Below are 288,358 nucleotides of genomic sequence, written 5' to 3' on the forward strand. Positions count from 1 at the left end.
GACCAAATCTTGCATTAATTTAACTACACCACGATGGAGTGAAATCCATGTCAACCCTCTCAGTAATGTTAGTTTTTGAATTATGGACCATTGCCATAATTCAATTATTTTTGCAAAATATCATTAATATGTGGAGTATGGTGGTTACGTAGATGGTTGAATAAAGTACATTTAGAGACAAATCATATATATATATATATATATATATATATATATATATATATTTAAGTAATACTTTGTTAGGTGGTCTGACAATATGCCTTTAATATAATTGCAGTCGGCATATTTTTCTCCTTCCTCTGTTTATGAATCACATGTATTTGCCGTGTAGGCCAAAACAATTTTAGAATAGTGTCACAGAAAAGTTTGTTTTGTTTAACGGCACCACTCGAGCACAGTGATTTATTAATCATCGGCTATTAGATGTCGTACATTTGGTAATTTTGGCATGTAGTCTTAGAAAGAAAACCCGCTACATTTGCACAAATGCACAACCCCACAGACAGAACAGCACATACCACGGCCTTCGTGGTGCACTGGCTGGAACGAGAAACAACCCAATGTGCTCACCGACGGGTATCGATTTAACACCGAACATCAGGCGAGCGCTTTTACCTCTAAGCTACATCCCGTCCCAGTGTCATAGAAATGCATACCCCCCCCCCCCCCCCCCAGCACCCCATTGGGCTATTCCTCGCTCCAGCCAGTGCACCACGACTGGTATATCAAAGGTTGTGGTATGTGTTATTATGTCTGTGGGATGGTGCATGTAAAAGATCCCTTGCTGCTAATCGAAAAAAGTAGCCCATGAAGTGGCGACAGTGGGTTTCCTCTGTCAACATCTGTTTGGCCCTTAACCAAATGTCAGACGCCATATAACCGTAAATAAAATGTGTTGAGCGCGTTGTTAAATAAAACATTTTTGTTAGTTTGGTACGACCCTGGTGCGGTGGTTGTAACGCATGTGAGATATTCCTAACTAGACTGAATCTTGTAGAGTTTATTGCTTGACAACAGACGCGCTTGTTTTGATTATCTCAAACTAAATCCATGCACAGTCTTTTCTGTATTCGAGACAATGAAAACAACATCATGTCATAACAATACTTTGTATAAGATACAGTCTAGACAGTTTTATAACACTCATTGCTAGGGCTGTACTTTGGCTAAAATGACGAGGGGTGGGGGTGGGGGTGGAGGCGATGGTATTAAAGGGTCTTCTGCAACTAGACAAGGAAAAAAAAGAGGAAACTTTAAATTGTAAATTATTTCTTTCGTATTTTTTGACTGACGCAACTGCCCTTTATTCCCAATCAAGTTATAGACATTTCCCGCGGAATTCGAATGGTGTGTCCAGGACAGACGTACTTGGACCTTCAATGGATGAAATAACGTGTCACATGATAAAATTGGCACTCTTTTTGTATATCGCGTACCTGACTCGGCGGTGTAGTGGCTAAGGCAATAGGCATAAGGCTGGTAGGTACTCGGTTCGCCTCCAGGTACCGGCTCCCACCTAGAGCGAGTTTTAACGACTCAGTGGTCACTACACCGACTTCTCGCTCACTTAAAACACTAACAACTAACCCACTGTCCTGAATAGACAGTCCAGATAGCTGAGGTATGTGTGTGTGTGCGCGCGCGCCCAGGACAGCGTGCTTGGACCTTAATGACGAAAGTACAAATGAAATTATTTCGCTCACTTCGTACATGCAGTCAGGTGACTTATCCGCTGTGACCGTTTCTTGACCAACATACGGGATTTATATACTGTTTGTTATGCCATTATCTCCATTGTAGAAAGTCTACAATTAATGGGTATTCAGTGAAATATTAAAATACCACATTATCACGGCTGGTGGTTAATGGTCCAGTAATTATTATCCGACACGTCACGGGGAGAGCACCATTACTCCGTGGTATCTGGCGTGTCGTGTTAATAGGTTCACACGTATTAAACGTGCTATTTGTGTGATTGACACCGAATACGTTCGTATCTGAATCTTATGAACATCCGGGCCTCTGATTTTCATGACACCATGAGGGGCGGGACGTAGCTCAATGGTAAAGCGCTCGCTTGATGCGCGGTCTGTCTGGGATCGATCCCCGTCGGTGGGCCCATTGGTATTTTTTCTCGTTCCAGCCAGTGCATCACGACTGGTATATCAAAGACCGTGGTATGTGCTATCCTGTCTATGGGATGGTGCATATAAAAGATCCCTTGCTACTTATGGAAAAATGTAGCGGGTTTCCTCTCTAAGACTATATATGTCACAATTACAAAATATTTGACATCCATTAGCCGATGATTAATAAATCAATGTGCTCTAGTGGTGTCGTTTAACAAAACAAGCTTTAACTTTGATTATCATTACACTACGAATGTGCCATTCGGTGGTATGGTTATTTTTGTTAATGTTTTTTTTTAATATATATATATTGAGGCTATTTCATGGGGTTATTTCGAATATGATTTTTATGTCAACGAGTGATGTGTGAAAATATGGTTTCACACATTACGAGTTGACATAAAAATCGTATTCGAAAAAACACCATGAAATGGTTTATTTATTGTATACATCTTTTCTAATTCTTGACAGTATATTTCGCTTTTTGTTAAAATCTTTCGCTTATCCTACTTTTCCAGAAAATTCACTTATTTAATTATTAAGTTAACATTTATTTAATAATACTGCTGCGAAAACATACGGTTATCATACCTGACAAAGCGATCCTTCAAAAAACCCCAAACGGACATAATTTAAACATGAACTTTTACAAAAAATGTAAATACGATTTCTATATTTTCACTGTAGCTAAAATACAGTGAAAATATGACTTTTCATCGGATATCACTTTTATGGTTTCTGTAGATCTACATATTTCATTGCTATGTGTATAATAAAAATATTTATTTAAATTTTATTTGTTTGTTTGATTTTATTTGTGGGTTGTTTTGGGTTTTGTGTGCAATAGATCATATATATTTTGAAAAATAAAACAGTATATTATGTATTTATCCTTTCTTCAATACACAGTAAGACAAATGAAACTGTATCACTGTATGCCTTATGTTTTCTATTAAACTATAATATTTGAAGAAAAAAAAGGATTAACGATTAAAAATGAAGTAAATAAATAAAAAACAAATAATGATAATTAAAAAAAACTATAATAAAGAATGAATAAAAGGAACAGAGAAAACAAAATACAAATCATGTATCTATTTAAATCAAAGAGAAAAACTTTTCTACAAAGCTGTGACAACATCCACTCTATAAATTACAATGTGTCCTCATCCCGTATCGGCTTTCATGTCTGTTTGTTCATCCACTCGTCCATCCATCTGTGGAGGACGTATGGGGTGAAAATATAATAAAGATCGATGACACACTGTGATAAATTAGTAGTAGACTATCGGCATTGTTTTTTAGTGATAGGAACAACATTTGTGGTTAGATTTAGTGTATACTACTGCAGTACAGTAGAGTCTCCTTTTTTAACTGATGGAGGTTAGGACACATTCAGAGAGGATCAACTACTTTACTACCCCACCCCACCCCACCCCACCCCACCCCACCCCACCCCTTGATACGACAATAACGTGTACCAGTCTAGGGCTACACGAAACACATTGTAAAAGTGTCCTTTTCAGAGACGGATCCAACATATATATATATATATATATATATATATCTGTGTGTGTGTGTGTGTGTGTGTTTGTATGTGTGTGTGTGTGTGTTTGTATGTCTGTGTATGTGTGTGTGTGTGTGTGTGTATGTGTGTGTGTGTGTGTGTGTGTGTGTGTGTGTGTATTGGGAGTGGGTACAGGGGAAAGTATATATGAACCAATTCGTGAAGAGGGCAACCCATTAAATGTAAAAAAAAAGACTAAACAAGAGGACATTGAATATATTTAAGGAGGTCCCCTGATTCCCCCACTTCCCCCACTTCCCCCACTTCCCCCTCTTTTGCCTTTTAGTTTTTAATTGCAATTTGATTCTATATTATTGTTCCTTGATTAGTTTATACAACCTCCCCTAGTTACCACCCTAGATATGTGAGGCTAATTACGGCCCTAATATGTAGTCTGTGAAAATATATTAAACCTCATTCGATGCACACGTCATAGTTGAGAAAAAAACATTAATGCGGTAGTTTCACGATCTGCTTATTATTAACCACCAGTTAAAAACTCAGCCTGTCTATAAAACAGAATGTCTATTGTTTTGAAAAGACAAAGACCCGGACTGCCCTGTGTAGACGAAACTGCAATGATTTGTGCACGACAGCGTCCCACATTTGTAACCGTGAGACGTGGAATGTTGTACAGCGTGACAAACGAGTGTATAAACCGCTGTTGTTAATCTTTACGACTTGTACAACTTACGCAACGTCTTTGATCGACTCTGACTACAAGAAGAAACCCGCTGTTTTTCTGTCTGCGAAGCCTGAGTCTGTTTCTTTGTTTTTCCTTTTGATCATTTGATTATTTAAATTTCATTTTATAATATATATATATATATCTGTCATGTAGTAAGAATACAGTACTACGTATATTTCTTCTGCGACAATAAAGATTATTTAAAAAACAATAATTAAAAAACAGACGTCAAAAAACAAATAAAGAAACCCGACCAAAAACCCCACAAAAAAACATGGGTTATACAAGATTTCTCAGGACGGGGCACAAATTTCCATAGGGGTAGCGTAAGGTTTAGTGATGGCAGTGCAATATTTTGCGTTTTCAAAAGTGGGTGGGTTGGACAAATGGTTTTCCAATGCAGTGAGATTACGCATTGGCTGCGCAAATAATTTCTGTACTCTGTACTCAGAAAATATTGTTGTGCTTTCTATAACCATATGTAAAATATATAAGAAAAATGTGTTAACAGCTGCAGGTAGCAGTACATGCCTTTATAAATTGGTCCCCGTGACAGTATTACCAATTCCAACATCCCCACCACCCCATGCCACCCTCTGACCCCTTCTGCAACATTTTCGTTGAGCAGGTTAAACTGATCGAGAGTTTGACAGTCTGAATGTTTTAGTTTATAGCTAGTATCTGCTTATTATGTTTTAGTGCATCAAACGATTATTATAGAATTGCGGATTAAAGTATGTTTTGGTTTAACGACACCACTAGAGCACATTGACTAATTAATCATCGTCTCTTGGATACGAGTCATACATTTGTTAATTCTGACTCGTAGTCATCAGAGGAAACCCGCTATATGTTTCCTTATGCAGCAAGGGATCTTTTATAAATGCACTTTCCTACAAACAGGAAAGCACATACCACAGTCTTTGACAAGTTGTAATGCACTGGTTGGAACTAGAAAAAACCCAATCAGTTCAATTAGTTCATCGAGGTGGTTCGATCCTGCAACGCAAGCACCTCAAGCGAGCACAGAATCGACTGAGCTAAATCCCTCCACCAGCATTGCTGGTGTCCCCCCCCCCCCCCTCCTCAACTTCATTTAGTATATATATCGATCAAACTATTTTACAATTTAACTGCGAATCGGACGTATTTGCTTTGTAAGTCGCTCACTGTGATCTAAGGTTGGATATACCTAATCAATATGAATTATCTGACTCAACATTAAAGAAAGAAAGAAATGTTTTATTTAACGACGCACTCAACACATTTTATTTACGGTCATATGGCGTCAGACATATGGTTAAGGACCACACAGATATTGAGAGAGGAAACCCGCTGTCGCCACTTGATAGGCTACTCTTTCCGATTAGCAGCAAGGGATCTTTTATATGTACCATCCCACAGGACAGCACATACCACAGCCTTTGTTACACCAGTTGTGGAGCACCGCGCATCAAGCGAAAGCTTTACCGCTGGGCTACATCCCGCCCCGACTCAACATTAATTATTTTGTGTTGTTACATGTATTCCTTTTAGAATACTGATCCAATTTCCTAATACTTAATCATTGGAGATGGTGAGGGGGCGCGACTTGTCTCATTTAGTAAAGCGTTCGCTTGATGCGCGGTCGGTCTGGGATCGATCCCCGTCGGTGGGCTTATTGGGTTATTTCTCGTTCAAGCCAGTGCGCCACAACTGCTACATCAAAGGCCGCGGTATATACTACTCAAAAGAATTTAAGGGTCAGACGATATTTTCGACATTATTTTCTGAATGTCAATTATATTAGCTAGACCATAATGTCACGCATGGTATTGTTCCATTTTGACGAAAGTGGGTCTAAGCAACCCATAAATGAATTAAAATCCACTGTCATTGACACTGTCGACTAGTTCTATAATGGCGAAAACATACGCGAAACCATACGCAATCGTCTGAGAGCCAATAATCTACGCTGCCGTCGCCAGGCTGTTCGACCACCACTCCTACCACGTCACAGAACGGCCAGACGTCACTGGTGCACGCTTCATCTGCGGTGGCAACGTGTTCAGTGGGGTCGAGTGATGTCCACTGATGAGTCCAGGTTTTGTCTCCAGTTCAACGACGGTCGGGTTCGTGTCTACAGACGTCCAGGGGAGCGCTTCGCTGACGTTAACGTTAGACAACGTCACCGGTTCGGTGGTGGCAGCGTCATGGTGTGGGGCGGCACCTCTATCCACCACAGGACCCCCCTCTATGTGGTGGATGGCAATCTGAATGGAATCCGCTATCTGAATGAGATTATCCGGCCGTTGGTTCTCCTAGGCCTTCAGCAGATTGGCGGCGGGGCAGTTCTGCAGGATGACAATGCCAGACCCCACCGCGCCAGGGTGGTAACGGACTTTCTCAGACAACAAGGTATCGCCAGGATGGATTGGCCAGCATATTCGCCTGACTTGGTCCCAATAGAGCACGCCTGGGACGAATTAGGCAGGAAAGTTCGGGATAACCATGCCCCTCCGGCCAACCTTCATGATCTGGGTCAACTTCTTATGGCAGAGTGGCAGGCCATTCCCCAAGAGTTCTTCAGACGTCTGATCAACAGCATGAGGCAACGATTTGTCGAGTGTATTCGCGCCAGGGGTGGATTCACACACTATTAAACGAATGTTCTAATGTGTAAAATCCATGTTTGACAACCTTCAACTTTGACAGCATGTCATGTGACTTTCTTGTATACAGTGACGTTTATTTGTGGTTTATGTAAATATGGAACAATAAATAAAAAATTTGGTGTAGTTTACATCATCAATCTAATACACTCTGAAACTTATTTGGTTATAAATTTTTGACCCTTAAATTCTTTTGAGTAGTATATATAACTTGTCTATGGGTTGCTGCATATAAAGTTTCCCCTGGTACAAATGGAAAAAATGTAGCGGCTTTCCTCTGAGACCAAATGTAAAAATTTAAAAAAATGTTTGACATCCAACAGCCGATGATCAGTAAATCAATGTGCTTTAATGGTGTCGTTACACAAAAACAATTTTAACTTTGGAGATGGTGGGGAATGTTTTGTTTTTTGTTTTGTTTCACTTAATGACCCTTTTCTCGGGTTCAAAGCTTCCTCTTAGGTTACTTTCTCTAGTCGTAACCGAAAAGACTACAATCACGCAACGCTGGAATGAATAACTAATCGCTAAAGTTCTATAGATAAAATATTTACAATTTATTTATTCTTTAAAGGGACAGAACCTAGTTTTTAAACACTAAGGCATATTTTTCACCTAGACCCTAGTTTCAAGCCGTAAAAATGGACACTAAGTTTGGTTAATTTACAAACCTGAAACAAATTTGGATACAACAGAGTGAAACAAGAGTCTGTGACGTTAAAATACCCTTAAAATAGACTAAAACGCGACTCCATAACCTTTACTTCTCAGACGCACGTGCGTTTTTAAAAATATGAAAAATGCATTTTGTGGTATTAGAAACTCCAGTATGACCAGAAACACTTCGGTTCTACTTAAATGGAAAATCTAAACAATAAAATATACGTAATGTTTGATTTCAGTGATCATAAACAGTTCTAATAGTGAAACATATGTCGTAGTGTTTAAACACTAGGGTCTGTCCCTTTTAATGCAAAACCCCAGATATACGACTTCAAACCCCAGATATACGACTTCAAACCCCAGATATACGACTTCAAACCCCAGATATACGACTTCAAAGTCATAGTCGCACGGGCTCTGTTTTTGTTTTTTTTTTTTTTTTTTGTAGTAGAAGGTTTGTGGGGTAGGGGGTGGGGGATGGAGGGGTCAGGCCGATTTTTGCCCGAATTAAAGGAAAATGCTCCAATCTGGATAACAACATTTATCATATATATTAGCATTACTACCAAACAGCTATATAGGATTGTAAACGAACCACTACACATTTTTACATGGACTACAACTAATATTGTGGGTAGAATGGTGGGGGAAAAACCCAGGATAAAAAGTGTTTAGGCCAGTTCGTACCTCTCCGAATTTTCTCCAACACCAGGACGGGTGGAGGGGGGGGGGGGGGGGCACCCACCCACTATTACCCCCTGCCCCTCCCCCGTCTCGTACGCTTATGTTCAAAGTTGTCCTACTCACAATCGTGTAAGAAACATCGAATGTTGTATTGCGATTACAAATTGTGAGTTCACTCACACAAAAGGGAATCGCGACAGTGAATACATTGACTGTTTATTAAAAGGGTTACAGGGCACACAGCCTTGAGACGTAATCTGATGTAACTCAGTGCAAGAGAAAATAGTTTCAGAGGCAAAACAACAGGGCCGTACCCAGTCTAATGTGTGTGTGTGGGGGGGGGGGGGGGGGCGCAATAAATAAAATAAAATAAAACAAATATTTGCGACCACCACCTCTTAAGAATATGTAGTCATAATATGCGTTGTCCCATCTACTAATGTAAAAGTGTGTTTTGTTTAACGACTCCACTAGAGTACCATTATTCATCTGCTATTGGATGTCAAACATTTGCTATTTTGTTTACATTTAGAGAGGAAACCCGCTACATTTTTTAATTAATAGCAAGGTTTTTTATATGCACCATCCCACATGTAGAATAGCACGTACCACAGCCTTATATATATCAGTCGTGGTACGCTGGCTAAAACAAGAAATAGCCCAAAGCCCCCTCCCCATCACCCCTTCACCGACGGAGATCGATCCCAGACTGACCGCGAATCTAGCAAACGCTTTACCAAAGGGTTACATATCGCCCCTCCATTAATATAAGGCAAATTAACACCCCCAACTCCCCTTCCCCCAGTTACTGTTATTTACTGACGCTGATGGACTTAGTCATAAATGATCGTAAAATCAGACTTAAATTACGACGCTTCTGACACAGGAAAGTGTCCTGGGATAGCTAAGCGGGCGGTAATTGTTCCATGTACCGATAATATCTGACCCCGGGGTCATTCGCCCGGTGCAATATGCCTCGTGCTCCCATTAAATGCATAAAAAGGCGCACGGATCGTGTTTGCTTTAACAGTATTCTCCGGAAATTGGGACACGGGCGACATTTTAACGTGTCTTTTCAGTGTAAATGTTAACGAACGCCGCACCCCCGTGGCGAAAGATTGCGTTACTGTGTACCCTTTACCCGATTATTTTATACAGAGTTTGTGTGCAATGTCTGTTGTAAATGACAAAAAATAGAAATTAAAAAAAAAAAAAAAAAAAAATAATAATAATAATAATAATAATAATATTTACTTATTCGTATTGAAGCAATCAAACTTTTATTTAAAATTTAAATTATAAACATATCTGTCATTATAGGACTTTTATAACATATCGCGGGATTCCTATGGGCACTAGATTGCATGTCATGGTTTTTATTCAAATATACTAACGATCAAAATAATCTTTGCAAGACTTGAAATCGTATTATAGAAAACCACCAAAAGGTACGGTGTGATATGAAAGTATCAATGAAATTCAACATCTAAGCGTCACAATGCACTTCGTGATACATGCAAAGTGTTTGTGTGGTGGTTTCTAAATTGGTTCTTTTCGATTAGACACAATATTTATCAAAGTATTCAAATTGTATGATGTAAAGTTTCTTTTGGGCGACAGTATGTTTCTAGCATCGGTCCTGTAAAACTGGTAGTGGGGGGGTTCTTTGGGTTTTTTTTTATCCTCCTAGACTGCTACAGTTGAATGTAATTTAGTGGTCTGTCTTTATGTTTAGCTACACAGCTGGTGTAACAAAGGCCATGGTATGTGCTATCCTGTTTGTGGGATGGTGCATATAAAAGATCCCTTGCTGCTAATCGAAAAGAGTAGCCCATGAAGTGGCGACAGCGGGTTTCCTTTCTAAAGATCTGTGTGGTCCTTAACTATATGTGAGACGCCATATAACCGTAAATAAAATGTGTTGAGTGCGTCATTAAATAAAACACTTCCTTCCTTATGTTTAGCTAATGTTAAAGCATGTTTGTTTTTTCTGGACATAGCAGCACGTGACTGGGCTTCCAGTCGATGACAAACGGGTTCATGATGATAAAGATTAATGCATCTACTGTCATTAGTATAGTCTATTCCTTGGTATGCATTCCTCACACAACGACTATTGGGCTCTTTTTCGTACCAGCCAGTGCACCACTACTGGTATAACGGGTTTCCTCTCTAAGACAATGTGTTTAACTTATCAAATGTTTGACATCCAACAGCCGATAATTAATAAATCTATGTGATCTAGTGGTGTCGTTAAACAAAACAAATTATAACTTTTCCCTGCGCGACATTACATACCACAGGTTTTCTTGTTATACAAACCACGAACCACTCTGGCGTTTCAAGGCATTGATTCAGTTATTAACTGAGATTTCAAAACCAGCTTTCAAACGAGTGCTCATCAGCATTTTTGCTAGTTTGTATATCAAAGTATGGTATGTGCTGTCCTGTCTGTGGGAAGTTCATATAAATGTTTCCAACGCTTATGGTAAATTTAAATGAATACTGACTTTGCCTCAAATAACCATAGTTTGACCCCAATAGCCGATGTATTTTTCGTGCTGGGGTGTTGTTAACCATTCATTCATTCATTCATTCATTCATTCATTCATTCATTCATTCATTCATTGCCTCTGATAAGACTTGCAAAACAAACAAAAACAACAACAAAGATTAAATATCGACATTTTTTAATTTGATCTACAATTGATACTTCGTATCCCAAATGTTTTTTCTTTTTTTTTTAAATACATGTCACATATTTACACTGTATTACATATCACTGCTTGGCAGCCAAACCAAACAAATGGGATCTGCGCAAAATAAATATCTAATTGCTACAACTAATAATAATTACTAATTTCTTCGTGGTACAATAGCCATACCAAAATCCTGCCCTCAATTAGTCAATAAAATACAACCCATTTGTCAACAACACAAACAGTAATAAAAATACAATGTATCATCTGTAAAAAGAAACGAAAAATCAAAGATGTCATAAAGTATCGGTTACAACTGCGTGCTAACGGTAAAACTCCTTGGTAACTGTGGCAACCAATGGGGTTGTGCGACAGATAGAGAACCAATCGATAACGTTATTGCTTAAATTTCCTGTCGAGATCTATTTTCTGATCCATCGCTATTCGAAATCCGTCGTCACACTCTAACTTTGGATGTTTTCGTCATGCAGTGATACATTATTATGGGATATTGGGGCAGGATGCAGTTCAGTACACCAGAAAATAGCATACACATCTCAGGGTTTAATTTGTATAGTGTTTCATTTGTTTATAAAAAGTAGAGCCTCCTCCCCCTAAGATTTTGATCAGGGTTCGGCCCTGCAGTGGTAGAGCGTTCGCTCAATATGTGAGAGGTCTAAAGACGATGGATCGTTAATTGTCGCAAGTTTCTCACCCATCCCCGTCATTCCTATCTCAAACAGTTCCTCACGATTGGTATCCTGTTTAAGGGAAATAGCAGATAAAAGAGTCCTTGCTGCTTTATAGGTACGAGTATCCTGTGTGGCAGCAGCGATTATCTATCTGTCTCAATCTGTAGCTCTGTCAATTTGTGTGTCTCTCTCTCTTTCCATCTTCTCCGTCTCTTTCTCTCCCCTATTACTTTATCCTCTTTTTCATTCTCTCTTCCCCTCTATCGCCTGTCTGTCTGTATGTATGTCAGTCTCTCTCTGTCTCTCTCTCTCTCTCTCTCTCTCTCTCTCTCTCTCTCTCTCTCTCTCTCTCTCTCTCTCTCTCTCTCTCTCTCTCTCTCTCTCTCTCTCTCTCTCTCTCTTTTCCTACCACTTGTTTAAATAACTGTTAAACACCAAATAGTAGCGAGTCTTTGAGAATTAAAAAAAAAAAAAATCTTGACCATTTAATTTTTACATAACCCGTCATGACAATCAATGTAAATAATATCCTTGAATTTAATGCGCGAACGATAAATGAGTTACACGTAATCAGACTTCTGCGAACGAAACCATCGTTCTCGCACTATTCAGAGGCTTACAAAGTAGTTTAAATGTGTAAATGTCGTTCTGGTTTTGTTTACATGGTATGTTTTCTTCACGTACTGACATTTATATTTTCCTCACGCATTACTGTTGTATGGTGTGCTCACGTATTAACATAGACTGATATCGTTACCGGTACTTCAAATATACAGTTCATTTCGCTTGGCCAAAATTAAATACCAAATACATGTACTGATACATATTCCATAACAAATCAATTTTGCTACAGCTTTGTTTTTAACGCCGGCACTGCTGACTGCCGTCACGAAAATCAAAGGCTGATAGATACATTTATAATAATACGCCATCAGCAATAAGTGGCATCTTCTCATCAATGCCCAGAAATAGTGCCTGTAGCCATGGAATTACACACAGACAGACATACACACACACACACACACACATACACCAACAACCTAGGAGATGTATTTAAGGATAGTGTAGATCCACGCAATGTACAGACGTGTATGCAGGAGGGAGATTCGGGGGCCGAATCCACCATCCCACTACTCTGCTCAAATCGAATTTTCTTTTTTAATATATTTTTTGGGGTAGTATGACTCGAAACTCCCTAGAAACTTCACTCGTCACATTCAAGACTCCTGCATATTGGAATTGTATATATTAAAAATAAAACCATACGAATATTAAATGATAAATGTATTGTCTGACGTAAATAACAAAGAATAGCAAATGCATAAACGCGATCAAAAATCTAACTAAACATCGGTTACTAAATTTGTGCGAACAGTCATAACCTTGGTTCGTAAGTATTTAATGTGACGCAATATACCGGTATTCTATTTATAGACCGTGGGGTGAAGTTGACAACCACACACAAGAACACATTCAGCAACATATCATTCACACCAACATTTGCCAAGTACCTGATACAACACCTATCGATTAAACGTTTTTTGTTTTGTTTTCTTCTCTTTTTGTTTTAAAGCAGATATACCATACATAGCGTACAATACGGACAGGGGTTGGGAGTAGGGAGGGGGCATGGGGAGGGCGGTCCACACTTGGTACAAATCTTTGCATTCAGGCAAAACGAGCAAAATAAGCTGGCCTGAAACCTTTTCACCATGTATGTCATGAATACCCAGAATATTAGTACTAATATTATTTTCAAATGTGTACCGATTGGTTTTCAACCCTATAGAACTGTTTGGCAGTAATGCAAATATGAATGAACATTCGTTATCCAGATTTCGGCATTTTCGTTGAACTTCGGCAAAACGAATCTCCCCCGCCCGCCCCCCATTTTTATAAGACAAATAATTTCACGAGCAGTGTTAACCTGTCTGAGTATGTTTTGTGCTTTGTGTTTTGTTTTTGTTTTTCAGAATAGAAAGAAGTTATTTTATAATAGTTTATATATTTACAACGTTATACGAGTTCTTTAGTTCTCTAGTCAATATTTTTTATTTAAAACAAAAAACAAAAAACAAAAACGAACTAATAGCAAAACGTTAAAACCCCCACAAATGTATTAATGTAGTTTTCGCAAGTAAAACGTAAATTAAAAAGACATAAACAGACTGTACAACGTGTGTTTTCAACATTAAATCTGATTTTAAAAGCTCCTCCAGGGCCGTATCGAGCCTACACGAACTTAGACAGGGAGTGGGTTGGTACTAGTGAGGGACAGTTCAACAACAAACAGGATATATGAACAGTGATAAAAGATATTTTCTAACCAGACACAAATAACACTTTTATATTAAAAATGAATTAATTTCTTTTAGTATTTTACGGAGGTGCATAGGCGTACGGGGTTCCCATATGATACTAGAACCCAGGCTGATTTCTGCCGAATTAAACGAACATGCTCGAATCTGGATAACATTTATTCATAATTAGCACTACTGCCAAAAACAGCTATATAGCGTCGCAGTCGATTCACTACCCATGTTTACATGTATTACAACTAATATCCGTCGGGGGGGGGGGGGGGGGGGGGGGGGGGGGGGGGGGGGGGGGGGGGGGGGGGGGGGGGTGGGCTATTTCTCGTTCCAGCCAGTGCACCACGACTGGTATATCAAAGGCCGTGGTATGTGCTATCCTGTCTGTGGGATGGTGCACATAAAAGATCCCTTGCTGCATTAGGAAAAAAATGTAGCGTGTTTCCTCTGTTGACTACGAGTCAGAATTACCCAAATATGTTTGGCATCCAATAGCCGATGATTAACTAATCAATGTGCTCTAGAGGTGTCGTTAAACAAAGACAAACAACTAATATTATGGGTACAATGATAGAAATACATGATAGAAAGTGTTCAGGCCAGCTCATTTTGCCCGAATATCTACCATTTTTGCCTGAATTTAAATATTTGCTCCAACACTTACGGGGTGAGGGTGGGGGGCGAGCTGTTTTGCCGCTAAAATGACTCAGACAATTTTAATGCGTACTTATGAACTGTCAACAACCAGCCGTCAGTCATGTGACGAGAGTGCACGTCAAATATGTAAGGGTTCCAGTGAGGGTGTTCGGGTTTTAACAACACTTGAATTACCGAAGTTGTTAAAAAAAGGATTAATTGGTCACAAATGTCAAGGGACCAGCCGTCACCTTAATTCATTAAATAATTTACACAGCTTTTTATTGCTCAATTATACAAACAGTCACAATGAATAGGTGACGTCATCAAGGTCGCATGAATAATTCAAATGATACCCCAGCGGCAGATTTACTTTAACTACACATGCTATAGTTTTATATTATTCTAAATTATGGAGGTGCATAGGCATACGGGCTTCCACCCCATCCATCTTCCATGTGCTTTGCAAGGTTGTTGTTTTTAAATGACATATTACGAAAGAATAAACAGATATACAAAATGTAGTAAACAGGCTTGGTACTAGAATCCGCCGTCGAGACAAAGTTCGTTTCTTTTAACGACACCGCTAGTGGTACTAGCGTACATTGATTTTCGATCATCGGCTATTGGATGTTAAACATTTGGTCATTCTGACATATAGTACTGGAGGAAACCCACTACATTTTTCCATTAGTAGCAATAATATGTTTTATGTATTATCCCATAGACAGGATAGCACATACCACGGCCTTTGGTATACCAGTCATGCACTGGTTGGAATGAGAAAAATAATAAGAGAATGGGTCCACTGGGGTGATTCGATCCTTCGACGTAAGCACCTCAAGGGAGCGCTCTATCGACTGGGCTAGATTCCGCCCCTCCATTATCCAAGTCATCAGGCATTCACAAGAAGGTTCCCACGACTTCTGTATGTGCTATCCTGTTTGTAAGAAGTGCATATAAAAGATCCCTTGCTGCTAATGGAGATAAATTGTGGGTTTCCTCTAAGACTATATGTTACAATTATCAAATGTTTGATATAATCTAATAATCAATGATGGATAAATCAATGTTCTCTAGTAGTGTCGTTAAACAAAACAGACTTTTATTTTTAGCTGAAGATAGAACGGTGGCGGATAAAAGAGGCATAAACTACTAGAATGTTTTGTTTTTTTAAATGCAGATGAAAAACCGCTCCCGACAAATCTCCATAAAATACTAAAACAAAGTCCCAAAAGAATTAATGAAATGAACAGAAAAACAAAACCTACTGGATAAAGAAGCAAAACAAAAAGTTCTTTCCTTTCTTAAAATGTATTAATATTCTTAATCGGTTTATTTTATTACAATACTAACCACGATATCTTATAGTTCATTCTAATAACATTAATTTATGCACCATTTATTAATTTCAAAATCGCTGAATAGGCTAAAAACAAATGTGTGTGGTTGTTGTGTTATTACTTTGATTTTTTTTAAAATTGGTTTCATCTCCATTTTAATTTTGTTTGGTTTACAATAAAATTAAACTTAAACTTAATAAACTTGACAAACGAAATTGTATTTTCACTACTTTATTGGAAAATTACGAAGTAGCCGTAGTTTGACGACACCTTTAGTACTCTATCGAAAGCCTGCAAAACTATTTACCACTAATCATTCATTTTCTTAATAACGAAAAAGAAGAAAGATAGAAACAACGAACGGCAGAAAGTTAAAAAAGAAGGAAAAATTAATTTTAAACAAATTGGAACTAGTCAAATGAGATTCAATAAAATTAACAAAAAAAATTAAAATATTAACCAAAAAAAAACAACGGTGGGAATTAAAAAAAAACATTGATTGACGCCGTTCTGTTATTTTAATAGGCAAGGATAAAGTAGATACAAACGCAGATAACATAATTTAGACAAATTTAAAACAGTATCTGGTGGGGAACACAGACAACAAACCCATCATACGTACACAGAACACATACTAAACAGTTAGAAACACTCAGCACACCACACAGAGAGACACCCGGACACTACTGTAGTCGTCAACTTCACCTCCCAGCTCACTCTACATTCCTGTACACATGTATGTCGCAGTCCCCATTTTTACCAAGAAACGTGTATGTTCCTTCATAACACACTAATACAGTTCTCACTTCCATCCCATATATATATATATATATATATATATATATATATATATATATATATATATATATATATATATATATATATACCATTCCTCGTAATACTCTGCCACAGTTCCCACTTTGCTCCGGCCCCTACCCAGCCCATCCAACCCAAACTCTCGCTGCCGTTCCTACGTTCCACCCGTGTCACCATTTTGGTACATGACGACCCCAGACCTCAGTTCCACCTCCCCGTCAGTACAATGCTGTCCCGCATTCACGTGTCTGTTGACGTGACCCTACAAAACTACCGACCTCGGTGCTGTAGTTGTTAATCTATCGCATATGTGACTGGTAGGTACTGGGTTCGCCCCCCGGTACCGGTTCCCACCCAGAGCGAGGTTTAACGACTCAATAAGTACATGTAAGACCACAACACACACACACACACACACCCACACACCCACACCCCCCCTCCCTCCCCCCCCCCCCCCTCTCTCTCTCTCTCTCTCTCTCTCTCTCTCTCTCTCTCTCTCTCTCTCTCTCTCTCTCTCTCTCTCTCTCTCTCTCTCTTTCTCTCCCTCTCTTCTCTTACTAAGCACTAACGCAAAGTCCTGGATAATATTGTATAAATGAATGAATGATACGAACATTTGCTTGTCTGGGTTTTGCGCTTAATGTATAAAAGAATACAACTGGGAAAGAACTGGCGAATTTTGTTTATCTAGCGTCCGTGAAGAAAAAAAATGAATTGAACTCAGCCCTTGTATAATAATATGTGCCCTTAGTGACCAGGGGCCTAATTCACAAAGCCCTCTTAGGCTTTACTAGACAAAGCATCCTTTTTGCAAGTCTTTTTACATTGTACTGCTTGATCGCAAAGTTGCAAAAGTTTAGTGAATTAGATACCTGTTCTCACTTTTGCCAATACTAACTGAGAATGCTGCCTCGGCTCTGAAACAACAGGTAACAACGGCACTACGATAAAACGGTAACACTAAATGATTCCTGAAAACCAGTGGAAATTCTGTACATACTGAACACAAAACAACAACAACAACGGTAAACAACAATAGAGAACACTTCGATACAGTAGGTAATCCATGAAGGTTGGTTACGTGAACAACTCGGGTAATCCGTAATGAAATCGTGTCGGTAATCCAAACAGAAACATTTTCTTTTGTGACCTCGCGTAAATCCCATGGTCATCATGGCGGAGATAATCCAAGAAGTTGTGGGTAGGGAGTTTTTTTTGGACATAATCCTTAATCCGTGGAAGATATGAAGACACACTCATTCACAAGATCACAACACATTTGCCGCTTGATTGTATTCCATAAAAAGAGTCGTCGTATCACAGAAATCCAAAATAAGAGGATTCGTGATTCCTTCTGGAAGTTTCAAATACAAAGTATCCAACATGGAATCACCCTCTCCCTCTCTTAGAACTATCTTGTGAAGTCAGAGGTTGTGCCCGCTATAGGCGTGCTTGAACAGTTCTCTGATGGAAGCATGCCAAAACAATTACCCACACACCCACACACATGGAATCCCACATCACAATTTTCTTTTACACGACACCATCAACTTGTTATACAACATGGTGATCAGATACCAATATAATATATAATTTTAATTTTTTAAATTTTTGTTTAAATATTAGCACTTCAGTTAACGTGCGAAGGCTGCGAGTAGTCCAGGGGCATCACACTCGTGTCCGACAGGTAGTTCATCTCCGGCGGGGGTTTGGGCATCTCGTGGATCCTGCTGCTCACGAAGTCGTGGTGCCCATGCCAGGACAGCGAATGTTCCGACTCGCTCAGCCGGCGGCAGTCCGTGCCCGGTGAACTCTCGTAGTCCGTGGCGGAGTCGCTGCTGTGGCTGGCGCGCGCCACGTCCATGCCGTCTGCCGTCGTGTCCTGTTTTGACGAATCACATTCATCGTCCTCCTCGACATCAATGTCTTCTTCCTCATCGTCTGCCGCCTCCATCCTCACGTCTGCTACTTTATCCGCCATCCGGACAGACGAGTCCGACAGATCCATGCTGTTGTGGTGGTCGTTATTGTTCAAATGGTCGTCTTTGTCTTTTGCGATATTATTGCTGGTCGTCGTCATCATCGTCGTCGTCGTCGTCTCTCTCTGGCTGTCCGCCATTTTGTTTTCGGGTTTTGAGGCTGTGTCGTCGCTATGAGAGCAGAGACACGCCTGACAGGGAGTGTCCGGTTCCACCGAGACGGAATCATTCTCGCGCTCTGTGGACTGTTCGGTTCGTTCCTCGGTCTGGTTGGTGCCTGGCGATTGCACTGTTGCTGCTGTCTGGGAAACGTCGCACGTTTCCGGTTTCACCTCGGTTGACATGGTTACACTGTCCTCGATCTGCGAGCAGACGTCTTCCGGTTTGATGTTGGTTTCTGGTTTTACAGATATTGCAGTCTTTTTCTCCTGGGTTTGATAGAAGGCGTAAAACAGTTTCATGATACCTTGCTGAAAGATGCAAAGGACATACTTGTTTATAAAACACTTGAGACTGGTATTACATTTCAAAAGCATTGTAGTGGAAACCATGTTTAAATGTAAATCTGTTCTCATTAAACACCTGTTTTTGTCAGTTTCCTTAATACTGAAGACTCAGATAGCTAGAGAGAGAGAGAGAGAGAGAGAGAGAGAGAGAGAGAGAGAGAGAGAGACAGAGAGAGAGAGAGAGAGAGAGAGAGAGAGAGAGAGAGAGAGAGAGAGAGAGAGAGAGAGAGAGAGAGAGAGAGAGAGAGAGAGAGAGAGAGAGAGAGAGAGAGAGAGAACACGAGAGAGAGAGAGAGAGAGAGACGAGAGAGAGAGAGAGAGAGAGAGAGAGAGAGAGAGAGAGAGAGAGACAGAGAGATCTACTGTCAACACATAGCATTCTACTGAAAAGTAGTAAAGCATTTTATATGCACCTTCCTTTAAAACAAGACAATTCATACCACAGCCATTGGTACACCAGTGCACCAAGGACGAAGACAGCAGCAGAAGCTCTAGTGCATTTTTACCAATGGTAAAAGATACAACTGTAATATGGACGATTTACTATTGTATTGTCTTACAAGACAGGACCACAGATAGCCACATACCCGTCTCCAGGAGTAGATGTAGGCGACGTCAATCAGACTGTAGTGGTCTCGCAGCGGCTCGTCGGTGTAGTGGAGGTCGATCTGAAGACAGAGCCACAAAAATAGTATAATTTACAAAGTCAATTTCCTGTACAAGACCGAGTCCATGGGATATTTATACAAAGTGAGATATAACTATAAAATACTGTTAAATCTAACCAAGTAAAACAAAACACAAAACAAAATTGCTACCTAAATTGCACAAAAAAACACCCCAGTTTTATTTCTGTCAAAATCATTTCTCTGTTCAAAACAGAAACGAACACTACCTCATAGTAAAATTACAGAAACAGGTGTAAGAATCGTTTTCAGGGAGAGAGTACAACTTCAAAAAAGAACCTACAATATTCTGCCGTACTCCACAACTGAACAATGCCGTGGTATATGCTTTCCTATCTGTGGTAAAGTGCATATAAAAGATCCCTTGCTGCATTAGAAAAATATAGCGGGTTTCCTCTTATGACTACGAGTCATAATTACCAGCTGTTTGACATCCAGTAGCCGATGATTAATTAATCTATGTTCTCTAGTGGTGTCGTTAAAAAAAAAAAATTTTAAACCATCTTTAAGATAAATCATAAATGACAATCATCCCCCAAAGGCCACGCCTACCTTATTATTTATTACACGTTCGCCATAAACACAGTAGTGCAAAAATTCATTACACTATTCCGTTTAAAGTTAAAGTTTGTTTTGTTTAACGACACTACTAGAGGACATTTATTTATTAATCAACGGCTATTGGATGTTAAACGTTTAACATCAGCATTTCGTGGCTCCACAAAGTTCGAGGAGGAACCGCGAATACCCTCTTTGATCCACGCCTGCGTAGAAGATATTATTATGACATACGTGATGACAGAGAGCGCTTGGGATGCATGACGATAACGTATACATCCACTAGTCCCTGACGTGAATGCATCAGATGATACAAAGGAACACCCACCTTGATGTATGGGGGTAGACAACACTTGAGATGGATACTTTGAAACTGCACTTTGATGTACTGACAATACATATATCACAAACAAACACAACTGTACCTTGCTGTGCAATAAGCAGATTTACCTTGGTATACAAAAACGACATTTACCTTGATGTGCGGTGGCAATGAATATTTAAGACGGATGAATTTCTTCAGGTGAGACACGGTAAACGCCCCTGGACACTTCAAGTATCTGCGCTCTATGTGCTGGAAAATGTAAATACATATTGTCTAACTGCTGTAGAAGATGACTTTCATTATATATTTTTAAATGTCCTTTATATTCTAATTTAAGAACACAATAAATAAAACCCTATTATTGGAAGAAGCCTTCATCTTTTAAATTGGTGCAGTTGTATAATATAGAAAATGTAAAACAGTTATGTAATTTTTGAAACTTTCTCTATAAAGCGGATAACTTAAGAAAAGAAGATTTTTAAGGTATTTTCCGATTATATGCAGAAGCAACCACATTTATATATATCTTTATGTATTGTTTGCTTGTTTTGTTTCTTTTGTACATGTATTGTAATGTTCTTTATACAGATGTACAGCTCAGTGTTAATAAATAATTGAATACTACATGTACATTTATCAGTTGTTATTCCACAGTTAATTCCGCTCACTGAGTCACTCGCTAGACCAAATGTTGCAATCATTCATAGGTCGGGCACTAAAAGTCGTAACTTATATGTGTTGTGGGTGTCCTTAAACATTTATGTTTTATTAATATGCCAGCTGTCACTCTGAGCGAGGAAAATGTTTTTGATATGTTATTTTAAAGAGAACATATTACTAAGTAGTATAATGTGCCATGTTATATTGGACGATTTACAGATTAACCAACATCAGTACGATGTCTTCACTTTTTGAACAATATAGAATGAAGAGATGTGTACAATAAATGTAGTATAATAATGGCATGAATGCTGTAAAAATACGGATGTGGACAGTAGTGGGCAGAAGCATTAAAGGGATATTACTGAGTTTGCTGCATTGTAAGATGTTTCCAACTAATAACATTTCTACGATTAAACTTACATATTACCGGTAAATATATTTTCTTGTTTAGAATATCAGTGTCTGTATATTCAATGTGTTTCTGGTCGTCTTAATATTTGTAAGAAGCCCAAACTGGATTTGGCTTCAAATAGTTTCGTAAGTACGAAAAAAACAGTTTTTAGGAAATAAAACGAAATTTAACCTAGTACATATATTAGAACAATCAGAAATACGTTTAGTATACAGTCATTAATATTTTATGCAGAAAAATATATTTGATATGTAATTACAATCGTTAAGAAGTCTCTGTCAGTCGATAACATCTGAAAAATTGCAATAAACTCAAGAATGTCCCTTTAAAGGGTTCCATATTTTAAATTATGTTTTGAGAGTGTGAGGTGGGGCATGCTGGTGTTTTTCCTAATTAAGTAAAAATGTGCAAATCTGCATAACAACTTGTATACATATAGTTACATTACTACCAAACGGCTATACAGTGTTCCAAATTAATCGCTCCTCATTTGTACCGGTATATGGATTGCAACTAATATTGTGAATAGAATGGGGCAGCTGTCCGAATGTCTCCATTAGTTTTGGCCAAATTCAAAGGTTGGCTCCAGCTTTGGGAGGTCTCGTACGCTTATAGTAACTAGCAATCAAAAACACTGGACCTCACATTTGATGACACGGTATGAAACTCACCTTTACTTGGTCTGCTGGACTGTCAAGCGGATTTCCGCTGAAATGAGAAATACATATTTATAATAAAACCGTGGGGATAACTTTTGGCATTGTCGTGTACTATGCTGACAATCAAAACAGTTATCATTTACTTATCCTTTACTAACATTTACTCGAGGTAACTTAAGCAAAAGCTATTATCGCCATCAAAGGAATCTCATTACAGGTTTCACTCGTCATTTTTTTTTAATTTTAGAAACAAATACGAAAATGTCTGAACATGTAAAACTGTAATTATTTATCGTTATGTAACAGTCACTTGAAGGCGCAGACTCTAGGTTTAACCCGTAGAAAATGGACGCTAAATTTAGTTAATTTACAAACCTGTAACTCATTTGGATAAAGTTAAAATAGAGTGATAGAAGAGTCTAGGACGTTGAAACCGGGAAACACCCTTACAAATAGACTAAAAATCAAATCAATAACCGCTACTTGTCAGACGCACGTGCGTTTTTAAAAATATTAAAAATGCATTTGTTTTGGTATTAGAAACACCAGTATGACTATAAACACTACGGTTCTACGAAAATGGATAATCTAAACAATAAAATATAATGTTTGATTTCAGTGGTCAAAAACGGCTCTAATAGTGAAAAAATATGCTGTAGTGCTTAAAAACTAGGGACTGTCCCCCATGCATCACCCTCGTTCTACAGTATCCCCCTCTCCTAAATGAACGTGTTACTCACTTGGAACAGAACTGTAGAGACACACTGAACTCCTCGTCAGGTGAGTAGATAACTCGGTTTGTCGTGCCAGGAGCAGACTCACAGGATCCTGAAAGGTGGAACCAAAACTTGGTGAAATGTTTTGAAACAGTGGATTTATTATAAAAAAAGAAAGGGGCATTCATTGAACGTCATTTCAGCACCTCTAAACTACGGCTATGTTGGTGTCTAACAGGTTATAGTTATTTTCACACTAGGTAGTGAGAGAAGAAACACGGTGCCACCACAAAGGCTACTAACATATAGCATCAAGGGGTCTTTTACTGGCACTTATCCACAGACAGCACATGCAATGAATTTGATATATCAATGTGTCTCCGGATGAGAGGGCAAAAACTATTTGAAGTTAAAGTTTGTTCTGTTTAACGACACCACTAGAGCACATTGATAAATTAATCATCGGCTATTGGATGTCAAACATTCGTTAATTATGACTCATATTCATCAGAGGAAACCTGTTACATTTTTCCATTGGTAGCAAGGGATCTTTTATATGCACTGTCCCACAAACAGGAAAGCACATACCACGGCCTTTGGCCAGTTGTGGTCCACTGATTGGAACAGAAAAACACCCAGTCAGTTGAATCGGTCCACCGAGGTGATTCGATCCTGCGACGCAAGCACCTCAGGCGTGCGTTCAACCGACTGAGCTAAAATCAAAAGGACTTTTCCCTTGATGAGGATAGATCCTATGATCCATAGCGTGTCCATTGAGTCATTGAGTTACATATTGTACCCTGGTCTGATATTAGAGTATAAACATACCTGTGCAAGGTCGGTTGTTATAGAATTCTCGTCGTCTTTTCATTTCCGCTATAAGGAAAACGCCACAGGTTGTGTAAAGACATGTATGAATCTGATATTTATTGGAAAATACAACATGTACAATGTAAAAGTAATGTAATACAACATGTACAATGTAAAAGTAATGTAATACAACATGTACAATGTAAAAGTATAAGTTTTGTTCCTTTATTTCTTAAAATATATTTTTTTTTCAGTTTGCAATATATTAACAAAAATTGTTAGCTGCACAACTTGAAATCGTCCAGTCTGTTATTTCACCTAGACGATGCAAATTATACAGTCTCCAGTGACTCTCCACCAAAAGGTGTGAAAAAAACCCCTTCAAAATAGAGTATTGCATCAAACATCGTTTTCGTCAGTGTGGTTCATATTGGGAAAACCGGGCATAATATAATACAATCAAAACCTTTATACAATTTCTGAAGACACTAATATATTTCAAGCAAAAAACTTCAAACAAATCGCATTTTCATAATTGACTTAATATTTTAGTAATACAAAAACTAACAATCCCTTTTCCGTTGTATATAATTATAGCATTTTGTGTGCTTATCATGCCAGATCACTATTCTGATGGGCTCGATGACGTTACTTACTTTTAAAGAGCCCTGGTACCATTTTATACACAACATTCTGGAGAACATGGTCGGGTCTGCAAGGTAAAACAACAAAACAAGAATAAATAACGGGTGGATCGGTGACACTCCACATTTAACTATAAATAGCAAAACACTTTTCCTGGTTATACATCAATATATATATTCACTGTAGTATTATATTCATAATCATTTACACTTCGTTATCTTGATGTTGAATGGACTGAACTAAATAACTCGAGATAACGGTCGTTCGAGATAAGCATATTATTATTGCTTTCACGAAAGTCGTTTTATAGTTATGACCAACCTAAATGTCTTAAGTAATTCCAGATGAAACCGATAAGTTAATCAAATGTTAATTGAAATCTCGAGAAAGAGCTCTAGAAATAGGCAACACCCTACTACATCATCAGAACCAAAATATACTGTTTCAATTATTAAAAGGACTTTTGTACATAAAAAATATATAACAGTATTGCAATATAACGAACATGCATCATACTAGCTCCGGATAGATTTCATTGTGTGTGTGTGTATACATTTATATATATATATATATATATATATATATATATATATATATATATATATATATGTATATATGTGCATTATATAAACAGATATTATGAATAATACTGTTTCAATGTGATATTACCGTATGTTTTGCCATGGCCTCTTCTTGTGTATTAGCACCTCACAGATAGGACAATAGTTGCTCGTCTCAAGATACCGCAAAATACAGGTTTTACAAACTGAAACATAAATCAATACATATAAATAATAGAATAGAATAGAATAGAATAGAATAGAATAGAATAGATGTTTAACGACAACCCAGCACGAAAAATACATCGACGATCGGGTGTCAAACTATGGTAAATGCAAACATAATGTGATGATAACCATGAATGTAAAAATTCAAAAGCTAAATTAAAACACAATGTAAAGAACTGTGTAAAATACAAATATCACAGACAGATCAAATTAAAATTTAGAATAAAAGTGAGTATCTCGAAGAAATTGTAATAAAAGTTCTGGATGGAATCCAAATTATTCCATCACATTTCTTTGTCTAAATATATCTTTTCTAATTTCTTTCAGATGCTTACACTCCACCAAAATGTGGCGTACAAATATAAATAAAGTTACATGGTTATCCCCAGATCATATAGATATACAGCACAACACAGAGGGGGAACGATATCACGTGGGGGGAGGCATATTTGTATACAGCACGTGCAAAAATTTGTATACAGCAGGGCAAAAAACGTACATATGCGTACACGAATGAGGGATAGAGGTCCACCCCCACCCCACCCCCGATCCTACGGTACTGCGACAGTATAAATATAAGTTAAAATACCCGGTAATAATAATTTAAAAGAAAACAAGGGTAACCATATTCGTCTTTTTTTTTTTTTTTTTTTTTTTTTGGCACTATACAGTTTTTGACCCAATTTCGGCTACCATCTTTCATTTCATTTCAACTTAATTTCGTGCTTATATCCAATTCTAATTAAGGTTCAAGCACGCTGTCCTGGGCACACACCTCAGCTGTCTGGGCTGTGTGTCCAGGACAGTGGTTTAGTTGTTAGTTGGTTAGTGATTTGTGAGAGAGAAGAGTGTGTAGTGGCCTTACCCATTGAGCCCTTAAGAACTCACTCTGGGTTGGAGTCGGTACCGAGCTGCGAACCCTGCTATCATCTGTTACGAGTACGAGTAAGATAACCATAAACGTCACCGTAATTGCACATGGTATAGATCTACAATATCTGCTCATCAAAAACACGTCAGGTAAACGCACGGCTTTAGGATCCACTCAACAGATCGTTTCTAACACGATACGGGCTGTGTGTTCCGGGGAATGTGGGTAAACCACAAACCAAACCACAGATCAAGGAAGGGATACTCCAGCCTGTCGTTAGTCGCTGAGTATACAATGATAATGTGCACGTTATTACCTCAGTGGTGGTGATTTAACTCACATAATGTGGCGAGTATAGCTCGTTTTACGACCACCCGTTGATGGCTGGGCGCTTTTCGAAATGACTGAAACGCGTTACCGTTACGCTGCAGTCAAGAACGTTTCAGTTTTATTTTTATTTTTCGTGAAATTTTAACACGTGCTACATTAATAACTGTGCAACAATAATATTATCAATGTACAATGTATAAATATAGTATACTTAATTGTTGACTGGCTTACATTGTAAAATAATAATAATAATAATAATAATAATAATAAAAGTAATAGTAAATTCAAGAAAATGTTTTATTTTAAATAAGCAACAAATAAACAACCAAAAGATGCAAAATAAATAACAAAATAACGAAAGAAAGAAAGAAAGAACATTTAATAATTATTAAATTAAATAACAAATAAATTACTCTTAAAACCTTTTTTTTTTCTTCTTCTTTTTGTTGTTGTTGTTTGTTTTGTTTTGGTTTTTTGTTTGTTTGTTTGTTGTTGTTGTTTTTTTGTCTATTACATTATCATGTCTTTGTGAACATTTTAGGCTTATTTTTGGCAGTCCATGTATCTTGCAAGAAATCACGTCTCATTTGTTTTGCATATATTTCTGAAACTACAAGGTTGTTAGTGTTAATAAGAATATGAATAGTGTCAATCTGAATAATTTTAAATGAATTAAACGAAATAAAAATTAACATTTCGCGTTACTTTTGTTGCTCAGTGTGTTTTATAATTTAATTTGTTATACGTTAAACATGATTTCTGTATAGTTTTCTCATCCGGCCATCTCTCTTAGTAACATACTTTCTTACACCAAAATAAGAGGCGGGACGTAACTCGTTGGTACAGCGACTGGCTGATGCTCGATCGATCTAGGATCTAGGATCGATTCCCGTCGGAAGGCATTGGGCTATTTCTCGTTCCAGCCAGTGCTCCACAACTGGTGTAACAAAGACCGTGGTATGAACTAACCTGTTTGTGGGATAGTGCATATAAAAGATCCCTTGCAGCTAATCGAAAAGAGTAGCCCATGAAGTGGCGACAGCGGGTTTCCTTTCTCGATATATGTGTGGTTCTTACCATATATCCGACGCCATATAACCGTAAATAAAATGTGTTGAGTGCGTCGTTAAATAAAACATTTCCTTAACAAAACAGCTAGGTGTTGTCCATTCGTGCATCCTTCGACATCCGTTCACGATTATATAGTATAAAATAACAGACAGTAAGCATTCAACTGTACAACGGGGCCACTTTTGATACTATCTCAAAATGTAGCTTAAAAGTAATAGCAGACGCTCAAAGATAAAATATTGCTCTCCGGCTGTATTACAAAAGATCATTGATATTCATGTGTGAAATTGTTTAGGCATCTTTACATTGAACGATAATGTCACAACACATACTAAATTGTGTGGATAACTTGATTCCAATAGCACCTAGAAATTAAGATAGCTTAATATACATCCTTTACTGACTGTTCATCCTTAACCGACTGCCTGACTGACTCTCTCTCTCTCTCTCTCTCTCTCTCTCTCTCTCTCTCTCTCTCTCTCTCTCTCTCTCTCTCTCTCTCTCTCTCTCTCGCTCGCTCTCTCTCTCTCTCCGTGTGTGTTTGTGTGTGTCTGTCTTGCACTCCCTCCCTACTCCCTCTCACAACTTACAAGTTTTATTTTTTAACGACACCACCTAGAGCACATTGATTTACTAATCATCGGTTATTGGATGTCACACATTTGGTATTTCTGACATGTAGTTTTAGAAAGGAAACCCACTACATTATTCCATTAGACATGGTAGCACATTCCACGGACCAGTCGTGGTGCGCTGGCTGGAACGAGAAATAGACCAATGGGCCCACCGACGGGGATCGATCTTAGACCGACCGCGCATCATGCGAGCGCTTCTCAACTGGACTACGTCCCACCCTTCCTCTCAGAAAGATACAAACACCACTAAAATACGAAAGAAACAACATGGTTTCCGTATACGTTTGTAATTCAACGTTCAATGACAGTGTCTTTGAACTTCAATTTACATGTTTGTGTTTCCAATGGCCCTTATCGGCCCCGGTTATCGCTGGCCAGGATTGGTTTACGCGGTTCCATTCGAGATATTCCAATGTTTACAACGTCGAAGATGACCGATAGCGTGTTCATTACCGGGCCTTTGATCTTGCCGTCAGACCGGGCACTAATGTTGTTACGCCTGAATTAAGTATCTGACAGGCCACCAGTGAAGGAATCTCAACTTGTAAATTACAACAGCAGTGGGTTGACAGTCGAGGTCTCGCCGTCAGGTAGGTTTACAAAGACGGTTGTCTGGCGATTGACAGGACTAAAACCTTAAAAGGGTGTGCTTTTCAGGAGCAGAAGTTAAAAAGAAGCCTTAGTGAGGTTTGACACCAGATTCAAGAGCTTTGTTAAGCTTCTACACGCGTAAAACTAAAAATATTTCATTATTATTATCGGACAGACAGCCCAGATAGTTGAAGTGTGTGCCCAGGACAGCGCGCTTGAACCTTAATTGGATATAAGCACGAACATAATTTGAAATGAAATGAAATGAAATATTATTATCGTAATTCATATCAATAAAACAAAATTCATTAATTTTCATGCTTGTATCAAATTGAAGTTCAAGCACGCCTTTAACGGCACGCAAATCAGCCATCTAGACTATCTGTCCTGGACTTGAATTATTAATTCCCGACTAGGGAGAGGAATGGCGATGTAGTGGCCGTAAACATATCTCAAAGTTAAAGCCGCATATTTTTTCATTTATTTGTTATAAATAACTACAAATTAATTGATCCCACGCATAATTGCTGTATAAATAACTTGGGAATATGTTTGTATAGAGAGCAATACCAAGTTCCTCTCTTATCAAATCTAATGAAATCGGAGAATCCGCAAATTCTGGCAAGTTGACTGTCTGCATCTAGATAGTGCCGTCAGAGACGACGAGCTGCACAAAGACACCAAACTTATCGGCAACACGCGTCTGGCATGACGTTACGAAGTGTTCGCTTTAACTGAATGCGTCCAATTAATAAAAAAAAATAAAAAAATAAAAAAAACTTTATTTTTTTACATTTTACTACTGTTCTTGAAGCATGGCAGTTGGTCAAAACATGAAAATACATGCTAAGTAACTTAATGCTGTGGACGGGACGTTTGGGTTAGGTGGGAGGGCACGCGCACCTCTCTTTATTATGTGGCTCACCTCTTTTTATTATGTGGCCTTAGCCGCTTAATGCTGGGCTCATACTGCCAACTGTCACAACGAAGTTGGCCAACTCCTGACTTAAGACGGGTGCGCTCAGATTAAAGGCATACTGTCACAGACCACTGACCTATTACATGGCCTAACAAAGTATTACTTAAATATATATATATTTGATTTGTCCCTAAACGTACTTTATTCAACCATCTACGTAACCACCATACTCCACTTATCAATGATATTTTGTGAACATAATTGAATTATGGCAATGGTCCATAATTCAAAAACTAACATTGCTGAGAGGGTTGACATGGATTTTACTCCATCATGATGTAGTTAAAGTGATGCAATAGTTAGATTTGGTCTGTAAAAATTAATGTAATTTTTATTTATTATAATTAAAAGAGAAATAAGGTTCTTAAATCTGTGACAGTATGCTTTTAACAACTAATATGTTACACGACGAGAATCGAGTTGTAAGTCGTGACAGCAGAAAGTTGGCCAACTTTGTGCTGGCAGTTGGTAGTCTGACCCTAGCCTAACAGTAATAACCGTAAATTTTAAACAAAACTGTGATCTGCTTTTGTTAAACATTCATTTTCCTCTCTATCTTTCTGTCGGAACGTCTGTCTGTGCGTCCGAATGTGACGTAGGTCTACTAAACACACACAGAGAAAGAAAACTCACTCCGAATGACACCTCGATAACTTTCGTTCAAAGGTGATTACCACGGATTCGCCTGACTTGTCAAGAGGCTGAATCGTATCTGATCGCGCCGTGTACCTGAACAGTTAAATTACGCTCGCCGTGATAAGATAACGTTAGCAGTCACAGCCACTAGGACCACTTCCAAACACCCTGGTTCGCTGAACGGCAGCAAGGTCTTGTCTCTCTGCCAAAACGACGGTTTATTTTGGCAGCGAGTTGGGGATAACTGTTAAAGACGAGCTTGAATCCATGCCAGTGCAGTCACTTTCAATATGGCGGAATCCAGCACGGAGTGATGTTTATCTACACCTTAGGAAGTCTGCCTCCAAAGTAATTTATACTCTGTTTTTCTTGATAATGAATTCGGAAAAAACATGCTATTTGTGATACACTAGGTTTGTATGGATACATATTTAACAAAATAATTATCTTTAAAAGATTGCTTTAGGTTGAAATATTTTCTGGGTGTTTATACAATGGTCTACCTGTATATTCCGTTATAGAGACAGACTAACGGGATCATACATGGAAACAAAGGAAAATTATTCAGCATTTTCAACTACGGCTATGTCAACTCTCGGACTAGACAATGAAAGAAATAAAAACACTTCCACCACAGGAAGGAAATGTTTTATTTAACGACGCACTCAACATATTTTATTTACGGTTATATGGCGTCGGTTCCACCACAGTGGCTACTCTTTACAAATAGTAATGTATAATGTGCATGCCCTTCCACATAGACATGACATCACTTACCACGATCGTAGGATAGTGATTGGGACGGTGTAAAAAAAAATCCACATAAAAACACTCAAGACTTTCCTCAATTCTTCACTTTTATATACTGCAAAACTTAGTCCGATATATATGTTATCAAATTAAATATGTCGTCAAACTCGGCCTACGTTTAAGGGATCACAAAAAAAGGAAAGAGTGACTGAAACAAAAATAATCATCCATGTCAGGAAATGCACTGTTACTGACTTTCAATCTCATATAACTGTCATTCAACACACATTACACCCTTGTACTTTATACAGATATCACGACACTAATAGCGACTGAAATATGTTATCCAATACCAAGTGTTCCCTAAGTATTTCCTTCTCTCAATATATGACTGATTGTGTAGAACCGCGATTGTACTTTCGAATCGTAATTTGTACTTTTGAATCTTAATTTGTACTATAAAGTCACCATTTCTACTATAGAATCACAACCTGTATTTTAGAATCGCAATTTGCATTTTAGAATCGTAGTTTGTACTTTAGAATCGCAATCTGTACTTTGTACTGTAGAATCGCAATTTCTACTTTATATAATAAGAATAAGTCTCTGTTAAAAACCACAAAGACACAGTCTGAACGTTTTGTTAACTAAATGTTGATATCGTCAGGAAGAAACTAGATAACAAGTTGTATTTTCGAGTCGCAGTTTGTACTTTAGAATCGCAATTTGTACTTTAGAATTGCAATGTCTACTATAGAATCATAATTTCTACTATAGAGTCACAACTTGACTGTTAGAATCGCAATTAGTATTTTAGAATCGCAATTTGTACTTTAGAATCGCAATTTGTAATTTGTACTTTAGAATCGCAATTTGTACTTAAGAATCACAATTTCTACTTTATATATAAAAAAATAAGTCTCTGTTTAAAACCACAGAGACAGTCTCAACGTTTTGCTGACATCGTCAGGAAGAAACTAGAATAACAAGTTGTACTTTAGAATCGCAATTTGTACTTTAAAATCGCAATTTGTACTTTAAAATCGCAATTTGTACTTTATAGAATCGTCATTTGTACTTCAGCATCGCACGACGCGTTTCTAAAGCAATGAACCCTAAAACGTTCGCTGTGTGTCGGTTCTCAGGTCGTGGCTGTTGGACCAATGACGGACCATCTCGGTTCTCCGGCATGGAGCGCATCGTCATTGCTGTATAGGTTTTATTTCCTCATTACGAAGCCAGACACCTCATAAGACGCACCAAAGTAAACAGTTTGCCAGCGGCGCGGGCGATAGTGGGTATGTCGAAAACACATGCGAGAGCAGTAAATCTCCATGGCCAATTTGAAAGTCGCGTAGCTTCATCTGATCGTTTTAACGAGATGCACTGAAGCTGTAAATAATCCACACACACACAAAACCCTCGACGTTTTTCTCTTTCTTTTTTTCTTGCTTTTTTGCTGGTTGATAATAATTTTGTGGTTTTATTACATACATAATTTTAGGGTTCTGTGATTTCATTTCCGGTTTTTGAATACACGAGCTGATGCCGGGCATGTGCATTATTATTACTGTTTAAGTTCCATGACATGCTTCTGTTGTATATGTTCTACCGGCCCTATTTTGGCATTTTCTTCAATGAAAATGACACTACAACTCAGCTTTTCAAAGGCCGTGGCATGTGCGTTCCTGTCCGTGGGAACGTGCATATAAAAGATCCCTTGCTGCATTAGGAAAAATGTAGCGGGTTTCCTCTGATGACTACGATCATAATTACCAAATATTTGGCATATAATAGCCGATGATTAATTAATCAATGTGCTCTAGTGTTGTCGTTAAATTCGATTACATGTTTCTGTTGTGTATCGTATACAGGCTCCGTTTGAGCGTTTTGTACAATACAAATGATTGATTCACTGAATGATTTTCAAAAGAAGTCTCACCGATGAATACTTTAGTAGCTCAGTTCAAACAGTTCAAACTAGTTCACGGTGTGCATTATCGATACATACAAATGCTATTATACATTTATTTAGCACCAGTCAATGTATTATGTATTATATACACAGCGGCGTCACCATACACTAGATTTACCAATATCGGCGGCTACACCTCCGCAGTTTATGGCGCAAATTCCATTTGTCCATAATGCGTATACGTAATCCTTAATGCGCATTGCCATACGTAATCTGCAATTCGTATATGTAATCCGTAATGCGTATACGTAATCCGTAACAATGACATTCTATGCCAATAGGATGTGTATATTCCATGTGTGTCTCGGTACACGTGTGCGGGGCGGGACGTTGCCCAGTGGTAAAGCGCTCGCTTGATGGGCGGTCGGTCTAGGATCGATCCTCCTCGTCGGTGGGCCCAATGGGCTATTTCTCATTTCAGCCAGTGCACCACGACTGGTATATCAAAGGCCGCCGTATGCACTATCCTGCCTGTGGGATGGTGCATATAAAAGACCCCTTGCTACTAATGAAAATAAAAATGCGATGGGTTCGAGTTGACCCTACCTTTAAGACTATATGTCGAAATTACCAAATGTTTGACATCCAGTAGTGGATGGTTACTAAATCAATGTGATCTAGTGGTGTCGTTAAACAAAGCAAAACCGCACGCGTGTGCATATATGCATCTGCGTATCCGATCACTCTACGCATCGTTAATCACGTACACGTACACGGATTGCGGACAAATGGAATTTGCGTCTATCCAATGTCTTAAGCCTCTCTAAACTCCGTGTCCTGTGGTGAGACCACGGCTCTAAGACGCGGCAGCAAGTCGGAACGTGAGCCAGGTTGAGAGGATGAGCGGAGTTCTTGGACGGCGATACAAGACTTCCCTGCCGATCGATCGAATCCCTCGAGGCTCTGGCAGAACACGAATCGATTTCTGCGAGTCAGCCTGACACAAGCCGAGTCTGGTGGCCGTGCAGGGAATTGGTGCTAGCAGTCCGTTAAAGTGCGTTCCAAGCTTCCTGGTTTCACTAACAAGCCATTCTAGTATAGAGCATTCCAAACATGCCGGGCATTATTCAATTATTTCTTATAGATAATAAGAGCATTCTAAAGTTCCTGGTATTACTATCAAATGTTCCTGGTATCTGTATTATCCAGGTACTACTTACAGTGCAAATATAATCTTCCTGGTAATAGTCCATATAAAATGTTCGTGGGATTATCTAGCTGCCACTCACAGCGTAGACTAACGAGCCCGCTATTATTATGCTATCTAGTATATAATGCATCATAACGCTCCTGGTATTATCAAAGTACATGGTATTTATAGTAGTACATTCTAGGTTCTTGGTATTACTTATTTGTATGGACTTTTCTAACGTTCCTAGCATTGGCATAAGCGTACGAGACACGGGGGCGGGGGGCAACTCTCTCCTCCCCCTACCCCCCCCCCCCCCCCCCCCCCACCACCCATCACCGAGAAAATCCTCAAATTCGGGCAAAAACAATAGAGAAATTCGGGGAAATGCGCTAGCCTGAACACTTTTCACCATGTATTTTCATTATTCTATCTAAAATATTAGCTGTAACCCACGTAAAAACGCGTTGCGATTCATTTGTACTTTTGTTTAATTCGGGCAAAAATCAGCCTGTCCCCTTAACAAAATGGGAGCCCGTTCCTGCCATTCTCCAACTATATCTCATGGTATGCTCTAACGTTGCTCTGTCTGTGGGATGGTGCATATAAAAGATTCCTTGCTGCTAATCGAAAAGAGTAGCCCATGAAGTGGCGACAGCGGGTTTCCTCTCTCACTATCTGTGTGGTCCTTAACCATATGTCCGACGCCATATAACCGTGAATAAAATGTGCTGAGTGCGTCGTTAAATAAAATATTTCCTTCCTAACGTTGCTCAACTATATGTTATGAGTACTCTAACGTCCCTGGTATTGTCTAACTATATCGTATGTAGTACTATAACATTTCTGGCATAATCTAACTATATCCTATGTAGTATTCTGACGTTCCTGCCATTAATCAACTATATCTTGTAGAGTACTCTAAAGTTCCTGGCATTGCCCAAGTACATCTTATAGAGTATTCCAATGTTGCTAGCATTGCCAAACTACTAGTATCTGCTATAGTGCATTCTAAAGTTTGTAACATTATCCAACAGACCAGAGTTTACACTACATTCTTCTAGTGTCCCAGGAATTATATAATTTATTTTTATTTTTTTGGTCACAGTTCAAGAAAATTTTATTACTGGTATTTATCGATTAGCCTGTGAAGCAAGGTGTGGCATGATTTTCCACCTTCTCTGGAACAAATGAGCTATTTCAGAAAATAGGGTTTGTTCAACAGAAAAAAAGAAAGAAATGTTTTATTTAACGACGCACTCAACACATTTTATTTACGGTTATATGGCGTCAGACGTATGGTTAAGGACCACACAGATTTTGAGAGGAAACCCGCTGTCGCCACTACATGGGCTACTCTTTCCGATTAACAGCAAGGGATCTTTTATTTGCGCTTCCCACAGGCAGGATAGCACAAACCATGGCCTTTGTTGAACCAGTTATGGATCACTGGTCGGTGTAAGTGGTTTACGCCTACCCATTGAACCTTGCGGAGCACTCACTCAGGGTTTGGAGTTGGTATCTGGGTTAAAAATCCCATGCCTCGACTGGGATCCGAACCCAGTACCTGCCAGCCTGTAGACCGATGGCCTAACTACGACGCCACCGAGGCCGGTTTTTTTCAACAGATGTTGCCATGTTCAGATGCGTTTTACGTGGTAAAATAATGGCAATGTCGAATATGGTTTATGTGATAAAATATTAATGGCAATGTCAAATAAAGAACCAAACATTTTGTTTTGTTTAACGACACCACTAGAGCACATTGATTTATTCATCATCGGCTATTGGGTGTCAAACATTTGGTAATTTTGACATTATAGTCTTGGAGAAGAAATCCGCTATATTTTTTCCAATTAGTAGCAAGGGATCTTTTACATGCACCATCCCACAAACAGGATAGCACACTGCCACATACCACAGCCTTTGATATACCAGTCATGACATGGGCGTACATAGGATTTTGAAAAGGGGGGTTCCAAAATAGATTGCAGAGATATTGGGCATATATTTCTATGTTGAGTAAATATAATAAAGTCAGATATCAATGTCAGATATATTAAATTATAAAAAAAAAGCGATTTCAGGGGGGAGGGGGGGGGGGGTCCATCGACACCCCCCCCCCCCCCCCCCACCCCCCCATGTACGCCCATGCATGATACACTGGCTGGAACAATAATAAACCACAATGTACATGATCAAGCCCAAAGTAACCGTATAATGTGCACCTATTAGATCCAATGATGGTTCAACCACGCTTGTCATGGGGACAGCAGCTGACATATTAGATCCATTGAAGGTTCAATCACGCTTGTCGTGGGGACAGCAGCTGGCATATTAGATCCATTGAAGGTTCAATCACGCCTGTCGTGGGGACAGAAGCTGGCATATTAGATCCAATGAAGGTTCAATCACGCCTGTCGTGGGGACAGAAGCTGGCATATTAGATTCAATGAAGGTTCAATCACGCCTGTCGTGGGGACAGAAGCTGACATATTAGATCCAATGATGGTTCAACCACGCTTGTCGTGGGGACAGCAGCTGACATATTAGATCCATTGAAGGTTCAATCACGCCTGTCGTGGGGACAGAAGCTGACATATTAGATGCAATGATGGTTCAATCACGCTTGTCGTGGGGACAGCAGCTGACATATTAGATCCATTGAAGGTTCAATCACGCCTGTCGTGGGGACAGAAGCTGGCATATTAGATCCAATGATGGTTCAATCACGCTTGTCGTGGGGACAGAAGCTGACATATTAGATCCATTGAAGGTTCAATCACGCCTGTCGTGGGGACAGAAGCTGGCATATTAGATCCAATGAAGGTTCAGTCACGCCTGTCGTGGGGACAGAAGCTGACATATTAGATCCAATGAAGGTTCAATCACGCTTGTCGTGGGGACAGAAGCTGGCCTGAAACGAGAATGCCGCAAAGGCTCTCCAAGACTGGCAGGAGGAACACTTCAAGAGCGGCCAGGATGTGATAATTACCACACTGGCACGTGACCATCTTCATCATCGGACTCGCATCCTCACCTCCGACACCGCTCCGCCAGATAGCATCTTGAGAGCATCACGGCGACCTGGGGCTGATCAATCACCGGAGTCGACCACAAAGGAGCCACAACAACCAGCCCAGCCTGATTGATGATTTGTTGTGGTAGCGTCCGAAAGCCCAATGGATGATGTGGACGTTATTAAATGTTTATTGGCGGTGCGCGTCACAGATAACGGGACAGCTAATCTCGGCGCTCACGTCTTGATGACAGACAGTGATACCAATTATAACAGGCAGCAGAAGAAGAAGAAAGGAATAGTTGTTTGTCGTCTGTACCTATACGGATCTCAAAAGGAATGCTGTACGACTGGTATATCAAAGGTCGTAGAATGGAGCTTTTATATACACTTTCCCATAGACAGGACCACATATACCACGCCCTTTGTAATTGTATTGATAACATATAAAGAGAACTCAGGGTGACAAACTTATGTCAGTAGCATTCTGAAGACACACGTGGAACATAATTTGACGCCAACCCTAACCCAAAATTCATTACAAAAACAACAAAAAACAACAACAGAAAATCAACAACATTGAAATGTTTCCAATATGTACCGTATAACAAAAGCATTTGATCAATTTAAGGTCATTATTAGGTGAGTCAGATTCTAGGTAAACTGTTAATTTGTCACAACCCCAGCTCCTGCGCTCGGGGACTCTTACCATCCCTAGACACCCCCCCCCCCCCCCCACACCCCACACCTTCAATACGCCACAGCCTGAAACGTAAACGACGGGGAACGATCCTAGACATCGCACATCAAGCGAGCGCTTTACCACAGGACTACGACAGCCAAATTCTAGATAAACTGTTCATTTGACACACCTTCAACCCCTGCATTCAAGACTCGTGTTCTCCCTGGCATACACCCCTCCCCCCCCCCCCCCCCCAATCCGCCATAGCTTGGCACGTAAACCGTAAACGAAAACAAATGAGTGCCGACATACTTTTGCCACTTTATCCAAGTTGCCACTTTATCCAAGTTACCTTTACCATAGTTTGACACCTAATAGCCGATGTATTTTTCGTGCTGGGGTGTCGTTAAACATTCATTCATTCATTCATTCATTCATTCGTTCATTCATTATCCAAATTGAAAATAAATTCACTAAAACTACCTCGCCGAATTGTAACGTCAATTTAATAATGCAATACACGCAAAATCGTGTGCTTATGTTTTTTTACCATGCACAAATATTGTCAGCAGATTTAATGCAACATGGAAACATAAAATCCTCATCCCATCGAGATTGTTAGTGCAGTGTTTAAGGATTTCGGAAGTAGGACGCTCTTATTACTTCCACGTGGCTAACATTGTGTATTTATATGCTCTAGATTTGGATTACAACCATATGACACTTCACATAAACAAAACTGTTCTAAATTCTTAAAGGTACATTCTCTCGAAGTCGCTTCTTTTTTTTTTTACATCTGTGTGATACATTACTACAAATCAGTCGATCTTAGTATAAAGTTAGAGCACATTGATTTATTAATCATAGGATATTGAATGGCAAACGTTTGGAAATTTCGACATATAGTCTTAGAGAAGAAACCCGTTAAGTTTTTCTATTAGTGGCAAGGGATATTTTTTATGCACCATCTCACAGAGAGGAAAAGGAAGGAAATGGTTTGTTTAACGACGCACTCAACACATTTTATTTACGGTTATATGGCGTCGGACCCACAGAGAGGATGCACTGTCGCGGTGCACTGGCTGCAATGAGTAATAGGCCAATGGGCCCAATGACGGGAATCGATCCTAGACCGACCATGCATCAAGCGAGCGCTTTACCACTGGGCTACGTCCCGCCCCAAACGAGCTACCAGTGCTTTGTCAATATGGAGATTCAATTCAGATTCAAACTTTGACGTCACGTGTTATCCTGTTGATCACATTTATTCGATTTTTTCAATATAAATTTATAAAATAGTAAATGAATTTATTAGCTTGTAATTTTTAATGGCATTTCAAGGTATAAACCCAATAGCCGATGTAGTTTCCGTGCTGGGATGTCGTTAAACATCTATTCTATTCTATTCAAGGTATAAAAAAAAAAAAAAAAAAAAAAAACCCTGAATAAATATTTTTGTCATTGTGAAACTTTTGGATTCATTCATTCATTTCTTCAACTTGTTTTCGAGCTTATATCCAATTAAGGTTCAAGCACGCTGTCATGGGCACACACGTCAGCTATCTGGGCTGTCTGTTCAGGACAGTGGGTTAGTGAAAGAGAAGAGGGTGGGTGTAGTGGTCTTACACCTACCTATTAAGTCGTTAAAACTCGCTCTCTGTGTGCGAGCCGGTACCGTGCTGCGAACCCAGTACCTACTAGCCGTATGTCCGTCACATTATTGTGTGGATGCGATATGACAGAACGTTTTGCAAGAGTTATATTCTTAACATCGGACTGTCGACACGATTTTCAAACGTCAAGATTACGTCGTCGTATCTCAAGTACACCGGCGTGACGAGACCCTGACACGTGACCCGTCATCTCATTCAATTACAAGACACCTGCCACACCTGTAATTTATGGCGTTGTTTGTAATTAATTAGCTTACCTGTCGTAGGTAAATTAGAACTAACCACGCCACCTGCGGCGTGTATTTCCAGTGGGTAAAACGCGGACAAGAACAGCGCATATTCGTTATACAAAACTAATTATCGAACACCGCGCTCACACACATATTATGTGAAAACTACTTCTGATCAAAGGTACCAAAATGTACAGGCAGGTGCAGAGTATCTAAATACATGAATAATCAATATGTCGTCGTCTTGGGTTATAATGGTGAGGTTGCTAGGTCGCTGAGCTAATAAATAACCCTACTAAATATTTGCTGAAAATAAATAATCTATATTTAATGTACCCCAAAATTACTTTATTCGACCAGCTTTATAATTGTCATATAACATTTTGTTTCTAACGTTCTGGTGAATAACCGGATTATGGTTTCGAAACTAAAATAAATAAATAAATAATAATAATAATAATAATAATGTTTTAAAAAATTAAATAATAATTAGAATAAAAACAAAACAACAACACTGACTGCCTCTAGAACTTGCAAGGACGATTATTTCGTTCGCGCGTCGCTCACGTAAACCTAATTTCACGTAACCTATTTTTCATTCGTGCATTAAATTTAGGATATCATTTACATGGACATAACGGGATATGCAAAACGGAAATGGGTTACCTGAATTTATTATTCTTAGAGTTCTGAAAATATTAGCAACCCCCCCCCCCCCCCACCACCACCAAAAAGTAATAATCCTTATGACTGTGCCTTTAATATATCAGTGTGACTGCATTTAGTACATCTTTTAGTTGCCATGCAACCCTGACTTTAATTAATATTCAATCTCAAGATGCTTCTTTTTTTCTCGTCTTTTTAACTTTAAATTATCATATTGACATTTACAAACTATTAATTACTATTGATTTGGAGATATCCATTAAAAAACCCAAGAAAAATATCATTAAAAAAGTATTCTCAATATTGTATATGTCATAATATATCGAGTCTTTCTGGGCGTATCGATATGCTCCTGGGCCCGTGCTTATAAACATTTTAAAGTCCAGACTCAATCTCTAATGACGTCACACGCATACAATATGTATGGCGTTACCTCGACGTTCACGTCTCAGACTCTATTAGAATTTAGAGTCTCGAGTCTAGACTCTAAAAGGTTTATAAGCACCAGACCTGATGTTCGAAATGAACACATCTTCGCACTCAGTACTTTAACTTCTAAGAAATATTAAACCGCGGGTAGACTATTTCATACCACAGACATCATCATCGCTTTCATAGTATATATGGGAATGGGAACTATCCATGTGCTCATATCCTATCAAGGTTCAGGCACGCCTATCCCGGGTCCGACTTCTGACTTCGCCAGTGACTGGGTCCGGGACACATACATATTGTATAGAAAACGCAGAGAGACCTGCGTGCTCTCTATCAACAAACGAGGGTAAGAAGTCACCGACTACATCAAGTTCACTGTTTATCTTAGTTAAGACGTTCCGTCGCATTACCGGTGTTCATTATCTCCAGTTTACGCGTTCACTCAAACGTGAAGCCAGCGTTCGCTAAGAGATTGTGACAGCGCCACCTCATTACGTGCGCAAATCGCCACTCAGGTGAGTAATGCGCGCAAATTAACCCAACATGGCCCCGGCATTTGTTCTGCTACACGTACCGAGCTCATTGTGCGCCGAGCTCGATTATTCTACTCACTTAACTCGTAGATATGTTATCGCCACGTAGACAGTAACTTTGTGATGCCCTAGAAACCGTATCTATAATCGTTGTTGTTATTCTCCCCCCCCCCCCCCCCATTTTACTTGTGTTGATGTCGGCGAATTGAAACACGCCAGCCAATAACATGACTGCTTTTCGTTGATTTTTGAAAATCTCACCATTTTGTTTCCTCGCTAAAAGTGTTCGTGTTCGCAATGATTATGTAGTCGTCTCCAGGGCCGCAGTCGCACCAAACAGCCAAACATAGAGTTGGAAATGGCAGTTTTGCAAAACATTAGCGTTTGTGATTCGCATCACATCAGCTTTACGGCTGCAGTGGCTGTAAGAAAGTTTGCACACTGTCTTGTGCAGATATACGACTTTGTTTATCACCTAAACTATACGATTTTGAATAAATAATGCTGTTGCTTCGATGTTTGATTATATATATATATATATATTTAATTTTTTTCATTTAATGGGGGTGGGGGACTTTTTTATTTTGTGTTTCTAAATAGCACAACTGGTACATGACATTAAAAATGGCACGCGACAATTAGTAAGGACTTTGATTCAAGGTTATACGGTTTTAGAAATGAAACAAACGGTTACACGTTTCTACCGATTCACAGCTAACATATTTTAGTAGAACTCGTGCAACATTTTGGACAGATACACAACCTGACATTTCTTAGTTTTTTAAGCATCTTCATAACTAGTCCAGCAAACAAACAACAAATAAACGAAAGGAGCAGAAATCATGTCCAATTAAGAGAAGATTGAAGCAAAATATAATGCACTAATATAGATTAGGTACTGCATCAATTTGATTGAAAACAGGTGATAGATACTCCATAGTATGTAGCCCAGTGGTAAAGCGCTCACTTGATGCGCGGTCGGTTTGGGATCGATCCCCGTTAGTGGGCCCATTGGGTTATTTCTCCAGCCAGTGCACCACGACTGGTACATCAAAGGCCGTGGTATTTGCTATTCTGTGCGTATAAAAGATCCCTTGCTGCTAATCGAAAAGAGTAGCCCATGAAGTGGCGACAGCGGGTTTCCTCTATCAATATCTGTGTCTTCTTTAACCATATGTCTGACGCCATATAACCGTAAATAAAATGTGCTGAGTGCATCCTTAAATAAAACATATCCTTCCTTCCATAGTGGATATTCAACTATGATTTTATTTCAATCTGCTTTGATATTGCATAATCATATTGAGAGAAGGAAATATCAGTAGTGTGGGGTTGACTGCCAATAACACGGTTAACTCCCTGACACTGGATTAAGGTCTTGGTTGCAGTCTTTGTTTTCTGTAAGTACTGGTGAGATCCCTGATGTTTTTCTCCACCAGTCTATGTAATTAATACTAGTTATAAAGTATTCAGTAAAAACAAACAGAACCCGAAGGTTATCGAATATTACTCGATATCAGATTCCTTATCTCCGCGCTAGCAGTCATCACGGCTGTATTGCACATCGTCCGATATTGCACGTCGATAACTCGTCTTCCTTGGGGAAGTAGCCCGCGACCCCGTGACCTGACTCCCACCACCTCCCACTCGGTTGAATAATTCGTGCCCAGCACGCCGCTCTGCATCCCGATTCCAGTCATCTCCAGCGATACGGATATCGATCCTGTTTCAACTACAGTCGATATGAGTTTCGCGCTAATGAACGTGACCGAGCACAGAGGGCGCTGCGTCGAAGAGCGCGCGCCAAACAACTTCTTCTCCTTCCTGGAGCAAATTGTATTACAACCTCGTGCTCAGCATCGACCTTTGAGATATTGACCAGGAAGAGAACCTGCCACTTAGCGAATTCGCAATCAGATGCAGGAGCGACTCGAATTCAAAGGATTCAGAAAAATCAGATTTGTAGCAGTGTCCCTTTAATGAGTCGGTGGTGATGGTCTGCTCGGAAGCCTGTGACCTCTGCAGTTGGAGGAGTATTGTCATATTGATGTTTTATAAATGACTTTCGTTTCAAATTAACCTAGAAGGTGGAGGTTAGAACCCTCTGAAACTCCTCTGGATCTTCCACTGAAGTTTGACTGATGATTACATGGAGCTTAACAAATTGCTTTCAGTGGTCATCATTGACGTGCGGAATTGAACTTGCGGAAAAACAAATAACTATGGTTCTTACACACGCAATAAGAGATAATCTGCTGGCGGCAAATCTCGGAGATACAGAAAACAGAAGCTACAGGGACACAAACCATCATAGGAGTATCAGATGACACTAGTGGGAGTGGCGGAAAAAAGGATCTTGTGATGAATTAAAAAAAGAAAATTCAATCTTTGCCACAAACAATTCAGTCGTTACTCTAAACCAATACAGACTGTGTTTTTAAAATAGAGTTTTTGTTTTGAAAAGAGCTCAATTCATTCTGTTCTCCGTAAACCATACAAATATATTTCCGATTACACTTTACAGTATATCGACGCATATATACAATTAAGTAGTCTTACTTTTAGTTCGAAATGAGGTATGTGGATAACAAAAATTTGAAAGCTCTATAAACAATTATGTAGTCCGAAATGAGGTATATGGTCCAAAAACACTTTAACACTAAAATATTTCGGTTGGCAACTTGGTGCATCACTCACGTTTGTTTGATATACAGTAGCCGATGGTTAATAAATCAATGCGCTCTAGTGTTGTCGTTAAAAAAAAAACCTCTCTCACGTTTGTATGTGCTTGTTGAAATATATAACATTAGCAAGTATTAGGGAGAGGCCGTAACATCTTCTGCATTCAGACCCATATGTGGAATGTTTATATGCAATTTACAGTTTTCTTTTTAACTATCAAGCTATGTGATATTTTAAAATTAATATGGTTTTCCAAACAAACACATGTATGCACACAGGCCATGGATTTCAGCATTGCTGGATCCTGTAACTAAAACATGTGGAACTAAGACGGCGCTACCTCGTAGTTTAGTTTCGTAAATATCCGGGGACTGATTATCATGCTCCTACAACCATATGTTTTGAGTTACTGGAATAAACCCTCACGTGTCACCTACGTCTATCATACGTCTTACATTTGCTCTGACTTACCGGGCTCAGGATTCTAAAGACCACACGAAAGATAATTTACAGCCGCTGTCTTGACCGTGTTTTGTTTATATGTCCATTCTACTGTTATCAAATTATCTAATTTAATGTATTCGAAACTGAACACCAATAGGTAATCCTTTTGGATTACTACACCGGATTCCTGTAATCTGGAAATATGGCAGATCATAGAAAAATCAGTTTCAGATTCCACACTAGAGAGATATGTTACAATACATAATATATAGTGTGTTTGAATCGACATGAATAATTTTTATTTAATTTTTATTTATTTTTTATTTATTTTTTGCCAATGGAAATGAAGCAAAGAGGTTGGTGCGGTACTATTACAAACGGCTGGTGTGTGTGTGTTTGAAACCCCACCGCGCTACGCAGCGCTCCAGCTTCTATAAGCCCCGAAACCAATGCAGCGGCACACATTCTGCACAGCGTTCCCATAACTTGTAAAACACGTATCGCCCCGGGTCGGCGAACAATCGCCGACGTGTAACTAGAGAAACAAAAAGGTCACGAGGTCATATGTTGACTGGTAAGGCACATCTACCTGTTGCAAATGTCAAACAAAGGTTACTATTTGAGGCGGGGATATCTCAAAACACGGAACACATACTGATAGATACTCGTTTTAACGGGGTTATGTTTTTTAGCACGTTGTCCAACGTATCGCCCAAATTGTTTATGAGTGTACTAAGTATAAATATTACACGAGGGTCCAGTTACATAACACATTTACGACTCTGGTAATAAATGTGTAATTATTTTAGGACATCGGATCAGTCGTAAATCATGACACGAGCTCAAGCACTTCGGGAAGAGAGTGGCCCGGTGGTTATAAAACTTTTAATGTTTGGACTCGGACAGTTGTAAAGTTTCGCCCATACCAACAGCGTGTAGTTAGGGTCTGGTCACGTTGTATTTACTATCACTGACAGTGTCAGATGTTATTTCATTCACGCCGAGACAGCGCCTAAAATTCGTTTAATCGCTATGATTTGTCGTCTAAAATTAGTTTAATTTCAATGAGACAGGGTCCAAAATTCTTTTAATCTCAATGGTCTGTTGCCTAATATTCGTTTAATTTTAATGAGACAGTGTCTAAAATTCGTCTATTCTCAATGAGGCGTTCCCTAAAATTTGTTAATTTCATTGAGTCAGAGCCTAAAATTCGTTTAATCTCACTGAGAAAGTGTCTAAAATTTGTTTAGTTTCATTGAGACAGTGAATAAAATCCGTTTAATCTCATTGAGAAAGTGTCTAAAATTCGTTTAATCTCACCGAGAAAGTGTCTAAAATTTGTTTAGTTTCATTGAGAAAGTGTCTAAAATTCGTTTAATCTCACTGAGAAAGTGTCTAAAATTCGTTTAATCTCACAAAGTGTCTAAAATTCGTTTAATCTCACTGAGAAAGTGTTTAAAATTCGTTTAATTTCATTTTGACAGTGTCTAAATTTTATTTAATCTCAACAAGGCAATCCATTTAATTTTAACCAGATCGTTGCTAAAATTCGTTTATTCCAAATTATACAGTACTTAAAACGAAATAATCTCAACAAGATGGCGTCTAAAATTATTTTAATCTCGGTGAGACTGAGCATACAATTATTGTTATTTTAACCAGTCAGTTATTAAAATCCGTTTAATCTAAATGACACAGTGTCTAAAATTTGCCTAACACTAACCAGACAGCATCAAAACTTATTTTAATATCGATGAGACGCTGCTTAACATTCGTTTAATCTTAACCAGTGTATAAATTTCGCTTAATTCAAATAAGAAAGTGCTTCAAATTATCCAATGTCCACATTATTTAAAACCCAAAGGAGAGCCAGTTGTTTTTATGACCATATTCCTTTCCCCTTGGGTATAAGGGCGGTAGTGTCGTTTAGAATGAACTGTTAGCTAGATTGAAAAAGAAAATGTATAAAAGCTTCTGATAATTGAACATTTATATACAAAAATTCAGGCAACCCAAGTTTTCTTTTCTTTTGTAAAACCCACTATGTCTATTTAAATTAATCCGAGCTGTATTAAATTTAATGCGCGAACGATAAACAGATTATGCAAAATTAGATTTGCGTGAGCGGCGCGACAACAAAATGATCGTTCTCGCGATTTTTAGAGGCCTTCAGTAAACGAATCCCACTGAAAAAAAAAAACAACAACAAAACAAAATATCAACCAACAAAAAAAAAAAAAAAAAAAAAAAAAATACAACAGCCAAAAAATTATTAATTATGGATAAAAAGGTGATACGCTGCCTGATCCGACCATCATGGGAAAGAAAGCCAGACATATATGTCATAAACAATGTCTGATATTGTGTTTATTGTTAAAACACGGAAGTGTGAAACTGTATGGTAAATAATGATGGTGAGAAGCATAACAACGTCTGGCAGGCAATTATAAACAAGCCGACACGCACACTTCAGTGTGAATTGATCCACGTAGTTTCAGCCACGGAATAACAATAACAGAATAATGGCATGTGTCTTTGTACCCTCAATAAGTTCTGCATGAGACATAATAATTATGTCCTACATTTACGTTGTGCTTTCCAACTCACACGCGGCGCATCATACGCGTTCACAAATGTAAGCAATCGTTAATAAGCAATTTGTCTATGTCTCTTTGTGTAATCAGTGTGGGTAAGTTAAAGTCTGTTCTGTTTAACGTTACTACTAGAGCACTGATTTATTCTTCATCGGCTACTGGAATGTATTGCATCTGAACGACAAAACAGCTAAATGCGAGCAAGACCGTATCTCTGCACAAGGCAGAGTCAAATGAGAATTTGGTAAAATAGTGCTTGCTTCCATGAACCTCTATCTAGTGGCTCGTCCATAGAAGGGTTTAAAGTTTGTTTTGTTTAACGACACCACTGGAGCACATTGATTAATTAATCATCGGCTATTGAATGTCAAACATTTGGTAATTCTGACACGTAGTCATCAGAGGAAACCCGCTACATTTTCCCCAATACAGCAAGTGATCTTTTATATGCACCATCCGACAGACAGGATAGCACATATCACGGCCTTTGATATACAAGTCGTGGTGCACTGGCTGGAACGAGAAATAGCTCAATGGGCTCACCCACGGGGATCGATCCCAAACCGAACGCGCATCAGAAAGAGAGCCTCTCTCGAGGAGATCCTATACTGGACAATCATCTTGCAAAGCCACAAGGAGGACTGCCACTCACATACTACATTGCTAAATTAAAACTAGTACAGGACAGAGCTAATTGTATTCACAATTGTTCGTATCCTCCTGTAAAACGTCTTGTCCAAATCCGACCACGTAACTATGTTCCTCTTAGGCTGTTGTAAATAAAGTTCTGTTCTGTTCTGTTCTGGATGTCAAACATTTGGTAATTCTAACTATAGTTCTACATGAAACCCGCTACTCGTGTAATCAGTGTGGGAGTCTATAGGCTATTCAAGGATTATAATTAACGGCTTCGCCCGGCAACAACTGATGCATGTTTTTAATGACTTGGCTAATTGGTTTGGACACAGCATCTAGAACGCTGGGTATCATGTTGAAGTTTACTGTTATTATGTGATATAGCTGCCACGGGTTATAGATGATTTCCGTCGTGCATTTCACTGTGAACAATCAGGACCCAGCGAGGATACGTGTCATTCGTTGAATAATTTTTCAGTATAATACACGGTCACATATAACTGATGATTTAACTTTCTCACTAAATGTACTAATATATTTATGTAAAATGTTTTGAAATGATGGTATAAAACGAGTAATTCTTTTCTTTGGGTTGTTGGTGGGGTTTTTTTGTTTGTTTGTTTGTTTGTTTGTTTGGTTTGGGGTTGTTTTGTTGTTGTTGTTTTGTTGTTGTTTTTTTGTAGTTTTTTTTTTGGGGGGTTGTAGTTGTGTTTTGGTTGGGGGGTTTTTTTTGGGGGGTGGGGGAGTGGGGGGGGGATTGTGGGGTTTTTTTGGGGGGGGTTGGTTGGTTTGGAGTGGGGGTTTTGTGGGGTTGTTTTGTTTATATTATTATTTTTTGAGCGGGTTTGGTTTTTTTAAAATTTAAAATTTAAATTTTAATTTTAATTATTGGAGGTCGTGGGTTGCACTCTGTCGTCATTTCGACAATTCTGTATGCAATAAAATCTATCTTATCTAAATAATTAATATTTATATCGTACACGTTCATCACAAACGTTTACATAATATATATTTATCACGACTATGATTATGTTCTTCAATGTAGAAGAAACTCATTAGCAACAATTCAGAAACAGCAACAATTCAGAAACAGCAAATCTCAGATTTGTTTTTGTTTTGTTGATGTTGTCTCCATGATGATGCAGGTATGTCGTGTTCATGTTGTTTTGTTCAGCTTTGGGCTCTACTTGTAAATATTGATCAGCTAGAGAGCGACATTAAAAACAAGAACATTTATAACTGTCAAATACTGCCTGGGGGCAGATGGCTTACAAAGAAATCACTGAGGCATGACAGCTGTTTTATTTCCTCCATTTTCCCTCTTTTTTTATCAAATGCTAACAAAAGTGCAGAAAGTGCTAATATTTTGTTTTGTGGACGACCTATTGTTTTGTTTTCTTCTGACTAACATCTAGCTTTATTTCCAGTTGAGTTCTTTTTCTTTATTCTTAAAGAACACATAAAAATATAGTTGCTGAGCGTGTCCCTTCCCACCCACCCGAAACGACCATGATATTTCAAGTTCTAATCCACTACCATAACCAACATCATTATTTCATATCTAAGAGCACAGCTGAAGATTCCTAAGCATAGCATTTCCCCAAAAATATTACATCTGAAATCTATACACCATATATATATATATATATATATATATATATATATATATATATATATATATATATATATATATATATATAGGCCCTAATGATAATCTGGACGGCGAAATGGAGGTTTTTTCCCGCTGAATGTCGGCTTAATTCTCCGAGTTATTAGCAGTAGTGAGAATTTGAAGGAAGGAAATGTTTTATTTAACGACGCACTCAACACATTTTATTTATCCGTTATATGGCGTCAGACATATGGTTGAGGACAACACAGATATTGAGAGAGGAAACTCGTTGTCGCCACTTTATGGGCTACTCTTTCCGATTAGCAGCAAGGGATCTTTTATATGCACCATCCCACAGGCAGGATAATACATACCATGGTCTTTGTTACACCAGTTGTGGAGCACTGGCTGGAACGAGAAATCGCCAATGGGTCCACCGACGGGGATCGATCCTAGACCAACCGTGCATCAAGCGAATGCTTTACCACTGGGCCACGTCCCGCCCTAAGAAGTCGCCGTAATATTTTGTACCTAGTTTGATTTGAAAAACCAAATCATGAAACAGACGTGACGACACTGATGTGACGTGAAGAAACTGATGTGTTTTGTGTCATAGATCACTAACAACTTGTCAGTCTACTGTTTTACTCTGGCACCAGACTGCACTTCAACACACGTCGCATCATATCCAGTGATCAGTCTAGCGTTGTTTAGTTCTAAGTCCAAGTCCAATATTTTTTAACAAGGTCATATACCACTAAGGTTTCAAGCATGTTTGTCCCGGTTCCCATCTCTGGCCAGTGACCCGACTCGGGACAGACCCTTAGTTCTATTCTAGGCCAGATGCATTTCAGTAATACAAAAAAAAAAAATAATAATAATTATATTAGTACCTTTATTTTTTGCACACAAACGATACATTAATTAACAGTTAGTTATTACTGTCATGTTTTTAATAAAAAAATATTCAACTGTTTTGCTTAAAATGTATCAGCAGAACTAGTAGTATTTGTTAACGAAATATTACGATTCGGACCGTGTGTATAATTCGGAACATTTTCCGAATGAACACGGAACACGACGAAACATTACGAAATGTACCGATAAATATTCACTTTGCCTATTTTCATAAAACGTCTCTCCTTTCTGCTGGGAAGGAAAAGTCGCTTCTCCAGTTTTATCAATTCTATATGAGGGCTATATTTCACTTTAAAAATATGTAATAAAATAAAACAAATCCTCCTTCCCATCCATATATATTGTATGTGGTCTTGTTACTCTTATTTCACACATAACCAAGTTAATAATAACCATACGATGCACACACGTGTAATAACAAGTGTAATGACGTAATTATTTTGGGCCACGTCATAACATGACGTTGCTTCTCCAATCCTAGCTCAGACTGTGCCTTTGAAATATGACGTCATTTCGTCGTCTCCTTCTAGTTGTGGCTTAAACATTTTGAGTTGGGTCTTGTTATGCATAAAGAAAACAACAATGATAATATGGATAATAAAGAAAGTATTACACTCGCGTGTGAGTCGTACTTTTTGTTTTACGAAAATTGTGTCATGATTCATGTATTATCCTCGCTCTCGCTCGGGCAAAACAAAAATCTTGACACTCGTTTCATAAAACCAGTACGACACACAAGCTCGTATAATAATCTCAATATATTATTAGGATCAAAGTTTGAAATAAAAAGAAAGTCTTGACAAGTCCTGATTTCACTGGATGATCGTTTTTAGTCAAGTTTCTGTTATTATAAGTTATATCAATATTGTGCTGAACACTAATGGATTAGTATAAATTATAATCAACTAATACATTTTGGTTAGTGCTAGTCCGGCGGTCTTTTCCATTTCTGCGCCTCTAGCTAATGTATAATACCATACACCGGAACCTTTGTTTATTTGCAATACAATATTTACAAGAATTGTCTTTCAAGAGACGTTACTAACAATGCGAGTGGGATATATATTTAAGTGATGGTTAGGACAAACATACAGAAGATGTGATCTGTGAGCAGCCATGCATGTTGTCAACTAACCACTAAAATGGAATTCTCGTGCTCATCCACTCATGAATATTCATAATAAAATGAAATTGTTCTCTGCTACTATTAATGTGCACAGCTGTTGTCGGCCTTCGCTAAAGGACATGTTTAATTATTCACCTGATGCCCCTGGGGTCACAAAGGTCATGTGTTTGATAACGAGAATCCGCGGACGTCCGTATTAGTGTCGTCCGCCAGAACAATCCATTAGTGCGTAATACTGCGCTGCGTAACGCTGCTCTGGCAGAACAGTTAATTACGCCTGTAACTGAGTTACGCAACGCAACCTTCGAGAGTCATTAGTGTAGGAGATAGAAACACGACACACGTGACTGAAGTACAAGGCATGTTCAGGCCCGTAAGTAGCGTGGAAGATGGAATGGGCTGTTATTCACCCCCACGCCCGGGCAGATTAAATACAAAATGTTTACTTTAAATTTTTAGAATGCTAAATTGGGTTTTGTTTAACGAGACCGCTAGAGCACACTGATTTACTAATCATCAGCTGTTGGGTGTCAAACATTTGGTAATTTTGACAATATATTTTTAAAGCAAGAAAGAAATGTTTTATTTAACGACGCACTCAACACATTTTGTTTACGGTTATATGGCGTCAGACATATGGTTAAGGGCCACACAGATATTGAGAGAGAAACCCGCTGTCGCCACTTCATGGACTACTCTTTTCGATTAGCAGCAAGGGTTCTTTTGTATGCACCATCCCACAGTCTGGGTAGTACATACCACGGTCTTTGATATACCAGTCGTGGTGCACTGGCTGGAACGAGAAATAGCCCAATGGGCGCACCGACAGGGATCGATCCCAGACCGACCGCGCATCAAGCGAGCGCTTTACCACTGGGCTACGTCCCGCCCCTATTTGTAAAGAAACCATCTACATTTGTAAATGCACTTTCCAATATGAACCCGCTACATTCTTTCCATTACAAGCAAGCGATTTTTGGATATGCATTTCCTCACAGATATGAGAGCACGCATCATGACCTTTGATATACCAGTCGTGGGGCATCGCTGCTAATGGAGAAACAAATTTCATCGGGTTTCCTCTGAAGACTACGAGTGCACCGTCAGAATTAGCAAATATTTGATATACAGTACTGAGAAGCCTGTAGGTTAAAATCAATTTGCTCTAGTGGTGTCGTTAAACAAAACAAACTGCATATATTAACTTTGCTCTACAGCAGTATACATATACATATTTCACTTACCAAATGTGATTTCACATAACAAAAGTAGAAATGTTCGAGTAAACCTGCTTATTCAGGTGCTTTTAAATATTGAGGGGTGTTTTCCACTCAGTGTCCCCAAAGCCCTTTATAGAAAAAGCCTTCCAGCTGTTTATATGTAGCAGTTAAATATTTAAATATGTGTGTGCGTCAGTGCATACTTCTAAACACATATTGCGCGTTAGTGCCATTATTTTCAACCTTTGACAGTTTTCAGTGATTTGTTTTTTTAATGATGTCGTTTCCAAAATGTCATGACATTCGATGTCAGTTAGAAATTAATATTTAATTTCAAGGAAATTAGGTTACATTTTTCTTCTTCTTTTTAAAGATGTATTGTTCCCAGATCATAGGCAGTGCATAGGCTGAGAAGCCATATTCACTGCCTTACAATATATACAACTCACAGATCAATAATGTATAAGTAATTGTCATGTCATGTATAATATATGGTGGTGGTGATGATGAAGATGATGATGATGATGACGTAGTAGTATAACAAAGTAAATGTATATATGTGTGTCTGAGAGAAAACAGAAGGAAAAGAAAAAAGAGAGAACAAAGAGATAGGAACATGATTGGAATCTGTTGTCGGCCATTTTACACAAGTATGCATCAAAATACGATATCACCACCACTTAAACATATATCCACACTTAAGGGAATGTTTAAAAGAAAAAAACGAAAATAAAAAGGTCATACATTTTATGTTTATTAAAACAAAATTAGTGTCTGATTAGCTTCTACTTCCAGTTTGCACATGGTGTTCTAGTCTGTACGATGCGTTTGTGGGGATTCCGCGAGTTTTAAAAACTGTAAACCAGACAGAAGGAATACCGCACCGTCCCGCCCCTGACAGTCAATACTGACTGACCTGAGAGAACGAACCACGCTGAGCCACAGAGTAAGAAAGTCGTACCCATAGCAGTGGAGACATTAACAAAGAAATACTCACGCGAGTATAGACATTAAGAAAGTTCTCACATGAGTGTAAACATTAACAAAGAGGTACTCACGCGAATATACATATTAACAAAGAAGTTCTCGAATGAGAGTAAACATTAACAAAGGTACTCACGTGAGTATAGACATTAACAAAGAAGTTCTCATATTAAAAATGAGGTACTCACAGGCGTGAAGACCTCAAGAAATAATTACTCACAAGAGTACAGACATTAAGAAAGAGATATTCACACGGGTCCATACATTAAAAGAGGTACTCGCATGAGCACAGACATTACGAAACATGTACACACTCGAGTGTAGACATTAAGAAACATGTACTGACTCGAGTGCAGATATTAACAAAGATGTACTCAAACGAGTACGGACATTAATAAGTAATCACAGTGTAGACATTAAGAAAGAGGTACTCACATGAGTGCAAACATTTAGAAAGATCTACTTACACAAGTGAAGACATTAAGAAAGAGGTACTCACGCGAGTCTAGACATTAAGAGTATAGACATTATCAAAGAGGTACTTATAAGAGCACAGACATTAAGAAGGAGGTACTCACTCCAGTGTAGACATTATGAAAGGTGGTACTCACTCGAGCACAGGCATTAAGAAAGAGGTACTCACACGAGCACAGACATTAAGAAAGAGGTACTCACACAAGCACAGACATTTAAAAAGATGGTACTCACATGAGCAGAGACATTAAGCAGGGTGGTACTCACACGAGCACAGACATTAAGCAGGGTGGTACTCACACGAGCACAGATATTAAGCAGGGTGGTACTCAAACAAGCACAGACATTAAGAAAGGTGGTACTCATACGAGCACAGACATTAAGAAATGTGGTACTCACACGAGCACAGACATTAAGCAGGGTGGTACTCACACGAGCACTGACATTAAGAAAGGTGGTACTCATACGAGCACAGACATTAAGAAAGGTGGTACTCACACGAGCACAGACATTAAGCAGGGTGGTACTCACACGAGCACAGACATTAAGAAAGGTGGTACTTACACGAGTACAGACATTAAGCAAGGTGGTACTCACACGAGAACAGACATTAATAAAGAGGGTACTCACACGAGTGCAGACACTCGACGATGGTGGTGGCATCGATGAGGTAACCTCCACACAGCGCACACAGCAGGTGGGGGTTCACCTCTGTGATCCGCATCCGGGAGTGCTGGCAAGTCATTTTCTGAAAGACAAAATAAAATATACATATATATATTTGAAAACACTAATTAGTATTAGCTATTTTCCCCTACTATGCCCAGGTATAAACCCCTCAGAGACTACCGATTTCATGGTTACCTTCGGCGAAACAGCAAATTTCAAACAGATCAAGTCTAACTAGACAATATTCTGGTGTTAGGAATGTCAAGGGTTGTGATGTTGGTGGAAGTCGAGATAAGATGAACATCAATGTGAGACTATCAATCTGAGAATTCATATTAATGAAACATTAGCAAATATAATCAGGCACATGCCAGAAACAACCAATGTTAGCGAGATAAACAACCAAGTACATTGGTGTATTTCCTGAAGTTTCGAGTACTTCCAACAACAAAACATGTCTAACCAGAGTCGTCTATATCCTAAAATAACCTGGATTTCCACCACTGATCCTAGAGGCTCTAGTAGAGCTCCTGCTTATTATCTGCTGGAGGACGGATTCGACGAAATCGCTTGTAAGTGAACTGAATGCAGTTTATATAATGGCCTTCTAATTTTATCTTCACCAGTTGAATCACGAGACTGAAAGTGTTATAATTTATATGGAATCAGCACCGCCGCTAATAAACTGTTTAAAGCCAAGACTGAAGACTTCTGCTAAGTCTCCAGGCTGTACCTACATGTTATTTGTATGGTAGAGATTGTATGCTAGTTTTGAGTCTAGCAATCTGTTTTATATATATTGAAGGTGTATGTTTAGTGTGACACAGGTAAACACGACTCGCAGATAAGTACAGCATGATAGATATACTGTCCTGTAAAGGCAACAGGCAGCAAAATTGTGAATTAACGATAAACTTTTCGTGACTTTCGTCGTCGTTAAAAATATTTTAAGCAGCTGAATGATTTTGGTCCTCAAGGTTAGTGTTCGAGAAAAAATATTTCTCAGGTATCTGTATTTTATTTTGAGAGTTATTTTTAAATGCCACAACATACCTCAACGTTTAAAAGCAGCCATCACTCTCGCTTCCCATCATTACACTGAGTCCAGTTCAGGGAAATTGAAATTTTAGTTTCCGTTAGCTTGTGAATTAGTACGTTATCAGCATGGTAGTATCGTAAATGTCTCCCCATAATCTAATATAAGAGAGCAATCACTCAACACAGTTTTGTTTCACGTCGAATTCTGCTACAATCCATACTACACTGACCCATTTTGTGTCCGATTATCACTCACAGCCATTCCTGTTAGCCAGGCAGAATTCTGAATAGATGGAGGGAGTGAGCACAGTAGGGCGTAGATTACTTTGATATAATGGTAATTTGAGGATGATATCTAGACACAAGTAGGCCAATACTGACTGCAATCAATAATTTAAACACGGACATAGTAATATGAATGGAGGGTGAATTAAGACAAATAAGATAATAGCAGATATAGTGGTTCTGTGTATTGTAGAATCTAATACAAACCCAGTGGCGTAGGAAGATGCCAAAAAGTGTGGCGTGGGGGGGGGGGGGGGGGCACACATATTCATATTATACAAATATATATAAACCATGGCTTCTGCTACTGGATCAAGTAAAGTGGGGTCACATGCCAATGAAACCATATTAGTGATTACACACATAGTGGTTACACACACTTAAGAATCTAACAATACTAGTAACATAAATATAATATTTTACTAGTACTGTATACATTTATGCGACACGTCAAGTGGTTAATCTGTAGCACCTATCACACAAACTGTGAAGTCATGAAATGGGACTCGACACATAAGAGAGCAAACCTATTGTCTGCAGAGAGCATCAGCATACTCCAGAAAGTGTCAAACTTATTGTCTGCAGAGAGCATCGGCATATCCCAGAGAGTGTCATGTGGTCGTGTCGAGCCAGTTCAGCAGACGACGTGCATCAGATTCCTCGAGAACAGAGCAGCAATAAATCGCACCGACTTCCCGCCTGTTTGTTCAAGTGTGAAGCAAACGTCCAACGGGAAATGCATTCGTTCACGGGATCCAGTGCATAAAAATCCAAGCTTGCAGTTCACGAACTAGAACTGTCAGAGCGAATGGGAAACATCGCTCAAGCTTAGCGGAGGTTAAAATAATACAATCCTACGTTCACAGGAGGGAAAAAACACAGAACTGAAATATTGTTAGTAGAATGATTCTATGCACTCTCTAGTAACATGATCAGGACTGCTGGTGGTAGAATAATAGGCCTACTAAGGTATACAGACAGCTTGGAAAAGAAAGAAAACCCTCTTTTTTTCTCTCTCTCTCTCTCTCTCTCTCTCTCTCTCTCTCTCTCTCTCTCTCTCTCTCTCTCTCTCTCTCTCTCTCTCTCTCTCTCTCTCTCTCTCTCTCTGCAGGTTTAACTAGTACGTCCTTAAAGTAGCTGTAAATAGTCTCACATTATCACTGGAAAATATTTTTTTATAATACCTTTGACAAACCTGATTAATTAAAACTATACAGCTTGGAAATATGAAAATAAGACTTCTTCTTTGCCGGTTTTACTAGCATATCCTTAAAGAGCAGTGAATAGTTTCGCAAAACCATTGGTAACTAGTTTTATATTACCTCTGACAAACAGTCTTCTGGTACAACAACACTACGCAGCTTGGAAACATGAACAAACGTTCCTCGTTGCTGATGTTATGTTCCTGCGTTTCACAGTATCACTGGTAAATAGCCTCACAGTGTCTTTAATGACAGTTGTTTTCGGGTTGTTTTTTTTACTATTATAACATACACGTTGAAGACACAAATAATACGTTTTTTCTTCTTGTTAATTTTACATTCCAAAACGTGGCCGTAAACGGTCAAATACTACCACTAATAAATCGTCATGCACTGTCAATTGCGAACAGTCACGATATCAATGGTAAATAGTCACACATCAAAGGTAAATACTCACAGTATCACATGGAAACAGTCACATTACACCAATTACCACTGGTAAATAGTCACACACGATCAATGTTAGTCACGACATCACTGGTAAACAGTATCAGTAGTAAACAATCTCTCAGTATCAGTAGTAGTAAAACGTCACAGAGTATCCTCGACAAACAAGTCCCACGCTATCTATCTATCGCCTGTGTACTCGTTCGTGTTTCGCCTGTCGACCACCACTACTCTCGACCCTCACCTGACGAAGCCACTGCGGCGACTACTGGTTGTGTCGGCTGCTCGAGCAGACAGACGACCGACCTCCCGACACGGTTACGTCAACCTGGTTTCTCAGTCGACTATAAGCGAGGGTGGAGATGTGTGGCGCTTGACAGGCCAGTCTGACGAAATCAACGCCCCGACCAACATAATCCGTGTCCTCACGCTATCGATATGTGCACGGCGAGTGGAAGCCGTTATAGCCGAGATACTTGGCTGGCGGTCACAGAACGCTTGGCTTTCCTCGCAGTCTCTCGCTCTCGCTCTATCTCCCTCTATTACTTTTTCTCTGTTTCTCTCGTGCTTCACCTTCGACAGCCAATGGTGTTTGGGAGAACTCGATAACTCCGACTGCGAGGCCCGTTTTGTTTGATCGTGCACTGGGAGCTATTGTGGAGGATCGCGGAGAGGTGCAACATTCCTCTGCATACAACTCGTCGAGTATTCCGCTCTAATATGATAATGAGTGCAGCAGATTTATGGGTCGCTGAGAAACTTTGTGTTTTCAGCTCCTCGATTGTGGGGGTCTCGTCGTCTCATCGTGCCAGGTACAATAAGACCGAATGGTCGGGTAGTCGGTTCACACCATTAACAACCGTGGGGGTTTCTGACTGTGACTGGGGAATTAAAATATTTTTGGGAATGTTGTAAAGTACATTAAAAAAAACCCTCATTTTGCAGCTAATAAACCTATGTGACAGCAAGATTCTAAGTTCGATATTATATATGTCGTTCAACTGAATTTGCAAATTCAGTTTGGCATTACAACTGGAAAATTCAGTTTAACGGCAGGCATGTCGGACTACAACATTCTGCACTCGAACTACCTTTCAGAGTAGTGTTCAGAACGCCGTGCTAAACTCGACTAAAATATGAGTGTATAATCTATTACAGGTACCTTGGGTCAGGCGAAATGTAACCTTTACAACAGTTGCAAACTGTGATATTGCTATTGTGTGCCACAGATAACAGGGAATCGTCCTTTAAGTCATTCCTATTCCTATTAGTGCCCCACGAATGGTATATCAAAGGTCATGTTGTGTGATGGAAAGTGCATATAAATGATCCTTTGCTAATTGAAAATTGTGGAGGGTTTCCTCTGAAGACCACGTGTCAGAATTACACACTGTGTTTGACATCAACAGCTGATTACTACTTAATCAATATTCTGTAGTGATGTTGTTAAAAAAAACTAAAAAACATTGACCATCCAGTTATACATATCTCGACTGTCTCACCCCTGTATTAACTTGTTAAACCACCCCATTTCAGATACGTTTTTTTATAGCCATGATACCCACGAGTCGGTGTAATTGGTGAGGTCCCATCTCCCCTTTTCCTCCAAATCATATTCTTATCTTTCGTCCTATTCATAACTTTGTCTTTCTTTCCATTCTTATCTTTATCCACTGAGCACAACCAGTTTCAAAGTCTTGTTTCGTTACCTGGGTAGATGGAAGACACTGACCCTCAACGGAAGTCTTTGTAGAGAGGAGGAACTACCTTAATGGGCAACACTGGTGGCACTTAACAGGAGATTGGTGAAGAAATTAGCCCATTAACTGAGACTATTTGAGAAACTTAATAGCTAGTCCAGTTTATTTGGAGACGTCTTAATCTTATTTATTATTATTATTATTATTATTATTATTATTATTATTATTATTAATGTAATTAATTTATTATCTTTTATATCTTATTATTAAAATGATCTGACGTGATGCATATACTGCTACTACTGCTACTGCTGCTGCTAATACTGCTACTGCTGCTGCTAATACTGCTACTGCTGCTGCTAATACTGCTACTACTACTACTACTGCTGCTGCTGCTGCTGCTAATACTGCTACTGTTGATGCTAATATTGCTACTACTACTACTACTACTACTACTACTACTACTATTATTATTACTATTATTATTATTATTACTAGTAATAATAATAATAATAATTTACGTGACGGTTCAACTCTTATGTACCAGACCAGTTTTTATTCGCTATAAATAAGGTGAAAGATTTATTTTCTCTGCAGATATTTAAGAGAAAAGAGGAAATCTTGTAGCGGGTGTAACAGCCCATCGCCGTGAGTGGATACAACGACCGACAGGAACACTGAGAGTGATGACAAATCAGGCAGAGCGAGAGATACATAGCGCCCCCAGGGTTTGTTTTATTAACGGATATTAAACGACTTTTCTTGAAGTCATTGACCACGGGTCCACACATAATGTGCCTATTGAGTTTGACATAAAATGCTATTTGGGCTATCACAAACACGAGAACTACCTGAAAACACGTGGCGTTTGCCCAAAGTGATAAGTTATAGAAGTTGAAGTATTGCGGAAATTAACGGTAAAATAGATGTAACAGCCAGCAACTATTTTACTCTGCCTAATATCTGTTTCTTGTCTGGGTAGCCGAACCTAGCTTTTGATAATCGCGTACACCACCACCACCACCACACTACATATTTTTAGTGTTAACACAAACAGGAACATTCATAAGCGTACGAGACAGGAGGCGGGAGAGGGCAACTGCCTCCTAATGCTGGAGCAAAACCTCAGTTTCGGGGGGAAATTATTAGGGGTGACTATTGCGGACAGTTTTACTATTGCAATAGTATTGCGATAGTTAAAATACTATTGTGATAGTATTGCAATAGTCATTGTGAGTTCTTAAATCGCTTGATAACAATAATATGAATAGATATTTCGCAAAACTATTTACCTGTCTTCAAATGTGTGTGTGTGTGTGTGTGTGTGTGTGTGTGTGTGTGTGTGTGTGTGTGTGTTTGTCTGTATGTGTATGTTTGTCTGTGTGAATGTGCGTGCGTGTATGTGTATGTACGTATGTCTGTGTTTGTACTTACATTATTTGTAATAATGTCACTAGGTAGTGATATCATGCGTTGGTCGTAGACTATATTATTTGACTATGCATACCATCGAAACTATCGATTGTTGAGCAAACAATTGCGATAGTTATCGATAGTTGAATTAACTATCGATACATTGCTATCGAGGCATATATATATATATATATATATGTTCCTTTATATTATGTAGCCCTCCTATGCCGTTGCTGAACGGCCAGAGTGTAAATAAATTCTGTTCTGTTCTGTTCCCACAGGCAGGATAGCTATCGAGGCAATGACTATCGCAATATATAGATAGTTCGATGTATTGTTACACCACTAAATGTGCTTACCTGAGACCTTTTTACCATGTATTTCTATCATTCCACCCTACAAATTAGTTCTACTCCATGTAAAAATGCGTAGTGATTTGTAGTAATGCTATTATGAATAAATGTTATTATACAGATTCGGGCATTTTCGTTTAATTCGGGCATTTTCGTTTTAATTCAGGCTTTTTCGTTTAATTCGGGCAAAAGCCAGCCTGCACACCTAAAAAAGGGAGTCCGTACGCCAATACAGGAAACGATGCGCTACACATCGAAATAAAGCGAGAGTATGGGAAAGACTTTACGAACAAAGTGCGCTACTAGTAATAAACATATTACGAAGAAGTATGATATTAGTAATAAAGTACGCAGTACGTGTATAAATAATACACAGTGGTTTTACCGAATATCGCAATGTTATTACATAAACAAGTTAATACTAAGGCGAGATAACTGCAATAGTAATTAAACTATTTGTCTTGGACACATTTCTATAAGAACTCTGAGGATTTACCCACGAAAAACGTATTTCAACCTTCTGTGGATGTTTAAATGGTTAACTGATTAACATACGCAATAAATACGCAAAGGAAGGAAGGAAATGTTTTATTTAACGACGCACTCAACACATTTTATTTACGGTTATATGGCGTCGGACATATGATTAAGGACCACACAGATATTGAGAGAGGAAACCCGCTGTCGCCACTTCATGGGAGTGACGCAAAGAGCACGACAAAATTTCGAAATTATGCAAAATAAGAACCAAATTCGAGGGAGGTGCGAATTTAAATGGCACAAATGGGCTACCGTAAACAACTGACCATACATGCCTCCTGCAGATAGTAAAATAAATTGAATTTTCCGACAGCTGTTTTCGGTCATCTCGACAAGTCGCGAGAGATCGATCGATAGGATACTGGAGGAAAACCCCGCGAATCAATTCCGGCCATCTTGAGATAGGCACGATCGCTGCGAGCACGTGACTCTGCGCGTGGCCGGCGCGTGCGGGGAGCTCATTAAAAGTAATGCAAAAAAACAGTCGATAGTCTGCCAAAATGGTCTAAAAGCCATCGCCAACCCTCGTCGTTGATTCACGTCACTAAAGGAAAGAAAGTAGAGTGTTTTCGGAAGTTGTGGTTCCAGCGAGATATTGAGTAAAACTGGGAAGACACGAATTCGTTGAAGGCTTTTGTTACACACTGATCAATTGTTAATTCAACCCCCATTGAATTATATCCACCGAAGTAATATCAAAATCATTAAAGTCGCTTACTCTAATTTTCTAGGTACGGGTCTCTTTTGTGTTTTATATATAATTAATTTACAGCTAATACAAACACAAGAATTTCCAAAAACTCTTTAGATTCGACAAGAATTGTTAAGCTAAACAAGAAGTTGAAAAATGTTGTTTGGTATTTCGTGACCAATACATTAATTAATTCGCTTTTTAATTAATCTAGCAAACATATTTCAAAATTAATTGACTTATATTATAATGTTTCATAGGGTCCAATGAAATATTCAAAAATATGAATATGCATAAAATTTAATAATATTATTTATATAAATACACTGAAAATTAATAAAGCTCAAAATTATTCGAATTTTTCTTCTTGTTTATTTATTTATTTATTTACCAAAATCAATCAATTTATATGCATAAGATAGGCGTGTACATATTAGCTACAAATTATAACAATACGTAGAATAATACATCGTATATCAGCTGCAAATGTTTAGTTTACATTTATATAATTATAACAAATAGTACTGCAGCAAGAAAATGACATCATTGCCCGCCAACTGTGGTGGAGTCCTGATTGGCTGAGATCGAATGAGTATGCTTAATACATTACTTAGTATATTTGAAAATAATATCTTCTATACAAACATGAACAAAAGTAATATCTAAAAAAGTATCTTAATCAAGCAAAAAATGCAAACAATTTTATTTGTAATCAAACACGCTACAAGTTCATTTTGAAAAACAAACACAAAAAACCCCACATGCCATCTTGAAGGAAGGCGTTAAGACGATAAAACATCACTCCATGAAAGCAGCAAAATTATTAAAGATATTTCTACAACAAAATCACAAAGGAACTATCGATAATTTGTCCGACTTGAAATGACAATAAATGAATACATTCTTACGACAGTTGCTGTAAAACGTTTGGCATCAATTCTGATGATTTGTAAAGGTTACGGCTATAAAGTGTTTAACTAATAATTTACTTCCAGATAACCAATCTGTTTTTTAACGTGTTTTAATCCCAAAACATTCAAGCATGTTTGTTTGTTGTGTGAAACAATTTCCTTCACAGCAGGATATTATATCCAAGACATGATTATAAAATAGTTATTACCTTCGTTTCGTGTAAAACGCTTGTGCGTCAGAAATGTCATGTGTAATTCAGTAAAGGAAAAAAACTGCTCTATGGCCGTTCTCGTGTACTGGTTTTACATTTCTGTAAACTAGAGTGCATCATCTGACGTCACTTAATATCAGATATACGTTTATAGTTTCGTTAAAAAACCCCAAACACAATTAGAAATTAAAATGCGCACTAAACAGCAAACTCAATAGCGAGTCACTTATCGGTTTACAAATGGAAACAAATTATATGTTGAATGAGTTATGTGACTTGAATACATTGACGAAAAAAAAAAAGATAATAAAAATTACAAATACAACAAACACACACAAAAGGATTAAAATATGACTACCCCCCCAAAAAAAGCTTTAAAAATCTAATTATTTTTAAATTTTTCTCAATGGTTACGAATATTTGCTATTTAGAAAACAAATATAAATTCAACCATGCCTATGCAGATAGGATGAATTGTATATTGATTTTTTAAGTGTTTTCATTATTTATTTATTTTATTTAAATGGGCCACGAAAAGACCTCGTTTTTAATGTTTCCTTTTCGTCATAATCTAGAATTATAAACAAAAATCTTTACAAAACACAAAGAAACTGGCAAGAATTCCACAAAAAACCCAACATAAACAATAATACTATATCCTGAATCATTCTGAAATTCATAAACAAATCACAATCATTCAATATTAAAATGGACTTGTCTTGCCTTGCGGCTCTAGCTACTTACTGACGTTCAACATTTTACATTAGCAGCCCTTTTCATTACGCTTTTCTCGAGATTTCCTTTCTACGCTACTCGCGCTCTCTCCTAGTTACGTCACTGCGTTCTATACTGCACAACAAAAGAAACGTGGACATTAATGTAATTTGGTTTAATTTGTTTTCAAATTCACCAGTTCGAATCCCATTAGTTTTTGTGGTCATGAAAAGTATTAATGTCTTGCCTAGTTTAGGCCTATCGTGGTTATTCTATTTACATATTTCGTTGTATTATGAAACATATATATTATTAAAATATTAATTTGCTTGTTTGTTTGTTTTTGTTTTGTTTGTTCAGTATAGTTCCCCTTTCCTCCCGTTAATGAGTCATAGATTCGAGCATGATTGATATACATATTCTATCACAAATATTATTATTTTATTTATATATCAAAAGATTACAGTCTCTATGCATACAATGGGCACGATATATTATATACAAAGTATAATAATGGTCACAGTTGGCGAATGTTATGTTTAAGCAATACACAGAATGATACAGTAGTAAAACCAGAGGCGGATCTAAGGGGGGGGGGGGGCAAGGCCACCCCTCCAATGTTGCGATAGTTAATATTTATTATATATTAATTTTCATTTATTTATGATCCCCCTCCATACCTCCCCCAAAGTCCCCTTGGCATTCCACCTCATGTCACTGCACCCCCCACCCCACCCACCCTTCGGTAACTGGATTTTCTGGATCCGCAACTGAAAACTGTAATTATCCTAGAAGACCCAACTATCGTTGTCAACCCCCATAGCTATTGTATGTCAATACATTGAGAAATTGTGTTTAGATATTGTCGATTTATATAGCGACCTCTGGAAATAATTATAATAAATATAATAATTGTAAGTTTCATTCATTCAGTGTCGGGTCAAGCCGGGGTCAATCGGGTTTTCGGGGAATATAATTACGCTCTATTTGACAAAAGCTGTGGCCGGTAATCATAATACATTTATAACGAAACGAACATGACACAGACTGAAAAAAAGAAGACATCACTGCGTGTGGGATTTCTACTTTTATTAATTTCAGGCTACTTTAGCTAAAATCATTTGTGAAAACAAGTAATAAAGCAGGCATACACTATGCCATTTCAGTGACAAATTTGCTGAAGAATAAATTATTCTAATATAATTCTGGTGGGCCCCTTCTTTACAATGAAGTCCCTTAGTTATGGATAATTGTAATTATATGGGTAGATAATTATATAAGCAAACACTTTTGATAAATAATGTTTTAATTTCCTTGATTGTTTGATTGTGTAAGTGTGTGAGGGTTTTAAATAATATATATTATTGATATACGCTTATCAAGTTGAAATATACAGGTAACAATGTAAGCATAAATGTGTGCCAAATACGCTGAATTAGCATTGTGGGCATTTTGACAGCAATTCAAGAAGAACTGTTACCGACATCTACACCCATTACCGTGCAATATTAGGCTATTCACATGTGTCTCCAAAGAAAATGTACACACAAGGGTCCGTTAGGTTCATATTCGACCCCCTCCTTCCCTCCCACCCAAGGACCAAACCACGCTACGCCCATGCAATTACTACTGTTTCTTCTGTAAGTTCGCTCCCTCAAAAATCGACTACCCACTAGAATTAATTTCAACCTCCACTAACTCTATGCCTGTTTTTATGTATTAATGGGAAGCCACAAATCGCGATATTCTTCCCACCATAATCTCAACAATATTCTCTTTGTGGATTCAGTATTAAGCAAATAATTTCGGCCTGCCCGCACGCAATTCGTATAATAAATACTGTATTCTAATGTCCATATCTCCGTGACGGATCTACCAGTCTTTATAGAAAAAAGAAAGAAAAAAAAAAAGAAAAAAAAAAAGAAATCGGCGATGGGAAATTCTAATAACGTCTTTGCGTCCATCCCCGCGGGCGGGAAATTAACATTTTGACGTCGCCGCTCGTGACTGTCCATACATAAAGGGCACGCATGGCCGCACGCTCTAACCCCCGAGGTATTCTTGTGATAGGCCGTAACCTTCGAGAGGCTGGTTGCAGCTTTGATTGCGGTAGTGATTGGCAGGTCTCGATTGCGGTTCTCATATTTCTATTGATCCGATCGTGCAAACGGTCGTAACACAGCGATAAAGCGAAATAGCCTAAGCTTTTGTGACTTCTTTAGCGTCGATGCAAATGAGATTGTTAATAGTTAGTAGTAATGAGGTGTCACGGTTATTCTAAACGCGGTTTTTTAGGTATACAATTTCTGTAATTAATCTTATTGTGTTCTATTATTTGCCTGGATTATTATCATTCTAATTTCCATAATAAAATTAGTATTTTTATAAACTTTAAAAAATTATATATATATATATACGTGTGTGTGTGTGTATATATATATATATATATATATATATATATATATATATATATATATATATATATATATATATATATATATATATATATATATATATACATGTATATATATATATATATATATGTATATATATATATATATATATATATATATATATATATATATATATACATACATATACATATACATATACATATATAGACACACACTCACACGTGTATGTATATTCAACATAAGAAGCTTTAGAATTATCATATGAATTATAATATTTAACCATAATATCATTTATCATAATATTTATTATTATTAACAAGTAGACTAGTTGGGGTTTTTTTTTAGCAGTTTTGGTGGCTACCTTTATTAAACATTTAACTATTGTTGGAGGAAATAGATGTTCAAGTTAATTATTTAGCACCTACAATAATTCGATTGGAATTTCGAATTATTCTAAATGACCAAGCAATCTTCTTTTAAAGTTTTTCTTCGTTTTTTTCTTGATGCTATGTATCTATTTTATTGTTGTTAAATTATATACATGTAGTGGTTATATTGTTGTTATTGTTGTTTGAGTTGTTTTCTGTATTTGGCGGGGGGGAGGGTTGTTTTTTTGGGGTTTTTTTTTTTAGATTTTAAAATTGTTATATGCAGTGTATCTCTATGTACAGCACAGAACAGAACAGAACAACACATCAATAAAATGCAATGTAATATATAGAAACTGTCCAACATAAAAATCCATTTATTAATATGTAGTATGTTTATTCGGTCATGTAGTTATTTTTGCTTTTGTGGAGTCTTGTTTATGAAAACCACTGAAGCATCATATTAATCTACTTTTCGCCCGCCCGCCGCCCCCGCTATAAAATCATGGATAAGTTCAAGTTTATTTTGTTTAACTGCAACCGGCTTCGGTGAGGTGTAGTTAAACATCGGACATAAGGCTTGTAGGTAGAGGGTTCGCAGCCCGACGGGTAGCTGTAAGACCACTACACCCTCTTCTCTCTCAGTAACCACTAACCACAGACAGACAGCCCAGACAGCTGAGGTGTGTGCCCAGAACAGCGTCCTTGATACTTAATTGGATATAAGCAACAAAAAAATAAAAAATTGAAATGAATGAATGAATGTTTAACGACACCACCAGAGCACACTGATTAGCTGTTCCAAACTCATGGATGCGCGCTTGTGAACTACTATATGTACTAAATAATGTGATCTTCCGTCTGTTTAGTTTTTGTATATCAGTGACGAAATCTCGCACGAGGTGCTTTGATTGCATTAACTGATTATCTTTTCCCCGTCCCAGCTAGTGCCAAACGACTGGTATATCAAAGGCCATGGTATGTGCTGTCCTGCCCATGGGAAAGTACGCAAAATATCTGGAAATTGAAAAACATAGCGGGTTTTCTCTACTACGTGTCAGAATTGTTTGACATCCAATAGCCGTTGATTAATAAATTAATGTGCTCTAGTAGTGTCGTTAAACAAAGAAAACATTAACTTTAGTTTCGTATATCACCGACATGCTTCAGTGGATATTATTTTCAAATGATGAAAGCCAAAACTCAACCACTCATTGTGTGTAGCTCATTATTGAATACAACGCTGAACTCAATACGCGTTAATGATGTTCTCAAATTAACTGTCATTGTTCATCATTTATGTCGATTGGTTTTTCTGCGGCGGGCACTACAGGGCACGCAATGGGTCACGGAGAATCGAACCTTTGTACGACTGTCATACTAATACTGTACGACAACTTAACGACGAGCTCCGAGATACACGATTGGTAATATTTATCAGATAATTTATTCTCGTTCAAATTAAAAAACTTTTTATTCAATCCATCCATCCATTCATCCATCCATCCGTCCATCCATCCATCCACCCACACTCACAAAATCCATCCATCTCTCCATCCATCCATCCACCCATGCACCATCTATTCATCAGTTTATTCATCCATCGATCCATCCATCAATCCACCCACTCATCCATCCATTCCTCAATCCTTCCATACATTTCATTTAGCAACACATACGTACATCACAAAACAGCACATTTTAAACACGTTTTGACCATCATGTAAACAATACTAGTACATGTAACAAACAATGGAATTGAATCCCCTCGGTGGACCCATTCTCTGAGTGGGGTTTTCCCGACCCAACCAGTGCCCCAGGACTGGTATATCAAAGGTCGTGGTGTGTGTTGTAGGAAAGTGCTTACAAAAGATAACTTGGTGCGACTAGTAAAATGTAGCGGGTAGTAGTATAGGGGCCCCTATACTACTGCGGGTTTCCTCAATGACTATGTCAGAATCACCAAATGTTTGACATCCAATATCAGATGATTGTATAAATCAATGTGCTCTAGTGGTGTTGTTAAACAAAACTAACCTTTCTTGTGTGGCCGTAAATTACTAGTATATCTGTTTATTTTCCTTTCCTTTACATTGCTTTGCAAACTGATCAAAACGGTTAAAGTTAAAGTTCGTTTTGTTTAACGACGCCACTAGAGCACATTGATTAATTAATCATCGCCTAAAGAGGAAACCCGCTACATTTTTCCAATACGGATCTTTTATATGCACTTTCCCTCAGACAGGATAGCACATAGCACGGCCTCTGATAAACTGGTTGGAACGAGAGAAAATCCAATAAGCTGAATGGATACACCGAGGTGGTTCGATCCTGCAATCCAAGCACCTCAGGTGATTATTCAACCGACTGAGTTAAATCCCGCCCAAAACGACTTACAAAGACACTGCACATATAGTAGTAACTTGATACTCTCAGGATACCAATACACGTTGTTGTGATCAAACAAAGGCTTTACATATAATTGACATAAATTGTAAATGTGAACTTGTACAATTCCCACATATGGTGAAGTACAAGCTGTTGGAAATGTTACAGTAATGGAGATATGCTAACGGATTTCCAGTAATAGACACCATTGTTCGTCAATAATAGATGACGTTTTATTTATTTTTAAAATACAATTTACCTTGGGATTTCACATTAAAGTCAGTTAACCAAATACAGGAATCGATTTCTGCTACAATTAATGTCAGAGTAGTTTGATGATAAATTAATGTAGCCAGGATTTTATGTATGGACTCGACTACATTTATTGTTCAACATCTTCCCGTTGCAAATATTCACAAAAAAAAAAAAAATGAAACTAAAACTTGTTGAATTCAGTGAATTGAGTTGCAACTGTATTTACTTGATTTAAAACAACCACAACAAAATCATAAGATGCCAATTTACATTTTTAACCATTTACGTTTTTAGATGCTCAGTACAAACGAAATAGAGAGAGAGAGAGAGAGAGAGAGAGAGAGAGAGAGAGAGAGAGAGAGAGAGAGAGAGAGAGAGAGAGAGAGAGAGAGAGAGAGAGAGAGAGAGAGAGAGAGAGAGAGAGAGAGAGAGACAGACATAGAGAGAGACAGGCAGACATAGAGAGAGACAGGCAGACAGACAGAGAAAAAGACAGATATAGTTAAAAGTTAAAGTTTCATTTAAAGACACCACTAGAGCACATTGATTTATTCATCGTAGGTTACTGGATGTCAAACATGTAGTAATTTTGACATATAGTCTTAGATAGGAAACCCGCTACGTTTTTCCTTTAGTAGCAATGGATCTTTAATAATCTTACCGGCCTCGGTGGCGTCGTGGCAGGCCATCGGTCTACAGGCTGGTAGGTACTGGGTTCGGATCCCAGTCGAGGCATGGGATTTTTAATCCAGATACCGACTCCAAACCCTGAGTGAGTGCTCCGCAAGGCTCAATGGGTAGGTGTAAACCACTTGTACCGACCAGTGATCCATAACTGGTTCAACAAAGGCCATGGTTTGTGCTATCCTGCCTGTGGGAAGCGCAAATAAAAGATCCCTTGCCGCCTGTCGTAAAAAGAGTAGCCTATGTGGCGACAGCGGGTTTCCTCTAAAAACAGTGTCAGAATGACCATATGTTTGACGTCCAATAGCCGATGATAAGATAAAAAAAAAATCAATGTGCTCTAGTGGCGTCGTTAAATAAAACAAACTTTACTTTAATAATCTTATTCGTGGAATACCTGACTTCTGCGATTTATCTCAATTTAGGTTGAAGCTCCAGCGAGCTACATGCACCTACCCAAATTATAGAAACGATTGCACTTTAGAAATGATTTTGGCTTTTGGCTGTAATTTTAATTTTATGGAATCAATATTTTTCTCTCACTCTCTATCTATTTTCCTCGCATTCTATGCTGTTAATGCTTTGCTGGGAAAGCGAATTGAGAATTTTTTTTTCCAAACAATATTATGGCTTAACAAGGCCAGTACAAGTCAACAAACATTGTTATTTGGTTTGGATTTTCTCGACACACAAAAGGTTATCTATGGAATTTCGACACAAACAAATTTAGGGTTCAACCGAGTACAACAACTTGGAACTGAATGGTCTGGTAATGGCGGAATTTGCGATCGGCTTCTTGTAAAACAGACGTACGGAGAGCTATCCACGTCTTCTAAGATACACACACACTCGTGGTGTACGGTTCTCAGCGGGGGACAAGCCATGGATTACAGTGGCCGATCCAGCAAATCCATAGGGGGGGGGGGCAGTGAAATGAGGTGGAATGCCAAGGGAATTTGGGGGGAGGTTTGGAGGGGGATCGTAAAAAAAATAAAGAAGAAAATTAATATATAATAAAATTATAACTATCGCCTCTGCCCCCCCCCCCCCCCCCCCCCTAAATCCGTCTCTGGGTTACCGTTATTAAAATAAAATACAGTATTAGTACTGTTGAAATTTTAGGGCTTTCTTAAACACTACATAAGGCGATGGGTATATGATATATCCGGCTTTTCTTCTTTTTTTTCTTTCTTTTTTTTTTCTTCTTTTTTTTATGTGTGGGGAATAGCAAGTGGTAAAACACTCACTTGATGCGCGGTCGGTTTAGGATCGATCCCCGTAAGTGGGCCCATTTAGTCATTTCTCTTTCTAGCCAGTGCACCAGTACTGGTATATCAAAGGCCATGGTATGTGCTATACTGTTTACGGGATGGTGCATATAAAAAATCCCTTGCTATAAATTGAAAACAAAAAATGTAGCGGGTTTCCTCTCTAAGACTATATGTCAGAATTACCAAATGTTTCACATCCAATAACTGATGATTATTAAATTAATGTGTTCTAGTGGTGTCGTTAAACAAAAAACAAACTTTAAATTTATTTATTTTACTTTTAAAAACTGACTACCTGCAAGTATGTGTTTTGGACTAATAGTCAATGTGTAATAGAAATTGTTCGGATGTCGTTGAACAACCATTCATGCCGCTTTTAGCAATAAGGAACAGAGTGCCAGCAACGTAAGATATTTATTATTTTGTCTCGTCTTGTTGGTATACTTAAACAGGTAAAGATAAAGTCAAGAAGACAAAATGCTATACGTATGCAACAAACATTAGATTGAAAAACAGGTTTTTTTGTTTGCAATCTATATTATTTGGTATACAACTTTCCTTTCGTTAAAAATACGTTTTAATTTTAAAAATGGAAAAAGCGATGGAAAGAAACAAAAAGTGTATACATTTGTACGAATTAAGTATAATTAGTTACTTGAAACATAGAGTATTTAAGCCGTTTACCAAAGTGAAAGCTGGAGTGTTGCCAAGATTCTGACGGTACCACATTCCGAGCTTTCTTCTACAGCTATTGGTATTGATATTGGTATCTCTCTTGGAGCCTTCTTAAATTAAATGGTATCTGTACCACGATCCGAATGCCCGGAAAACCAACGTCGATAGTTATTCTACATCAACACCACGGCAGTCGTAGTCCGATTTTGTAATTGAAAACAGTCGTGTTTCTGAAAATACCAGCGACATACCTGGCACATCAAAGACCGTGGTATGTTTTTGTCCTGTCTGGGAAAACGCATATCAAAAATCCATTCAACTAGAGGAAAAATGTAACCAGTTTTCTTGGAAGACATGTGTTGGAATTACCAAATGTCTGACATCCAATAGCCGGCCTCGGTGGTGTCGTGGTTCAGCTATCGGACATAAGGATGGTAAGTACTGGGTTCGCAGCCCGGTACCGGCTCCCACCCCAGAACTAGCTTTATCGACTCAATGGGTTGCTGCAAAACCACTATATATATAGACAGCCCAGGGAACGTTTTGTTTTCAAAATGTTGATTTAGCATGTTTTAAAATTGTGTTCACTGCAGTCGAGATAGTTGAGGTATGTATCCATGACAGCATGCTTGAACCTTAATTGGATATAAGCACGAAAATAAATTGAAATGAATGACTAGCCGATGGTTAATTAATCCATGTCCCGAGTCACAAAACAAAACAAACTTACTCTATATCATTAAAATGTTTTATTATGAACAATCAGGACCCAGCCAACATAGGTGTTATTTGCAAGTTGGTTTTCCAATATAATGAATAGACAATGTATATACATCTATAGTTTGTTGATATTGCTACTTTTTGATGTTATTTTGTGGACTTTGTTCCCATGTGGAATGTTTAAATGCAATACAAGTAGTAATACCCTCACTATAGGGCATATCGATTTCACTGGGTATTACTACTAATACATTTTATCTTATCTTATCTTTGAAAGTTAGTCAATGTTAATTTTGTTAATTCCCCACCTCCAAATCGACATTTCAAACAACTGACGTGTACCGTGACGGAACAACATCTTTAAGAGCATGCAGAACGATTTCCTGATGAATTCTTGGAAGCGAAGCCGTGACGTCTGCACCGAGATGTAGGGGGCGCTGTTTAACACGAACTGGTTTGCCTCTTTCGAGACTGGAAGCGTCTGGACATCAATCATCCTTATCACACGGACGTAAATCTACCTTGTTGCCGGATCGCGTTTCACCGCCGGTTTTTTTAGCCTTGGCACTCCAACAGACAATGTGCAACATCATTACAAGGTAAGTCTCCTTCAAACAAGGTGGAGGTTAAAAAAACAATATTTGTTGTTGAACATAATAAATGTTTATACATGTATATCATTGTAAAGAAATGCATTTTAAGAAATAGTAGTCAAAAAAAATTAATAATAATCAGGTGAATGGGTCCATCGAGGGGGTTCGATCCTGCGACGCATGGCACCTCAGGAGAGAGCCGTACCGACTGAGCTAGATCCCGCCCAAGAATGTAAAGTGGAAATGCCTAGATGTTGCAGATTATGAAGGAAGAAAAAAAATTCATTGTGGACCGTAGCTAATTATTTGGGGTTTTTTCTTGTAAAGAAAGTTTTACAATGTTCAATAGCAAAACGAAGAATATTAACCAAGGAAAAACGTAAGTAACAATAACGATGAAGCTGCAAGTGTTTCCACTCTGAGTAGTCACATTTCCCCTCGCCTCTTTTATAGTTAGGACTGTTCCAAAACCGATCATGGGGGAGGTGGGAGACACCACCATAATTATTATGATTAGTAGCGTAGTCGGTGGGCGGGGTGAGCGGGGGGGGGGGGGGGCATGTAGTCCATTCGCCCCTATAACACCTCTTTTCTCAATACCTTTTATATTTGTTTGCCTGACTAGCCAATACACTATTCATAGACAGTGTGCACCCCCCCCCCCCCCCCCCCCCCCCGTGTTGATCCCTCAGTATGAAACCCTGGCTACACAAGTGTGCCTGCTGGGACTGCTAAATCTGTTTTCTCTATGGCTAATTTGTTTACATAAAACGTTATTTTATAGGTTGAAGGATATACAGAAAACTTACCCCTCTACCACCCCTCAATGCTAGAACAGCCCTGGCAGTACTACCATGGATTAAACAATAAACGCCGCAGTGACATACTGGCATAAAACCGTCACGTGGACTTGGATAACAACACTGCCAAGTTTTCCGCGCTGTTGAAGTCAAATGGATATTTAATAGGTTCACAAAGGAATTACTATTGAATCACGTTGCACGTCATTCGCGGATTATTGGCCGTGTGTGTGGACACGTGGGCAGAATTAGCGCCGTGCAGGGGGGATAATGGGCTACACTTGTCAGCTAGTATTTCTCGCAGTATGTCACTCTCGGTACGTAATGCGGTGTAGGCGCAATAAATCAACGACTTCTTTATTTACCATATGCAATACCAAACCGATGTATGTGTGACCGTTTCATAACAACACGAAATAATAAGATATCGCAAACTATCCGTATAAAACTATAATATGTATGTTATGAATGAAAATTTGATATCAAACTTTAATGTAGGCTAAATATAAACATAATATAATTATGTACTATGTATAAATAAATAAATAAATAAATAAATAAATACTGATAACATATAATTAAATACTACTACTACTACTACTACTACTACTACTACTACTACTACTACTGCTGCTGCTGCTGCTGCCGCTGCTGCTACTGCTACTACTATCACTACTACTACAACTGGTAGTAGTAGTAGTAACATTAATAGTAGTAGTAACTTTGTAGTAGTAGTAGTAGTAGTAGTAGTAGTAGTAAATCTATATTTGTATTTGTATTGTATTTGTATTGCATTGTTTTTATTAGAGCAAACTATGATTTACAAGTATTTAAAAAAAATTAAGTTCGCATAAAAAATACCCAGCAAGTTTAATAAAGATCATGCCAAAATATCAAATTAATTCAACGAAAATATTCACAGTTCTTCCTAAAATGATTATTGTTCTTTTTTCTGTTTTAACATATTTTGTATAGTCAACTCTAAAAATAAAAATATGTTTCATTCGTTACTGACAAAATGCCTTGTCACTATTTTTGTTTTCATAAATATTCTATGTTTTCCTGCATAAGACTGATTATGTTTCATAAATATTTGTTGCTTTTTCCCCTCTAATTTTCCGTTCTCACATAAACTTAAAGGAAACATCTGTCTGTATGTCAAAATGTTTGCTTGCGCTAACAACTGAAAATAAAACTGTTATTAATATTCATGTGATCAACCGGAAACGTATTCTGCACACGATCGAGAGCTTATCTGGATTAATAATAAATGGTAAACAACTTCATGAATATTCATACATACTTTATTAATCGCTGACAGCTTTGTTTCTGGAAGGCTGCGCAGGCGCAAACGTTCTGTTATTTAATGAGATAGATTAGCCGAGATGTTTGATGAATAACCCGAGGCAATTATCAATACTAAAAAAAGTATTTGCAGAGAAACAATTTTGAAACAGTTTTTATTTTTTATTATCCCATACATCTTTTATGATCGCTTGTTTTGTAGAGTGCAAATCAGATTTTACGGTATCTGTGTTTTCTTTCAATCTGGTTTCTTATTCGTAAAGTTTACACAGCATTGCAAACCCCATGACTATAGTTTTGTTAGATTTTCTCAATGAGATGTACTAATAATTTTAAAGGGATTAAAACATTATTTTTTTTTAATAAATTTTAGAAATGTACTAGTATTAACTGTAAACTTAGCTAACGTATGTTTGTGCTATATGTTTCGTCGTGTGTTTAAAACATATACATTAAAAAAAACCTCTAATATAAATGATTCTCTAGTTGGGTATAATATTTTACGTGCACGTTAAGAACAAGCTGTTGCAGCACACACCTTGAATCTCTTATTTTTGAGAAGTCATATATGCATATGCATACATTTAACATTTATTAAAACAAAGAGTTCGTTTTGTTTAACAACAAGTCTTAATTAATCATCGGCTATTGGATGTCAGATATTTGGTAATTCTGACACGTAGTCATTAGAGGGAACCCGCTTCATTTTTTCTAATGGAACAAGGGATATTTTATATGCATTTTCCTACAGACAGGCAAACACATACCACGGCTTTTGACCAGATGTGATGCATTGGTAGGAACGAGAGAAAACCCCAATCAGTTGAATGGATCCACTGAGTAAAACAAAGAAGGCAACAATGCATCTGTTCACTGTAATGTAATACAAATAATTTCATCGTACAACTGATTACGGTATATATACATTTATGAATGGACTGATAATAGAAGAGAACAGGATATTTGTAGCTTATTGAAAAGCCAAACCTGTATAACATAGTCTAATATGAAATAAAGGTGCAAAAAAGAAGAAGAAAAGACCCCCACCCTTTTTAATAACGTATTTGAAAAGTTAACGTTTTTTTACACAATGACGTACGGTAAATAGGTGGGGTTTTTTTTATGAAAACAGTTGGAGAAAAGAGTATTTTCGGGGAAACGTGATAAATAAATAAATAAATAAATAAATAATTAAATAAATAGTTTTTAAAATTTAAATAAAAGTTGAAAAGATATCTATAGTACTGAACTAATACTGCTAACAGAGAATATAAAATGTCTCGTTATACATTAAATTCGGATAACTGTATGTTATTTCGTTTTATGGTCGTCAGAAGATCAGAGAATAAGGCTGACATGCCAACATGTATTTCACTTTAAACGCAACTACGTTAGCTTCTGATGACTTAACCGACTGCGATAAAGGTCAAAGGTCAAGGTTACATGCCAACATATATTTTACTTTCTACATTACATATATACTTTGACTTCACCGATTGAGACTGAAGGTCACATATCAAGAATATCTGCCAACATGCATTTTAATTTCCGCATTAATACGTCGGTTTCAGTTGACGTGTCTGATTATATATAAATTCATTTTGATTATTTTGTGGACTACTAATCCAGTGATGGACTTTTTCTCATTACAGAGTTCGTCGGATAGTTCCCGAGAGAGAAAGGATGAGTTCAGAGGCCAAGCTTCGTTCGCTTTACTAGCGGGTTTCTGTGTGCGACTGTTGTGTTATCACGTTTATGTGCCCCTGCTGGGCTCTTTCAGGAACGAACGAACGAACAAATGAAAGAAGGAATATTTCCTTAAAGGGACAAACCTTAGTTTTTAAACACTAAGGGATAGTTTTGACTATTATAACCGTTTCTGATAACTGAAATCATACTTTGCTTAGATTTTATGGTTTAGAGTATCAATTTCCGAACATTTGTAGTGCTTTTGGTCATCCTGGTGTTTTTAATATCACAAAATGCAATTCATATATTTTTTAAAACGCACCTGCGGCTGAGAAGTAACAGTTATGGAGTCGAGTTTAGTCTATTTTAGAGGGTATTTCATCATTTCAAAGTTACAGACTCATGTTTCTCTCAATTGTAACTTTATCCAAATGTGTTACAGGTTTGTAGATTCACTAAACTTAGTGTTAATTTTCACGGATTGAAACTAGGATCTGTTCCTTTAACGACAAACGCAGCACAGTTTAAGCTACGGCTACCGAGACAAAGAGAAAACCTGGGTACCTGCTTCCGCCTTATAGGCTACCGAAAAAGGGACCGTGTATAGGCATTTTTTGAAGATATGACAGTACATATCACAACTTTAATGTACCAGTCCATAGAACGTAAGGCGAGCTACATCCATTCCTTGGTTGTTTTAGTAAGACCAAACCAGATACTTCACGACAATCCATATACTCAACAAAATTAATTAAATAAGTGAAGATTTTGGTCATTTGTTTTGTTACTGTCATATTATTTTAGCAATTTTATATCACAGACAACTTCTGGACATTAATTCAATAAAATCAAAAACGTTTGCTCGCAGTGGGTTTTCATATAATGTTCGTTGTTTTTTGTTTTTTTTAAAACACCGAAATACGTATTCGGCTAAGATTCGTTATACGTTAGTTTGTTACAACACTTGTTATTCCATTTGCTCGAAATTGTTGTTTACATCATTACCACAACGTCGACATCTTACAACGGAAGAAATTGTTTTTGTTGTATATCATATTTAAAGGAAAATGCCGAAAATATCTTTTGGTCCTTTACTAATTTTGCTGAGTATATGTGTGACATTCCATAAATGTTAATGTGCACGCTGTGTAAGAGTAAATGTATTGAACCAACCATAAAACTAGATTTTATTTAAACACTTGATGCATGGAGAAAAACATTTATCAGATCCAGCTGCGTAAAATAGTAGTTACGGCGCATCATCAGGTCGTCGTCATTATCTGATCAATTCCGTAACAGCGCTCACGACTGAGTTATAGCCAGCCACTACAGAGACTCGAACACAAAGCCTTCTAGACGTCAACCACCGATCATGACCACATCTTGCGTGTTTGGTATCGCTCGACTTAATACACGTATTTAGTATCTGCGGCCAGTAATTGGAAAAAAACAAAACCTTTGTTTAGGATACGCAAAGCAAACATTCTTAGGAAGCCATAATTATCCTGTCAACGGCGTGATAAAACAAGACTCTTCACGGTTTTTGGTCGGTCCTCGGCCGCAGGAATCAATATGAACAGCGGCAAATTTATACATCTTACTAGTTATGTGTCTCTTCTTAATCGATACTAATGTTCGCTACCTTTGAACAGAGCACATCAGTTGAAAGAGTGATAGGTCGTTTTTCTTCCCCATTATTGATCGTAAAGAACGTTATACACTGCGTGGAACACAGTTCTTCTCGAGGAAGGAAATGTTTTATTTAACGACGCACTCAACACATTTTATTTACGGTTATATGGCGTCGGTTCTTCTTGAGAGACAAGGAAAGAAAGAAAGAAAGAAAGAAATGGTTTATTTAACGACGCACTCAACACATTTTATTTACGGTTATATGGCGTCAGATATATGGTTAAGGACGACACAGATTTTGAGAGGAAACCCGCTGTCGCCAATCCATGGGCTACTCTTTCCGATTAGCAGCAAGGGATCTTTTATTTGCGCTTCCCACAGGCAGGATAGCACAAACCATGGCCTTTGTTGAACCAGTTATGGATCAATGGTCGGTGCAAGTGGTTTATACCTACCAATTGAGCCTTGCGGAGCACTCACTCAGGGTTTGGAGTCGGTATCTGGATTAAAAATTCCATGCCTCGACTGGGATCTGAACCCAGTACCTACCAGCCTGCAGACCGATGCCTTAACCACGACGCCACCGAGGCCGGTGAAAGACAAGGATTACGAAGGGGTGTGCGAGTAGGGATAGTTTAACTGTTATGGAACCCGTAAGAAGAATACTTGAAGAAAAAAAGGATGAAATGTTTTATGTAACAACGCTCTCTACACATTTTATTTACAGTTATGTGCACAGATAATGAGAGAGAAAACCCGCTGTCGCCATGCGTTACTCTTTTCGATTAGCAGTAAGAGATCTTTTACTTGCACCATCTCACTGCCAGGATATGTACTGTACATACCACGATCTTTGTTACACCAGCTGTGGAACACCGGTTACAAAAATAGCGTGGTGGGGTGAAGGGGGACATGCTTCCGTCACGAAATTACTGGGATACAACATTTGGGTATTACAATTTATACCCCAAAACAGCTTTAATGCATTGATTTTGGGGGTTCCTTCGAAGAGTATGTTTTAATATTGTAATATATTTTAGTTAACGTGTTTTAAATAACATATAATATAATGTCTAACACATTTGATTCGTGAAATAAAAAAAAGTTCATATAAGAATAAATTTATTCTTTAACTGTTGATTATTTTTTATATTATTTAATATATTTGGTTCCGTTTGTTTTTGGGTCATGGATTTTGTTGGTGGTGGGGTTTTTTAATATATATATATATATATATATATATATATATTTAATAAAGAGAATATCGTAGACTCATAAATAACGAGAACGAAATGTGAGATATATTTAAATTTCTACTTTACATATAATTTTTAATACCTCTTTATATTTGGACTCTTTCCTTCTATTTCCATTAATAATATACAGGTCAATATTCGCTCGCCCGTTGTCAGGTCATCACCACGTCACGTGATAATCACGCGGTCAGTGTTTAATCTATTATATTTGTAGGGGACGATGGTTAGTGGTGACGTGCGGAAGCAACCTGCTGCCCACCATTTTGTCTCCGCCGGTGAATGTGATTAGCACGGGTCGAACACTATCGATTTTACTCTCCTCGGAGGAACTGGGTTTCTGGGCAAGTGTGTAAATGTGTTTCTGTGTTGACAAGTCACCGATCTAAGGAGAATTGGGGAAAATCCTAGTCATGTCCTTCTCTAATAAGAACTGAAGTCCACTTTGTTAACCCTAGATCAGGGCCGTACCCTCCGGGGCAGGGAGGGGTACAGGGAGGGGGCAGGAGGGGGCAGGAGGGGGCAGGCTGATATTTTTTTTTTACCACAGACAATGGCATACACATCTCAAGGTTTAATATATATTGTGTTTCATTTATTTATAAAAAGTAGTGCCCCCCCCCCCCCACCCATGAGATTGATCAGGGTACGGCCCTGTATATACTAAGACAAAAGACGTAAATGTGCTTATAATTTTTTTTTTTATATTTATTTCATTTCAATTTATTTTCGTGCTTATATCCAAGCGCGCTGTCCTAGGCACACAACTCAGCTATCTGGGCTGTCTGTCCAGGACAGTGTGTTAGTTGGTTAATGGTTAGTGAGAGAGAAGAGGGTGTAGTTGCCTTACACGTACCCACTGAGCCCTTAAGAATTCGCTCTGCATGTAGTCCGATGGCTTAACCACTGCGTCACCGAGGCCGGTATAAAGAAAAATGAATGAATGAATGTTTAACGACACCCTATTACAAAATATATCGACTACTGGGTGTCACACGATGTTACAATAAACAAAATCGTGACTTTCAAAGTGAAATCGAACACTGGATTTCATTGATGCATCATTCGTCAGTATAAGTAACAGGTCATTTCCAATACAAAATGGAATGTGTAACTATGACGTCATTGAACGTAGCTTTCTTTGAAAGTACAATGCAATACTCGCAAATAGCTAAAGTTGTTTGTGTTAATATATTGGCATAAACCTACAAACTATTAATTAGAAAGAAAACTTTAGTCATGAAGGAAGGAAAGAAATGTTTTATTTAACGACGCACTCAGCACATTTTTATTTACGGTTATATGGCGTCAGACATAGGATTAAGGACCACACAGATATAGAGAGAGGAAACCCGTTGTTGCCACTTCATGGGTCACTCTTTTCGATTAGCAGCAAGGGATCTTTTATATGCACCATCCCACAGACAGGATAGTACATGCCACGGCTGTTGTTACACCAGTTGTGGAGCACTGGCTGGAACGAAAAATAGCCCAATGGAGACACTGACGGGGATCGATCCTAAGCAGACCGCGCATCAAGCGAGCGCTTTACCACTGGGCTACTGGCCTAAAGTTAAAAAAGTAAGTTATCCTATAAGCATGCCTAATCGGTATAGTTTGAAGATTAAAACAGAAATTAATTTAATGTGTGGTTATATTTGTTTTTAGTTTTATTTTGTATTGTGTTGTACCAATATTATATACATCAGGCATATGGTTAATAAAATATTAAAGAATTAAATCTTAATTAATTAAAAATAATTTAACATTTATATTTCAAATTACTATTATTTAATATTAGGCAGTATGAACTAAAAAGAGGAAGAAACAATATTTTCAATACTCTTCCTAAAACGTCGTCCAATTCAATTAAATGGGTATCATAATTCTTCCGTCTTCATTTTTTAGAATTTGTAATACGACGCCAAACAGGCGCCAAACGTGTTTAGAAATTTGCGAATTTGCCGTTTCCATTTTTACAAATATCAAGTTTCAAGAGTAATATTCAATTACGGCGTTGGCGTGGCGTCACGATGTTCGAGTCGGTGTCGTTGTTATCACGTCAGGTCAGACCGGCACGCGGCACGTTCATATTCATGTCGATGTCGGCGCTAATGGCACGCAGGACAAATTTGTTTAGCACTTTCTGTTTCTTCCTTTCACTTAACACGAGTGTAGTTCTATTTTACATTAACGCACACATTGCCAAGTTTTTGTTTTGTTTTGTTTTGTTTGTTTTGTGTTTTTTTAGATTTATATTTATACTGATTATTTTACTAACACTGATTCTAGCTGTTACAGTTTGTAACCAATACATGAAACTTTATGTTGTAGTGTTTGCTTTTCATGATTATACATAAACCACACCCAGCTAGTGCTCCACGACTGGTGTGACACAGGCCGTGGTATGTACTATCCTGTCTGTGGGATGGTGCATATAAAATATCCCTTGCTGCCAATCGAAAAGAGTAGCCTGCGAAGTGGCGACAGCGGGTTTCCTCTCTCAATATATGTGTCGTCCTTAACCATATGTCCGACGCCATATAACCGTAAATAAAATGTGTTGAGTACGTCGTTAAATAAAATATTTCCTTCCTTTTCTAAAGCACACCCACGTGTGCTTTTTAAATAACTTTTTCGTAATAGTTTATACTATATATTCAGGTGATGAGTTGTAAAGAATTTGCTTTCCTTGAAAAGGCGAAGATCTAAATGGTATTGTGTGTGGTGTGTTGTGTATTTCGACTTTTTGTTTGTAGGAAATATTGTCTATAGGTATTGGAAATTAGTATATTATGGAGGTACTGTAGGTAGCATTTTAAAGTTGCATCCTCTATCTAGAAAACTCGGAATTCGCCGCTGTTACATTGGCTATAAACTTTAAAGTATGTGCTAGTTAACATACTAATACTTTGTCCAATTTGGGTGGGACGTAGCTCAGTGGTAAAGCGTTCGCTTGATGCGCGGTCGGTCCGGGATCGATCCCCGTCGGTAGGCCCATTGGACTATTTCTCGCTCCAGCCAGTGCACCACGACTGGTATATCAAAGGCCGTGGTATGTGTTATCCTCTCTGTGGAATGTTGCATATAAAAGATCCATTGCTGCTAATCGAAAAGAGTAGCCCAAGGGGTGGCGACAGCGGGTTTCCTCTCTTAGTATCTGTGTGGTCCTTAACCATATGTCCGACGCCATATAACCGTAAATAAAATGTGTTGAGTGCGTCGTTAAATAAAAACATTTCCGTTGAACTTATTTCTTATTGTCAGCAATTTGGTTTTAAGAATTATGAGCATTCAGTTTTTCCTGTGTTAATAAAAAGTGATGCGTTCCAGCCCAGATAACGCCACCATCGTCGTCCTGCTGTGCACGTGGCACGAGATAGAGCCACACGTAAATAACGGAGATTAAGTCAAATTTCCAACAGCTATTGGACGGTTAATTTAATCACGTGTGTCGGATATTAATTTACATCAAGCGGAACAAAACCGCTGTCGCCCGATTATCTCCCTTCCCGATTTATCATTAGATTTAATCAGCAATCGATAAAGGAGTGTCTTTGTGATATTTTTCTCGGCGAATCTTTACATGCGTATTCTTGTCAGACGAATGAAAAACAATATATTTGTAAATTTATGAGATATTTCCCCCAATATTAAAATTTAAAAATCGAAAAAAAGTTAAAGGCAAACGTATGTTGTCCGAAGATTCCAGTGATAAGGCGTGATTATAATTCCATATTATATCAATGGTTCAAAAGGTTTTTGGGGGTTTTCTTAATTTTCACGAATCTTCAAATCCATGTTTCCAAAAGATTAAATGATGTGTTTTGTTACATGGTTCTTTGAAAATACACGTATGAAAGGAAGGAAATGTGTTATTTAACGACGCATTCAGCACATTTTATTTACGGTTATATGGTGTCAGACATATGGTTAAGGACCACACAGATATTTAGAGAGGAAATCCGCTGTCGCCACTTCATGGGCTACTCTTTTCGATTAGCAGCAAGGGATCGTTTATATGCACCATCCCACAGACAGGATAGTACATACCACGGCCTTTGATACACCAGTTGTGGAGCACTGGCTGGAACGAGAAACAGCCCAATGGGTCCACCGACGGGGATCGATCCTAGACCGACCGCGCATCAAGCGAACGCTTTACCACTGGACTACGTCTCGCCTCTATACACGTATGATGTCGTATGAGTTATATTCCCAAGAAACAGTTTGCTTTTATGTATAGTCACACCTTTAGCAACTGTGTAGAAATAAAGCTTCTGTGGAAATGTTCTAGGTTACAAAAAGTACTTAAACACAGATACTCGAGAGGGCAATGATATAGTTAATTAACATTCTAATGTGAACAAAAAATCTTCAACAGGAATACTATATGTAACACTGTTAGACCGAATTTTAAGCAAACTCGTTTATGAATGTTGGAATATGAAAACTACGAATTTCCGGAACATAAAACAATAAGAATGTGGGCATTTGGTAACGTTAGAAAGTGTTGCTAGACATCCAAACTGTTTTGGGGTTTTTAGCGATATTTTAACTGTATAAACAACACATATTGGTATATGGTGTTTGACAATTTCTACACATAGGACATAAATAACATTTATTTACGTCTTTACGAGAACTTTTTTAACGACACCACTAGAGCACATTGATGTATTAATCCTAAGCTATTGGAAAAAGATCGAAAGAAAGAAATGTTTTATTTAACGACGCACTCAACACATTTTATTTACGGTTATATGGCGTCAGACATATGGTTAAGGATCACACAGATTTTGAGAGGAAACCCGCTGTCGCCACTACATGGGCTACTCTTCCGATTAGCAGCAAGGGATCTTTTATTTGCGCTTCCCACAGACAGGATAGCACAAACCATGGCCTTTGTTGAACCAGTTATGGATCACTGGTCGGTGCAAGTGGTTTACACCTACCCATTGAGCCTAGCGGAGCACTCACTCAGGGTTTGGAGTCGGTATCTGGATTAAAAATCCCCATGCCTCGACTGAGATCCGAACCCAGTACCTACCAGTCTGTACACCGATGGCCTCCTAAGCTATTGGATGTCAAACATCTGGTAATGTTGACATATAGCCTTATAGAGGAAATCCGCTACATTTGTCCATTAGTAGCAAGGGATCTTTTATATGCACCATGCCATAGGCAAGATTCACAGGATAGCACATACTTTACAAGAAGAAGATAATATTAATAAACCCATTGTAGTGCCGTTCACGAATATCATTATTTCCAGAAGCCTACAAAACGATCGTTTATAGGCCACCTTCCTAAAAAAAAAAAAAAACCATAATTTTTTTTATTTTGAAAGGAATTTTAAAAAAAAAAATTCAATGGCGTCCACTAACATCCCCACCCCACCCCACATCATACACCTTTACCGTTCATAAAACATTTGATAATTTTATAACCGGCCCTTAGTTTTATGTTCCTCGTGAAATAAGTTCCATTTGTCATGGTCATTTAGAACTTGTATCAATTGATAATGATCTCACTCCAGACATAAACCCGATAATAACGAATAACCTGTCTATTAACGTTCCTGCAATACGTCCATCAACACCGCCAGGTAAGTAATGCCCTGACGTACGTCTGTCTAGCTATTCCCCCGAGACGAGAAGTCGGCCTGTTATGACAACTGCCAGGTGCCAGCGAAAACGGCCGGCCGTCAATTTGCCGTTTCACAGACGATGGAATTCGTATGCATTTTTCAGATGGAAAAATAGCTATTGACAGCTTTTGCGCGTGTCACAGATGTTATGCACGTGTCTGGGGTTGGATGCCACTTGGAGCGGCGAGCGGGTGTAAGGCAATATCTGTGTTGTGGTAATTGACGCGCAAATAACGCACATCTGGGCAGAGCAGACGAACAAAGCTTATGAATATTAATTACTCGCTTACTGGTCTAAACTCCTCAGTTATTTATGTATATATATATATTGCGATTTTAATTATGAAAATAAAGAGCATTTAGCGAAATAATGTTTACATATGCAAATAATTATAATATTTATTTTAAATCATATATATAATTATGTACTTAGCAGTATTTTTTTTTTTTTTAATTTTAATTTTAATTTTTATTATTATTTTGTTTTTATTTATTTAACGTTTCGTTTATTTATTTATTTTATTTGCGTATCTAGTTTAACTTTTTATTCGTGTCATTTTGTTAATATCTAAATAATTTATAACATACATGTACATGTATATACCAGTATATATATTTTTTTTTTTTTGTATTGCCAAATTTGTCCTGAACTCAAAGTTGTAGTGGTTTTAAGCAGAATAAAACCACGATATTTTTCATTAGAGCACAGATAACGTTGATTTTTTATGTCAATACTCCATTAAACGGTATATCGATATTCCATTAAACGGTATATCGATATTCCATTAAACGGTATATCGATATTCCATTAAAACTGACATTAGCTGTTATTTAGTATTTTTGTATACTCATACTGCATTTCATTTTATTGTTAACTTTGAAATCAAAGGGTTCGTGAAAATATCTTTAAAACATTCTCGAATAGCTGGCGCCGTTTTATATATTCGTAAAAGGCCTTTTGTGTTATATTAAAACAAATCATTTTAGGCTTACTTCTAATATTCAAACAAAAATTGGGCGGAATTAAATGTTTGCTTTAGCATGAACTGATTTGGTGTCAACGAAATTTGATTTTCTTTTTTTTTCTTTTTTTCTTTGTTGCTTTCCTACCGTGGGATAAACACTTCATGATTAATCTAATCTACTTCTGTTTAATAAATTAAGAATAAATATTTGATTCATTTATATTAATTATTTTATAACGTGCATTGAATTGAGGAAACAGAATAATACATACAGAGCTAAAAGTACATGTTGACGCTTTCGCCATCAACAAAAGAATAAGAAATAGCAATGGATTGTCTTTTAACTGTGTCAAGGTCAATTTATTTTAATATACATATTAAAATAATAGTTTAAAAAACACACCCAGAAAACGCTGCACATAAAAAGTCTACATTCAGTTTTATACTTAATATTTCATTAACTTTTTTTTCACCCAAAAGCTACGAACTCTGATATCTCGATTAGCAAAGATTACGATACAATGATCTAATCTATAGCCAGTTTCGACGTATGTGCGTATTTTGATCACGTTTGTAACTGTCATCACGTGATTCACCGTGTCTGAACATTTCATAACGTTATGTATATTTCATCATGTTTATGTCCTTTAATCATGCTTGTATATTTCATTGTCTTGTTTCATAAAGTTTGTTTCACCAAGTACACATATAAAAGAATGCTACACTGTTTGACATTCTAATTTATATATCTCCCTTCACCCCCTTTTTTCTACTGTTTTTCTCTTTTGCTCAGTCATATCTCTCCCCCTCTATTTCTTTCTCTCTCTCTGTGTCTTCTGTGTGTGTCTCCTCTCCTCTCTCTTCTCTCTCTCTCTCTCTCTCTCTCTCTCTCTCTCTCTCTCTCTCTCTCTCTCCTCTCTCTCCTCTCCCTCTCTCTCTCTCTCTCTCTCTCTCTCTCTTTTCTCTCTCTCTCTCTCTCTCCTCCTCTCTCTCTACTCCGTCTACCTCTCTCTCTCTCTTGTTTTCTCTTCTCTTCCCCCTCCCTCCCTCCTCTCTCTCTCCCTCCCCCTCCCCCCCCTGTATCTCTGTCTCTGTCTCTCTCTTTCTTTCCTCTCCCCCTTCTCTCTCTCCTTTCCCTCTCCTCTCTCTCCCTCCCCCCTCCTCTCTCTCTCTCTCTCTCTCTCTCTCTCTCTCTAAAAATAAATCTAATCTAAATGATTAACTTGTATTTGTCGTTGATGGCTATAATTGTAAGCAATTACAAGCAACTCCAGCCTCATTATGTCATTACTTGTGACACATCCTGAAATACAATATCTGTAAACGTGACATATCATCCAGACAAAATACGTGTATTACGGATTTTTCAATTGTTGGAACGGGGATACTATATGACATTAATAAACAAACGATATTATAACCCGGAACTCCAACTTACTACGGCAATTTTCATCTGGCAATAAATGTTACGTTAGTAACACATATTTGTTATTTTATGATCTCACATTTTTACCAATGAAAGCACAAATAAAATATGTCGCAGTACGTTACATAATATTAAATATTTCAGCCCAAATTTGTTATATACATGATTCAAAGTAAGTTGAATGGCTGGACATCTATCCGTTGTTTATGTAGAAACAGAATATCGTAATATATATAATCCGTTTGTAGTAAATTGGCAAGTTTTTCGTCGTAATAAGAATAAATTATTTATATACTGATGGAAAAAAATAAAGGATCACACAGATAGCAACAAGAAATAATGACTGCAACAAAAATCAATTCATATTGTCAGAAGTTGACTGGGAACATATTGGCAGCACATTCAACACTACAGACATTCAATCCCACATTACAACTTGGTATGAAATACATACATTACTACGCTAGTAATGAATTAAATTTCATCTACAATTCGATGTGTTCCCTTATTTCTTTCCATCAGTAAATGTTTGCTAAATTTTGAAAGTCCAAGATAACATCCATTCAAGACTAACATATTTGAAAGCCGCAGACCCTAGATTCCACGAACGTTTGTGTTTCGCATCACATTAATTCTCAGCTCTACAAATACCTGGGGCAAGTTGTTCAAACGTTAGTTAGCTTAACGAGCCGACATTTCCAAAACCAAGGACTGAATCAATACAAATAATAATCAAAACCAATGTGGAAACATGACTTAGAACAACCAAAGGGATCCATACATAATGAAATATAACGTTTCTAAATCTAAAATAACTAAAAGGCAAGTATAGGACTAACCCATGGTTAATTGAGCTATGCTTTGTACAACCGGGCCCTAGTCATTCAGAACAAAATAGAACTGTATTCACTTAGAACACCATCGGCGTTACATTTGAGATGGTTTACAATCATTTCGACAGCAAGTATACTGCTTACAAAATCTAAATAAATAAATCCACAACACATAGTTAATCACTTTCAGACATGTACACAATAATATACATGTAATATAATGAAACTTACAAATAACTAGCTTACGAAAGATAAATATTTTATTCAGAAACACGTTGGGTTTTCTAAAATGAATAAATAAAGAAGTTGTAATTAATGTGTAACATAACGGTAAAAATATGTACCATCAAAACCTATTTCATACTATCTAGGGTACCTACCTAATAACTAGGGTAAGTGGCTTCAATGTTTTTATTTAAATATGAAATGATAATAAATTAAATGTAATTAACAATCGTGAAATTAATCTGTCTGAAGGCGTTAACGTATTAATCCAAGAAATAAAGTACAAATAAAGAAAAAATAGCCACTTAACAAAATGACTTTGATGCCCAAAGCTTGCAACAATGGGCAATTTTCGTTTCCTTTCAAAATAATTTGATTAATGCCATTAATTTGGATTTAATTTGAGACACTTCCATTTCGTTTTATTTGGTTTGATTTATGTTGCAATAATTTATTTGTCTCATATTGGCTTTCAATACTGTGGTCACGAGACATGCACGCGATATTTTTGTTTTAATTGCAGAGATGGAATGTGAATTATATTTTCGGTAGTTGCAACTTCGAGCTTAAAATATTAATTATCTCTTCTGTATTTGTTAGTTATATGTAGAAATATTAAAACAAATAGAGAAAGATTCAGTATGGATATTATAATTTGAAGAGAAAAGATATAACAGGGTTACAATATGTCAATAGATATTTTTAGAGATTGCGTCAACGCAACAGCAACAAAATAGGGTAATGAAAAAATGTGCCTTCTTTAATACAGGTGCCTGCTTAATGGAGGTCAAGGTATACACCAAGTAAGACGATTTGAGAAAACATGAAACCAGCTCCGTTTTATGCAGCCGGCAAAGCTACAATGTTTATAATCGATTAAATAATCTTCACGTAAGAGTACATGTAAGTATTAATGTATTTACTAGCCTACTGAATGAAAGCTAACGGTAACTACACTCGTTCAGCAGTTGGCTAACGCAGCCCGGTAAAGTCAAGCTGTTAGCGGGCACGGCGATCAATAGAGCTTAGACTTTCCCGGGCTGCGAAACGCTTGCCGGCCATGTTGGTGAATAAATATATCGCTAACTCCCTGCGAGAAACGAAGCCGCCTGAAATTAACGCTGCAATCGACAAGAGAGAAATGAACACAGGAAAAGCTAGATTACATATGACTTGATCGTACTTACGATTTACGTCCAACAGATGTAGACTTGGCGCTCAGAACACAGCCAAATGCTGCATATTTCTCTGCTGGGCAATATTGCAATTTGACGTTTCAGTGTGGATAATGCACAAGTGAGTCACGTGACGTGAAATTGACACTGGCTTCGATCGGCATTCCTTCAATATGCGGAGGGCGAGCGATTTGTTGAAATGAGAGCACGCTGCATTTGCTGTTCCATTTGGGATACAAAAAGACTTCATTGTTTCCCCCCGAGTGTTCCGACTGTGTGTTGGCATTCGTCACAAAACTGTGCAGTTAGTCGTACGTGAAGGTGCAACGGTTATCGATTCAGAACATTCTCACACACACAGCAGGGTCTCTCTCTCTCTCTCTCTCTCTCTCTCTCTCTCTCTCTCTCTCTCTCTCTCTCTCTCTCTCTCTATGTTAGTAATGTGGTTTTTTGGTGTATTTATCTCCTCATTTTTCTCTTTCTTTGTCTCCGTCTCTCTCTCTCTCCTCTTCTCTCTCTCTCTCTCTCTCTCTCTCTCTCTCTCTCCTCTCTCTCTCTCTCTCTCTGTTAGTATGTGTGTTTGTGTATTTATCTCTCATTTTTCTCTTTCTGTCTCCGTCTCTCTCTCTCTCTCTCTCTCTCTCTCTCTCTCTCTCTCTCTCTCTCTCTCTCTCTCTCTCTCTCTCTCTCTGTCTCTCTCTCCCTCTCTCTCTGCTCTCCTCTCTCCTCTCTCTCTCTCTCTCTCTCTCTCTCTCTCTCTCTCTCTCTCTCTCTCTCTCTCTCTCTCTCTCTCTCTCTCTCTCTCTCTCTCTCTCTCTATGTGTGTGCCTCTCTGCCCTCTTCTCTCTCATTCCCTTTCTTCCCATATCCACATGAACTTTCAAACAGGAGAGCGCATACCACAGCATTTGTTATACCATCTGTTGGGCACTGGCTGGGATGGGAAAAAAACAATTGATACACTGAGAAGATTCGCCCCTACGACCCGAGCAATTCAGGATAGCACTATATCGACGGACCGAATTCCACCCGCATGCACATGGAGTAAATATTTTAATAAATAAAAGTTTTTAGTGAAAAAATAAATAAATGCAGAAAACAAATGCATACAAAGCACAAAAGAAATTACAAGTTTATAACTGATTTGTAACTGCCCCATTTCAACAGCAAAATAACAATTTTCAAAATCTGCAAATTATACTTGTAGTTATAAATAAATAAATAAAATAAAATAAATTATGAAGCGTTTTTCTTTTCTGTTGTAAATCAACCAGCAATTACTGTCCTTAATTTTCAAGCTGTTATTCAATACCAGACCGAACACCATACGCCAAAGAAAAGATATGAAAGGTACTTCAGCGGGTTTGACAATAATAAAACATAACAGTCCTTTCTCTGACAATGCCACCATTTCTTAATCAACTGATATTACATTTTCTTTTGTGTGATGAACAAATGCGCAACAAACCAGCTGATATTTATCCGACATTGTGGGAACAGGTCGATACACGCGCCGTGACACGGGGGTTGTTAGTTCACGGGTAATTAACGTTGTCATATTTCCAGAAAGGGAGACGGGGGTGGGGGGATGGGGGAATCATTGATGTATGGAACACAATTCTCTTAATTTAACAGCTTTAGTCTCTTAATAACAGTGCCACCTAAAGATAATATGCACAACGTCAACACAACAGGTGTTTGTTTAGTTTTTTTGTTTGTTTTGTTTTGTTGTTTTTTGTGTGTGTTTTTTTAGGTGGGCGGTTCAGTGTATAAAAGAATACATTTAAATATAATGTGATGACAAATGTTTATTGCAAACCATACGTTTCTACCAATCATTGACAGAAATGTAGAGAAAAAAACATTACAGTTGTTTATGTACATTAATCATTATCATCATCATCATCATCATCATTATCATTTTCATCTTCATCTTCATCTTCATCTTCATCTTCATCTTCATCTTCATCTTCATAAACTTCGTTGTCGCCTTCATCATAACATAAATATTGCCGTCGTCTTGACTCTTGTCCACGCTGCAAACCAATAGCAATAATTGTAAACATAATCAAGAAATATGAATTATGCATAATTCCTGAATATATCAGGAATATAGGCCTAATGTCTGATTAACTCAGGAATTAACCACGATTACTAAAACAACGAGGAATTGAATATATACTAAAACAAACGAGAAACGCGAATATTTTAATATACATGTGTACATGTTTTCGTTTGTTGTTGTTTTGGTTTTGGTTTGACTTTAGGGTATGTTGTTGTGGTTTTGTGGGGGGTTGCAGGTTGTTGGGTTGGGTTTTGTTTCATTTTGTTTCGTTTTGCTTTGCTTTGTTTTGCTTTGCTTTGCTTTGTTTTGTTTTGTTTTGTTCGTTTGTTTGGTTGTTGTGGTTTAGTGGTGTTTTTCGCAGGTTGTTGGGTTTTGTTTTGTTTTGGTTGTTTGTTTGTTTGTTTGTTTGTTTGCTGGTTGTCGTTTCTTTTTTCTTTTCTTTTTTTCTTTTTTTGGGGGGGAGGAAAGTTGTTGGAGGTTTTTTGAGGGGGTTGTTGTTGTTGCTTTTTGTTGTTTTTGTTGCTGTTTTTTATTGGGTTTTTGTTTTGTTGTTTTTTGTTTGTTTGTTTGTTTGGTTGGTTGGTTGTTTGGCTTTTTGGGGCTTTTTTTCGGGGGGGGAGGGGGGGGGGTGTCATGATACAACTAATCCGGTAAACGGATTATCAATATGAGCCTAAAATGTTCACAAGACATTGATTTAATAATTTTAAATAAATAAAGGAAAACTAAATTATTATCCGCGGTTTTTTTTTTCTTGTTCAATATACAAGTAATTACTAGATGTTAAGGGATGGAATTATACATTTCTCCTGAAATCATTCTGATGGGTATAATTCGAATATTTGTTTTTTAATCAGTCTCCATAAACACTTTCGGGTAATCAATGCGATATTAGGAAGCGAGTGACAACAGCCAATAACGGATATTATATATAATTCTTAGACCTGTCAAAAAAGCAGCAAGGGATCTTTATATGTACCTTCCCATAGACAGGACAGTGCATACCAAGGCCTTTTATGTACTGGATCTCGGGGCACTAATTGGCACTGAAAATAAGTCCAGCCATCTATGGTTATTGCAAGCGTTCGACAACTAAGCTATATTTCAAACCAAAAAAGTCGAAGGAGTGACAATGAATTTACTTTCTGTTTTTACTGTGCGAATAACTTGATAAATTGGCTATTACATAATTCCTGATATTTTCAGGAATTGTACAGAACTCTTGATTAGACATTCCAATAGCCGATATATAGTTTGTGTGTGCTGAAGTGTCGTTAAACATTCATTGATTAGAAATAGTTCCTGTAACATATACGTAAACAAACAAACCTTAATATTAATTATACCCATAATTACCAATCTAGTAATCGTAGTCAAAATTTGTTTTCAATTAATATGGAAACCGCAAAGTAATACTAAAAGAGTTGTGCCACATATTTTGACATCTTCTTTTTTCTTGACTTGAAATGTTTGATTGTTATATCATCCCTTTTAATGTTCATGAAATAAGAAATAATTTCATGAAATACAAATATATAATGTTCTGTGATATACATTTTTACGGAGCTTGGCAGGCCACAGTACATTTTTATTATTTCTCGAAAAACATATACTATATTATATAATATTATTTTTGTTACCAAAAAGTAATTTTAAATTATCTGATTGCGTATTAATCTCTATTACATGTTTTATTTAGATTCTGATGGTTAAAGTTCGGTCCTATATCATGTTATAGATGGAAATTGAGTAAATGTTCAGAATAGCGATTTTGTTTCAGTAGAATCGGTTTCAGGCGTCAACACCACCACACCCACCCCCACCCTCCCCCACCCCTGCCCCCTTCCGCACTAACACATTTTCTTCTTTTTTTCAATGTATTTTCTGAGTGGGGTCATGACTCGACTCCCTGTAAACTTCGCTTGCCACAGTCTGGGCCCCCTGTATAAATTCCTACACACTCGCCAGGGTTTAGCAGCAAAGCAAGGGCGGATCCAAGGGAGGGGACCAGGAGGACCTGTCCCTCTCCCTAAAACATTAAAATGTCCCTGTGCCCTTTTCAGGGAGTTGCTCCATGTGCTCTTTTGCCCTTGGTCCCCTCCCTAAAATGTTTCCTGGGTATATGAAATTGACACGTAGTTGTTCCAGTCCAGAAATGACAGTCGGAAGTACACTCTTATTTTCTGTGTGTTATCCATCCTAACACGAGCTTTGTTTTGCTACAAACGATGTTATGGTGTAACATTTCATAGAAAAACAATGGGACACAAAGGCACGATATACGTTTTGTCATTATATTTTTTTCACTTTTTGTTTCACTTATTTTTGATTTTACAATCTCAGTATTAAAACACAGAAAAGAAGGTTTTAGAGAGAACTAAATACTATCTATATTTATACAAATAACTGTATACTATCTGCATCTATACAGATAACTTTATACTGTCTGCATCTATACAGATAACTTTATACTGTCTGCATATATACAGACAACTTTATACTGCCTGCATCTATACAGATAACTTTATACTGTCTGCATCTACACAGGTAACTTTATACTGCCTGCATCTATACAGATAACTTTATATTGCCTGCATCTAAACAGATAACTTTATACTGCCTGCATCTATACAGATTTACCACATATCACCAAGTGTATCTTAAGCGTCAAATGTTGATTATGTTGGTTTGTGAATGGCATATGTTATCTACTAACGGTGGTAATTATTAAAACAATTTGATACTTGAACTCGATTTGTATGTGTTTTATCACCCACATCGTTTACGGTAACATAATTATCGTATTAATGCATTGTATCTTTATGGGATGTGTCATGGCAATAGTGTTATAGCACACTAGTGACGTCACAAGCCTTTACAGTCACCAAGCTTGTAGCATCTGCAGTTTGTGAAATTGACATTGATATAGTGTAATCGTTTACTGTATCAAAAATAGAAACACGGCTGTCCGATTTATAATCGCTTACCAGAATCCCTCAACTCTCTCCGCCTATTAGTGTAATAGAGTTGTGATATATAACAGTAAAATAGTGCAAAAATGTGGTACTAACATGCCACTTTGCCTGCAGTTAGCATAATAGCATGTGCAGATACCATTTTATAATGTAGATACCATGTATAATGTAGTTCCAATACCGCATTCAGTAAAGAGAAAACACAATTTAATCAAGAAAGAAAGAAAGAAAGATAGAAAGAAAAAGAAAGAAAGAAAGAAGTGAAAGACATAAAGAAAATAAATAAACAATTAAATAATAAGTAAATAAATGGTAGCTAGATTTAAATTGCTCTATTCTTATTTTATATTACATATGCAGTTAAACTCGTATAGTTTAAATGTTTTGAAGGGAAGAAAGAAATAACAGTTTCGTGGTCAGACATAAACATTATTTTTTGATGCGTTCGTATCGACATTGTTACTTTTTCGATTGTTTTATGGGTAAGAGGATTACACACCTCTTATATCTTCAACGTTTAATCATTAAATACTCCCACACACACCAGCTATTATGTCTCCATGGCATGCGTGACCTCGATCTTTGACGTACGTACGTGACCACTGGTGTTGCTGAGTACAGAAATTAAACGGACGTTTACACCAACGTTGACGTCATCGTAAATGTAATAACTTTCATTAAAAACCTTTGGCCTTATTCACTTTCGCTTAGAAAGGAAATGTTTTATTTAACGACGCACTCAACACATTTTATTTACGGTTATATGGCGTCGGACATATGGTTAAGGTCCACACAGATATTAAGATAGGAAACCCGCTGTCGCCACTTCTTGGGCTACTCTTTTCGATTAGCAGCAAGGGATCTTTTAAATGCACCATCCCATAGACAGGATAGCACATATCACGGCCTTTGATGTACCAGTCGTGGTGCACTGGCTGGAGCGAGAAATAACCCAATGGGCCCACCGACGGAGTTCCACCCCAGTCCGACCGCGCATCAAGCAAACGCTGTACCACTGGGCTACGTCAGGCCCGCTTTCACCTAGAAGGAAAATAAAATGATAAATATCTTGTTCATTATTTTAAGTTGTTGATTAAACACATTTCAAATAATAACTTGGAATCAGTATCTGCTATTGCTAAGACATGAATATTGTAGATTTTACTTTGAGATGATTAATTATTTTAAACTACACTTGGCAAACATTTAATCATACAGTTTGCAATTAAATATCCATTAAGATTTCCACATGTTTAGAGTTAGAGATTTGAAATAAGCTTAACCACACATAATATAACAATACTTATTTTTATGTTTGTACATGTATTTAAATACTCATCTAGCGTGCAAATGCAAGAAAATGCAAATTAGAATTTAATAATGAAACTTACAAATTGTTTGTTTTGTTTTGTTAACATTTGTGCGGAAATTAATCAATAAAATCTCGAAATGTCAGACTATTTTGCAGGAAATTCTGATAAGACTTAAGATGGTCTCAATTGCACGCAATCTGAGATGGAAACAGGAAATGATAATGATTGCACGATATGGAAATTGATTCATACAAACGGACAGCACGAGAGAATATTTCTTCGTCGGCGTCTTCACAAAATTATAAATAAATTTAGCGCGCAGTGCTAGTCAGAATCCATCCGTTATATTAAATCTTAAATGAGCTAAATGGATTAATTCAGACGGAGATTTGCGTGGTCAATCGCGGAGAGATCTCGGATGAGTCACCGCGCGGAAGCGAAGGCTCCGGAACACGCGCAGAAATACACGCCTAATCAATTTCGAGTTCAACTCCCGTGACATCTCGCGTCCAATGGGAACAGAGCACGTGCGCTGATGACATGGCAAATACTTCGAAAATAGGATCGATATATCGCCAACAGGTAAACTGCAGGCGATTGATTCCAATTTCACGCCATTCTGACGAAATGGCTGACGAAATAATAACATTTGACTACCAGTGGCGGCTCCAAAGGATTATCTGAATTCAAAATGCAGAAAGTGCTTTTGCAAAGATCAATGAATGAATGAATGAATATTTAATGACACCCCAGCACGAAAAATACGCCGGCTATTGGGTGTCATACTAAGGTAATTGCAAAGATCAAAGGCACATAGATTATAAGATACATCGCCACTCAACTTACCAGGGAATTCGTAATTTCGACACGACATCGTCACCGCCATCTTGAAAGGATATTTGGAAGTCTAATTTAATATTATTAAGGGTCGGCTGCTGGTTTGAATGATCCCTTCGTGACAGAAAAATGGACCATCATCGCTGTAAAATGTAGCCAAAGAAAGCTCTGGAAAATATCAGAGTAGTGTAAAGATGCAGAGATGGGAAGAATTGTTTTTAATGCTGAGATATATAGAAACACGATTATCCATTTTGTTTTGTATTTATACTTTTGAATTTATTTTTCAGGTTGTGGGGAGTCTGTGGGCAGTGACACACCATGCAAGTCATATGAAACTGTAGAACTCTACTAAGTTACAATTCTGTTTAAGTGAATGCATGAATGAATGGGTGGATGGATGGATGGATGAATGAACGAATGAATGAATGGATGGATGAATGAATGAATGAATTGAATGAATGAATGAATGGGTGAATGAATGATTGCTTGAACGCATGGATGCATGAATGAATGTATGGATGAATGAATGAATGCATGAATGAATGAATGCATGAATGAATGAATGAAATGAATGAATTGAATGAATTGAATGAATGAATGTTTAACGACACCACAGCGCGAAAAATGATAGCAAGAAATCCATTCTAATATACTCTGAATTCGAGGCGTCTTTCTTTTTCCTCTGTATAGTTTGTGGACCAGCAAGTAATAGAAATTATATTTCAAAATGGCGAAGATTAATTTTATAGCATTGTAGTTGTTTCAGTCAGGTTGAATTGATGAATATTAGACACACAGTCCCTTCTTTTAATTAAAATGACGTCACGTATTTGTTTTCGGATAAGGTTTGGAACGTTTGGCAGAGGTGTTTTATAAGACGCTTTACAACGCTTACGTGAAAGCAACAGTGGGAATAACACGTTTTACTTGTTATGGGTAATACAAAGTAAAATAGATTTAAATCGTACAGATCATAAATCTTAATTTTATCAGAAAGTTAACCTTTAAAGATACCCTACATGCAGAGATAATCCCGAGGTCTCGACATCGTCTCGATAGAACTGATTCATTTTAACCTCTCCCAATTATTTGTGGCTAGGGCCCGCCCTTATTTGTGCCATTACTTTTCGCATATAAAGCGACCCTTATTCAGTATGGCGAGAACAAGACAAGACAAGAATGTATTACACCCAGGCCGTATTCTACGGCATATGAGGACATGTGTTCAATGGTAGGACATAGTATAATTATAATATTGGTAGTAGTACAGATATAATACAATTGCGAAAATTAGTAAATATGATATTTTCTCAACGGTATATAAATATACTTGTGATGTAGTATAACAAAGCTTAGGCTATCTTCACGTAGTTTAGCAATTGAGGTTGGACGCCATTACAACATCGATAGGTCTAAAAGAATATGCATGTTGTGTTAAATGGGTGAAGTAGAAGATGAGTTTCATTTTATTTTATGCTGCCCCTTCTCTAATGATTTAAGAGCTTTGTATATAAAAATATATTATAGGGTTCACCCAAATAATTTATTATGGTAAAATTACTACAGCTGCTAGACAGCAATAATACTAAAGAATTATGTAATTTGGGGAAATATTTGTGCAAAGTATTTCTTTAAAAAACGTGATGCCATTATAAATAGCACATAGGGACGAGTCCTTTAATGTATTTTGTGAATAAATTTTTGTATTTGTTACATTCTCCGCTGTTGGAATAATGTTGTTACACCTTCCACTTGATATGTACATATATGTTGTATTTTACTTGTGCAACTGATGAGCTGTAACAGCTCAAAGTTAAATAAAGAATCGAATTGAAATAGTAAAACATATGTTATATGTTTGCTACATATAGAGTTTGGAGTGCGACACATAACATCCATGAAACCATTTCGATATCTTCATTATACAAGGCAATGGAAGTGAGAAACATATACTGCTCAAAACAATGCACGTTATTCCTGTAATTTTGTGTTGATGATATTTGGCTATGCACGACTTTAATCATTGGAGTGGCACTGCATGCATATGTTTGTGTTTAAAACATGCCAGCAAGTTGGATGTAGTATTGCTTGTCATTTTAACAGGTTGCCCAGACTGTATATTGTAGTATTAGTACTGTTTGTAGGGACTTACGGCTTCTTAAATTTATTCATGATTTTTTTTATTAGTTTGCATGTGGGGGTTTTTTTAAATAACTAATTCTGTGGGTGTTCATTAGTTCCTTATACTTTAATGTACTTGGTTTAACATAGAAATATGTTTTCAAAAGTAGTTTGCTGTTATCTGTGAAAAAGTTACATATAAACAGATAATGATATTCGTCACCTATGTCGTTCATTTTACAATATTCTAGATCACTAACTGAAAATAATACTGAACTGATTAATGAGTATTAACTATACATTAAACTATCTCGTGAACGTTATGTACAATACACATGTAACCGGGACACAAAACGGTTTTAATTCTATTTTGTTTTAATAAAAGGGAAAAGAAAAAACGTATAAAAATAAAACAAAACGAAACAAAACATAAATAATAAAACAAACCCTCTGCCAAACATATAATAACAAAACCAATTTATGTTTTAATTTTAATTTTTAGTAAAGTCTTTAATAACACCGTGAAAGTTTATGTTGCATTTCATTATCACACTAGCCGATTTTTTTCATATTTTAAGCATTTCTTTCATAATGGAAAGTTGTTTTTAAATTTAGTTATTTAGTTAATTGTTGCAAGGAAAATGCTTAATACACTGAATAGTCGTTTATCAGTTACACCATTATAAAACAATTAAACTGTACATTTTTAATTAATGATATCAAATAGAGAGAAGGTCAGATGTAAAAACGAATTGTACATGTTTGTAAGCATTATTGTATAAATGTAAACTTGACATCTATTATTGGCGTACAATGTAATATTCTATGTATGTTTATCATACCCCGTCTGTGAACATTATTATAGTCTGTATATAATATATGCATGTATATCGTATGCTTACAAATTATAATTTTGGTACAAATGTAGAAGTGGATGGTTATTTGTAAAACAAATTCTCTCAATCTAATTTTTAAAATTCAGGAAAGAAATCATCGCCTTTTAATTGTATCGCTGTACAAAACAGAAATGATTTTTTTAATTTTTAAATATTTTGTAATTTTGTTTTTATTATTACCGATTAAATAATATTAATATTCCATAAACATCACGTATACGTTGAAATGTGCAAAATTATTTTATTTTAAAATACTTTACAACACTTTTGTTATAAAATGTACAGAATCCAGATGACGTAAGCGTATTAAATTAAAATGGTAAAATACAATGCCTTTGAGATAATACACCTCCAGACATACAACATAAATGTATATTATTTTATTATCTTATTTTTTATATAGTTGTTTTTATTAGTAGTATTTGAAATAAATACATTGAAATGGACTGGTTCTGCCCATTCATTTAAAATGTCACATGTTTATGTCATTGTTATCAGAATCGCATAACAAGTGTAGAAAACAACATTCTATACAGGATAAATGATAGATATTTTGTAGGTATTAAAATGTACTATCCCGAGTTTTCAGCCCTAGCAAGACTTCCGTTTGTTCCCCCAGCAAAATAAACACACATCCATTTTTCTATGTGTGTGGTTTTTTTAAAACCTATCTTACCTTAATATGTTTTAAACATAAAGAATTATATGGCTATTTATATTTGAAATGAAATTTGGCGGAATCATTTAAAATTTCGTTTGGCCGTTGGATTTTAGACCGAAGTCGATATTGAGATGTTACAAAATGTGATGTGAAGATTGGTTATAGAGATATTCAAATTCTAAGCTAAAAAAGGTAAGTAAACTGTAATTTTAATAATGTAAAATATGTATTCTAAATATGCATTTGCTGAAAACCTTTCAAAATGGCTACAGAGTCAGTACGGTCAATTTAATGTTTTATACACGAACAGGCGGTAAGTGTAGTGCAGACAGTAATGTTACAGATAGGATATATATAGATTGTAAATATTGTAGAAATTGATAAGCTCAGTGTAGAAATCATTATTCCAAGTTCAAGTTCAAGTTCTTTATTACTTAAAGCTTTACAGCTTAATGGCATAAACACAGTATTGAACATATAAAGTAATATCTACATGTATATACAATAGTGCAGTACAATGGTGGAGAGTGACTTAAACAGGTACACAGCTATTGTTAAGCTATAATTAAAATCGCATGTAATATAGTATAGCAGTATAATTTAACATAAAGGTATAGCATTGTTAACTACTATTGATAATAAAAGGGCATATTGGTATTTATAATAATATAACCATGTATAAGTAGTGTTTGTAAGAACTGGTCTCTACTCCGATTCGCCTGTAATAAATATTTTTCAAGGTTATTTATCTGCTTATTATTTTCAGAAGTTAAAAGTTGTATCAATTTGAAGACACTAGGATGTTTAAAATAGTATTGTTTAATTAACTTATGTCTTAAAGTTTCATATTGTGGGCACTGTAGAATGAAGTGAAATTCATCTTCTATTTCATCAGAATTACATACCTTACATGTTCTTTGAAATCTCTCTATGTTAATATACCTGCCAGTTTCAATATTTAATTTGTGTACCAGACAGCACATGATAAGCATGTAGAAATTAATATTCTAAGTGGTAGATGATAAGTGCAGTGCAGAAATTAATACCCCAGAGGGTAGATCATTAATTCATACAGTAATATTTCAAAAGTTTCAAAAACCGACGGAAAAACTTTATAATGATAACATTTAGAAACGTTGTTTTGTGTTTCGTGACAACTTACCTTTGTTTGATACCCAATAGTCGATGTATTCTTCGAGCTACTGTGTCGGTAAACATTAATTAATTATTTCATTTTTGTTTCATTACAATTGTGTTAAATATGAACATTTCATTTAAAACTGTGTTCACTTTGAATAGGTTCAATACGTTTTTTTTTTTAAATGTGTTTCGATATCACCATGGCAATAATTATTCTATTAGGTACTCAAAATTTCATAATTCATTTAATTTTAATTTAATTTAAATTTTATTTTACTATTAATATTTAAATAGCAAGTGTGTTATGTTACATCAATTCTATGATTCCATATCATCAAATATTAAAAGATTTAGAAAGAATACAACATTGTATGTTAGATTACAAATTTATTGGGGGGTTTTTGGGGGGTTTTTTAATACAGCGGTATTTTTTGTTTTTATATATTATAACAAAAACTGGTTTACCAATGACCGTGGTATGTTCTATCCTCTTTGTGATAAGGTGCATCCATTACTCTAAAATTATTTGCCACAATTAAAAAAAAATTTGACACCCAACAACCGATGATTAACAAATCGATGTGCTCAAATTTAACTTTATTTACAAAAAGGAATTTCTTTAATAAAACAATCAGAGTTAGAGGTCAAAATGAGTATAGAGTTATTATTATTATTATTATTATTATTATTATTATTATTAAATTATTTATTTATTTCTGTTGATGCACTAAAACGGTGTTTTGGTGGGGTTTTTTTTTTTTTTACACATTTTGTATAATGCAGGGACAGTATAGATAATACATCATTACATGTTAATGTACTTTTTGAAAACAACAGGTGTCCCTTCTATTTTAAGCGTTGTATCCTTTCTCTGAATACATGAGTACCCAATTAAAACATAGCACCGCCTTACCTAGAAAACAAATGCCCCTGTACTGTCACTTGTACTGTCGCTTTGACGATTAGAAATGATCCAAATATAATACGAAATGGAGGGTTTTTTCCTGGTAATTTACTTGTAACATACAACATTTCACCAATGTATTCTCAACACCTGCATGCACTTAGGCGAAATTAAACCTAACCATGCATTTTTGCTTTGAACGAAAACATTGTTGATAGCAAAAGAAACAAACAAAACACTGTTGAAGGTTTAATGTTTTCAGTGAAAAGGTATCCCGGCGCTGTTGCCATGCCAACGTTCTGTAACACGCAGGTACACACATACATGGATAAGATAACCTTACAATATTGGTGTACAAGAAAGAGGGGTGATGGTGGTGGTGGTGGTGATAGGGGGAGGCGTCAGCTGCTCTAACTGCCGATGAATATTCAAATAAATATTTGGGGGGTTGTGTTTCTTTGTTTTCTTAAATAAAGAAAATCAAGCCAATATTGATAACGAATCTTCACCTACGAGACTTGTTCGATTAGTTATCCCCCCCCCCCCCCCCACCACCACCACCCCACCTGATGTGGGCCATACCTAGCCTTAGTTAATTAGGGAGGCAGTAAAAAGGAAACGGAACATAATGACATAGGATTTTCTGTAGCTATATAAAAAAAGCTTCTATAAACTAAAAGGGCTTAATGTCCCTTCTAACTGTCAGAATTTGTACTCACAACGAGCGTGGTTTAACCTTATTTCGATGTAAGCATGTGAAACCAGTTCTACCTGCCAGCCTACCTACCTACCTAAAAGGACAGTTTTAGGTTTGTTTTCTCCTACCCCCCCCCCCCCCCTTTTCTAGGTAGTCTAGGGTCCAAGGCCAAATTTCACAAAACATCGTAAGCCTAGTTTTGCACGACTAAACCACAATTCTTATTACTATTATAATACAACAATTATAGTTAAAAGCACACATATTTCATTAAATGTTTTTTTGTCTTTAAAATGCTCCATCTTCTGCAATGGTGCCATGTTGCCGGTATAACTGCTAGTCGCAGACGTAAACTTGCGATGTTTTGTGAAACTGGCCCCTGTTCATGAGGTGATGATTGATTTAATTGTTTATTAAAGTGTCAAATGATAATGTACATAAATGTATACAATACAGACATAAAATATATTGCTACCTAGCCTAAATCGGCTTACTCATGGGTGTAGGAAGGTGCCACAAAGTGTGTGTGTGTGTGGTGGGGAGTGGTGGGGGGTCACACACACACACACACACACACACACACACACATATATATATATATATATATATATATATATATATATATATATATATATATAAAACATCGCTGCTCCCTCTTGCCCCCTCCCCCGCTTCCTACGCCAGTGTTACTAGACACACATAAAGCATTTTATTACATGAATCTAAATATAACGTTACATTCTATATACCTCTGATGACGTTATTTAGTGCATTAATTTTATTACAGTCATTAGCTTATTTAATCTTCGATTTATATGACAGTCCTGAGTGTGTTGCTATGATTAAGATGTTCTGGACTAACACAGCCTCTGTGACCACTAAACATACACATTAAATACATTTTCCTGTTTAAAATACAAGTGTCCGTATAGCGCAAATGTGTTTCTGATCGTAATATTCTTTGTAGTTGGCCCAAACGCCATTTTATTTCCTAGCATATATTTATCGAACATTCGAAATTATTGGAAAATAAAATCCAGTTGAAGCTACTACAAACATTATGAAGACCGGTAACACATTGAATATACAGAAAGATGTATTCTAAACGAGACAATGTATTTCAGTATGTAATTTTAATTTTTAAAAATGCTATTTTAGTCACAGAAATATTACAATACTAGAAAACCTTGGACAGTCTAGTATTTAACCCCTTACCACCATTATGTGTGTAACACAAATACAGTTTTCTTGCATTGTAATAATTCGTAATATAACGTTTATTTTAACAAAATCTATTTATTTAAATCTAATATTTTAAATATTTCAGACTAACATTTTATTGAACCTGACGAAAATTTACGGAACGAAGAATAACCGTATTATCGATAATAGCCTGAACAGAACCTAGTTAATATTTTTCGGCGGCGAGGACAACGCTAACAATTGACGAGGGCTTAAGGAAACATCTCTTCTCAGGCTATGAGTAACTCGAACGCTTTCAGACAGAATGCCAAAGCCGTGACACAATTATTCGAGGGGATGTTTCAAAAGACAAAAAAAGTGATTCGACAGTCAAATAACGTAAAAACTGGAAACAATTAAATTAAATTAAATAAAACAATTAGATATCGCTACGGTGCGTTCGTACTTTATAAACGTAAAGGCAGTTTGGTTGTTTTGTAGTAAATAAAATTATAGTTGTGGATTTGTTTTTAAAAGGGTCCAAAATGCATAATTACTGTGGATGTGTGTAATATACTAATATATCACACTCATTCAATACGCACACATGCACGCACGCACGTACGGACGTACATACATATATATATATATATATATATATATATATATATATATATATATATATATATATATATATATATATATATATATATATATATACACACATACATACATACATACATACATACATACATACATACATACATACATACATACCATACATACATACATACCATACATACATACATATATACATATATACTATATCATAGCATAGCATAGCATATCACATCAAAGTTATACAAATAACTGTAGCGAAATAGATAAAATGTATTAATTAATATTAATTAACCAGTAGCGAAATAAAATAAATAATTAAGATAATCTACGTGACTAAATAATATATAATTCTTATTGGTTTCGAAGAATAACCTCTTCTTAAACAGTGATTTCATATCATATTTCTTTTTCGCTGAAACTATTTCTAGATGATTTCATAAATGCAGATTTCCTCTCTCAGTATCTGTGTGGTCCTTAACCATATGTCCGACGCCATATAACCGTAAATAAAATGTGTTGAGTGCGTCGTTAAATACACGATTTCCTTCCTTCATAAATGCAATAGGTCTACCAACAACTGCGGCGAATAGTCAGTGCATGTCACATAATTTATTATTTATTGCATTCTTTTGCTTTTTTGTCTTCAGTTTTCTTTCTTTTTTTGTGTGTTATTTTAGGAAATATCGTTTACTTTGATCAACAAAAATCCACATGTTTGACAAAGACGGCATTTATTTCATTTATCACATATCCCAGTTCGTGTATTGCTGTAATAATAAATTAAATTAGGCAAATTTTAATATTTTCCTCTTTTCTAAATACAAACGATTTCGTTGTACTCAGTAAAATTGATTATTGTTAAATTGTTTAGTTAAATAAGTTATTAACAGACACGTTAACATGGTTTCTAATTATTTATTTTATCTGACATCTCATACTTTTCATTTTATATTTGAATGTTTGTTTGTTTGAAACATATTTTATTGTATTAATACACAAAAATGATTGGGCACAAGTTATGATTTATCCAACTTACGAGGCCCTCTCCTAATTACAAATATTATAACATTATAGGCGACTACTATTACCACAAATATTTGAAACAAAGTAAATACACAAAACATCAAGCAAGACAAATTAAATTTGAATGTTTAAGCTTTGTGGAGAATTTATTAGTTATTATAAATTCGTGAAAGTGTGCCATTTTGTTATAGCACATAAAACGCTAATATAACTTATCTAAGAATTACCTATTCAGGTTCAACGTAACACCCTAACACCCAACACCCCAACACTAGTAACACTTAATTAAATGTAGTATACAGCTTCATCACAGATTAAGAATTGCCTGTATGCCGCAGTATACACGTATTTTGTGTTACATGTGACTTGTACTGTACGATTTAAATGTGTTTCTCTGTATAGGTGTAATAAATACACATATTTCTCAGGTGTATACCCGTGTAACGTTAACGACATAATTTTTTGTAATTATTGTTAAATATATTAATAATAAAATAAAATAAAATAAAATAATATAAAATAAAATAAACAAAATAAAATGAAATAAAATAAAATAAAATAAAATAAAATAAAAAAAATAATAATAATATTATTATTATTGTTATTATTATTATTATTATTATTATTTCAAGTAATTAACTAGACGTAGTACTAGTACTACTAATAGTAGTAGTTGTAATAATAGCAGTAGCAGTAGTAATAGTAATAGTAGTAGTAGTAGTAGTAGTAGTAGTAGTAGTAGTAATAATAGCAGTAGTAGTAGTAATAGTAGTAGTGGTAGTAGTAGTAGTTATAGTGGTAGTAGTAGTAGCTATAGTAGTAGTAGTAGTAGTAGTAGTAGTAGTAGTAGGGCCTACTAATAATACTACTAAAAAGATAATAATAACACTACAGCTACTACTACTCTACTCCTACTACTACTACTACTACTACTACTAGTACTACTACTAGTACTACTACTACTACTACTAATATTTTTTTTTAATTATTATTATTATTATTATTATATTTATTATTATTGTTGTTGTTGTTGAAGTTATTATTATTATTATTATTATTATTATTATTATAAAACACTGATTTTCGCAGCTATTAAATCGTGTTGTAATGAAATGGCGTGGTTTTTAGTTCATTTCATTGCCAAAATCCTTTGGAGCAAAATTTTCTTAATGTGTTGTTTTTTAACTTTATTCACTGCAATCCAATTCTTTATTAACCTTGAGCGTTTACGTCTAATGAATTGACATAGATATCTCAGAACAATGTACAGGCATAGTGGAATGTGTTATAAAAATACATAGAGAAAATATACAAAACTGTTTATAGAACTCATACAATTTAAGAACAAAAAGTGTCAAAACTGTACAGCCTTAGATCCTCTTCTTTTAAACCTTTTGTATAAATAGTTTCCTACCTTGCATAATTCGATTACATTAGTAGACAATAAAAGAAAGAAGAAAAAACCCAATTTATTTTAGCACTGATAACTACTAATTATCAAAGGTGGGCTGTCGTAATGAAACTATAAGAGATAGTAATAAATCATTATTAAGTTCTTCCTTACCACGCGTTTTGATCAAATGTTTCATTGACATAATTTTTTTTTTTTTTTTTTTTGCTTTTGCTTTTTGAATTTACATTAAGTAATAGATTTAGTTTTATATTATTTAGTTGGATAACTGGTGCCCAATACTTTTTATACAAAATATATATTGCAATAAATTTGTATTTTCAGTGAAACTTTATATTTATAAAATACATCGTAGCTTTACGTATAAATTGGGAATATTTCTAGTTTTATAAAAAGGTCATATCTTTTCATTTGGATTCTTAAATTATTTTTAAAATAAAGATTTGACTTTACATTTAAATTGATAACGTTTTTTGTTTTATTTTAAGGAATAAAATTTTATAGATATTAATTTCTTTTAATATGTTCAGTAAAAACGTATTGTTAAGTTACATTCGAATTGGTGTCGTTTCTGTTTTAAAATTATAATTTTGCAGTGGTAATATTTGAATTATAAATTTTGATTTAATAGTGTCAAGTTTGCATGCGAATTGATATTTTAAAAATAAAATGTCATAACTTTAGTTTTAACTTGGTAGATTTTCTTTTATAAAATATAATACTTTTAAATGTGGATTGGTAACTTTGTATATACAAGATCATATTTTGAATCGTTAATATTTGTTCTCTTTAAATATTATAACTGGCAAATCGTAATTATTGTTTGATAATCTTTCACATCATTACATTAGAATTAATCCCTTGTTTGTTTATAAAAGACAATATCATATTTATAATTTGCATTTAAATCGGTAAAACAAAATTAACAAAAGATAATAATTTATATTTCATATGGCATCTTTTCGTTTATGAAAGAAACATCAAAGTTCAACTTTATGTTTGAACCGGTACAATTTCAATAAAATATTATAAGTTGGTTTTGACTTGGTATCTTTTTTAATAAAATGTAATACACATCTTTGCACTTGAAGTAGTAATTTTCCTTTTCATAAAATATCATAAAGTTATATTTCAGCTTGTAACTTGTATTAAATCAAAATGTTTTGGCATTGAATTTGAAATCCTTTGATGAAATATGATAAATTTACATCTGTACTGGTCATGCTTTCTTATAAAGATAGTAATTTCAACATTTAAATTTTTCCGATAAAATATCTCAACTTAACTGAATACGTTTCTTTTATAAAACTTCATAACTCTGCATTTGATCTGGTAACTTTTCAATTATAAAATAGCATAACTTAACATCGGAACTGATGAATGTTAATAAAATACCATAATATTGTGTCTGAATTGGTAAAACGTAAATTTGCACTGTAACTTAAGTTCTTGTTGATGGGGGAAAAACTTTAAATTGTTATCGTTTCTTTTATGAGCATTGGAATGGGAAACCTTTATCGATCACGTTGCACTCAGTGTTCAAGCATAACTAGCTTATAAAGATATTTGAATTGTTACTTTTTAATAGAATATCATGTTACATTTAGACATATTTTACATTTAGTCTATTTTTTTTTTTATCAAAGACCATTACATGATATCAATGTACAAACAAGAAAGAAAATGTTTTATTTAACGTCGCACTCAACACATTTTATTTACGGTTAAAATGTACAAATAAATGAAAAATATTTTTATTTGATAGAGATATGTGACTAAAAGTGATTATAAACAAAGTTTTTTGGTTTTTTTTTAATGTATATTGCATGTAAAGGGAAAACAAATGTTTTACCATTTTGATAAAATAAAATTCGTGAGAAATTCTTTTGGACTCGCTGGATATTTTTAACTGATTAACTGGTTGTTAATCTTTAAAAACTGATTTTTGTGAAGTGATAAAAGAAGGATGTATTGTTTAGTCGAGGATCTCATCGGGAGTGGTTGTCCTCCTATAGACGAGGCACAAGACAGATTCACGGAATCAACCACTATTTTGCCAAATGCCCATTCGACTATTAAAAAGAATAACCCTGTCGTCAAGGTCATTACCAGGACCGTGCTTAGTAGGGCTGGGGGAGGGTGAAGCTGGCCCCCCTAAAATAAGAAAACAAAGAGTCCTTTTAGTCTAAATGTTCCTTTTTATTTTGTTCATCTGGAAGAGACTTTATAATATTATGGCACGTTTCGGATTCTATTGCACCCCCCCCCCCCCCCCCCCCCCCCCCCCCCCCCCCCTTATTTAGGTTAGTGAAATCCCTGATAAATGCAGATTAATAATTGTTATTAAAATCTTTATTTTTGCCTTACAGCTAAACAAAACAAATCAATTTCATCGACTGAATACTGCTTGGTCAGACAAGGTTAAAGGGAAATTCCTGAATTTGCTGCAATTTTTAAGATGTTACCGATTAACAGACTTTTTAACGATTGTAATTACATATCAAATATATTTTTCTGCATAAAATATTAGTGGCTCTATACTGAATGTGTTTCTGATCGTTCTAATATCTGTACTAGGTTAAATTTCATTTTATTTCCTAAAATATGTTTATACGAAATTATTTGGAGACAAAATCCAGTTTGGGCTTCTTACAAATATCAAGACGACTAGAAACACACTGAATATACAGACACTGATATTCTAAAGAAGAAAATATTTCTAATATGTAAGTTTAATCGTAGAAATATTTTACTAGTAGGAAACATCTTACAATGTAGCAAACTCAGGAATGTCCCTTTAACAGTTTATATTTTCTGTTAAATGTAAATTAATTATATTAGAACAATTAAAGTCGCAGATCCCAGTTTCAACTAGTGAAAATAGACACTACAGTTTGATTAATCTATACCTGTTACATATTGGGATAAAGTTACGATAAAGTCAAACAAGAGTTTGTGAATGTTGAAATGGGGAAATACCCTTTACAAATAGAACGTTACTTCTCAGGGGTACATGCGGTTTTAAAGATATGGATGTGTGTGTGTGTGTGTGTGTGTGTGTGTGTGTGTGTGTGTGTGTGTGTATGTGTGTGTTGTATTAGAAACACTAAGATGACCAGAAACACTTCGGATGTATGGAAATGAATAATCTAAACAATAAAATATAAGCAGGGCCGTACCCTCCGGGGGGGGGGGGGGGGCAGTTGCCCCCTGAGAATCTCACTTTTTTTACTTCAGAAAATAGCATACACTTCTCAGGGTTTAATTGGTATTACGGCCCTGATAGGTAATGTCTGATTTCAATTATCTAAAAACGACTGTAGCTGTAACAAATATATCGCAGTGTTTAAAAACTAGGGCCTGCCTTTTAAAGGTCCTTATCCTTAATATTTTAAAAATAACATCTATTTATGATTTAAATAACCCCTCAAAACACTGTCAAAGCAACACTGAAATTGAAATGGTTTTGGCGAGGCAGTGGAATTTGTAAACGTTGCATTATTTACGTTTCAAATAAAAGAACTGTATTTACGAACTAGTATAAGAATTACAGTACCCCACGACTGATATCCAAGTAGCTTGTTGGGCATGTTCTCTCCTAATCTACTGTGGCTATTTGTTGGTAGGCAGGTCATTCAGACTTTAGTTTTCGAATGATATTAAAGGGACAAACCTAGTTTTTAAACACTGGGGCATATTGTTTACTATTAGAGCCATTTTTGACAACTAGAATCATACTTTACTTAGATTTTATTGTTTAGATTATCAATTTCAGTACGTTCGGAGTGTTTTTGGTCATTCTGGTGTTTTTAATATCACAAAATGCATTTCTCATATTTTAAAAAACGCACCTGTGTGTGAGAAGTAATAGTTATGGAGTCGAGATTTAGTCTATTTTTAGAGGGTATTTCACCATTTCAAAGTCAGAGACTCATGTTTCACTCAATTGTAACTTTATCGAAATGTGTTACAGGTTTGTAGATTAACTAAACTTAGTGTGTATTTTCATGGGTTGAAACTAGGGTCTGTCTCTTTAAAACTGAATTCTTATTAGGGCTGTATGTAGGTTGTGCTCATCACAGGACATACTCACCTTTCACGAACACTTGATATACAGTAATTCGTGAGTGCACGCCATCACAGCTGTATAGATTCCATTGGTCTCTATCCTGTGCAAGTTTTGGTTTTCAGAGATAGTCTGGGGGTGGCAGTCCGCTAAACAGGCAGTGCACGAGGGATAAAACATCCTGTTACTGATCTCCTGTGGTAGTTGTGGTCCTTCTAAGGACGAGCACCTGATAGAGGATCATGGAAGCAATCACGACTTTACCTAAAACATCCTTTCGACTCTTCTTTGTGCGGAGATACGATTTTGATCACGGAATACAATTTTGTCGTTCAGTTTCGAGGCTATCATGTGGGAGGTCTGACAGATATTTGTGTACACCCATCACCATAAAGTCGAATTTTGTTTAAACGAAATATATGCAGAGAAGAAATGCCACAGATCCGCGGGGCATAAAATTATACGACCTACTGTGTCTCCCACTCCAAGCTATAACTGAAGTTTTTGAAAGAGCCTTTACAATTCAAACACCTTCCAGCGGTGCGTGTGCAGGCTAGTTGTTCCTAAGAAACTACCATTGCATTTCATTTGAAAGTTATTTCAATGCTTACATCCACTAAGCGTTTTAAAGCACGCTTCATCACACACGTACATCAGCTATTTGATAGGGCTTCATATAACTTCTAGCGGTTAGTGAGAGAGAAATCAATGTAGATGCTTTTCTCCCTACAGAAACAAAAAAAAAGAGAAAGAAATATTTTATTTAACGATGCACTCAGTACATTTTTGTTTACGGTTATATGGCGTCGGAAATAATGAGAGAGGAAACCCGCTGCCTGTCGCCAGTTGGGGAGTAATGACTGGAAGGAGAACCCGTTGGTAGGCCCATTGTGTTATTTCTCGTTCCAGCCAGAGCTCCACAACTGGTCTAACAAAGTTCATGGTATGTAGTATCATGTCTGTGGGATGCTGCTTATAAAAGATCACTTGTAGCCGAGGCTTGCTGCTAACACACAATAGCAGTTTTCCCCTCTCGTTATCTGTGTGGTCCCTAATCATATGTTCGACGCCAGATACCCGAACATAATCATGTTTTGAGTGTGTCATTAAATGAAATATTTCTCTTTTCTTTCATAGGGGCCGGGCGTAGCCCAGTGGTAAGGCGCTTGCTTGATGCGCGGTCGGTCTGGGATCGATCCCCGTCGGTGGGCCCATTGGGTTATTTCTCGTTCCAGCGAGTGCACCACGACTGGTATATCAAAGGCTGTGGCATGTGTTATCCTGTCTGTGGGATGGTGCAGTAATCGAAAAGAGTAGCCCATGAAGTGGCGACAGCGAGTTTCCTCGCTTAATATCTGTGTGGTTCTTGACTACATGTCTGACGCCATATAACCGTAACTAAAATGTGTTGAGTGCGTCGTTAAATAAAACATTTCCTTCCTTTCTCTCTTTTTTGTTTCCTTTTTTCTTTTTCTTTCTTTCTTATTTTCTTTCATTTTTACAGATCTTCCCAAACACAGCAATCCCGGGGGTAATGCTATGGTTATGTATACAATAGACTAACGATACCACTGGCCCCGGACGTGTTGGTTCTGGTTATCAGTAATAGCATATTAACGGCTCGATTAAACGTTGCCGGCAGTAGGGCGCACGGAATCAAATAAATAATTATGAAATGACATCCAGATTATTTCTGGCCAGTAAGGGTCACGTAAAAATATAGCATGTGTGACAGCTTGTAACGATTCATTATCCCTGGTGCGAATTTAAAAGATTATATTCCTATTCTAATGCCCAGGATCTGTCTGATTATTCTATTTCTAGAATTAACCCGAGTACTCTGTCGTTCGAGAGCTATACTAGACGGATATTCCATACTCGGCAGAGTACTCGGGCTATCATAGAACTGGTTTTGTTTCACGAAACTACTATATCGCAATGATTTATTAATCATTGGCTATCGAATATCAAACGCAGATTTAGAGGAAAGAAAGAACTGTTTTATTTAAAGGGACATTCCTGAGTTTGCTGCTTTGTAAGATGTTTCCGAAAAATAACATATTTGTACGATTAAACCTATATATGAAATATATTTTCTTGTTTAGAATATCAGTGTCTGTACATTCAATGAGTTTCTGGTCGTCTTAATATTTGTAAGAAGCCCAAACTGGATTTTGTCTTCAAATAATTTCGTACGTACGGAAAAAATATATTTTAGGAAATAAAATGAAATTTAACCTAGTACAAATAGTAGAACGATCAGAAACACGTTTAATATACAGCCACTAATATTTTATGCAGAAAAACATATTTGATATGTAATTACAATCGTGAAAATATCTCTGTTAGTCGATAACATCTTAAAAATTACAGCAAACTCAGGAATGTCCCTTTAACGATGCACTCAACACATTGTATTTACGGTTATATGACCTCAGACATATGGTTTAGGACCACACAGATAGTGAGAGAGGAGACCCGCTGTCGCCACTTCATGGGCTACTCTTTTCGATTAGCAGCAAGGGATATTTTATATGCACCATCCCACAGACAGGGTAGTACATACCACGGCCTTTGATATACCAGTCGTGGTGCACTGGCTGGAACGAGAAATAGCCCGATGGGCAGTCTTAGAGGAAACCCTCTATATTCACTTTCGCACAAACAAGCAGGGCCGTACCCTGATCAAAATTCTAGGGGACGGTCACTACTTTTTAAAAACAAATGAAACACTATACAAATTAAACCCTGAGATGTGCAAGCTATTTCGTGGAGTAAACAAAAGTGAGATTCTCAAGGGGGCAACTGCCCTCCCCTCTGCCCCCCCCCCCCCCGGAGGGTACGGCCATGACAAGGCAGCACATATCATGAGCTTTGATATACCAATCGTGTGTCCCTAGTTGTCTATCCTAAGAGGACACTACACCATGAAAATAGTTTGGCCATGACCACATTGAAAACAAGAATAACCGATTTGCTTTAACACATGATGCCTATACAGCGGACAGCATTTGACAGAGATTAAGATAATTATTCTGGCATTAGGGCAAACCTACACGTAGCAACAATAACGGTGCATAAGCTGATTTAACGGATCCCGCGGTTTCCAATCATCTCCCGAGGACGGGAGCAACATTTTGAGTGACGTTCCAGATGTGACCATTATTCTGGCAAAAGGTCAGCGTGCATGCCTGGCGGCCATGCATTAAACCCAACCATCAATCAGTTCCCCCTACTGGACATTTTAACCGCACCGACTGCAGTGGCCTTGCTAGCAGCCCCGCGGCCCTACTGCCACAGCAAAAATCCCCGACTCCAAAAGAACTCTTGATGAAAAACCCTACTTTAATATCGTTTGCCTGTATTTCAGCACAGACAAAAAAACAAGAAGAAGAAAAAAGAACGCGTCATTAAAGCTTGATAAATATTCCAGGGCCACGTCTTACGTTGACTGTGCGGGTCGATATTTTTATAATCAGTTTATCCGTGCGCCATCAATACGGCTTGTTATCGGGCGAGCAGCCACCTTCGGTGCGCAGAATTACTGGCGGAAATTACCCCAAAAGAGTCTGCTGTTATCTGTCCGAGTTTTAGTCCTCAAGATGAGCATGCGCCCAGGCGCGCATGCAGCGCGTGCACTAGATACGACCATAGTCCTGCTGTTTAAATCAGCTTAGATAACCGTAAACATGTTTCTTTTCATTCCGCCAGCACGCGCCTTTATTGACGTGCAGTGGGTGACGGATCATTTCTTGCCCGTAAAACAAACATAAACCACCACGCTTTTGATTGGTAAATGTTGCGTTTCTATGGAAACCGATTTCCCCCAAGGAGATATTAAGAAGGAAACCGTTAGCTGAGGCATGCATGTGAAAGCGAATAATTTGCTTACTGAGAACCAATCTCCGCCTGGCGACGTGCGGGGAGGTTAGACGTGCATGGAGGTTATGCGTATAGTTTAACATTCATGAAGGTTATAGGTATATTTTGACGTGCAGGGAAATTATATGCGTATAGTTTGACGTGCAGGGAGGTTATACGTATAGTTTGACGTGCAGGCAGATTATACGTATAATTTGACGTACAGGGAGGTTATATGCGTATAGTTTGACGTACAGGGAGGTTATATGCGTATAGTTTGACGTGTAGGGAGGTTATACGTATAGTTTGACGTGCAGGCGGACATGCGTATACTTTGACGTGCAAGGAGGTTATACGCATAGTTTGACGTGCAGGGAGGTTATACGCATAGTTTGACGTGCAGGAAGGTTATACGCATAGTTTGACGTGCAGGGAGGTTATACGTATAGTTTGACGTGCAGGGAGGTTATACGTATAGTTTGACGTGCATGGAGGTTATACGTATACTGTAACGTGCAGGGAGGTTATACGTATAGTTTGACGTGCATGGAGAGGTTATACGTATAGTTTGACGTGCATGGAGAGGTTATACGTATAGTTTGACGTACAGGGAGAGTTTATACGCATAGTTTGACGTGCCGGGAGGTTATACGTATAAGTTCCATCCTGGAACGAAGACGACAACACGATTATAACGTTTATAAGTTTTAGACATTTTTTAATTAAAAGATAATCAACATTTTTGTAATTTTATTTTTGTTTCATTTTGTTTTTTTTAAACAATTTTATTTTTATATTATTATTATTATTATTATTATTATTATTATTATTATTATATATATATATATATATATATATTACTTTATTCCGTTTTTTTACCGGCCTCGGTGGCGTCGTGGCAGGCCTACAGGCTGGTAGGTACTGGGTTCGGATCCCAGTCGAGGCATGGGATTTTTAATCCAGATACCGACTCCAAACCCTGAGTGAGTGCTCTGCAAGGCTCATTGGGTAGGTGTAAACCACTTGCACCGACCAGTGATCCATAACTGGTTCAACAAAGGCCATGGTTTGTACTATCCTGCCTGTGGGAAGCGCAAATAAAAGATCCCTTGCTGCCTGACGTAAAAAGAGTAGCCTATGCGGCGACAGCGGGTTTCCTCTAAAAACAGTGTCAGAATGACCATATGTTTGACGTCCAATAGCCGATGATAAGATAAAAAAATCAATGTGCTCTAGTGGCGTCGTTAAATAAAACAAACTTTACTTTTTATTCCGTTTTATTTTGTGTATTATTTTAGTGTATTATTTCAGTTAAAATTAATAATTAAACATTTAAAACAATAAATTATTATTTCTATTATTAATACAGCCGTTTCAGATAGGTTTCCAGCTAATCGATTTAACCATTTGTATTGATAACCATCATGTAATTTTAATCTCGTAACTGAACTCAAAATCATCAAGCTAAAGCTGTGAGTCAGATTTAGGAAATTAATTTTAGACACTAATCTGTGATGCTTTGGGTTGTCAGAAACTGGCAGTTTTCAATACTGTTGTACCTCTAGCCACGCAGAACGCTCACGTTATGTGCTTGAGTCGCAGGTTCGAACCACCTTGACAGAACCATTATGTTTTTACCTGTCACAATCAGCGCTCCACGACTGGTATATCAAAGGCTGTGATATGTGGTGTCCTGTCTGTGGAAAAGTGTATATAAAAAAAATCCATTCTACTAATGGAAAAATGTAGCTGGTTACGTCTGCTGCAGACTAGATGTCAGAATTTAAATAGCAATTGTTTGACATACGATAGCCACCAATTAATCAAACTGCTCCAGAAGTGTCGTTGAACAAAGCAATCTTTTACTTTTGATAATTCGGGTTGGTCTAGAAGACACTAGAAGTAATGCTAAGCACAAGTGAGATATGACACACTAAATATAAAACGATTTTTTTTACTTCATGTTCCAAAATGTCGGTGTTTTGGTCTCGTCACTTGAAATATTTAATTGGAAAACTGTGAAAATAATGATACCCTTTAGGCTATATCTCATACTAATAAATAAACATTACTGATGATTTGTTGTTGTGGTGGTGGTGGTGATGACGATGATGATGATAAATTGAATTAACTAATTTTGGTATTGCTCCTATAGTACTTTTATTAACACAGTTATAATATAAATATAAGATATATTATGGATATATTAGGTAAATATATCTACTTGTATTTTTCAGTTAAAAAACCCCTCAGAGTTTTCTTATTATAATAAACTTGAAACCACTAACCGATGTATATTTCGTGCTGGGGTGTCGTTATACATTCATTCATTCATTCATTCATTCATTCATTCGTTCATTCGTTCATTCATTCGTTCATTCATTCATTCATTCGTTCATTCATAATAAACTTGAAGTAGGTCATATCTAAATGTTACTATTAATGATGATGATGACGATGATGATGATGATGATGATGATGATGATGATGATGATGATAAGTGGACGTAATTAACTTTGGCACAAATCAATCATATAAGTGTAAGATAAACTATGTCTATATTACGAGAATATTTAATGTTTGCGACTTGTATTATTCAATTCAAAACAGAGTTTGTGGGTGTGCCATTCGTGTCGCGTACTATAATATTACTGACAATGTCATGATTTAATGGACACCTAGATGCAAATACGAAAGGGGGACAATAAAAGGCTTACACCTCAACTGAGTGGAATAACCCAACCAGTTTAATTCCTGTCACATGAAATGAATTAATGACAAATGCTCAGCCAAGGATCAAAGTCCCTGTATACCAATTGAAATGCACCGCACTGTACCGCACAGCGTGCGATTTTCGGCTTTGTTATTTTACACTGCAGTGAAGCGATCTCATTGCACTGCATGCAAATTGACTGCAGTCATGAAGAGAAATAATAGCGATAAACTTCCGTCCATTACACAGATAAGGTCGTTTTTTAAACCAAGACTGTCAAAAAGATAATATAGAATACGTGATGGTATGCGGGGGAAAAATGAAAACATCAGAAAAAAAAACAGAAAAAAAAAATATGGTGGCTAAGGGGGATTCACCATGTAAATACTGTGTGCAATGTTTCTTTCAAATATTTACATAGAAAATACTACATGGGTTGCCGTTAGATACCATTTATCTTTCAACGAGTTCTTTTAAAACGTATCAAACAAGCAAATGCGAGCTGCATACATTTCTAAATAGCAAGTTGTATAATAAATGATATTTAACGAACACGGATGTAGTATTCTATTTCTTACACATCCTTTAAAAACAAAGTTTAAAAATGTAAACGCTTTTGGGGATTAAAACGTATTTAGAGCGCTTGCGCTCAGTTCACTTAACCATTCAAGCTTTATTATTGACTGAATAGTCGAAATTAATGACTAAACTCAGTCATAAATGAAAAAAAATTCTGGATTTAATAAAATTCTGGATTGGATAACTGATTTAACCAAAATGTAACTGACGTGGCAAATTTGTTCACCTATCTTTCAGAAAAAAACACACCTAAAACTAATAATTCTTTGACTGTAATCAACATTTCCCTATATTTGTTTGGGATCGATAGCAGAAAGGCAATGAACTAAAAGGTAGCAGAGTAAAATTTAAAAAAAAAAATGAAATGCTGTTTCTTCAAATTGCTTCAAAGCTGAGATGACAGATGTATGTAACTGATATGGCATGTCTCAATGAAGGCTAATCTTCAACACTGTTTCAAATAATCAAGGTGGGTTGGAAGTAACCCAGTCGTAAAGCGCTCGCTTGATGCGCGGTTGGTCTAGGATCGATCCCCGTCGGTGGCCGCATTGGGTTTTTTCTCTCGTTCCAGCCAGTGCACCACGACTGGTATATCAGAGGTCTTGGTATGTGCTACCCTGTCTATAGGATGGTGCATACAGATGATCCTTTGCAACTAATGGAAAAAATGTAGCGGGTTTCGTCAAAATTACCAAATGTTTGACATCAAATAACTGATGATTACTAAATCAATGTGCTCTAATGGTGTTGTTAAACTTTTTTGGTCAAATAATCAAGTTCCCTCAACCACTGAGGACAAAGGCAAACAAACATTGAGATACTTAACAAACATTGTAAAACTGAATTCAGTCATTTAGCGGAGCAAGGCGGTTATCAGACGAGGGATGTCATTCTCTACAAAAAGTGACATGATTTAATGTATTACAGACATCTCTTAAAACATCTATCATAACAAAACATTGTCATACCACAGTGAGGTTTTTTTTTTTTTTTTTTTTTTTTTTTTTTTTTAAATTGTTCTTGCAGGTTACAAAGCAATCAATTTCGATCATGCTTATTTTACTGGAAGGTATGGCTGTGGTGACGGGTGATCATCGTCTCATGTCTCTGAATTGATCTTAAACGTATGTTGGAGTAGAAAATGATCTACAAACGGATGGTATCTCGTATGAGTGTGAAAGAACATATGGAATTTTGAGAGGCATTACAATACGTATTATTATCTGCTCGTTATGACAGGTTAAAATACACATTTATCAAACCTGAACGAAAAAAAAAAACCCGTAATATAAGATCAGGGTCTCGTTCCAGAAAGCGATCTTAGCCTAAAGATTAATTTAAAGTCGTAACTACCGTATGCACTTTTGGTGGTCTTAGCGCTAAGATCGCTTCGTGAAACCAGGGCCGTAGCTGGGATTTTTTTGTTTGGGGGTGGGGGGGGGGGGGGGGGGGGGCAACTGAGTAGTTAATAGTCTAAAACTTCTTTAAGTTTCTATAATGCTTTCCGAATTTGTTCGGGGGTGGGGTGGGGGGCAACTGCCCTCCCCTTGCCCCCTGCTAGCTACGGCCCTGGAAACGGGGCCTTGGTCGTCGAATGGGCATTTAGCAAAATAGTGGTTGGTTCCATGAATCTCTATCTATTGGAGGACAGCCACTCACGAGGAGATCCTTTGTTGGAGATTTCATCCCTATTGCACAACTACACATTGCCACTCACACACTAGTTTACTAAATCAAAACTAGCAACTGACATAGCTCATTCAAATAATTACAGTTGTGACGACATGCACTCCTGAATCACGTAATAACAGCGATGTGATCAAGTGTTCGCGAAAGGTGAGCATACCCATTAAAGTAAGCTAAATAGTTATGTGTATATGACATGATAACTAAATATATAAACAATATTTAAAAAGTGTATTCAGAGGGTTTGATTTTTAATTTATTATTATTTTATTTGTTTGTTTGTTTATTTTATTTTATTTTATTTTATTTTATTTATTATTATTTTATTATTATTATTATTGTTTTTTTTGGGGGTTTTTTGGGTTTTTTAGTCGATTTGCATAACCGTTATATAAATGCGTCTAACATAAACTTTATACTTGTTAATATTTTAACAATGAACATTTTAATATAAAGATATTTAGAAAAGTAAATGATTTAAATGACTTAAAAAAATAATGTTATAGTTGTGGAATTATTACTTTAGAAAAAAAAAAGTTTTCAGCGGTTTTTATAATTTTTAATTTTAATTTATTAAAGGGACATACCCTAGTTTCAGCTCATGAAAATTAACACTAAGTTTAGTTAATCTACAAACCTGTAACACATTTGGATAAAGTTAAAATGGAGTGAAACAAGAGTCTGTGACTATGAAATGGTGAAATACTCTTCAAAAATAGACCAAAACTCGACTCCATACCTGTTACCTCTCAGACGCACGTGCGTTTTTAAAAATATGAGAAATTCATTTTGTGATATTAGAAACACCTGGCTGACCAAAAACACTTCGAATGTACGGAAATGGATAATTTAAACAATAAAATCTAAGTAAAGTATGAGTTCAGTTATCAAAAAACGACTCTAATGTTAAAAAATATGCCTTAGTGTTTAAAAACTAGGGTATGTCTCTTTAAAACAAATTAGTTTCAATTTACATGCAATATATATATATATATATATATATATATATATATATATATATATATATATATATATGTATGTATGTATGTATGTATTAAATTTCATAATAATATATTTCAGTTTTACTAGCAGTAAAATATATGTAAAGACTTAATTAAACAGAAAACTTAATTTTTTTTTGTTTCAAGCCACTTTCATATCCTTCAGTGAAGAGAAATTTATAAACGCATAGAAAAACCACCAATATAATAAAGAAAAACTTCTGATGTCCAAGACACAGAACACTTATAATTGTTGGCATACATAATACGTAATAGAGTGATATCCAGATCCCAGTTTTTAGTTAGTATGCATATTATTAATCTCGTTCTACATAATTTAATTAAAACCTGATATTACGATAAAGTGACACTCTAAGGTAAAAACAACAACAACAACAACAAAAACATTACCCCCCCCCCCCCCCCCCCCCCCTAATTTTTTTTTTTCAAAAAAAATCTCAACAACAATTGTAACAAAAAAGTAATAATATTTATAAGTTTATTTTATTAAATATTTTCATTTTTTATTTTACCAATTTATTTATGTATAGCACTAAGTATATTTTATTGGAACGTTTTTACAAACTGAAATGCAGAGAGTAAATGTTCAGAAAGAATCAATGAGAGAGGAATTAAACTGAATTAAACCCCAAGACGCCTAGATCGGAATATGTAATTACAAACTCATGTTCAAATAAGGTTTAAATTTAAGGAAATACGTTTAAGATCCCACTCCAACACGAATTTAGCATTTACCATAGTTTGACATTTTTCGTGCTGGGGTGTCGTTAAACATTCATTCATTCATTCATTCATTCATTCCAACACGAATATGAATTAACTAAAAAATAATAGCTAACTTTTAATAACTACCAAACTAGACAGACAGACAGATGGATACATGACATAGATGAGATAGATGAGATAGATGAGATAGATAGACATATAGACAGATAGATAGATATATAGATAGATAGAAAGATAGATAGATAGATATATAGACAGACAGACAGACAGACAGATATATAGATAGATAGATAGATAGATAGATAGATAGATAGATAGATAGATAGATAGATAGATAGATAGATAGATAGATAGATAGATAGATAGATAGAGAGACAGACAGATAGATAGACATATAGGTAGATAGATAGACAGACAGACAGACAGACAGACAGACAGATAGACAGATAGACAGACAGACAGATAGACAGACAGACAGACAGACAGATAGATAGATAGATAGATAGATAGATAGATAGATAGATAGATAGATAGATAGACAGATATATAGACAGATAGATAGATAGATAGATAGATAGATAGATAGATAGATAGATAGATAGATAGATAGATAGATGGGCGCGTAGGTATGTAGGTGGGTAATACGTTTAAGATCCCACTCCAACACGAATATGAATTAACTAAAAAATAATAGCTAACTTTTAATAACTACCAAACTAGACAGACAGACAGACAGACAGACAAACAGACAGATAAATAAATAAATAAATAAATAAATAAAAATAAATAAATAAATAAATAAAATTAATTAATTAATTAATTAATTAATTAATTAATTAATTAATTAATTAATTAATTAATTAATTAATCAATTATCGTGCCACCAACCAACGATATAACTAACTAAATAAATAAATAAATACATTGGTTATATCATTAAATAGTAATTTACTGTGCTTATGTGAGTCGGGATACGAAAGTGAATAAAAGGTGAAACAACTAATACTAAAAAAGTATTTGACAAAACTCGTGAAGTTAAAACTATGGGTAAAATGGAGATATAATGTTACTGTAGGTTAAGGAAGGAAGGAAGGAAGGAAGGAAGGAAGGAAGGAAGGAAGTTTTATTTAACGACGCACTCAACACATTTTATTTACGGTTATATGGACCATACAGATATCGAGAGAAGAAACCCGCTGTCGCCACCTCATGGGCTACTCTTTTTGATTAGCAGCATTGATCTTTTATATGCTGCATCCCACAGACAGGATAGCACATACCACAACCTTTGATGTACCAGTCGTGGTGCACTGGCTGGAACGAGAAATAGCCCAATGGGACCACCGACGGGGATCGATCCCAGACCGACCGCGCATCAAACAAGCGCTTTACAACTGGGCTACGTCCCGCCCCTTACTGTAGGTTAAATGCAGAATGGTTATCCCAAAGTGAATAAAGTCTACTTATATGGGTGATATAAACTTGTTGTACATATACTGAACAACGTTTTGTTTTCAACAAAATGAACGCAAATATTCAATTTAATTTTCTTTAATTTAATTAAAATGATTCAGCTTAAATCCCATTAGTTTTTGTATCTGTTAAAATCAATAATGTTTTGTGAACATTTTACATCATCTATCGCACTCGACCCAACAACTTGCACCCCAATATAATTACTAAAAGTACAAGTAAAATTTAAAGGGACATACCCTAGTTTCAACCCTTAAAAATTAACACTAAGCTTAGTTGATCTACAAACCTGTACCACATTTGGATAAAGTTACAGTTGAGGGAAACATGAGTCTGTGACTTTGAAATCGTGAAATACCCTCTAAAAATAGTCTAAAACTCATTTATGAAACTATATTAATGTCCAGTATATTTTTGAGCTTATATCCTATTAAAGGGGCATTTCTGAGTTTGCTGCATTGTAAGGTGTTTCCGACTAATAAAATATTTCTACGATTAAACTTACATATTAAATATATTTTCTTGTTTAGAATATTAATTTCTGTATATTCAATGTGTTTCTGGTCGTCTTAATATTTGTAAGAAGCCCAAACTGAATTTTGTCTTCAAATAATTTCGTACGTAAGGACAAAAAATATATTTTAGGAAATAAGATGAAATTTAACCTAGTACAAATATTAGAACGATCAGAAACACGTTTAATATACAGCCACTAATATTTTATGTAGAAAAAGATATTTGATATGTAATTACAATCGTTAAAAAGTCTCTGTTAGTCGGAGTGGGCGGGATCTAGCTCAGTCGGTAGAGCGCTAACCTGAGGTGCTTGCGTCGTAGGATCGAACAAGCTCGGTGGACCCAATCTCTGATTGTTTTTAGTGTGTCGTTAACTAAATCATTTCCTTCCGTTCCTGTTAGTGGGTAAGATCTAAAAATTGCAGCAAACTCAGGCATGTCCCTGTAAGTTATAAATACGTTTTCTTACCCACTGAACCACTACACCCGTTCTGGTTGGAAACAGGTACCGGGGTGCGAACCCAGTTCCTATAACACTGTAAAGCCGATGGCTTAGCCACTACGTCACCGAAGCCGATACTTTCTTTCTTTTTAGTTTACGTCCGTGCTTATATCCAATTAAGGTTCAGGCATGATGACCAGGGCACACACCTCAACTATCAGGGTTGTCTGTCCATGACAGAGGGTTGTAAGTCGTTAGGTTCAGAGAAGAAAGGAAGGAAATCGTTTATTTAACGACACACTCAACACATTTTATTAACGGTTATATGGCGTCGGACATATGGTTATGAACCACACAGATATTGAGAGAGGAAACTCGCTGTCGACACGTCATGGGCTACTCTTTTGCATTAGCTGCAAGGGATCTTTTATATGCACCATACCACACAGGCTAGCACATACCACGGCCTTTGATGTACCAGTTGTGGAACACTGGCTTGAACGAGAAATAGCCAAATGGGTCCACCGACGGAGATCGATCCTAGTCCGACCGCGCATCAAGCGAACGCTTTACCACTGGAGAGATGAAGTTAAAGTTTGTTTTGTTTAACAAAACCACTGTAACACATTTATTTATAAATTATTGTCTATTGGATGTCAAACCGTAGGTAATTCTAACATAGTTTGGAGAAATAAGGACCAGAATGTGGAGGTGGACAGCAAAGAAGTTGAAAAACAGGATGAGTTGTCAGATAGACAAGAAATGAGGTGGAATTCAAAGGACAGAAAAGAAAGGGGTCAATGGGATAAAAAAAAAATAATAATAATAATAATAAAAAAATAAAAATAAAAAATAAAAATATATAATATATATATATATATATATATATATATATATATATATATATATATAGTTTTTAAAATGCTACCATTTTACTATGGACCCCGACAATGATACCATCCTTATGGTTGATGGCGAAAACACTACACCACCGATGATGTTGTCGGGGTTTTATTCCTTATACCTCTCAACTTATGACGCCCTTGAATGAATGATTGATTGATTGACTGACTGATTGGTATTTATGCTAATTACATGTAAATAATCTACTTTTGTTATCTGAATCATCGGTGTTCGGGTAGCCTTTGCGATTATCCCCCTTATAAAGGTTTCCTGATGACCCAAAGCCATTCTAACCAAAATCCTGCAAGGATAACAAAAGAAAACCCGGATGTCATTAGTATCGACTCACAGCTACATGATGCATTATTAATACCCCCATGTTTCCCGAAATCAAATGTCTTGCATCAAGTAGACTCCATCTTCCGGTAATGGACGTGGAAAGCTGACTTCACTCCTAGCAGACGAGCTAAAACCTTATCTGGCGGGTGAAATACTTGCGGTTTCCCGCCACCAGGTGAACAAACAGATACTGATATTTTATCTTCGAGGACCTACTAACCACAGGCCACAGACACTGCGGGGAAAGCGAAGTGAAGGAGTGGAACATATTGTTTGTGAAGATCGGTGTATATATACTTTGTATTAGGACCATACAGTCAAGGCTCATAGGCAGCAGTTTCATTGTGGTAATCTCATCCATTGTAAGAGGCGGTGACGTAGCCCAGCGGCAAAGCGTTCGCTCGATGCGCGGTCGGTCTGGGATCGATCCTCGTCGGTGGGCCCATTGGGCTATTTCTCGTTCCAGACAGTGCACCACGAATGGCATATCAAAGGCCGTGGTATGTATATAAAAGATCCATTGCTGCTAATCGAAAAGAGTAGCCCATGAAGTGGCTACAGCGGATTTCCTCTCTCAACCATATGTCTTATGCCATATAACTGTAAATAAAATGTGTTGAGTACGTTGTTAAATAAAACATTTCCTTCCTTCATCCATTGTACGCTGTATGTTTGCAAAACAATGGGTTTGGCGTTTTAAATGGACCATTCTGATTTTGCTACCATTGTAAAATGTTTCAGACTATTAGAGCCTTTATAATGACTAACGTCATACAAGGGATGAATGTAGCCCAATGGTAAAGCGCTCGCGTGTTCTGCAGTCTGTCTAGTATCGATCCCCGTCGATGGGCCCATTGTGCTATTTCTCGTTCCAACCAGTGCACCACGACTGGTATGTGCCATTCTGTCTGTAGGGTGATGCATATGAAAGAACTTTTGCTGCTAATGAAAAAATTAAGCGGGTTTCCTCTTTAAGACTATATGTCAAAATTACCAAATGTTTGATATCCAATAGCCGATGATTAATAAACCAATGTGCTCTAGTAGTATCGTTAAACAAAACAAACTTTAAAACTGCACATTAACTACGCAGGGCCTACGTTTACTTGTTTAGAATATTGGTGTCATTTTTATTACGTCCAGGTAACTTGCAGTTAATCACACTTATGGCGACGCCAGGTTTGACACTACATTTCTGTAACCCAGTTTGTTAAATATTGTGCACTTTGTTGGAAAATGCAGAACATTAAAATGCATTGGCTTCAATTATTCCTATTTTAATTTATCAAACCATTTTTAGCACCGTGATTAATCAATCATTGGCTACAGTGGCGGATCCAGCGTCAAATCTAGCAGGGGTTACAACGAGGATGTGAAGCTGGCGGATAGTGAAGGGTGGGTGATAGTATTAAATATTCCTTTGTTAAAAAACATATTGTCATAACAGGCAGGGGCGGATGTACGATTTTTCAATGGAAGCAGTACAACGCTTAAAATTGGCACCGACAGTGAGAGTATTCAGAAGTATACCAACAATGTTAGTAACATGTATTCCCTTCCACATGAATATCAAGCTGACAATAATTGTAAACATGTTCCTCATTAAAAACAATAGATACACTATGTTTATCTGCTAAACACTGGAGTTTTCAGGGCTCTTCGAATTGTGGAGGGGTGCACACCTTCAACACCCTCGAGAAAGTTATACGATTAAATTTATGCTATAAACTGAACTGAAATTAAATTTATGCTATAAACTGAATTGAAATTAACTGAATTAACCTCACGAAAAATCTTTGTAGTCTTATTTATATGCATTTGCCAGGGTAGCTCATGGGGACCAGGGTCCCGCTCAGTCACACACACACGCACGCACACACACACACACACACACACACACACACACACACACACACACACCATAAATATATATAAATAATATAAAACCTTCGCTACGCAGAGACGTAGCGTGGGTTACAGCGCCCAGGACAAGGCGCGTATTGCGCCCCCTAACCAGTGGACTGTTAGCACTCCCCCGTGTCCCTTCCACCAGTCCAGAATTTTGCGCCCGGGGCAACTGTCCCGGTGGCCACGCCCACGCTACGCCACTGTCGCTATGCCAATGCCTACACAGCCCAACCCCGACTTCTACCGTCCTGAAAAACAATCAAACAAACACTTACCTCTACTGATATTATTATCCACTCCACACTTGCAGAAAATATTGCAACAGAACAGCACAGTGGTTAACTGTCATCATTAGGTAGTATTATATCCCTGGACAGATATTTTACATTTTTATACATTTCACATAAATAAGATTATTAAATGTCATACAGCGATTCTGTTCGCACATTTATTTCAACTATAGTCAGAAGTATGCACATAGTATCGCTTTGACATCAATAAGCATATTAAAATTTGAAACGTCAAAGCATTGTCGACGTTACGTCAAAGGACTGCTGGCGTTTTTACGGTAACGTTTCCGACCATTATCGTAATTCAACGGAAAATGCCGATATACCCTTGAAATGCACACATACACCCACCCCCTCCCTTTCGTTCGGCGCCTGATTAGGAACGCAAGTAGCGCAGGACAGGGTACAGTAATAATACTTTGTCAACGGTAAGATTGATTAGGCAAAGAATATAAGTACATACAATGTGTTCATGCATTAACATAATAGCCATTTGTTTTGTTTTTGTTTTTGCTGTAAAACAAAATATAGGTTACGTATCAACCTGTCGGTCATCATTACTGGGTATTTCAATAATACATAAATTTAAAAAGAATTGAAATTAAATCATTTGGATGCATAATTGTTCATTCGCGTAGCCAGAAGGCCACGGGGGCAATGCACCCCTCCCTAATCACAGCACTCCCCCTTCCCACCACGTTATATATATATATATATATATATATATATATATATATATATATATATATTTATTATTTCCACATAACATGACCAATGGACACTGTGGTTGCCACCCCCTCCCCCACAAATATAAAATGCCAATCGTTTTGTTTGTTTAGTTTTTTTAGAGTGGGAAGGGCATGCAAGGTATAATCGTTACACGTCACAAATAAACAAAACAAAAAACAACCCCAAAAATTGAATATTTTGGTCATTATGCAACTTTGAGATTGTCGCTTTAAAGAAAGAAGGAAATGTTTTATTTAACGACGCACTCAACACATTTTATTTACGGTTATATGGCGTCGTTCATATGGTTAAGGACCACACAGGTATTGAGAGGGGAAACCCGCTGTCGCCACTTCATGGGCTACTCTTTTCGATTAGCAGCAAGGAATCTTTTATATGCACCATCCCAGACAGGATAATACATACCACGGCCTTTGTTATACCAGTTGTGGAGCACTGGCTGAAACGAGAAATAGCCCAATGGTTCCACCGACGGGGATCGATCCCAGACTGACCGCGCATCAAACGAACGCTTTAAGTGAATGCATCTTAAAACAGCAATCAATAGGTTTATATGTATTATTTTATCCATTTAGAATAGACCACCACCAGCAATTGTCTTACTGTTATTTGGCTACACTCGTTATATATCACCTTCAAAAATGTATTCTTCTCCACTATAAAACCGTTAAGAGGGCTGCTGTTACATGGATTTCGTCTACATCAGCGAGTGTATGTAACGTGTTGATTTGACAATAATTATAATGCTATTCCTAATCTAGATTATTGCTCAATTTGTAAGCTTAGACTAATGTAATAAAACATATTTAGGGGTCACAGGAGAATAGGGTTGTTTTTTTTTCCAAAAGAGGGGTCATGGGGCCACAATGATATCCCCTTGGGTCCGCGCCTACAGCTATTCGATGTCGAACATTTTGTAATTTTGAGTCTTCTACATTTTTCCATTTGCAGCAAGGGATCGTTTATATTCACTTTTAGACAGGACAGTGCATGCCATGACCTTCGCTTCAGGATAGTCTCTTTAAGGGAAAAAACACCACATAATTTTTTTTTATAAAAATAAATAGAAACTGTTCTGAAAAATTAAATTCAATATTAACGAGTATAATTTAATCGGCTTTTCTTTTTTTTTTCCCACATTCCTTTTAAATATAAATTCAATCTAATTTTATTATGTTTTTTAAAATATTTTATTTCAAATTTGGAGTGATGTGCGTCTCAAACTCTGAACTAATTAAGAAGTTTGTAGTCGATTTCATAAATAAATAAAATGCATGCCCTTATGTAAATTGTGACATTAAAATCGACTTCTCGGTCATGTTAAAAGTAGGAATGGTCTACTCATTAAACAAAACCATCTGTGATTTTACTGACACCTCTACTATCATCCTATTGGTGAATGAACTGAACACATCTACTAATCACTGATATTTTTTCCGTTCCTTGCAAGTTAGAAATGCTTCTTTTTTATATATATATATATATATATATATGTTCCCACTTCCGCAACTCTGATGCGCATTGGACAACCATACCAATAACAAATAAATAAAGAATAAAATAATAATAATATATTTAAAAATAATAAAAAAAAAAAAAATTATAATAAAAATATATAAAATAAAAAAGATATTAAAACAATTAAATAAAATAAAATAATAATAAATAAATAAATAAAATGTATTATAATAATAATTTTAATAATAATGATAAATAAATAGATGAATAAATAACTAAATAATTGTTAAAAGGCTGGGAGAAAATTGCTCAAGGGTCCAAGAAACCAGCTGTTGACAATTGCTAGTTAAGTAGCCATTTGATTGTTCTCCATGTGAAGAAATGTTATTTGGCGCGTTATAAAAATCATACCCCTTTAGTCCAGTATTCCATTTTATACACATCTTGAAAAAAACTTGGTTTAAAAGAAAATTAAACGTCTTTCCAAACCCAAACTGTTTTTTGTACGTCACAGAAACTATTTCGCTTGTCTTAATTTCAGTAGACGTCTGGCTGTGACATCTAGGTCTTCACCATGGAACTTAGTTCAATGACACCCAATCGCCGATGTACTTTTCGTGCTGGGGTGCCCATAAACATTCATTTATTCACCATGGAACAGGCAACCTGTGAAATATCACCGTGTGGTACTAAAATATCACACAGTATTATATCCAACGGATGTGTAAGAAAGTGAAAGTAAAGAACAAACAAAACGACAAAGCTGGATGTTTTTTTTACAATATTTAATATGTCTACGCTCCAAACAAAGCTGTGTGGGACTAGAACGTGTGGCCGATGACGAAATACAGAAACGTTACTTACAACAGCGGGTGCGCGACTACAGGGGGACAATATAAAAATCACCGTATTTACACGCAACAGATTACTGTACGTAACTAAACGTATGTACACGTTTGATTATCACAATTAATGCACACATACATAGCAATAATGAATGCACACGCAGCGCAATACTATTAAAATATTGGGTCGAGTGTTGCGATTTACAAGTAATTAGTAAAATATCAATTGTTCTGTGAACAATATCCAAGTTCATTGAGTATGTCTCAGTTGAATAATTTGTTCATTTAGACAGCAATGTGGTCCTTGAAATGGTTTTGAAACAGAAATTTTAATAACTCCTGATAAGGACTTATCCATTATGGTACATGTGTGTGTGTGTGTGTGTGTGTGTGTGTTAGGAGGCACCGCCATAATTTTACTTGTGTGTCTGCCACACACTCCCCAATACTAAGACATGGATTAAATTAAAAGAAAATCATTTTATTTGTGTGTGTGTGTGTGTGTGTGTGTGTGTGTGTTAATATACGTCTCCCCCAGTGTGATAAATATTGGAACAGCCCAAAATAATGTTGGCATGAATCAGTGTGATTATGATTATGATTATTATTTTAATTTAAGGTGACACACTATTATTCTTGGATATTAAACATTAAAAAATGAGTTTCAGTTTGAATGCTTGTAATTAGCATGTCCAATTTTGGATTCATAGAAGCTCATAAAGAATTGATTAATAAGTCAAATTTCACTGTCGTCAGTGGACCGCATTTACACTGAACAACAAAAGAAACGTGACTATTTTAATGAGGGTTTTTTTTTTTTTTTTTTTTTTTTTTTTTTTAATGACAAAATTACTTTATAGACTGTTAAAACTGGCTTAAAATGTTCACAAGACATTGATATTTTTTTGTAGATATAAAAGCAAAACAGAATTTTTTTTAATAAAAAAACAAAACAAAAAACAAATTAATATTCTCATATCTTTTGTTTAAGTTTCTCTCCATTTCATAAAAACTTAATACAACATATTCAAATTAATGAAATACTAAACATGCAAGTATTTACAATTCTGTTGATGTTTTCAAAATACAATTTTCTAGACCTAATAAGTGTATTGTCTCAAAAATTTGTTACTCAAAATAAAATGTTCTAGACCTAATAAGGTTTCTGTATTGTCCTTTCTCTCTAACCCCCACCCCCTCGGAATTTGTTACATATTCAAATTAATGAAATATTAAAAATGCAAGTTTTTACATTTCCGTCAAGTGTTCTCAAAATAAAATGTTCAAGACCTAATAAGGTTTCTGTATTGTCCTTTCTCTCTAACCCCCACCCCCTCGGAATTTGGATTTTTTATAATGACCCTTGATTCACTACTGCAAGTTTTATGATCAAATCACACTACAACAACATAGCTATAACAAAATCATATATATATGAGAATGTGCTGTACACCACTAAATATTAGCGAGTTAATACATATCAGAAAATTAAGAAGGCCATTATCAAGAAGCTGTAATCACCATATTTTTAAAGTATAATATCAGTTTCTTATAGTAGTTGATGCAACCAACAGTGATCTAGTCCTTGTAAAATTTAAAAAAACTTTCATAATTTACATCAAATAAAACTTGAATAATTTGTAGATATTACTACAAATATTAATTCTGAAATATAAATGAAATTCCAAATGGATAATTTTGTGAGCACATGCTTATAGATTACGTTTAAAACCGTAACGACAAACGTTTAATGAGAGGTATTCTCTTTGCATTGGTGTGGTTTTTCAAAACGTTTAAAATGAATAATGTAAAAATTTATTAATTGCATCAAGTTACATTGATCAATGTTGTTAGCGAGTAGATACTGAATCAGAATGTCACAGAAAAACAGCAGAACACTGTAGATGGAATTTTTTTTTTTTTTAAACCGGCACATACTGTGTCCCCCCACCCCCCACCCCTGCTAAAAAAATAAAATAATAATAATAAAAAAATAAAAATAAAATAATAATTATAAAATATTAATAGAAAATAAGAGACAGAAAGAGAGAACCATGTTATTAATAAGTAAGAAATTAACTTAATTTCTAAATTGTATAATTATTCTAGACAGCAAAACTAAACAAATAACAAATCTGGGCACCACCAACTGTCTGTTGGAAATAGTTCTCCTCCTGGTAAGACATTGCATAGAATCCAAATGTGCTGATCACTAACTCTATGGCCACAGGAACAGTATTAATCTATCATTACATGTTGGATAGCCCGTAACACTGTCCAAACACTAATATTATGTGTGGTAAACTGGACCCTAGAATAGGCTGAACATTACAAATGTGCTAGCCAATCAACTTCTCAGGGATTTAGGGATAATATATGAATAAATAATACACCTGAACGTCTTATAAAACCGAAGAATATTACCATACCGATGTGCTGATGAATGAATTTTTAATGAATCAAGGATTATAAATGTGCTAATCACTGAACTTTTTAATGAAATAGGGATTATGTAATGTGGACAAACCACTGAATGTCTTAAAAGTACCTAATTTTCATATAACAGTTGCATTTGGGGGGTGGGGGGGGGGGGATTTCTGGCTAAAACTTAGCCTAAAATAGCCATTTTCCAAAATTTAAAATCAAGCAAACCGTTAAAACAGCTAAGTTGTGAACTGTTATGTTCTAAACTTAAAAGCTGCATATAGTTCTAGACTGACTTTTGACACACTTGATGATAGAACATCAAAATACTATCACTGAAAAATAATTCAGTTTAAAACGTAATTTCTAAATGTACAAAGTATACTGTATAATGGTGTTAGGTTTAGGTAAAATTTTGAAATATTGTCACTTGCACTCCAAAATCGTAAGTGTTAAAACAATGTCTGGAGACAAACAAATATTTTCTTCTGTAATCAACTTAAGTCTTCTGATGTGTGACACATTCGGATAATCCAGAAGGATGTATTTCTGAATAAAGTTTATAAAAAAACAACTCCAACAGTATTGTTAAATTTCTGATGTATGTCAAATGGTCATATCAATGAACTGTTTTGAGCTTCTTGTGACATTAAAATTATTAAAATATCTTTGTATAGAAACGAATATCCGAAGCATGGCCCATATTTTCAAAGTCATCTTACTGCTACAAAATCATAAAACAACACACTCCATAGTGACGTCATAGCTTGTGATATTACGATTTCGCAGGCTAAGATTGCTTCGAAAATATGGGCCCAGGACACCAAGTTTTAGCCAAACGTACTGTACAATATTATAGGATGACCACATACCTTAACAAATGTGTTAACCACTGAACTTTTTAAAGGTGATATCTCAAAGTTGCATAAAATTTAATGGCAGACTATCTGCAACTCTTTTTTTATTCATTAACTTTTACTTAGAAATTTAAACACTATACACCCATAAAAAATTATAATCAATTAATTTAGTTTTGTAGCAGGAAAAAAAAACATATTGGAAAATCTTTAGTGAATAATCAACATGGGCGGATCCAAGGGGGGGGGGGGGGGACCAGGGGGACGCGTCCCCCCCCAAAATTGTTCAAGTGCCCTCAAAATGTCCAAGTGCCCTTTTTGTTTGTAGAATTTTTTTTTTTTTAAGTAAACAATAATTATATTGTAGATAAATGAAATCAAGATTTTCGTGTACATGCGCAAGCTTGCAGATGTGTCTGTGTTATTGAGTCTCAATGGGGCCCCATTGAGGTTCTAACGTGAGTGACGCCAATTTACTTCATTATTACTAGTATATTATGACGTAGAACTGTAGGAATTCATATTAATTGTAAATATCAAAACTTGTAGTAAGGTGCCCTTTTGACGAGTCAATGTGCCCTTCTTTTTTGGTCCCCCCCTAAAAATATTTCCTGGATCCGCCCATGATCAATGAGACCAGGTGCCTTCAGTTGAAGCAAAAACTTTGCATCGTTATACCAGTGGATGTTGCTGACAAGTTTAGTGTCTTTATACAACTCATCTGTCTCTGACAGTCCTATACAGTCAAATTGCCACATTTTGTAGATTCATTGATTTTATAAGATTTATTACAATGTGACAAGACAGAAATGAATAATGAATGCAACTGTTTACACAAGTTACAATTTTTATATTCCTGATGTTTACACAGAATTACAATTTTAATATTCGCATGCTATTTATGCAGAAAGTGTGGATTTGGATTACGTTTAGTTATTTATTACAATATATATATAAAACTAATAATATATGTTACATGCAACTCTGACACAGCACCTTTAACGAATCCAGGATTACAAATTTGTTAATCATTGAACTTCTTAATGACTCTAGGATATGACAACTACGGACCTATAATGTTTAATATTCCCTGAAAATACAGGTACTTAGAGATGTAGCATGTACACACACCAAGTACCAACAGTACATCCAAACAGGCACTATCATCAAGTGGGTAGTTCATAACTTCGTAAAACAGTTCTTAAAAACAAAAATTTAACAGCATTACATCAATGATCACTTACTGCTAACGAACACCATTACAACAGATATCAAGATAAACAGATTTGTACATATACACTATACAATAAATATTAAATTTTCAAGTGAAAATCATGATTTGTTACATCTTTATGTTCAAACAGCAATTTTATGCATCAACAAAACTGCACACATGGTAGTTATCAACTATACTGTATCCATTTGGCATTTTTCAGTGCATAATATTTCAAGGGTAACATCTACAGGCCTTGGGAAAGAAAATAAGTATGTTCTGCTTTGTGTACAAATTACGTGGTCGCTATGTATATATGCATGAATTAAATTACATGTAAGTTAACACGTTGATTAACACAGTGTGTGACACAAAAAGATTGAGAATTTTAATTTTCAGGCCATTATTTGTCAAAAGTTAAGAATTATAGGATGCACAATTAAGGTCCTGTCAGTAGAACGACTAGAAATGTTTCAGCTCATAGAACACAGAAAACAAGAAAAATTACATCAGACATTGTCTAAGAAATAAGCTGGACTCTTTTTTTTCTTAAAGCTTCATAAAAGCTGTATTTGTCAGATATACTATACAATATTGAAAAGAGAGACATCTACCACGTTGAAATTTTTATTATATGTTCATAGCAAACTAGAGAATTACAGCTAAAAGGACAGAAAAGCACCAACAATCGCTGCAGTTTGAAATAAAACAGTACATGTATCAATGTCTAGCAGGCACTCTAACAACATGACCACAAGTACATCAAATGTTAGTATCTGATGCAGTTCTTGGAAAACACTTCACCCGTGTGTGGGAGCAGGTTCTAGCTCTGTGGGTAGAAACACTCGCTTGATGAAGTACTAGTATTCAGTCGCAGGATCGAATCTCCTCACTGAAATCACTGGGTCCCCCCTCCCCCGTCGCAATCAGTACCCTTTAACTGGTGTATCCAAGGCTGTGGTATGAGCTGTCCTGTTTGTGGGGAGAGTGCATATAAAATATCCCTAGCTGCTAATGGAAAACTTCAGTTTTCCTCTGAAGACCATTTGCCTGAATTATCAAATGTATGACACCCAACAGCAGATGATTAATTAATCAATGTGCTTAGTGATGCTTTCTGAATTTTACAGTCCTTGTAACATGGTTAAACCTGCTGATTAAATGACTGGGAAACAAATTAAAAAGTTCAACCTAGAGATTACTGAAATATCTACCAAACACTTACTGTCACAAATCATAACTTATTACACGGTACACTAGTTCTATGTAATTTTTAAATGTTTGTTATACTGTTCCTTTAAAACATAAAACACACAAAAAAAGTGGTTAGTCTGGTAACAAGATAAAAAAGAAAAAGAAAAGCAAAGTCAAGCAGACAAATGGGTGCTATTGTTTTAGGGAAACTAGTTCATCTAACTTTAATTTTTTTAAAAGAAGAAAACAAAACAAAATGGTCAACAAAACTATCTTCAAGTTGATAAAAACATGACAAATAACAGTTCTTGCTCAAATGCATGTACACCATATCTATAAAAGTTCTTTCAAATTGGTTCATATATCTGTTATTAAAGTCAACACTCATCTGGCGTAATACCAGACGACGAAGTGCTATTTAGATTTCAACTTATATCCAGACGTGTAGAGATATACAATAATCTCTTCAAAAAATGATTTCTGTACTCATGAGATACTGATGTCACAAGAAGCTACCGTATAAACGTTTTTCACCTGTCATAGCACTCTTAACATTGTGCACCACTTAGCTGCATCCATCTTCAGAATATAATACAGTATATGTACACTTCTATTATGCTTCGCTAAACATAAATAACATTAAAATTTATTACAAACATAAAGCACCAGATCATTATGAATAACTAATCTCTCAAAGCAACAGACATGTAAACACCATCAAGTTAATTGACAAAATCATCGTGTATTGTATTTCACACTGCAACTAAATAGTTTTTTATTTCGTAGTTTGCATAAACACACACTGTCCAATGCCAGTCACTGGTCTCAGGTATGTTGATGTGTGGTAATAATGACCCGAGGGGAAGAACTTTCCTTTTGGCACCGTCACTAACTCTAACCCTAACTCTATTTATTAAGTATTTATAATGTTCTTTATACGTGACAGTGCCAAAGGAGTCTTACCACCAGAGGAATGGTACTATCAATGAGTATGTACAAAACCATTCGAAACCTAATCAACTGTTTGTAACTAACACTGATAATTAATTTTGCTTAGTGTAATAGTAAAAACAATTAGGAAATTCTGCATTCAGAATAGAAATATCAAGAAGAAACCAACAGCAATAGAAAAACTGCATAACAGGGGCGTAGGCTGGGGGGTCGGGGGTTCGGATGAACCCCCCCATTGAAGCAAATGGTCCGCTCTCAGTACTAAAACATACAAGTTTATAAACATGGAGTTTCGGGTGGTGCAAAAACAAAATTAAAAAAGGTCCACTTGGTTCATATTCGACCCCCCCCCCCCCAAAGGTTCAGATCACGCTACGCCCCTGCATAAATGTGATTGGTAAAGCCAAAGAACCTAGTAAAAACATTGGATGTATTGAATGTAGGCCAACTGGTTTGGGCTCGAAATAGTCCATTACCATTTTTCAGTAAGGTGCTTAGTGGTTAAATAATAGTCCCGATTCTTCCAGTAAAACACAACACTCCTTCAAAACATGTTTCCCACAAACTGAAAACCCTCTCTGATCTACCATAAACACCACAATGACCACAAACACTGGGGCAGGGTGTATTTCTAGAGATTAATACTTGAAGCTAGAAGCAGGAACATAGTGAAAGCTTTTTAAAAAGTTTTTTTTTTTTTTTTTAAATAACTGTGTGACATTTGCAGATTTCATCAATTTAATACTGATATGTACATGTACTACTGGCCAATCAAATATTCTGTTAGATTCAGAATAACAAGAATTACGTGGAATTAAATGTCTCGTCTACCATAAACATTTTCAGTGTACTGTGACAAACATCCATAGGTGCAACTACAAGCCAAGTTTCATTGGCCTAGGACCAATAGTTTGTGAGAAACTGATTTAAATTTTTAAAACTTTAATGTTAAACTTTACTACAAAAGTTGACACTGTCGCTGGAAAAGTAATACTTATCTCGCCATTTTACTTCGTAAAGATAAGACAAAAAATATAATAACATGATTTGTAGATTATCCTAGCTATCCCTCAAATGTGACTAACAAGTAAATTAATGGTGGGATGGAAATATAATGCGGTATGATCACTGATGTAAATGGATGTCGATCATTTTAGGTAATGTAATTGCATTTTCATTAAACAGAAACAAATTAACACTTCAAAATTATTCACCAATGTAATAAAAATATGTCTAAGCAATAAAAATTACAGCAAAATGATTTTACTGACCACTATTCAAAATACCGTTTAATAAAACTGTTGTCCATTTTGAGCATTTCCTATGCTTTGAAAATAATTTTCGCAGTTATTTTATTATCCAATCACATTCCCTTTTAGAAACAAAAAATTCTTCCTCACATTTTGCACCACAACACTACTGGTACAACACACACCATACTTCAAACATTTAATAACTCAGAGTATTACATATTTTATACAACACCGCTGTTGCCATTTGAATCCAAATATTTCAATTCTTAAACCAAAAAACCCATCCCTAAAATATCCAACAGCTTTCAAATGTAAAACACGGCTAATGTCTTCGTCCATCAGGACCCGTGCTTATAAAACATTTAGAGTCCAGACTCAATTTCAAATAACGATACACGCATACAATTTGTATAACGTTGTCATGACATTAGTGTCTCAGACTGAGTCTCGAATCTAGACTCTAAAAGTTTTATAAGCACCAGGCCAGGTAAGACCATTTTAAATATAGATTTTTTTTGTTTTTGGAAACTGTACGCCTTGATCACAAGCAAAACAATATATGTATAATGTCAAATATGATACAAGTACACATCTAACAAAGAATGTCATTAATCAAGCAGGATCATGATAATCGGGTCAATGTTTGGTTTACGTTGTGCCACATAATTATGGAATATTTTCTACTACTGAGAATTCTTAAATAATTCTTAAATAATGCCTAAATAATGTGATATTAAATAGTGCCTAAATAATGCACCAGTTATTCAATTAAGTACAAACTGATCTGTATTATGCAGTCACGCGTCTTAAAAGAGAACGATGCAGAAGCTTAACTAACATACTAAGGGACATAACTGCAAATTTAAATCGGTGGAGGTCTTAATAATTTTGAGAACGAATGAATCCGATTAAGACAATGATACTTAATCCCAGTGATATAAATAACAACTTGAAGCCATTTAAAAATAAAATCACTTATTTGCGTAAATTATCGGTCTATTAGCAACCATACTTCTTTAATAGTTTTGTAAGATTTGGGCTTATATTCCGTTTCTTCCACATGACACATACATAAATTATCTATTAGCAACCATACTTCTTTAATAGCTTTGTAAATTTTGGATTTTATTCTATTTCTTCCACATAATACATACACTAATTGATGAATGCAAAATAAACAAATCTGCTGATTAAATGACTGGGGAACATTTTGTTTAAATGGGACAGACTAATGGAAAAATCCAATTTTCATTTTTTTTTTTTTCAGGACTTTTGGGGTAGGGTAAGGAGAGTAAAATAATGTACCCTAAAATTTTGCAAATTAATGCATATATTTTTATAATTCTTAGACGATTACAGTAAGAGAATTGCCGTTTAAAATGTCAAAGTGCATGAAATGAAACGTTCCATTTCGAAACATATCAAATTCATAACCTCCTAAGAGAGGAACATTCTGTTTTGTATTTATTACATACCCACATATTATTTTCTGGACGAAAACCTGTTGTTTTATTTGGAAAGATGAAGGACAAAAAAACACACAAAAAACCAATGTGAGGCTGTAACTGAAAGTGGCCGCTACCAATATGAAAGCACTGGCTTGAGGCATGAGGTACAAAACACCATCTAACTATCTAGTCAACACTGAGCAAAACTCTAATCATCTTGAGACTGTGTGCCCACCCCATTTAAATAATATTTCACATGGAACATTTTGATAACAAGATTCATGCTGCATTCACACAATCAGAAAACGGACTACATGCTACTGCTGAATGGATCACCACATGCGGTCATGAGCTCTCAATCATCAACCAGACTAAAATGTGAAGATGAACTCTGGAATTGTGTACAGTGATTTGAGTATAGTGTTAAAATTTATTAAAAAAAAGATTCTTCTAGTTTGACCAATTAAAACATGATCACTCGATGCATTTAGCTATGAAGTCCAGAAAGCGTTTGGCATATTGGTCCGGCCGGACTGTGGAAATCTCGGCACCAGCTCCATGCTTGACAGTCTTTGCAGCCTGCGCCGTCCGTTTTTTCATTCCATATTTTGTAAGAACATCTATCAAGGCCATGAAGTATATTTCTCTTTTGCCAGAGTCTGAAAGGCATAAATAATAAAAGTTAATATATTGGCAACATCCTCAGGTTTGGATTAGAGGAGACCTGGATTGTTTTCTCTTTTTGTGAATACTTAACCTGATCTAGCACTTTCCCACTTGTCAGTAGACCTAGCACTTGCCCACCTGTCGGTAGACCTAGCACTTTCCCACCTGTCGGTAGACCTAGCACTTGCCCACCTGTCGGTAGACCTAGCACTTGCCCACCTGTCGGTAGACCTAGCACTTGCCCACCTGTCGGTAGACCTAGCACTTGCCCACCTGTCGGTAGACCAAGCACTTGCCCACCTGTCGGTAGACCTAGCACTTGCCCACCTGTCGGTAGACCTAGCACTTGCCCACCTGTCGGTAGACCTAGCACTTGCCCACCTGTCGGGAGACCTAGCACTTGCCCACCTGTCGGTAGACCTAGCACTTGCCCACCTGTCGGTAGACCTAGCACTTGCCCACCTGTCGGTAGACCTAGCACTTGCCCACCTGTCGGTAGACCTAGCACTTGCCCACCTGTCCGGAGACCTAGCACTTGCCCACCTGTCGGTAGACCTAGCACTTGCCCACCTGTCAGGAGACCTAGCACTTGCCCACCTGTCTGCAGACCTAGCACTTGCCCACCTGTCAGAAGACCTAGCACTTGCCCACCTGTCGGTAGACCTAGCACTTGCCCACCTGTCGGTAGACCTAGCACTTGCCCACCTGTCAGGAGACCTAGCACTTGCCCACCTGTCAGGAGACCTAGCACTTGCCCACCTGTCAGTAGACCTAGCACTTGCCCACCTGTCAGGAGACCTAGCACTTGCCCACCTGTCAGGAGACCTAGCCCTTGCCCACCTGTCAGGAGACCTAGCACTTGCCCAGCTGTCAGGAAACCTAGCACTTGCCCACCTGTCAGTAGACCTAGCACTTGCCCACCTGTCAGCAGACTAAACTGAACATCCCAACAGCTGGGCTCAGAGGTCATGTTAAGAGTATGAACAGAAATATATGCACAATATTGTTAATGGAGTTCCATAATACTTTAATTTTAAATAGATCCAGAATTTTGTTGGACATGTATGCATGAATGTGCTTAGACTAACTACACCTATATCTACTTCACAATGTCATCTCCACGAATGACCATGAAAATTGGGGGGAAAACCCCCAGCAGAACAGTTTTTTTGGTTATAAATATACTTTATGTCAAATGTTTATGCTGTTGCTACTGCAGTGACAAAAAGGAAAGTTACCAGTGAAATTACTTTGACTTTTGTGATAATTCAGGGTTGTCAGTTAGGTAAAACTAAGTATTTTGAGGGAAAGAAAAGCCCTACAAAGTGATTAAAAGCCCTGTCTCACCAGCTGAAGGATTACTTTTGATTTTGAGGGAAAGAAAAGCCCTATAAGTGATTAAAAACCCTACAAGTGATTAAAAACCCTGTCTCACCAGTCGAAGGATCACTTTTGATTCTGAACAAAAGAAAAGCCCTACAAGTGATTAAAAGCCCTACAAGTAATTAAAAGCCCTACAAAGTGACTAAAAATCCTACAAAGTAATTAAACACCCTGTCTCACCAGCCGAAGGATCACTTTTGATGGCATATTTCTCCAGCTGTTCATCCAGCTCTCCAGTGAAAGGCAGGGAGGAGTTGGGGAGGGGACTGTCCGGTGGGGTGGGTACTGAACCACATGCGTCGGCCATGTCCTCGTCAAATCCGTTCTCCTCCGTGTCTCCGCTCTCATCCTCATCCTCACCCCCATCAGCAGCCGCAGCTGGAGCAGCGTCCACCGTTTCTGTCTGTGGCATGTCAAGGTCACTGATACCGACAATGAGACTGTAGTCCATCAAGTGAAGGCTGGACAGAAACTGAAACACAGACACACTTGTTAATTACTCAGTAGTCGCTAGTAACCATATAGATATTACGTATGATGGAGAGAAAAATGGATGGACAGCATTCTTGTCTGTTCTGAACACAGCAAGGCCTTTTTAGTGTAGTAATGTTATTAACAACTGCTGAAGAATTGTGGATATTGAAAAAATAATTTTAAGTTATTTCAATGTTTACAATAAAGCTCAACATTTCAGTTGTTATCCTTTTCGATGTGATTATTCTTACTTCTGCATCTTTCTGCAACATCGCCATCAACTTTTCCTTTGCATGTGGTCCTATGTGTATGCTAGCTCCATCGTTGACAAAATCAACATCTTTCAATGTGGGCAACTCCTTCGCCTGTGAATAGTAAAATAAGACAAATTGGGATGAGTGACAAGATGTGTTTGCAGGTTTTCAGTATCAGTGTGCAATTTTGAGGCGAGTCCGGGAGCCCGAGGGTTGCAAAAATCATATAGGACTCTCTAGCTTGGCTAGCAGACGAGCCTGCATAGCTCGTAAAAGTTACTGGTACAAATTACATTGATTCTTCGAAATGACCCAGTCACAGTGTTCGATATTACTCATTTTGGGCAGTATCCCAGTTGGATACTAACATTTTAAAATCTGGTATCCCACCTGAGAAGTTAGTATCCCACTTAAAAGAAATTTGTAAATAACATTGTAACAAACTTGAATAGCACTGTTCTCGTTCCCAGTCTATTGCTATTCGTGAAATATTTGCTGCATCTATTTTAAAGTAATACTGACATAAATTAATATTTAGCAGTAATCTAGAAGTGTTTCTGATATTACCAATGATAAACCTACCTGTATCAATTTTCTGCCGTTGTGGAATCAATATCTTAAATAAAATTTTAAGGGAGGAAACATCCAACCAAAACAATATTAACGTAGCGGTTCCCAGTCTATTGCTATGGTACTATTTCTCCAGTGCAGCATTAGAATGGGTACGAGCTCGAAAATATTGTTAATAAAAACGCTGTATTAAAAAAACCACAACCGTATATGGCATCTCGGTTGAATACTGGGTTATTAAAGTCTGGTATCCAAAATTTAATTCTGGTATCCCCGGGATATCGGGATACCATTAATCTCGAACACTGAGTCAACATATATCTCAAAATCTTGGGAAACCAGAGTCTTGATGCAAAACATTTAGTGTATCTTCTGTTCTACTGGAGACAGATGGCGGGGCTCGCTAGATTGGTGGCGGGCTCTCTCTTTAAAAAATTTAAAACCAAAATTGCACACTGAGTATACTGTTCAGCAGTGGTCGTTCTTTTGTCAGGCCACACTTTACATTGTTTGTACAAATGTATGTTATTTATGTAACTGTACTGACAGAACATGAGCAGATTGTCTATATCACCCACCCACCCAACTCCAACAATATACATCCAAAAGTCAACATGGCCAATTGTTTAATTCATGCTTTAGACCTCGACATAAAAGTGATTTAAAATTGCTCCACTAACTTATGATCATGGTGAGATATTTAAGATATATTATAATGTTGATACCATATAAATTCACATGCTAGGAGGTAAAAATTATGTCCTTAAACGACACCACTATAACACATTGCTTTACTAATTATCCTAAGACTGGATGTCAAACATTTGATAATTCCAAGCCACAGACGTCAGGTTACGTTTGTTTTCTTTAACGACATCACTAGAGCACCCTGATGTATTAATTGTCAGCAACTGGATGTCAAACATTTGATAATACTGGCATATAGTCTTCAGAGAAAGTCTGCTCTTTCCTGTTGACAAGACAGCACATACAATGGTCTTTGATATATACCAGTCACAGGGCAATGGTTGGGATGGGGATAAAATAATCAGAGAATGATTTCTCCGAAGGGGTTCCATGTAATGACCCCAGCACCTCAAGCGAATGCTCTTGTGATTAAGTTAAGTCCTACTCACACAAACACACACACACGCCCAACAAGAGGACGAGTTATGTCAAGTCGGTATTAGGATGCAGAATTTAGTGTGTTTTTCTACCTGTGGGTGTGGTCCACTTTAGTAGTCCCATTGTCTGCTTTCCAAGAAAAGCCAGTGCTGTGCGACTTGAGTGAAAAAAAATAAAACTAATAGAATACAAACCCTTTCTTTGTCACTAGCTTGCCTGTCAACTGTAGATCCCTGAAATGAAAATAAGAAATGTTCAACAGTTTCGGTTATCCATTTAACTAAGAAGTAGACTGCTAAATGTACAAAGGTTTATATACCGAAATGAATCAAGTTTGTTTTGTTTAACAACACTACTAGAGCACACTGATTTATTAACCATCAGTTATTGGATGTCAAACATTTGGTCATTCCGACAGTTACAAGTATTCAGAGGAAATCTGATAAAAAAAATTCATTAGAAGCATAAGAGATCTTTTTTACGCTCTTTTCCACAGAAAGAACAGTACATACCACAGTCTTTGTATACCAGTCATTGGGCATTGGCTGGGACAGAAAAAAACCTACTTCAGTACAGTGAGAAGACATGCAGTGACTGTACAGAGTAAAATCAATTCAGGTCAAGCAAAGGATATGCATGTGTGATAGATAACTGATGTACTTATGAAATCTGCTCATACTATAACTAGCTACATATATGTGCTTATGTTTGTTACGTATGTGTGTTGTAAATATTGTGTCTTAGCTATCTTTATTACCCATACATATCGGCAGTTCTTAGTTTGTATCAAAATGATACATCCCACTTGAAGTCATATGTGCTACCACAGCTGTTTTCGAAAATCATTTCACTAAGACATCAAGTCAAAAGGAAATGGAAGCTTGGTGTCAGTATCAAAACTCAACAACCTATGCAGCAATGTTGTTTATCTTGCACCAGTGAACCTATAGTGTCCTTCATGAGCCTATGACATCAATCCACGAGTTCAACATCAACAGAATTGTTGAACAGTGACTGGGGTATTCTATTTATTACCCACTATCAAGCTGACTTTATGTCAGATTGTCAAACAATACTAAATGTACAAGTGTGCTAAGCTGAGTACAAGAGACTGTGAAATAATATAGCTGTGATATATCGCGGATGACACAAGTACACACTTACTGTTCTGATTGTAATTTGTTTTTTAATTGTTCTCGGGAGGGGGAGGGTGGGAAGCATTGCCTCCCATTCCCACCAACTTTGAAGATAATGCATTGCCCCCTACCTCCCTCACCAGTTGAAATTCAAATTAATATTTAAACACTTCTCCTGGCCCCTACGGTCATTTGCTGATACCTATGATTTCGGTTCAGTCCATTTCAATTTTTTTTTTAAATATTGTTTCTGGTCATTTGTAAGCCTAATTTAATCACTTTACAACATAATTTACATTACATGGCCCGATTGACCAATTCCAAAACTGCATTATGTGAACGTAATAAATATTTTATACAGGTATTAAAAGAAAGTTAGCAAAATATGTAGGATATATGTGAACATGAGATTAAGTGCAAAGTTTATATATATTCTAACCAACTGTATAATCAAAGTTCTATCTGTGGTGGAAGGAAATGTTTTATTTAACAATGCACTGAACACATTTTATCTACGGTTATATGGCGTCGGACATATGGTTAAGGACCACACAGATACTGAGAGAGGAAACCCGCTGTCGCTACTTCATGGGCTACTCTTTTCGATTAGCAGCAAGGGATTTTTTATATGCACCATCCCATAGACAGGATAGCACATGCCACAGCCTTTGATATACCAATCGTGGTGCACTGACTGGAGTGAGAAATAGCCCAATGGGCCCACTGACCGGGATCGATCCCAAACCGACCACACATCAAGCAAGCGCTTTACCACTGGGCTACATCTCGCTCATTAACTTTAACGGATGATGAAATCCTGATTCCCAACACTACTAGTAACACAAATATTGATGCTCTTAACAGGAAACATTTTGCCATGCAAGTTTCAGAAATCAGTACAAAATTTTAAAACATTAACCAGTAGTCGCTAATCAAGATTTTGAAAACAAACTGTTCCCTGCTTTTATTACATACCTATTCAATCTTATTATAGTGATAAAGACATTTTCAAACCATGTGGTAAATTTATTTTGTATCACACATGTGCGATCTGGACCAGAACTTGTAAATGGGGAATTCCCTTTTTATTTTTACTGGTATTACTGATTTACAAATTACATCAAGTCATATTTGAAACATAGCAAAGACTGCCACAGAGTATGATTCTTAACATTAAGAAAATCCATGAATGGAGGATTTATTAACTGATTTAAGAAAGTGTAGTATGACGTTAAATTAAAAACTGTTTTTGTAAAAAATAAAAGAAGGTAATATAATAAATACAGAATTTAATATACATTGTTTATTTTGTGCCAAGAACATATATTCTTGCGCAAAATAAACTTGTGCAATAAATAGGAAATGAAAACAACATATGTGAAGTTCTGTATATATATTTTCCCTGTGTGTACACAGACCTTCAAGTCGTATTTCTTGTGTATGACGAGCCGCGGGCTGAAGATGTTCCTCATCACCACGAGATAGGTCTCCACGTCGTTCACCGTGATGCGGTACATCCCGTAATACTGGGGCAGCAGAGTCTGGCCATGATTCTCAACTATATACTGAAAATACAACACAAATACTACAGAGTTAAAGACACTGACACTTAGTTATATAGGCAGTCTGACTGTGGTTCTCAGCAATGTACTGAAAATACAACACAAATACTACAGTACAGAGTTAAAGACACTGACACTTAGTTATATAAGCAGAGTGGCCGTGGTTCCCAACTATATACTGAAAATACAACACAAATACTACAGAGTTAAAGACACTGACATTTAGTTATATAGGCAGTCTGACTGTGGTTCTCAATTATATACTGAAAATACAACACAAATACTACAGAGTTAAAGACACTGACATTTAGTTATATAGGCAGAGTCTGACTGTGGTTCTCAACTATATACTGAAAATACAACACCGATACTACAGTTAAAGTTATATAGGCAGTTTCAAATATTATTGGTAAAGTTAATACAACATGGTTCTCCTGATTTTAGTAGTAGCCCCACATTCATATTAAGTGAAACAAAAAGGGACATCACGAGTGTAGGAAGGTGCCAAAAAGTGTGTGTGTGTGTGTGGGGGGGGGGCACACTTTAATATTTACACACTTTTACACAATTATAAAGCAAATATAAAGCAAAATATCTGAAAAGTGGGGGGGGGGGGGCGCACATGGCCTTGCCTACACACACACACACACCGTTTCCTACACCAGTGAGGGTATGGACTTTACCTTTCAAATTATGACATTTATTGCCATGTCCAGTTAAAGGTGGGGACAATTAAAGCATTTGGCCTGGTATGCATATTCAACGATATATAATGCACATTATTGCTTAATATCAGCAAGTATAATCGTATAGTTAATTAATAAAACAGTTAAATGTGACGGTTATTATATATAACGGACGCAGCCATTTTGTACCATCCCAGTGAATATGCCTTCTTGCGAGCTGGTGGTTACGTAATACTTAATGTGTCACGTCATGAATTAGTTTTCGAACTGAAGAAACAAAACATACCTGATTTTTGCGAATGCATCGCAATGTTCTGTAATAATAGCCATCCCAGTAAGCCAGCAACAATTATATATTATTTTTCAATACAAAATAAACTACCATTGTCAAAGTGTTGAAATAACTGTATTATGTTTTGCACATAAATTAATCCACGTACTGAAATAATGGGCATTATCAGCCGTACTGCTTTATTACTGTAAGTAATTCTGTAAAACCCTTGATTAAGTAGACTTTCCCATCTAAAATCACAAAACTGACCAATTACGTAGTCCCAAAGAAAAGAAAAGTATCACTTGGGTATTGTGAGTGGTCGTTTTTGCTCGAACGTACCCTACCAATAGGCCTAATAATATGCATTTTTTCTTTGGATTTTTTCAAAAAGAAAAATACTATAACTCCATTTCATTCTATTGATGCAAATTGAAATATATTTAGTTAAATAGTTTATTATACTATCAAGTCAATTATGTTGTTTTACAAGTCAGGTTGATGAAAGCGAAGCACCTTGTCATAAATTAGAGCATTTGTTTACACTGTGCATAGACGAGATGGACGGAGCTGACGTCACTTCGCCCCAAGCTATACCACCGGTCGTCACAAAAACGAAACAAAATGGCTGCCCCCAGTTAGCAGGAATAATCATGGTTATTTTATTAAGTCTAAAATTACGCGTTTTTCATTTGTTAAAGTGTCAGTATGTGTTGGTGGTCCGGGTATGCATCTTTCCAACACATAAGGCTCGTTTGAGTTGACTCTACCTTTAACACCTAATGTTAAAGTCTGGACTCGCACAAAAATGTACATAAGACTGAGTTCTCAGAAAGTCACAATAACCCTAACGCTTTGTGGCAAGCTTGCATTCACTGTTACATGCATTTCAATACTATTTCCATGTACTATGTGACTGCTGTTTTTAGGAAGTACAGCCATCTGATAACTACCTAGCAAAAAATCTATATGGACTAACCAAAAATATCTTGGTTATCTGCCCGTATGCCAGAGCACAGTCTCATTTTGCTGCTATGGAAGTGGCAGCATACCACATGGACAGTAACTGTTGTTATCATTTAGTAATATGAATATCAAATAAATACTAGAGGTCAATGTATTTGTAATCATCAAAGAAAGATTTGAAAAGGTATATCAGTGTTTTATATTATTTTTCAATATAGATTGATTTCCTAAACTGGACTATATTAAGCAGCTACATAAAATGTAACACAAGAAATGCTGGCGTAGCAATTTATAGGGTAAAGTCTGCCGGATATGATCTACAGAGCTCCAGCACATGGTCTGTAGAAGATGTCGCAAACTTATTTAAGCTTCAAATCTTGCAGAAATTCATAGTTGTGTTCTAACAAAATAGAACACATTGCATGAAATTATTTCACCAAATAAAAATAAAATTCATCAACTATTTTTAAAATTTGCAATGGTGAGTGGCAGAGCTAGGTCTGGACTAAATTATGATGAAAGAACCCACTGAATATGCATAGGCTACACTTTTCAGTTGTACCCGGACTGAAGCATGTTTGTTTGTTTTTTTTTCACTGTGTTACTATTACTATAGCCCTTACAGAAAGTTAGCAGCTCAAAGAGGTCTACCTGATGATACGGTTTTAAAATGTGATGCATCTGTTCCACCTCCTCTGTGACCAGCGTCTTGATGAAATATCTCTTGTCAAACGACTGCAGCATCCGCGCCCCGCTGCGACCGGGAGAATCCATGTCAATCGGCTGCTTTGACAGAGAGTTCTGAAAATATCAGTAATGCACACACAATATTAAAACTAAAAACTACATTATGTGTGGTAGAAGTTCTGGGTACTATGAAATTAAGTGAAAATAAGTTAACCAACTGTGTCACTGGGGATAAACTTTATGAATCCATAAATAAATAAATTTTGCATTTATCTATTAACATAAACATTGAAGCATACTTTGAATTTCCCTTCAAGTGACACTGAACACAACATGAATGCCAGACTGTAAAGCTGATCACATGACTTTATTCTCAGCTATTGTTTCGTAATTACCATTGTTCCATGTGCTAAATGGAAACATTATCTGTGTTAATGTAGACTAGTAACACTGAAAAGCAGACATCCTTTTGTTGAATAATGATAATAAATCCTGGCATTGGCTAACTAAGGTTTATGGAACACCAATAACATATGCCTTATTAGCATAACCCAAATTAATTTGAACCAAAATATAATGTGAAGTGTCAGCTGCCTAGAACGTTTGACCAGTTTGTTGTTTATATAAATGGTAGCAAAAAAAGGTGGTTACGTTAGTGTGCAGTCATACTAGTTGGTGAAAGGAGGGGGGGGGGGGGGGGGCACTCACCTCGGGGTGCCATTAATAACATTAATAAAGAGCTCTTTCATAGTTAGAGTTTGAAAACATAACTTAATTTTTATCTTCCACTAATCACATCTTTATTGTTCCATTGTATTACATTGATAAAAAAAAAAAAAAATTGAAGATTTTCAGACCTGTCCGATTACGGGGAGTTATCACTCTTGCTCTCCATCTCCCCTGAGACTAATTCAAGAGGAGTAGCTGTTATCTTCCCTCAGCATGTCAATTTATATGGTATCAAGATGGTAATATCTTAAATGGCTTCCCATGATGTGATTTAGGGGAGTAATTAAGCATTCTTGTCAATATTCTTCACAGCGAGGTCTGGCTTTTGCTTAATATTTTATAACACAAATAGTTAAGAATGGAGTCTTTATTTATCTCATTTTCTAATTTTCAACTTGCTAGTTTAATCTTTGATTTGGAAATATGTAGTAACAATAGCGACATAATGGATTCTTACCAAATAGTCATCGTCATCAATGCCAAATCGCTCCCGCAAGTTCTTGAACACAATTGGGCAGTATTCTTTTACTTTGAAATGGCTAGGCATATTATCTCTGGAAAAAAAAGATGTAGAAAACAACAATTACTTGCCAGTCTTATAACACTTTTCCCCCATAAATTCAAACTTTCAGTGAAACACTGTATACATAATATTTACTACATATAACATTAAAAAACAACAACACAAACAGTGCAACTTATAATGATTATTTTTAGTACAGATCTGTTTTTACTATGCTAATACAATATTATAACAGAACAACAAAAGTACTGTTCACCCCAAAACTGAACACTAAATATAAGTACGTATATATCATATTATTTTATTTTTTAATATGTTTAATCTTCAACACATAATTCATGTTCAACAAAATAAAAATTAAGGTTCAACATGTTAGCTTCTGTTTATCGTTGAAGAGTTGTCCATAGAAAGGAAGAAATGTTTTATTTTTGGTTATATGGCATCAGACGTATGGTTAAGGACCACACAGATATTGAGAGAGAAAACCCACTGTTGCCACTTCATGGGCTACTCTTTTCGATTAGCAGCAAGGGATCTTTTATATGCATCATCCCTGACAGAATAGTACACACTACGGCCTTTGATATACATGGCTCCGTGCTTATAAACCTTAAAGTCTAGACTTTAATAAAGTCCAGACTTTAACATCATGGCAACGCCATTCAAATAGCATTACGTTAATGTCTGGACTAAGTTTTATAAGCACGGGCCCAGTCGTGGTACACTGGCTGGAACGAGAAATAGCCCAATGGGCCCACCGACGGGGATCGATTCCAGACCGACCGCACATCGAGCGAGTGCTGTACCACTGGGCTACGTCCCGCCCCCAGTTGTCCATAGTGTTAATCAAACGTCAATGCCTCCTAGTTGTGGACTACTGGTTAGACAACTTCATGCTGACTGCATAGATGACTTACCACTGTCTTACACACGGATCCAGGATTATTATATAAAATGTGTCGCACATGTACTAAAGTGCTATGGTCTTGCTTTGTTTTAGTTTTACCACACCACTAGAGCACATTGATTTATTAATCATCGGCTATTGAATGTCAAACATTTGGTAATACTGACATATAGTCTTAGAGAGGAAACCCGCTACGTTTTTCCATTAGTAGCAAGGGATCTTTTATATGCACCTTCCCACAGACAAGATAGCACATACCACAACCTTTGATATACCAGTCATGGTGCACTGGTTGGAATGAGAAATAGCCCAATGGGCCCACCCACGAGGATTGATCCTAAATCGACCGTGCATCAAGCGAGCATTTTACCACTGGGCTACGTCCCGCCCCGTTGCTATGGTCTCGAGTTTAATAAAGTTTTAAAACATGAGCATGGGGCCCTGGATGCACATGACATGAAATCTTACTTGTTAAACATGTGGTTATCAACTCGTATCTTGCTGTAGGCCTTGAAGTCATCTGGCATCAACATGACCTGGAGATTTACGTGAGTCAGCTCCATGATCTGAAACAAAAAGACACAGACATTTCTTCAACAAACTTAAGAAATAATATTCTGTACGGAATGTTTTATAACAACTCAGCATCAATAGTCACACTAACAACTACTACTACTGTTCTTACTAGCTAGTCAAAACCATTGGCGGCATGGTTCGAAATTAATTTTGTGCAATGGGGAGTAATCACTGTTTCTCATATTTTAGTCTGGATGTAGATGCTAGAAAATGAGAAGCAGATTTAGGCAACTTGTTGTACTGATGTAAACTTTACTCTCCGTTTATGTAAATTTATATCATTTAATATCAATTGTCCTAATGTTGACATGTCATAAACAAAATTTAAAAATTGTTTTACTATGTTTTAAAAGGGCTCAAACCCAACCTAAATTGGCATGGTTACTATAAAAATTGCCACAGGTTAGGGACCTCACTTCTGTCAGTTGTTTTATTTTTGTCACTGGATAAAAACTATTGCCATGGGTTGAAGGAATCATTTTTGGTTTTTATATTTGTTGCAAAAGTTACTGGTTTAAAATTGCTGGATGCAGGCTCAGAACTGCCAGGGGTGAGTCAGTGAGTATTTTGTGAGTATTCAGAACTGCCAGGGGCGAGTCAGTGAGTATTTTGTGAGTATTCAGAACTGCCAGGGGCAAGTCAGTATTTTGTGAGTATTCAGAACTGCCAGGGGCGAGTCAGTGAGTATTTTGTGAGTATTCAGAACTGCCAGGGGCAAGTCAGTGAGTATTTTGTGAGTATTCAGAACTGCCAGGGGTGAGTCAGCGAGTATTTTGCCTATCACAATGACATTTAAAAATTGCCGTAGGTAATAAATTCTAACGTTCAAACCTTGTTTTAAGGTGGAAAGTACAAGTTCTCGTGAAATGGATTATCACAAAGCATATTGTGTAATTTGAGCGGCAACAGTCTCTTGCTCCCTGTCAAGTTTAAACCTTGGACTGGTCTCATTTCTGAGTCAGCTATGTCATAGATTACTCACACTGTTAAGAAAGGTGCTTAATATAGATGTTTACTTTATGTATTAATAATAATACTGTGTAACATAATAGAACAGCCTGGTACTTTGTAACATAATAGAACAGCCGTGTACCGTAACAGTAGATTTTACATGTGTGCATTTTCGCATGAACACACAACGTGTATGTGTATGAATGTACAATGCACTGATTTACATATGAATATGCAAAATGCATGCTACATGTAACAAACAATAGATCTATAAACTAGATGTACTTGTATAGCTCTACAATTTTATACAAACATGTACAAAAACTCAACGCCATAGTCAATTACACAACATACATGTACATCAAAAATGCATTTTCATATTTAGCAGTCAGCTAACTGCTACCTACTATTGCCAGCTCAGTCACCCCATTTTTCAACTGAAGAATTTTTTTTTTTTAAATAATAAATATTAGTAAATTATAGTTTTAGAACCAATCATTTTTTTTTTTTTTAATCATACCCGGTACCAGTGATCTAAAATGATCAGGGCTAGCCAAATTTGCCAATTGCGAATTTTTAAAGCAGTTGGCGAATTATATTTTAGTTTGGCAAAATAATTTCTAGTACTAACTGACATTTTTTAGAAAATAACTGACAATTTCTGCAATTTTTGAATTTTAATAGACAATTTGGCTAAATGTTTTGCTCACCCAGAGTTAGGCCTGAATGATTGAAGACAAATAGCCTGGAATCTACCTACAGAGCTGTTTTATTCAGCGAGACGACCACCTGGATATGCCATAGGACTCCAGGGAACCAATCTCTAGAACTACATAACACAGACGTGAGGCCCGTCAAGCTTTAGCCAGCATAATTCTATTTGCCTGCTAGTTGAATCCAGAGCACGTTATAACACATTTATTTCCTGATGAAGAGCATAAATACATACTAATAACAGGTATAATTTGATAATGAGATCGATAGTGTATGATATGACTTTGAGACTACAGGCTGTTATGGTTATTACTGTGTATGTAGAAGAGCAGGTGTGGGGCAGAATACATGTATTATTTTATGGGTATTGAATCTTCATGGATGTCATTTAATGACAAATCATTTAATGTTATGAGTGATACATACCATAAAATACTTCAAGAACAGCTTTAGGCCACAAGTTAGCTATATTAACACAGACATGATTGACAGATATAAGAAATTAGATCATGTTCTCAACAATGGACACACAAACATTGTGCTGTTCACTGCAATTGACAATATTTCAAAATCTTACATAACCTTAAGTCGTTTCTTAGATTTCATAGCATGGAAACCGACTGCTTGGTTACGTTAACTGTATCTGCATAATTAGCGAGTAACCTGGTCCTAATGCATGGGTGCCATGATTCTGTTCCACAATGTTATTCCAAATGTATTATAAACAACTGATTAATTGATTTTGCAATTTCTATTTAACTTCTGATGTGCTACTAGTGTCCACAAATCTGTGTAGAAATTGGAATTACAGACCGTGATATGCATGCTCAGTGGAAGCAAATATATACTAAGTACTACATTATCGGTAATCTATCCTACTTTCATAAAATGTGCTTCTTAGTTCAAATACAGTGAAATACGTCTTGGATGAGAGACGTACTACCAGTCTAATATGATCTATAAAGTCTGAGACAAAAAATATGGCTAGCAGTGTTTCTGCCAGAAAGAAATGTTTGGGTATGGCACTGTGAAATGGAATATTTACAATGCGTGTGCTGAATGCAACCAGTCGATAGGGGGTATGGTTTAGGTTTAGGGCAATCTAATTAAAATTAGCTCCACTATTACATGTGGATCTAACAGCAGCCAGTTGGAGCTCATGTCTACCAATCAAAACCTTACTTGCAGAATCATGCCAGTGATTTAAAAATAACTTGAAAACATTCCGAATTATCCTGAGGGTATACGACATGTTTCGTGTGAATTACGAATGCCTTAAAACATGTAAAACTGAAGACTGATTTAGTTAGTTTTTTTATAAATAAAGAATTTTTAATGTAAAATTGAAGACTGATAACCCATCCCGTACGTATTGGTATGGTTCGCTGTACTGTGGCCACTAAAATAGACTCGCCCGATATTTTTAGAATTTGTATGCTCCCAAATAACGTTATAAAAGGCGAAGTGTGATTGGTCAATATTTAAATTAATATTTACAGACGAAATGTTACCTGGACATTGGAGACTACGCAGTGTTGTTAGCAATCTGATTAAAATTAGTTCTACTGGTCTAAATAAGGCATTCGTAATTCACATAAAACATATCGTATACCCTCAGGATAATTCGGAATATTTTCAAATTATTTTCAAATCACTGGCATGATTCTGCAAGTAAGGTTTTGATTGGTGGACATAAGCTCCAACTGGCTGCTGTTAGATCCACATGTAATAGTGGAACTAATTTTAATTAGATTGGGTTTAGGGTTAGTGTTAAGAAAATCATACAGTAATGATAAGAGTAATTAATTTTGTTAAAAGGTCAACTTTAAAAATACAATCTACAAAACCATTTGGGTATGGCGCCATAGTATATATAGGTAACACAAGAATGTATATATGCATTTGTAAACCAACTGTCATTAAATCCCAATTAAATTCCTCTATTAAATATCGGCCAAGAATTATGTACATATACAATGCACATACATGTATGTATGTACAACTATACATAAACATGTACGTGTATGCAAATGAATAACAAGAAAACATTTCAATATAGACTGTTAGAGATCTCTTTCCTATCACATGACAGCTGGCCAGCACTACAGATATTTACATGGTTATCCAAATGTTCCGCCGCTATATCCACTGAGTGCCAACATAATACAAACAGCAGTGAAAATCAATAGGAATCGATGAGAAGAACAGGAGGTCATGGAAGCATGTGTTTGTTCGGGAAATAAACACAAAGCAGGCCGAATAAGCAGCCTAAGTGATACAGAAATATAATTAGTAGGCATACATCGATACGATCAGTGTAGATATGGTCAATCGGTGGCGATTTGTTTTCGCCTGCCAGCTATTGGTATAAATAATCATTCATGAAGCATAATATTTTAGAACTGTGTAGCAATCGGTGAAACGTGCATAGCTAAACTGAACAAAATGTTTTTTCTGTTATTAAATATTTTAATGTATGTATGAGTTTATCACAAATTGTTAACGCTAAAGTTTGTTTTGTTTAACAACACCACTAGAGCGCACTGACTTATTAATCATCGGCTGTTGGATGTCAAACATTTGGTCATTTTGATGTAGTCTTAGAGAGGAAACCCACTACATTTTTCCATTAGTAGCAAGGGATCATTTAATATAGGCACCATCCCACACACAGGACAGCACATGCCATGGCCTTTGATATATACCAGTTGTGGTGCACTTGCTTTAATGAGAAATAGCCCCCAATGGGCCCACTGAAGGAGATCGAATGTAGACTGATGAGAGCTTTACCAATGGACTATGTCCTGCCCTGAGTTTACCACAAAACATATAATCATGTGCGAAAACAGTTACGAGTCCATTTCCAATGCTGTATTAAAACAAAACGTGCTTTAAAACACTTGAAATAAAAAAACTAGCAAAACATCAAATTCAGCACACAGAAAAGTACATGATCAATGCAAGTTGCACATGTCACACATGAAAAAACACCCATAGATCACATCTAAAGTGTATCAAAACAATGCCACGATTGACAAAAGTGTGAACGTGCATTTTTCATGCAACAGGCTGCAATATCTACATACGCCATAGGACAATGGTTTGGATGCCAGTATTCATCAATAATAAGACTAGTAAATCGCTCCCAGCAGTGGTTCCAAACACGATTACACAATTTTAGTGTACAACATAATACCAATAGTGTGAGAAAAAAACAACTGTTCCCACACAGGCTAAATAACAAATAGCACAAGAGATATTTTACGTTATAAGATAATTTCTTCACTTTCGACCATGCATAATAATTTTACTACGTGTGTATCCCAAAGAATCAGGGTAAACTGAAGGAATTTAAAGATTTTTGTTCAACAACACTTGGGCATACTGATCGGTTATTGGATGTCAAACATTTGGTAACTCTGACATGTACAGTCTTAGAGAGAAAACCTGCTACATTTTTCCATTAGTAGCATTTTTAACACACACACACACACACACACACAGAATAGCACATACCACAGCCTTTGATATACCAGTCATGGTGCACTGGCTGGAACAAGAAATAACCCAATGGGTTCACTGACAGGGATCAATCCTAGACTGACAGTTCATCAGACAAGTGAGTGCTTTACCACTGAGCAATGTTCCACCGAATGTCTACATTTTGCAAAAAATGTATATATAATCATAGTAAAAACACTCATGTTTTACAAGCCATTCATTCGGAAGTTACATATTACCAAAACTATATTTTGCTTTTATGAACTTATTTAACTGATGTCCAATAAAAGAAAGAAAGAAAGAAGTGTTTTATTTAACAATGCACTCAACACATTTTATTTATGGTTATATGGCGTCAGACATATGGTTAAGGACCAAACAGATTTTTTTAGAGGAAACCCGCTGTCGCCACATAGGCTACTCTTTTTTACGACAGGCAGCAAGGGATCTTTTATTTGCGCTTCCCACAGGCAGAATAGCACAAACCATGGCCTTTGTTGAACCAGTTATGGATCACTGGTCGGTGCAAGTGGTTTACACCTACCCATTGAGCCTTGCGGAGCACTCACTCAGGGTTTGAGTCGAGATCTGGATTAAAAATCCCATGCCTCGACTGGGATCCGAACCCAGTACCTACCAGCCTGTAGACCAATGGCCTGCCACAACGCCACCGAGGCCGGTCCCAATAAAAGATTGAATGGGTGGTGGTGAGGGAATAATCAATCAAAAAAGGCAATTTACTCACCCATCCAATTCCATTTGTTGGAATTGACTTCTAACTGGTATTAATTACAACAAAGACTATTTGTTGGGCCCATATAAAACCTGATATATAATATATGATCCGGGTACAAATTTAACCAGGGAAAGCAGGCACCCCCTGGTTATGGTCAGGGCTTCTAGATTATGGTAGCCCCACTCCCATGGCTAGTGATATTCAGTGTTGGGCTAGTAAATAACTACTATAACTAGCCCGATGGCTAGAGGGAAAAACCTCTTGTCCAAGGCTGCATTTACATATTTTGTAAATATGAATGTCCTACCTCCTCTTTTCACCCAAATCTAAGGTTTTTTAAGCTCTATCTCCCTCTTTAGATAACATTTCTGATTATTACTATTAATTAAATTGTATTTAATTAAAGTAGGACTAGTGAATTTTCAATCATGGCTAGTACATTTTTAAAATCACTGATCCCATGGCTAGTGGATTTTTATAAAATTCTAGAAGCCCTCTTATGGTGCTACAAAAACAAACCAGTCCCATAGGGTTGGTTAAATTTCGATCTAGACCATATGATAATCTTGTAACACTTGCTTTGATTGTTGTCTGTACGAAACTCCGGGCTAGCTCTGGGTGAGCAAAATATTTTGCCAACTTGTTTATTAAACTTCAAAAATTGCAAAAATCAACAGTTATTTTCTTAAAAACGTCAATTATTATATGAAATTATTTCGCCAAATTAAAACAAAATTTGCCAACTATGTTCAAGAAACTGCAATCAGGAAGCATTTATTTTAAATGTATAAGTCAATGTTATTCACTTATTGACCACTGACAAATTACTGGGTTTACTGGTTAGCCTTGAACCCAGACTCGAACTGCACACGACTAGTTTTGATCCACATATAAGGCCCACAGCTATAGAAGTTCAGCAGCAAGTAACCGGTGCTTAAACAATGCACATAATCTTCAAAGTAATTAGCAGTCAAAAAGGAGAATGCTTGCATTACAACTAATTAAGTTTTGTTAGATAAAATGTTTTAGCAGTCACAATTACTTTGCAAAAACTGAATAAAATTCAGTTGTGGCGCACTGGCTAGAGCGAGAAGTAGCACAACGGGAATACAGCTTATTTAGTAACTGCACACTTAGGATACAAATAACTTTATTACTGGGCAGATATTTTGGTTTAACTATGAATTGAAATCATCATATATTCCATTTAGCATCAATTTCTTTGCCGGCAACCATTATTATTTTAAAGCTTTCTGTATTCAGTCAAAACCTACGAAGGACTTCAGCTTTGGGCCAGATATGTGCGTATTGGTAGCTTTGTTCATCCAGATTGATTCCGGGAGTTACTTTAACTTTTATTTGGTTTTAGGCCAAAAATATCTGCACTAAGTTTGTCTCAAAATTTAACTTTTGAAGTCTGATTAATCGAGTGTAAAGATAAAATCGGAGATAATCATGCTTAAGATTGTTTTGCAGGTTTGTACAAACATTCCCAGTAAGGTGTTTTGTTATTTTGAAATCTGGGCCTGTTACATTTTGTTTAGGCCTGCTAAAATCTTTAAAGGGCCTATTAAACTAGTAATAGTATGAAACACACTGCCATCCCAAGTTGTTCCTACATGTGAGGTTTGATGGTGTTGTATGCATCAGTAAGCAAGATATGGTCTGGACAAGGATTTACTGTTATCTGAGGTAGACCTTGTAGAGTAGGTCAGGGTGACCTAGTAATAGTATGCAACACACTGCCATCCAGAGTTGTCCCTACAAAGTGCGATTTGATGGTCCTGCATGCATCAGTATGCAAGATATGGTCCGGACAAGGATTTACTGTTTAGTGCAGTAGACCGTAAAAGGTAAGTCACAGTGACCCAGTAATATTATGTGATACACTGCCATCCCATGTTGTTCCTACATGTGACGTTTGAATGATCCTGTATACATCTGTATGGTCCGGACAAGAAAAGGTTAACAGATGGATAAATGGACGGACAATACCAAACCATAATACGACCCATCACAGACGGGCGTATAAAAACCAATACAGGGTTGTTTAGGATTTGTTCAGTAAATCAATAATTGCTTTGTTACATTTATAATGAAATTGATAAGATACATGTATGAATATTTATTTGAGATGAGTTTCTAATGCTATAGTCACATATCCACCGATTTGGGATAAGACACCCGCATGGGCCCAAATTTCTGGGAAAAATTGCAAAATCTCACGGCAGCCGCAAGGGTGCTGTGGCTATCCTGTGGCACCATGGCATTCTTCCCTCACCGTAGGGCGCATCGGAAGCTTTTAGTTAAAAGTTCCTGATGTGTCGTAGAAATTTGTATTGGCCGTAAACATGTATACAGCATCACACAGGCCCAATATGGCCCCTGCAATATTCGTACGGATGTCGTACGATTTTGGCACTGAATTTTGGGCCCCTCAAATTGTACGGCACCCATACAATTTCCAAGGTGCGAGTCCCTCTCGAGCCCAGTACGATGTTTAAAAATTGTACAGGTATCTCATGGCTCCTGTCCGACTGCCTTACGACATCCGTAGGATTATCCTGCGGTACCCTTGCAGCTTACCCACAGGCACCTTGCGATTGGAGTCGAGAAAACTTCAAAAGGCACCATGCGGGCCCCCACTGAATATGTGACTGCTACACATAGATGCTGCAGACCCCTGTGATACCGAAATCATAGAAATCTACCGTAGGTAGAAAATTTATACAGGGCCCGGTGGATATGTGACTGTAGCATAACTCTAGCTGGCTTTTCTCTGGGCTGGTCATCATCCCGTTGTTGAATCTCAAAATAATGAAAACCACCAGAAACAAGCCACAGCAAACAATCACGAAGATAGCGAAGGAGGTGAATATTGTGGAGAAAACTATTGAAATCGCCTGTGACCGTGACCTCACAACAAAAGACCTTTTGAAATATGTCACACCCTCTCCTATCGTGTTCAGTGATATGATGACCAGCCCACCTCTACCAAAACAGGAGGAAATGTTCTGGCCTTCAAAAAACAAGAACCTTCTTCTGGAGAAACTAATCTATTGTCATTTTCGTGGAAATACTTCTGAATCTCGGCAATAGGCCACTTTAAAAGATGAGAGCAGGCAGTGTGTTATGGTTTACAAAGGCAAAGGACAAGATCTGGCCCACCTTCTATCATCATTTGAAGAAGCTGACCTTCTTATACCCCTTCATGTCTTGAATTCTCTTGAGGCAGGACACAAAGTATGTGTCTTAATGTAATTGTCGCCCTGCTCTACCACATCCCTGTATTGCTGCAACACGAACGTAAGGAGCTGTGGGTACAAACTGGAGTGGGAGATTTCACTCGGTAGGCGAGTGTCCCTTTCTACTCTGTTCGACATCTTGGGTCATCAGCACTGTACAGTATTCCCAGCTTTGTCAGGCTTACAAGGTGTGACATCACCAGCAAAGTTGGTACGAAGAAGGCAGCTTTGAAAGCAGAACCGGAGATGTATATCAAAAACTTTAGGGGATATTCAACCCTCTCTACAGCCATCATTCGCAATGCCGAATATTATTTGATGTCGGTGCTGAGATACCACAAATGTCTGTGACCTCCATGCAGAGATTTTCAATTTCAGTAAAGGCAGCTCTCTCGACAACCTGCCTTCGACCAGCCACCAAATCATGCCTCATATCCAGCGTGCATGCCTTGCAGAGCCATCTCGACCCTGAAATTGTTAGATCACTGAAACCACAAGATTGTGGCTATGAGCATGACGAAGGTCAACTAATGCCCACAACATCGTAGAAAATCCTCGAGGTTATTTGGTCAGTCATATGCTCATGCCATAAGTGTATCAGGTCAATTGGCCCTTGCAGGATGGCTGAGGTCAAATGTTGCAAATTATGTCTGTGTAAGAAAACATACTCAATTTCTGTAAAAAATGTAAGATTACCTTGAGTTCTGCAGTATTTTGGTATGTTTGAAACTTTTGCACTAATAATGAAGTAATCTTTAAATAGTAGTATTTAGGACAGTTATCAATGATAAATAATGATAATTCATGAAAGGTTCATTTGTACTATATAATATATTAAACACAATGTATAGGCCTGATGTTTTTAATGATTGAACTTCATTCTTTATTAATGTGGACTTTTTAATTAGATGGGGGCTTTAATTATAATCTGGGATATGGTAGGGAGGAGGAGAGGTGCAGAATTTGTGTATCTGACTCTCTTTTTTTAGGTGTCACTTGGAATGTTCTTCTATATGCGAAGTTATGTCTCATTCAGTATTCTGCGACCATTTTGGACGCCATCTTGAAATTATGCCAATTAGGTCAACTCCACAAAATCACAGTAATGGTACCAATCAATTATTTTATAGACACAAAGATTAACTTTTTGTGACACCTACAGTACGTTAGGAGATATGGTCATTTAACGAAATGCCCTAAAAGTATTTATTTTAGGGGGTAGGGATACAATGGCCCCCATAGGTATCATCCAGCAACCCGAGGTATCAAATGAAAAACTGTATTGCTTTGAGTACTTAATGAAGAAACTTTTGGCCAATTTGTGGAACTCTGCTTACAATATTGGTTGACTGAGAAGCCATTAGACTTTGAGCTACTTTCAAATCGAAAGCGATTTCTGAGTAAAAATATGTAAAATAAGGTCATTTTGTACCCCAAACCTAGGTTTATGACAATGAATAATGATACAAAAACATTTGAAATAAATCAAAATGAATAATCTATGGGAGTCAAATAATTATTTATTGCATGAAACTCCAATATCATCATTTTAGCCTTTTGGCGACCAACCAAAAATCATAAATGTGCTTTGCTGAGAAAACGTACTTAACCTGGAAGTGTTACCCAAACGTTTTCTGAAGGACTTGGCATATAGAACAAGAAAAGTTAAGTTAACTCTCTAAAAGAGAAATGTACGCAAACTACCCCCCAGAGCCCATACTATTTCTCATTGTCATTGAAGTCAGTGCACCTACACGTATAGCCATGTATCTTTAATCTTTTTGGTAATAAATAGATGTATATATATAGAAAAATCTTATTTTTTAGAAACAAAATGGCCAGACTGGTTGTTTTATTTTATGGGGGGAAAAATTAATAATAAAATTTGTTTTTTTTAATGCGTAACGCTTGATCATACTCCCCTCACTACCCCTTGACATTTTGTAAAGTTCTCCCCGGCTAACCCACATGTATGATTTATTACTGAATACTGTTCAAAAGTGTTCTGGGTTTCCACACCCAAGATTATAGCCAGTCACCCAAAATAAAGACAAAGGAAATGTCTTTACATATGTTATTGCTATCAAAACACTGACATGAGACTGTCTTTCGCAAATGAAAAAAGCTCTTTCAGTTTCACGCTGGTTTCGAGAGTTTTATACTTCTCTGCAAGGGGCGGAGGGATCTATCATGTTGGCATTAATATTATATTCGTAGATATAGCACAAATAAATTATAATTTCGCCACTGAATATGTTTGAAATAAAATCTGTAAATGTAGAACGTTTTAACTAATAATGAATGTATATAAGTGAATATTGGTCACCAATGCACCCACTTCATGGAAATTAACTCAACCACGTAACATAGATTTACAACATTAACCGGTACGACAAAACATGACTAATAAATAGTAAAACTTGTTGTCGCTAGTAATCAAACATTTACTATTAACAATGCAACAAGAAAGAAAGAAATGTTTTATTTAACAACGCACACTCAACACATTTTATTTACAGTTATATGGCGTCAGACATATGGCTATGGACCAAACAGATTTTGAGACAGTAAACCCGCTGTCGCCACAACATAGGCTACTCTTTCCGATTAGCAGCAAGGGATCTTTTATTTGCGCTTCCCACAGGCAGGACAGCACAAACCATGGCCTTTGTTGAACCAGTTATGGATCACTGGTCGGTGCAAGTGGTTTACACCTGCCCATTGAGCCTTGCGGAGCACTCACTCAGGGTTTGGAGTCGGTATCTGGATTAAAAATCCCATGCCTCGACTGGCATCCGAACCCAGTACCTACCAGCCTGTAGACTGATGGCCTAACCACGATGCCACTGAGGCCGGTCCAACAATGCAACATGTCTTAAACAGTATTTCGCATTATTTAATCGCGTTTTCTAGCTTTATGACAAGCAGCTGGCAGTACACTAGTGAATAGTAGACTGGCCACATTGACATGTAAATGGCACTTATTCAAACCGTGAGGCGGATCAATTTAACAAAACTGGTTTGGTTCCAAAATCAACATGGGAAAAAAAAAAAATCTTCGCTAAACCAACTGTTTTTGTCCAGACAGAAATCACTAAAAACCATTACAATGACACAGATTCCACATACTAGATGGTAACCATGTCACCTATATCGACTTTGCTGGAAGAGTATTCCATAAAAAAGTAAATGGGCAGACAGTGAAAAAGTAAATTATTTTTGTCCTAGGAGATCTTAGCAAAGTTGAGATAGGTGATATGTTTATCATATAGCAGGGGACATTATTTCAAAATCTAAGCAGGGTTTCTGCCAGAGGGTAAAACGGGTATGGCGCAATACCCAAATTTTTGGCAGATTTTATTTTTTTAAGTTAACATTTTGACAAAATTAATTACTCTTATCATTATTATATGATTTTCTTAACCCTAACCTTAAACAATTTTCTTTCTGGAGCAGTCCCCTCATACACCCTGTTAACTGTGGTTGCATTCAATTTCATAGCGCCATACCCAAAAATGTATTTATGGCAGAAACACTGTTATGGTAACTGGAACTCAGTTCATGTGAGTTTTACTTAGGTAACTGATTGTTCGGTTACGTGAATACAGTTCTCATAACCGATGAGTTAGACCTACCTAATTCTAACACTTTGAACTACGGTTCTATGCTACATTGATGCCATGGTTCAAATGTATTAAAATAAATAAACTGATTTTCACTCTCATTACTGATATATGGTACTTTTAATTTTAGAATGTACTGTAATTGTTCACCATTTAACTAATTGACAGTTCTCGTGATTTTTAAAGTTGCGTAACCGACACACGATCAGAACAACGCTTCTTGTGAAATATTGTGCCCTGATATATTATGTGGGATTTGTGTCAATGTCATTGTAATGTTTTTTTAATGATTTCTGCCTTGACAAAATGCAGATAGGTTATATCAGTAATTAAAGGTAGACGAAATAATTTATTGAAGTTGTTAACAATAAGGTTTGGAATTTAATTTTGCTGGTAAATTTAAAATGTCGGAAATACATGATAAAAAGGCATCAGTTTAGCACATTTTGCCCGAAATTGAGATTTGCTCCAGCATTAAGAAGGCAGTTGCCACTCCTGCCCCTCCCCACTCCCTTTCTCTTCACCTATGAGCTGACCAACAACTGGGCTTAGTTGATTGGAGTGGGCGACTTGGTATTGGGGCGAGCTGACCTGCTCCCCTAGTACAGAGTGCACATCAAGTCAATACTTTCCTATATGTGAAGGGCGAGTTGCTTCCCACTATTTAGCAAGTTTCAAATGGTGGGGAAAGTTTTGAAGGTTGTCGTTGTCAATTTATTTTGTTAATAATGACGCAAGTACTTCAATCGGGATTTAGTGATTGTGGTAGGTTATATATTTTTGGTTTGTGTGTCAATTTGTTTCACTATTTTGATTGAGAACTGGTTGAAAATGGTTCCACAAGTTTTGAATACCTGCTAAATCTTCCAATGACAATCGTCAAAAGTCCCCCCCCCCCCCCAATTTTAAATATGCTACATAGAGGAAAGCAACTCGCTGTGAACATTAAGAAAAGTATTGACATAACGTGCCCCGTGCACTAGCTTTTCAGTTAAATTTCAGGTAGGACTTTCCTTTGGCATTGTCACGTATAAAGAACCTTATAAATAGGCCTACTTATCATAAATAGTTAGGGTTAGTGACAGTACCAAAGCCGGAAAAATATCCGCCCGGTCCCCCCTTCCCCTAACCCTAACCTTAACTCCAACCCTAACCCCAACCCTAGCCCTAACCCCAGCCATAATCCCAACCCTAACCCTAACCCTCAACCCTAACTAAAAATAATAATGGAGGGGACCGGGCGGATATTATACCCCAAAGCCTGCGGCAAAGTTGCAAAGTTAAGTCCTTCCAAAGTTCATTGTTATAATTGGAGGGCTAATTGAATTTGAGAAGGGCCAGTAAGATTTTTCTTCAACTTGTCCTGCTGGCGACCATGGTTTTCATGTTAATTTTCAACCTTGGGTAATTTAAGAATGTTCGGACATTGAAAGAATCACTGCTCCCCCTAAGTCACTGACATTTAGAAACCAGGCTACGCCTAAGGGTTGGAGAAAAAAGACACACCCACTTTTTTAACCGCTATCCAATACAATGACAGTGTAACACAGCCTAACATACCACCGTACACATAATTTTTATGATATTACTGTTTTAATAAAAACTTACCGAGTGGTTAATTCCCCACATGAACACACTCAGCAGTGGTTCGTTCGCTCGAAACAGCTTCAGTTTGGGGGCAACAGCTCGCACTTTGAGTTGTTTTCTCTTAGATTTCAGGGATGCCATCGTCAAGCAGGATTATTGCACAGCGCCGGATTATGAGAGTGCGTATATGAAAGAAAATGGCAACTACGATTTAATGTTATACGTCATAATTTCCACACATACTGTTCGTTTCCCAGACATAAACAAGCGAATGTCTTCTTCCGAGACAAAATGGCGGACTTTATCGAATTACCCATAAATCCAAAACAAGGGAGACAAATGCGTCGTCTGCTTTCTAATAAAACGGATTTGTTTTCACTGCACAAAGAATTTTGATAATTAAATATTATTATACATATTCATTTATTTCTGTAAAAATATTATTATTTGCAGTTTTGTTTGTGTGTTAATTTAATAAATAAATAAATAAATAAAATGATAGCAATGCTTCCTCACATTACTTTCAAATAAAACCAAATAAGTTAATTCAAGATTACGTGTATGAAGAGTATAAATGAGTTTAGACCAAATATTTCTTTCTGCAAAGCTAGTCTATTTTTATTGTTTAATTATTTGTCTATTTTATATTCATTATGACATATATTATGTTCCATGTAGGGCCGGATTTAGACCGGGGGGGGGGGGGGGCAGGGCAGGAGCCCGGGGCACTTCTGGTTCGGCGGCCCCTCAACATAGAAATTAAATAACATGACCCCCCAAAAAAACAAAAACATAATTTTATAATGATTACATTTATTTTTAATAAAGGAAGTCTGTGGGGCCCGGGGCAATTGCCCCCTTTGCCCCCTTATAAATCCGGTACTGGCTTTATAGACATAAATTATAAATATAAAATAGATATATAATTCTAAAATAAATATGAAATGTAGCTTGATAGAGACAGAAATATTCGGTCTAAAATGAGTTGTGCCACCTATTGTGGTCTATTAATATATGTACAAAAATTTCCACTCTCACAGCTATATAAATCAGCTGGTTATGAAAGCATTACCAGATGGGTGGGTTTTGCCTTTGTTTTTGCATTTGACTCTTCTTTAAAGTTACCCCCACCCCACCCCAATAACCAATGGAATATTGTTGTTATATCTGACAGATTTAGAAAGGAAAGAATATTTAAAAGCACCTCACCTGTATGCCTAACGAGCGTTTAATTTTACGGTTAAGGCTACAGAACCTTAGGCATGAATCCTTTTGACAAAGTTTGTGAGAAAGAAAATAGCATTAGAGCTACAGTTTTATGGCTTATCAAAACAAAAACATAAAGCTATGTCGTTTGTTTATTTATTATTAATAATAAAATAATAACAATAATAATAATAATAATAATAATAACAACAATAATAATAATTTAGTCTGACCCACTTCTACACCTTTTGTTTGTCTTCTTCTCTCTTTTTTTTTGTAAATAATTTCAGTTTGGTTTGACGTAAGAAGAAAAGTACCAGTAAGTGTTTTAAGTTGTAGTAAATTCCATAGTATGAAAAAAAGGCCAAAATTTAGAGACGAAAAAAAAATAAAAAAATAAAAAAGAAAGAAAAACCAGAAAGAACAAGAAGAAGCTAACATTTCCATTTTTATGCTGAATAAAAATAAAAGTTCAAAATTTTATACCATGGCGTTCGAATCTACTTTAGTATAAAACCTGACCATAGTCATCTAGCCAAGGATGGTGTGTTTGTTTGCTTGGACTAAAAAAACTAAAACAATAAATAAATAAATAATAAAATCAAATCTATTTTCTTTGTTGATGTAAAGAATGCTGGGAACGAGACTGATTAATAACCAGAACGGACCGAAAAGATAACAAAACGCTAAATATCTATATTGTCCGTCCCACAGGGAATGCCTTTTTTCATGCTATGGAATTTACTACAAGTTATTTATTTCTGAGCCGATTGTTTTCTAAATTGCAAACAAAAAATATAGTATGTTTTTTGTTATTTTTTTAAACACTTTTAGTTTTCTTCTCACGTCAAAAACAAAAACTGAAATCATTTTATAAAAGAAAGAAAAAAAGTTGTAGGAGGATGGGACGGACTATACTTAGGTAATTAAAATAGTTTATGAGTTTGCACTTGTAAAAAGGCGTGCTGCCTTATTTTTAAAGTAAAAGTTCTTTATAGTTAGTGTTTTAAATTTACAGCATATGCATCACACAAAAATGCTCAAATAATTTTGTTGAAATATTAAAATAGTGAGACCTGTAGACATGCATAACGAAATTTTCCATATTGAATTTGATCTCAAAATTCAATTAGACAAGGGGCTTAAATTGACAAGTTAACAAAAGTATATCTATTTGTACTATTAAAAAAAAACCCCAAAACTCAACCCCGCAAGCCCATTTTAAATTGTTTTAATCGTTCTGACCGCTACTCCGCAATTAATTTGTACTGCCGACGGAATTATTTGTAGGCCTACCCGATGCCGCATTTCGCAAATATTGTTTTCTGCTCTCACTCTCAGGTCCTCATATCGTGTTAAATCAGTGACGTAGGGAGGGGGAAGGGGACGGACTATAATTAGGTAATTAAGTTATTTTATGTCGTGCCCCCAATCAAACCTTTTGTTTAAAAACTATTAAATTTTATAAAATCATACATACATATATACGTAGTGTGGGTTGAGCCCCCCCCCCCCCCAGTGTGTTAAATGTAGCGTACGAAGAAGAATTTCATAAATACAAATGTAATGGAGGTCGACATCTTTGTTATTTAGCACACTTCTATATATATATAATATATATATATATATATATATATATATATATATATATATATATATATATATATATATATATACTAGCGGAAAAAAGTTCATGTGCACCAAATAATTGCATATAGAATATAATTTACTTGAAATCTGGTTCTAAAAACAATTCAGTAGGGCCTATATGAACGTGTAACCACTCCCTTCGATATTCCAGTGGTGTCCTGTCAATTGCACTAGCTATTCATGCTGTGTGATCACAAGTTGCATTACTAGCATTCTTGGTCACGTGCTCCTGTTTGATATATATATATATATATATATATATGTGTGTGTGTGTGTGTGTGTGTGTGTGTGTGTATGTGTGTGTTTATCATCATGGATTAAAGAATATAATCGAGATCGAACTTGTGTAGTTTTTGTGTGAGGTTGCTTTTTGCACTCGGCCACACACACACACACACACATATATATATATATATATATATATATATATATATATATATATATATATATATATATATATATTAGCTTTGGCTAATGAGGGCTGGCTATCTATCTACACGGCAGTAATATTTTTAGGTCAAAGCCCAGTTGGCTCAATATGATTACAATTAGCTCTACTGGATCTACCAGTAGATCTAACAGCATTGCGTGGACTCCCATGTCCAGGTGCAGAATTGTTTGATTTAAATCATTTGATTTAAATCAGTGATTAAAAAATCATTGATTTCGATTTTTGTTTTTTTTATTATGTTTCATTTGATTTTTATGATTATTGCATTTATTTTTATTGATTATTTTGTAAACATGTTATTTACCAATTAACTTGCAGTACAAAAAATGAAGTGTTATTTAAAATCAGTTGTTACTTACGCTAGATAATATAAGTTGTAGAAGTATCACGAGGGGTATATGGCTTTTTATGTACCCTCTGTGTGTTCTTTTACCCCGAGCCGAAGGTGAGGGGGTAAAAGAGCATACAGAGGGTACATAAAAAGCCATATATTCCTCGTGATGCTTCTACAACGAATTTGTCTTGCCGACATGTTAAACCATATAGCCAAATAATCAAAATAACGCTAGACAATAATTGTTAACAATTTATTTCGAGGTATTTCCTTTCAGAATGCAGTGAAGCTTCCAAATCGTGTATTTAATAGGGAGCAAGTATTCAATTCAGAAGCTCCAAATTAAAGTAAAAATTTAAAAAAATCTAATAAATCTGATTTAAATTTTAAAAATCCGATTTAAATTTTAAAACATGATTTTTTTCAACCCTGTCCAGGTGACATTTCATCTATAAATAACAAATTTAAATATCAACCAATTACACTTCGCCTTTTATAGCGTTATTTGGGAGCATAAAAATTCTAAAAATATCAGACGAGACTATTTATGCAATAGGCGAACTTGTTGGTCTATTTCAACATTGAAAAAATAGGGGGGGGGGGGGGGGGGGAGTGCAGTAATAAACTCTGGATTATATACTAGTATAAACAGATTTTATGGCTATACCATCACGGGTTTTTTTTCCGTCTTGAAACGAATTTATATAAAATTTTATATTGCATTTAATTTCCGGCATACTTCGTAATTCACCGTAATCATTTCGTATACCCTCAGCATAATCCCGAATGTTTTCAAATTCTTTTCAAATCACTGGCATGATTTTGCAAGTGAGGTTTTGATTGGTCGAATGAAAGGTCAGATGGACATGAGCTCCAATAGGCTGCTGTCAGATCCACATGTAATAGTGGAGCTAATTTTAATAAGATTGCCAGTTGACTATAAGGCATCTTCGCAAGCCAATGTACCTACGGAATGGTACCTTTGCTTTCGAAGATGGCTATAAGGCGACTATACCCATCTATAAGCCTATTTTCCCCGTGCGTAGCACGGGTTATATCTAGGCTAGTAGGCCTACTAGATAGGCTAATAACTGGGGCGGGGATGGGGTTGGGTGGTGGTTGAAAGTTAGGATAGCAAAGGATCGTTCAGTAACAAACTAAAATCACATTCAAAATCAGGCGGTGAAAAATAGGGCCTACTAATGCTCAACTGTGAGGGATGAGTGAGATTTTCATCAGTGGAGGCGCAACATATCTAGGCTACATATATTCTAGTCACATCAGTTTCACAGTTGAGGAAAAAAGAAGAGGAACAGACGCGTGTGCTGGAACGCGGGGGTGAGCAAAATTTATGGGGGAGGGGGGAAGTCGAGACATGCTCCCCCGGAAAATGTATTGAAAAAACCTACACCATTTTTGCTTGAGCAGGAGTGGGTTTTGATCCCCGAATGGGGGGAAGATAGTTTCTACTTGGTGTTTTGGTAAAACGAACCTGATTTTTGTTGAAATTGAGGTATTAACGTGCATAACTAATTATAGTCTTGAGAGAGAGAGAGAGAGAGAGAGAGAGAGAGAGAGAGAGAGAGAGAGAGAGAGAGAGAGAGAGAGAGAGAGAGAGAGAGAGAGAGAGAAGGGGAGGGAGGGAGGGAGGGGGAGGGAGGGAGAGAGAGGGAGGGAAGGAGACACACACACACACACACACACACACACACACTAAGATTTCGGGCATTAATTTGTTAAGTCTTGAGCCACGCTTTAATGCAAGTATGTCATGTTACATCACGTCACAACCAGAAAGTACAGCGCTGGTTCGTTTTGCATAGGGGCGTCGGGTTTCTTCGTGTAGCGTTGGTACTGGTTACCAACATGTAAGTTTAATGTCACGACCGGACTCGAGAATAATCAAACTAAATCTCCGTGGCATCAGATTTAGCAAAAACAAATTGTGTTTTAGACACATTAGCTTACAACCATTTGGTTGTCGACAATTACCAAAGTATTTCATAGAATTTCCTCTAGCCTTACCCCACATATCGATATCAATAAGGGGTAGGGCTGGAAGTGACTCGAGCTAGCTTATTATTTGAGCCTGTGCACTGTTCACATGATTAAATCATCGTTGATTGTTCTGGGAAGATAAGTTCATGTCATTGGCTGACGAGGAATCAAAATATTTGCATAATTGATAATACTAAATAAATAGTATGAAGTATTTTAGTAAAAATATAAAATTATAATTTCAAAAACAAAATAAAAAGTGGGGTTTATTTTCGAAAAAAAAGGAGGTCAAAATGAAAAATAAGCAAATAAACAAATAAGAATAACAAATTAACATGTCATAAACAAAGAAACAAAATTAAATTAAATTAAGAAAATAAAACACGAAAAATGTTTACCCTGAACCTAGCAAATATTGAACACCGCCTGGTATTGTTCGAATTCCATTCTGGAAGTGCGGCAAGAGCTGTGGGATAGGCGATGCCATTATACAGCTATCAAACAACGTGAACAAATATTCGACTATCCCATCAAAGTACACAATGGCCATCTTTGTATTTAATTAATTAACTAAGAAATACAACTTAATCAATTTTATTCTCATCAGCTAACGAGCAATTGGACGCAGTTCCACAGCTAATCAACCTTCCAGATTTAAAAAGTGGTACAGCCCGTTGTCGCCCGAGCGCCGTTTCGCTTTCTTCCAATCAAATGTTCTGATTTCTCGTATGTCCGTCTCCCTGTATGAAATTAAAGGCAGCGTGCACGCGCCGGCATTCGCAAACCTCACGCGGACCATCACGCCTACTGTGAGTAAGCAGACAGACCGTGAGTAGTTCAGAACCAGACACCCAGACACTATTACCAGCAGACAACATGGTGAGTACAGTTAGTTTAAATTTCAATATGGATGTGAATTTATTGTGTATTACTGGCCATTATAACCGACTTGGAATTTTACTAGAACTTTCTTTATGTGTAATAAAATAGATGAACCAAATTATACAAGAGTCTGAGCCAATCCTTTGATATTAAACTTTGGAGGTGAGGTTTGTTTACTGTTGTCTTCCTTTTTTCGATTTTTATTTCATTTATTTATTCTTAATTAGTTTTCTTTCTTTCTACTTTGTTGTATTTGTATAGATCTTTAGCGTTGTGTGTGTATAATATATTTTATTTTATGTACAGTTCTGCGATTGTTAAAACAAAAGAATGCTCCACCACCCCGCCTTTCTCTCTGTTTCACTGTCTGTTTCTCCGATCTCCCTGTCTGTCTGTGTACGTGCGTGCGTGTGTGTATGTCTGATACTCTGTCTCTCAAATGTGCCTCTGGAAATCAAAGAATTTGTTTCGTATTATTGTTAATGTTCAAATATATTTTCATAACAATACTCTATAGTGTTTTTTGGATAAAACTAATTTAACATACTCTAAAATCATTAACAATTTCATAGCTGGTATACCAAAAGTCGTGTTATTGGTTGTCTTTTATTTGGGATAATGTCTACAAGTCGAAATTACCTCTAGGTACCGCTAGGCTTTTCTCTAACCTTCCAGACCGAATATTGCAGTCACCTCATAGCTACCGATTGAGTAACATGCTGAGAAAATGTTAGCGCTCGTCAGAGTACCATTTTGGTTGTAGCCCATTTCGACTTTCTCTTCATTCCATACAGCAGGCATATCCATTGCCATAAAGCCCAGTTAACTGCACCAACAGCTGTTCTAAAGATATTTTTTCTGCTCTAGGAGCAGGTTTTGACTTTCTCGTGGTTTATTTTTAGTTTACTCCGCAACTGGATACATTTAACGTTAAACGAGTTTAACCTATGCAGTTATATGTCCATTAAATATATATATATATATATATATATATATATATATATATATATATATATATATATATATATATATATATATATGAATTTCTGTACAAATAGTTTGAAATGTGTTGCTATTGGATTAGATGTTGAACTCTGAATGTCATTCGGTGCATTTTGTAGTGAGAAAGGGATGCTGATAATATCGATGAGTCATAATTAAAATACATGACCAGAAGGTGCAGTTTTGCCAGCAGCCAAGGGAGATATAAAGCCGATTATAACATATTATTAAAGGGACATTCCTGAGTTTGTTGCATTGTAAGATGTTTCCGACTGATAAAAGATTTCTACGATTAAACTTACATATTAAATATATTTTCTTGTTTAGAATATCAGTGTCTGTATATTCAGTGTGTTTCTGGTCGTCTTAATATTTGTAAGGAGCCCAAACTGGATTTTCTCTTCAAATAATTTCATACGTACGAAAAAACTATTTTTGTTTTTTAAATAAAATGAAATTTAACCTTGTACAAATATAAGAACGACCAGAAATACATTTAATATACAGCCACTAATATTTTATGTAGAAAAATATATTTGATATGTAATTACAATCGTTAAAAAGTCTCTGTTAGTCGATAACATCTTAAACATTGCAGCAAACTCAGGAATGTTCCTTTAATAACTTTTAACAAACCAATTGATAGGTAATTCTGTCATCTTTATTGATTCCATGTCTGTTGAATTATTAAATTTTCACGATTTAATAACATTTATTTAATTTCATATTTTATATTATTATTTGAAATCATAACAGCATAGTAGCATGGTTATAGTCACATACGTACCTCGATTATTACAAGTCAAGTGCATTTTCGATAAACATATTTGAAAGCTCTCATGAATCAGTCAAAACTAATATATAGATAAGAATACTATACGAGTTTTCTCTAGATATTATTTTTACGAAACAAGTGAACTTCCCATGGATAGTATCTGACCGAACATAAGATTCAGAACAGGCCTTCACACAAAGCTGTATGTTAAACAATCTAATTAAAATTAGCTCCACTATTACATGTGGATCTAAAGACTGCCAGTTGGAGCTCATGTCCACCAATCAAAACCTTACTTGCAGAATCCTGCCAGTGATTTAAAACTAACAACACTGCGTAGTCCCCAATGTCCAGGTAACATTTCGTCTGTAAATAATAATTTAAATATTGACCAATCACACTTCGCCTTTTATAACGTTATTTGGGAGCATACAAATTCTAAAAATATCGGGCGAGTCTATTTTAGTGGCCGCAGTACAGCGAACTATACCAATACGTACGGGGTGGGTTATCAGTCTTCAATTTTACATTAAAAATTATTTATTTATTTATAAAATTAAAAAAACCTAAATCAGTCTTCAGTTTTACATTACAAATTATTTATTTTATAAAATAAAACATGTTTTAAGGCATTCGTAATTCACACGAAACATGTCGTATACCCTCAGGATAATTCGGAATATTTTCAAATTATTTTTAAATCACTGGCAGGATTCTGCAGGGTGTATACTACCAAATCAAACCCATAGACGACAATAGTAACATATGCGGCTAAAACTCCTACCTGCAACGTATCAACCGACATAAACGCCACGGATATAAATACTACCACCCCTTACACTTAAAGTGAATCAGAAAAAAATGGGGGTCAAGCTGATCGTTTCTGAGATAACGGGTAGCGTCTATGACTACCCTAGTTTCGCACAAAATTCGAGTACTTTTTTTTACAGGTACCCCATACATGTTTCAAGCACAAGCTACTTGACACATTGGTACTAGATGAAATAAAATTGCACATTTATTTTACCTAGATGAAACTATTATTTTTTACAACCAACACACTCACATTTATAACCAATCACAGGACTTGTGGTGTTCACTTCTCTATCAAAAGTTGGGTGCACCTCGAGCTTTGACCCAGCCGGAAGTTATTTGGTATAGTACTACCTATACTGATAACATACATTTTTAAAAAAGTGTCCAGCTATGTGTCTTTATGACAACCAGGATCTGATGTATTCTGACATAAACTGACAACCTCACTGAAACTGTTGTTTCTACAGTGCAACCTAATATAATGTACACCTCAAAAAGCATATATATTGCATATAGTTTTGTACAAATGCAATATGTCATATTAAACAACAAAATGTTTTAAAATAAAACTCCTGAAGATATTTACTTTCAGTTGGGTGTGTGTACTCGGGTATATATGTACAGACAACAAAGATAGTCAGAGTACCTCTACCCCTTTAAAGAATTCCATTAAAACACATGCACTTGATTGACTCCTAGACTATGAAGACCTTAACAGGCACATCAAAGAAATATCAGTATTAAAAAAATACACTGTGTGAGGAAGGAAACACAAACATGACTGTACCTGTATGAAGTAATGACTTAATGTCCTGAATATTAGTGTTGAGAGGAAATCCTGTATGCTGGGTGTGGGTGTCTTCAAGTTACCAGGTGTGGGAATTTCAAATCCATCGGCCATGCTGATTTTCATAATGAACCATCAAAACTTTTGGCAGCCACCAATATTCCTGGCTATATTTTATTTATAGCCTACTGTAGTTGGAGGTTTTAATAGGTGTGATATCTGGAATAATCATGCAGCTTTAACATATTATTTATTTTTGATTAATTACTGAAAAAAACTATTTTTAAATGACAAAATTACCCGAACATCTATTTTCTTGCATTATTTTCTAATCCGAATGAATACAATATGTACATTAGATGTATTCCTGCAATCTGTAATCCAGCATTTTATTTAGCTAGTAATATTAGGTAATGCAGCTTTAACAATAAAATAAATTTATCAACTTAATCCAAGGCAGATAATCAAATCTGAAAAAATTGGTTCTGAATCTAGTATAAACTCAAAATGCTTTTCATGAGAGCTAACTAAGTGATTATTAAGAAACAAAAATTATCTGGAGATCTAAGTATATGTTTAACAACCTTATTGTTATGTACAAATAAGAACAGAAGGCACAATAGTGACAACAAATTTAATTATGTTTTTGGTAAAGTTTTTCTTCAAATTTACTTTAAATTTTGCATAAAACTACAAATTTGTCTAAAATATAACTTAGCACCCTATAAATATGTTAAAATGACAATAAAAATCAACTTCTTTACAAATTTGAGTTTTCAGAATTTCATACATAAAAAATTAACAATGTTAATGGAAACTAAAGACATTAACCCACTATTGGCACATGCTATTTTTAATATAAAAATAAATGCTATTAAAATCTTAGTTCAGGTTGCCTATATATAATACCATATTTAAGAGCAGTTGTATATGGCAAGTCAAATACCATGTAAAAAGAAATTATTGAAATCTTTACAGTATGAATTATAGGCCAAAACCAACTTTTCTTCAGTGCTAACTTTGATTCAAACTCCATTCAGAGCCATGTACAGAGATTATTGTCAAGGTCAAGGTCATTGTGAACTTGCATGATCGAGTGATGGCTAATTAATCAACCAGTATAGTTTAATTAAATAAAATGACAAAATCATAATATTTTTTATTATGCACTGAATATGTGCTATAGGGTGTATACTACCAAATTAAATCCCATAGACGACAATAGTAACATATGCGGCTAAAACTCCTACCTGCAACGTATCAACCGACATAAACGCCACGGATATAAATACTACCACCCCTTACACTTAAAGTGAATCAGAAAAAAATGGGGGTCAAGCTGCTCGTTTCTGAGATAACGGGTAGCGTCTATGACTACCCTAGTTTCGCACAAAATTCGAGTACTTTTTTTTACAGGTACCCCATACATGTTTCAAGCACAAGGCTACTTGACACATTGGTACTAGATGAAATAAAATTGCACATTTATTTTACCCAGATGAAACTATTATTTTTTACAACCAACACACTCACATTTATAACCAATCACAGGACTTGTGGTGTTCACTTCTCTATCAAAAGTTGGGTGCACCTCGAGCTTTGACCCAGCCGGAAGTTATTTGGTATAGTACTACCTGCAAGTAAGGTTTTGATTGGTGGACATGAGCTCCAACTGGCTGTCTTTAGATCCACATGTAATAGTGGAGCTAATTTTAATTAGATTGTATGTTAAAAGGGGCGACTTCAGCTTTCCAATAGTCAATTTTCTCTTATTGTCGAGCAATATTCCTTCTGCTCCAGCTTTTGGTGTCTATATTTCGCTATAACATCTAAGGAATCCTTAAAGCCATTTCACGATATGACACATCACTGACTAAAATGATGTCTGATGCATTACCCTATTTTGACCGCGTATAATGCTTTTTCATTCTTTTTGGCGAAACTCCTAAACATTTCAACTATAGACTTGATGGTTGTAGGCTGTGCTCATGACGAGTGCCACCTGTAGGGCAGGATACGTCCATCTTTCGCGAACACCTGATATCATCACTGTGTTTAGTAATTCGTGAGTGCATGCTATCACAGCTGTGTATATATTCCACTGAGGTCTGTTCTGTGCAAGTTTGGGTTTTTTAAGCTAGACTTGTGAGTGGCAGTGCAGAAATGAGTAAACATCCTGTTACAGATCTCCTAGGAGAGTTGTGGTCCTCCTAAGGACAAGCACCTGGTATTGAATCATGGAAGCAATCACGACTTTGCTTAACATCCTTTCGACTCTGCCTTTTGCAAAGATACGATTTTGATATTAGAATACGGTTTTGTCGTTCAGTTTGTGGGATCCTAATTTGACTGCTCTAAAATGGTTTTTAAATGGGATTAGACACGCAATGCACAGATTTATTAATAACATAAATAAATTGTAATTATAAATTGTCATTGCATCAATATGGCATTTTTTCGCACCTGTGATTAGATTAGATTAGATATGTTTTAAACGTGCTCACATACCTTTATGGTTTCGAGCACGCCTATCCCCAGTCCGGCCTCCGATATAATCGGTGGTCTGACTCGGGGCAGGAAAAACCTAACTATAATAAAATTTTGAAATTTTAAACTGGAGGTCAAAAAGAGTAAATATATTATGTCGACATTAATAATTTTGAATGCGTTCCCAAAAGAAATACAGAAATCCCTACTCTACACCTATATACTTATTTAAAATTAACGCAAATTTAGATGGGGAAGTCTAAAAGTAAAAATACAAACATTATAATTTATTTAAAAAAAAAACAAAAAAAAACAACAACATTTATTTAGTCCCCAGAGGCAAGGGAAAGGGTAGAGGGGGTAAGCCCGGCCCACAGAAAAGTTATATTGAATTTAATATTTATTTAAAATGATTACCAATCGTATTTCGGGCCTTGGTGTGACCAGGAGGAAGGGGGGGGGGGGGGGGGGAGAAGAAGTGGGGCCGGAACTTTCACAGAAACCTACGGCCAAACCGCCTACGCCCTATGGCCCCAAAAAACCTAACCACCGGCACCACAACCACACACCCCACACCCCACCCCCACCGTGTCCAACCGCAGCTCGATCCAGTCATGGCAATCATTTGTAGAAGGTCACTAGTAGAGTGACCTAAAGCTTTAGTAGAAGGTCACTAGGAAAGTGTCCCAACCCAGTTACCTGCCCTGTTTAATTATATAATTGTTTAATTAAAAATCTAAAACATAGTTAAAATAATGATAAAAAATATAAAACAGATTAAATGAGCGAGCATGCCAGTAACCTACATTATATTTTATTTTATTTTATTTTTAAAATAGATATTAAACAAATTAAAAAAGACGAACTATATACATGTATAAGGTGCAGTTTCCGGAACGGGGAGGGGATTACTGCCAGATAAGCCTCCCCCCATAATCCAAGCAACAATCACACATTCAATCATACAACATATATACATTACACAACAAAACAAGACAACAAAAATTAAAACTAATCGGCTAAAGATAAAACCCCGCCCAGCCCCCCCCCCCCCCCCCCCCGACAAAACGGGGGGCAAGGCGGAGAAACCCCAACCAATCTAATACATTACACAACAAAACAAAACAAAAAGTAAAAGTAATTGGCTAAAAATAAAACCCCGCCCGGCCCCCCAAATAAAACGGGGGGGGGGGGGGGGGCAAGGCGGAGAAACCCCAACCAATTTAAATATAAAAAAAAAAAAAAAAAAAAAAAAAAAAAAATTATATATATATATATATATATATTTAACTGCACCCCCCCCACACTAAAATGTGTGTGGTGGGGGGGGGGGGAGCAACGGGCATACAAATCAAATAAAATAATATAGAGTTAAAATTTATTATATATTAAAAACTACAATAAACAAGTAGCCAAAAAGATTAGCCTATAGATACCCAGTGTTATCCCAAGAATAACCCTAGAATTGTACAACAAGAAGGTGAGAATTACCCCTAGCTTAATATTATAATGAGAAAATAAGGTTAATTAATAATAAAAAAATAAAAAAAAATTAAATAAATTATTAAATTCCGGGGAGAGCGACTGGGGGGTAAGAAAGGAAAAATAAATATTAATTTTAATTTTATTTTAATAGTTTTAATTCATCCAGGTACCGGACTAAGCGAGATAGCACTCCCAAAACGCATACCCTAATGGACACCTGTGAAAACAATACGTGGCCACGTCATTGACCAGTCATTCGCCAAACTAATGTGTATGTGACACATGCACCATACGACGCGGGTTATGGCATGGAAAAGTAAAACCGTTTTTATACGCCATATTCTCTTCTAATTCTCATAATATTCTTTGGAACCTGCTTCATATTTTAAAAATCCAAAAACATTCACACTCGAAAACAAAAGAGAATTGTGCATAGAAACCAAAGTATTTTGCTGTTGGTACTTATCGGTGGGTTTTTTTTTTTTTAAGAAGCAGTTTGCAACATTTAAATATATTGTGCATACCAATGCTACCGTAATAATCTCATGCTATTACCCATTAACGGTACTAAAAGGCTCGAACTGAAGAATTTGTCAATCACGGTATTTAAAAAAAAATGCCGTGAGTAAAACGACCCACCGACGGCAATTTTGAGCCTGCCTATGGCAATGTTTTAAAAGGTGACGTTTACAGCAAATAAAATACGATTGAAAGGTTATTTTGTTGCATGTAGAAATATGTCAAATATACAAATGTTAAATACTGGCACTTAATGTAACACAGATATATTCATTTTGCTGTTGTTGAGGAGTTACCGACGGCAGTAATTTTTATCCAGCGGCACGAAAGTGCTATTGGTGATGCTCCCAACCCACGGCAATTTATATCACAATACCGTCGTTAAGTTGAAGCCCTACACTATTTCTAGGACCCTCCATTTGATAATTCTAGGCTAGTGAGTGCCGTTACACAACACAACACCTTCCCTCCCTGTCTCCCCCCTTTCACTCTCTCTCCTTCGCCCTCCCCCCCCCCCCCTCTCTCTCTCTCTCTCTCTCTCTCTCTCTCTCTCTCTCTCTCTCTCTCTCTCTCTCTCTCTCTCTCTCTCTCTCTCTCTCTCTCTCTCATGTTAAAATATTATAACAGTCTTGGGTCAACTTCAAAATTTACGACCAGCTGATTCACAAAAGCCTTGCTGATGATATTAAGCTGATGTCATCAAAATTTAATGTGTGCAGTTCAGTTATTATTTCCTCCAGTCTAGACACGCCAGTCGAGAATGTCCCAAACAAATGTTTATTCAGAATAGATATCAATTCTGTGAAATTGAAACACTCATTTAACGATATGCCATGTGGCGGTTCTCTATCCATTAACCCCTAACAGGAAACAGTAGATTAAGATTAGAACATACGCAAGATGTCAGTTGATCAACATAAAAACTAAGGACCACATGAAAGCTCTCACTGCTCTAAGATAAAGTTGCCATCGACTTAAGATTAAGAGGAGGCGTTATCACAAACAACAACAACAAACAAAACAGAACAACTAACAAACAAAACAATAACAACAACACAAACAAAAAACAAAAACGCTGTATAACCAGAGGTCGTGTCCTTCCTGTCCCAATAACATTGAGGATCCTGCTTTTAGCTGGACTGTAGAGACTTTAGTACACGACAAACATGGAAACATTGCTACACACTGATATTACTATAAAGGACATTACATTAAAGTTTAATATTTTAAAATAATGATAAATCCACATAAAAATAAGGTCCCGTGAATGAAAATATCAAAATTCTATTTTACTTACTTTCTCCGTAATATAACTACTTTAACAAAAAATAATATTATGTAGACCTTACTTTGTTAATCATACTAGTGTGGTCTCTGTAAGTTACACATTAAATTGTCATTGTTTTGTATCTACTTCTCGAGTGTTTTGTAAGTAAAGCAAATTGAAAATTGATTTGATTTACGTAACTGTACTCTTGTTGAAAAAAAAAAGTTCTTTCATTATATAATAACCCATCATGGTAAATGCATACTCAGTTTGGTACCAAAATACAGGATAGATCACAAAAATTTATCTCGCCCGATAACCTATCGACCCTGAATAAAGTCTAGTCTTGCGCTGATGTGCTGAGCGCATTTGTTCGGTGCACAGGGGAGCTGCAACTCCGGCATTCCCATCTGCTGTAAGTATTTACAGACCTGGCGCTCGAAACTCAAACAGCCGGGATAATGACTCATCTCGGCCTGCACACGCCAGAACACCTCAACACTAACTCATCTCCGTATCAATGTAAAGTGTTGAGTCATCGAGGCGCGTGCATCGGTATTTGACAGTTTGTGTGCGCCTGCACGTTAAAGCGATAAATGGATAGATTATGATCTTAAAGCGTCTCAGCGGTACACGGATACGCACCGAATTGCACTCTGAAGTTTGAATTATTTTTGTTTATCACATTGTCGAGATGTCAAACCATTCGTTATCGATGACTGTGATTGGTTGAAGAATGGTTATGTCACATGACGTCATCAATATACTGTTGAGGATATCTGTTTTCCAGAGTTCCAGTCTCTCTCTCTCTCTCTCTCTCTCTCTCTCTCTCTCTCTCTCTCTCTCTCTCTCTCTCTCTCTCTCTCTCTTTCAAAATAAACTTCTAGTATTGCCGATTTCTTTAATTAAATTTCATAAAATAATAGTATCTTAATCTCAAAGAAAATTTTCTTCTTAACCGTTTAAGGTGTTTCAGATTATTAACTATAATTTTAAATACACCTTTTTTCAGAGGGAATGTATCAGCGTCCATGTTGGCCAAGCCGGAACCCAGATGGGCAATGCATGCTGGGAGCTGTACTGCCTGGAGCATGGGATCCAGCCTGACGGTCAGATGCCATCAGAGAAGACAATAGGAGGGGGAGACGACTCTTTCAACACTTTCTTCAGCGAGACTGGAGCAGGCAAACACGTCCCCAGGGCGGTGTTCGTCGATCTCGAACCAACTGTAGTTGGTACGTTTACTAAAATTTCAGAATCATGTACTATATTATCTGGATTTAAAACATAAATAATATAAAAATAATAATAAAATAAACAAACCAAACATAACATAACCAAAACAAAAGAAAAACAAACAAACAACAAACAAACACAAAAACAACACCAAACCAAACCAAACCAAACCGAAACGAAACAAAAAGCAACGCACGGTCACGTTCCAAGGCAAAGCCAAACACGAAAACAAACAATCAAATAAAAAACAATAAATAGAAATAGAAGTTGAAATTGTGATGTGGTATAAACATCTATAACAATAGCGCCTGATCTAGTCCAGCGGATTTGATATGGAGTCAAAAGACTAATCGACACTTATTTTCTCAATTTAGTTTTGTTGCAAGAGGGGAGAGAGTCTGTTTTGTGTAACAACGCTACAGGAGCACATTGGTTAATTAATCATCGTGTTTTTGGATGTCAAACGTTTGATACTTCTGACACGTAGTCATCAGAGGAGGGGTAGGACGTAACCCAGTGGTAAAGCGCTCGCTTGATGCGAGGTTGGTCTGGGATCGATCCCCGTCGGTGGGTTCATTCGACTATTTCTCGTTCCAGCCAGTGCACCACGACTGGTATATTAAAGGCCGCGGTATGTGCTATCTTGTCTGTGGGATCGTGCATATAAAAGACCCCTTGCTACTAATGGAAAAATGTAGCGGGGTTCCTCTCTAAGACTATGTCAAAATTACCAAATGTTTGACATCCATTAGCCGATGAATAGCTCTAGTGGTGTCGTTAACCAAAACAAACAAACTTCGTTAGATGAAACCCGCAACATGGGTGATACTACTAGTAACCAACCTCCCTAGGATAGATCTTTCCGGCGAAGTCCGGTTGTGTCCACGACAGGCATGCTACAACAGTTCTCTAATGGAATCGGTACAAAATTACCCACACCAGAGAAACATAGAGGCTACACGTCTTTTGTTAATGAGACGGTATAGTAAATTTAGGAATAGTGCTACAAACAATGATCCTAAATAAATAAATTTAAAAAATAAAATAAAATTACAAAAAATCGCAACCACGTAGAGATTTAGTCACCCATCTACCTACTATATCATGAACATTATTTATATTGAATCTTTATTTCTGTGATAAAGAAAGACTGGTAAGACGTTTTCATAACGTAAATTAAGTCATTGTGATTATATCAACAAATTTCCATTTCTTTTACTTTCACCGAGCATATCTGTTATAATATTTTCAGACGAAGTTCGCACTGGGACCTATCGCCAACTATTTCACCCGGAGCAGCTCATTACAGGTAAAGAGGATGCAGCCAACAACTATGCCCGAGGTCATTACACAATTGGGAAGGAAATAGTGGACCTGGTTCTGGACAGGATTCGCAAGTTGGCCGACCAGTGCACCGGTCTCCAGGGATTCCTCATCTTCCACAGCTTCGGTGGAGGAACTGGATCAGGGTTCACGTCCTTGCTCATGGAGCGTCTGTCGGTGGATTACGGGAAGAAATCCAAGCTGGAGTTTTCGGTCTACCCAGCTCCTCAAATATCAACTGCCGTGGTGGAGCCTTACAATTCCATCCTGACCACTCACACGACTCTGGAGCACTCTGACTGCGCCTTCATGGTCGACAATGAAGCTATCTACGATATCTGTCGCCGCAATCTTGATATTGAGCGTCCAACATACACCAACCTGAACAGGCTAATTGGACAGATTGTCAGCTCTATCACTGCGTCACTTCGCTTTGACGGCGCTCTAAACGTTGACTTGACCGAGTTTCAGACTAATCTTGTGCCATATCCACGCATCCATTTCCCCCTGGCAACCTACGCCCCTGTAATCTCGGCTGAAAAGGCTTACCACGAGCAGCTTTCTGTTGCCGAGGTGACCAACGCTTGTTTCGAGCCAGCCAATCAGCTTGTGAAATGCGACCCACGTCACGGGAAGTACATGGCCTGCTGCATGCTGTACAGAGGTGACGTTGTACCGAAAGATGTCAACGCAGCTATAGCCACCATCAAGACGAAGAGAACCATCCAGTTCGTGGATTGGTGTCCAACAGGGTTCAAGGTCGGCATCAACTACCAGCCGCCCACTGTGGTCCCTGGAGGAGATCTGGCAAAAGTGCAGCGCGCTGTCTGCATGTTAAGCAACACGACAGCCATAGCCGAAGCGTGGGCTCGTCTCGACCACAAGTTCGATCTGATGTACGCCAAGCGCGCCTTCGTCCATTGGTACGTCGGTGAGGGTATGGAGGAGGGGGAGTTCTCAGAGGCTCGCGAGGATCTGGCTGCCCTGGAGAAGGACTATGAAGAGGTTGGAGTTGACTCTGTGGAGGTTGAGGATGAGGAAGAGGGTGAGGAGTATTAGCGTGCGGCGTTGACCTGCTCCCCAATGAACAGTTAGTACGGACCAAACTGATAGTTAGAATGGACCAACATGACGTGCTCACCTTTTCTAGTCTTCGCGCTCTGCTGTCTTTCACATGTGCTGATTTCTTTTGACAATCAGTAATTAATGCTTTTTTGCATCATCTGTACCCAACGCTCACTATTTGCAATAAACTATTTATTTAGCAAGTTGTTGATTTTCTATGCTATTAATTAAACCAAATTATAAGCCAGTGGCGGATCCAGAAAATCCATTTAGGGGGCCCCCAGTGACACGAGGTGGAATGCCAAGGGAACTTTGTGGGAGGTTTGGAGGGGGGTCGTAAACAAAAATGAAAATGAATATATAATAAAATTATAACTATCGCAAAATTTAGGGGGGCGGGCCCCTGCCCCCCCCCCCCCCTCCTAGATCCGCCTCTGTAAGCGGAAACACCAGTAATAGTAGACCTTTGGTACTTGTCTCTAAACTGATTCTCCAGGAGAGTATTACTGTATCTGGCAGACTAATTTTAAATAGATTTTCAGACATTTATCTCGTTGACACATTTTAAATAGGGGCGGGACTTAGCCTAGTGGTAAAGCGCTCGTTTGATGCGCGGTCGGTTTGGGATCGATCCAGATCGGTGGGCCCATTGTGCCATTTCTCGTTTCAACCAGTGCACCACGACTGGTATATCAAATGCCGTGGTATGTGCTTTCCTATCTGGGGGATGGTGCATATAAAAGATCCCTTGCTGCTAATGGAAAAACAAATGTAGCGGGTTTCCTCTCTAAGACTATATGTCGCAATTACCGAATGTTTGACATCCAATAGCCGATGATTAATAAATCAATCTGTTCTAGTGATGTCGTTAAACAAAACCAACTTTTAACAATTTAAATAAGATATTGAAATACACATTTTTAAGATCTCCATTAGAATATATCTTGCATACTGATGTTGAGTTAATATCCATTAGTCTTATCTCGCAAACCAATTTCTAATAGATCGTCATTAGATAGGTCGTGGCTTGTGCTTTCTTGTACCAAGGAGTTGTCTATGTGGCTTTGTACCCTCTTTCTGCTTCTGCTAGTACCAAAAGTAAAGTTCCCAGGTATGTAAGATGCCTAACAGCCTTCCACAAGACGGTGCACCAGGGTTATTCCTTTCGTTTTGCAACAGTGACAAAGTATTTTCAATAGTGTCAACATGTTCTTCAGTCTTTACTCTTTTTTACTTCCAAATAATTTCGTACGTACAAACAAATATATATTAAGAAATAAAAGAAATTTGAACTAGTGCAAACACCAAGATGGTCAGAAACACTTCGTACATATATATATACTCTTCAAAAGAAGAAACGCAAAACCACATTGTCGTAACATTTGGAGAATTGATTTAATTATTGAATGGTGAGTCCGATAATTACCAAATGTTGCAGGATTGTTCACAATTCACTCTAGTCCATTGTGAGTAAGTGATAGGACACACCACCAAGGTCAAGGTCATCTGGAGTCAATACCGGGTGTGGCCTCCGCGTGTGTTGACAACTGCCTGGCACCGCCTGCCCATTGAAGCAACCAGAGTACGGATGACGTCCCGGGGGATGGTGGCCCACTCGGCCTGCAAGGCTGCTGCCAGCTAGGGCAGGGTCTGGGGCTGTCGGAGGCGTCGGTCCAACTCGTCCCATAGATGCTCAATTGGGTTCAAATCCGGTGATATCGATGGCCAAGGAAGGACATTAATGTTGTTGTTCTGTAGGAAAGCCGTTGTGAGACGTGCTGTGTGAGGCCTGGCGTTGTCATGTTGGAACACTGCGTTGGCGTTGGCCATAACTGGAAAGATGTGTGGCCGGAGGATCTGGTCACTGTAGCCCTGTGCATTCAGGTTGCCCTGCACGTGGACCAGGTCAGTTCTGCCAGTGTGTGAGATGGCTGCCCACACCATGACACTACCCCCGCCAAATCTGTCCACTTCCTGCACGCAGTTTGCCGCATAACGTTCACCACGACGCCTATACACGCGACATCTTCCATCATGACGTCGGAGCAGAAATCGGGACTCGTCACTGAACCACACCTGTCTCCATCGCAGTTGAGGCCATTGTCGATGAATCTGGCACCACTGCAGTTGGAGTCGACGGTGTTGTGGTGTTAAGATGACACCTCGAACTGGACGTCTGGCACGAATTCCTACCTCTAGTAGGCGGTTCCGTACGGTCTGGTCGGATATCCTGCGCAAACCTGGTATTGCTGCGGCTGTGGAGGTGGCAGTAGTCAATCGTTCCCGAAGGTGGCGTACCCGGATGTAGCGGTCCTGCCCGGGGGTAGTGACCCGTGGTCGACCGGATCTAGGGAGGTCACGTGTTGATCCATGTTGCTGGTAACGGTCCCACAGTCTGGAGATGGTGCTTGGGGACACATGGAATGCCCTGGCAACGGCCGTTCTGGATTCGCCTGCGTCTAGTCGGCCGATGGCATTGTTTCTCTGCGGTTCACTGAGATGTGGCATGTCCTGGATTGTCAACTGTCGGCCAGATACAGGGGCCAGGCAAGCGAACACCCTGCACTTTTATACTGTCGGTGTTCATGTGGTGTTATGGTTTGCACGTGGCTGCGTTTTTGCAAATATTCACATTTTGAAACTTTATTTTACAGTAGCTGCGTTTTATCGAATGTAACCGTGGGAATGTGTTTGGGACATGCAATGACCTTATATTCACAAAGCATGAACCGGTAGGAAACATAAAATCGGAGTTATAACCCATTTGTACCCTTTTGCGTTTCTTTTTTTGAAGAGTATATATATATATATATATATATATATATATATATATATATGAATGAAAATACTGAGAGTGAAAACGTATTTAATATGTGGAGGGGTCTTTTTGTTGAAAAAGAACTCTTAATGTGGAAAACCTTTACAAAGGCATTACACTCAGAAAACTTTCTTTACCGGTATCGGTGGTGATGGTTAAGCTATAAGGCTGATGGGTACTGAGTTCGCTTCCCGGTACCGGCTCCAACCCAGAGCGAGTTTTACGACTCAGTGGGTAGGTGTAAGACCACGACACCGAATCATCTCTCGCCAACAACTAACCCTGACAGCCTGAGATGGGTGTCCAGGACAGCATTCTTGAACCTTAATTAGATATAATCACGAAAATAAGTATAAAGAAACTATTTCTTTAAACCATTTTTCACATTAGACCTACATGCATTGGAGAAAAAAAACCCAGGTAGCTAAGCCATTTAGAAATTAGGCTTCCCTCAACCATATCGAGTTATTTTGTTTCTGAGACAGCCCCTGAACTTGATGCATGTCTGCTCTCCGGAGTACGTTTATGAATTAGAAACTGTTAACACGCATTTGCAACGTGAGATGGTGACGAGCCAGTCAGTTGCAAACGCTAGCGCTTACCTGCATTTCACAGATCGCTCGCGGAGAATATGGAGCAAGTGAACTCTTAGTAGCAAATAACACACTGCGCTCACTTCTATCAGAATTACCGGTACTCAGACGCTTTGAATGTTTTGCATCGTCAGACAACAGAATCGTAGAGTACAAAACCAAATGGTATGCGGCTGGGTCAAAGTTGGAGATGCACCGAACTTTTGACAGGGTAGTTAAAACCAGAAATGATAATAATATTGTGATAGTGATTGTTGTCCAAAAAAGAGAGTTTCATCTGAACCCTGTTCCACGAAGCGATCTTAGCCCTAAGATCACCTTAAGTGTATATCGACTGTGTACACTTAAGGTGATCTTAGCGCTAAGATCGCTTCGTGGAACGAGGCCCTGGACAATAAATATAGGCAATTTTATTTCATCTAGTACTATTGTGTCAAGTGCTTGAAACATGTATGGGGTACCTGTAAAACTAAGTACGTGTACTACAATTTTGTCCTGTAAAAACATTCGGTTATGTCGAAAATGAGCCATGAAAGGTTCCGCTTTCTTCAGTTAATACTTTGAGGGAGGGGTTATAGTACTGATATTTATGGGTCAGAGTTTGGTTGATATCTTGCATGCTTAGAGGATATTATTAAATTAAACGAGCTTCCATTTCGTATCATGTTTATGTCCCTCGTGAAATAATAGTGTTTGTCACTTACTAAAGCTCGTGACAACTGAAAATTATTTCCCTCGGGACATAAACATGATACGAAATGGTAGCGAGTTTAATAATCCATCTTACTTTATATCACTCAACTCATTTGGTTGACATTCTTGTAAGTCTGCAGTGCGACAACCGATGACTTCAAAATGCTTTTTACTTCATGTTTTCACTTTACCATAGTTGACACCCAATAGCCGATGTATTTTCGTGCTGGGGTGTCGTTAAATATTCATTCATTCATTCATTCATTCATTCATTCGAAATGCTGCGTCCAACTTAGGGTTCTAGTGGGACGTATCACTTTGATATGTACCAAGATATGTTTAACCATATGGGTAATGAAGGTTTTTTTTTACCACATGCGCTAACATTGTCGCCTATGGGATTTTATTGAACATAGTACAACCTTAAAGGGACTGTTCTGAGTTTCCTGCCATTGTTAGATGCTCCTGCTTATCAGAGCCTTGTTAACGATTAAACTTATTTTGAATATCACAGTTTATATATTTAGTGTTTATGGTCGTCCTAATGTTTGTAATAATTCAAAGCGGATCATATCTCCCAATAATTTCGTACGCACGGAAAAAAGGTATTGAAAAAGTAAAATGACGTTTTAGCTATTAGACACATTAAGAATACACAGACACTGAAATTGTTTTTGATACATAATTTAGTTTTTAGTCAACATTTTAATAGTGGAACCAAACCCAGGACTCCTTTTTTAAAGGTACGTTCTCAAAGTTTAGTCATACGTCGTTATTTGCGATAAAGAACTAAAAATGAATCGATATCCCATATATAACAAAATGCCCATAAAAATACAACCAAAATATTTAATTTAATAGCAAAAAAAAACAAAATAATAAAAATAAAGGACGACTGGTGGGTAAAAGGGCGTGATATTTCAATTATTAAGTACATGATTTTTTTAACCCATAATCCTATCAGGACGAAACACTATATATATATATATGTATGTATGTATGTATGTATGTATGTATGTATGTATGTATGTATGTATGTATGTATGTATACATGTACATACATACATACATACATACATACATACATACATATGTATATATATATATATATATATATATATATATATATATATATATTATATATATATATATATATATATATATATATATATATATACACACACACACACACACACACACACACACACACATATATATATATATATATATATATATATATATATATATATATATATATATATATATATATATATATACACATGCATACATACATACATACATACATACATACATACATACATACATAAATATATATATATATATATATATATATATATATATATATATATATATATATATATATGTGTGTGTGTGTGTGTGTGTGTGTGTGTGTGTGCATTTGGTATGGTTTTAAAACGTAATACATGAATAATATATTAAATAGACAGTGTATATGCACCCCCCCCCCCTTCCACGTGGATGTCCGCTCTCTAGTATAAAATCCTGGCCCCATAATTGTATTATTGTAATTGTATGCGGATATTGTTTAAATAAAATGTTATTTTTATAGGTATTAGTATATTAAAACTTTCGTCTCGCCTTGTCATCCATTTCTGGAAAAGCGATCATTAGGTAATCAAACTCCATTATTGATTTTGCTAAATCACACCTGAAGTCGCTCAGTTCCCGGACACATGTTCCTGTTTCTGTAGTTCCTACATTAAATACTCCAGAGCATACAGTTAATTTGCGGTTAATTCTCAGACTCGGAACAAGAGACGCGTCCTGTTACAAATATTTAATTTCGCTTCTTCGTTTACAACCAAAATAAACTGAAACGCACAGAAAGGCCAATAAACCTGCATAACTAATTCATCTGGAAGGAATTAAGAGAAGGCGGAAGCGTTTCTGGCATGTTTACAGGGGGTGGTGATGACGCAGCGGGGGAGGGGGAGGGAGAGAGGGGAGGTGGGGGTGGGGCTGTTATCTACTGCTTTGTTCGTAATGTTACACAATCTCGTATATCTGGAAGCAAGTGTCTCGGTGATATTGGCATTCGGCGTGAAACAGATTGCGTCCTATGACGTCACTCGCAGCTTCATCGACACGTGGTAATGTTTGATGTCTTTTATTCCATCATCACCACGCAAACTCTTAGTTTTCACTATATGAAAATCACCCCGTCTCGGTTGAATAGTCAAAGACAGATATAGACTCATAGGCCAGCAATTTTGGAAGGGGTAGGTGTGTGCTGTAAATATCAATTAGCCTTTCAGCCGGGTGTCAATGCATAAACTATATGGGATTGGAGTTACTGAAAAAAGTTGAAAGTTAGGAGAAGTTATTAAAACGAAAATGAAGAGACTGACCACAAAGGAGATTTATGTTTTATATGGAATTTCTATTTTCAATGGCTTTAAAGTGGAATAGAACAATACAAAATGCACTACAGATATCTATGCATATAAAAGTTCACGTCCTTTTTGAAAAACAAAAAGATGACATTATATGTTATATGCTATCTTATCATATGATACAATTTGACATGGTACGATACGATACGATTCGACATATTATATCATAACATATCATATCATATCATATATTGTCACATATTATATCATATATGATACCATGTCATATGATATTATATTACATATCATATCATATCATATCATATCATATCATTGACATATCACATCACATCATATAATGTCATATACCAATCGACATATATGATGTGATGTAAAGTAAATAAATGCTATTTTAGGTAGAATAATATACCATATTGGATAGCACAAGACAAGACAAAACATTTTAAGGTAAATTTTTTATCGCAGGTAGACATTCCACATTTGGAACATTCGATGTGATGTTCTATGATATCTATTATTCAGTTGACATTTACAAGACCTAAGCGGGACGTAGCTCAGTGGTAAGGCGCTCACTTGGTGTGCGGTCGGGTTAGGATCGATCCCCCGTCCAGCCAGTGCACCACAACTAGTCTAACAAAGGCCGTGATATGTACTATCCTGTCTATGGGATAGTGCATATATCATATATCATAATTATATTTATATTATGTCCGACGCCATATACTGCAACTAAAATTAAAATGAGTTGAGTGCGTGCCTCGTTAAATAAAACAGTCCTTCCTTTCTTCCTTCGTTCCAGATTTGGGACATGCGATATATTACGCAGTTGACACCCAAACAGGCTATTAAATCTGCACGAAGTACATCTGTACAGAAGCTTACATAAATACAAAGTCACTCTGTATCAGGTTTCAGTATTACAAACACCCTAGGAGTAGTACAGAAATTACAATGCGGAAGGGGGGGGGGGGGGGGGGGTCTGTAGGTGTGAGCAATTATTTTATCTTATTTAATATATCAGATATCTCTTTCTCTCGTATCACCTCCCTGTCTGTGTTTCTCGTTTTTTAAATTTTATTATATACTTCTCTCTTCTCTCTATCTGTGTGTCTGTGTGTGTGTGTGTGTGTCTGTCTGTCTGTCTGTCTCTCTCTCTCTCTCTCTCTCTCTCTCTCTCTCTCTCTCTCTCTCTCTCTCTCTCTCCACACACACACACACACACACACACACAGACGCACTCCTTCATTATTTCATTCACTTTCGATCTCTCTCTCTCACACCCACATATACACACATACACACACACACACATACTGTATCTCTCTCTCTCTCTCTCTCTCTCTCTCTCATATGCCATCTGCCGCTCTCTCTCTCTCTCTCTCTCCCCCCCCCCCCCCCCCGCCAGCAAGTGCCTAAGTAACCATATATACACACTAATTAGCTACTGGTGTTGTTGCACTCCCTCATTATTTCTTTCAGTCTCGATCTCTGTCTCACACACACATATACACACATACACACACACACACACTCTCTCTCTCTCTCTCTCTCTCTCTCTCTCTCTCTCTCTCTCTCTCTCTCTCTCTCTCTCTCTCTCTTTCTCTCTCCCCCCCCCCTCCAGCAAGTGCCTAAATAACCATATATAGACACTAATTAGCTACTGGTGTTGTTGTAATTTTTTTTCTTTCATAAGAATATTGTTGCTTTGCATGATGGAAATTAGATATATAATTTATTTTAATTATTATCATAAATAAACAAATATGTCCATCTCCGCAACAGGCCTGACATATAGCGTCTGGTAACGGGTGCTGTATGTTTGTCAGTAACAGTGTGACTGGCTCATTCACTCAATATATAGTTAGTTCTAGTGTCGATATTTGTGTACAAATGAATCATATGTGCATGATAAAAACATTTGTTTTGTTGGCAATAACAAAAGGACAACTCTTGCTGCCCTTGCCAAAACAAGTTCTACATCTGTTGCCTAGATTAGTCAAGTCGACCTGGCGGGAAAAAAAAAAGTGTGCTGAAGCTTGATCTCGAACAACAAGTTTTTTTTTCTTCTCAAAAACATACTGTTGATAAGGGAACAAAATCTATCGGCCAGTCTTTATCTTTATCTACACCCCAATTTCTAATGTTTATCTGCTTTCATGGTCTCTGTTGAGAGTAATGTTAACATTCTTAAGTAAGCGCGCATTCGGCAATTTTAAAAATGACTCATAACAACAATGTATGTATATACATAGCCCTAATATAAAACTTTGGTACAGGGCTTAAAGGGATATACCCTGGTTTTTAAATACTAAAGCATATTTTATTTTTCTATTAGAGCCGTTTTTGATAACTAAAATCATACTTTACTTAGATTTTATTGTTTAAATTATCCATTTCCGCACATTCAAAGTGTTTTTGGTCAACCTGATATTTTTAAGATCACAAAATATAAACCTCATATTTTTAAAAACGCACGTGCGTCTGAGAAGTAACAGTTATGGAGTCGAGTTTAGTTTATTTTTAGAGGGTATTTCATCATTTCAAAATCACAGACTCATGTTTCACTCTATTGTAACTTTATCCAAAAGTGTTACAGATTTGTAGATTAACCGAACTTAGTGTCAGTTTTCACGGGTTGAAACTAGGGTCTGTCCCTTTAAGTAGGCGCGGATTCGGGATGTGTGTGGGGGTGGGGTTGGGTGGGGTGGGGTAGGAGTAGACTGTTGTGAGTGCACGTCCTCAAGCAGAATAATCAAACGCTCAACCCCCTTGATAAATTCTGGATCCACCCCTAACAATGGCAATTTTATAATGATTCATAACAACAATGTATGTATATATCTAGCACTAATATAAAACTTTGGCATGGGGTTGGATGATATTATTATGGGCGGGTTTAGCTTCCAGGGCCGTACCCTGATCAAAATCCTACGTGGGGTACTACCTTTTATAAACAAATGAAAAACTATACAAATTAAACCCTGAGATGTGTATGCTATTTTCTGGAGTAAAAAAAGAAGGAAAAAGTGAGATTCTGCTCCCTCTCCCCACCCCTGGAGGGTACGGCCCTGGCTTCTCCCCAGGCCTTGAATCACATGCAGGTTTTATTCATCACTGTAAGATAATATCGCAGTGGATGTATTTAAATGAAAAAACAAGCGTTTATTTTCACTTTTAAAGCATACAGGATAAGTATTAGCAAGTCTACACTGTCCACGTATGGTACTGGAGCCACATGACAGTACAATTTGGCTCAGCCAATCAGATTGAAGCGAGCTGTTCTGTCGTCTGATAACATGTGCCACATGATCACTGAGTATCGTTGCGGCTCACGTGTAGACCATTACGTCCCAGTGAGAACGATACTACTTGACTTTACTACTTTTATTTGATAACATTTATTACCAAGCAGCATAATGGTAAGTATATTTTGTATCTATAATCGCAGAGACAGATTTCTCTAAATTGCTAATAATCAATAGAACATAAGATAGCAAAGAAATTCGTTTCCTTGGTATTTTAGTAATGGCGGCAGATATATTAACAGTTTTTCTGTCGATCGATGGCAACTTAGTAAGGGAAAATCAGTTTTTATGGGAAAATTGTGTTGAGTGTTTGTTATTTGATATTATTGTCTGCATGCGATGACTAGTTAAACTTTTGATGAAGGTATTTAACAGAGGAAGATGATAAACATGTTTAACGGCGGAGGAATGTTTGTCCGGCAGAGCGGGATCATGAAACATGTCTCAGTATCTGAGGAACGGCCGTCAGTGTCAGACGATGATGGGTGAAAAGCATGGCGCAGTAGTCTGTTTGTGCCCGTCATCTGCACTTGACCTCGGTAATGGTGGCATCCAGTATTTGAAATACCGCTAGCTGGAGTCAGTAATAATGTGTGCGGATGTCTGGCACGATGCCCAGACCAGGGAATGTTGCTGAGAATAGCGTGAACTATACCAGGACCTGTTGTGTCATAGGTCGTACAGAGTCCGACGATCACAAACGTCATTAGGGGGAGAGAGAGAGAAAGAGAGAGAGAGAGAGAGAGAGAGAGAGAGAGAGAGAGAGACAGAGAGAGAGAGAGAGACAGAAACAGAGACAGAGGGAAGAGAGAGAGACAGACAGACAGACAGACTGACTGACTGTGTGTTTGACGAATTCTAGTTTTTTTTGTCCCAGAACCAACTTCCCCAAGTGGTTGGTCGGCTCACATATCTAGTTAACTAATTACCCACCCCAAAAATTCAGAAGAAGAAGTAGGAGAAAACTGCTATTTGCTTTTGGTTTTTAGCAAGGCAATATTTTAACATTCTCCTGTATATTGTTCCCATATTTTTCTTGTAAATTCCCAACGGAAAACTCTTAGCTTTTACCGTATCTAAATCATTTGCATGTGGCGTTTTCTGTTAATAGACCACTGAAATACGGATATCCAGACCTTACTATTGGCATTCCACGAAATGGATTTATACATTTCGCCGTCTGAGCTGATATTCTTTCTGATTCATAACACATGCAATGTTCCCTTTGTCCTATGGCGTGTAAATTTATGTAAATTACATATAGAAATAAGTGAAAAATTACAATGTGTTTTCTTGAGCGGTGTTGATATTTTAAAGCTACATTCTTGTTTACCCATCCTATACAGTATAATACTGTTAATTTGATAATGCAAATTACAACTAACACACGTTTAATAAACTTGTGTTTCTCTCTATCATTAAACATAGTCAAGTAGACTGGAAATGGCGGCATACATTAATTAAAGACTGGGACGTCACAGAAAAGCGCATTGGACCGATTGGTCTGTTCTAGATGCATGCACATAGGCGTACGGGCTCCTATTTTTGTAGGGGAGCAGGCTGCCTTTTGCCCGAATTAAAGGGACATTCCCGAGTTTGCTGCATTGTAAGACGTGTCCGACTAATAAAATATTTCTACGATTAAACTTACACATGTATATTTTCTTGTATAGAAAATCAGTGGCTGTATATTCAATGTCTTTGTGGTCGTCTTAATATTTGTAAGAAGCCCAAACTGGATTTTGTCTTCAAATAATTTCGTATGTACGAAAAAAAATCTTTTTTAGGAAATAATATAAAATTTAACGACCACAAACACGTTTAATATAAAGCCACGAATATGTTATGCAGAAAAATATATTTGATATGTAATTACAGTTGTGAAAAAGTCTGTTAGTCGATAACATCTTAACAATTGCAGCAAACTCAGGAATGTCCCTTTAAACAAAAATGCCCGAATCTGGATAACAACTATTATTCATATTAGCATTACTGCTCAAACACCAGGAGAGCAGTCTCCTCCGCCCCCTCTGTCTCGTACGCTTATGTCCATGCATAGATACAGAATCGCACAGCGATGGACCTAAATAGCCCAACAACACATTGCTTGAAAAGATACACAGTTATACAGAAAAGAGCGCCATTCAACCATCTCTATATTTGTCAGATTTAACTTGTTAAATGGATATTTTGGTATATTACTGAATTAAGGCTACGTCGACTTAATTCAGAAAAATAATTTCGTTCTGAAGCCGACTATGTAAAATGTTTTGATTGAAACATATTTTATTGCATATAAGGTACAAATGGATTGGGCACAAGTTATCCAACTTACGAGGCCCTCTCCGAATAACATACAATAAAGACAACATGACAGTAACGGCGACTACAACTATTACAAGAATATACCAAAAAATGCCGTCTTATGAAAGCAAGTGTTTCTGATTAACTTAGAAGGCACGCCGGTGTATTATTTCAAGCCATGTAATTTGAACGACTCTGCCTTTAATAGAGCGACTGCGATCCAAGCCTGCTTTTAAATATTCGATATATAATCGATAGTATTTCGGTTTCGTTTTCGTAAAACACGATTAATTATTAATAGCGATGCACAGATTTGGTTGAGTTAAATATTGATTTAAATCTTTTTGCTAGTATCTCCCAAAGCGTATGTAGAAATATGCAAAAATATCGTAGCTGTGTTGTCAAGGAAAAACTTTGTTTTGTTTAGCGACAGTAAGGCGGCACTGGAACACATTGATTAATTAATTATCGGCTATTGGATGTCAAACATTTGGTCATTCTGACTGGTAGTCATGGGAAACCTGTTACATTTTTTTTTCTAATGCAGCAAGGGATCTTTTATATGCATGTTCCCGTGTTGTCAAGGAATGCCGAATGCTATATCTATTTTCTTTAAAGCTAATTTACTATAAATGGCTAATTATTATGTATAAAATCCTAGTAAAATCTCTACATTTTTGTTATTCTGTGTATATTTAACTTGTGAAATGAATAGTAAATGTGTTAACACTGCTCTCTTGAGTTTAGTTAGAGTATCTCGAATAGATCAACCAGTTCTATGTATAGTACTTCACCGCATGCGATCGGTTTACAGTTGCGATCGGCTTACAATTGTAACGTTAATTTTAGGCCAAATAAAAAAAAGAGTTGGTGATCGTCCCCGCCCGTACCTGAAAAATGCGCCCGCCCCTGAATTTTTTTTTTTTTTTTTATTTTGTTAAACAGTGTTAAAAATGCGTCGAGATAGCAGCAATTCAACTTCCGTAAGCACCGTAACGGGTTAAACCATCACCAGGTCCATCTGGCGGCCAGTGAAGGAACTACAACATCCAGGCGCATGAGCTGTTGGCTGCTACTCCAGCAAACAAAATGGTCTCCAGGGTTTTATAAAGTTTTTCACAGAAAAATAAATAAAAGCCTCGCCCCCCCCCCCCCCCCCCCCCCCCACCCCCCCACCCTGATTTGTGTGATCAAAAGGACGATCACCAACTCCCTTTTTTTATTTGGCCTTATGTTGCTCCACGGTATTTGATAATATCCGTTCATAGCGAACACAACCGTAACCTGTAAAAAATTGCAGATGGTTTTTGGGGGTTTTTTTTGCTGGGTGTCCCTAAACATTCATTCATTCATTTAGAAAAATATGTCTTAGAACGTAATTTAGTTAAAAAGTATTCAGTTTGAGCTTCATTAGATTTTGTTTCTATTAAAATTATCAATGTATTTTGAAGATTTTAGGCCCATTTTGACAGTCAATTTATCGACGTTCATATTAAAATATTCGCTGTTGTTTAGTATATTTTCAGGACATATTGTATGGGGCTGTTTAGTTACGTAGGTTAATTGCGACCCTTCCTTTAAATTTCCTTATTTTATTATTAGCATCCATGTTAGTCAGGCTGGAGTGCTAGTTTAAAAATAATCAGTGAAACGTTTCAAATTTCCAGAGGGAATGTTTAAGCATCCTTGTAATGATATTGGTTAGGCCGGTGTGCTAGTCACTGTCTGGAATTAATTAGTGACACTTCTCTCATTTTCAGAGGGAATGTATCAGCATCCTTGCAATGATGGGGGGGGGGGGGGGGGGGATGTAGCCCAGTGATAAAACGTTGGCTTGATGCGTGGTCGGTCTAGGATCATTGCCCGTCGGTGGATTATTTCTCGTTCCAGCCAGTGCTCCACAACTGGTGTAACAAAGGCCGTGGTATGTTCTATCCTGTCCCTGTCTGTGGGATGGTGCATATAAAGGACCAAGATCCCTTGCTGCTAATTGAACAAAAAACAGTAGCCCATGAAGTGGCGACAGCAGGTTTTCTCTTTCAATATGTGTGGTCCTTAACCATATGTCCGACGCCATATAGACGCCATATAATCGGTAAATAAAATGTGTTGAGTGAGTCGTTAAATAAAACATTTCCTTCCTTCCTTCCTTCCTTGTAATGATATTGGTTAGGTGGAGTGCTAGTAACTGTTTGGAATTAGTGACACTTCTTTCATTTTCAGAGGGAATGTATCAGCATCCATGTCGGCCAGGCGGGAGTGCAGATGGGCAATGCATGCTGGGAGCTGTACTGCCTGGAGCACGGGATCCAGCCTGACGGACAGATGCCGTCAGACAAGTGCGTGGGGTCCTCGGACGACTCCTTCAACACCTTCTTCAGCGAGACAGGGGCGGGCAAACACGTGCCCAGGGCCGTCTTCGTCGACCTCGAACCTACTGTTGTTGGTAGGTTTCTCGTACCATTCGGCCGCGGATCCAAGGGGGAGTCTTGAGGGTTTTTAAGACCCCAAGTAACCTTTAGAGGTATGATCTAAAACCCACCCACATACGCTTCTGGCAATATATATTAATAAGCTAGTGTTCAACTGTATGGGTGACACCGTTCTGTAGGGACTGTAACACGTATATGTCTATACGGTCAAGTGTCTTAAATCAGTGCTATAAGAAATATTGGAGCATCCTAATAGCGTTACTTACCGCGACAACCATGGTAACATTCTTATGATATACGGAGCCTTTTTAATGACTAAAATGACATATTAAATAGAGAATAATACATGAGTGGCCGTTAGATACCATTTATCTCACAACGAGGTTTAAAAAAAAAAATGTATCTTAACGAGCGAGTTTGATACATTTTTAAACGAGTCGTGAGATAAATGGTATCAAACGGACACTCGTGTATTATTCTATTTCTTACATATCCTCAAAAACCAGGTTTTAAGCAAATTTTAACATCTTTTTCGACTAAACGTTATATACAGCCGTTGCACTTGCAGCTAGCTTACGCGTCACAGACACAAGCATTTCCATCGTGTATTTTTTCATTGGATGTATGGCATTGATGACCTGGTCATCATCACCTAGGAGCAGCCAGTCGTATGTCTTGAAATTGTTAACACACGTACACGTACATGTGTAAACAACCACGTGTAACCAAAAATAACGCATGGTGTTCTCACCAACGGGTGTGTAAGAAAGATATTGTCTTGTTTAGAATATCAGTATCTGTATAAACTAGATGTTTGTTGTCATCCTAATTTTTGGTGTAGTCCAAAATGCATGCTATTTTCTAGTAATGTCGTACATCGAAAACATACATATTTCGAACTAATATAACATCTGGCTGCTACAGACATTAGCACACCACCGCAAATATTGAATATACAGACAATAGTATTCTAAACATGAAGGGGCGGGACGTAGCCCACTGGTAAGGCGTGCGGTCGGTGTGGGATCGATCCCCGTCGGTGGGCCCATTGGGCTCTTTCTCGTTCCAGTCAGTGTACCACTGGTATATCAAAGGCCGTGGTATGTACTACATTGTCTGTGGGATGGTGCATATAAAAGATCCCTTGCTGCTAATTGAAAAGAGTAGCCCGTGAAGTGGCGACAGCGTGTTGCCTTTCTCAATATCTGTGTGGTCCTTAACCATATGTCTGAAGCCATATAACCGTAAATAAAATGTGTAGTGTGTCGTTAAATAAAACATTTCCTTCTTTCTTCTAGTATACCACCGCAAACATTGAATATATACAAAAAAGACAGTAGTATTCTAAACATGAACAAGTATTTAATATGTGGTTTTAATCGCCTAGAAGACTCCACCCACCCCCACCCCCAGATCCGCCACTGCGTTTCACGGGAAAACCTCGCCTCTGGCTGATGTTTATTGATCTTTCGGCCAGGTGGTCTTCTGACAATGATTGCTCTAAGGGCTGTTCTACAAATATCGGAGAGGTCCATCAGCCCTTGACATTCAGGACGGCTGTCGGCGCTACGGCTGCAAAAGCTGTTTCAGAATTGATTTACGATAGCATTTTTATGGTTATTGGGAGTTTGTTATTAGCTGTACTAAACTGCGGCCCAAAAATGAAACTGAATTCCAAGGGCTGAGTGGAATAGGATGTTGTAGCACGTGGTTAACATTAAAAAGAAAGCAAACGACCTAAAACGTAAAATACGTTTGTCCACTCACACAGGATATATTTAGATACTTGCGCATAAAGAACAAGATTTCGATAATACAAAGATCTCCTGTTTATTCTTTCCCCATTTCTGAAATAGCTTTATGAAAAAAGATATTTAATTTAGTACTGGTTGTAGTTTATAATTTAGTTTAAAAGAGGTTAACAGGAAAATTAATCAAAATGGTATCCTTTATTAGCATAGTACATTTCAAAAGATAATACTACATACAGTGTTTGATTTTCGTATACGGGCGGGATGTAGCTGAGTAGTACAGCGCTCGCCTAATGCACGATCGATCTAGGATCGATTCCTGTCGGTGGGCCCATTGGGCTATTTCTCGTTGCAGCCAGTGCTCCCCATCTGGTGTAACAGGCCGTGGTATGTACTATCCTGTATATGGGATGGTGCATATAAAAGATCCCTTGCTGCTAAACGAAAAGAGTAGACCATGATGTGGTGACAGCGGGTTTCGTCTCTTAATATCTGTGTGGTCCTTAACCATATGTCCGACGCTATATAACCGTAAATAAAATGTGTTGAGTGCGTCGTTAAATAAAACATTTCCTTCCTTCCTTCGTATAAATGTCTAGCATTGCTAACTACATGTAATACTGCAGTATTTCTTTCTGTTTTAGAAAATTAGCATTTTGGATACACAACGTATTCCAAAACATACATCTAATTTAATATTCTGTTTCAAATCGTGGTAAGTTTATATATCTGAAAATGGTTTTTGCTTTTTTGTTGTTGTTTATTTGGTAATTTTTGTTTCAGTAACATTATCGTGATCGATGTTATTGCATGCAAGAACTATTACATTTTAAGTTCATATTGACACCTAATATAGTAATGCACGGCCCGCTTTCACTGTGAAGACTGGCTCAGTGGTCTCCCTCAATGCAGTGGTCTCCCTCTACGGTAGGGGTAATACGTAGCCCAGTGGTAAAGCGCTTGCTTGATACGCAGTCGGTTTGGGATCGATCCCCGTCGGTGGAACCATTGGGCTATTTCTCGCACCAGCCAGTGCATCACGACTGGTATATCAAAGGCTGTGGTATGTGCTGTCCTGTCTAATGGGATGGTGCATATAAAAGATCCCTTGCTACTAATGGAAAACTGTAGCGGGTTTTCTCTCTAAGACACTGTAAAAATTACCAAATGTTTGACATCCAATAGCCGATGATTAATAAATAAATGTGCTCTAGTGGTGTCGGTCAACAAAACGAAATATAACCCTCAGTGGTAGGCGCTTGATCTAGCCGAGTCGGTATAGCGCTCGCCGGAGGTTCCAGAGTCGAAGGATCGAATCCCCTCGATAGACCTATTCTCTGATTAGTTGTTCCCCCATTCCAATCAATGCTCCCCACGACGGGTGTATCAAAGGCCGTAGTGTGTGCTGTCCTGTGTGGGAAAGTGCCTATAAAAGATATCTTGCTGCTATGGGAGAATGCAGTGGGTTTCATCAGACTACGTGTTGTAACAACCAAATATTTGACGACTAGTATCCGGTGATTAAATAATGTGCTCAGCTTTTCTAGCGGTCTCGTTACATTAAACCCAGTGGTAGTGCTTTTATGGTTCGATATTCTGTAGACCCATTCGGCTAATGTCGCCTTCTCATTTGTGCCAAACCGCTAATATAAGTCCACGTGAGCCATTTTAACGACTACAATAATATACTAATTACGTTTTCTTACATATAATAGCATTGTCAGTATATCGAACATGTTTCTATTCCTCCTAATGTGGTAATGTTTCTACTTGCTCGAATTAAATTTTATCAACAAATAATAATTTAAATATGTATAAGCAAGGAACTGCAAAAGAAACAACAACAACAAAACACAACCCCCCCCCCCCCCCCCCCCCCAAAAAAAAAACCTACACAAAAAAAACAAGAACAACAAACAAACAACAAAAACAAACAAAAACAAAACAACAAAAAAACCAACACCACACAAACAACACACCATACAAATCACTGGATTATTACAAACATTGTGACAAGAAACATAATGGATATACAGACATTGGTATTCCAAAAAAAGATAATGTAATATAAATCGGCTTTAATCGTTAAAAACCGGCGTCGTGGTAGGCCATCGGTCTACAGGCTGGTAGGTACTGGGTTCGGATCCTAGTCGAGGCATGGGATTTTTAATCCAGATACTGACTCCAAACCCTGAGTGAGTGCCAAACCACTTGCACCGACCAGTGATCCATAACTGGTTCAACAAAGGCCATGGTTTGTGCTATCCTGCCTGGGAAGCGCAAATAAAAGATCCCTTGCTGCTAATCGGAAAGAGTAGCCCATGTAGTGGCGACAGCGGGTTTCCTCTCAAACTCTGTGTGGTCCTTAACCATATGTCTGACGCCATATACTCGTAAATAAAATGTGTTGAGTGCGTCGTTAAATAAAACATTTCTTTCTTTCTTTAATCGTTAAAACATCTGTTTATGGGAAAGTATTGCATTGTCTAAATATTTGGAATGTCTCTTGAACACAACCATTAACAATAGGTGACATTTGTGGTATAGTTCTCGGCGAACATGGAATTTAACAACAGTTATTGTTTTGAATAGCTAGACATCTGCATGTCATGTGATTAACCATATGTCACTGATTACCGAGTATTGTTTGAATAATTTGAGCATGAGACTCTAAGGTCATATAATGTAATTGTCATATTAAAATATATAGCTAAAAGGGAGGTTGTCATTCTCAACGTGTACTAGATCACATACGTGTTGCTGTGTGCAAACCGCTGTGATTCACAGCTTAAAGTTATGCGTCCTTTGTACATGTTAAAAATCGCTTCACTCATAGAGAATGTCATTTACAAGTTGTATATAAACGTGTACATTAGTGTTTATATGGTCACAGTCAGTATATATGAAATTTGTATGACTAACTTCTGTGGTATAATTTCCAAAATATACCAATAGACTTATTAATTCTAACCAAGTAAGAAATGTAGGATTTTTATTTATTTATTTATTTTATTATTATTGTTTTTTTTTAAATAATAAAATTGCTTATTCAAAACTTATACAGGAAGTGAAAACACTAATCGTGGCAGTGATAGATTAAAAATGTGGCATGGAATAGGAAATAGAATGGAGGGCAGTTGAAAAAAAATGAAATTAAGAGAGGTAAATTATATCTTTCTTACATTAACTGTAATTTGAGTACACGCACGTGCCGCTATGCATGTTGGTACACGTGCACGTTGGCAATCGCAATTTCCCGGATGCTAATGCTCGTAAAACGCATAGGGTCATTTGAATATTTCACACTGTGTAGCCTATGCAACATATTCCTGCCTGATATAGACTAAACAAGTAATACCATTATGTATTACTTGCATTTTCTTTCTTAGAATATCAATTTCTATATATCCAGTGCATTTCCAGTAACCCTAATGTTTATACTATCTGAAATTGGATTTTACCACCAGGTACTACCGTACGTGTATTAGAAATTGAGATTGAGCTAAAAACTACAATCATTACTGCGACATGATACACACTTGATATATAGACGTTGATACTCGAACATGTTATTATTATTTAATTTTAATACTCATAAAGCTATGTTATCCTGAAAGACATTATAAGTCAAGTATGTCCCTTTAAACGTTTTGCATAACCCTTTATGATGCACCTGGTGATTTTTGTTGCATTTCACTAAATGTATTGATGACTCTATTTCCAGACGAGGTCCGCCTGGGTACCTATCGCCAGCTGTTTCACCCTGAACAGCTGATAACGGGCAAGGAGGACGCAGCTAACAACTATGCCCGTGGTCACTACACCATCGGTAAGGAGATCATTGACCTCGTCCTGGACAGGATTCGCAAGTTGGCCGACCAGTGCACCGGTCTCCAGGGATTCCTCATCTTCCACAGCTTCGGAGGAGGAACTGGATCAGGATTCACGTCCTTGCTCATGGAGCGTCTGTCGGTGGATTACGGGAAGAAATCCAAGCTGGAGTTTTCGATCTACCCAGCTCCTCAGATATCAACTGCCGTGGTGGAGCCTTACAATTCCATCCTGACCACTCACACGACTCTAGAACACTCTGACTGCGCCTTCATGGTCGACAATGAAGCTATCTACGACATCTGCCAGAGGAACCTCGATATAGAAAGGCCATCTTACACAAATCTGAACAGGTTGATCAGCCAGATCGTCAGCTCCATCACAGCTTCGCTGCGGTTCGACGGAGCACTCAATGTGGATTTAACCGAGTTCCAGACCAACTTGGTCCCTTACCCTCGCATCCACTTCCCTCTGGCAACCTACGCTCCTGTAATCTCAGCCGAGAAGGCCTACCATGAGCAGCTGTCAGTTACCGAGATCACAAACGCCTGCTTCGAACCGGCCAATCAGCTGGTCAAGTGTGATCCTCGTCACGGCAAGTACATGGCCTGCTGCATGCTCTATCGCGGAGACGTGGTGCCGAAAGACGTCAACACCGCCATCGCCACCATCAAGACAAAGAGGAGCATCCAGTTCGTAGACTGGTGTCCAACAGGGTTCAAGGTCGGCATCAACTACCAGCCGCCCACCGTCGTCCCGGGGGGTGACTTGGCCAAAGTCCAGCGCGCTGTGTGCATGTTGAGCAACACGACCGCCATTGCCGAGGCGTGGGCTCGTCTCGACCACAAGTTCGATCTGATGTACGCCAAGCGCGCCTTCGTTCACTGGTACGTCGGTGAAGGTATGGAGGAGGGAGAGTTCTCGGAGGCTCGCGAGGATCTGGCTGCCCTGGAGAAGGACTATGAAGAGGTTGGTGTTGACTCGATCGACGCAGAGGAAGATGAGGGCGAGGAGTATTAGATCCTGGAGAATGCATTTCACGAGGTATTCCTCAACAATACCCCGTCTCAATATACAGTGTGGAGACCGTAAAAACAACGAATAACAAATTTCTATTATATTTACTGACAATATAGGTATATTCCTATTTGCTATTCTGTTGAAAATAAAAGAAATATGTTATATGTTTAATATTTGCTGACAGTTTTCTTTTCAAATCATTTCAATAAAAGGATAAGAGTCGATCTCGGTTTGGTGTATGTGGGGTTAGATTTAGCTCAGTTGGTAGAGCTCTCACTTCAGGAGCGGGACGTAGCCCAGTGTGTTCACTTGATGCGCGGTCGATCTAGGATCGATCCCCGTCGGTGGACCCACGGGGCTACTTCTCTTTCCAACCAGTGCTCCACAACTGGTGTAACAAAGGCTGTGGGATGGTGGTGCATATAAACGATCCCTTGCTGCTAATCAAAAAGAGTAGCCCATGAAGTGGCGACAGCAGGTTTCCTCTCTCAATATCTGTGTGGTTCTTAACCCTATGTCTGACGTCATATAACTGTAAATAAAATGTGTTAAGTGCGTCGTTAAATAAAACATTTCCTTCTTTTCCTTTCCAGCTCCCACTTCAATTGCTTGGGAGAGTTAGTCGAACCTTCTCGGAAGACACATTGGGGTTTTACCGTCCCAACCAGTGTCGTATGGTATATCAATGATAGTGGTGTATGTTGTCCTTTCTTGGGCGAAATACATATAAAAAATCCCTTGGTGCTATAAAAATGGAAACATGTAGAGTGTGTTCCCCGAATGTCTTTGTCACGGGGATTCAATAATTCCCGTAACTGAATAAACACAATTATCCAAATCTCTCTCCCGACTGTATATCTATTAAATCTCTCTGTAACAGGCGGTTAAACCCTAGTATGGCTCGTCTAGGTATGATCAGAGATACGATCTTATATAAAGTATATATTATTATAGCACGTTTAGCTCACTAGAAACACAACAAAACACAATACACTTTGGAATCTGTATTATCCTACGCTGACAAATGTACAGCCGTAGTAGTTAATTAATAACAGCAATAATAACAACCCAGAACTGATCACTTAATTAGTTAATCTCTAGGTGTTTAGTTACACAATATGCGAATCACTTCACCGTTACACCACACCCACACGTGTAATAATTGAGAAACGCTTCCAGGAGAAGTTAATTAATAAAGGAATTACAACACCATTCCTAACTGGTTAATTTTTAATTAACCCTTACTACTCGTTCAGTAACGTGTGATAATTTAAGAACGCTTCTTGGGGAACTTAATTAATAAAGGAATTACAGCTCTATTCCTAACAGGTTAATTTTTAATTAACCCTAACTACTCATTCAGTAACCTTGTAACACAGAATTAATACTGGTACCTATCACAATAAAGACAATAACCTACAGTTTACCTAGGTCGTCTAGGATGACTGGCTAAGCTTTATATTACCAAATACTCGTATAATGTTAGAACAAAAAGTCTACGATTTACTTCGTCAGATGACCGAAGACACTGTCTGAAGAATATTGGTATAATACAGTATTAAAATATTTAAAGTCACATCAATCACATCAAGGTTATACACAGAGCAGAAATGATATTTACCAAAGTCCAAACGGACTAACGTTCCCGGGAAGCTTGCTTTTCGTTCTCCTAGATATCTCTAAATCCTAGCTATTTATTATAAATCAGAATACGCCTGGGGGTACAAGGCGGTACCTCCCCCTATCATCTGATATTTCACCTCTACTAGAGTCGGTATATTTCTCTCTGATCGTCAGACTTACTGACGCCTTGGTCGCCAAAATCACGGTCGTCGAAACTGCACTCGCAGAGGTATTACGTAACTACTCGCCACATGGCCTCCACAGCTGGACTAAGTGCATATTGGAATGCCCGATCGCGCGAAGTATTACGTAACAAGTTGCCCATCTGGCTTAAGTGCAATTAAACTGCACACGGCCCTCTAACACAATTAAAATCGCCACAGGCGAAAACAAATTTAAGAGCATGTTCCGTCACACACCCCCACCTCAAAAAGGATATTTCCTCTACTCTAGGAATAGGGAAATATACTACATTAAAACAAACAGGTGCGTTAACCGACGCATACGGACATTTATAACACATGTAATAATAAGGTGACTACCAGTAATCACACTGAGTCTCTGAGTCCCTGGTATACAAATAAAATATATATAAACAAAACAGAAATAAAGAATGTCAACACATTATCATATCGTTCAACTTCGGGACAGGGCATCAGCGATTACATTGGATGTGCCCTTGATATGTTCAATGGTAATTGGGTATTCTTGCAGAAGAAGACTCCATCTCAAAACTCTCTGGTTGGAGGCTTTCATTAGGATGGTCCAGTCCGTCTTCGTCTTCTTGGAACAGCACAGCTCCAGCACCCACGTCACTGGCTCTCACAGCTAGCTTGAAAGGCACTCGGTACTCTCGTGCTGCCATCACGGGAGACGAGTAGCGCATCTGCTTGATACGGTTGAATGACTTCTCGCATTCACCTGACCACTGGAACTTCGTTTCTTTCTTTTTCAGTGTCGCACGTTTTCCAGGTTTTCTCCGATAGGCATGTTGTCAAATCGGTGTAGCGTTGGGTTCCAGGCGCACATCCTGGCTTAAGGTATTAGTAACCGTTGGAAGGTTCTGACAAATGGAAACATTGTCTTGTTTTAACGTAGTCAACTTTGCTCGCTGGGGGTTCAAGTCTGCTAGAATCTGGCTGTTGGCCAATTTCCTCTCTGCAGTCTTGACGTCATCACAGGAAATTGAGTGTCTCTCAATTTGGACCGGTCTCTCTGGAACTATCGGCAGTCTGTCAAAGTAACCTTTTAGCAAATTGATGTGACAATACCTACTTTTCCTAACCCTATCAGGAGTGTTTATCATATACCCTGTCTCATTAACCAGTTTGTGCACAACATAGGGCCCGAAATACCTGTTCTGCACAGAACCCCGTTTAATGGGAAGGTACAGCAGCACCTTATCCCCTGGTTTAAATTCCCGACTCTTAGCCTTCCTATCAAACACTGATTTTATTTTGTTGTGAGCATGGCTCAGTTGCTTCCTAGCTAGTTCGGTCGCCGGCAACCTCCTATCCCTAACTCTTTTATTCATCAATACTCTCTCAGTTAACAATGTAGTGCGAACTGCCAACAAATTTGGATCAGCCCCCTGCTCTAGTACTAACTCTTGTCTATTACAAGGTAAATTCCCCCTATCAAACACAACTGGTTCAATTCCCCTCTGCGGGAGATCAACAGGTTCCACCACATTTAATTTGTCAGTTGACTTATCTACCATTTTACTGATAACCTCATCCACTCCAATTTCCTGGCTCACACACGTATCAGACAAATCACAAATATCCTCTGGGTCTCGTTTTACCCTTCTGGCCATAGCACTAGTCTTTACACACGCAGGATAACTAATCTCATCAACCTCACTCTCTTCTACTCGTAAAGGGCTGTCTTTAATTAACAACTTGTCACATTTTGGCTGACAACACTGACTAGTCAAATCATTACCCAACAAAACTCCTATGTTTTCAACAGGCAAGTCCTTCACAACACCCATAACGACTGGTCCCGTCACAAACTTCGAACACAAGAAAACCTTATGTAACCGGACAACCATTTTTTCTCCAGTAACTGAGCTTAAAGCCAAACTTCGTCCTGTATCGGAATTTTCAATACCAGCTAAACACTTTTGCGTTATCAGACTCTGACTACACCCGGTATCTCTATAGATTGATATTGCCTTAGGACACAACTCTTGTTTCACATCACAAACCATACCAGTGGACACATACGGGTTTACTTTCTCTGCCATGGGACTAACCATTAACTCTCTCGCTAACGGAGCTGACCTCACTAAACCGACCACTTGCGCATTATCGCGTTTCCTTTTAAAACAGTCCCCGATAAGATGGTTATCCTTTTTACAGTAACTGCAGTGTGGACGAAAAGTTCGTGCATTGGCTGATAATGCAGGCCTATCCTTACTTTGCCCACCAGGTACATTCCTTGCCTGACTAGCTGACCAACTAGATGACTCTCCCCGATAGTTACTTTCCCGGGAAAAACCTGGCTGAAATGTCTTCTTATCACCCTGTTGTAAAGAGCTACCCGGTACTGCCTGAGCTTTGTGTATTAACACGTAATCATCTGCCACTATACCTGCCTCCTCTATCTTTTTGACATCACGATCCTCTAAATGAATACGTAAGCTAACTGGTAATCCATTTTTAATGTCCTGTAAGATCAACAACTCCCGTAACTCGGTATATGACTCTACCTGATGAGAAATCACCCATTTATCAAACATCCCTGCCTTCTTAGCCACAAACTCACTATAAGACTGACCCTGCGTTTTTCTCAACTCGCTATACCGTAAACGATAATCCTCAGGTCGTAATTCATAAGCCCTCAACACTGCAGCCTTAACTAGGTCGTACTGACTTGCTCGCTCATCACTCATTGAATTATAAGCTATACTAGCCTTCCCCTTAAACTTAGACACGGCTAACAATGTCCACTTAGACTGCGGCCAATTTAGCTGCTTAGCGGCCCGTTCAAAAAGTTGAAAGAACATATCTACCTCCTGGTCATCAAATACCGGCACTGATCTATAAGCCTCCGACATGTTAAACTCATTTCCGGCTTCTCGTCTGACTTCTTTAGTATTCAACTTTAACTCATGTTCCACTTTTAATTTTTCTAACTGGAATTCTCTATCCCTATGTCTATCTTCTCTATCCCTCTCTTCTCTTTCTCTCTCTCTCTCTATCCCTCTCTCTATCTTCTCTATCCCTATCTCTATCTTCTCTATCCCTATCTCTATCTTCTCTATCTCTATCTTCTTTCTCTCTATCTCTATGTCTATCTTCTCTATCTCTCTCTTCTCTTTCTCTCTCTCTATCCCTATCTTCTCTTTCTCTCTCTCTCTCTCTATCTAATGCACGTTCTTCTCTTTCTCTCTCTTTCTCTTCTCTTTCGTACTCAAGCTTTTTAAAAGCTAATTGTTGTTCCACACTTAACTCATTTATCTCTATCTCTGGAACAATCTCACTGTCTTCCATAACAGGCCTATCACCAAAAACTTCCTGGATAATAATTGTCTTTATATCACCTAAGGTTTTAGCTGATGTTAAATCAATTTCTCGCTCACCCGCGATTTCAACTAACTCGGCCTTACGTGCCCGCTTAATCTCCACTACACTGAGCGTAGGCCTATCCAGCAAATTCTTATCCATGTTTAGATATGACGCACTTATTATTAATTAATTTTCTAGTGAACAACGAGCTACTTCGAGTAAATTTGTAAAAATTAATTTATAAAGCCCCCATTTACAAACAATACGTTTTTAAATATGCATGTCCCGTTTCAGATCCCGGACGAGCCCCCAATTTTCTACTCCTGTCACGGGGATTCTATAATTCCCGTAACTGAATAAACACGATTATCCAAATCTCTCTCCCGACTGTATATCTATTAGATCTCTCTGTAACAGGCGGTTAAACCCTAGTATGGCTCGTCTAGGTATGATCAGAGATACGATCTTATATAAAGTATATATTATTATAGCACGTTTAGCTCACTAGAAACACAACAAAACACAATACACTTTGGAATCTGTATTATCCTACGCTGACAAATGTACAGCCGTAGTAGTTAATTAATAACAGCAATAATAACAACCCAGAACTGATCACTTAATTAGTTAATCTCTAGGTGTTTAGTTACACAATATGCGAATCACTTCACCGTTACACCACACCCACACGTGTGATAATTGAGAAACGCTTCCAGGAGAAGTTAATTAATAAAGGAATTACAACACCATTCCTAACTGGTTAATTTTTAATTAACCCTTACTACTCGTTCAGTAACGTGTGATAATTTAGGAACGCTTCTTGGGGAACTTAATTAATAAAGGAATTACAGCTCTATTCCTAACGGGTTAATTTTTAATTAACCCTAACTACTCATTCAGTAACCTTGTAACACAGAATTAATACTGGTACCTATCACAATAAAGACAATAACCTACAGTTTACCTAGGTCGTCTAGGATGACTGGCTAAGCTTTATATTACCAAATACTCGTATAATGTTAGAACAAAAAGTCTACGATTTACTTCGTCAGATGACCGAAGACACTGTCTAAAGAATATTGGTATAATACAGTATTAAAATATTTAAAGTCACATCAATCACATCAAGGTTATACACAGAGCAGAAATGATATTTACCAAAGTCCAAACGGACTAACGTTCCCGGGAAGCTTCCTTTTCGTTCTCCTAGATATCTCTAAATCCTAGCTATTTATTATAAATCAGAATACGCCTGGGGGTACAAGGCGGTACCTCCCCCTATCATCTGATATTTCACCTCTACTAGAGTCGGTATATTTCTCTCTGATCGTCAGACTTACTGACGCCTTGGTCGCCAAAATCACGGTCGTCGAAACCGCACTCGCAGAGGTATTACGTAACTACTCGCCACATGGCCTCCACAGCTGGACTAAGTGCATATTGGAATGCCCGATCGCGCGAAGTGTTACGTAACAAGTTGCCCATCTGGCTTAAGTGCAATTAAACTGCACACGGCCCTCTAACACAATTAAAATCGCCACAGGCGAAAACAAATTTAAGAGCATGTACCGTCACAGTCTTGTAATGGTGTCGGCAAACAAACAAAACTTTGATGTACGTCCATAGTGATTTTGCACAGAAAGTAACGGGAGAATAAGACATTTATGTGTATATTTTGCGGATAGGTGACACATTTTTACCAAGTTGTGCAAATTTGGCAGAAAGTGTGAAATTTGGTATTTAGTGTTTTAAGGTATGCCAAATCCAAATTGAAATGGAAGCAAGTGATACGAACAACGCTATTCACTCGCAAATGTTTAGAGATGTCGGTTAACTTACACGAATTGCGTCAGTTTGGAAACCCTAAATAAAATTGCCTTCATATTATAAATTTTAGATTGTGTATTTTTAGATTTAGATTGTGTGTTTTTACAAGATGCCGTGTTTAACAAGCATTCTGAGAGTAATACATGTCCCCTACCGGACCCAATAAGTTCGTATCTCCTAAATTCAAGGGACAGAACTTCATAAATCGTCATGAAAGTCGAACTTTATCTGTAACAATACATGCCAAAGCTATACACAGAATTTCAGTGAAACATGCTGAATGTACGAAGGGGCAGTGCGATGTTCAGGCTTGTCTTTAAGAAGACTTGTATAAAAGATCCTTTTCTGTTACTGGTTAAATGTATGTCATGTGGCATGTGAATATGCTACAGCTGGTACCAAATATGTGCAGGGAATTTTTCAAATGTGCTTGCAAAAAGATGCAACTGCTATAAATCTTATTATTCACATAGTTGTGCTGACTACGTCAGGTCAGGTCAGAGTGTTTAACGTGCACATTCAGAACACGCTTTTATAGCGCACGCCTGTCCTGGGCACAGATGTCGGCCTTGACCTGCTCCTCTGTCTAGGACAGGAAAGGGGTGGGTTGGGCTGGAAGTGGGATCGCCCGCACTGGCAGGTGCAAAGGAGCACCAGCAGTCCGACCGGGGACAGTAACAGGTGGAGTGTGGTATGGAATTTGGAAAGTCCCGTAGGATTAAGCCAAAGAGAATGGGTGCGCATTTTGGAGAAGGAAATTAGGCGCAATTTTGAATGGTCCGCCAAAAATCAAAGATAAGGAGCTACATATAGTTTTGGCAAATTAGTATGCCGAGAGTAGCTCGTTAAGTGGACCTAGATGGCGTTGAGTTGTCTCCCTAGGTTGCCCAAAGGGGATCTATTCAGATCGTGTGGCAGTCAGTGTCTATACAATATATACTTTGAGTTAGCATGATGAGTCACTTCGTGACACAAAAGACACACTGACATATCTAAAATATTCATTTCTGTTTCTGCAACTTGCTTAATACAACATACAGTGTATATTTGCCAAATACACTAATAATAATTAACCCTTTGTTTCTAAACTGTAAAGTTAAAGTTTGTTTTGTTTAACGACACCATTGAATTATTAATCATCAGCTATTGGATTGATAAACTGTATTAATGTGGTTCGTTTGATTCATGTTAAACTATATAAACCAACTATATAAACCAAATGAACCACATAATCGCAACTAAAATATACTAAACAAAATTAATCAAGGGCCAGTAGCCTTTTTGGTAACTCTGTGTCATATTATTTTAGCAAGTTTTGATGCATATTACTTCTAAAAATTGTTTCACTAAAATTTAAAGGGACATTCCTGAGTTTGCTGCATTGTAAGATGTTTCCGACTAATAAAATATTTCTAAGATTAAATTTACATATTAAATATATTTTCTTGTTTAGAAAATCAGTGTCTGTATATTTAAAGGGCTTCTGATCGTTTTAATATTTGTAAAAAGCCCAAAATGGATTTAGTCTTCAAATAATTTCGTACGTATCAAAAAAACATATTTTAGGAAATAAAATGAAATTTAACCTTGTACAAATATTAGAACGATCAGAAACACGTTTAATATACAGACACTAATATTTTATGCGGAAAAATATATTTGATATGTAATTACAATCGTTAAAAAGACTGTCGATAATATTTTAAACATTGCAGCAAACTCAGAAATGTCCCTTTAACCAGTGATACTAACAAAAATCTTGAACATAGTGTGAGTTTTTTTCTGGGAATTTTAAAAACTGCCGAAATGCGCATTCGCTTAGGGTTCGTTACATGCTGGTTCGTATTGAGCTTGTCATTTTCTTGTTTCTAAATTGATGTTTATATCATTAAATTTTAAAGGGACATTCCTGAGTTTGCTGCAATTTTTAAGATGTTATTGACTAACAGATACTTTTTTAACGATTGTAATTACATACCAAATATATTTTTCCGCATAAAATATTAGCTGCTGTATATTAAACGTGTTTCTGATCGTTCTAATATTTGTACTAGGATAAATTTCATTTTATTTCCTAAACTATCTTATTTTGGTACTTACGAAATTATTTAAAAACAAAATCCAATTTGGGCTTTTCACAAATATTAAGACGATCAAAAGCCCTTTAAATATACAGACACTGATTTTCTAAACAAGAAAATATATTTAACATGTAATTTTAATCGTAGAAATATTTTATTAGTCGAAAACATCTTACAATGCAGCAAGCTCAGGAATGTCCCTTTAAGAACATGTTACAACGTCGACACCTTACAAAGGAGGAAGCTGTATTTTTGCTTCCTTTACGATATTTAAAGAAAAATGCAGAACATAATTTATCTACTGGCTCCTTAATTAATTTTGTTGAGTGGCAAAAACGCCGACATTGTTACTTTTCGAAAAATACGATTCGGCAGCATTTCTCTCGAGCCCACTGACGTAATGATTTATATTTTCGCGATTCAGAAGATCTATGGTTATCATAGGTACAACAAATATTTTCGAAATTCTGACCCGACAAAGGTCAGAAAAACGTAGTTGTTTTCGATATCGCTAACACGATTTTTAACTTTTTACAACGTGTTACTCCTACGTGTGACGCGGTATGTCAACTTGACTGCACTAAATTGCTTTACCTGCTTTGCTTTGGCTATTCACATTTGTCTTCAACAATCAGTAACTTTTCTTTTAGAAAATTGTTTTCTGCATGTCGCCAGAAACGTACAAAATCCGTTACTAGTTTTGTTTAGCATTTACAACATGCAGGACTAAATTTATTAATCGCTTTTACAATATTTATCAACACTACACTATGCTTATTTAAATGAAATATTATTAAATTTTACCAAGTATATTAAAAAACGGTCAATATAATCAGAGCACATTTCAAACCCAGGAATTGATTTAAAAAAAAAAAAACACGTTACGCTATTTTGACCTATTTATAGAATAGAAAGACAAATGACGTTTGTTATAAATTTACCTGCATGTTACTATTTGAAAATACACTTAAATAATGAGAAGAAGGCCTTCAAACGACACATAGCAATGGTACCAATCTATGCCAGTATTCACAGACATTCCAAAAGCAAATGAGTACAATTTTCCTTGTTTTGGCCCCCAAAATTCAATTTATTCCTAAATGTCAATAACCAAATTAAAATCGTCTAGAACAAGTCAAATTGAATGACAATAAACATTTAAAAAATTACCTTTCGTTAGTAGTTATAGCTATTTAAATATTGTTATTGTAATTATCACATACGTTTAGTGAAATTATGTTGATAATTATTTACAATTAGAAACAAAATACGTTACTTTCTACAATTGTTTGTTTTATATATATTGCTTTTTATCAAGCACACATCAATGAGACTGCAGGAGAAATAATTGATCACTAGATTGGTTTCAGTACGTGTATAAACGTGCCTAAAAACACACCTCAAGTCATCCAGATTTCGCCAATAAAATAAGATGTACTTTTTATTGCTATATAAAACATGTATACCTTGTTAAATACGTGTTAAAGTAGCTTTTGATACTACATTTATTTTGCTGCGAGGGGTGAAAATGCCCCAATATAAGATATGGCGTCAGACATATGGTTAAGGACCACACAGATTTTGAGAGGAAACCCGCTGTCGCCACTACATGGGCTACTCTTCCGATTAGCAGCAAGGGATCTTTTATTTGCGCTTCCCACAAGCAGGATAGCACAAACCATGGCCTTTGTTGAACCAGTTATGGATCACTGGTCGGTGCAAGTGGTTTACACCTACCCATTGAGCCTTGCGGAGCACTCACTCAGGGTTTGGAGTCGGTATCTGGATTAAAAATCCCATGCCTCGACTGGGATCCGAACCCAGTACCTACCAGCCTGTAGACCGATGGCCTGCCACGACGCCACCGAGGCCGGTACCCCAATATAAACACGCCAAATGTGATTAAAATATCATATTCTTGCTAAATATGTTGGGGAAAACCGAACCTGTTATCAAACATTACAAAACAATGGACATTCTAACGTATTTTGCTCTAAAATAAGCCCCATTTTATTAAAATAAATTTTGTTGGTGTATACTTGGTATCTCACAATGTTTGATAAAGGACCTTCAATGCATACACAATTAAATAATTTGTGAGTAGTACGTTTTTCAAAATTTCTCTCGTCAAACATTTTATTGTATTTTTAAAATAATATCTCTTAAATCACACACCCATTCAATAATTTATATTACAATAAAATAAAAATATTTTAGAACAAGGAATTTCAAAATTGGTATAATTTGCATATTTTGTGCAACCTTCTGCAAAGTTAGAATTTTGAACTAGCAGCATTGTCCATAGCACTTGCTTCCATTCAATTTGGATTCTGCAAACCTTAAATTCCAAATTTCATACTTTCTGCCAAATGTACACATCTTTTTCACCTATCTTACTATATGAAATATAGGGTATATAATATTTGTATTGATTTATCAAGTTATTGAACTCGTTGAGACATTTAGAGTTACTAATTGATTTTACAACTTTTTTTTTGTAAATTAACATTACTTTACACAGTAAAATTTAGTGATAACAAAATAATGCAATTGGCCGCTTCACGCTGTATCCACGCGTTTCGAGGGAAATCCTATTTTAGTGACCTGTTAACTATATATACATTTTTCAAAAATTAATTCTTTTGATATACAATTTGGAAAAAATAACCTCTTAAGCAATCTTCACAAAACATCCTGACACGATAAAATCTTTGGGTTCTTTTGCGGCCAGGGCGTACGACCCGGGGGGGGGGGGGGGGGGGGGGGGGGGGGGCGGGGGGGGGGGTAGGCACTTCGGGCAAAAACGATAGGGGAATATTCAGGCAGTTTTTATCTGGGTAAATTTAAATTTCGGGGTGCAAATCAACCCCCCCAGCCCCCCTAACAAAGATACATACCGCCACATGCTTGCGTCAGCGATTCGGCAGTAAAACTGCCAATAGAACACATTATATATGGTGGGGGTGGGGACGCAGCCCAGTGGTACAGCGCTCGCCTAATAGCCATTGGGTTACCCCGTTCCATTTGTGCTCCATGTTATGTACTATCATGACTGAGATATTGCATAAAAGATTAATTGCTGCTAATTAAGGAAAACTAATACCCCGAGGAGTACCAACTAGCGGGTTTTCTTTCTAATTATCGTTGTGGTTCTGACACATATGTCCGAAGCCACGTAACCTAAATATAATGCGTGGAGTGCGTCGCTAAATAAAACACTTTCTTCCCTGTTATTTACCAGCCTCGGTGGCGTCGTGGTTAGGCCATCGGTCTACAGGCTGGTAGGTACTGGGTTCGGATCTCAGTCGAGGCATGGGATTTTTAATCCAGATACCGACTCCAAACCCTGAGTGAGTGCTCCACAAGGCTCAATGGGTAGGTGTAAACCACTTGCACCGACCAGTGATCCATAACTGGTTCAACAAAGGCCATGGTTTGTGCTATCTGCCTGTGGGAAGCGCAAATAAAAGATTCCTTGCTGCTAATCGGAAAGAGTAGCCCATGTAGTGGCGACAGCGGGTTTCCTCTCAAAATCTGTGTGGTATTAACCATATGTCTGACGCCATATATCCATAAATAAAATGTGTTGAGTGGCGTCGTTAAATAAAACATTTCTTTCTTTTTTTCTTTCTTCCCTTTTGAGAAACAAAGAAAATGACGTTGAAAACGAACCCACGATTTCAAAGTGAGAGACTGTGACCCGTAACGGAATGAGATATTTCCTAGGTTGAAAACGGATACGAATCCAAGGTGTGCCTCAACACTTTGGACACACTTTGACACTATCCACTTTAAGAATAAAGCAAACTAGGTTACAGACGACCACGATTTTACGTTGGAGTTTACGTGTCCCGTAGTGGAACGGAATGTAGCCCAGTGGTAACGCGCTCGCTTGATGCTGTTGGGCTATTTCTAGTTCCCACCAGTGCACGACGTCTGGTATATTAAAGGCCGTGGTATGTGCTATCCTGTCTATGGGATGGTGCATATAAAAAATCTTTAACTTATCACTGTATTTAATATCTAGCAAATTAAATGGATTCCGGATTTAGGAGTAGATCAAGGGAGGTAACTCTTCACCAACGATCAGTTAAGTTGTCTGTTGTTGTCGTTCTTGCATGATTTGAAAGAACTGGAAAGAAATAGTTTGTTTAGCGACACTTGAAGACATTTTAGGTTACGGCTGTTCGGTACTTCGACACTTGGTTTATATATATAATGTTTGTTTTCTTTAACGACACAGCTTGAGTACATTGATTAATGAATCATCGGCTGTGGGTGTCATTGTGACACGTGATCTAGGAAACCCGCTACATTTTTCCATTAGCGGCAAGGTATTTAAAAAAACAAAAACATTATGCACTTTGCCATAAACAGGGCAACACATACCAAAGCCTTTCATATACCAGTCGTGTGTGTGTGTGTGTGGGGGGTGGGGGGGGGGTGGTCCTCTAAGGACGTTTCATTTTACAACCTAAACACCTCAAGGGAATTATATAGACTGAGCTAGATCCCGCTGCTGGGGTAAGCGAGAGAAAGAGGAAAGAGAGAGAGACAGAGACAGAGAGAGACATACAGACAAAGAGACAGAGAGAGATAGAGGGAGAGAGAGAACGACATAGAGAGAGAAAGAGAGAGACAGAGAGATAGAAACACAGATAGAGAGAGAGAGAGAGAGAGAGAGAGAGAGAGAGAGAGAGAGAGAGAGAGAGAGAGAGAGAGAGAGAGAGAGAGAGACAGACAGAGACAGAGACAGACAGACAGACACAGACAGAGAGACACAGAGAGAGAGAATACTACCGATTAGCAGCAAAGCTTACACTTTACCATAGACATAAGCAGTATATACCACTGCGTTGTATGTAAGAATTTATATTTCGGTGCACTGTAACAACATTCTGTAGGTAATGTACACACATTTTGTATTGTAAATTCCTGCAACTCGCGGCGTATTCTAGCACTGTGGGGTGGGATTTGTTACAGACAGGGCAACACATACCAGAGCCGTTGATATACCAGTCGTGTGTGTGTGTGTGTGTGGGGGGGGAGGTGGTCCTCTAAGGACTTTTCGTCCTACAATCTAAACACCTCAAGGGAATTATCTAGACTGAGCTAGATCCCGCTGCTGGGGTAAGCGAGAGAAAGAGGAAAGAAAGAGGAGAGAGAGAGAGAGAGAGAGAGAGAGAGAGAGAGAGAGAGAGAGAGAGAGAGAGAGAGAGAGAGAGAGAGAGAGAGAGAGAGAGAGAGAGAGAGAGAGAGAGAGCGAGAGAGAGAGAGAGACAGAGAGAGAGAGAGAGAGAGAGAGAGAGAGAGAGAGACAGAGAGAGAGACAGAGAGAGAGAGAGAGAGAGAGAGAGAGAGAGAGAGAGAGAGAGAGAGAGAGAGAGAGAGAGAGAGAGAGAGAGAGAGAGAGAGAGAGACATACAAAGAGACAGAGAGAGAGAGATAGAGGGAGAGAGAGAAAGAGAGAGACATATTTGGGTGGGATTTGTTATTTGGGCTCAGTGTTAGAGAGCTCGCCTAAGGTGCGAGGGGTTGAAGGATCGATCAGGTGGACTAGGCTTTTATCCCCCCCCACCCCCATCCTAACTAGTGCCCCATAACTGGTACAACAAGGACCGGCTTATGTATTGTCATGTATGGGAACATATGTTTAAGATAAGTGGGCAAACTGGTAAACTTAGAAAATACTAACATTTTAAATGTGAATATGTTACTGAATTTTATGTGTCAACTCTTTTGCCAGGAATGCATAGAATTGCTATTTCCAAATTTAGATGTGGCGTTACACCTTTAAGGATAGAAACTGGTAGATACGAAAGCCTACCATTAGAGGAACGAACATGTACTATGTGTAAAAGCCTTTTAATTGAAGATGAAATTCAAGTTTTAATGAAGTGTCCTTTTTATGATGATCTTAGATATCCGCTGGTTTTAGAAGCTAGTTTTTAATTAACGATTTTTATCAAATGTCGGAAGAAGACAAATTTTATGTGTTTTTTGCGTGTTTTTTAGCCGATGATTAAAATATCAGTGTGCTCTAGTGGTGTCGTTAAACAAAACAAACTAACTTTTCTCAAGTATTCTGGACCCCAGCTTGCGCTTTACCACTGGGCAAGATAAAGTTTATTTTGTTTAACGACAGGCGCACATTGATGAATTAATCATCGGCTATTGGATGTCAAACATTTTGTAATTCTGACAGGTAGTCATCAGAGGAAACCCGCTACATTTTCCCTAATGCAGCAAGGGATCGTTTATATGGACTTTCCCACGGACAAGAAAGCAAATATCACGGCCTTTGACCACTTGTGGTGCACTGGTTGAAACGAGAAAACCCCAATCAGTTAAATGGATCCGCCAAGGTGGTTCGATCCTGCGACGCAAGCACCTCAAACGAGCACTCAACCGACTGAGTTAAATTCCGCCCCACCACTGGGCTACGTCCCGCCCCCTAACTCAGTTGAAGAGCGCTCTCCTGAGTTACGGTCAGTCGTAGGATTCAAGGTCGTAGATGTGTGTGGGGTGGTCTGTGTGTATGTGCGTGCGTGCGTGTGAGCGTGCGTGCGTGCGTGCGCGTGTGTGTGTGTGTGTGTAAGTGTGTGTCTGGACCTAGTGTAACAAGAATCGAAACGGCTAGTGTTAAAATCAAACTGGACGTTGCGGCTACTTTTTTTTAAATAGTTACACGGTTTTGTGTTGCTTTTTTTATTTTTTATCGTAGTTACATATCAAAACCCGTGGTATGTGCTGTCATATTAAAGGAAATGTGCTAATAAAAGAACCAATACGTGTTTGAACCTTAACTGGACATAAGGACAAAAAAAACCTGCTAAACGGAATGAAAACCTGTGGTATGTACTGTCATATTAAAGGAAATGTGCTAATAAAATAACCCATATGTGGTTGAACCATAACTGGACATAAGGACAAAAAACACCCGCTAAACGGAATGAAAACCTGTGGTATGTGCTGTCATATTAAAGGAAATGTGCTAATACAAGAACCCATATGTGGTTGAACCTTAACTGGACATAAGGACAAAAAAAACCCGCTAAACGGAATGAAAACCTGTGGTATGTGCTGTCATATTAAAGGAAATGTGCTAATACAAGAACCCATATGTGGTTGAACCTTAACTGGACATAGGACAAAAATAACCCGCTAAACGGAATGAAAACCTGTGGTATGTGCTGTCATATTAAAGGAAATGTGCTAATACAAGAACCCATATGTGGTTGAACCTTAACTGGACATAAGGACAAAACCCGCTAAACGGAATAAAATAAGTAGACGTGGCGAAATCTGGCTGAGTTTGTATCTGGTCTGGGTCGTAGGATCAAACCCCCATCCTTCCCTCTCATTGACTTTTTTCCCGTCCCAACCAGTACCCCAACAAAAACAAAATAATACCCCACTCCCCACAAACACACCCCTCACCTTATATAAACACACAAGAAACACCTCAAAGCACAAACTACCGCAAAACCCTCAACAACAACAACAACAACAACAGCATACAGACAATCAATGGCGTAGCCAGCATGAGACAGACGAGTCGCTTGCCTCGTCTGGAATTTCCCCAGATGTATTTTATTTTCCCCATGACACTGATATTTATTTAACAGGTCTGGGTTTTCCTCGGCGTTTTTTCTTTCCTCTCTGGCTACGCCCCAGACAACAATTGCAAAAACAAAACAACCAACAACAGAATAAAATAAAATAAATCAAAACTACCAAACACAAAACAAAATGGAAACAAAAATGTTTTTAATTTAATTTTATTAATTTCTTTTCTCTTAGTGGTTCGCCACTGAGTTTTCCCCACAAGGTTTTCTCAATCTATGCACCAACCAATGTTTGTTTTGTTCTGGCGAACTCCAAGACATTAATCGAAATCAAATCGGCCTCCTGTCAGTGCGAATAGTTAAGATGACTCTTTAGCAGCACCACTCGCGAGACCAGCAATCGAACGTAATCTACTTAACTTGTGAGAAAACACATCGACAGAATTCGATATTCCACTCAATTACATCTAGTTACGTTGAAGGTTTTTTTCTTTTTAAAACATAGACTCAGAAAGACAAAAATCATTTTTTTTTATGTCTCCACATTTTCTTTCTTTTTTTCTTTAAAGGCTGTCTGCCAATTGTCGAGGCTCGTAGTTTAACATCAAAGGCACTATACTACAGCAGAATTTGTAGATTACCGGACCGAATATCCGACAGGAATGTCAGCCAATTTACAAGAGCACAGATCAATTACACCCTGTCTATGTCTAACCCTCCTTGTCTGTCTGTCTATTTGACTCTCGCTCTCTCTCTCCCTCCCGCCCTCTCTTTGTATCTCTCCCTTCTCTCTCTCTCTCCCCTCCCGCCCTCTCTTTGTATCTCTCCCTCTCATACACACACACCCTCTATATCTTTCTCATACACACACCCTCTATATCTCTCTGTCTCTTTCTCTCTCTCATAAACTCACAGCCTCTATATCTCTGTCTCTTTCTCTCTTGCACACACACCCCGTCCATATCTCTCTGTCTCTTTCTCTCTCTCACACACACCCTCTATATCTCTCTTCGTCTCTTTCTCACACACACCCTCTATATCTCTGTCTCTCTCTCCCACAAACACACCCCCTCTATATCTCTCTGTCTGTCTTTATTTGATGCCACAATGGCACTGCTCACCTCAAGCACAATCTTCGAGATGGTGTTATGAGCCACTCTGAAGCTGTACATGAGGGAGTGGTAGCTGTCCCCTGCAGCATAGTAGCGGAGTGCGATGGACAGCTTCAGACCAGGTTCCAGAGGTTCCTAAACCAGGTGTTCTGCTTCGTGTTGCGATCACCGATTCTCTGCAATAGCTCATAGAACCGGGCTGGTTCCATCCGGATAAAGTTCCGGAACCCTGCCACGTCTTCGCGCTCCAATTCCCCCATCAGTTTCTCGTACATGCCATACAGTGGTCTCCTGATAAGCCATTCTCGGACCCAATATCTCCTCCGCTGTTGCTGGCATGCCTGACGTCGCACATGGAGCAAATGGACCACAGTTAGGGTGTTAGCAGCATGCTGTTGTTGGACCATCAAGAGACCATTCATGAGGTGTAATCTCTGAACAGGAGTAAGTAGCGCCATAGCTGCTCATGAGTACAGATGTTCACTGCTCAAAACGTTGTCAGGTAATGAAACAAGCAGGATTTCACCCTCAATATATACTAATTGCCCCCTAATTCGTACCAGTTCTGATTGCATCGTTCTACATCGTTCTGAATCGTACTAAATCGTTCTGCATTCTACCAAGTCCTTACTGCATCGATATACATCGTGTCAATTCGTGTCCGTTCTTATTGGTTTGTGTCTCATCGTTGTGCATTCCTATCAATTCGTTGCGATTCTCACTGGTTCGTGTTAGTTCGGTCCACACATTCCTACTGCATCGTTGTACATCGTGTCTACACCGTGTCAATTCTTATTGATTTGTATGTTATCGTTGCACACCTTATTTCATCGTATCGAATCGCACCAGGAAAGCAACACGAACCGGTGCTAATCCGCAACGAACTGACAGGAATGCACAATGATGAGATACGAACCAACAAGAATTGACATGAACTGACACGATGCAGTACGAATAGGCTTCAATTCGCAGGACCCCTGCGAATGTTTTGAACATTTCAGAACAATCGTATTGGCCTGCGGTTGTGGCCGATCTAATACGAAAGCGGCAGCGAACTAATAAGAAGTAATTCGAACCTTTACGATGATGCACGATGCGCAACGAATGCCGGTTCGTATTAGTTCGCAGCAAAAAATCGCCACAGTGGGACTTGGGACTTTATATTTTGCCATTTACACGTATGTATATAACCATGTATATTATATATAAAAACAAAATATTATGAAACAGTGAGCTCAGGGCACTCCAACGCTGACAATGCCAATCTATATTCTAGGGTCAGTAAAATACCCCCCCCCCCCCCCCCCAAATCCACAACAAAAAACACACAACAACACCAAAACAAATACAAAAAAACCCCAAACAAACAACATGTGTGGACGTGGTGTACGGTCATGAAGAGTGGCAGTCCGTCTATAGACAAAAATAAACACAAGATGGTTAAAAAATAACTTTGATTCTGCTTAGTGCAGAAATAGGAATACCATTACAGTGTTTAAACTATATAGTTTGAAAGCAAAACATTATTATGGTAACAGTTCCAAATTTAATCCTATGGCGATTGAAATAGCAATACAATTATTTCACAGATGCCTTAAAATGGACCTTCTTAGACGTATTAATAGGCATGGTTTTGTTTTAAAGAAAAAAGAAAGAAGGTTGTACTGTATTCGCTAAGCTCGAGTAAAACCCAAATAATGCTGGCACTCCTGCACCTCGAGGAACAAAGTTTACAGACCTTGATGAGTATTTTATTTGCACTCAAAATAATTATTAATCAAGGGTCAATAGAGAGGTTTTGGTCAGTTTCTTTTACGTCCGTTCTTGACGGGTCATATTATGGTATAGCGTTGTCCGTCCGCCGGTCCGTAAACTTCGTTTCTAGACCATATTTTCTTTATTTATTCACATTTAAAGGATCATCAAGCCTTGCATGCAATATAACTTGGGATGGTGCTGTGTCGCATACCATAATTAGGTCAGCGTGACCTACTTTTCATTCATTACTGCACTTTAATGAAAACCCTTGTCCGGCGATATCTTTTTTATCAATTCATATAGAATCATCAAACCGGGCATGCAAGTACAACTTGCGATACCAACAGGCCTCATTGGTGTCGTGGTTAGGCCATCGGACGTAAGGCTGGTAGGTACCGGCTCCCACCCAGAACTAGTTTTAACAACTCAATCGGTAGGTGTAATACCACTACACCCTCTTCTATCTCACTAACCACTAACCCTCTGTCCTGGACAGTGTGTGCCCAGGGCAGCGTGCTTGAACCTTAATTGGATTTAAACCCGAAAATGAAATGAAATGCGATAGTGCATTGCGTACCGTAACGAGGTCACCGTGACCAACTTTTGATGGGCGTATCATATACCACACCGGTACGTTGTTGCCAGTGCTATAATATGTTAGCAATTTTGATCACATATGACGCCTTAACGTGAGTAACTTGTGACCAATGTTAATAATGAACAGAGATGCAAGTTTTGTAAAACCAAAAACAAATAAAGTTTGTACCATTTAAGAATTGTCTGGTATTTATTTTACGTCCATTGGGGTAAGAAAAAAAAAATCGTCCGCAAAATGTTTGAATATGTGAAGCCGTTCACGCAGATTATTATTTTTCATACCCAAATGAACGTTGAACAAATAGCAGATCATCGTTATAATTAAATTTCAAATATACTTGCTAATAACGACACCAAAAGTTCATATTTTATTTTAAATAATATTTTGGTTCTTAAACGATAACATCAATAAGACGAAGTACCAATACAAAGTGACGTCATCAGATATGACTGTCAATGACGTTATATGTACGTTAATCGAGAAATGAACAAAGTCGCGTTGCTACGGCTGAACTAAAGTACTAATCAAAATTATACCCAGGTGATTTTCCAGTCTTATATATTATTTATGAAAATCTCTGGAATAAGAACCATAAAAATGTGTCAGTATTATCATGACCTGTTATGGTATTCAAACAACCGGTACAAAATATGACCTGTTATAGATAGAAATATGAGATGTATTTACAATTTTACTGCAAAACATGTATTTTGAAACAGACTATAACACCCAGGTTGATATGGATAGCAGAAATAATACACATGTCCTTTCCAATACAAGAAGTTCAATATACTGCTTTGTCAGATTAAGATTTGAACAACTTATTTATTAGCACATTGATTATATGGATACAACAGAAGTCATTTTGTTGGTAGCAAATTTATATAATTATTTTACTTATTTGATTTAATATGCTGGACTGCTATGTATTCTTACACTTAGTACTTGTGATTTCACCTGTCAGGTGTAATCAATATCAACCTGGGTGTTATAGTCTGTTCCAAATTACATATGTTTTGCAGTAAAATTGTAAATACATCTCATATTTCTATCTGTAACAGGTCATTTGTTGTCATTTTTTGTACCGATTGTTTGAATACCATAACAGGTCATAATAATACTGACACATTTTCATGGTTTTTATTCCAGAGAATAATTTAATTATAAACAAATATGTTCAAAATATCTATTGACCTTCAAGGGACATTCCTGAGTTTGCTGCATTGTCAGATGTTTCCAATTAATAAAATATTTCTACGATTAAACTTACATATTAAATATATCTTCCAGACTGGATTTTGTCTTCAAAATAATTTCCCACGTACGAAAAAAAAATATTTTAGGAAATAAAATTAAATGTAACCTAGTGCAAATATTAGAACGATCAGAAACACGTTTAATATACAGCCACTAATATTATATGCAGAAAATATATATTTGATATGCAATTACAATCGTTAAAAAGTCTCTGTTAGTCGATAACATCTTAAGACTTGCAGCAAAACTCAGGAATGTCCCTTTAATATATTTTGTTAGTCGAAAACATCTTACAATGCAGCAAACTCATGAATGTCCCTTTAATATATTTTATTAGTCGGAAAAAATATATTTTAGGAAATAAAATGAAATTTAAACTAATACAAATATTAGAACAATCAGAAACACGTTTAATATACAGTCACTAATACTTTATGCAGAAAAATATATTTGATATGTAATTACAATCGTTAAAAAGTTTCTGTTAGTCGATAACATCTTAAAAATTGCAGCAAACTCAGGAATGTCCCTTTAATTGGTCTGATTGGTAGGCCGCCAATTAAGTATAGCCCATGTTAATGTATAGATAGCAGATGTCACATTACCAATTAACTAATTCGTTAAATACATGTAGTAAAAAACATATAAACACTATTTACAGAATGTTAAAATTGTAGGACTCTTGACAGTAACTCCGGGCAGCATGTAGCTTTTGTCATCTAAAGCAAAATTAAAACGTTCTGTACTGTTCCTAAAACAACGTTGTGTCTCATGTCGGAGTGTGTCTGCTCACTGTGAGATGTTTCACAAATCATGTCCGAATTTGGCTTTTCATTGACTGGGTATGTTTCCAGTATTATTCAATATTCAATAGAGAAGTTATTTTTCTCTAGATAGTACCCGTCTGAGCTGTATTCATTACATTTGCCTAGTTGTAAAGTTGGCTAGATTTTGTGCTTGGCCGTGTGAGTCGGATGTTTCTGTCGTGCTCTCTTGGTTGTGATATTGTTGAATCTTGCCGTCGGATCCAAAACATGCAACAAATTAACAATAAGTTATGAGATGAAACAAAACTCATAATTATAATAATGTCACAGGGATCTTCCAGTACTTTGCTAGATAACTTGAACGTGTGTGTGAACCGAAAGTGTTCTTCACAAGTTACAGTAAACACGTATCCATGTAGTAGGCTATATACCCATTAAGACTAACTGTTACAAACTTGAAATTCACTGTGACGTTTCTTTCATGTTTTGTTTTAAATAAAACAAATGCTACGCTTGTTCTAAGTGAGTTTTGTTTTTCTCTCGAGGATTCATCCCTGAACGAATGTGGTGTCCGGTGTGTAGATAGGAAGTCGTGCAAATCGGCCAATCTGTGTTCTAGCGGAGGTAGTAAGGTTTTGCACGTTGTCTGAGAAATATCCATGGACAGGATGTGACGGCAACAGCGCCAGCGCCAACTGCGAGTACATATTTTCGGTGAGATCATTGATACAAAACTAAAATAGTTATGACAGAAGTATGAATATCATGTTCGTTCATTTTAGTTCAACTTATTTTCGTGCTTATATTCAGTAAAGGTTCAAATACACTGTCTTGGACACACACTTCAGCTGTCTGTCCACAATAGCCACATACCTACCCACTGAGCCATAGACGCTCTACACCACTGATGCCGGTGTAAAAAGTGTAATGGATAAGTTGTACGATTCTCTTACAATTATTTTGGGTTCAAATTTCTGTCACATAAATATTTTTCAGTTAATTGTTTTTTTGACGTGATAGACTAGTGGGTCAGACACGTGAGTTAATTTTTGTAATCGTCTTACATTTGTGTTAGCATATTGAAGTGTGAAGAATATCTTGCTTTTTTATATATATAACTACAGATATAAAGTAGTTTATATGTTCATGCGGTCTAGACGAACAAACATAAAACCCCACCCCACATGAAGCCAAAAATTGTTAAACAAAATATGAAAACGGGTAAATCCCGAAAAATATACCATTTGGCGAACAGCAAAAGACAATTTCTAAATACACAAACATAATTTTTAATAATATGATTTATAATTGATTTTAGACTGTAAGTCCAATCCAATTAATTTGTGATTTTGTTATCTTTGTCCGATGGGACGCCTACTCTATAAAACGTGTATTCCTAGGAATTTAAGTCCGTGTGACTTTCATTCCTGGTACTCCTAGTCCACAGGTCTTTTAATCCTAGTGTATGTAGTCCAGAGAAATTTTATTCCCATGTTTTGCTTATTACATATCAAACCAAACTTTGAAAACTGTACTTAGTTCTAGTACCTAGTACTAATAAAACATGTAATATGATGACCAGTTACTGTAATATAAAAATAACAGGAATAGTAAACATGAAAAATGGCCTTTTATACATGAACAATTACAAACTGCATCAAAACAATTGAAATGGTTTACCACGGACTGCCTTATGGTAGTTTTGACTATCATAAGCATACGAAATGAGTGGCGGGGGGGGGGGGGGGGGGGGGGGGGGGGGTAAGGGAGGGTCTGTATTATTATACCTGAATGTTGGGAACACCATCAGCGGACGGGACGGGATGGGGGTCAGGGACAACCCCCCCCCCCCCCCCCCCCCCCGCAAGTGAAACGATGGACACGTTCGAGCAAAATGAGCTGTCCTGAAAACTTCACGATGTATTTCCATAATTTTACTCACAATATTAGTTGTAATCCATGTAAAATGCAGACTGATTTGTATGGAATCCAAATGTCAGTCTAGCACTCGAACAGCAGACTACTCGAATGTTTATTGAACCATACCTGCAAATTGTTCCATCTACACAATTCACACGAAAAGCTTAAAAGGACATTCCCGAGTTTGCTGCAATTTTTAAGATGTTATCGACTAACAGAGACATTTTAACGATTGTAATTACATATCAAATATATTTTTCTGTATAACATATTAGTGGCTGTATATTAAACGTGTTTCTGGTCGTTCTAATATTTGTACTAGGTTAAATTTCATTTTATTTCCTAAAATATATTTGTTTCGTACTGTACGAAATTATTTGAAAACAAAGTCCAGTTTGGGCTTCCTACAAATATTAAGACGACCAGAAACACATTGAATATACCGACACTGATATTCTAAACAAGAAAATATAGTCGGAAACATCTTACAATGCAGCAAACTCAGGAATGTCCATTAAATCACTGACTACATTTGGGTTTTTATTTCAGGAAATGCCGTGTTTGAACAGTGGCACTGCCAAAGATGGGACGCACTATGTATGTACGGGCATGTACACAGGGGATTTCTGTGAAAGGCTGTACTATGGTAAGAACGAATTAGTATAGCACACCCCTTACACCAGAAAACACCACAGACCAAAATGACGGGCTGATGGTTTTCCATATTATTTTGAACTTGTATATTACCTTTTGATCTCTTTGGTGAAAATCTTGCACATTTAAGTTTTCATCGTTTTAGATGAAGTGACAGACTTGGCAGCTGTGGTGGCAGTACTCATGACGGAATGCATGAATGAATGAATGAATGAATGAATGTTTAACGATAACCCAGCACGAAAAAAAATACATCGGCTATTGGGTGTCAAACTATGGTAAATACAAAACATTAAAGGGACATTCCTGGGTTTGTTGCATTGTAAGATGTTTCTGATTGATAAAATATTTCTACGATTAAACTTACATATTAAATATACTTTCTTGTTTAGAATAAACTGGATTTTGTCTTCGTACGAAAACAAATATTTTAGGAAATAAAATGAAATTTAACCTAGTATAAATATTAGAACGATCAGAAAGATGTTTAATATACAGCCACTAGTAAATACAATCGTTAAAAAAGCAAACTCAGGAATGTCCCTTTAAAGGAGAACCTGATACATGAAACGTAGGTACCATACACCATTAGTCGTCCGCCAAATGTGAATTCAACTTGAAAGTTTTACAAATATGTCGAGATAGTGATGTGTTAAAGGGACATTCCCCGAGTTTGCTGCAATTTTTAAGATGTTATCGACTAACAGAGACATTTTAACGATTGTAATTACATATCAAATATATTTTTCTGCATAACATATTAGTGGCTGTATATTAAACGTTCTAATATTTTTACTAGGTTAAATTTCATTTTATTTCCTAAAATAATTTATTAAAAACAAAGTCCAGTTTGGGCTTCCTACAAATATTAAGACGACCAGAAACACATTGAATATACCGACACTGATATTCTAAACAAGAAAATATATTTAATATGTAAGTTTAATCGTAGAAATATGTTATTAGTCGGAAACATCTTACAATGCAGCAAACTCAGGAATGTCCCTTTAAGATTCTCTGTTTCATAACGTGTGTGTATCTGTGTTGCGTTGCAGATTGTGCTGAACCTGGTGGCGTCTCATGTGGATACAAGTGGATTGAGCGAGGTGGTCACCCCCCGTTTATGGTGTATTGCTACTCAGAGTACACCTATTTTTAAATAGTTATTCCATTATTTTTGAAACATGACAATTTTCCTCTGAACAAAACATTTGACGATTACAAATCTATTTTTTTCTCGCCGGCTTATGTTAACGGGGGGGTTGGAAGTCCTCCATACAGCGACAAGTCAGGCGTATTATACGCTAATAGTAGACGTGCGCAAGCCAAACACAAGATTAGTAACCTACTACCACAACTTCACTCTGGCATCGGCGAGCGAGCGATATCGTCTGGACTATGTGTGTGACTGGAGGACCAAACGGGCTGGCTGCGATGAAGGGACCACCTTTCAGTGCTGTTGGGAATGATCCGGAGGGGTGCGTACAGATGCACAACGTAGCGTGGTGGTACACCGCCAACTGCACGGCACCTACATGTATGATCTACAATGACAAGTTTGAAATCACTGGGCCGGATCCAGTTTTTTTGATGGGGGGGGGGGGGGGGTGTCCAAGACAAAAAGGGCACCATAACATTATGAAAAGGCACTATTGAAAAATTACACACGGTTCACATGGACCATAATATAAAAGTGCTACAACAGGGACGCTGGCAGACGTATTCTACAGTGTTATACATTGACAGAATAAATAAATTTGTAAAAAACCTAAAAATCCTAAATAAAAGGGGCACTTCTCAAATTTGGGGGGGAGGGTCCCCCTCTAGATCCGCCCCAGAATCACCTTCCCTGATCAAAATAATACTATAACGCTACATGCATACCTCAGGTTTGAAGGTCTGAAGTAACTGAATCCTTTTCAGCGGCTTCAAAAATTAATTAAAATAACTTGTGGTACTTCTAAAGAGTTAATTAGAAACATTTACAACAGACCAAAACTCAAAACAAACTTATAAAAACCAAGAAACAACAAATACAAAACAGACAACAACAAAAAAAAAGAGAAAAAAAAAAACAGAAGAGAAAGAACCACCAACAACGAGCAAATCAAATGACGACGAAAATACTGGTACTCAGCTTTTTGTTCTTCGCTCTGTTTCTGCACATTTTCAGACATTATCTTGCTCTTAAGGATATGCAATGATGTGAAACAGTATACCAATGTTCGTGAAACCATATTCATATTAGTCACGACTTTCAATATTGTCACAAAGTTGTACAATCACGCCCATGATCCCATAAAATTGTCTTGGGGAAAACATCTGAATAATTTACATAATGTAATACATTTCGTCCTAGTCTTTGGTATTATTTTTTTACGAAATTACTCTGTTTTATTATTTATTTATTTATTATTTTTGGATTCGTTATTTGCCACTCCAACCAATACTATACATGGCGAAGAAAACAGATTAATAACGAAGGTTACCGGTTTTCCTCTGCGAATGTGTGAAACTGAAAACGTGACGAGACTTGTGTGCTTGTAATATTGCTTGTATGTATCCGGTATTATCTGACCTATCGTTTGTCTTCCTGTTGTGTTCCTCTCAAAATCTGTGTGGTCCTTAACCATATGTCTGACGCCATATAACCGTAAATAAAATGTGTTGAGTGCGTTGTTAAATAAAACATTTATTTCTTTTCCTGTTGTGTTTAGACGGCATTTCCTCGGTTTGTCTCCAATTCAACCAATCGGATAACAGTATTTCGATCGTCTTAATCGTGAAGACACACCAATAAGCCGTCTTAATAAAAAGTCACGTGACCAAAATTACTTCGACACAATTGGCCAGACGTCATCGCAGATAGCTGTACGAATGACGTCAAAACAACTTGCGCGAACAAGCAATGACGCTTTCCCTGCCCATATTAAGTAATGAACATATGAAATGCTGTCTAAATCGGTTAGAAAGAAAGAAAGAAAGTAGAAGGCTTAAAGGGACATTCCTGAGTTTGCTGCATTGTAAGATGTTTCCGACTAATAAAATATTTCTGCGCTTAAACTTACATATTAAATATATTTTCTTGTTTAGAATATCAGTGTCTCAATGTGTTTCTGGTCGTCTTAATATTTGTAAGAAGTCCAAATTGAATTTTGTCTTCAAATAATTTTGTACGTACGAAAAAATATATTTGAGGAAATACAATGAAATTTAACCTAGTACAAATATTAGAACGATCAGAAACACGTTTAATATACAGCCACTAATATTTTATGCAGAAAAATATATTTGATACGTAATTACAATCGTTAAAAAGTCTCTTTTAGTCGATAACGTCTTAAACATTGCAGCAAACTCAGGAATGTCCCTTTAAGGCGTTTCTTCAGAAATAAGAATGCCAGGCTGGTGTAAGATGAAACACACTGGACAACAAACCTGTGAAAACATTAACCTACATATTTTGGTCATACCATGTTCACATCACGTGTTAGTTTCAACTTTGCAATTTTATTACTGACAGTCCTGGGCTTATTTTGGTCATACCATGTTCACATCACGTGTTAGTTTAAACTTTGCAATTTTATTACTGACAGTCCTGGGCTTATTTTTGTGCACTTAAAATTAAAGATCGTTTTGTTTAACCACGCCATTAGAGCACATTGATTCATTAATAATTAGCTATTGGATGCCAAACAATTGGAAAACCTGACATAATTTGCATTAACTTTGTTATTTTGTTTACAATCACAGATAATGGTCGATAATCAAAATTCTGTTACTTTTGTCCAAAACATCTGCAATGAATGGTACTAAAATGGGATTTTAATACAAATGTAACAATAAAAACTGAGAAGCGTAAATTCGAACTCTTTAAACTCCGTGATGTCATTGTATGTTTGTCAAATCGTTGAAGATGTCATACATAGTACCGACAATGAATGAATGAATGTTTAACGACACCCCAGCACGAAAAATACATCGGCTATTGGGTGTCAAACTATGGTAATGCAAACAAATAAAGTGATGATCAACATCAATATAAAAATTCAAGATTTAAACAAAAACACGGTGTAAAGAACTGTGCAAAAATACAAATATTACAGATAGATACTGACTTTTACTCAAAACTTCAATTTTGTGCTGTATTGGCCATTCTCAAAGAGAATGTTACACCCCTGCACCACGGTGAGGTTATACCAATGCATTATTTATTTTTTTATTTCCCGGTTATGAATGCCCGCTGCAGTAATAATCCCATACCATGTGATGTTATAATCCTTCTGCAAATAAAAAATACTAACTCTTCTTCACTATTTGTTAATTGTCTCCAGAAACAAGCAAGGTTAAGGTTGGGGCCTTTGAATTATTGCTGTATATATATATATATTATATATATCTTACACACCCGTTTGTGAAAACACCATGCGTTATTTTTGATAACACATGGTTGTTTACACATGTACGTGTGTTAACAATTTCAAGACATACGACTGACTGCTCCTAGGTGATCACCAGGTCACCACTGCCAAATATTCCATGAAAATCTACAGGATGGAAATCTATTACATTGTGACGTAGAGCTAACCTGAAAATCATGGGTCTGTGACGCGTAAGTTAGTTACAAGTGCAACGGCTGTAAATAACTTTAGTCGAAAAGGATGTAAAAGTTTGCTTAAAACCTGGTTTTTGAGGATATATAAGAAATAGAATAATACATTCGTGTCCGTTAGATACCATTTATCTCACAACTCTTTGTTTAAAACGTATTAAACACACTTTCGCTCATTAGATACATTTTAAAACAACTCGTTATGAGATAAATGCTCGCTCTCTCGCTCTCTCTCTCTCTCTCTCTCTCTCTCTCTCTCTCTCTCTCTCTCTCTCTCTCTCTCTCTCTCTCTCTCTCTCTCTCTCTCTCTCTCTATATATATATATATATATATATATATATATATATATGTGCGATTGTGTATATGTGGGTTTGTGCATATATATATATATATATATATATATATATATATATATAGAGAGAGAGAGAGAGAGAGAGAGAGAGAGAGAGAGAGAGAGAGAGAGAGAGAGAGAGAGAGAGAGACGCTGACGCGAGGAGTAATATATAAGATCAATGAAATCTGAAGAAAAAAAGAAATTGAAGTTGATTGTTGATTACTTGTAAATCGTTTCAAATCAAACAAGACGATCAATCGTGCTAGGTCCGGATCTAAAGCCACGTTGTACGTTAGTAAGCAACTTGTGGGACTCATGATACCAGACAAGTCTACGGTTGATCATTCGTTCCATGCAAGTTGTCGAAGCAATAGGGCGAAAACTGGTAGGATCTGAGGGATCATTGCCAGGTTTGCGAATAGGAATAATGAATGAATGTTTAACGGCACTCCAGGAAAATAATCGCTTTCCTCCAATCAGAAACCCGTAAGTCACCAAACAACCCGATTTCCGTGAATATATTTAAAATACCTAACCGTAATGATTCAGGTAAGTGTTTTAGTAATTGATAATATTTAAAACCACAAAGTGTCAATTGGCACTTTATAATAACAATAATGCATTTGTATCATAGGTTCTACGTAGAGCATCCTGCAACTCTTCCTCAGAGAAGAGTCTGATGTATACCTCAGCATTTTTCATGGATGGAAAGTTAATAGGTTGCTTTTCAGATTTATTGCAAAAATATGTAAATTCATCTGTACTGAAAGACGAAGAAGAACGATGTAAAAAGTTGTCTGCTGTAAAATTGGTAATGTCACATCGGTACTACTAAAAGACGAATGATGGACAGTGTTACTCCATTCTTTCCCTTTGATTATACCGATAGCATTCCAATCATACGTTTACAGATGTCTTAGAATTTACTTTGGAGACAAAATTCTCCAAGATGATTTCTTACTCTGTCTGATTTCTCTACATGTTTTAACCGTAACAAAGCGAATGTCTGCGAGCGTAATTAAAGGGACATTCCTGAGTTTGCTGCGATTTTTAAGATGTTATCGACTAATAAACACTTTTTAACGATTGTAATTACATATCAAATATATTTTTCTGCATAAAGTATTAGTGTCTGTATATTAAACGTGTTTCTGATCGTTCTGATATTTGTATTAGTTTAAATTTCATTTTATTTCCTAAAATATAGTTTTTTCGTACGTACGAAATTATTTGAAGACAAAATCCAGTTTGGTCTTCTTAGAAATATTAAGACGACCAGAAACACATTGAATATACAGACACTGATATTCTAAACAAGAAAATATATTTAATATACAAGTTTAATCGTAGAAATATTTTGTTAGTCGGAAACATCTTACAATGCAGCAAACTCAGGAATGTCCATTTAAAGGTCCAACTAAATTCAGGAGGTGCTTGAATGATTCTGAATCTCGGATATATATAAAGACTTAAGAGACGTGTTCTAAACACAATGTTTCTCAAAACAAAACAATTACATCGTGTACATTCTCGGAGGCTTTGTTTCAGAGACTGTGTTGGAAAACATTTACAAGCAGCCAATCATAACGATCATAATCCACACCATAGTTCAACTCAGTTCTTCATACACAGCGAGATTTACATCCATATAGTATGACCGCTGGTTATTGAGTTCTCTCATTATGTTTTTGTTTTGTTTACTTAACGACGCACTTAACACATTTTATTTACAGTTATATGGCGTCAGACATATGGTTAAGGACCACATATATTGAGAGAGGAAATCCGCTGTCGCCACTTCATGGGCTACACTTTTCGATTGGCAGCAATGAATCTTTTATATGCACCATCCCACAGACTGGGTGGTATATATCACGGCCTTTGATATACCAGTCGTGGTGCACTGGCTGGAACGAGAAATAGCCCAATAGGCCCACTGGGCTACGTCCCGCCCTTCTCTTATTAAGTATTTATAACGAAACAATTTACGCACTTCTATATCGATATATATTAATTATTCTAGAATCAAGAGTTGCTTCTTAATTCTAGAGTTTGTCAAAAATATCAGTACAACTAAAAGAAAAATAAAGAACTAATATCCATTTTGAATGCAAGTAAATTACAGTCTCTAAATATGTTCATAAACGTCATAATCATATTCAAGCTACTGTCTCTAAACAAGACAGAATCCAAAGGTCATTTTGACATGTACCGAAGAAACACTCTGAGGCGCTTGGCTTATAAGAGGGCCGCCAAAATGACGACATATTTTCACATCTTCAAGTTGAGAGGACAGCCACTCGACAGTACTACATCTTCTTCCTGCATCGTGTTTACAGACCTGAAGATTAATAAAGTACCGCCTACTTTTGATCATATGACTTACACTACGTAAGTAATTGAGACCATTTCATGGATATCATACACACAAAATAATGTTCTCTGCATACAAAGAATACTGCAAAAACATATTGACAGCTTGTACAACTGTCGTTGCATCGATATTTAAAGGGACATTCCTGAGTTTCCTGCAACTGTTAATGTTATTGACTAACTGAGCCTTTTTAACGATTGTAATTACATATCAAATATATTTTTCTGCATAAAATATTAGTGGCTGTATATTACACGTGTTTCTGATCGTTCTAATATTTTTACTAGGTTAATTTTCATTTTATTTCCTAAAAAAGATTTTTTCATACGTACGAAATTATTTGAAGACAAAATCCAGTATGGGCTTCTTACAAATATTAAGACGACCAGAAACACATTGAATATACAGAAACTGGTATTTAATATGTAAGTTTAATCGTAGAAATATTTTATTAGTCGAAAACATCTTACAATGCAACAAACTCGGGAATGTCCCTTTAATGTGTTTATGAAAATGTATGGTAATTAGTTGTGGAGCTCGAGTCATATTTTTGTGCTTCTTAAAATTGTTTTATTCACGCCATCTTGGTAAATAAGCAGTAGATGGAGAACATGTAAAACATTTGAACAACCGAGTTAAACCTCGTCGGCATGGACAGCTACGTCTAGGCTACTATTCAGGTGGTGATTAATTAATTTCCATGTGTATGCTTTTTAGAAATACACCCCAGTGAACCATCGGAATGCGGGACAATTCGGAACACTCGGAATGACTACCAATTAAACATTTACTCGTCATCAGAGACAGAACATTTCAAATAACTACCAATATAAACATTTGCTCACCATCACTGTCAGAACACTTCAAATAACTACCAACATAAATATGTACTCGTCATCAGAGTCAGAACGGTGGAAATGACTACCAACATTAATAAGTCATCAGTTAGAACATCACATGTTCTATTGGAAATGTATCGAATTATCTGATTGGATACTATAGGTCTTCATTGCAAATAACTATTGCATTTGATCCAACAATTTGGTACATGGTTATGTCTTTTATATGTCGTGAAAAATACATGAAACGTGCTGTATTTACTAGCATAATATTACATGTAGAATGCGGGGGATGTCATGCCAGTAAATTTCAAAATGTCCGGATCCCTCACAGACACAGGAACACAGGGGACATTTTGTTTTCAAAATCTTGATTAGCGATATTTCTAGTCATTGAAAATTGATTAGCAACTACTGTTTAATGTTTTAAAATTCATTCATTCACACGATTGAAACAGGAATAAAGCCAAGTTATCTATTATATATAATCTACAGGGATATCTTGTTCTTTCTATTACGTACAAATCTCAGTGATTTAATAATGAGAATCAATATTTAGAAACTAGTATTTAAATCACATGTATCTCCTTATGTTTTCAGTAGTCCGACAAACACGCCCCTGCGCGTGCTGTAACCTCATCGTGGTGCAGGGGTGTAACAGTTTCTTTGAGAATGGCCAATACAGCACAAAATTGAAGTTTTGAGTAAAATTCAGTATCTATCTGTGATATTTGTGTTTTTGCACAGTTCTTTACACTGTTTTTGTTTAAATCTTGAATTTTTATATTGATGTTGATCATCACTTTATTTGCATTACCATAGTTTGACACCCAATAGCCGATGTATTTTTCGTGCTGGGGTGTCGTTAAACATTCAATCATTCCGACAAACACGATTCTTAAAGACGTGTTGACTCCAAACATATAAAATACAGGAACATTTCCAACATAAGATAAGACAGATACATCTTAATTTTAAACGTTCTTTGATTTGACTGTAGAGTCCTGGGTGGTAGATAAAACTAGTATAACATTGTTTTTGTTACAAAGGCCGTGACATTAATTTTGCTGTGAACAAGTGCATAAAATAACTGTAAAAATAGCTGGTGATAAGGGATGCTAGACGGAAACGGGTGGTTTTCTCTCAGACTGTAAATTAGGTTTAACAATTATGACATGGAAACGAGTTATTATCAAATGTATGTCCTAACTAAAATAAGTTTCAGTTGCCACAAGTGTTAGTGATCGATAAATGATAATTATTTAACGATGGACATTCATTTGACAATAACTGGTACCGAGGTTGTTATTCTGTTTGTTACCTCAGCTATTTTGGTCTCTAAAACCATTTATTATCGATATCCATACACAACATGTACTTATACATTTAACTGATACATTTTGACGTTCGTGTAAGTCTAATTAAATTTTCGTTACATTCATTACATTATAACATCATCCCATTGATTTAGGCGTAGCAAGAAGAGTTTGTTCATTTAATAATTGACCGTAATTATTGCTTGGTTCATGCAAGTATAATTCCATTTTATAATTACTGTTTTGTAATAAGCGTCTGGATTGGTTAAAATGCTATCACGTAACCTAACAAAACAACGTTCATTCTTCCATGAACGTTAAAACTGTACTTTTTCGGTAAACAAATAAAAACGAAATGTTATTACCGGAACTACGTTTTATTAATTACGTCAATAACGAAATCCCCGAGGATTCCATGGTTTCTATTTTTATCCCAATATCGTCTGCACTGTGAGTGACAGTGACAATTCAGGCTTTAAACGATTCCGGATTTGAACTGAGACACATAATGTATATTACAGGCAACAAAAACGAAGCTTCTATTAGAAATTATAGCAGCGAATGCTCAACAAATCGACGGAGAGACATAAGCGCATCTCTGTCACGTTTGACAAAAACACCAAAATCGACAACTTACACGCGCGAAAACACATACGCCTTCGTGCACAATTACGCGACCTGTCCTTTCCGAAAATAATATCACATAATCACAAACTTTCTCTGAAATCCACACACAGTAACACTGAAACAACTTTATCCCATTCAAGTCGGTCTTCACATTCACGTTTCACTAATTCAGCTTTTGAGAAGTACAATTTTAATATAGTAATTGATTAATCTAAATAATTTGACGCTCTCTCTTGTTAGTTCAAAATTCTTACTCTAACCGCTTAGGCTAAAATTCCGATTTTACAATGCCGAGCATACGAAAAATAACCCCCATGTTGCCATCTATACTAAAGTCGACGAAAACCACTGCTATTGGTTTCTAAGTATCACACTAAGTGTGTAACTGGAATATGTAAACAAATCCCTGTCAACCTTCCTACTTTTTTAAATATATTTTTTTAACTTAGGCTAAAATTCCGATTTTACAATGCCGAGCATACGAAAAGTAGCCCCCATGTTGCCATCTATACTAAAGTCGATGGAAACCACTGCTATTGGTTTCTAAGTATCACACTAAGTGTATAACTAAAATATGTAAACAAATCTCTGTCAACCTTCCCAGTTTTTTAAATATATGTTTTTAACTTGGGCTAAAATTCCGATTTTACAATGCCGGACATACGAAAAGTAACCCCCATCTTTGAATCTTTTATATGCACCATCCCACATACTGGGTGGTATATATCACGGCCTTTGATATACCAGTCGTGGTGCACTGGCTGGAACGAGAAATGGCCCAATAGGCCCACTGGGCTACGTCCCGCCCTTCTCTTATTAAGTATTTATAACGAAACAATTTACACACTTCTATATCGATATATATTAATTATTCTAGAATCAAGAGTTGCTTCTTAATTCTAGAGTTTGTCAAAAATATCAGTACAACTAAAAGAAAAATAAAGAACTAATATCCATTTTGAATGCAACTAAATTACAGTCTCTAAATATTTTCATAAAAGTCATAATCATATTCAAGCTACTGTCTCTGAAGAAGACAGAATCCAAAGGTCGTTTTGACATGTACCGAAGAAACACTCTGAGGCGCTTGGCTTATAAAAGGGCCGCCAAAATGACGACATATTTTCACATCTTCAAGTTGGGAGGACAGCCACTCGACAGTACTACATCTTCCTGCATCGTGTTTACAGACCTGGGACCCTATTTTCGAAGCCATCTTAGCCTACGAAATCGTGAAATGATCGTAAGCTATGACATCACTATGGCATGCGCTGTAGTGACGTCACAACCTACGACGGTTTTACGATTTCGTAGCGCTAAGATGACTTCGAAAATAGGGCCCCTGAAGATTAATTAAGTACCGCCTACTTTTGATCATATGACTTACACTACGTAAGTAATTGAGAGCATTTCATGGATATCATACACACAAAATAATGTTCTCTGCATACAAAGAATACTGCAAAAAAATATTGACAGCTTGTACAACTGTCGTTGCATCGATATTTAATGTGTTTATGAAAATGTATGGTAATTAGTTGTGGAGCTCGAGTCACATTTTTGTGCTTCTTAAAATTGTTTTATTCACGCCATCTTGGTAAATAAGCAGTAGATGGAGAACATGTAAAACATTTGAACAACTGAGTTAAACCTCGTCGGCATGGACAGCTACGTCTAGGCTACTATTCAGGTGGTGATTAATTAATTTCCATGTGTATGCTTTTTAGAAATACACCCTAGTGAACCATCGGAATGCGGGACAATTCGGAACACTCGGAATGACTACCAATTAAACATTTACTCGTCACCAGAGACAGAACATTTCAAATAACTACCAATATAAACATTTGCTCACCATCACTGTAAAAATAGTTGGTGATAAGGGATGCTAGACGGAAACGGGTGGTTTTCTCTCAGACTGTAAATTAGGTTTAACAATTATGACATGGAAACGAGTTATTATCAAATGTATGTCCCAACTAAAATAAGTTTCCGTTGCCACGAGCTTTAGTGATCGATAAATGATAATTATTTAACGATGGACATTCATTTGACAATAACTGGTACCGAGGTTGTTATTCTGTTTGTTACCTCAGCTATTTTGGTCTCTAAAACCCATTTATTATCAATATCCATACACAACATGTACTTATACATTTAACTGATACATTTTGACGTTCGTGTAAGTCTAATTAAATTTTCGTTACATTCATTACATTATAACATCATCCCATTGATTTAGGCGTAGCAATAAGAGTTTGTTCATTTAATAATTGACCGTAATTATTGCTTGGTTCATGCAAGTATAATTCCATTTTATAATTACTGTTTTGTAATAAGCGTCTGGATTGGTTAAAATGCTATCACGTAACGTAACAAAACAACGTTCATTCTTCCATGAACGTTAAAACTGTACTTTTTCGGTAAACAAATAAAAACGAAATGTTATTACCGGAACTACGTTTTATTAATTACGTCAATAACGAAATCCCCGAGGATTCCATCGTTTCTATTTTTATCCCAATATCGTCTGCACTGTGAGTGACAGTGACAATTCAGGCTTTAAACGATTCCGGGTTTGAACTGAGACACATAATGTATATTACAGGCCACAAAAACGAAGCTTCTATTAGAAATTATAGCAGAGAATGCTCAACAAATCGACGGAGAGACATGAGCGCAGCTCTGTCACGTTTGACAAAAACACCAAAATCGACAACTTACACGCGCGAAAACACATACGCCTTCGTGCACAATTACGCGACCTGTCCTTTCCGAAAATAATATCACATAATCACAAACTTTTTCTGAAATCCACACACACAGTAACATTGAAACCACTTTATCCCATTCAAGTCGGTCTTCACATTCACGTTTCACTAATTCAGCTTTTGACAACTACAATTTTAATATAGTAATTGATTAATCTAAATAATTTGACGCTCTCTCTTGTTAGTTCAAAATTCTTACTCTAACCGCTTTACAACAAATCTTCCATTCAATTCTTAATTAATTATCGTTTGATATTTCTGAAAAACTGTTTGTGTTATCAGTTGGTGTTCATTCATTTTAAATTTTATAACTTTTTATTTGCATTTGAATCAGAAAATTAAAATTTAGAAAACCTTATGTACATCTGTAGCGTTCCTGGTTTTCAGTCTTATCTTTTCATATTTTCTTTGGTTATTATATTCAGTTAAGATTCTGATTATATCTCTTACTAATTACATTAACAGCATGATGTAACTCTACTCACTTATGAATATCAGGAACGTTATTTTTCTCATTGCTACGAGGGATAATACAATAAGTGTCGTGCAACCGTTTTAAATGTTGTCGACAGAAGTCCGTGCAAGAGTGTGGCCTGACTGAATCAAACAATCAGGTTGGTCAGGTTAGATCATTTTTCGACGCATGTGATTCATCCCCACTTGCGCTCGGGTTGTTTTTCTGTGAGGTTTGTGTTGTTTTTCGTTTTATATATATGTAAACATGTTTGCTTCCATTCCTAACTGTCTACCCATTTAAACATATGTTTAACCAATGTATATCTTATAAGTTTCGGTTATTAAAATTATAAATTAACTACGTAAAGCGAGTCAGGCCATGACCCGTGTTACGTGTAAGGTGTAATCGTCCCATATATAATTCCGTGTTTTTACCGTGCACGAACTGTCCGCTTAATCGTTTTGGCTGAGTAAGAGAACGGACGACCCGTCTGAATAAATTAAACCTGATTAAATTAGGATCTCGTTGATTTTAATAAGCGGTCTTCGTCATTGTCGATGGTTTGTAACCCCATTCCGAATAAGTGAGTCCTAATTATATGGATTAACGACTGCTTTAATAGGGTGTTTTGGTTAAAAATAGCTTTGAAGGGGACTGTCCAATATATATGATTTAACGGAGTTCGTGTACACCGGCATGGATGGGTAATTGTGTAAGGTGTAGAACCTAATTATTTGGTGAGGGCTGTCCTGCAGATGTAAAGTTAATTCCGCGAATATTCTCTTTGTTGGAATTATCCACGACACATTCATACATGTCCCTAAATATAAATATTTATTTGTATGGATATGTGGGTGTAAATTTATTTATTTAGTGGTAATCAATTCATATATGGATCTTAGAGGACTACCATACATATTTGTTATATGTTTGTACTCCCTCGAATAAATGTGTAATCTGTTTATTTGTTAGTTTTCTGTGCGAGCCAAGTCGGTCTGGTTTATAGTAATTTCGGCCTTCTAGAGAATTATTAATAGACTCTTAGTACCAGCAACCGAAAGGGGTAGCCGAACCCGTGGTCCCCAGATTGGGACCCGAAAAGTAAATTTCATCACACATCATTATAATGAATCGGAGATTTGACGAAAAAACTACAAATGTAACTTTCTAAGGGAATTCCCTTATTTGTGTATTCATACAGTTGTAAATCAGTGTGGAATAGAGTTCGATTTTTTAAAATATAGTTTTGTATAATGGCAATATTAATGCATTTGGAATTATACGCGCTACGCCATTCAACGGTTTTGGTGTTTATCATCCCATGAACGTCAAACATATATCGTTCAATTCTTAAAGGGACATTCCTGACTTTGCTGCATTGTAAGATGTTTCCGACTAATAAAATATTTTTACGATTAAACTTACATATTAAATATATTTTCTTGTTTAGAATATCAGTGTCTATATATTCAATGTGTTTCTGGTGATCTCAATATTTGTAAGGAGCCCAAACTGGATTTTGTCTTCAAATAATTTCGTACGTACGAAAACATAATTTTTAGGAAATAAAATGAAATTTAATCTAGTACAAATATTAGAACGATCAGAAACACGTTTAATATACAGCCACTTATATTTTATGCAGAAAAATGTATTTGATATGTAATTACAATCGTTGAAAAGTCTGTTAGTCGATATCATCTTACAAATTGCAGCAAACTCAGGAATGTCCTTTTAAATGAACCGAAAAAATGATGAGTACACTGTATGACGTCATTTTATATTGAGCGTTATTGTTTATAGACCAAAACAACTGAAAATAAAGTATGAACTTTTAGTGTTATTTTTTGCAAGTGTGTTTCAAATTTATTTATAAGTATCGTCGCCGATTCACACAATTTGCGGACGATTTTTTTATTTTTATTTAGCGATGAACTTTTCAAAATAACAGACAATCCTTAAGAGAAGCGCAGAACCGCCAATCCTTAAGAGAAGCGCAGAACCGCTTTCCGCAATGTCTGACCAGCGGAAAGCCGTTCATACATAAGTCATTGTGCAGAGTTAAGCCCTGGGCCCCGTTCATCGAAGCGATCTTAGCCCTAAGATCAACTTAAGTGCATAGGGTAGCTATGCGCCTAAGGTAATCTTAGGACTAAGATAGCTTCGTGGAACGATGCCGCGTAGCTTACTATCGCAAATTACTGTGAAAATTTACAATAGGTACGAGGCAGTTATAAGCCAATAACAGTTTCTAAGGAGAATACTAACTAACCAAATACCTTTTATGAAACTCGGCATTCGATAAAAAAATATTCTATGACCTTCACACGAAAATACGGGAGATAACCCTCATGTCTTATGCATTCGGCAATTATCGTTGAGCAAATAAACCGATAAAATTACTTCATGGATGTCAGATACCAATGAATACATCCAATATGTTCAGAAAAGTCGGTAACCAAGAAGGTTTTAATCATCTATAGAGGAAGTTACGACTAACGTACGGTTGCTTTGTGGAACGGCTGTAAAGTTTAGTGGTAGTTGTAAAACACACCTGAAGACACTACCATTAACCTTAGCTACAATTCTTTCGTAAAACGGGGCCCTGATCATGTATTACGGTTTTTTCGTTCAGATTACCTGGATGTTATGTGTTTTTTAAGCATTGCCGAAAATAGTGAACATTGAGATTCATGCAGTTATAAGCGACTACTTTTTAAAGTTTTATGATTTTATTGGAACCAATCCCAACATTTATAACAAAAACTATTTACATATTAGAATTGTATTTATATACAGAATCGATGTAAACCACTTTACATATTGTTCTGTGTATTGCTATAATTTTGTATTTTATTCGCGTTCAAAGGTAAATTAACGTCCAATTTTGTTGTTTTAAAAAATCTGCAATGAACTATATTAAATTAGCATTTTATTTCAAATTTAACAATAAAAACTGCCTTGCTTAAATGCAAACACTTTAAACTACAAGACGTCATTGTGTATGTTTGCCAAATTGTGATGACGTCATAGTACCGACAAACCCATAAGGATTGTCTGTTTGTTTTTACGTTCATCGCGGTAGGAACAAGGAGAAAAAACATCCGTAAACTGTGCGAATCGGCAAAGCGGATTATTTCGTTTTACGTATTCAGATGAACTTAAAAACAATAAGAGATAATACTTATAATTACATTTAAAACATACGAACTAATAATAACATTAAAAGTTCCTATTTTATTTTGAATTATATTTTTGGTTCTTATCAATTTTTCAAAATGTTCAGACCCGCTGCGTCGAGGAAATTTGATTATTTTTCAGATTGTAGCCGGGCCTTTTACCAGAGGACCAGACGATGTGCAGTAATGAAAAAAGGAGACCATCCATCATTTGGGTTACATATCCATAATTTATTCATAATCAGACCTATTACAATTTAATTTAGTTTCATTATCATGCCAATTATTCTTTAATTTATTATTTTAAAAGCAATTCTTTAAACAAAAATAATGTCTAATTATTTCTAAGAAACCAAAAATCAATAATTAATACAATCTGTGACAACAGTATTCTTTCTATTTTCAAAGAAACTTTACTCCTGGATTTACTTAATTATTATTATGTAATAAAAATAATTGTCCCAAGTTTTATTATTACAACTTTATTAATAAATATGTTTATTGAGTTAAAATTAAGAATAATCACTTTTAATTTCAGATTTTCAGATTTCCAGATTATAACGGACCACAGAACGTTCCCGAAGAATGGCCACAACTTAAAGAAACTGTGACGATAATGTCACGATCTACAGTTGTACCTTTACTGGTAATATTTCAAATATCACTAAAATTCTGATTTTACAATACCGAGCATTCGAAAAGTGACCCAGATGTTTCCATTTATAATAACGTTGATGGAAACCACTGCTATTGGTTTGTAAGTATCACAGTAAGTGAATAATTAGAATACATTAACAAATCCCTGTCATCCTTCCCACTATTTTAAATATGTTGTTTTAACTTGGGCTAAAATTCTCAATTTTACAATACTGAGCATATCAAGTGACCCATGTTTCCATCAATACTAAAGTCTATGGAAACCACTGCTATAGATTTCTATGTTTCACACTAAGTGTATAATTAAAATATATAAACAAATCTGTCAACTTTCCCAGTTTTTAAACTATACTTCTCTAACTTAGGCTAAAATTCAAAGTTTACAATGCCAAACATAGGAAAAGGGGACCCCATATTGCCATCTATACTAACGTCGATGGAAACCACCGCTATTCGTTTCTAAGTATCACACTAAGTGTATAACTAGAATATGTAAACAAATCCCTGTCATCCTTCCCATTTTTTTAAATATATTTTTTTTAACTTTGACTAAAATTCCGATTTTTATAATGCCGAGCATACGAAAAATAACCCCCATCTTTCCATCTATACTAAAGTCGATGGAAACCACTGCTATTGGTTTCTATGTATCACACTAAATGTATAACTGAAATATGTAAACAAATCCCTGTCAACCTTCCCAGTTTTTTGTGTATATTTTTTTAACTTGGGCTAAAATTCCGATTTTACAATGCCGAGCATACAAAAAGTAACCCCCATCTTTCCATCTATACTAAAGTCGATGAAAACCACTGCTATTGGTTTCTAAGTATCACACTAAGTGTATAACTGGAATATGTAAACAAATCCCTGTCAACCTTCCCAGTGTGTTTTATATATTTTTTTAACTTGGGCTAAAATTCCGATTTTATAATGCCGAGTATACGAAAAGTCACCCCCATCTTTTCATCTATACTAAAGTCGATGGAAACCACTGCTATTGGTTTCTAAGTATGACACTAATTGTGTAACTGGAATATGTAAACAAATCCCTGTCAACCTTCCCAGTTTTTTTAATATATTTTTTTAACTTGGGCTAAAATTCCAATTTTACAATGCCGAGCATACGAAAAGTAACCCCCCCCCCCCATGTTGCCATCTATACTAAAGTCGATGGAAACCACTGCTATTGTTTTCGAAGTATCACCCTAAGTGTAACTGGAATATGCAAACAAATCCCTGTCAACCTTCCCAGTTTTTTAAATATATGTTTTTAACTTGGGCTAAAATTCCGATTTTACAATGCCGAGCATACGAAAAGTAACCCCCATCTTTCCATCTATACTAAAGTCGACGGAAACCACTGCTATTGGTTTCTATGTATCACACTAAATGTATAACTGAAATATGTAAACAAATCCCTGTCAACCTTCCCAGTTTTTTTTGTATATTTTTTTAACTTGGGCTAAAATTCCGATTTTACAATGCCGAGCATACAAAAAGTAACCCCCATCTTTCCATCTATACTAAAGTCGATGAAAACCACTGCTATTGGTTTCTAAGTATCACACTAAGTGTATAACTGGAATATGTAAACAAATCCCTGTCAACCTTCCCAGTGTGTTTTATATATTTTTTTAACTTGGGCTAAAATTCCGATTTTATAATGCCGAGTATACGAAAAGTCACCCCCATCTTTTCATCTATACTAAAGTCGATGGAAACCACTGCTATTGGTTTCTAAGTATGACACTAAGTGTGTAACTGGAATATGTAAACAAATCCCTGTCAACCTTCCCAGTTGTTTTAATATATTTTTTTAACTTGGGCTAAAATTCCAATTTTACAATGCCGAGCATACAAAAAGTAACCCCCATCTTTCCATCTATACTAAAGTCGATGAAAACCACTGCTATTGGTTTCTAAGTATCACACTAAGTGTATAACTGGAATATGTAAACAAATCCCTGTCAACCTTCCCAGTGTTTTTTATATATTTTTTTAACTTGGGCTAAAATTCCGATTTTATAATGCCGAGTATACGAAAAGTCACCCCCATCTTTTCATCTATACTAAAGTCGATGGAAACCACTGCTATTGGTTTCTAAGTATGACACTAAGTGTGTAACTGGAATATGTAAACAAATCCCTGTCAACCTTCCCAGTTGTTTTAATATATTTTTTTAACTTGGGCTAAAATTCCAATTTTACAATGCCGAGCATACGAAAAGTACCCCCCCCCCCCCCCCCCCCCCCCCCATGTTGCCATCTATACTAAAGTCGATGGAAACCACTGCTATTGTTTTCGAAGTATCACCCTAAGTGTGTAACTGGAATATGCAAACAAATCCCTGTCAACCTTCCCAGTTTTTTAAATATATGTTTTTAACTTGGGCTAAAATTCCGATTTTACAATGCCGAGCATACGAAAAGTAACCCCCATCTTTCCATCTATACTAAAGTCGATGGAAACCACTGCTATTGGTTTCTAAGCATCACACTAAGGGTATAACTAGAATATGTAAACAAATCCCTGTCAACCTTCCTAGTTGTTTAGATAGATTTCTTCTACTTATGCAGAAATTGCGAATGTTCATTGAATTGAATGGATGTTTAACGACACCCTAGCACAAATAATACATCGGCTATTGGGTGTCATACAATGGTAAAAATAAAAGGTTAGGTTGAAAACAGTGTACAGAGCTGTACGGTGGTACATAAAATTTGAAATGTTAAGTCAAAGACAGTGTAAAGAGCTGTACAAAATAATACATATCACATTTGTTATTTGTAAAATTCATGTTACAAATCAAATATTACACAAAAGTAAATATAAATTTGGAATAAATCCAGTTTCTTTTAAAAACTTTAGTATAAGTTCAGGGTGGAATCTAAAGGATTGCACCACATCCCTTGCTTCGAATATATCGTTTCTAGTATGGATCAAATGATTACACTCCACCAAAATATGGTGCACCGTCAGTGTACACTGACAATGCTCACACTGAGGTGGAGGATCCTTCTTGAGAATAAATGAATGGGTAATGTAAGTATGTCCGATGCGAGCACGACACAAAGACTATTTCATCCCTTCTGCACCGCCTGTAGGAGGACTGCCACTCTCAGGACTGGCTTAACAGAATGAAGCTTGTTCGCGACTGCACCGTTCCAAGTAGAAAAGATATACTAGTAATTATTTACGTGATGTTTGAGATCACTATAGAGAATACCAGCATTGGCACGTGGCAAAGTCAAAGCAGACTTGGCAGCACAATCTGCCTTTTCATTGCCTCTGATGCCAACATGGCTGGGTACCCAACAAAGCACAATATTCTTATTGTTAATGGATAAAAAGACACACTTTCGTATCAGCATCCCAATTAAGAGATGTTCCAGCTTCATATATTGTAAAGACTGGAGACACGAAAGTGAGTCGGTATAGATTATAAATTTAGAGGAGCTAGAGTTTTTGATTTCCTCTAGGGCTTTAATAATTGCCCAAGTTTCGGCACTAAATATAGATGCCAAATCAGACAATCTCATAGAGATTATTTTGTCTGATGGAAAAACCGTCACACAAGCCACATAATTCCCATCCCGTGACCCATCCGTGTAAATAGGGATGTAGTCACAGTATTTCTCTTTTATTTCCATAAAATATTGGTTATAAATAATTGGATCCGTGCGATCTTTCTTCAGATGCACGAGATCCAACATAATTTTAGGTGGTTTTATGCACCAAGGTGGCAAAACAAAATATGAAGGTGTTTCTAAAATGTCTGAAAGATCAATGTTGGAAGCAGATAAAAGCTGCTTAATGCGAAGACCAAATGTGCAGATTGCATTTGGCCTCGCATCAAACAACTTCATAAATCGGTTGTCAAAGATAGCGTTATGGGTGGGGTGTTTTGGCATTGACTTTATCTTGGTAGCATACTGCAGACACAGCTTTGCACGTCTAGCACCCAAACTAGGTTCGTGTGCATCGACGTACAAACTTTCCACAGGAGATGTTCTGAAAGCACCAAGACAAAGCCCAAGTCCCTGGTTGTGTATGGGATCAAGCATCTGCAAGTAAGTCTTGCGTGCCGACCCATACACAATAGAGCCGTAATCTAGTTTAGATGTAATCAAAGATCGATACAGTCGGAGCATAACCTTACGGTCTGCTCCCCACTCTGTGCTGGCAATAACTTTGAGAATATTTAGGGCCTTTAGCCCTTTCTGTTAACATATTTTAAATGAGGTATGAAAGATAGCTTCCTGTCAAATATAATTCCCAGAAATTTGGTGGTCTCGACCACGGGAATCGGGCTTTTGTCCAGAAACAGCTGAGGGTCTAGGTGGTGACCTCTTTTCTGGCAGAAGTGCATACAGACCGTTTTTGACTTTGAGAATCGAAAGCCATTGTCAGTTGTCCATTGTTGAAGCTTATTCAAACAAAGCTGCAACTGACGCTCAATGATACTCATATTGGACGACCTGTAACAAATCTGAAAATCGTCAACGTATAGTGAGCAATCGACACCAGGTTTTAAACACTGGGCGATGCTGTTAATTTTAATTAAGAATAGGGTAACCGACAGGATGCTACCTTGGGGCACCCCCATGTCTTATGAGTGGGAATCTGAAAACGTGGATCCCACTCGCACTTTAAAAATTCTATCTTTTAAAAAGTTAGAAATAAAATTTGGAAGAAGAACCTCTTAGGCCCATGCCATGGAGGTCTTTTAAAATCCCATACTTCCATGTGGTATCGTAGGCCTTTTCCAAATCAAAGAACACTGAAACCAGGTTTTGATTATTGACGAAGGCCTCGCGACAAAACGTTTCAAATCGAACGAGATGATCAACCGTACCTCGACTTGATCTGAACCCACATTGCACGTTAGTAAGCAATTTGTGGGACTCGAGAAACCAGACAAGTCTACGATTGATCATTCGTTCCATAGTTTTGCAGATGCTGCTTGTGAGAGCGATGGGGCGTTAACTGGTAGGGTCAGTAGGATCCTTGCCAGGCTTTGGAATAGGAATTATAATAGCCTTCCTCCAATCAGAAGGAACGTCACCAGAACTCCAGATTTTATTAAAGATGTTCAAAAGAACTAAAAGAGAAGATTTGGGTAAGTGTTTTAGTAGTTTTTAATGTATTTCATCTGCTGATTCCCACGTTTTTTGTCTATACTATAGTCAAGGGAATCAATTTTTTTTTTTTATATTATTTATTATAGTGAGTTTATAATCATAATATATAGAAAAATGCCCTTTATGTTTTCCAGAGTTAGAAAAATAAAGCAATATTTCCTATTTTTACAATTCCTAGCGTACCAGCAGTGATCTGCATGTTTTCATTTATACTCAAGTCATTGGAGACCACTGTTGTGTGTGCAGACATACAAGTAAACAAGCAACTTAATACTGTTTATGATGCATGTAACATCATGATTCATGTGAGTTTCAACATTTTGTTAAATGTTAATTCCATTCTTCCACTTTCAGTGCATATCAGATGTGCCTGCTGTCATATTTCCATACAAACATGTGGAAATTGACATCGAGTTTGGATATGATTTGTTGGATAAGAGTAATGTTGGTGTTGAGTTGATACAGAATAACAATGAATCCGTATGTACATGTTTTGTCTCTTTTTTGTACCTGTCGTCATTTCTTTAAGTTAAGCTGAAAGTCATAGTTGCACAATGCCGAGTATACACATGGTTATCCAAATATTTTCATCCAAACTAAAATTAATGTTAAAGACTGCTCTTTTTTAATGTTGAAATAGGATAAATAACTACAACATATCAACAAACCCCTGTCAACCCTCCCAGTTTTCTATCTAAAGAGTCAGTAAATGAGTTGAATGTCAGCTTTTTGGTGCATATTGCATCTATTGTCAACCCCATGTTTTCATCTATACTGAGGTAGATATTAACTACTACTATGGGTTTACAAGTATTCCTTTCAACCATACCAGTTTTTCCATTTTATTTCTTTAATTTATACTAACATTCACAATTGTTTAATGGTCAATAACAACTGCTATATTGTTTTCAATATTGGAATAAGATCCATAACTAGAATGTATTAAGTAAGCCTGGTCAACACTCCCAGTTTTTCCTAATAGTCTGATTTTCCTGCACATTACATCTTCATGTATTTTTAATCCCATATTTCCATGTATACCAAATCCATTAGGATCCATTGCTATACTGCTTGGAATATTTCAAACATTACATAACTAGAAAATATATACAATATTACATAACTAGAAATACATACAATATTATATGAACTCTCTTATCTCTTAATGTCTCTAAATGATCACATGTTGACATTTTTTCATCCACGTGAAATGGTCATTAATGTGTTTTACAGATTAATGCTGTTTATGATGCATATTATCATTGTGATTCATGTTAAATGTTAATTCCATTCTTCCACTTTCAGTGCAAATCAGATGTTCCTGCTGCGATATTTCCATACAAACATACGTGACATCGAATTTGGATATGATTTGTTAGATAAGAGTAATAACAACTCACCTGAGGATGTTGATGTTGACTTGAAACAGGATAAGATTGAATGTGTTAGTGCATGCTTTCCTTTTTTCTGCCTGTTCCTTTTTTTCTTTCTTTTATCCTGCCTTTTTTACTTGCATTCTCTGCATTTTGCTTTATTTTTTCATTCTATTTATTTTATATTGTTGTATTTCTGTCTTAGTAATATTACAGAATTTGTACAGTTTCTAATTTTATTCTTTAGGATCTTTAGGAAAAGAAAAAGTCTGTACATGTTTAAAAGGATAGGAACATGGAGGTCTGGAAGAAGAAACTGTGCAAGAAAGAATTTCCTAACACAGCAAAGGGTATGCCAATTCAAGAAAACGGGTAGTGAAACACTTGTCGTAAGGACACCACAATTATCTATCTTTTACTAGCTTAGGGTTGTGTTCTTTCTTTTTGCAGTTACCATAACATGTAAATTATTTACGTAATGGAGTAATTTTTGAAATTACTTATCATTAAACACCTCTCATTGTGAGGTATTGTCATAGTGTGCCTTAAATGTGATATGATTAATTAATTTGTGTTAATTAATGCATATAATAATTTCCAACTTGTAAACTTCATGACTGTACATTCTATGACAATTCATTGTAGGATATATATTTCTGGTTTCTAGCCAATTCATACTATGGTCATTTTGTACTAGTGTAATTTTGTACCTAATTTGGCCGTTTCATTCTACAGTCATTTCGTACCATTGAAAAAAGTCATTTTATATTATAGTCATATACCGTAGTACCATTGTCATATCATTGCAAAAAGTCATTTTGTACCATCATTGAAAGTCATTTTGTACCATTACATAAAAATTATATTTATTTTGTGATCATATCTTGCCAATATATAATAATAGAGTGATTGCAGTATAAATTGTGATATCAAGAAATGTATTTATTTATTGCAATTAGAACCTTTCTTGCTCTGGTATATTATTTTTCTTTTCTCTTTTTTCACTGTTAACACAAAAAAAATATTCAGAATTTTAAAAGTAATAAATAGAAAACTTTTTTTCTGTTTCATTCAGTTTGTGTTTTGTTGTTTTCCAGTTACATAATTCTTCAGATAGGTTATTTATTTAGCAAAATTTTTTGATTCCATCCACCCATTTTTAACAGGCTTATTTGTTATTAAAAGGCCTAAAATAAATTAATTACCTGGAAATTGATAAGTTACAACTGACTATGACTATAGTACAAAATGATTTTCACATATCTACAAAATGACTACAGAATAAAATTACTTTTCGGAATAGTATCAAATGACTAAATGAGCAGACAGTATGGCATGAAATGATGTAGGTACAAACTGAATATGATTCATATTATCGTACTCATTATGTGTTACACTTTTGGTGGGAAAAAATTATTTACAACACTTTAGTTAAGTTTTATTTTTAATTTGACAGAATAAAAATATCCAGATTTTGTTGACTTCTAAAGGGTATATTGTTTCAGTTTTTCATGATTATTGTTCAGATTGCTTCAGTTTCTTATAATTGTTGCTCAGATGTTGTTTTTTATATCGCAAATCGATGTCTTGTTTTCTAGCCATGTGGTTGTCCACATGCCAGATGAGGCTGTAATGTGAGCTTCAGTTTTGGTTTTTATGATAAATGTTCTCGCTAGTTCATTTGAGGGGGCACTGCACCGTACTTTTGCGTATTCCTGTCCCACTTTATTATTTGGCATTCCTTCTCTTTATTTTCTTTTTTTTAGCATACTCAACATCAGAAGAAATAAGCCTCTATCACGTTTCTCTAAACCAAACAAGCCATATATCTCTGTGTATTAGTTGACTTTTTAAGTCTTTAAATACCATCATGGAAAGAGGGGTCGGCTAATGCACAGTAAAAAAAAATGTCTGAAAAGATACACTGATATAATAGCCATTTATGAAAATGCATGAATTAAAACAATGGAAGGGGGTAGTGTTCATCATTACAATTATCTGTTTTGGGTGCTAAATAATAGGTACACCATTATAAACATTCAGCTACATTTATCAGCTAGTGATATCAATGTGATTCATTTTAAAAAGAGAACAATTTTAAAAATCGAAAATGTTATCCCCCATTAGGGGATCACATTGAAACCAAAGCAAATACCCATGAATGACAAACCAAAATCTCAATAGTCTGCAGTTCAACTTGAGAAACTGGGTCAGCTTATACATCGTATGAACCTTTGTACAAGTAAGCTACAAGATATTGATGGGCATAATAAAGGGTCAGCTTATCCACAGACTTGGCTACTATACAACAATATATGTTAACAAAACTTTCAAATGTTTGATCTTTCTTTGTTTTGGATTTTGTCGGACAGGGGTTGCACCCCCATTCAATTTGCATCTAGTGAGAATACATGATGTTATATTTTTAGAATATAAAAATAAACTTTTACTTCATATTCTTTATAAAAAAACTTTTTTCCAAATTTATTTGTGTCAGGAAAAAGTTTTTTTTATTGTCATAAAATTTTTAAAGATATTTAAGTGATAAACTTGTTTGTTGTATTAGGGAAAATAATTTGTAAGTCAAAATAATATAAACATATTTTAACTGTATGCTGTTATTTTGTTTTCCAATGTTTGTTTCTGATTAAACAAGAATTGACTATTTTGACATTTGTAGTGTTATTAAGCATGTTTCATTGTAGTACATATTATGTCTGTTCACTGGTAGTGACTTCATATCTCCAAATAATGGTAGGAACCGAAGGTTTTGTTTTCTTTCATTCTGGTAATGACAGTTAATTGAAGTCAATTGTATAACTGTAAATGCATTGCTTGTTCTCCCCTTCCAGCTAGATAAAGATACGATAAGATAAACTTTATTGCATATAAACGTGTGTGTGTGTGTGTGACAAAACAGTTTATCAATTTAGTACTAGTGCATTGCACTTTAAAAGGCATGTCCAATGATGTGACAATTATATATTTTATTTTGTATTGAAAGTCTGCTGTTATTTCAACCGATGCAAGTTTTCTTTTCTTTAAGCACATTTACCAAATTGCTAAACTTGTTTTAGTATGTGTGTTTGTATACCGACAGATAGACAGTGAAACATGTCTACATCGGGCCAAGCAAAACGTCCAGTTTTAAAGGATATCTAGTTTACAAAGATTATGTTCTATACTGATATTTAAACAGGGACTAAATTTGCCTGATGCACGGTCAGTCTAGAATCAATCCCCGTCGGTGGGACCATTGGGCTATTTCTCATTCTAACCAGTGTTCCACGACTGGTTTAACAAAGGGTATGGCATGTATGTGTGTGGAATACTGCATATAAAAAAAAAGAAGACTCCTTGCTGCAAATCATAAAGAGTAGCCTATTGTGTGGCAGCAGGTTTCTTCCCTTTGGTTCTCACCCATTTGTCCATATAAGCGTAATTAAAATGTGTTGATTGCATCGTTAAATAAACTATTTCCTTCCATTAAATGAAAACATTCCTTCCTTCCAGTTTTTACCGGCCTCGGTGGCGTCGTGGTAGGCCATCGGTCTACAGGCTGGTAGGTACTGAGTTCGGATCCCTGTTGAGGCATGGGATTTTTAATCCAGATACCGACTTCAAACCCTGAGCGAGTGCTCCGCAAGGCTCATTGGGTAGGTGTAAACCACTTGCACCGACCAGTGATCCATAACTGGTTCAACAAAGGCCATGGTTTGTTCTTTCTTTGATGCTAATCGGAAAGAGTAGCCCATGTAGTGGCGACAGCGGGTTACCTCTCAAAATCTGTGTGGTCCTTAACCATATGTCTGACGCCATATAACCGTAAATAAAATGTGTTGAGTGTGTCGTTAAATAAACATTTCTTTCTTTTTTTTTCCTTCCAGTTTTCAAAGGGTCTGGTTTGAGGTGTTTCACTGTGTGTGCATGTTTCTGTAATGCAATGTGATTTGATGTGAATGAATTCATGCAATATATGTATATACATGTATACCCATATTTATAATTATATATATATATATATATATATATATATATATATATATATATTACAAGTGGTTGTTCATTATTTAAAGAATAAATAAAAAGTTTCATCTGTACTAATTTGAACTATTTTTTCTTATGCCAGTTAAAAAAAATTAAATATACAATCACAAGTACAGTCATTTTAAAACTTGGCTTGTCACAAACTTCATAGCTATGCATATATTAATGGTAACAATTAATTGTGGAACATTTAAAGGGACATCCTTGATTGCTGCATTGTAAAATGTTTCCGACTAATAAAATATTTCTACGATTAAACTTACATATTAAATAATTTTCTTGTTTAGAATATCAGTGTAAGAAGTCCACACTGGATTTTGTCTTCAAATAATTTCGTATGTATGAGAAAAAAAAATAAAATGAAATTTAACCTAGTACAAATATTCGAACGATCAAAAACACGTTTAATATACAGCCACTAATATTTTATGCAGAAAAATATATTTGATATGTAATTACAGTTGTTAAAAAGTCTGTTAGTCGACAACATCTTAAATATTGCAGCAAACTCGGGAATGTTCCTTTAATTTGTGAAATGAATATGAGTTTCAGAAGTATAGGCTACTCAACTGATTCAACATTAGTTTATAACTGATGATGTGGAATGTGCTCTGAACTCGCTTAAACTGTATATGTATAAGAAGAAATTGGTAAAAGGTTACAAGACTTAAATCTTATACAGAAACTAGCTGGCTGTAATACATGCAGGGCTTGTAGAATTTTCATAAAATCCACTAGCCATGGGATCAGTGATTTTAAAAATGTACTAGCCACAATTAAAAATTCACTAGCCCTACTTTACTAAATAGTAGTAATAATCAGATATGTCACCTAAAGAGGGAGATGGAGCTTAGAAAGCACTAAAATTGTGGGGTTGAGGTAGGGACATGATATTCATATTTACAAAATAGACAACTAACATTTGACCCTTTTTTTTTTATCACTAGCCGTCGGGCATGGCAATAGTAGTTATTTACTAGCCCAACATTGAATATCACTAGCCATGGGAGAGGGGCTACCATAATCTAGAAGCCCTATGTAATAAGGAACTGTAAATTAATCCAAACAGTTACATTGAAAGCAGTAAAGTATTATATGTATGATGACAGCATTTTTCCATTTGTCATATGAAATTCTATCTAAGAAAAGTAAAAGGATAAATGGTCAACGTGATTAGTATTAGGATCGAATGTTATGTTAATGTAATTCATGACAACAGATTAATCCAGAACTTTTGAGTAACATTCTTAGTACATAACATTAATATTCTTGGGGTGTTTGTTTGGGTTTTTTGTATACAAGTCTGTTTTGTTGTCTTACATAAGACTACTTAGTTAATTTCTTGGTTTTTATAAATAATACTAAACAGCAAGCAGAAAAACATGAAAAAACAGAAAGAAGAAATATTCTACATTATAATAATTGTAATTATCTTACATAATTTTTATCTTTGGAAGAAGTAGGTAAAAAAACCCATTGAAAGTATAAAATGGAACAAATACTGCAACAATGGTAAGAAAATAATTGCTATTAAGCACAATTTGTGATTCATGACATAACATTGTACATCAAATGGATTTACCACAAACATGTAGAACTTTAAGAAACATGCACATTTTTATGCCTTCATATTGCAATGCTTCCAAGCAACCAGTTCCATTCAGAATCATCCTCATTATGCCAATGCACTATGACTGTCATCAAGCAGCACAACAGGACTGGTGTAGACTTCAAAGATGCTGGACATGTGATGATTGGCGGAGGCTACAAATCACAGACAAGTCTAGTTTTGTCCTGTACTAACAATGTCAGAATACATTACTGTTGTGCTACTGTTTAGAAATATGCTGATGTCAACACCAAACAGTGTCACATTGATGGTGTTGGGTGGGATTTATGTGCACTACAGGACTCCTTTTTACAACATACATGGAAACATGACAGGTATCAGGCATAGTGATGACATTTTGCAAACTTTGGTCCTTCCATCACTTCACCAAATTAACCCTAGTATCCTTTTCTAAGACCACAGTTCCCCTAGGTAGAGTGGCAGGCTATATAGCAGCATTTCTTTTGGTGTGTGATAACACTGTTGACCATTGAGAGATGGTTTCACACGTTACTGAATTGGTGGTGACGTGTGGGACTTTGGCTTTTGACTTCTGTGTACTCAGTAGTCTTAACATTTTCCCCATGTCTCCAGTGCTGATTTGCATGCCTTTGTTACACAGAATTGACCAAACATTGATGATATGCTTTTTCATTGATCAACAAACTATTTACAAAAATGACATTAAATTATATGACCCATAACTTGTTATGAGTACTATACATGTGCATTATGCTGCTTTACAACAAGATCATATGTATGCTTACTTCATCTGCTATTTACGTTATAAACTGTTGAACCAAATTTATGTCAACAACTTAGATGTGAATTGCAATTTCTTTAAATTGCAATTCACAAGTCAAAAGATTTAGGCTACCCTTCCATTAGTGCAGTTCTTGTCGCGTAGCTAGCCGGTATAAACTTGCATATTTGATTTCAGTTTCATTGAAAAAAACAAAACAAGAAACCAATTTAAAAAAAGAAGCCAGATGCAGATTTTATAAATGCTACCAAAATTATTGTTTTGAACAGTTTGTGTATAGTGTTCAAATACCATCAGTGACTATTTATGTTGTACAGAGACTTTATTATCAATTACGAACAATTATTACATAAATCAACACATTCATTTCTACCTTTCAACAATGGTACATTACCCAACCAAAACTTAGATCTTCCAAAAATATTCAACTGTATCTATTATTTCCAAAAACTGAAGTCTTCCTGAATAATTTATAATAATTGTGCTAAAATGTAAAATGCTTATAATACATCATGAATTTTAATGTAATTGTGCTAAATGTAAATGGTTTACACGCAAACACAATAAAGGCTAAGGCATATATTTTGTAAATTTTTAAGCAAAGAACTTAAAAAGTGTTTTTGTTCCACAAAAACATAGTTAATATATACTCTTCAAAAAAAGAAACGCAAAAGGGTACAAATGGGTTATAACTCCGATTTTATGTTTCCTACCGGTTCATGCTTTGTGAATATAAGGTCATTGCATGTCCCAAACACATTCCCACGGTTACATTCGATAAAACGCAGCTACTGTACAATAAAGTTCCAAAATGTGAATATTCGCAAAAACGCAGCCACGTGCAAACCATGTCACCACTGCACGTGCGTTGTCTGCACGTGCAACATGAACACCGACAGTATAAAAGTGCAGGGTGTTCGCTTGCCTGGCCTCTGTATCTGGCCGACAGTTGACAATCCAGGACATGCCACGTCTCAGTGAACCGCAGAGAAACAATGCCATCGGCCGACTAGACGCAGGCGAATCCAGAACGGCCGTTGCCAGGGCATTCCATGTGTCCCCAAGCACCATCTCCAGACTGTGGGACCGTTACCAGCAACATGGATCAACACGTGACCTCCCTAGATCCGGTCGACCACGGGTCACTACCCCCGGGCAGGACCGCTACATCCGGGTACGCCACCTTCGGGAACGATTGACTACTGCCACCTCCACAGCCGCAGCAATACCAGGTTTGCGCAGGATATCCGACCAGACCGTACGGAACCGCCTACGTGAGGTAGGAATTCGTGCCAGACGTCCAGTTCGAGGTGTCATCTTAACACCACAACACCGTCGACTCCGACTGCAGTGGTGCCAGATTCATCGACAATGACCTCAACTGCGATGGAGACAGGTGGTGTGGTTCAGTGACGAGTCCCGATTTCTGCTCCGACGTCATGATGGAAGATGTCGCGTGTATAGGCGTCGTGGTGAACGTTATGCGGCAAACTGCGTGCAGGAAGTGGACAGATTCGGCGGGGGTAGTGTCATGGTGTGGGCAGCCATCTCACACACTGGCAGAACTGACCTGGTCCACGTGCAGGGCAACCTGAATGCACAGGGCTACATTGACCAGATCCTCCGGCCACACATCGTTCCAGTTATGGCCAACGCCAACGCAGTGTTCCAACATGACAACGCCAGGCCTCACACAGCACGTCTCACAACGGCTTTCCTACAGAACAACAACATTAATGTCCTTCCTTGGCCATCGATATCACCGGATTTGAACCCAATTGAGCATCTATGGGACGAGTTGGACCGACGCCTCCGACAGCGACAACCACAGCCCCAGACCCTGCCCGAGCTGGCAGCAGCCTTGCAGGCCGAGTGGGCCACCATCCCCCGGGACGTCATCCGTACTCTGGTTGCTTCAATGGGCAGGCGGTGCCAGGCAGTTGTCAACACACGCGGAGGCCACACCCGGTATTGACTCCAGATGACCTTGACCTTGGTGGTGTGTCCTATCACTTACTCACAATGGACTAGAGTGAATTGTGAACAATCCTGCAACATTTGGTAATTATCGGACTCACCATTCAATAATTAAATCAATTCTCCAAATGTTACGACAATGTGGTTTTGCGTTTCTTCTTTTGAAGAGTATATATCAGACATGTACAGGAATAGTTGTCACACTGTATATGCATACTTCAAATTGAAGCGTAGTAGTGGGACAGTATAGGACACCAGCTTGTATTTTAGGCTGAACCTTCGATGAAGGTTTCAGTACCTTTGTTATTACAAGATAAAACTACACAAACAAAAATTATTTCTGCCAAGCAGATTTACAAAGCTGACATGAATAGTCTAAAAAAAAAAAAGTATTGCACTTATAATCAGTTGGAACCTTATAGCTGCTGAATAAAGAGGGTTCCTGTAGGTCATTACAGAAACATTTCCATTAATCATGTACATGTGTATATCACACTAATGTATATGTCACTAATGTATATGTCAATCTGTTAAAAGTTAGTTAAATTTTAAATGTTAACAAATATGAAATTCAGGCCTTGAAATAAATCAAGAACAGCCCTTCAGGTTACCACATGCCAAAAAAAAGTAGAGAACAGTACTTCGTTCTCCACAAAATGTTGTTAAAAAGCACTACACAACCTATATGTTGATAAGTTGTTTGTTATTTAAATACATTTAACATACACATGTTCAAATATTAGTACAATGAAAACCCAGATATGAATGAATAACAATACCAGTGTCGGTGATGTGATTTAACACCAACAACAATAAAAATATTATCTAGGTTTTCGGTACTATGCTTATTTCAATGCCTGATATTAAATTTTGTGATAACTATCATGAAATGTTAGTAAAAGTATAAAATCAACATAAAACAAACTCAACCTTAACTAAGGGTTAACGTCTAAATGTAAGAATGAGCAAAATCAAGATAACTTTTCTCATTCCTATATGCATTCATTACATGAATGCCAAAAGTAAGTTTAACTTTTAGGCACTATATATATATATATATATATATATATATATATATATATATATATATATATATATATATATATGCAGCCAACTCGTACCAGCAAAGAAATATGTTTTTAAGAACATATTCATTTTTAGCACCTGAACTTAAATAGATAAAGCTTTTAAACTTTAATTCAAATTTGGAAAAATAAGTTGATACAGGTTGTAACATAAAAGTACCGTATTTCCTCTAATAAGCGCTGTTCCCCAAATAAGCCTCCAATAAGTGCCAGGTCTGTAACACTTTGCCACAAAATAAATGCCTGGCCTCTATTAAGCCCTGAGCATCCAATAAGCGCCAGGTAAGACAGCTGAAAACTGATTACTCCCTGGCATAATTTAGGCACATTATGTGGACAAATAATATTAATTTGTTCACTGTTTTGTTAAAGTTTAAAGTTTTGTTATAGTTCGAAATTAAACTTTAAAAATAAATAAAATTGTTTGAAAAACATAAGTGCCGGGTCTCTAATAAGTGCCGGTCTCCTATAGGTGCTGGGTCTGCAACCATTTTGAAATGAATAAGCGTCTGGATGCTTATTAGAGGAAATATGGTACTTTAAGTGTGACACAATTCCGAGAGTACTGCAAAAGCAATACCTTACAGGACCCAACAAATTTTCATATTTCCTAAATTCAAAGCCCATAACTCTGTCAAAAATGGATAAATTGTTAAACTTGATCTGTAACAGTACATGATAAAGTCATATACAAAATTTAAGCTGAATATCTCAGGGCCTTCTGAACGAAAAATGTTAGGAAAACAAATGTTCACATCTAAGTTCAAGGGCCATAATTCTATAAAAAAATGAGTAAATCGCAATGAAAGTCAAAAACATCCGAAAAACTATATTTGGGACAGATGAACAGACAGACAGATGAACAGACAAAAAGATGGAGGTGAAACCTATAGTCATGTCCGGTTGGACCAGGATGGGACTAATAAGCCATCTACTGTTTTTTCTACGATTAATTCAAATTACTGAATACTGAAAATGTTTATAACAGAAAGAGGTGTGTACTAGAGGTGGATACAAAGTAATCAAATAAAACATAACAATGCTTTTGTCCTATATATGCAGCCAGCTTAGTTAAATATAAAGACGAGGCCCACGGGCCTAAACGGTCACCTGAGTAAATTGATTCATGCAGAATGACCAAATTCACAATTTTGTTTGTCCATGGGTAAATGATATTTCACACCAAAGTTAGCTGGAAATAGTCTATTAATTTTATTCCATTTCTCTATGTGGTAAATTTTACCCACTACATCAGAATAAACCACAAACCCCAAACCCAACATTAAGGACTTAAACTATCTAGTGACCTTTACATATATGAAGACTATTTATTTCAGAACTTGGAAGTAGAGATTATGTTTTTTAAATTGGCTTATTTCATTTTCCCATTTTGGACTCCACACATGAATGCCACTGTTTCTACAGGTGCAAATGATGCCTGCCACATATGGGTTATTTATTCACGATTGACGGGATGATTGACGATTGACGGGCCACTTAAGCTTACGGCTAAGGTGACCTAAAATAACATGATCCTCTTCAATATCAGTGACAAATGCATGTAATTGGTGCAAACAACAGCTGCAAATACAAGTTGCTACAGTCTTGATCTGTAAATGATAGTTAAAACATCAATGCCTTCAATAAAACACATATTATTTAGACTAAACAGCAGTTTTGGAGTAATTTCCTCTCATTATCAGATGTTGGACATATTCTTAAAACAAATATATGCAATCTTCATTACAAATCAATGTGACCGATCCCCGTCAGTGGGCACATTGGGCTATATCTTGTTCCAGCCAGTGCACTATGACTGGTATATCAAAGGCTCTGGTATATGATATCCTGTCTGTGGGATGGTGCTTATAAAAGATCCCTTGGTACTAATGGAAACATGTAGCGGGTTTCCTCTCTGAGAATATATGTCAAAATTACCAAATGTTTGACATCAAATAGCCGATGATTAATTTTTACTCGGTAAAATATTTCATACAATTGCCAGCATTTTCAAAAGTTCTGTTGATACAAATTAGAAAAATAATCAATATTGCGAATTATTGGATAGAATTAACTATAGTTATAAGTTATATTGTATATATATATATATATATATATATATATATATATATATATATATATATATATATATATATATATATGAATGTAATGTATTGTAATAGTAATTAAATTAAAATACAATTCAATTTTTTTTAAATCAGCTGATAAAATATGAACTGTAAGCTTTAAACGTATACTCCATAAAACAAGTTGAGGGTCAGTAAATATATTTCATATGCAAGTGCATTTAATCTTAATATCATTATACTGGATGCAACCGAATTTTCACTACCTAATAATCAAATGCAGAAAAAATCCTGATGATCTTATAAATTATTTTTAAAAAACCAACAAAACAAAACAATAGTTTGTATTTCATTATGTTCATCAAAATCTATAAAAATAATATTTGTGGATGTATTTGGTAAAAAGTGTGTGTGTGTGTGTGTGTGTGTCTGTGTCTGTGTGTCTGTGAGAGTGTGTGTGTGTGTGTGTATTTTGTTATTAACTGATCCTTAACTTGTAATGAGTAATATATTATGTAGAATGACAAAAATGGCTTTAGAAAACATTTCTTTTTCGCCATCAAAAAGAAAATAGAGCTTTCAAAATATAACATTTACAAACAATAACAATCAATCACAATTATTGATATATTTAGCACTATATAAAATATTGTTTTTTTATATAACACCCAAGTAATCAGTTCCAATGTTTTGGAACTTTTTTCTTATAATTTAGATTGGACTAATATTATTTTTAGTCTTCTTGTAAGAGATGGAAGTTTCATGTAAGTCATAACAAAAGATTATACAGTGAAACCCCTCAAAATAAGACTCACTATAAACTGGAATTCACCCAAAACCCAAGGATATTCGGTTTAGAGGGTTTTCACTGTAATATTTGTTTAATGCCATCACAGAAGTCTGAAACAAACAAGCTGTTTCCTTTCTGACTTAGGTGTACTGAGTCACAGTAGAATGATCTTTGTACTGGTATGCTGTTTTTGAAGAATTTTGGATGATCAATGTATCCACCACCACACCTTAAAACAGCAGATCTGCCAGCACGGTTCAGGCGCTGACACATCATTACACACTGTTGCTGAGGATAATTTTGACATCTCTGCCAATTTAAACGTGGCAGGGGCCTACTCCATACCAGCTTGCAATTTGAAAGCCTTTCAATTGCTTTAACACTGGCAATTGTATCATAAACTCTGATAATGAGGTTTCTTATAGATTCTTGGCCGATGTTGTTTGCACCAACAATCAAAATTATTAAATCAGGGTCCTGGGATAAAGATGAAAGGACCCATTTGATATGTCTTTCAACATGTTGCATCTTCATTCCAGGTAACACTAACCATTTAACACTGACATTGGGAATCATGGTAGAGCAAAAATGTGGTTCAGCTCTAGCAATCAAGCTGGAACCAATTATCCACACCAACTTTCGAACACACCTCTCTCCTTTGAACTTATTATACCTTTCAACCGGTTCTTCATTATCGCTGCTTGAATACATTGCTAAAAAACAATGACATAATTAACAATAGCGGTGGTTTTCATCGACTTTAGTATAGATGAAAACATGGAGGTGACTTTTCGCATGCTCGGCATTGTAAAATCGGAATTTTAGCCCAAGTTAAAATAATATATTTAAAAAACTGGGAAGGTTGACAGGGATTTGTATATATATTCTAGTTATACACTTAGTGTGATACTTATAAACCAATAGCAGTGGTTTCCATCGACTTTACTATAGATGGAAAGATGGGGGTTACTTTTCGTATGCTCGGCATTGTAAAATCGGAATTTTATCCCAAGTTAAAAAAATATGTTTAAAAAACTGGGTAGGTTGACAGGGATTTTTTAACATATTCTAGTTATACACTTAGTGTGATACTTAGAAACCAATAGCAGTGGTTTCCATCGACTTTAGTAGAGATGGAAACATGGGGGTTACTTTTCGTATGCTCCGTATAATAAAATAGGAATTTTAGCTTAAGTTAGAGAACTGTATTTGAAAAACTGGGAAGCTTGACAGGGATTTATTTATATATTTTAGTTATACACTTAATGTTACACTTAAAAATCAATAGCAGGGATTTTTATCGACTTTTAGTAGCCCTATAGATGGAAACATCATTTAACATGGGGATTACTGTTGTTTGCTCAGCATTGTAAAATCGTAATTTTAATCTGTTTGAAAAGTATATTTAAAAAAGTGGGAATATTGAAATGGGTATGTATACCGTACCAGAACTTAGGAAATCCAGAAGTTTCTACTAAATTTAGCATAATTCATTAATAAATTAAAAAAATTAAAAAAATGGCGGTAAACATTCACATAAATGTATTAGTTTTTAACGTAGAGACCGTAATGCTACTAATTTAATGCACCTAACATTGAAGACAAAACTGCAATACATCTACTATGTGTAATACTATATTAATGTACGAATAAAAATGTTAATTGTCATTAGTACTGCCCTTGTTTACCTATGCTGTAGCCTGTAAGTGTATTAATAATCTCTTAGTGGCTGCTAGAAGATACAGGAAGTACTGAAAAGAACATACCAATCGATAAATGTGAATACTAATAAAGACTATTTTGTCTGCATGAAATGACTGCTAACTTTGCACAACTCTTAGGGGCTGCTAGTTTGAGCTTACTCAAAAAGTACATCTAGATAACCTATTGTACGTCACAATGCGATACAATAATACAATTGATATTAATGAATCCCCTTGTATCATAAAGAAACATTCTGAAGATATCTGCTGGCTATTAATTCATTTTGTTGTTTATTGGTGGAACAAAGCAGATTTCACCTTCCTCCGGTAGCATTTTGCTTATTGTAGTGAAATGCCTATAAAATGAAAAAATAAAATAATAATAATAATAAAAAATACATACACTAAAAAGCAAGAACCCCCCCCACACACACACACACAAAACCATAACAATCAAACCCGTTCCCAATACCTTGCTTGCCATGGGACCGGCAAAATCAAAGTTTTCGTACTGTCCTGTCACAAATACTGCCACATTAAACAAACTTTGCGGTGTATTCATCTTTAAATATTGCATGTTCCATGAATTTTAGAGTATGAAGTTCACCTCTCTGTTTTGTCACCTGGTGTGGATGTCGTCTCTGGTTGCTATGAACCACGCCCAGCTGCAGGAACCAGCCTGCAGGGAACAGCCGATGAAAGTGTGTCCAAAACAGAAAACAACTCAGCAGTTTATTGACAGCTACGAGGTAAATATATTTGATTTTCAAACTGACTATTTAGAACCAAAGTGTTAATTGTGTTACAGTACAGACCAGCAAAGACACATTTAATTACACAATCCTCGTAATGGGACATTTATCTTTCCCCAAATTTCATCCAGAGAATTTGTCATATTGATAAAATAAACAAAATACCTTACACGTATACTCTCTTTTTGTGTTACGTATACTTAGCTCATAGACGGTGTTTGGGCAACCCGATCTTCGAAAAATGTATATGAAATATATTTTGCCCCCAACCCCCACACCTTCACCTTTCGAGTAGAAATGTTCCATATGGCTGCAGCCGGTTTACTCTCACATTTTCGACCAAAGGTCGAAATAACTAAATGTAAGACACTATATATTCCTTTCTTTAGTTTAAATTTAAAAAGTAATAGATAAAAAATATCCAGGAAAGTGTGTTATTGTTTATTGGAGTGTTTGTGTACGCTCATCCTAAGTTAATATTTGTCTCCAGGTTTGATCCGTGAACCAGTGTGCTGTCAGGTGTGTTAATGAGAAGTCGTGCACGTCCGCCAATCTCTGTTCTAGCGGAGGTAGTGAGGTGTGCACGATGTGACGGCAACAACGCCAGCGACAACTGCAACTATATATTTCCGGTAAGCTCCAGGATACAGAACTATAATAGTCCTGATAGAAGTTTGAACCTCGTGCTTCTTCATTTTATTTCAAAACATTTCATTAATTTATTCGTCCATAGTTTTGTTGGATGCTTATATCCAATTAAACCGGCCTCGGTGGCGTCGTGGCAGGCCATCGGTCAGATACCGACTCCAAACCCTGAGTGAGTGCTCCGCAAGGCTCAATGGGTAGGTGTAAACCACTAGCACCGACCAGTGATCCATAACTGGTTCAACAAAGGCTATGGTTTGTGCTATCCTGCCTGTGGGAAGCGCAAATAAAAGATCCCTTGCTGCCTGTCGTAAAAGAGTAGCCTATGTGGCGACAGCGGGTTTCCTCTAAACAAAATCTGTGTGGTCCTTAACCATATGTCTGACGCCATATAACCGTAAATAAAATGTGTTGAGCGCGTCGTTAAATAAAATACTTCTTTCTTTATATCCAATTAAAGTCCAAACACACTGTCCTGGGAACACTCCTCAGCTATCTGTCCAGGACAGGGGGTTAGTGAGGGACGAGTCGACGCAGTCGTCTTATTCATGCCCATTCAGTAGTATGGTGTTTGGCGTGCCATTCCATTAACATTTATTAAACCATACCTGGACATTGTATCATCTACTCAATTCACATGAGATGCACAATCGCTGAATAAAATTGGAATTAATATCCGGGTTTTGTTTCAGGAAATGCCGTGTTTGAACGGTGGCACAGCTAAAGATGGAACGCACTGTGTATGTACACAGTGGAGTTCTGTGAAAGCCTGTACTATGGTAAGAACCAATTAGTGTAGCACAATTCTTATGCTGAGAAAGACAACCCAATATTGTTAATAAAATGTAGTAGATATTGGTAATTTTAAGGAAGGAACGCCTTTTTTTTCATACTATGAAATTTACTACATGTTATTTATTTCTGAGCCGATTGGACACAAAAATAGTATTTATTTTTTATTTCCAAAACACATTTAATTGTCTTCTTACGTCAAACCAAACTGAAATTATAAACAAAAAACACTTTTGTAGAAGGATGGTAAACTTAATGGTTTTAGGGGTTTGTAAAGTTTTATATTTAGATACTTGTTTGAACTTTATTGTTAAAGTCGCACGCCCTAGTTTTAGCCCGCAAAAATTAATTCTAATTTTGGTTAATTTACAAAACTGTAACACACTTAGATCACGTTTTTATAAAATAGAGTGAAAAAGTAGGTTTTATATCGATAAATACTATGGGAATCCCCGTGACCCAATTACTTGAAATAATTTTGAAAGTTAGTATTCTGATGTCACCGGTAGATGTCGCTCGAAGCACAGAAATGCCTATGTCACGACAAATTTCCCAGAGTGCACACAGACTTGAGGTGCGTTCCTTTGACCTCTCCTGGGCATGTTCCAACTGTTCTGTCCTGGACACCAAAAGGAATGAGTTTGGAACAGGAAGTTACTTTACCAACATGGGTGTTTCTGTTGAGGAAGTGGATGCTGCAGCAATCATGATACTTGAATCGGAATAAGACGACAATGATAGTCCGTCACTGACCATGTTGACTATACTACAGTGTTTGAAATAAAAAGAAGAAAGAAATGTTCAACACATTTTATTTTACGGTTATATGACGTCAGACACATGGTTAAGGACCACACAGATTTTGAGAAGAAACCCGCTGTCGCCACTACATGGGCTACTCTTCCGATTAGCAGCAAGGGATCTTTTATTTGCGCTTCCCACAGGCAGGATAGCACAAACCATGGCCTTAGTTGAACCAGTTATGGATCACTGGTCGGTGCAAGTGGTTTACACCTACCCATTGAGCCTTGCGAAGCACTCACTCAGGGTTTGGAGTCAGTATCTGGATTAAAAATCCCATGCCTCGACTGGGATCCGAACCCAGTACCTACCAGCCTGTAGACCGATGGCCTACCACGACGCCATCGAGGCCGGTTGTTTGAAATAATACATTTTATATATAAACCGCAATTAGCCTACATTTGATATTCGGCACCAGGTACTAGTGGCTAACCTATTGTTATTAGCAATTAGATGCACCGTTTATTATTGTTGGTTGTAGTAATAGTAGTGGTGGTGGTGGTGGTCGTGGTGGTGGTAGTAGTAGTATAGTCTGTAGGAACCAGAGGTGGGGAGGCACTTCCCTTCCCCAGGACGAAAATGTAAGGTTTTTTTTTGTCCTACTCTATTTAAATAAAGGTAACAATATAGCTTGTGCCCCCACCCCCACCCCCAAAGTTGTATTCCCTCTCCAGATATCGTAAGACTTAGCAAAATTATTGGTTTTAAGGGTTTGTAACGTTTTGTATTGAGATACTTACTTGTGTGAACTTTATTGTTAATGAAAATATTCACGAACTGTGAAGAAAAACCTCACAAATGAACGACAAGCGAACGACAAAAAATCGTATGTCGATTTCGCGAACCGTGCACGAGAAAACAAACCGAACCAAAATGATAACGGTGACGTGGTATACCAACGTCTGTGACGTTGAAACGGGAAGATCCCCTCTAAAAATAGATTGGATCTTGTCTGCTCAACGTTTTTTTCTCAGATGTGCATGTTTTTTTTAAGAAATACGAAAAATGCACCAAAAAACACTTCAGGTGAATGGAAATGCATATTTTAAATAATAAAATGTAAGTAAGTGCAATTTTATTTGTGAGAAAATGGATTTAATAGCAAAAAACAACGACGTAATGGTTAACAACTAGGGCGTGTCCCTTTAATGGAAATCTTCAATAACTGAAGAAAAACCTCACAAATGAACGACAAGCAGACGACAACAAATCGGATGTTAATTGCGCGAACCAAACATAACGCAGTTAGGGACGTTGAAGATATAATCTTTACATTACAGCAAAACATTTATTTTACCCAAAGAGCTATCATGCAACTATGTCCCTTTAATTTTCAAATCATCTTTAAAAATATGCAAAGCGAGGAAAACGGCATCTTATTAAAACGCATTGTCATTGGTGTTACTCAGTACCTGGTAACACCAATGACAACAAGTAAGTGCATACTTAATTCATGCTCGTCAAAGAAACAGTTGAGAAAACTGAAAAAGTGCATGTTGTAGCAGACATACGATGTCTATAATAACTTACAAAAAGTTTCTTAAAAATTATTAACCATTACATAAATACGATTGACACCAATGACAGTGAATAAACATACTTTTATATTTTGACAACACATTCATGACATTTGAAGAAACTATTCACAACTGTTCATATGTCTGCTGTTTTTGACAAATACGTTTGATGGCGATATCTACCGGTGGAATGTTTCATCCAGAGAACATTTAGTTTCTTTTGTTTTCTCATAAGTACATACAGTAACACCAATGACATAAAACTCCAGGGACAAACTTATATTGCCCACCATCTTTTGAATACGGAAAATATTTACAAGATTCCTTCTTTAGTGAGTAAGTCAGCCATCAGTGCGTATTACATTAAAGGTATTCAGTGTTATGCTAGGAACATCAATGACATTTTACACTAATCTCGAGTAAAATCTCTATCGAAGCTGATTACCAGAGTAAAAATGTGATGAAATGATGATATTATTAATATATATATATATATATGAATTTATTACTATCACATGCTAAGATATATTAAAGCATGTCAACGTGGGTTTCAGAGTTTATAACGAGAATCTTTTCATGGAATTATCACAAAATGTGAAAACTGAAAATGTGTGCAGTATGTTCACAATACTCTGCACGAGCAAACCGCATAAGTTGGACGCATAAAAGGCACAGATTGATTGTTGGATAAGTCAGTGTGAAACAATGCCACGACTCAGCAATGCTCATTAGGAATACTGACTGGTGGAATTTTGCAACAAAGGGTAGCTTAGAATTTTCAAGTGCACCCTTCAACAATGTCAAGGTTGAAAATTATCGATGTTTTAAAGACAATATGTCACAACCTGTAATCAGCGGCCAACTGTGATATATTATTTCCTAAAAAAGATTTTTTTTTCGTACATACAAAATTATTTGAAGACAAAATCCAGTTTGGGCTTCTTACAAATATTAAGACGACCAGAAAGACATTGAATATACAGCCACTGATTTTTTAAATAAGAAAATATACATAATGTGTAAGTTTAATCATAGAAATATTTTATTAGTCGGACACGTCTTACAATGCAGCAAACTCGGGAATGTCCCTTTAATTCGGGCAAAAGGCAGCCTGCTCCCCTACAAAAATAGGAGCCCGTACGCCTATGTGCATGCATCTAGAACAGACCAATCGGTCCAATGCGCTTTTCTGTGACGTCCCAGTCTTTACTTCATATATGCCGCCATTTCCAGTCTACTTGACTATGTTTAATGATAGAGAGAAACAAGTTTATTAAACGTGTGTTAGTTGTAATTTGCATTATCAAATTAACAGTATTATACTGTATAGGATGGGTAAACAAGAATGTAGCTTTAAAATATCAACACCGCTCAAGAAAACACATTGTAATTTTTCACTTATTTCTATATGTAATTTACATAAATTTACACGCCATAGGACAAAGGGAACATTGCATGTGTTATGAATCAGAAAGAATATCAGCTCAGACGGCGAAATGTTTCCGTTGGGAATTTACAAGAAAAATATGGGAACAATATACAGGAGAATGTTAAAATATTGCCTTCCTAAACACCAAAAGCAAATAGCAGTTTTCTCCTACTTCTTCTCTATCCTTCTTCTTTTGATGAGAGAGAGAGAGAGAGAGAGAGAGAGAGAGAGAGAGAGAGAGAGAGAGAGAGAGAGAGAGAGAGAGAGAGAGAGAGAGAGACGCAGGGAGTAATAGGGCGAAGATAGAGATAAACGAAATGGCAGACAAAGAGCGCGAGAAATGCACACTAACGTATGCGCACTTTCATAAAATTCAATATTACGACTAAACCGATTGATGTAACGTGACACTGTAAAACGGGATATTAGCAAAGCAAACTTCTTACATATTTGAAGAGAAAATGTTTCGGAGACTAGAAAACAAAGTACTAGAAATAGAAATAGAAATAAAGAGTGAGAGAAGGGGGGAAAAAAACGTTAAAGATATATAAGATCAATGAATTTTTAAAAATAAAATAAGTGGTAGTTGATTATGCTGATTCCCTGCAAATCGTTTCAAATCTAACAAGATGATCAATCGTGCTACGTCTGATCTAAATCCACACTGCACGTGAGTAATATACAGTTGACCATTCGTTCGATGCAACTTGTCAAAGCAATAGGTACAATTTGTGTGATCTGTACCATACTTGAGGGATAGGGATAATGAATGAATGTTTAACGACACTCCAGCACAAAAATAATGCCTTTCGTCCAATCAGAAGGAAAGTCACCAGACAACCATATTTCCAAACGGTAATGATTGAGGTAAGTGTTTTAGTAATTGAAAATATTTAAAACCACAAAGTGTCAATTGGCACTTTATAACAACAATGCATTTCGTGTCGTCCTAGAGAAGTATCTAGGCTCTACGTGGAGAAATGAATGAAAGAATGAATGTTTAAAGACACCCCAGCACGAAAAATACATCGGCTATTGGGTGTGAAACTATTGTAATGCAAACAAATAAAGTGATGATCAACATCAATACAAAAATTCTAGATTTAAATAAAAACAGTGTAAAGAACTGTGCAAAAATACAAATATCACAGATAGATACCGACTTTTACTCAAAATTTTAATTGTATCTCTAAGAAAACAAAGGGATTTGTGCTGTATTGGCCATTCTCAAAGAGAATGTTACACCCCTGCACCACGGTGAGGTTACAGCACGCGCAGGGGCTCTACGTAGAGAATCCTGCAACTTTTTGTCACGGGGATTCTGTAATACCCGTAACTGAATAAAACACGATTGTCCAAATATCTCTCATAACTGTATATGTATTAGATCTCTCTGTAACGGGCTGTTCAAAACCGCTTTGGCTCGTCTAGGTATGATCAGAGATACGATCTTATATAAAGTATATATTATTATAGCACGTTTAGTTCACTAGAACACACAACAAAAACACAATACACTTTGGAATCTGTATTAATCTACGCTGACAAATGTACTGCCGCAGTAGTTAATTAATAACAACCCAGAACTGATCACTTAATTAGTTAATCTCTAGGTGTCTAGTTTACACAATATTGTAATCACTTCACCGTGACACAACACCCACACGTGTGATAATTGAGAAACGCTTCTAGGGGAACTTAATTAATAAAGGAATTACAACACTATTCCTAACTGGTTAATATTTAATTAACCCTTAACTACTCATTCAGTAACCTTGTAACACAGAATTAATACTGGTACCTATCACAATAAAGACAATAACCTACAGTTTACCTAGGTCTTCTAGGATGACCGGCTAAGCTTTATATTACCAAATACTCGTATAATGTTAGAACAAAAAGTCTACGATTTACTTCGTCAGATTACCGAAGACACTGTCTAAAGAATATTGGTATACTACAGTATTAAAATATTTAAAAGTCACATCAATCACATCAAGGTTATACAACAGAGCAGAAATAAAATATTTACCAAAGTCCAACCGGATTAACGTTCCCCCGGGATACCTTCCTATCGTTCTGTCCTTTTTGCTTCTCCCAGATATCTCTAAACCCTAGCTATTTATTATAAAATCAGAAAATCGCCTGGGGGTACAAGGCGGTACCTCACGTATCATCTGAATTTCCACAGCGACCAAGACGGCATATCTTTCTCTTAGATCGCCAGACTGGCTGTCGCCAACCGCGAGCAATCCCCTGGCCATAAACAGCACTACCGGAGATATTACGTAACTACTAGCCACATGGCCTCCACACCTGCTCTGGGTGTGTATTAGGCGTACCGATCGAGGACCGTCGCGCAGAAGTATTACGTAACAAGTTGCCCACCTGGCTAAGTGCAATTTGGAACTGCATACGGCCTTCTAAAACAATTAATATCGCCACAGGCGAAAACAAAATTAAGAGCATGTACCGTCACACTCTTCCTCAGAGAAAGGCCTATTGTTTACTTCAGAATTATTCACAGACGAAACTTTAATAGGTTGCTTTTCCACTTCCTTGCTAAAAATATGTAAATTCATCTGCACTGAAGACCGAAGTTTTATGTGAAAAGTTCTCTAAGGTATTGAAAAGGTCACATCTGTTCGTGACGAATGATGAACAGTCTTACTGGATTATTTCCCTTCGATTTTACGTATCCAACTTCAAACATATTTTAGTTGTTTGAGAATTCAATATGGATACATAATTTCTCCAAGATGATTCCTTACTGTCTGATCTAATCAATGTGCTCTAGATGTGTTGTTAAACAAAAAACACCCATACGTTAACTGCCTGAACTCTTTACGAGCTTAACCCTAACCCTAATGCAAGTGTTTGCGCGATTAATTAAAGGTTCAACTAAAGAGGTGGTTAAATAATTCGGAATCCATCAGAATTAAAGACTTAACAGATAAAACAGCTCTCACAACAAACTAATTATATCATGTACACTCTCGGAGACCTTGTCTCAGAGTCTTTGTTTTGGAACAAAATTGACATATTATATCGAGTATCCACGCAGTCAGTCATAAGGATCATAAGTCACACTATAGTTCAACCCAGTTCTTTATATACAGCGGGATTTACATACATAGAGTATGATCTGTGGTTAATGAGCTCTCGCATTAAGTATTTATCGAGGTTTCTTAATTATTCTAAAATCAGGATTTTTTTTAATTGCGGAGTTTGTCAAAAATATCAGTACAATTAAAAGAAAAATAACGAACGACAACAATATCCAATTTGAATACAACTAAATTACAGTATCTAATTCTTTGCTTGAAAGTCAGAAGCATACTCAAGCTACTATCTCTAACCCAGACAGACTCCAAAGTTTGTTTTGACATGCACCCGTGAAGTACTCTCAGGCGTTTAGTTTATACGAGAACTGCCAACACGATGACATATTTTCACTTCATCGTATTGAGAGGACTGCCACTCGTCAGTACAACATATTCTCGCTACTTCTTGGTGGGAAGACAGCACAAAGTGGGTCTTTTATAAAGTATACACTTGTAAATTACTTAAGCACCACCTAGGTTTGACCAACTGACTTATGTTATATAAATAATTGAGACCATTTCATGAATATCAAACACTGCAGTTAATGTTCTCTGCATACTGAAGATATTGATATTGCATCGATATTTAATGTGTTTATGAAAATGCATAGTAATTGGCCATGGAGCTCGATTCACATTGATGTGCTCCTTAAAACTGTTTTATTCACACCATCTCGGTAAATAACCAGTAGATAGAGAACATGTAAACCATTTCAATAAATAGTTTGAACCTCGTCGCCACGGACGGCTACGTCTAGGCGTCCTTTTGGCTGTAATACAATTCAGGTGGTGATTAATTAATTTCCAGGTGTATGCTTTTAGAAATACACCCTAGTGAACCATCGGAATGCGCGAAAATTCGGAACACTTGAAATGACTACCGACATAAACATATACTCGTCATCAGTCAGAATACTTCAAATGACTAAAAAATAAACATTTGCTCGTCATCTGTCAGAACCTTTCAAATGACTACCAACATAAACCTTTATTCGTCATCAGAACGCTTCAAATGACTACCAACATAAACCTTTATTCGTCATTAGAACGCTTCAAATGACTACCAACATATTTATTTACTCCGTCATCAGTCAGAACGCAGGAAATGATTACCAACATAAATATGTCATCAGCCAGAACATCAGATGTGTTATTAGAATAATAATATCGAATTATTTGATTGGATACTATAGTTCATTGCAAATAATTATTGGATTTGATCCAACAACTTGGTACGTCTTTGTTCACCTCCATCTTGAAAGATATTGCAGAGGAAACTATTCCTAAGACTTCGGCAGTACCGAAGCGTTTCAATAAACCATGGTTCAATGAGACATGCAAAGATGCAATCAAAGAGCGAAACAGGACCCTCGAGAGGTTCAAACGCGAACCTACCGGGGATAACCTGAATAGTTATCGCATTGCTCGGGCAAAGGCTCGTAAAACTATCAGACAGAGTAAGAAATCATCTTGGAGAAATTATGTCTCCAAGTTGACTTCTCAAACATCTGTGAAATCTGTCTGGAATAGGATACGTAAAATCAAGGGAAAAGAATCCAATAATACAGTTCGCCATTTGTCTGTCAATGACACGGATGTTACGTCTCATCGTGACATTGCCAATGCATTGGCAGACAGTTTCTCCCATAACTCCTCTTCTTCTTTCAGTACAGATGCTTTTACGTCTGTCAGAAATAGAGCTGAAAAGCAACCTATTAACTTTTCATCTGAAAATGTTGAAGTATACAACAGGCACTTCTCTTTGGAGGAGTTACAGGATGCTCTACGTAGAGCCCATGATACTTCGGTAGGACCAGATGAAATACATTATCAACTCTTAAAACACTTACCTGAATCATCCTTAATGGTTCTATTAAATATCTTTAACAAAATCTGGACTTCGGGTGACTTTCCTTCTGATTGGAGAAAAGCCATTGTCATTCCTATTCCTAAGCCTGGTAAGGATCCAACAAATCCTACCAGTTATCGGCCTATTGCTTTGACAAGTTGCATTTGTAAAACCATGGAAAGAATGATCAACCGTAGACTTGTCTGGTATCTTGAGTCCCACAAATTGCTTACTAACGTGCAATGTGGGTTCAGGCCTAGACGTAGCACGGTCGATCATCTTGTTAGATTTGAAACGTTCTGTAGGGATGCTTTTATCCATAACCAGCATTTGGTATCGGTCTTTTTTGACCTCGAGAAAGCTTATGATACCACGTGGAAGTATGGGATTTTGAAAGACCTCCATGGCATGGGCCTAAGAGGCCGTATGCCTGGCTTTATCTCAAATTTCTTACAGAATAGGTCTTTCAAGGTACGAGTGGGATCTACGTTATCCGATTCTCGCTCCCAAGAGATGGGTGTGCCTCAAGGTAGCATCCTGTCAGTAACTTTATTTTCCGTGAAAATTAACAGCATCATCCAGTGTTTAAAACCTGGCATTGATAGCTCGTTATATGTCGACGATTTTCAGATTTGCTACAGGTCGTCCAGTATGAGTATCATTGAACGTCAGTTGCAGCTTTGTTTGAATAAACTTCAACAATGGGCAACTGACAATGGATTTCGATTCTCAAAGTCAAAAACAGTCTGTATGCATATCTGCCAGAAAAGAGGTCACCATTTAGATCCACAGCTGTTTCTGGACAAAACTCCGGTTCCAGTTGTGGAGGAGACCAAATTTCTGGGGGTTATTTTTGACAGGAGGCTATCTTTTGTTCCTCATTTACAGTATGTAAAAAAGAAGGGCTTAAAGGCCCTCAATATCTTAAAGGTTATTGGTAAGACTGAATGGGGAGCAGATCGAAAGGTTATGCTCCGACTTTATAGATCTTTAGTTCGGTCTAAACTTGATTATGGGTGCATTGTGTATGGGTCAGCACGTAAGTCTTACTTGCAAATGCTAGATCCTATACACAACCAGGGACTTAGGCTTTGTCTTGGTGCTTTCAAAACATCTCCTGTGGAGAGCTTGTACGTCGATGCACACGAACCTAGTTTGGGTGCTAGACGTGCAAAGCTTTCTCTGCAGTATGCTACAAAGATTAAATCAATGCCAAAACATCCTGCACACAATGCGGTGTTTGATAATAAATATATGAAATTATTTGATGCGAAACCGAATGCGATTCGAACATTTGGTCTTCGCATTAAGCAGTTTTTATCAGTTTCCAACATTGATTTAACAGACATTTTGGAAACGCCTTCATATTTTATTTTGCCACCTTGGTGTATCAAACCACCAAAAATTGTATTCGATCTTGTGCATCTAAAAAAAGATCGCACAGATGCAGTTATTTATAAACAACATTTCATGGAAATCCAAGAGCGGTACTGTGATTACATTCCTGTTTACACAGACGGATCACGGGATGGGAATTCGGTGGCTTGTGCTACAGTGTTTCCATCAGACACAATAATTTCCATGAGATTGCCCGATTCAGCATCAATCTTTACTGCTGAAATTTGGGCAATCATTAAAGCCCTGGAACAGATTAAGGATTCATATGCATCCAAGTATATTATTTTTACAGACTCACTTTCGTGTCTTCAAGCTCTACAGTACATGAAATTGGAGCACCCCTTAGTTGGGATGGTGATACGAAAGTGTGTCTTTTTATCAATTGCCAATAAAGATGTTATACTGTGTTGGGTACCCAGCCATGTTGGCATTAGGGGTAACGAAAAGGCAGATGTTGCTGCCAAGTCTGCTTTGAACTTGCCCCGTGTCCATGTTGGTGTCCCTACAGTGATTTTAAATTTCATATTAACCAATATATCTTTTTCGACTTGGCAAGATGATTGGGACGGTGCGGTTGCGAATAAGCTTCATTCTGTCAAGGCAGTCCTGGGAGAGTGGCAGTCATCCTACAGGCGATGCAGGAAGGATGAAGTAGTCTTATGCCGTGCCCGCATCGGCCATACATATTTGACGCATTCATTTATTTTAAAGAAGGACCCTCCTCCTCAGTGTGAACACTGTCAGTGTACACTGACTGTGCGGCACATTTTGGTGGAGTGTGATCATCTCAAGCCGACAAGAAATGATATATTTGGCAACAGAAATGTTTTGGAATCATTTAAATTCCATCCAATGTTAATTGTAAAGTTTTTAAAACACTTTGACTTCTATACAAAATTTTAAGATATACTTAACTTGATTTTATATATTGTATTATACTTCCCCCCCCCCCCCCCCCCACAGCTCCTTACACTGTGGTTTTACATGAGTGTATATAAATATGTTCATATACTTACCATTTGTGACACCCAGTAGCCGATATGTATTTTTGTGCTGGGGTGTCGTTAAACAAACATTCAATCAATCAATGGTACGTGGTTGTGTTGTATATATGTCGTGAAAAATGTTGTATTTACTAGCGTAATAAAATGAGGGGAATGGCATGTCGTCAATTTCAAAATATCCGGATCCCTCATAGACACAGGGGACACTTTGTTTTCAAAATCTTGATTAGCGATATTTCTAGTCAGTTGAAACTTGATTAGCAACTACAGTTTAATCTGAAACTTGGTTAGTGAATCGCGACGTGACACTGAAATTGTTTTTCCTTGGAACACTTCGCGCCCTCGATCTCAAGCCGCCAAAGTCCGGATGACACCCTGCTAAATTGCCTACATTCACGCATTTTGAGAAGTGAACTTCACATAGCTTGATGTGTTTCTCCAACTATTTCAAGGATGAATCTTAACTTTAGACAGATATGCCCTACACTATAAGAGGATTAAGGGATGTTGTGAAAGTCGTGATGGCACTGCACACAAGTACGACAGTCTGTCTGCATCTAACGCTCTAGCGAATTCAAAGGGAGACTTCTAAATACTTTTGCAATTAGATATGTTTAGCACGTGGAAATGTTTTTCATTGTTTCTGATAGTGTTGACTAAACACATTCCCACGATTGAAACAGGAATACAGCGAAGTTGACTAAACACATTCCCACGATTGTAACAGGAATAAAGCCAAGTTATCTATTATGTATAATCTGTCATGTGTTCTGTTAATTACGATAGCTTGTTCTTTCTATTAGGTACAAATCCTAGTGATTTAATAATGAGAATCGATATTTAGAAACTATTATTTAAATCACATGTTATCTCCTGGTGGTTCCAGTAGTCCGACAAACACGAATCTTAAAGACGTGTTGACTAAACAGATATACAATACATCGACATATCGAACTTAAGGTAAGAAAGATACATCTTAATTTTAAACTATCTTTTGTTTGACTGTAGGGTCCTAGGTGGTAGATACAACTAGTACAACATTGTTTTTATTACAAACGCCGTGAAATTTGTTTTGCTGTATGAAAAAGTGCATAAAATAATATCATTGTAAAAATAGATGATAATAAGCGATGGTAGACGGCAATAGGTGTTTTTCTCTCAGTCTATAAATTAGGTTAACAATTATAACGTGAACGAGATACAGGTATTATCAAATGTATGTCCAAACCAAAATAAGTTTCAGTTGCCACGATCTTTAGTGAACGATAAATGAAAATTATTTAACGATGGGCATTCATTTGACAATAACTGGTACTAAGTTTGTTATTCTGTTTGCTATTTTTGCTAATTTGGCTTCTAAAAGTCTTTTATGTTCGACATCCATACAGAACATGTACATAAATTTAACTGATACATTTTGACATTCATGTAAGTATAATTACATCTTCGTTACATTCATTAAATTATAATTCCATTTTATAGTTACTGGTTTGTAATAGGCTTCTGGATTGGTTAAAATTCTATCTCGTGTTCTAAAAAAACCCAACGTTCATTCTTCCATGAACGTGAAAACTGCACTTTTTCGGTAAACAAATAAAAACAGAATGTTATTACCGGAACTACATTTTATCAATTATGTCAATAACGGCATCCCCGAGGATTCCATCGCTTCTATTTTTATCCCATTGCAAGTTTTAAGATGTTATCGACTAACAGACTTTTTACTTATTGTAATTACATATCAAATATATGTTTCTGTATAACATATTAGTGGCTGTATATTAAACATGTTTTTCATCATTCTAATATTTGTACTAGGTTAAATTTAATTTTATTTCCTAAAATATATTTTTTCGTTCGTACGTACGAAATTATTTGAAGACAAATTCCAGTTTGGGCTTATTGCAAATATTAAGACGACCAGAAACACATTAAATATACAGACACTGATATTCTAAACAAGAAAATATATTTAATATGTAAGTTTAATCGTAGACATATTTTATTAGTCGAAAACATCTTGCAATGTAGCTAACTCAGGAATGTCCCTTTAAAATTATTAAGCCACCGCAATTCAGGCTTTAAACGACTACGGTTTTGAACTGAGACACATAATGTATATGACAGGCCACAAAAACGAAGCTTCTATTATAGGTTATAGCAGAGACTGCTCAACAAATCAAAAGAGACATGTGAGCGCAGTTCTGTCACATTTGACAAAAACACCAAATCGACCACTTACACGCGCAAAAAGACATACGCCTTCGTGCACAATTAGTGAATTACACGACCTGTTCTTTCCGGGAATAATCACAAAGTTCCTCTGATGAAATCCACACACACAGTAACACTGAAACCACTTTATCCCTTTCAAGTCAGTCTTCACATTCACTTTTCACTAATTCAACTTTTGACAACTGCAATTTAAGTATAGTAATTGATAAATCTTCTAAATAATTTGACGCTTTCCCTTATGTTAAATTACTTCCATTTAAAGGGACATTCCTGAGTTTGCTGCATTGTAAGATGTTTCAGAAAAATTAAATATTTCTACGATTAAACTTACAAATTAAATATAATATTATTTTCTTGTTTAGAATATCGGTGTCAGTATATTCAATGTGTTTCTGGTCGTCTTAATATTGATAAGAAGCCCAAACTGGATTTTGTTTTCAAATAATTTCGTACAGTACGAAAAAAATATATTTTAGGAAATAAAATGAAATTTAACCTAGTACAAATAGTAGAAAGATCAGAAACACGTTTAATACACAGCCACTAATATGTTATGCAAAAAATATATTTGATACATAATTACAATCGTTAAAAAGTCTCTGTTAGTCGATAACATCTAAAAAATTGCAGCAAACTCAGGAATGTCCCTTTAAGAATATAAAGCGTTGAATTCTTAATTAATTACCGTTTGATACTAAAGGGACATTCCTGAGTTTGCTGCATTGTAAGATGTTTTAGACTAATAAAATATTTCTACGATTAAACTTGCATATTAAATATATTTTCTTGCTTAGAATATCAGTGTCTGTATATTTAATGTGTTTCTGGGCGCCTTAATATTTGTAACAAGCCCAAACTGGATTTTGTCTTGAAATAATTTCGTACGTACTAAAAAAAAATATTTTAGGATATATATGAAATTTAAATGTTACAAATATTAGAACGATCAGAAACACGTTTAATATACACCCACTAATATATTATGCAGAAATATATATTTGATATCTAATTACAATCGTTAAAAAGTCGCTATTAGTCAATAACATCTTTAAAATTACAGCAAACTCAGGAATGTCCCTTTAAAAAAACTGTTTGCGTTATTAGTTGATGTTCTGTTATTTTAAATTGTATTACCTTTTATCCACATTTGATTCAGAAAATTAAAATTTATAAAACCTTGTGTAAATCATTATAATGAATCAGAGATTTGACGGAAAAAAACTAATATAACCTTCTAAGGGAATTCCCTTATTTGTGTATTGATACAGCTGTAAATCATTGTGGAATATATAGCGTTCGATTGGGTTTTTTTAATATAGTTTTGTAT

General features: G+C 36.8%; 4 protein-coding genes and 2 long non-coding RNA genes across 10 annotated transcripts; 2 read left to right on the forward strand and 4 right to left on the reverse strand.

The window, feature by feature from the left end:
• Window positions 1-17,547: 17,547 nt before the first annotated feature.
• On the reverse strand, window positions 17,548-91,127 carry LOC121381341 (polycomb complex protein BMI-1-like). Of its 3 annotated transcripts, none has more exons than XM_041510616.1 (10): window positions 91,031-91,127; window positions 55,153-55,270; window positions 25,509-25,605; window positions 24,851-24,906; window positions 24,213-24,260; window positions 23,409-23,496; window positions 22,681-22,717; window positions 21,085-21,183; window positions 19,953-20,033; window positions 17,548-19,329 (listed from the first exon to the last, which is right to left on the reverse strand). In XM_041510616.1, the coding sequence occupies exons 2-10, from the start codon at window positions 55,265-55,267 to the stop codon at window positions 18,511-18,513; spliced, it is 1,440 nt and encodes a 479-aa protein (XP_041366550.1). In that variant the 5' UTR covers window positions 55,268-55,270; window positions 91,031-91,127; the 3' UTR covers window positions 17,548-18,510. The 3 variants fall into 3 exon arrangements, with proteins under 3 accessions (XP_041366550.1, XP_041366551.1, XP_041366553.1); XM_041510617.1 differs by lacking the exon at window positions 91,031-91,127 and adding an exon at window positions 58,174-58,681; XM_041510619.1 differs by lacking the exon at window positions 91,031-91,127 and adding an exon at window positions 57,837-57,974.
• Window positions 91,128-92,922: 1,795 nt separating this feature from the next.
• Window positions 92,923-129,586, reverse strand: LOC121382334. The gene is made up of 3 exons (XR_005959151.1): window positions 129,377-129,586; window positions 98,218-98,376; window positions 92,923-93,054 (listed from the first exon to the last, which is right to left on the reverse strand). It is a non-coding gene; the product is annotated as an uncharacterized LOC121382334 (long non-coding RNA).
• Window positions 129,587-132,650: 3,064 nt separating this feature from the next.
• LOC121381944 lies at window positions 132,651-136,062 on the reverse strand. The gene is made up of 2 exons (XR_005959093.1): window positions 133,598-136,062; window positions 132,651-133,544 (listed from the first exon to the last, which is right to left on the reverse strand). It is a non-coding gene; the product is annotated as an uncharacterized LOC121381944 (long non-coding RNA).
• Window positions 136,063-137,552: 1,490 nt separating this feature from the next.
• LOC121381943 (phosphatidylinositol 5-phosphate 4-kinase type-2 alpha-like) lies at window positions 137,553-169,223 on the reverse strand. The gene is made up of 9 exons (XM_041511371.1): window positions 168,678-169,223; window positions 154,192-154,289; window positions 152,751-152,847; window positions 151,529-151,678; window positions 148,811-148,957; window positions 146,451-146,489; window positions 144,559-144,672; window positions 144,014-144,305; window positions 137,553-142,443 (listed from the first exon to the last, which is right to left on the reverse strand). The coding sequence occupies exons 1-9, from the start codon at window positions 168,795-168,797 to the stop codon at window positions 142,259-142,261; spliced, it is 1,242 nt and encodes a 413-aa protein (XP_041367305.1). The 5' UTR covers window positions 168,798-169,223; the 3' UTR covers window positions 137,553-142,258.
• Window positions 169,224-175,021: 5,798 nt separating this feature from the next.
• LOC121380580 (tubulin alpha-1A chain-like) lies at window positions 175,022-188,139 on the forward strand. 2 transcript variants are annotated; one of them, XM_041509459.1, is made up of 3 exons: window positions 175,022-175,174; window positions 185,328-185,550; window positions 186,804-188,139. In XM_041509459.1, exons 1-3 carry the CDS (start codon window positions 175,172-175,174, stop codon window positions 187,931-187,933), a joined length of 1,356 nt encoding a protein of 451 aa, XP_041365393.1. In that variant the 5' UTR covers window positions 175,022-175,171; the 3' UTR covers window positions 187,934-188,139. The 2 variants fall into 2 exon arrangements, with proteins under 2 accessions (XP_041365393.1, XP_041365392.1); XM_041509458.1 differs by lacking the exon at window positions 175,022-175,174 and adding an exon at window positions 184,874-184,976.
• A 9,570-nt stretch (window positions 188,140-197,709) lies between these two features.
• On the forward strand, window positions 197,710-209,253 carry LOC121382025 (tubulin alpha-1 chain-like). Of its 2 annotated transcripts, none has more exons than XM_041511490.1 (3): window positions 197,710-197,858; window positions 202,272-202,494; window positions 207,956-209,253. In XM_041511490.1, the coding sequence occupies exons 1-3, from the start codon at window positions 197,856-197,858 to the stop codon at window positions 209,080-209,082; spliced, it is 1,353 nt and encodes a 450-aa protein (XP_041367424.1). In that variant the 5' UTR covers window positions 197,710-197,855; the 3' UTR covers window positions 209,083-209,253. The 2 variants fall into 2 exon arrangements, with proteins under 2 accessions (XP_041367424.1, XP_041367425.1); XM_041511491.1 differs by lacking the exon at window positions 197,710-197,858 and adding an exon at window positions 200,994-201,140.
• Window positions 209,254-288,358: the final 79,105 nt, after the last annotated feature.

This window comes from Gigantopelta aegis, chromosome 9, assembly GCF_016097555.1.
Source record: "Gigantopelta aegis isolate Gae_Host chromosome 9, Gae_host_genome, whole genome shotgun sequence".
Classification (NCBI taxonomy): Eukaryota; Metazoa; Mollusca; class Gastropoda; order Neomphalida; family Peltospiridae; genus Gigantopelta; species Gigantopelta aegis.

Excerpts from the sequence above, each read along its gene's own strand:
- LOC121382025 (XM_041511490.1), top strand. Across the intron at positions 202,495-207,955 it reads CCTCGAACCTACTGTTGTTG|ACGAGGTCCGCCTGGGTACC; the intron begins GTAGGTTTCTCG and ends CTCTATTTCCAG.
- LOC121381943 (XM_041511371.1), bottom strand. The coding sequence starts at position 168,797 with ATGGCATCCCTGAAATCTAAGAGAAAACAACTCAAAGTGCGAGCTGTT. Across the intron at positions 146,490-148,810 it reads ACAAGAAATACGACTTGAAG|GGATCTACAGTTGACAGGCA; the intron begins GTCTGTGTACAC and ends TTTTCATTTCAG. Across the intron at positions 144,673-146,450 it reads AAGCTAGTGACAAAGAAAGG|GCGAAGGAGTTGCCCACATT; the intron begins GTTTGTATTCTA and ends TACTATTCACAG.
- LOC121380580 (XM_041509458.1), top strand. The coding sequence starts at position 184,923 with ATGATCTTAAAGCGTCTCAGCGGTACACGGATACGCACCGAATTGCAC. Across the intron at positions 184,977-185,327 it reads GCACCGAATTGCACTCTGAA|AGGGAATGTATCAGCGTCCA; the intron begins GTTTGAATTATT and ends ACCTTTTTTCAG. Across the intron at positions 185,551-186,803 it reads TCTCGAACCAACTGTAGTTG|ACGAAGTTCGCACTGGGACC; the intron begins GTACGTTTACTA and ends TAATATTTTCAG.
- LOC121381341 (XM_041510616.1), bottom strand. The coding sequence starts at position 55,267 with ATGACTTGCCAGCACTCCCGGATGCGGATCACAGAGGTGAACCCCCAC. Across the intron at positions 22,718-23,408 it reads TCTCTACAGTTCTGTTCCAA|CGGAAATCCGCTTGACAGTC; the intron begins GTGAGTAACACG and ends TTCTCATTTCAG. Across the intron at positions 19,330-19,952 it reads ACATCTACTCCTGGAGACGG|CAAGGTATCATGAAACTGTT; the intron begins GTATGTGGCTAT and ends TGCATCTTTCAG.